The following is a 229,756-nucleotide window of genomic DNA, read 5'->3' as shown; positions in this document are numbered from 1 at the left end:
CGTGTTGCTGGTTATGTGTTCTCCTCACTTCTCTGTGCAAGCCATTGCTCAGTGCAGAGGGGTGGAGAAAGGAAGGAAGGAAGAGGGTGGCTGGAGCAAGCAGCGATACTTATCTGCCTGTGTGGCAGTCTGATATCAGATCATATTGGAAATCTTTTTTGTTTGTTTGTTTGTTTTGATGTTGTCAGGCCAGAGATTAAAAATGAAGAAGAAAAAAAAAAAAAAAGAAAAAGGCAGAGACTGAGAGGGCAAATGCAAGCAGGAAAACTCTGTGTGGACTGCAGCGTTACAGCCTGAACACAGCATAGCAGTCATCGTGCATGACTATGTGAGAGACAAACAACACAAATGCTGATGTGGACAGCCAGGATCAGAGAGCTGCCAGAGAAACATCCCTTTGTGTTTTCCATCTCTCGGGAAGCAAACAGTTACCTAAACCCATTTTCATGCCCACCTACTCGGTCAATAGCTGCACTGCGCTTCCTGCTCCACTTACAGCTCCTTAATGGTGCAGGGGAGCTTTGATTGCCGTGGTGTGGGCCCCGTCCCTCTGGCACACCATTACTTAAATCCAATCCATCGAAGGTTCCTACTGCTCTCTCAGTGATGGGGAGCTGCTCATCAGCTGAGTACCCTCTGATTGCTTGTCACAGCCAGACTTCCCGGTTCTTTTTCCTAGATGGAGATATTAAATAGATCTCAAGTGATGTAATTACCATAACTCAGTTGACGAAGCTTGTGGGCAGATACAGATGGGGGCTGGAGGGGGCTCCGGCACATTTTCTTTGGTCTGTCTTTCTTGCTGGGCAGTTGCATATGTGCCGACTCAAAGGATGCTGCTGCTGGGAAGCAGAGCTCAGCAGGTGGGGGGTTACGCATCCTCCGAGCATCCAGAAATAATCCATGTATTGATTGGAATGATCTTCGCAAAGGAGATCAGAAATAATTTCTGGAGTGCTGTGCCTTGGTCTCCCTGCTGCCTTGGGCTGCAGCAAAGCACATGGCTCTGCTCTTGGAGAGTCCCCATGATATTGCTTTTTCCCCAAGCAGTGACTGAACTTGCATTTGTTCTCTTCCTGTGAGGATCGTGGTCTGCCTCTGAGCTGATACACAGCAAATTTTTCTACTTCCACAGCAGCTTGCTCTCTGCTGTGGGAAGAGAAGGGATTTTATTTATTTATTTTTAAATCAGCCATGTCCTGCAGTAGGAGTCCAAGCAAAGAAGCACAATTGCGCATCTCTTTTTCCTTGGGCTTAGGTCTTTGTTTTTTCAGGCAAGCTGTCTTGAGGCTAGTCATAGTGCATGAGGAGTATGTGAGGACACAACACAAAGGTTGATGGGGACAGACCCACGTTTCCTCCTTTAGGATTTCAAATTTAAACCTGCAAAAGGCAGAGCACTACTCTTCAGGACTAGGCAACAGCAAGCATGGGGCTTTCCTGGTATCAAGTCCTACGGTAACCAATACCAAGGGAATTTCTTGTCCCTGAGGATGACTAGTCAGAACTTGAACAGAGCAGTTGCAATAGATGCTGCATTTCAGGATAGCTTCAGTAGGCATTTAGCCAGATGCTGAGTGGTTTTAACTATCTAGGAATGCGCTGATTGTCATGAAATCCCAAACCTAAAAGGACATGGAATTTTAGACATTAAAAAAAAAAAAAAAGAAAGAAAAGAAAAAAAAAAGAGAAAACATATAATCACAGGAATCCCTTGTGTAATCCAACTACTCTCTCTCCTGAGTCAACTCACATTTGTTGCAAGTCTCTAATTGCATTCTCAGATGTATCAGTTATTTTGGTGACATGCAACACTCCTAGAACTAGCTCTGCTTGTCTGACATGGGATTAAGAGAGAAAATAATGTTGTTAAACAGGTCCATTAGGGGCAGATCCTGAGAGATACATGGTGCTCCCCAAATTAAGGTGAGCTGATAGGTTCTAGCGTGTCATCAGATGCTTGCTTAGCTACCGGGATTCACGATCAGACACAGTAACACCGAGGATATTCCCCACAGGATCATCATGATTTTACTGTGGCACAAAACTGCCGTACTCAGCTTAAGGAAATAGAAGCAACTTTGTATGGGAAGACTGAATGTCTATCCTCAGGAGGGTCTTTCAGCAAAAGATCCATCTCAGAGACGTTTTAACCTTTGGGGAGAAACTGAAGAAGCTGTTGGGCCATTTGCACTTCACAGCTCGAAGAAGCCCCAGCCCCAGATGCACTGGGGAAGAACAGAGCAAAGGCTAATCCTGAGGTCTCACCTCTGCCAGGGGTTCAGGGGATTTCTGCTGGTCAGAGCCTCCAGGCTCTGGAGAAAGCAGCTCTGGAGAAAGCTAGACTGCTGCTTGGCCAGAAGGAGAGGCCTCATCCAGGCTGCTGGTGTCTCAGCTTCCCACCAAAACAAAGGGGAACTGTTTTAAATGGTGCTACACGTTTGTTTCCCCACAGGATACTGGAGAACCACAGGATGTCAAATTTACATCCAGCCCTGGGATGCAGCCTGCCCCACCGCATCTCTCCCATGGTGGGTCCCTCTGTGCCCTGCACAATCAGGTTGGTAGATGGAAGCACCCATTCCTGGCACAAAATTGTCACATGTAGTGACACGGTGCTGGGATGTCCTGGAGATAAATCCTGTACTGAGGCGGGTCCCCTCTTGAGCTGCAGCTCTGCCTCAGTACAATGAGCAGGCTGAACATGAGACACTGTTTCCCCAAGGTCTTACAAATCCATATCTTAGGATTTAACATCTTAGGCTGCCCAGATAACTTCCTCAGCTAGAGCAGCTTGTTTCTGGATCAGCAGGCAAATGCATGTACGCTGCATAAATACAAGGCAGTGAAGTCACTTACAAGCCAGATAATCTTATTAGTTTCATCAATAGGAGATGAGTTTCTGTGTTGGCAGAGGCCACGATCCAGACATGAGGAGTGTTTTAGGTCTCCCCTAAGTGACCTTACTGCATATAGGGTCTTGAGAAGGGGGGAGACACTGGAGGTCAGAGAAAGGCACACAGTGGAGAATGTTGTAGGATTTAAAGGCCAGGCTGTTGGAGATGGAAACAGAGAAACACGAGAGAGCAGTGAGTGGGGAAAACTAATGGATTTACACCCGTGAAATGAAGACTTGATTTTTGACCCTTCCATTTTTAAGGAGGGACCCCGCAAGAGTACATCAGCCTGGAAACCTTGCTGTGAAAGGAGGGGTCTTGGCCCTGCACGTGGCCCAGAGACAGCATTCACAAGGGAGCTCCAGCACCACAGTGACTCTGCCAGGTCTTCAGGAGCACGTCAAGCGAGAGAATGCTACCTCCAAGTGATGGCCCAGATTTACCACTCCCAAACGGACTTAGTGTTAATTAAAGAGAGATTTCAAAACCATATACATTTTTTTTGCCGAGATAATTAATTGATTTAGAATAAAGTTTAATGTAGTTAAGGGGTTTTATAATTACACTTTATGGCCGGGGGAACATTTTCGGGATAGATGGTGCCAGAACACCTCTGGGAAGGTGCTGAGCAGAGGCCTGAACCATCCCTCCTGATGGGCTGGAAATCCCCTTGGGCCCTACGGGTCATGCAGTATTTGATGCCTTGGCCACACAGAACTGAGGTATTCAGTCTCTCAGCCCCTCAAAAGTGCTTCCTTCTGAGCCAGTGCCTCCATGCAGGCATCAATTCCCTGATGATGAAGGGGATTTTCTTTCCTAAGGGGCTTTAGCTGTCTCGATGGGTTTTTATTCCTCGGGTCAGATGCAGGTCACTGTGGTGGCCTACTGGCTCCAATACCAGCCCCTTTCACCTTGAGACCAACGCAGTTTCTCTGGGTCTTCCTCCCAAACAGACACTTGGTCTCATTGAAGATGAGGGAGAAAACACGTGCTGTTACCCTGAGAAACACTTCCCCCCCCCGTGTCACCCCCAAAGTCACATCCCTGCCTTTCTGACTGGGCATGACTGAGCAGCTGGCCCTGTTATGTGGGGAGACCCATAAGCCCTCTGATTTCTATAGAGAAACTGAGGCACGGACAGACTAACAAATACTCATTTGAGTCAGCAGCAAAGTGCTACGTAGGGACCTATTTTACCTCATGGCAAGGTTCTCCTCCGAGAGCAATTTGCACATCTTTGTGTGATGTGCAAATAAACACACGCGCAATACATATCTGCTTTTCTTCTCTCTTTTTTTTTTTACAGCTGAATAACCACACGATCTTTGTTACATGGAAGTTTGACTGCTGCTGTTTATTGCCCCCTGGAAACGGGATGACAACGGCCCACGGCTCCTCCACAGCAACTCGCAGAGGCCTCCCGAGCGGAGAATTACGCCCATCGGAGGAAATAAACAGCAGGAACAGCGGAGTGACTAAGCACCAAAGATCCTGCATTTGTGTAGAAACTAGCAATGAGAGGAGGAAAGGATGCCCTGGAGGATAGAGAGTGCTGTAGGAAAAAAAAAGTTTCCAGCATGTTCTGAAAATGAAGGTTGCCATGCAGAAGGCAAGGCCAAATTTAAGCATCACCCCATCCCAGCCCTGCTCCTGCCTGTGGCTGTGGGCAAGGCTCCCATGCCATGCCTGGGGGCCTGGAGAGTGGCCCCAGGAACCCATGGATGGCCCTGATATCTCCCCATCTAGCCCTGGAGGAAAAGGGACCAGTGCTCGAGGCCACTGTGGCCCTGTTGGACAAGCTGGTGGCTGTTGTTTCCCCTGCTCCCAGCCATCACCCTGACCTGGTACAGTGCCTGGACTCTGCTCAGGTTCCCTGCAGAGGAGTTTCCTCCGGGCACTGAGCTTATTGGAAAATTGGAAAACCACCACAGAACTGGCCCAGAGTACCCTGAGGTACAGCTTCCTCCCTGGTCTGGTTTGGGTGCGTGATATAGGGGAAGCCCGCAGAGGGAAATGGGGTGTCTTTGCCTGGATCCTTCACGTGTTGGGATTCTGCTGCTGAGCTCGCCCCTGTCCAGCTCTGATGTCCTTTGAGGTGCCCTCATTTAGGCTGATAAAGATTAAAACCATGGGGGATCTCAGCTGCAGAACCTTCCCATCTGGTGTCTTTTCTCTGAGGCTGAGCTGCTCCAGCAGTGGCACTGGCAATACGCGCTCTTACAAAATTGCTGTCCCGATGAAATCCCAAGTCCTGATGTGCATGGAAACAAAAGCCAATCTCCTTTTGTTCTCTTCCATGACCATCCCTTCCCTATATTTTTGGATTTTCTTGATTCATTTTCATTTTAAGCGATACAAATTTTCTGGGTCAGTGTTAAGTCCCTCGGTTGTCTGATCTTTACATACCAGCAGATAAATGCAGAGAGATGAGAGGAGACCAAGTGCAAACCAATCCATCCTCCTGACACTTTTATTTATCTATTTTCTTTTCCCATCTACCACTGCTCAAATTCCTGTTTGTGTGCATGAAGGAGGGAGAGGGAAAGGGGCTGGGATACTGGTAGAGCCACTGAAGATCTCTCCATATTCAATTGTAGCTCTCCTGGTTCCTTCATACCACCCTGCTCTCCATCACTGGTCTGGTCATGTCACACTACCTCCAACACTTTGCTGGTGTTCTGCTTTGTGGGAAAAAAAATATAATCTAATGTAAATGAAAATTAACAGAGTGTTTTCAGTGCTAATGCAAGATGCCAGAGCGGTAGTCACAAAGCTGGAGCCATCTGCCAAGCCCAGACTAAACACCAGTGGCAAAGCTGCTGTGCTGCCGAGTGCATCGAGGGCTCCCAGGCGAAAAGCACCAGCATCTGCAGCTTGAGCTGAGCTCTGTGGCTGAAAGCAGAGACAGATGCACATTGTCTGTGGCCCAGGCAGAGATGGGGGACACTTAACATCCACTGACTATTAATATTTCATGGTCCTGACATCCAGCATCCACACTGGGAAGAGAGACAGGGGTTTGCTCTTCTAGGCTTGCATTTAACTGCACCCTTCCTGCTTAATGTGCCAGCTGAAGCTGATCATGGTATGTACTGCAATCCTTTGTGTACCTCGCCCAGGGCAAGACCTTATTTTTTCATGTAGCCCATAACAACTGTAACAATTTCTAATGTTCTCCGACCCAAGATGGGTCTGAACTATCAGCTACAGGCAAAGCAAGGTCTGGTGGCTGTTGAGTCTCTCACCTATTAAATCATTCAGATAATCTTCATCTAGAGTATTTGTCTTTTCCAGGAAGCCCGTTTTTTCTTCTAGGAAGTAAGCCTCAGGAACTCATGACCCAGCAGGTATTTGCAAAGTGGCATGCATTCAAAATGCACTACTTTTATAGCAGTGGCGTTATCACGTAGTGAGCCTGTTCCTGGAATGAGCATTGCCTAGGAGTTGTCAATACTTTAATCTGATTTATGCAGGCTGTGTTCTCTCTCTCTCTCTCCCTTCCCTCAAATGAGCACTAATAAGTTCTCAACCTGGACAAATCCCAGGTAGTGGGATCAGCACATGGCAATATATCAGCTTTGTTGCTGAAATTGGGGATGAATCAGGGACAACAGAAAATGTTTCTCCTGTTTGTTTTTAATTCTCTTTGCAAATAGTCTGGTGCTTGTCTGAAGTATGAGTGTCCTATAGGAACACATTCCATTTATTATATTACTGCGCACCAATTAAGCGACTAGTGAAAGTTTGGAAAATCTATAAAAAAGTTGGTTGCATCCATGGGGATCATTAATACCACATGGTGTCATGACCGTAAATAAAACCTGTCAGCATGTGCAAATGCAGAGGGAACTACCTGTTCTGCCGTTAAGAGATCAAGTTCAGACTCCATCAAATGATTTTCAAGACTTGATCTTTAACTTGCTTGTGGAGTAGAAAATATTGGCGGGGCATTTCAGGGGGTGAGTCTTTGTCCTCCAGGACTCAGTTGTCACTTTACAACCGTATGATGTATTAGACATCGCCAGACATGAATGTCAGTGCTCTTAGCCTCAAATTCTATCAGCATGATATTGTGCTGCGATGCAGTCACTGTCAGCATCTTGATTTGATTTGTGCATTGCTTCACAATTTGCTCCAGGAGGGCTTAAGGTCTAATTCTGCAAATGAGAAAAGTCAACCCCACCATTCCTTGCAGACCTGAGCCCTTCGTATCTGGCAAGTGCTGTTCTCAAAGCATGGGGCAGCACCACCCACCCTGGCAGAATTGTATGGAAATGATGGCTATTTCCAAACTTTACTTGACCTCTGAGGCAATGCTTGATTTCTCTGTGTTACAATGAATCCAGATGGACAACAGGGAAAGAAGCAAGGGACTTGCTGAAAACCCAGCTGCTGCTTCTGAGCTTGGATTTTCCAGGTCAATACATTTTGAAAATTTTTCCACTGATAGACAGAAGGGAAAATCTTACCATTTCACTCTCAGTCTTAAATCTAGCTCCTGCAAGACCATTTGAAAAGGAATTTGGTGCCTGTTAAAGGATGAGGCCTGCTCCCGACCCATATTTATGCAGTTATCTGATACAAGGCTGCCCAACACCGATGAGCAGAGTCGTCAACATCCCTCCGGTTGGTCTTGGTGAGGGTCTAAATAACAAAGGTGTGTTTTGCAGCATGAATGTCTCTTTTTCTAGGAACTGTATCAAGAATCATAAACTCATTTCACATACATCAGTAAACAGCTGTCAGAGAGCAAGGGCTTGCAGACCTCATCATCCTAACCCAAACTGAGGCCAAGAAGTTACTGGCAGAACCCAGTTCACCTCTGAAGGATTTCTGTCATCAGCAAGAGCAGCATAAACTCAGATTAACAGATTAAGTCATGAAACCATAAAGTGACCCTATTAGTAAATATATATATATGTATTTTTATATACACACGTTTGCATACATGTATAAATTTAATGCATGGACTGACTGTGTATATGCGTACCCTCGCATGACATGGTCTAATCAGACAACACATGCACTCTCTTCCTTTCCTAGTACAAGATCTATGGAGCATCCAGAGAATCTGAAAGATGGAAAATGTCAAATGGACCACCAGGAATAAACGTTGTTACAACACATGATCAGCAAGTGAAATCTATTGCCTCGAGATATCAAACAGTGCATTTCATAGTGGACAATTAAAAACCTAATCCCACAAGCTATTACTTAAAGCATGCATCTGCTCCCTGGTAGAGACAAAAGAAAGGACTCTGAATGGCATGCATAGTTCCTGTATTCTTATAATGAAACTAATTGTCATCGTCTTTAATTGTTGTAACTCTTGCATTTTGTAACCCTTTTTACTTGACAGAAATATTCCAAATAATGCTAGTTTCTTGAGTCCCAGAAGTTACAGCTGAGCTTAGACAAACTTTTCCAGCCTTCAAGCCATGACTGGAATGAAATTTCTATAGATCCTTCATGAACCTTTCCCAGGGTGAGTCTTATGCTAATGATGTTACACAAAACTGATTTCCTCGATCAAATGCGAGCTTGTAATTGAATGTGGACATATCTGACTACATGACAAAAGCAAAACTGCTGCTTGTTGTAGAGTGTACAGTATCTATATTTAGTTATAGCCCCGTAAAAGGAAAGGACAACTCTTCTTATTTACCTGTAAAGAACCCTGCATGCCTGTGCCGTATTCCTCCATTCCTGGAGGAATAAAAAAATATTAATTGCCCTACTACTCCCTTGAGTTCTTCATGCCACTTCTTTCTCCCCTATCACCCTACATTCAGCCTTTTAAAACTGGAAGTGGCTGTAAATCTTTCTAAATGCCAAAGGACCATTTTGCTAAAACATCACCCATCTTAACATCATGTCAGATTTCTGAATGAGAATGCCTTCTTTGGTGGGAACAGGCCTATAACTTATACTGCTTCTCATTTCCTGAAGCACTGGAATTGTGCTGCTCCCTAATGTTATTTTATTAAGATGCGATTTGTCATCATATTGCTGAAAACAAGATAAAATGCAGGCTAATTAAATTCCTTATTTAACTTGATGAGCATCTGCTTTCTGTAGTCACATTCTTTTAAGCAGAACCTTTGGAGCTGTTTCTCGGGATCTGGCTATCACGACTCTTACTGTGATCAAAATGGGGAAATACCCCCATAAATAAAGGCGTGTGTGTTCCCAGTGCCCACAGCCCTTGCTATTTATAAGGAGAGATGTATAGCACCACCCAGGCAGAGACTGCAGCAGCACCTTGTGAGCATGCTGCCCTGAAACTTCAAGAGCAGTTTCTGTTGTGCAATAATTGCCATCCCAAGGAGCCCAGTGGAAGTCACTGAGACAAGCTGGTAGCAAAATACTGCAGCTGACAGCAAGTGCTTTTCAGATCAGGCTGCTATACAAAATATCACAAACAAATCACCTTGTGACTCCCCCCCCTTCTGTAGCAGATGAGACTCCCAATATAAAGGAAAATCATCTCTGTTGAAGGGGGAGGCTTAATAACAAGCTTAAGTACACACTTCAGGTTAAGTGTGTCCTTAAGTCTGCAGTTTGCCAAGGCCAGATTCTGTTTCACTTTCCATGCATAGCATTCATGGAGGTTTCTAAGATGAGAGCAACCTTCCTGGTTGAGTGAAGACTAAGGTAGCACAGAGTCCTGTGCTGAGTCCACGTTCCTCAGTAAATCAGTGGTGATATGTTGCTCCTAAGGCCACAGCAGATGTGGGTAAAACAGAACCAGAATCCACTGTAAGATCAGGGATTTTAGGAAAGTCTCTAGTGTGCTACAACCCTGGGTCTCTCTTGGAAACCCCTTTGGCATCAGACTTTGCATCCCAAAGAAGTTCAGAACCTCTTGGCCAAGTCCTCTTGGTCTGAAATGTGCTTTGAGAACTTCCAAGGAGATGTCCTGGTCTTGTGCAAGGGCAAAGGGCCATTAATATTACATTGGTAGTTAATTATTTACCATTAATGACATCTAATGATTCTGCTTAAAGAATTTCTCTGTATCTCTGGGTCTGTTGTCCCCCAAGAAGGGAAAACGCAGAGAATTGGAGTTAGCTTTAACAAACAGGATCTCAAAAGTTGGCCTCACATCAATACTAAGGCGATAGGATTAGCTGCTTATTCTGAGCTTGAAAACCAGGCCAGCAATTTAAGCTCCAGAATAGAACTGGGAATGCAACTTTTGTTTCTTTAGCTTGGTTTCCTAAGGAAATAAAGCTTATACAATTAAACTCTCTGTGTGCACATGGGTCTCCCCTTCTACATTTGCACCCTTCTGCCAGTTCAGCTGTGTTTCACCATGATAAAGATCTGTTCAGTATCTGGGGAAAAAAATAAAAAAATAAAGGAAAAAAAAATAAAGCAGTTGTGTAGGGCAGAGGGACATGCTCTGGCCTGAGCTCAAGTATACTATAGGACATCAGAGGGTCCACATTGCCGGTGCCTCCCTGAGCAGGATCACAGCTCATGTTGTGTTAAGTGCTGGCAACACAGTAGCTTTGGAAACATCATTTGCATCCTTATGGTTTTTTTATTTTTCCTTTTTCTTTTTCTTTTCTCTCTCTCTCTCTCTCTCTCTTTTTTTTTTTTTTTTTTTTTTTTTAAATCTTTGTTCTGAGTGCCAATGAAATGTCCTCCACACCTGGGCTGTATCACATCAAAGATCAAGAGCCGTCTCAGCCCTGCAGCAGCCATGTGAGTGTGGCAGTGGCCTGGCAGCCAAGTGGAGGCCATGTGCTGTGCAGACCATTGCTCTGGACTGGAGCTGTGGAGAGGAATCCAGCCAAGAAGGACAGAAGGCAGAAAAGAGACCCTGCAATCTGTTGGAGGGGCTGTACTATAAACAAGAGCAGGAAGGCTTCAGCGTGCCAGGGAAGAACAAGCTGCATAGATAAAAGAGGCTGCTTCAAAAGAGTGGACGGCAACTAATTTTCCTTGCACTGGGTGGCCAAAGAGCAGGGAAAAAGAAGTGGCCTTCACTGAGCTAGCAGTCGGAGAAGGGGAGCAACCTTTTCATGCTAGAAAAACTCATAGAAAAGCCTCTGGAAATTGTTCATCAAGGTTTTAATGGCAGCTGGATTCAGCAAACTCAATTTTTTGTCTTTGGTGATACAGAGATGCTCAGGGAAATTCAGAGTCAACTTGTGGTGGCAGCTGGGCTGTCAAATGGGCAAGCTACGGTCTTTTATGTACAGCAGCAGAGGGAAAACACAGGGGATCAACAGCTGTCTAACAACAGAAACCCTAGAAGAACTGGTATAGGGGGATGTGGGGGCAGCTACTGTGTTGAAGTCCAACCCAAAACCCAAGCACCAGGCTGAGCACCCTCTGGCACTCTGAACCTGGGTCTCCGGTACCCCATTAGGAAGCTCAGGGCCTGCTGAAGACCCCAAACACATCCCCTCAGCCTCCAGAGGACAGGTGCTATAGAAAGTGTTCAGGTCAGATGCTGAAAGCAGACAAACCAGACAAAATGGTTCCCCCAACCAGAAGAAATTCTACAAGTCCAGGGGCCTTTCTCCTGCCCTGAGACCTTTCCTGCCTGCCCCCAGTCCAGTCACTTGACTGGTTTTAGCTGGGAAGGTGCTGATAACGTTCATGGACATGGAATTAATTTCTTTGAAAAGAAGCAACTACAAGCTCTTCCCAGCTGTTTGAAGACTAGCATGTTTGGACATGGTGTTTCCGAGCTTGCGTGTGGGCTTCCAAACACCTCTGAGAAACTGGGGCATCCAAGGGCCATCCATGTGGGCTGAACTTTCCCAATCACCTCCTGAAACATCTTGCACACATCGGCTCTCTGTGCATTTCAGCCTCAGCAGAGACTGCAGGAAGAAGGTGGACAGCTCTGCCCGTGTGGAGAACCATGAAGGTGTGTTGGAATGGAAGTGGAGCAGAGGGGACATGCTCAGCAGGACATTCAGTGGTAGGATCTCCACAAACAGCTCAAAAACACTCAGAGGACGATCTGTAAGATTTCAGAACAGCTCTGGGGGCTTGGGTCCCTTATATTTTCCTGATGGGAGAGCATCTTCAGAAGCGAGCAAACCATTTCTTCCCCAGCAGAGCTGGGGTGTGCTAACCCACCAGTCCTCCCAGGATTTTCTTACTGCATCCCGGCTCCCTGACCCAGTGTATGGAGGGTGAGTCCAAGCCACTGCTGGAAGCATGTTCTGACCAAAAGGACACCTGGAGTGCTACCAGCAAACTGCTCGCAAACAGCCTCTCATTTTGTAGGCCTGTTTTCTGCATGGTTGAGCTGTTCCTCGTGCCTTGCTGAAGTTGTGCCATATGGAGCAAATGCTTTAACGTCTGTCTGTGTGTCTGCCTGACCGTGCAACCCAAGAGCTCTTCTTTCTGCAAACAATTCTCTGCTCTTATTGTTCTCATGAGCTGCGGACAGACCCCAATAACAGCTTTTCTCCACTTTTCCCAAGTGTTGTTTTTTTTTCCCCCTCATCTCCTACAGTATAAGGAGCCATCACGTGAGACCTGGAATTGTATAGCTACTGGAAGGGAGAAGGTGGCTGGAAATACTTGCAGGCTTACACTCTGTGTGTGTCCTCACTCGTGCCAATACATGGCACTGGGATTTGGTTTAGCTTTGGGCAGTTAAAAGTGTAACAAGAAGGAACAAAAAGGTCTCTCATCCATTCTGTTCTCTCCCTGCTACACAGCCAGCAGGAATCTGCCAGCTTGCGGGGGGAAAGGAGTAAACAGAAAGGATTTGAGAGGAGATGATGGGGCTGAGCACCCTTTTCTTGCACTCCATGCTATACAGTGCTGCAGTCTGGAGGAACATGCAACTTTTATGAAAGCAGATTTTCCTGCTTTCTAAGAGAAGCTGAGACAAAATCCTGGACCTGAATCTCCTCAGTTCTTTTTTTTTTTTTTTAATTACGAAAAAAAAAAAAAAAAAGTTGTGTGTTTTCAAGGGTCTGTGTGTACACGTGGTGAGTAACAGCACTCCCAGGGCTGTGCTGTATGTCAGGTCGCACCTCGCTCTCACCGCCTGCCTTGTTTTTCTCAAGCTGACGAGCTCCTGACTAATGACAGTCACTGCTGCTTAATCAGGAAGCAATTTAAGGATAACCTTTTTTAATTAACTAGCAGAGAGAAGAATGAATAAATAAACTGTGAAACAGCCAGCTGGCTTCTGTGTCCCCAACCGAGGGATCTGTTGGGTGAGAGAAAATGGCATTTGGGGACAGGGATGGCAGCTCCAGACCTGCTGCTGGGAAGGGCAGTGACAGTGTGCGATGGAAGGGGGTCACAGCACTTCATGGGACTGTTTCCTTGCCTTTTTGCCCCAAAGCCACTCTGGCCACACATGAAAGGATTACAGCTGTCTAGGAGGGATGGCTTCGTGTGTATGATTACACCCCGCGTATAATAAAAACCCAGGGAAACACTTTTATTCAGAAATGTAATGCAAATACGACTAATTGCATTATTATGAAGGTAGCATCGCTGTTGCCCATGTGTTACTCTTACTTTTAATTCTGCACCTGCTTAACAGACAGGTGCCTCGGTGCACCAGGCCCAAGAGGCAGCTGGTAAGCAAGCTCTGGGTGCTACTAGGGGGCAAAGCCCCAGCCCATGGCTGGCAGCAGGGACCCCACACCCCGCATGTGTGCAGAGGACAGGGGCAAACAACACAATTAGCGCTGCCTCCAGCCCCCCTAATTAATCAGAGAGCCCCTCAGCGCCCCTAAAATGGCGCCGGGTTGTGAAGACTCCATTTCCCAGCGTGCCCAGCGGCCCGCGCCGTATTTCAGTTCCCGGCGTGCCGCCCGCCCTCCGCTTTCCGATACCGCTGGGCGGCGAGCGCGGGGGCTGCTGGGAGTTGTAGTCCCTGCATGGCCGCGCGCCCTTTGGCGCCGTGGCCGGCCTCTGCCCGCCGGTGGGTGTGGGGGCAGCGGGAGGGTGCGGGGAGGCAGCGGGATGGAGGGGGGCCGGGGGGGGGGGCTCCTTGTGGGGCGGCAGCGGGGCCTCCAGGGGGTCGGGACATCCCCCAGTTTGTAGGGGAGGCAAGGGGGGAGCCTGGTTTTGTGCAGGGGGTGGAGAACGGCCGTGGCCAGGCGCTGCAGGAGGTGGGCGACGCCTCAGGGCGTGAGGGGACGTGTGGTGGGAGCCCGGTGCAACCAAAAGAAAGCCTTGGGCTGGAGCTGCCTCCTTGTTATTGTGCAGTCCTGTTATTAGGAACCAGACATATAAAATGCTTCCTGCATAAGACCTCACAGAGGCTTACTGCTTTGCCCGCGTTTGCCTTCGCAGGCTGTCCCCATGCTGGGTGGTTTTATCAGGGCTGGTAACTGCTAGGACTTGCCAAGGAGGGTGCTCAGAGCTGGTAGGAAATAGAGGTTTTTCCCTTTTTTTTTTTTCCCCATACTTTTTTGTCAATGTGGGACTAGCATGGAAAGCCCTAGTGGTGGTTATCAGCGTTCGCTCACTGGTAGTGGTTCAGCATTGGTCTGACAGCTAGATTTTTGTGTAGGAGCAGTTAGTGTAACATCTAACCACAAATAATACTGGGCTGTCACTGCAATAAGAACTTTGTTGGGGATGGAGTTGAAACTTCGTGTTTCTCTGCTGTTTTCTTACGTAGGCTGGCCTCCACTCCTGTAAAGAAGCAGGTGCCTCTGTGATTAAATACTGACGCGGTTTTGATTCGGGTTTGTTTGAGTTGTTGAAGATGTCATCAGGCCTTACAGACGAGCAAAAGAAAAGAATTGAAGAGAACCGCCAGAAGGCCTTGGCTAGGAGAGCAGAGAGGCTGGCAGCACAGAGAGGCGGACAGGTGGGGATTGCAGGACCTCAGGTAAAAGAACAGAGTCCAGGCAATTGGGAAAACTTGAAGCAAGAAAACAATCATGTCAGGTTCATTAACCAAGACCAACGGAATCCACACAGTCCTGCAGAGCAGAAGAGCTATCTTCAGAAAAATTATAATCATTACTCTGCAAACCAACAGATGGCTGGCTCACATGGAGAGCAACAAAAGAATTGTTCAGAGGACTCTAAGCAAGCAAGTGGCATTAAGCAGTTCCCTACAACGATCCCAAATTCTCTGAGTTATTCCCATCAACAAAACTCAGATGCCGATGGTCAGAAACACAGACAACAAGCTTTAATTAATCTTGGTACATTCCAGCAGCCCACATGCTACCCAGCTTCCAAAAACCCTGCAGAACCATCTCATCCTAAATTAATTGATAACGGGCACCCTGATGGTATTAAAGATTTACAAAGTTGGAGCAAATCTGCCATAAAATATGTTTCAGCGCCGAGCAGCGCCACCCCGAGTGATTCAGAAACACTGATAAACAGAAGCAGACCAACAGAAAGCCAGGGGGGAGGTGGTGCCTTTCAGGCCAGTGCTAAGGTGCAGAAGCTGCCCAGCTCTGCTGGTGCAGGCTCTACTTTTGAAGCTGCCTCTCGCAAGAAAGCGAATAATGTTACAAAAGGAAAATGTGTGAAATACGGAGAAGACCGTTTCCTGGTTGAAATAGGGTATAACGCTGAACTCATTGCTGTGTTTAAGAAAATACCAAGCAAAAGCTATGGTAAGAATTGATTGTTTGCTTTTATCTCTGTCTTAATGTTGGATCGAAGTTTCAGCATCTGCTGGAATTGTAGTAGCTCTTAGTGCAGCTGCTGTTGGGATGGCATATGTGGTATTAATGGGGGATTGCACAAGTGAAGGCAGCTGAAATTGGAAAGAATTTCTGGGTGTAAATATCTTGAGCTTGGATTTAGCCAGGAAACCAGAATTTTTGCTTTATGAACAGTGCTCCAATAAGGTTAGTGTTGGCTGCTGGTCAGAGCCTTTTGGGAATGAAGGAGGAGAAGTTATCCATGAATTAGTATGGGAAAATGGGTCACTTCAGCTGTAGTTCAGAGTTGATGGGCTAGCTCTGTTAACTGGGTTAGTGAGAGTAGTGGAGTTTCCACCTTTTCAGCTTGCTTCTGATCCTTTCTCCCTGCCTTTATTTGTTACATTCTACTTGTGTTTCCCCACCTGTGTTGCTGCTGCCTGTGAATGATTGATGCATTTTTCTTGCTTTAGTATTGATGTGCCCTGTGGCTTTTTTTTGGTGTCAGGTAGCTGTAAGCCTGTGCATACTGTTTTTCAGATGTGTATCAAGAACTTTGCATGAGTAGAATGAATTCAATCTTGCCAGGCATGAACGTTTTATAGCACCGCTTTATTCTACCCTAAATGACTCATATTCTGCCCTATTTTAGATCCTACTATGAAAAAATGGAATTTCAGCCTGGAAGATTACATCAGTTTCAGTAAGTAAATGGACTGTTGAATGATAAAAAGAGATCTAAGTCTTAACATTCCCCCCTGCAACCTTTCCATAATTGTTATTTAGCGTTGTTATTGTCTGGAGTAATAAAAGAAACAGTGGTACTCAAACATAATGCCTGTCTTCTCGACTTCTAGCTCATAACATTCTTCTGACATGGTGTAGTATATTAGAAATAACTTGATTTTTGAGGTAATATAAATGCCAAGCATAGACTTAATCCTGCACTTGCTGAATTGCTTAGGAGTCAACAAACCATATCATAGGGAAAATATCTGCTGTGTGGATACTTTATAAGAGTCTGTATGGAGACCTGAGCATTTTCCTCTGGCTCATGATTAATTTCTAGGTCTGTTCAAGCATTTTCTTTTTAAACAGATCTTTTTTTTTTTACTTTCCTGTTAATTTTGGGGTGTCAGAAAAGGAAAAAATACAGTTCTTTAAAGCTCCGAGCGAGGCTGAAAATGAAGTTGCCTTTTTTGACATAGCAAGGATGGTTTTATCTTTTTTGTCTACTGTCATTTTGTTCTGGAAAGATTGAGAGATGACAGAGGCAAACAGTTCAGGTAAGCTTTTCAAAAGCACATTGTATTGAAGCCAGTGATAAATCACTATTGATTTCAGTGGGAACAGAACTGGGCCTGTGTTGAGCACTTTGAAAAACCCACAGATGAGTGCTGGTATTTTAGCTTCCCATGTGGGTTGCCGCACATTCATTATTTAAGTGCTGCTGGTTTACTTGAAGTTTGTCAAGTACAGATGAGAGCAGAGTCTCTGCACCAAGGAGCTTGCAAATGAAGAGAATGTTTTGTTGTTGTTGTTGTTGTTTTTTTTTTTTTGAAATCATGTCATGTCAGGCTTTTTTTTTTCCCTTAAACCATCACAGTTGAACGATAATAATAAAGACAACATATGGGTATAGACTGGCAGAGAGACAGAAGGAAAAATGTGCCATTAGTTAGCGTTGTTAGCCGTGGTCTTTGACTAACAGCTGCAAAATGATCTGTCCCTTCTCTCCCCATGCCCTGGCATCGTGACAGCTGTGGTTGCTAGTAATCGGTAAGAGAGGAGCCCGGATGGCTGGGGGAGGTACAAGCCTAGCTGCAAGGTGTGTTAGAATAAAGGGTGATGGACTTCAATTGTAACAGAGGAGATTTGAGGTTTTGGCCTAGATTCCTTCCTAGAGTATTATGAGTATAGGGCATTCCTACTGGGTGTCGGAGGTCCACATGAAACACGAGGCAGATGTGTTCAGATCTTTCTCCTTTGCTCTTTACAGAAGCACCTTCCAGCCTTTCCAGGCGCATGCTATTGATCACCATACCCCTGTCCCTTCGGCTTCTTAAGTGAAAATACCGTGTTGTGACCGTGCAATTTACTGCTCAGTGTGGTTCTGCAGGTTGCCTGCACTGGCCTAGTAAGCCACATTTTGGGACTGCTGATAGCAGAAGCCTCACACAATGACAATACCGGGCCTTAGTTCCCCTATTCTCACATGCTCCCCTGCCCCTCCTGCACAATTTGAGCCACCACTCTCCCTATTCTTTGTCCCTGCAAGTTAAAGCAAGGAATCATTATTCCCTTTCAATGTGAAGGTGTCTGGCTTGCTTGTCAGCCACTTGTCATCCTTTTCCAAAGCATCCTGTGCATCTCGTTTATCCGTGTCCTTTGTTCTTTCCATGCTATCTCATGGTTTTTCTTCCTAGTGGAAGCGGCGAATCGGCTTTCTTCAGTGATTCTGGAACCACTGGAAGGCGGAGAAAATGTGGTTGGCTTGGCATCAGGCTCTCGTTTCGGTGACAGTGGGGTTGATGTGGTGTCCCTCTTGAAGATGTGCAAGAACTGGAAGAAACCCTCAGCCCTCGTCAAAGGGAAGTGTGTGCTGATCTCTCGCTTCCGCTTTGAGGTTGATATTGGATATTCTGCAGAAGTTATTGGAGTGTTCAAACAGATGAATTCTAGAAATTACGGTGAGTCTGTTATTATTTTGCTGTTGTTTGGGCCGCTTTTGGAGTGCTGTGAATTCAGTTCTGAGATGAAGAGGCATGGATGGATGGCCATGTTCCTCTGGACAGAGAGCTCAGTCTATTTTAAGAGTTGTGACAGTGTTTGTTGTAACTATTGCAGATGCAAAGACCAGAAAGTGGAATTTCTTGCTGGAGGACTATCCCAAACTGGGTGAGTTGCAGCTTTTTTTTTTTTTTTTTTTTTTTTTCCTGGCTAGGGTTATTTTTGGGAGTGGTGAATGAATTGTAACTTCATTTTGTGGACTAAGCCTTTCCACTCTGGGGAGATGAGTGGCTAGCGGACTGTGAAATGGCTGCCTTCCCCTTTTGTCAGACTTCCTTTTTTTTTTTCCCCAGACTCAAAACTTTATATATGTATATTATTCATGCCATCCCACTGGGCGAGTGGCCCTGTTCTATAAGATTCTGTGCTGAATTTCTGTACAGCTTCTTAGAGGATGTCTCAGTATTTGCTATCACAAAAATCTTCCTGCTTACTACGTACAGCAGCTCTACTTGAACTCTAAAGAGCTGCAGGAGAACAAATTCCTCTCTTCTCCTGCCATATTTGAACAGGTAGGCATGGTGGCAACCAGGCCTTCTTGTCCTCACGGAAATTCTGTCTTACAGACTCTTTTTAGGTGTGCTCCTCTAATCCTCAGCGCCAGCCTGCCCATAATGTTTGCTCCCTCTTGTTCACATATCAATTTGTAAACTGGCACAGCCACCCCTTGCTCAGAAAAGAGCACAGAGCAAAGCTTACCAGGCTGTTTCACTTCCAGTTCTTCCTCTTAGTTAGCTACAATATTCCAGTAGTGTGCAGAGTGTCACGCTATTTTGTTTCACACTTAGCAAATTCTGTCTTTCAGGTCAGAGCACGAGGTTTTCAAATCAGCCGATGATTTCTGTAACAACAGTTCCTGTGTGGGCACAGTTAGGGTGTTGACTCCAGCTGGTTTTGTTCAGCATACATTTTACTGTTAATAATAATGTCTTTGCGGATGTCACACAATGTTAGGCTTCCAGCTGATGTACAAGGCAGGTTAGAATTCAGCTTTCTCCCGTAGCTGTATTTACTGTTGGCCAAACAAGAAGAGCTGCTTGTTTCTCTTGCAGGAGTGTGCAGATCTGCTCGAAGTAGTCGTCTTGATGCAGAACTTCATATCCCACTAGAATGCTTCAGTGTTAGTTGATAGATGCTTAAAAGAAAGCTTGCCCCAAAAAAATCTTTTCAAGAACATCGTTTATTCTTCTCCCAAGTGGAATCAAAGAACAAGGTGTTGCTGCACCGTTCGTTTCTTGGCAGAAGTTGACCGCTCGACTCCTGCCTTAGTGCATCCACGCTGTGCTGGTGGAACTGTGACTGGCTGAACTGAAACACAGAACTCTTGTTTTGGGTTTTGTTGCTGTTTTTTAATGGATGCCACTTTGCAGAACAATTCCGTCTAAGCAGCATGTTCCTAGCACATCTGCTTCTTAGTTGTATATTTTTTTTAATGTTTAGTGAAGTTTATAGAGTGCTTTGAGATGAACAGCATTATGCAAGTCCTAAGTATTATAATTATTATTTATCATCCCAGTTGGCCTGCTGTGTTTGCCTTGCTACTTACGGGAGGGTGTGTGGCTGTGGAGTGTGATTGGGGTAAGCTGCAGAAAGATAATAAGCAAGGTGCTCTGCACTCATCCTTAGAAAGCATGTTGTGTAGGACTGAGCATTTCAGAGCTGGAATGCTCGGAGTGGTTTTTCTTTCAGTGCAGGCTCCTGCTTCCATGGGATACTGAAGCGTGCTTCTTGACCATCTCTCTGTGGCTATGGTGCCTGCCTCAGGAATGTTAATAATGGTCGTAGGGCTGAGAGCTATGTGGTGAGGCCTTGTAGGAATGGCAAATCATGAAAACAACTGCGTGTGCCTTGTTGGAGGCTGTGAAGCTCCAGGACTGGGACAGTCTGGTGACAGACCTGGATCTTTTGTATGTGCAAAGGGCCTGATCTTGTAGCTAGAGCTAGGTAGTGAGAACAAATGCATCATCTCCCAGTCTGTCACTCTCTTTGCTGTGCTGGCGGTTTTACACATTGCGTGAAGGATCCAGAATACCACAGATTTAAAGAAAAATCAAACCAAACCACCGCCACCAAATCCTGAACCAAAAACCTCCAGAGATGCTCAGTTTGTGAGGGCATTTGAGGCTTCCTGTGGCATGTGCCTTTCTGAGGAACAACATTTGCTTTGTGCCTGTTCATTTACCTACGTCAGGAAGAAAAAACAATGTTTTTAAAAGGCTGGTTGCCATTTCCAGTGTTGATATCTGTTAGTTTGGAACTGTTTGTAGAGGTTAATGTCTCTTTGCCTAGTTGCTCAGTCATCTTTATATAAAGGTCACTTCAGTAAAAAGTGTCTGTTGGATGAATCACGCTGGTGGCAGATATATCTTAATCACTCTCCCAGCTCATGTACAGAACAATAGCAACAGAATTATCAGTGAGCAAATTGTAGCAATTATGCTAACACATAGCTCAGTCTGTGAGTGTAATAACAAGCTTGTGCTCTACTTCGGGCGGAGAGAGTTCCTGCTATTGAAGAAGTATAAATTAAGCTGGAGAGTTTAGAAAGTTTGGCCATTGCCCAACCGCAAATGGAAATCTTTTCATATGTATATTCCTTTGAATTGCTTTCCCCCTTCATGTGGCAGGGGTCCATAATGCTGCTTTCCTCCTGGAGCTAACTGAAACGAGAATACCTGGCTGGGTTCTGGAGGTGCGTTTACTGCTGCTGTAGTGAGTTCTTATTTCAGGGAGCGTAGCACTGGTCATTTTTGCAAGCAGGGTTGTTTTTATGTCTTCCTGACTTCCTCTACAAGCCACTAAATAAAAGTGGCTCCTCACAGGAAAGGATCCGTGCACATGCATTTGTGTTGCTAGTGTAGAGGTGTCTTTTGTTCCTCGGTCAGTGGCCGCAGGTTGATTACTGAGCCTGATTTCCTGGTCCCACATGTTTGAAAATTGTATTTATTTTCATAGAAACTCACAGCTGGATTAAAGAGACATACTTATCCCCTTTTGGGATGGGATGGGGAGGCAAGGATGGCTGGCCGAGTGCCACTGACAACGTTGTACGAGGGTAGGGTCTCTGAGTCTTGAGGCACTGCCCGTTTTCTTATCCAAATATGCTGAAAGTGGGGTGATGTGCATTTTAGTCAGAGCTGAACCTGTGTGAATTTGGGTAAGAAGAGAAGAAGGGTTGTCAAAGCTGAGGATTCATATGACCTTCTTTAACTGTCTCAGGTCACTCCTGGTCATGTACTAAGGGGTGGTAGAGACCTCAGAGAAATTTAGTGCAGAATCCCAAGGTCAGGATCAAGGTGCTCTTACTTTCTAGGCTTCAAGAGCTCTTTTGTTCCAATCCACACTTTTATTCCTGAGTAAAATGTGCCCTAAACTGCCCTCGATGTGAATAATCCAGCTCCAGCTGTATTAGTAGCAATCATCTCTGAACGATGGCATCAGACTTTCAGTTTTTTATAATAAAGCCTAAATACAAGGGGAGGGGATGTGATTCATCATGTGGCGCTGAAATAGACTTCAGGGAAGAGGCCAGGCCAACACCTGTGCGTGATGCAGTGCTTTCTTCAGCTGTTTCAGGGTAGGAAATAATGTTGTAGATGAGGTCAAGGGATGTGCTCTCGTGTCAGTAATGTAAGTCGTGTGCATGGCACCTCGGCTGCTAACAAACTGCTCTGTTCTTTGCAGTGAAAACGTTCCAGAGCCTCGCGTCTGTGCAAGTGGAGCCACTTCCCGAGGCAGTAGTGCAGACCTTCGCTGCTCAAATTCAGAGCTCCACGTCACAGACGACAGACCTTCCCGAGGCTGACCTTTCAGTAGTGGACTCTAAAATTGTGACGAGCCTCATGCCCTTTCAGCGGGAAGGTGTGAAGTAGGTCCTTTTTGCATGCTGTTAGAGCTGGTCTTTGCCTGGAATTGTATGCTTTATATCGGTGCCCAGGCCACGTTCTCTTCCACAGAGGGCTCTACGTTTCTCTGGAGTCTTGAGTTGTCACACTCTGCCAGTCTGGGCTCTTGCTTGTTTGGTGTGGTTTGTTTTCTTTGATTTTTTTTTTTTTGTTTGTTTGATTGAATGACACATCTATTCCTTTCTAGCTAGAATTTTTCATCATGAGTCAGGACAAAAATATCATTCTGCTAGTCTTACAGAACTGTTCAAATGGTACCTCTCTGATCTCTCTCCCACGATTCAATATGTGCCTAATTGTCATATGATTTTTTTTGTAAGGTCATTTTTTTTTTACCCAAGTAACTTTTTTTTTTTTCCTCTCCAAATCCTAATGTACATGGAGAGTGCCAGGAAATGGGACTCTGGTCATGAAAGGCTTGGAATGGCTAACTGTATGTAGGGAGAACCTTTTAAATGTGCCTGTCTGTGCCATATACAGCTATTAGCTGCTGAATTCAAGATGCAACCCAGGAAAGTCTGTGTTTATTGCTATTTAAATGGCATTGTTGTTAATGTTTTCTTAGCCCAGACAGAGCATGAATAATAGCACGGAAAACGTGCTTTAAATAATTGTGAGGTCTTGCATCTACTTCTTGCATGAAATCAGTGTCTCTAAGGTCTGGGCTGCACCATCCAAGCTTTGGGAGAAGAATTTTATGAGCTGCTTCTTTATGTTAAAACTAATGGAGAAGGTCCAGGTTTACTGAAGAACCCAGATTACTTCCAGGCAATTCACGTTGTAGGCTTAACCTGCAAAACATCCCCAGTTTATTGGGTACCATGCAGCAGGCTAAAGATATTTACTGCAGTTGATGCTCACTGTGGTGTCATCCACAATCTGCAGAAGGATTTTCTCTTTTTTTCCTCAATTTTTCTAGAAAGTGCTTCTCCTCTGATTCAGACAGTTGTTGAGTTGTGCTCACCTTGGACGCCAGGAGAGATGGTAACCCATTTCTTGCCTCTTATTTCCCCCAGTTTTGCAATTTTCAGAAATGGCCGTTTACTTCTTGCGGACGACATGGGCTTGGGCAAGACCATCCAGGCGATCTGCGTGGCTGCCTATTACCGAAAGGAATGGCCCTTGCTGGTGGTGACTCCTTCTTCTGTGAGGTTCACGTGGGCAGAGGTACCGTGAGTTTAGCATTACGGAGATGGCCAGTAGAGGGCACGTGTGGTGATTTATTCTGTGTTGCAGTCTGTGCAAGTTAAAATTTTAAGATGGATTTTAAGGGCAAGAAGGCAAAATCCGTCCTTGTTTAGAAACCTGAGATGGGCATAATTACGTAGCATTGGCATTGACTATGTGATAGAAGCCTGCTGCCTTTTGCTGGCTGATTTTCTTCTTGCAGTCCAGCTGATTTATTGAAAAGATGGAGATTTAGAGCAAATATGTCCTGTGAGCCTTTGTTAACTTTGTTCCTGCAAGTCAGCCAGCTCCAAGGAGGCATTTTACTCATTAGTGCCGAAGACAATAGTTGCATTGAAGCAACTGCCTGTTGTATTCAATTCCTTTATAGCAGGACTTAGATGCTGAGCTTCTTGTTATTCTTCCTTCTTTCCAAGAGGTCCCATTATCATCATCATTAAATGTTTGTCATAACATGGCTTTTAGCATGTCCACTGTGTGATGCTAAGTCCTCGGAGCCCTTTATCACTGCTAAACAGAAGCTCAACAAAGCTCATGTGGCTGGGAAATGTGGTTTGTTGAAAGAAATCAGTCATGACACAGGCTCTTGGGTTGCCATAGGCTAGTGAGATGCTCATTGTGGGAGAAAAATGTAAGCCAGATGTTTTAGCTTGTAACTTTATGTCTGAGTCGGAGAGGGTGGGAGTTTAGTCTTCCCCGTGATGCTTCTTTGATGAGAAGTAGATTGGTGGGGATTTACTTACATTTTTTCTGTTCACGTTGTTCTATAATCTGGTAGTTAGAGCATCTCGGCTTGTGTTTTCACATCCAGTAGTGCAACAAAACACTGGGTGGCAAGAAAAAAAAAAAAAACTGAACAAGGGAGTAATGCTCCTCGTGTTTCGGATGGGAAAGAAAAGGATTTACTTCAAAGGCCCATGGACTTGGGATTCAACGCCTAACCTGGATTCAGGGCTCCTGTTGGAGACACTGGGAGAGTTCTGGGGCCTGGGTTCTTGAAGTACTTGGTACCTGCAGCTAAACTCCTACATCCTGCTCCAGGAGATTTAAGCAGTGTGAAGGTTTTCTTCTTGAGTGCTTGATTTCCTCTGCCTATGCCCTCCTGGCTCCTCGGGAGATATTTGTTAGGATGTTTGCTTTAAAATTGTCCGTGCTGCTTTGAGTATGTGAAATACCCGAGTCCAAGGAAAATGCGTTGCAGAAGGGAGAAGAAGGTGAAGTTTGTTATGGTCTGTAACCTTCTCAGTTCACTTCTGCACAGATGTGTTTAACACGAAAGCTCTTGTTGTGTCTCTAGAGCTGAATTGCCAGAAGTTGTCTTCATCTCAGCTGCAGGATTTATTTTTAGATTATCTGGGCTCATGCCATTGAGTGCCTTAGTATTTAAGGTGCAGTAGGAAGCTAGCGAGAAGGTGCAAGTTACTCTTAGGTGAGAAGCGCTGCAGGCGTGCATTTGGAGTTCAGCATCAAAACTATGTTTTTAAAATTAAGATTCAGATCTTCTGTTCCGGGAATTTCAAAGTCCTTGTTCCAGGCAAAGTTCAGCATCGAGTATAGGATCACTTTTATGGTGTGAATGAGGCGAGTGACCTTTAGAAAAGGAGAGAGCAGCACAGTAGGAGCTTCTAGATACCTTCCCACTGCTTCAGCCGTTGACTCAAGTTTGTGTAGCATCAGCCACGTGTTTTTTGGTTGAAATCTAACCTTGCCCATGTGGCAGTGTATTTTGTTAGTGGTGCTTACAGGTGGTGCCTGATAGCCAGCTGTTGGTTTCTCACATGCTGTTGGTATTTGGCTCGCCTGACTACAACACGTAGTTGCTGCACGGAGGAGAAGAATGAGGCTTGGGGGATTTCTGCAAGTGTAGGGCCTGGAGGCAGAGATGTTTCCCATCACCACTGCTTGAAAACATTTCTTTAGGGACCAGATCCTGATTAGTGGAGCCCCAGCCTGTCCTCTGCAGAGCAAGGCCATCAGGACTCAAATGTTGCAGAGAGATTGGTGTCGCTGGGGTCAGGTTTACAAGGGAAGGGGCGGGTGCTCAGTGCCTAACAGATGGGTTTGCAGAAGGATGTCTTCCTAAGGGGTGTGGAGAAATTCAAGAGGTTGTTTTGAGTGCCTATTACCACGTGAAGTTCATTTTGCTGTCACAGAGCAGATGGTGTGGTGTTGGCTTGATCTTTTCTTCCTTTTTTGTTGTTGTTATAATGGTTTTGGTTTTTTTTCTGGTATACTATTCAAGAAGGAGGGCTAGTGGAAGAGTTTTTGTTGGTCTGGATGTGTTATGCTTTATTGTCATCGTGGATTAAACATTAATTAATGAGAGATTAATTAATTAATGAGAGATGTTTACCTCTCAGAAGTTCACAGCCTAACTTCACAGCCTAAGTTTCCTGCTGAGTTGGGAGAACTGGAAATTATTGCATTCTCTGTCTGTGAACATAGCAAGTAATATCGTGAGGAGGTGGCACCCATTTCTATTACAGACCATACTTTGTTTTCAGTAAGGAGCAAGAATAAATCAATTTGAGCCTTCCTGGCTGTGGAAGGTGGATTCGGCCTTGCAGCCTTGTGCTATTCTTCATCTTCCCATGACTGGCAGTGCTGCCACGGGAATGCTGCTGACCCTTTCTGTTCCCTCAGCTCGTGTCCGATGGTGGGTGGGGTGAGTCCTTGTTGTAAGCATTCGTGTTATAATTTGTGATGGGTTCTGTGATCCTGACGGGGTTTGAGCACCAGAATGAAATTACTCTCTCTTCTCCTCCAGGCATTTCACAGGTGGCTTCCATCCTTGCGTCCAGGTAGCACGAACGTCATCGTGACTGGCAAAGACAACCTGACGGGAAGCTTGATTAACATTATCAGCTTTGATCTCCTCAGCAAGATGGACAAACAACTCAAGAACACTTTCCAAGTAGTTATTATTGTAAGTAGTACACCGGAGTTTTGAGGTTAATTATACGTTGCAAGTCGTGTATCCTTCGTGTGGTACAGCAGAGAAGCGTGAGGCAGAGGTTTTTTAGGACTGAAACTATCTTGTAATTGTGGCTGTGATCACAGATCTCTTCAGGAGCAAAAGCAGTGGGATTTTATGAAACTTTTTTGATTCCTGAGGCTGTATTTTCTGTCTTAATGCTTAAGGTGCACCTTTGGCTCCATTGTGGTTGAGCGTGTCCCTTGCTGGAGAGCAAGGTGTGTTGTATCCATGTAATAGTCTTGGAGTTGTATCTTTTTGAGGGAAATGGACTTCAGGTTGACTTGAGTGTTTATCAAGTAAGCCAGATAACCTCTCAACACCACCTATGTGGGTAAAGCATCAAAAAAAAACCTCCCCTTGTTTGGATTCCGCTGACAGAGTGCATTAAGCTTTCTTCAGTTACAAGTATCTTTGCTTTTGTAAATTAGTTTGAAATCCATTTTTTTCACCTTCCTAGGAGCCATGGTAAAAGGCATTTTTCTAGATTTCAGTTTGTAAAAATTCAAAACACGCAGTGTTTCAAATCCAGCTTGGATCAATAAAGACCAAAAGTGTCTACAAAGCTTCCTGTGTTTCGTGTTCTCAGGCTAGCTTTCAGTTAACAGATGCACCTGTCCCCAAAAATATAACCCTTGGAGCATAACAGACCTTTTGTTTCTCAGCATCAGATGGGAATATGGAAGTTGTTGGGGGTGGGGGGTGTGGAGAGAGGTTTGGAGACTGAACTGCTCATGAGGGAACTGATTTTTTTTCCCCCCTTTTCTCCCCAAGCTACTCTCAGGGTGGAAGTGCAGATTATCTTACGTGGGCTGCTGCTTTCAGTAAAGGGACTCAGGCTGCTGTAGGGCTACTACATTGGAACCTTTTACCAGTCCTGAGCTGGAAAATGTTCTTCCTGTGTTTATATGTTCAGAACTGGACACTCTGTAAGTTTTTACAGATGCTAGGAGCTCTACTGAGTGCTGAGGTTTCCTGCTTTTCCTTCCGATATTCTTTTGCTGACTGGGGCCAGCAACGTAGCTTATTTGTTAATCAGGAAGGAGAGGACTGTGCCTGGGAGGCTAAGCAGTTGTATTGTCTTTACACGCATGGTTGCTTGCTCATCCAAACGTGGAAAGATGAGAATGTACCTTGGAGGGTGCCGATTAGATTTTGTGTCCAAGATCTGCTTTGCTATAGCAGAAGAAATGAAGCCTGTTTGGGGGTGATGGCTCAAGTAGGAGGCTGTTATCCACCTGGTGAGCCCTATCAGCAGAGCAGTTGGATCCTAATTAGATTTCTTTTTTCCTTGTTGTTTTCATTAACCCTTCAGTTAGGAAAGTATCACTGTGTAGGCCTCCTGTGTTTGCTGCATTTAAAGGACACACGGGCAAACGAGCATCGGTGGTGAAGATGATGTTCCTCTTTCTCCTCCCCTTTCCTCCTCCCCTCTGGTCACCTGCCTGTGATCATTTGAGATTCATGGCTTTAAGGTTTGATTTCCATTTCGTTTGCGTGCAACTGTGGGTTTGAATGTGGGAAGCCTGCTGCTCCACGTGCTGTCTTCATGTTTAAAATTTGATGTGACTATGCCAGTGCTTGAAATTTCCTCTGGAAGGATAAGCATCTAATATTTTAGATACCTGAGAACATTGGGAATTTGTCCTTTATCCTGCAGTTGGGCTATGGATCAGAGCTGTCTTCATTTCAATTCCTGTTTTGTTTCAGGATGAATCTCATTACCTAAAGAACGTAAAAACTGCACGATGTCGAGCTGCCATGCCTCTACTCAAGGTACGTATGCTGTGTGTCAAACATCCAGCAGTTAAGGTCAGACTTCCAAAACATGTGCTGCTCTTTTTACCAGTTTAGGAGCCAGCCGCTGAATTCTGCTGTTGTACCAGTGGAAGTCCAAGTAACTGCTGATTCAAGAGCAAGATTTGTCTTTATCTTAGCCACTAATTTCAATAGAAATGTTAGATGGTAAAAACTAACGAAAGAACTTCAGAAACTCCCTTGATCTAATTGTGGTACCGACGCTGATGTTTTATGGTGATGGGGAAAAAGGGAATGTCAAAATTTACTGAAAATACATGTATTAGTGGAGAGTAGAAAGAATATAGCCGTATCAACGCAGCTTGCTTAGTGTAAAATCATAATCACTTACTACTTGGCACTCAGATTGCTGCTGTGTATCAAAATGATGTTACCTAGGTCCCGTCCTTGGCTTTAGTTTTGACCTTTGCTTTGTTACTGCAAGCTTCCAACGTATTTGTGTGGCTGGCATATGAGAGCACTCCTACTAGTTCTTTGCGTTTAACCAGCAGGAAACAGCAGAATGGGAGGTTAGCAAGACAAGTGGCCCCCAGAAGGGAAGGAATATTGAAGTATGTGATAGCAGGAGAAATGTAAATTTTAATTTCTGCCTGTTGGTGTCGAATCAAAGAATCAAATTGTCCCTGGTAGCCTCTAGGAGATTAAAGTTACCTGTAGCTTCTAGGCACTGCAGAGTCTGTACGTTAGAACAAGATAAATGCAGTGCTTTTTCAACAGCTATCCGTAAGTGTGCATAAAGAGAAGGTTTGATCTGTGATGGCTTTACAGCAACCGACTTTTATATGCAAGATTTTTAATGGCAGGTTAAAGGTGGTTGTACTTGGGTAACTTCTTCATTCTCTCTATAGGCCTGGCTCTTGTCTTCTCTTAGCTTTCAAATCACTTGAGGCTTTTAATGTTTGCAAACTCAGTAGGAGGTCCAATTTTACAAGCAGTTTTAAGTACAGTAGTTAAGTTTTATGTCCGAAAATGATGAAAAAATTTTTACCTCATTGTGGAATGCTCAGAAAGTTTTCTTCTCCTTTCCTACTTGTAGCTTTACAAGGATCACCTCATAAAAATTATTTGCAAGCTATAAGATATGAAAGATGGTACCTGTTAAATGGAGGCTAATTGTCTGTATGAACTTACTGAGAATGTACAGTTTTATGCTATCACATCACTGGTCTGACAGCGTTGCGATCTGCTGCTCTTGAAGCTGAATTTCACCCTTCTGAAAGCGTTACGAGTCTCATGTTCTCCTCATGCACTTTCTCACCCATGAACAGCATACAATAAGAAAGGACCAGAACCTTTAGAGGCACTTCTTGCTTGGTGTTCACACAAATTGCGTTTTCCTATTTGTTGACTACAACTTCTGGAGTGAGTATTTGCTGTAATAGCCACTCCTCTGCCCTCCTCGCTTTCCAACGTGTGTTTTGTTCTAAAACTAGTCCATTTGGCAGCTTTGTCCTCAGCTACCAGTGAGTGATGCTGAGCACATGACAGCGACGTTTCATTTGAAAGAACAACCAAGATGTGACAAGCCTTCGTGACCTGAATACTGGATTTAAAAGCTATCCTGTTGTCTGCAGAGTAAATAGTCAATGGGGTAAAAATGGGATTATTTTCAGTACTTATTACATGATACTTCAAAATTGTTGGATAAGAGGAACTGATAAAGTTGGCTGCAGTTTATTGTTGCTGGAAGTTTGAGAACTAAGGATGATATTCTTGCTCTTGCTTTCCTTACATTTAAAAGGAGCAGTAGTGAGTCTCTTAGAAGAGACCCAAAAAGCTGTATCCAAAGCAAGCCATTTAGAGGCACAGTGCACCTTGTACATCAGTCCCTACCTTGAGGGCTCAGTGCAAAGCCGTACCAGTGCTGTAACAAGAACCTGAGGAGTCAACTCATGCCTTGTCTAGGTGATCTAACTCTTGTTGGCAGCATACTACTCTAAAATTTCTTAAATACTTAGTTACCTTTATTTTCTATGAGGTCCTCAACATCCTTAAGCATGAAATCCTAGCCTTGTGCTGAATTTTGGGGAAAAGAAACAAATAAATGTGATCCTTTGTCCTTACTTGCTACAAAGATTTATGAGTCCATAATGGCACTGGATGGATCTAAATTAAAATATTCCCGTGCCTGAAATGTTTCTGTCCTTTCCATTGGTTCTTAATGAATTCCTTTCATCTTGGTAGAATCTGTTCCTGTGACTTCTCCATTTGAATAACAAGTAAAATATAAAAATTGTTGTGGGAGTTTAGACAGAACTGCACAATAACCAGATTAAATCAATACATTCATAATAAAGATGACTTACCTTGGGTATTAATTTTGAATCTGCCTTGTTAGACAGCCAAGCTGAATCTCTACCTTTGAAATATTTAACCCATGGTTACAGCATTTAAAGTCTCATTTTACTTTTAATATCTGACATTGATTATTTTTCAAAATGAAGTGGTATTTTTAACCACTCAGTTATAATTTATCGTTCCCTGTTCTGTTGAATATATGGTAGGGTAAGCGTGGTCTGGAATTGTCAAGCAGAGCCCATGTATTAAACATGCGGCCGAAGTCTGTCAGTTGGGGACTTCTAGACATCTTCAAAACATTTAAAAAAGCAAACAACAACAACAAAACCCACCAAACAAACCTTTGAGTAGTATTCAGTATCGTTTACGACCTACTTAGTTGCTACCCTGGTGGAGATACAGGGAAGTTTTTTGCTTGAGGACAGCAGGTGAGCAGTAGCAGGCCCTGCTTTTGTCACCTTGCTCTCTTCTTTAGTCTCATGCTTCAGACTAAGTTCTCCTGGGCATACTGTCAGTACTTGTTCCCTTTACCTCTGTCCTACGTCTGCTTCCCACGGTGTTACGTCTTCTGTATGCATTTTGTTCCTTTTGAGATCACACCAGCTCAGAGACATGAGGATTGACGAGGGAGTGTACATGCTACCAATATCCATAAAGCACCAAAGCCCGAAGGGAAGTAGAGAAAGAAGAAAACAAAATTTTTCACTGATCTGTGGAGGGATCTCTTGGGAACTTGGGTGAAAAGGATTCTACATCCTTCAACCAGCCAAAGTGCTGTGTTGTTTTTGTTCTGCAATTGCGTGGAGTATCACAAAGCAGTGGAAACTGGGGAAGGTTCTGCTGGAATATGGATGAGTTTTTTGTTTTTTTTGGAGGCATGACAGTAAGTTTTCAGTGAAGAACAGCATCAGAAACTGAGAAACATAGTTGCATTTAATCAAAGATTCCAGTGGCATAAAATGGGCTTATTTTTGTTGTTCTCTGTATGTTCCCCCCCCAACGTTTGGATAATATTACTCATGCAATTGTTTGTATTGAGCTGCTGCTCAGATTAAGAGCATGACACACATCCTGATCTGTGGAGGGTTAAAGGTCTTTGTTTCTATTACAGAAGTCCAAATGCATTGTGTAGCTGGAATACGATACTCTGGGCTGGTTTTAATAAAGAGATGCCTAAAAATAAGAAAGAGAATTAGATCAATGCTGAAGGTAGAAGGTGAGGAGGGAACAGAAAAATCTCGCTGGTGGGAATAAATAGCTGCTTTCTTTAGGCATTACAAATCCACGTGGACTGGATAAAAAAAGCCTTCCCTTGTTGTCACCTGCTGAGAGGAAGAACTTCATCTTGAGATCACAGAAGCTGTGGAGGCATCTCCAGATCGGTTGGCACCTTCCAATTTCCCTTCCGTCTCGAAGTAGGGAGGTAGTGTAACTTGCTTCAGTCACAGTGATTTATCACTGTTTGACACACATTCTCTTTCTGGGTGTCACTGAAGAATAGGGAAAGGCATATATATATTTTTGGAATGACCACTCTAGGATCATCTTATAAAATGCAGAGCACTACCTGACCCAGGTACAGAAATAGACTCCCCAAAACAGCTGCAGCCCTTTCCCTTTATCAAATCTTCTATTTTATGTATTATCCCTATTATATTATGGCCACTCTCAGATTTTTCATTTCACAAGATAATGCATTCTTATGCTAAGCAGCTCAAAATTACAAAGTAAGCAAAAATTGGGGACACGTGTAATTGTACAGCCAGAACCAGCCATACTTTTATGTTTAAAAAAAAACGTCTGTCAGCCTGTTAGCATATGGCAGAGCTCATGCTGTGAAATTCATTTAAAACAGAGACAGTCATTGTATGTTAATGAGGCTTTTTGCATGTTCTCTTACTTCTTTGTGGCATAACGCTCCCCAGCACCCCCTAATCACTCCCCTTCCAGTCAGTTGGGTTAATAAATTCCCCTTTGACTTTCAAAAGTAATTTTTTTTGTAAATGTTATCACAGCTGTGGAATTAATTCTTGCTGCTGTTCTCTGTGTGTGCAGGTGTGATGCTACAATTGTCTTAGGTGGTTTGGTAAATGAGGGCTACAGAAGAGGTGTCACCTTTGCAAGTCATCGTCAGAGTTCCTTAAAGCAGTTTCATAAGAAAGTAGCTGTAAGAATAGTCACAGGGACACGAGAGAGAGGAGGGCTCCTGTCGAAGATTTATTTTCATACCTAAACGCAAACAAGTAGCTGAAGTGTCAATGGAGATGCGTATCAGTTGCTGACAGCTCTGTTTTTGCTGGAAAATCCTCACTGCTCGCTGCGCTCGTATTTTCTGTGCTGTTGATCCATGTTGTCCTGATAGACCTTGTAAGAAAGAGGGTAAGCACTCACTTTTGACACCACAGAAGGTTCATCAGAAAACAAGAATAAGCAGTGATCAGCAGAGACTTCTCTACAGGAGCAAATCTCTGTTGGCATCTATTCAAAATGAGTTGCCAGTAGCAAAAGAAACGTGAATCAAAGCTGTTGCTTTCATCCAGAATTTAAGAAAGTCTTCAACACTTGAAACCTCTTCAGCCTAGGATTTTTCTTCCCTCTCTTAGGCTTCTTCTGTCATGGATTTTAAAACTGAAGGGAATTATTGGGATAATGAGTCAGACCACCTATGTTCTACTTCTGGAATTAATTTCTGCACATTCTTAGCAGCTGTTGCTTAGGTTGTACCTCTCTTTTCTTTCTTTTTTTTTTTTTTGTGGTGGTTCTTGTTTTTGTTTGTTTACTTGATTTTTAAAATGGTTGATTAGCAATTAGGTATCACAACCCTTAGGAAGCACTTGCAGTGGCTGGAAACTATCTCTGTTCAAAAATACGTTGCACACAAAAGCAGCAATTGGACAAGTTTAAAAATCAGATAACCTGTAACTTTATCATTCCCTCTCTTGGTACCTTTTTTTGGGATTGGAGAAGGAGCAAGGAGCCCAGCTGACTTCACTACTGGGGAATTAGTGTTCCAACCTGGTCTTCCGTAGCTCCTGAGGAGCCCCCTCCAAGGAGGGGGAGTTTTGGGAATGGTGTAAGACCTCTCAACACAGTTGATTTTACGTTACGTTTAGCATGTCCTGGGCTTGTTTTGAATGCACATTGCTTGGAAGTGTCCCAGCAGTGCTGTTAACTCCTCAGTTAACTCCTCAAAGTGTCAGGTAACTCCTCAAAGGCTTCTGCAAAGCACTGGATATGGTCTAGGTTTTGCTTGGTTGTCCTCCACTGTTACCTTCGTTTTGAAAACTGACCCAATTTCTGTTTTATCACTTTGTTGCCTCATGGGATCTGAAATCTTTGGGTTCTCTCACCCCTACCCCCTAAGGGTAGAGCAGGGACTTCTGTCTTGTGTGAACTAACACTTAAACTTCTGACATGTCTAAAGGTTAGACACCTCCTCTTATTTAGTTCGATAAACATCCTGCTTTTTAAAAATGTTTGTGGGAATTGTCTGATCCTTTTGGTGACTGCATTGCCTTCTGACATGTTTAATAGGGCTGGAGGGAGAAGGCAAGCCCCACCTTCATTACAACCTGTATCTATATATCTGATAGAGTCCTGAAATTAATTTCCGGTAGCTCATCTGTGAACTTTTTCCACCAGATTTTGGTTGGCGAGTGGATGAATCAGCTGAATAGATTTGGGTGACTGGTAGATCTCGGTGAAACGATAAAAGAATTTAATTTTCTTTTTCATTTAAATGTGAATGAGCTGTTGGTACAGATGTCACTCAAGAATCCCTTTTGTTATTTTAATGAACCTGCTTTAAACCATGCAGGAAATTACAGGGCATTTGTAATTTAACTACTATAGGTGAATTTACAGCAGGAGAAATTCATCTCTCGCATCTAATAATAGAATTAGATAATACTGGACATAAGAGGCTAGAAATGCATCTTGGAGGCATTTGTTTGTGGTATAATTTTCCCTCAATTTTGGGAGCACCTACTTTAGATACCGTGTGAGGCTTGTTTGTCTGTTCCCCTCCCGTATCAGATACACAGCTTTTTGTTGTTGTTTTTTTTTTTTTTTACAGTATTCTTATGTGACTTTTGCCATGGCTGCTAGGTAGACATCTTCTGGCCTTTCTTCATCGTCTATCTCTTCTTGCTAATAGAACTTAAAAAGAAAAAAAAAAATCAGAAAAAAACAACTAACTAACAGAATGAAAAATCCTACTTCTTTAGATGCCTTCTGCTTTTGTGAGCAAGACGGTCTGTTTATGGCATGGTTTATTCCAAGAGGATTTATTCTGGAGGTGAGGATGTACCTGCGAGGGGTGTGTGTGTCATGCTCCTGTGGCGTCTGGTGCCCAATGAAATCTTGTGCCAGGCGTAAGGCATCAACGTGCCTTGTGCCTAAATGCAAATTTGGAAAGTACTGTCATAAAAATTGATGTCCCCTTCCCTTCCAGCATGTGGATGATGAATAAGACGTGCTGCAGGCTGTCCTGCTTTGGAAGGTGAAACACCCTTCCATTTAGGGTGCCTGAACGATGGCTTTTGGGGCCGGGGATGACTTCTTAGCAGGTGCTGCCTCTCTCGTGAGCTGTCTGATAAGGGATGTTCCACTTTGCTTTCCCAGGCGGCCAGAAGAGTGATCTTGCTTTCGGGAACCCCTGCCATGTCGCGGCCTATGGAGCTCTACACGCAGATCGCGGCTGTCCAGCCAGGCTTCTTCCCTCAGTTCCACACCTTCGGGCTCCGCTACTGCGATGCGAAGCAGGTACTTCAGTGAGACTCTTCAGACAGCATTTTGGTTTATTGTTTTGTTTTCTTAAACTGCAGTAGTGTTTTTTTTTTTCTCTCCCTCCTTTCCCTCTATGATATTATGTGCTCTTTTTGAGAAGGTCTCACTCCAAAGTAATATTTTGAAAGCTCTCAACCTTAGAAACGGTAGGTGCTGCAAATAAATCGTGGGCCTGAGATATGGAGGCAGTAAAGCTTCTTGTCAAAAGCTGCCCTGGAAGGGCACAGAAATAAAAAGCTAAAAACAGAATTGGCCTTAGTGTGGGGAAAGGAGCCTGTTCTGACAAGAATTTGCCGATAGCTTTAAATGGGCAGAGTGGCTGTGGGCCTTTTAAGCAGCTCTAGGATTGGGCTAATTGATTGAAAAACAGTCTCTGGTCTGGCTTAGTGACTGTTCTAACAACGTGAGGCTTCTGTTGCTTAGAATTTTGGATTTCATGCCTCCAGCTAGGTAAAAAAAAATTAAGACTTAGAGTCTGTATTCCACCTCTTCCAATTCAGGAAATGGATGTGGTGCCCAACAAAACTTGGAAATAAATTAATTTATCTTATCTGGAAGTGTTTTTCTCTTCTAGGAGTACTTCTAAGAATAATTCTCTTATCCCTGGAAGTGTTCAAGGCCAGGAGATGAGGCTTTGAGCAACCTGGTGTAGTAGGAGGTGTCCCTGCCCATGGCAGGGGAGTTGGAATTATATATGATCTTTAGGGTCCCTTCCAACCCAAACCAAGTTCATATAGATTATAAATATATACAGAGAGAGAGAGAATGAGAACATAACAGCATTCATGTCAGCAAAGCTCTGCTTTCATGGCAGAGGAGTGGAACTTCTAATTTCTCCATCCATAGTAAGAGTTGGATGGGAGGCAGAAGGCTTCAATTTCTACTGAGTTTCATTATCTTTGCTGAGAGATCCCTGTCTGAGCAGTGTCCAGCGTGCTTTTTAGAGGGAAATGAAAAGATGCAGTTTAATCTTGTTGGCTTTCTGCAGTAAAAGGGAGGGTGAATTGTGAGTGTAAATAGGTTTGGAGTTTCATAAACCCTTTGAGGGTAAAGTTCTGCATGACTTGCTGTTGCTTCAATTACAAGGCATATGGACCTCAGGTAAGATGTGGAATTGGATAAAAGAAATAAAATTGTTCTGCACGATCCAGGTTGTACCAATGTATTCTGTATAAATGAGTTTTCAGCCTACAATGGAACTCAGCATGGAGGTCACAGTGTGTATCAGCTCCCCTTCAGAGCCTCTGCAGGGTTTCTAGTCCAATTTTGTTTTTGTTTGACCCGCCTCTACTAGACAGTTGGACGTTACTGGTCTTCTCAGTGCTCACCTGGGACTTCTGCTACAGTTAATGGCAGTAAATGATACCGTGAACCTAGAAGGAATTTGCTTATTTAGACCAGAAGTGGGACTGCTGGAAACGAAGAGATGTGGATAGTATTTGAAACTAAAAGTAGGACTGCTGCGTATCGGGTTGCTGAAAATCCACGCAGCTCTGAGTAAACTAAAAGGTGTTTTGATGATTGTAGTGTTTCCTTCATGGTTGCAGTGTGTCCCTCATGTTTGTTTTTGCAGCTCTAACCTGCGATTGTGTTAAGAGTTACAAGCTCTCTGAAGAACCGTTGTGGTACTTTTGCTGGTGTTACTCAAATAGGTTCTTCCTTCTGCCCTGAAAGTGGCTGCATTGTAAGCAGGGTGGAGTGGCACAAAACCAGGGAGGTTTTGCAAAGCTTTTGGAGATCTGTCAGGATGAAAGGTACTCCGTAAAAATATTTTGGTATTAATTATAAATCTGGTTGCATTAGAAGATTAATGAAAAATTGACAAACCTGAACCATTCGATGTAAAACCAAAACCTGACAACTTTCTGTTTGAAGAGAATAGATTTCGTGACAGAAAATGGCAGATACCTGGCAGATGTGATTAGGAAGGATATAAAATAAAAGTTTGTCACTTTGCAATTCAACCTCCCAGCATCTATACTCTTAAAAATGCAGCAAGTGAAATGTCACCTGCTTATTTACAAAATAGCTCAAGTCTGTTTCCCAAAATACATGCTGTGAATTCATTTTTCAAACTGGGTGATGTTGGCAAATATTAAATAATTTCTATCTGAGCACATGCTCTGAATTTGTAAGAGTTTGGCAGCGTCTGCTAACGCTGTAATAAGTTTACTGACTCATGTAAGATGCTGTAACACTTTGGTAAGAAAATCACAGTTGGATGCATTTGTTCTGGAATGTTATGGATCAAAGCCAGATGTGTATTTTGGCAAAATAATTGTCCTTTTTTCTCTCTTTTTTTTCATCCCAGTGCATACTAAAATGTATTTTAATAATTCCAAGAAATAATTCTCATCACCTAGGTGCAGCACAGAACCAGAATGTTTCCTTGTTTGCAAATTGTTCCAGCAGCACGGTCACCTTATAGGAGCATACTGCTGGGATTCTGCCTGGCTGTACTTCAGTATGACAACAGAGAGTGTCTTGGCTCCGTTTCTGCCCTGTTCTTTCAGTCAGAGTGATGTTACTCTTCGGAAATGAATTGTGCTACGTGGCTGCAAAATACATGCATCGCTTGTTTGGTAGGGAAATGGAAAGGGGAATAACGTGGGTTGCTTGAGTAGAATGAGCCTGCGGGAGGTGTCCAGGTCCCAGAGCAGGTCTTGCTCAGCAGCCTCAGCGTTGGTTCCTGCTCCTTCACTGGCAGAGCGCTGAGCAGTGTGACCAGGGAGCTTATTGCACGGGGTGCAGCACCAGGTCCTTCTCAGGTCAGCACATCTGCTCTGCTGAGCCCAAAGCCTTGAAGGCAGGAAAGGGGGCAAAGAGACTGGGGCTCAGCCCTGTCAGCTTTCACGCAGCACCTGCCTACATCTAATAAACCCAGCTAGACTCGAGCCAGCTTTTCGTGGACCTGAGGGACCTGCATTGCACTCCTGGCTTCAGGGAAGCAGAGCAGGAATACCCACGTTGGCTTCTTGAGGGCTTGGCTTAGATCCAGGTGGGTTTATTACCTCTAGCTCTACACCGCGGTGCTGTTCTCGGAGCCAAATTCTCTACTCTATGGGACCCAGTCTGGCTTTGTATCAGGGTTTTGAATTATTTCTAGCTTTAATGAACCAACTACAGATAATCAGAAGGCACCATCATTATGTAGGAGTAGATTAAGTCAAATGAGTTTTAATGATGACCATAGGTGCCAGAAACCATAGTTAGTTGATGATTCACAGCACTACAATATGGCCATAGAATGGCAGATTGTCCTGTTAAGTCTCTACGTGAAGTAGGACTTATTTGCTTCCAGATACCATAGTGGTCTTAATTGCCTGTGACCGGTTTGATTCCTCCTCGTTCTGTCTCAAAGCATGTTCTCACCCCTGTTCCACCAAAGCACTATCCGTTCATACAGTCAGTGCAGTGCTCAACCATGTGTCTGGTACAATTTTTCTTATTTTGGTCTCCTCCATTCTACAGAAGGACAGAGGTTGCAGTGAACACTTGAGAGCTTTTTCCTATTTTATTCCATTTCCATGTCGTAGCAGCTTTCTCTTGGGGAAGGCAAATAAAGGAAATACAGATTTTTTTTATTTTTTTTTTTCCTGGTTAAATTTATTTTAGCAATTCAAGTGGTACAATTAGAACAGAGCAGCAGATCAAAGGGGTTCGTGCTGAGGCTCCCCACGTTTCTGTTACAGGCCATCGAGGAGTTTATAGGTACAAATGTGTAGGGGCTGCTTGCTTGGGATTGTTTGAAGATCAGAACTTGTACTTCTTGGTGACGCTGCTAGCAAGACTTGGAATCAGAGCTGTGACGAAGATTTTCCCCCCACTTGGCTTTCAATATTATAGTAGCTGTATTTCATATACTTAACTTGTGAAACTTCAGCAAAAAGATTGCTCTTTATCCTTTAAGTCATTTTAAAAACGTTATTGGTCTCCTGTCCAAACCCAAGTAGCCTTCTCTTGTTGGGTGGGTTTGTACCCTTCTGTTTTACCACCAATTTTACCAAATCTCTCTTCCTACTGATCACCGAGTTCTCTCTTTATCCGTTTTCTCTGGAAGTTTATTCCACCTGCAGACCAGGAGGGTCAGTCTCTTGAGTTTGACGCTCATAACTGCTTTGGTCTTTCCCAGATGCCATGGGGTTGGGACTACTCTGGATCATCCAATTTAGCCGAACTGAAAATTTTACTGGAAGAATCCATCATGATACGACGTCTTAAATCAGATGTGCTTTCCCAGCTTCCAGCAAAGCAACGCAAAATGGTTGTGGTGTCTCCCGAAGGCATTAATGCAAAGACCAAAGCTGCCTTGGCAGTTGAAGCAAAGAAGATGGCCAAAGGATATGGAAATGTAAGTCAGAAACTATTTTCATGATGCAACATTGGTATTTCAGGTGCCTTTATTTTTCAGATTAGGAGATTATTTTTTTTTTTGTTAAATCAAATTAAAAACATCAGTGGAAAAACAGTGTCCTGTGTTTCAAAGAAAGTCAGAGCCACACCTCATGTCATGGCACAGTGGAAGACTGTTCAAGGCACGGTTTTAAACAACACAAAACAGATCTGCTTTTTTTTTCCTTTTAAGTGGTCTGCTTTATCCCTTTGTGTCAAATACCATTTATTCTCACTTTCTTCTTGTTAGTCCCCTCTAATTGTCTGTTTACTCTTCCGTCTTGCCTTATAATTCCATTCAGCATACAAACACAGCCTTGCTGAAGCTGAGTTGCAGAGTACAGCGGTAGCCAAAAATGCTAAGACTGAATTTTTGCAATTTTTTCTTCTATGGATGGCAAAAGCATTTTCTAGATGCCTAGATTCTTAATACAGTTCTGTAATAACCTGGGAGTTTTTCCTTGCCATTTTAGTTGGGAAGTGCTTTATCAACTCAAACTGCGTTTGTCTTATGCTTGTCATTCCACTTGTAGGAGTTGAGTGGGAGATAGGAATGGAGGTGTCAGAAGTAGGAGTGTGAGTATCTGCCATGCCCAGTGGCGTGTAGACTTCCCCCTCCAATCCCCTTTTGTTTTACGGTTTTAGGCTGATATATTTTTTTGCTAGCAAAGAGTATATGGGCAGCAACAGACATTGCAAATCTGTAAGCAAGAAGGTAGAAAAGCCATTTCTTGGACTCAAATTTATTTTTCTTTCCCTCTGCAGAAACAACAGGAGAAAGAAGCTCTTCTCCTCTTCTACAACAGAACAGCAGAAGCTAAAATCCACTCAGTCGTGTAAGCTGCATGTCACTGCTTCATTCTTGCCTAGTAAAATGTGTTTTTTCCGCTGAGAACAGGAAAATGGTGCCTTAGAGATAACAGTGCAGGGACATGAAGCATAGCCTCAAGCCAGCTTAAAAAAAAAAATAAAATTGATTTTAATTACAATGCACTAAACATTTTCTTCTCTTAGAATTCCTAGGCTGAACAAGTCTTCTGATTTCATTCCAGATACGGTTCTAAACTCTGTCATTTGAACTGTCTGAAATTACTTGGTGTTTGGGACTTGGATCAAGCTCCCCGCTCCAGACCCTATTTCAATTTAAGGAGGGGTGGAGTAATGAAACTAAAAGTATCAACAGAATTTGAGAAAACAAATACTGCAGTAGTACTGCAGCAAGAGCCCTGAGCCAAAAAGCTTATGAAATGGTCTGAGCTTTAGTTATACTGTTCTCTGAGGGTGTCACAGCCCCTACTGTTGGCACTTCCACAGCGCTCACATGGGACCTCAGTAGCAAAAGTTTTCTCTCATAGATGTGCTTTTAACTGTCTTCTGTAGGAATAATTCCCTTCTATGACTTTCCATGCCCTTTCATCCTTAGCCTTTCTGCTGGGACTGCAAAGGAGTTGCTTTAGGCCATTTAACATGACTTTTTAATAAGCATGCTAAGAACATGAAAACAGTTTACTTTTCCACAGCCCTCTGAATGCGAGGACCAACTAATGTGCACTGATTTCACAATCTCAGACCTTGCTGCAAAATCTGTCTGTTTGGCACAGAACTGCACTTCAGAGTCCCAGCTCTCATTTCTGTAGAGGACTTTCTTCCTTTTGTGTTAGTGAACAGTTAGTAGAGTTTCTTCCTTTTATATTCAGTTGCAAGTGTGAACTGAATACAAAACCATGAAGTGTTTACTTGACTCTACAGGCACTGAGAAGTAGGAGCTAGTCCACTTTTTTCTAGGGTTTAGCAGCATTTAAAGTATCAGACATTACAAGGTGCTAATGTACAGTTCCATCTAGCTAATGGTGCTGTCATATGAACATTAGCACCTCCCATTCCTTACCCCTGATGACAGTTTCCATTGCCACTCTGCGGAGTCACTGAAATGACTAACCACTTTGTAACTGGGTGTATGGGGGTGAGCTATAAAATAATTGTGATTTGTTGGCATCTGGTTGCTACACTGAATGTTCACTTTGATATTTTACTTTAAAACCCAGTAATCCTGCTCTGAGATTTTTTTCTTAGCTGATATTCTGTAACTGGGATCTGAACATGACAGAATCCAGGGAGCTGGCTGCAAAGCATTGACCCATCTTCGTATGGTGCTGGAAATCCTGCTTGGTGTCGTCTGCCAGTTGCTGCTGGCCTAAGCTGTCTTTTATTTAGCAAAGAACTTGGTATTCCTGGTCGTGCAACAACTTTGCCATTCCAAAGTAAAGAAGGCATTTGTATAATCTACTCTGAAGGCTGTTGCTATATTTACTTACAAATTTTAGGATTTTAGATGTTTTTCGAGCTCTAGTTTCTAGTTGACCTAGTTGTATCACAAGTTACTAGATAGACATGTGTTCAGTACTCAGCTGGTATGCATGTGATTACTCCATGGCAAATGCCAGACGTTTTGATTTAATTAACACTGTTTAACTGGATTTGAACTGAATCTAGTTGCCTTTCATTTGTCATTAGCCTTTATGCATATGGATGCTTCCTGGAAATAGCTGATGTATATAGGTTAAGCTGTAGTAAACATTAATATGAACCCTTACAAGAAAAATGTTTTTACCATATCCTGATGCATGCGTTTAGACACCTATTGTTCTAAAATAAAAACAATCCGAAGTAAACACTGTGTACAGATTAGTTTAATGTATTGTGATCGTGCAAAAGTCAGAAATACAGAAGGCTGGATGGACTAGTCAAAACGTACAGGCGATTCCTGTTCCTTTGTTTAGGGTGTCATGATTAAGGTAGGATGCAATAAATTGATTCTCAGTGATATACAAGTACAAATGTAGGCAGCTGTCCAGCTGGGATGAAGAAAAATGAGTGGATTTTCGTGTTATATCTCTTTCAATCTGTAGGAGACTTGACTTGCTACTTGCATTTTACTGCAACGCTTTATGCTAACCTATTTCCTAGTTTCTGTAGGATGAAAAGTTTCTTTAAAATCTGGTTTGGGCAAAGTCTGTATTCTCTCAGCACATAATTCATGTTTTTTCTCTTTCATATAGAGAATACATCTTGGAGTTACTAGAAAGTGGAAAAGATAAATTCCTGGTGTTTGCTCATCACAAGATAATGCTGGATGCAATAGTTGAAGAGCTGGAGAAGAAAGTAAGTAACAACTGAGTTTTCTCAACTTTATCACTATTCCAGCTTCACAGCTGCTTAAGAGCTCCCCAGAGTTACGGCTGGTCAGCTGGTTTATTAAAGTTAGGGGCAGAGATGATTTCTACTTGCTGTGCTTCTGAATGTGCCCTTCACCAAGGGAGCTGAGCCGTCGGGGGAGTGCAGCATGGGATGCACTTTGTATTAGCTGAATGGCTTTTGTCGTATTCAGTGTTCTTCACTGATCTCCATCATCTGCCCTGGAGCTCGTGAATTACAGCCCTGCATCATCCAAGTTTATCATCCCTCTCCTGAGGAGCAACTGAGATATGTAAGATCCCATCTCCTTCCATTGTAAACAGAGGAAGACTTGAGGCTGGAAAGGCTGTAACATCAGCGTGCAGATAATATCCTGCTTTTTGCTAAGCTGCTTCCCTTTCCACTGTACCTGAGTTGCCAGCTGGTTGCTGTCCTTCCTGTTGCTCCGGATCAGTGTGGGAGCAATGGACAGGAGCGAGGCAGATGTTGTTGACAGAGGGGAAGAACATTACACGCTGAGCTACAGTGCCTTGAAATGGTGAAAGGTTTTAAAAAGACAGCAGTTGCATTTTTAACTTTCTTGGTTCTGGCATGGGGAAGGGAAACGGAATCCACTAAAATATGGAGGGAGAAGACAGGAAAGGGGACACAAGGCTGCTAAGTACTATCTTCTTTCTCTGCCTTTTCTCAGCGTGTTGAATATATCCGCATTGATGGCTCCACCTCTTCAGCTGAGCGGCAGTCTCTGTGCCAGAAGTTCCAGTTGTCAGAGAAGCAGGCGGTGGCCGTTCTGTCCCTCACTGCCGCAAACATGGGCCTGACGTTGTCTGCTGCGGACCTGGTGGTGTTTGCAGAGCTCTTCTGGAATCCAGGGGTACGTATCCTGGAAGTGTCAGGGGCTGGATGCTGCCTGGAGAGCAGAAATGCTGGCTCTTGGGAGGAGATGTGATGGGCAAAGAGAGCATAGATTTTTCCTAGCTTGTTTATCTGTTTCCCTTAATCTCAGCCACATACGTTCTCTAGCATTTTTGTTATTTCTTCGACATCGCAGTTCTCAATTAATTCTCTTTGTCACCTTTTTTATGTAAAGGTTTTGATCCAAGCAGAAGATCGGGCACATCGAATTGGACAGACCAGCTCCGTTAACGTCCACTACCTGGTGGCTAAAGGCACAGCGGATGACTTCTTATGGTAGGAAGTGGAGGGGAACATTTTGGTTCTCCTCCTGGCTGTTCTCAGTCTGTCCCACGTGATGTAAGTTGCTTAATGGTAGTGCTGATCTCCACAGCCTGCAAGGGGAGGAGCAGCAATTGCCAACCGATTGTAAGTGGGTGACACGGCCTGGCCACAGCGGATATAATTAAGTGGGTGATAAGCAAGGAGGAATAAAAGTAGTCACTGAGCAATCTGTCCGTTTGAGTGCTTGGACAGGGAGCTATGGAGGAGAACTTCACTGTTGCTTTCCTCTTGGCTCTTCAGCGAGCCCTTTGATGGATTAAAGAAGTGCTGTTGACCCAACTCTGGGGAAATGGGGTCTGCGCCTTGCGTGCTGCAGTCAGTGTGCAGCAGTCCTTGTGGCTGGGAATCTGACATCCTGGGGGAATGGAGGAGCTGGGGAATCCTTAATGCTGCGAGGGAGCTGACCTGCAAATGATGAAAAGTAATCATCTACCAGCTGGTTCATTTAAAGTCCAAAATTACTTCTTTATTACCTCATTTAAAGGAGCGAATGGAGTAAGTGAACTTGTGCAGTTCCCAGAATATCATGATGGCAAATAATTATAACCCTACAATGAAGGGATCTGGAAACTAATGTGTCGCCCACGTTTCACGGAAATTTAATGACAGTAATTCTGCCTTTATTTGTGAAATGCTGTCCATGCAGTCGTTAATGCTTAACTGGATGGAAGCATGGCTCTTCAAATAAGGACGGGAGCATCTGTTTTAAAAGCAAGAAAAAGAAGAAAAAGACAAGGCTATTTGGTAAATGTGGTGTTGTGCTGTGGCCTTTGCCCCTTTCAAAGCCTCCAGTGTGGAGGTGCAGTTGGGACCTCACTAGACCTCATGGGCCAGTGAGGGATTATTCCTCCTGCAGTACGTTGGGAGGTACCCCAGAAATGCTGATGCATCTGTTGCTGAGGATTATCACTGCTTGCCTTGGAGGACAGGCTATTTTGGCTCCCTTGACCTGCATCTCCTTGTTCTGACTTCATACCATTAGTCTTGCCACTTTCTCTCTTGGATATGCGACCCTTCCAAATATTTGTAGCCTGAAATCACATCCTCTTCTTGTTTCTCATTTAAATTGGATTGATGCTTCCTTAGATTTGATATCCCAAAACAGCATACAGTCATCATAAACAATAATAGGGCAGGTTAAGGAGCTAATGAGCTTTGGAAGAAAAGTCATCTTTATACCGCTATAGTTTTTTCATCTACACGTAGTAAATGACAGTGTCTTTCCCAATGGATCATTGAATCTGGCATGTTATTTTCTTCCTTTCAATAACATCTGTTTCTCTCTCCTAGGCCAATGATTCAAGAGAAAATAAAAGTGCTGGGGGAAGCTGGTCTTTCGGAAACCAACTTTTCCAGTACAGCTGAATCCACCGATTACTGTCCTAAGGTAACTGACCTGAGGGAATGGCAGAGGTCCCTGGGAGAGGCTGAATGCATTTGGGATTTTGTATTTCTAGATTTGCATGTGATGGGCAGTCTGACCTCACACCTGTTCTGCCTTTAATGGCAGAGGGTCATGGGTCAAGGGCCATGGGACTACCCTTTGAGGGTTGCTTACTTTCACTGTGTGTGACAATGCATATACAGACTCTGCCTGTTCTGATTTCTCAGCCAGATCCAAAGCAGAAGACCATCTATGAACTCTTCCAGAGGACCTTTTCTGATTGCAGAGATGACGATGATGAACTTTTGCTTTTGGAAGCAGCTGATGCTTGCTGTGAGTTTGACTCTGGCAGTGCCTTTCAAGACACAAAAGAAGAGAGGTGTTCAGTGAGTTCCCCCAAAAAGCGGCGTATTGAGGAGGCTTTTGAAAGTGTAACATAAAAAAAAAAAAGGTGGCTAGCAGTTTTTAATATTAAAAAAAAAAAAAAAAAAAAAAAAAACACAACAAAAGGAATCAAGTATTATTTTTGAATTTTCAGAAATAAAAGACTCTTTTCTGTATCTCTAGCGTGTTTCATCTCAAAGGATGAGGAGACAATCTGACAGCATGATGAATGAGTAGTGCACAGCTGGCAGCCTGCAGGTCTTGCAGTCCTGCCTCTGCTGATGACTGAGTGGCCATGGGCAAGTAGCATGCTGCTTTGTTTTAGTAAGTCATCTTCTGTAGCTGTTTCATTTAGAAAGCAGGTAACTGTTGTCTGTCCACATTGCAGAGCTGTTCTTGAGGACTCATGTCTGAGCCTTCCATCTCAGAGAAGCTCAGACTGGATCTTTAGGAGTCACTTCACAGGCCCTCACGAACTGTCTCTGCTATTCACTTGAGTAGCGAGGAGAAAAACTGGGATCTAGAGAGATCTTAACATTTTTGGAGGTGGGGGGAGAAAAAGGAGAGACCCAGGTTTTGTGTCTCTGCAGGGCAGTCGGTAGCTTGAAACCAAGCAGTGCAACTGCCTGCTAGCAAGTGTGTCTTGCCTGATAGGCACAAGTCTGCGTGAGCACTCTGATCTCTGGCCTCATTCTCTACATTTTAGGACCAGCTCCATGGCACATGCTCACTTCAGTGGAGGGTGAAGCCTGCACCCGCTGTCAGGGATTAAGACTGGTTGCTCAGGGGAACGCGTGTGTGTGTGTTTTCTTTAAGACTCGAGACTCATTTCCACAGATGAGTGAGCAGAGGAGGATGTGCAGACTTCTGTTTTTGTAGGAAGCTGATTCCGGGTTGAATTGTTTAAATAAAAAGTTGTTTTTAACTCATGTTTCCCAAGTTTCCGGTGCTTTTTCTGTCTTAGAATTTCGTCACCCATTTGGTTCTTAACTTTGAAAAGTACATGATGTAGTGGGAATTAGTGTGGTGATGTTTTTTGTTGTTTTTTTTTTTTTTTTTAATTTATAGTGGCCAAAAGGTTTGGTTTGTCTGGCGATGCTTTGTTTTGTGCTTCCTAAAACATGAAGGGAAGCTCACACGATACTTCGTTTAGAGGTGAATCGACAGCTAATGCCTGAGATCTTCAGGGTGGTTAGGACCTGTTATTCACTCCTCTTACAGCTCTGTGCAGGCTACACTGAGACTGCCAAAAGCAGCACTGTTGCTGGGCGCGGTGATACTTCTGGTTTGTGATGGCTCAACCAAAATTCTGGAGTCCGTTTTTAATGCGGGCTTGATACAAAGGCAAATTTCTGTTTATCATGACTTGTCTTTTCAGGCAGTGCTGCGTGGTTGTCTTTTTGTGTGTGAATATTGTTGCCAGTGCAGCGTAACGTAATCAAGAATTCCTGTCTTTCCCAATTCTGATCTTAATACTGGAAGATACTTGGAAACGTGATAGCGTTGTACAAACGTGACCAGGGAGTACAGGAGAAGATAAAATGTCAGAGGGACCAGTTAGATGTGTTTTACAGCCTTAATCTGTGGATAAGGGTGAGGAAACAGCAAACTAAAGGCTTATGTTCGGCTCCTGGAGACCAGCAGCTAACGTTTTGTGCAGGCAGCATGCTTGACTGTGTACAGATAGATAGCAGACAGTGGCCAAAAGCCCTCTCTTCCATGGTTGAGGACAAAAAAAAAAAGTTGTGCTACAAGATCAAGCTGATAGTAAGCGTGATATATTTTTTTCCTGCTTCAAAGGGTTCGATTACCCCGTTTTCAGCAAGTGTCGTCATGGAAATGCCCTACAGGCTGTGTTTGCAATTGTGCTGGCTTTTCATTCATGACTGCAAAAGGTGCTTTGATGTGCGTACAAGCGCAGAGGCATCGGACCAGAGATCGTGTGACTGGCCAGCTGTGGGAAGTGTTTTGTCTCTGGATTTTAAGAGTGAGAGCTAAACATCATTTCTCCTGTGCCAACAGTTGGCCAGGAGACAAATACACACTTCTAAACACTTTTAAATGGCTTCCTTCTTGAATGTGGAGTATTTAATCTGTTTCTAGGACACATGATCTTTCTACTTGCTGAGAAGGTTGTTCTGAGAAAGGGGTGAGAAATGTTGCCATCTGCCTGCTGAAAAACAAATGGAAGGCATTATTTGTATACCCATAATGTCATCTCCTACAGGAGTAATTCTCTTCCTCCTCGTAAAGCTATAGCTACTTCAAAACAGTATTTTTTCTGAAATCTGCTGAGAGTACCCTTGGAGAATTCTGCTTCTCATAAACTCAATTTATCTTGCCCATATATTGATAAGTCCCAGCCCTGCTAGAAGAATGCTAGGTGCACTCTTTCTTTGTTAGGACCCATAAAAATCTCAGCTGGATTGCTGTAGAGTTACAAAGGCTCTTCAAGTACACTTGAGATTCACTTTAACCGTACTAGATGAAAAAAGGGAGAAGAATCTTGAAGCAAAGTGCTTTTAGTCATTACATCAAGGCATTGGAAAAAAATTGTGCGTGCCTTAGCCCAATTACACCATTAGTCTGTCATTAATAGGAGGAGGAGGAGGTTGGGATGCTGCCAGGAGGCTTCGACAGGACCTCCAAGGCTTGCTGATGAGAATCTGTACAAGGTAGCGTGCAGGTTGGCAGCGAGACCTCCAGGCAGGCTCAGGAGTGTGCAGTACTTTGGGGACTCTTACATTTGCCCGTCAAAGACACTGGAGCCTTGATTTTTAAATCCCAGTACTGTAAATGGAATGACACGTGGTGAGGCCTGTGAAACCGGGGGCTTCCTATGGGCCTACAGCCTTCACTGTTTCAGTAGGGTGTCTTCTGTGGTTCTTACCACTTGTTTTGGTTTTTGTATGTTCTTGGGAGCTTTTTATGGGAAGACTGTTTTCTACCCGACCTAATGTAGCAGAATGTCTTTGTGCTGTCAGCGCAAATGGAAGTGACAAACGTGCTGACCGCTCTTTTAAACAAGGAAGAGGCACTACCAGAGCAACCCCAATTATCAGATAACTCTGTGTGTGTTTGGATACACCGAAAGCCCTTCCAGATTCGGACTCGGAACTGCAGCCTGCCTGCTACTGTAGTGGAGCCGAGCTTGGAGCATTTTACTGAGGTGACATTTTCAGGAAGGACACCCAACTAGAAACAACAGGTATTTGAGCAATAAAAAGGAGCAGTTTGAACGACGGCAGCAGCAGTATGTGAAGCTGTACAGCCTGGGACATGCCGAAGAGGGTGAGGCGGTAGGCTGAGAAAAGGGAAAGCTCTGGGAGCTCTGCTGGCCTGTCTGCGCCTATCCATGTCCCTGTCACTTGGAAATACGCATTTATTTTGGCAATGCTGGAAGAGGCTGTAGTGTGAGAGGGTTGCATTTTGCTGTTGGCAGAGCTGTCTGTAATAACTGTAGGTGAAGGATATGACCGTGGACTGTATTGCCACAGCCACCCTGAACTCTGTCAGTACAGACTGGAGAGCAGCGGTAGATCCTCAGTCCTGGATGTGCTGTCTTTTTATTTTTATTTTCTAACCAAATAGTCACAAAGCAGCGAAAGGAACCTTTTATTATATATATTTCTTAATACGTTGGTATTGAAGATGTATCCCATGAGTCATCATTAGGTTCTGAAAAGGGCAAATATATTCCTAGGCTGTGTTAAATGAGACTTTGACTCAGCAGAGATCTAAATCCCATAAATTCAGCCCTACGGAAAAATGCACCTGCAAAAAGTGCCTGGCAATGGTTTCGGCAGGTGGGCTCCCAGCCGCCTGGGCTTCCTCCTCGGGGCTGCGATGAATTTGCAGCCGGCTTTGAGCATTAAAAAGCGCTTGGGCTAACGAGATTATATTTCCTAATGGGGGTTAATGGGTGGTTAATCCTGTTAGCAGCACTGCAGAGCAGCAGCGGGCAGAGAAATCCCTCCCTGCGCTGCTCTGCTCTTTTGATATTGGTGTTTCGGGGAGCTGGGGGGGGGCACTGCTGGGATTTTGGGAACCCCCTCCACCTTTTTGAGGGGGGTTTTGGGGCCATTTATTTGGGTATGGGGTGGCACGGGAGGGAATCACAGGTGTATGGACGTTGCGAGCTGGGCGTTTTGAAACCTCTGCTTTTAGGGCTGCTGTTAGAAATTTAGGGCTGGTTAGAATTTGTTCTTATTTATTCATTTTTATTTTTTTTTTTTTCCTTTTACACCTGCAGCGGGGCTGCTGAGCCTTTATCCCGTTTCTGTTTAACAGCCACCAGAAATGAGGTGGGGACGGCGAGGGCTGCTTCTCTGCTGCCTCCCTGCCCTCTTGTGGGGTGAAGGTGTCCCCCACAGCCCTCCCACCGCCCTATTTTAACCCAAATTTTGGCTTCTTGGGGGCTTTTCGGGGGCCCCCTCAGCGGGGCCCGTGCCTCCCCTCAGTCCCGTCAGGCGGGGCTACCATAGAGTTCAGTCCTCCAAGCGGCGCAGACAAGCCCGGCCTCTCTGCCCTGCCTGACTTCCGGCGGCGCCGCTTCACCTCCCCGCGCATGCGCCCTGCGCCTTCCTCTCTCCGCGGCGGCTCCGGGCGGCAAGATGGTGAGCGGGGAGGGGGCCGCCGCCATCCGCTGCCATCCGCCGCCATCAGCCGCAATGGGGCCGCGGGGAGCGGCCAGGGGATGGCGGGGGGATCGATGAGGGCGGGGGGAACGATCATGGCGGGGGGGCGGCCTCCGGCGGGGCGGCGCTGGGGGAGCAGCGAGCGGAGGCCTTGGGGGGGGGGGGAGGGGAGGCCGGGCCTGGGGATGGCGGTGCAGGGATCCTGTATAAGCTTGGGGGGGGGGCGGCAGCACGAGGGGCTGGGATTTAATTAAACAACGCTGTGTCCGCGGTGCTAGGGGATGGTTTGGTGGTTGGGACTCGGGGTGGTCCCTGTTTGTTGGAGGAGGCGCTGGGGAAGGCGGTGAGCCGGGTGAAGCCGCGCCTGATGGCGGTGTGGTGCTGTTCGCCTCCCTGCAGGCCAAGCGCACCAAGAAGGTGGGGATCGTGGGTAAGTACGGGACCCGCTACGGCGCGTCCCTGAGGAAGATGGTGAAGAAGATCGAGATCAGCCAGCACGCCAAGTATACCTGCTCCTTCTGCGGCAAGGTGAGGCGCCCGGCTTCCTACGGCTGTACTCAAAAATCGGCCTGTTAGCGGTGGTGGGAATGGATTGCGTCTGGATTTTTTTCTGCTTGACTGGCTTAAGGAAAATAAATAGTTTTTTTGTGAACGTTAGGTCACCTTATAAAATAAAAGGACTTAATAGACATTTCAGGTGAATGCACAGTTGGTAGTTAAGTGGAAACAAATCTTTATTTCATCGCCAGACTGTGTATTGTAGGGATCTGATGAAAAGACCTGGCAGAATTTACACAATGTATCTGTAATCCTGAAAATTAAGGCATGATTTGGGCTTTTTTTCCTTTTTCTTCCTCCTTCACTAACTTTACAGCATACCTGAGGAGGAAGGGACCTCACTCTTCCCGCTTACAACTCTAACTGCACTTGGTTGCTTACATCTGTATGCATTTTATAGCTCTGGATGGGGAATGATTACTGATAAGGAGGAGTCTTATTTGTTTGTGTGTGAGCACAGTTCACTTGAATTTGGCTTTGACAGCTTGAGAGGCCCAGCAGCTTGTTCTTTGCCCAGACTATTGATACCTGTAAAGTAGGTATCTGTAGGTGACTAGAAAACTGTAAGAATTTGTCTGTTTTTTTTATACTTAATGGCTTTCACATGTGAAGTGAGAACATTGGTATCTCCATCTGAATAGCTTAGACCAAGGTAGGTCTGAGCAAACCCGTTGTTATCTCCGCAAGACGATGGAGACTTCCCCAGGTGAAGAGAGTGAAGTGCCCACTCCTTAGGTGCAAAGAGCATTTGGTTCAGAGCAATCCTGGGATGTTCATAAAGGGCAAATAACAGCAGTGCAATGTTGGTCATAATGCCAGGGGAGAATATCAGTTGTTATTACCAGTATAACTCCTTAATATTTTTTTCTCCTTTAAAAAATAGATTTTTGATGGTGCGTTTAGAAATAACCCCCTTCTATTCCATATACGAATAAAAAAAAAATATTTCAGATGAACTCTCTGTTTTGAGAAATTGGAATGAAAACCTCTGATTCTTGTGTGTTTTAGGCAGCGCCATGATGTGATGCTGAACTACTCACCTGAAGTTGGGTTTTAGGATAACAGTACGAGTTGTTGTGGGTTTTTCAGCTGTTGGAGAGTGTGTCTTTTTCTCTTCTATTACAGACCAAAATGAAGAGGAAGGCTGTTGGGATCTGGCACTGTGGATCCTGCATGAAGACAGTTGCTGGTGGTGCCTGGACTTACAAGTAAGGCAATAAAGAAGTTTCTATCAGCATTCATTTTCATGTGACTGAGACAACTGAGGGATTTTAAAATTTTTTAATTATAATCTGCTAATCATTAAGTAGATATGTACTGAATTAGTGATGTGTTTTTTTCTCAATTTGGTTAATAAAATTTGATCAGACGGAAGCACTTGCTGTTCTTTCCAGTATCTGTTGTGCAGCTTTTGCCAATACTGCATTTCAGCCATGAAGTTCCTGCTAGTTTTGGTATATCCTCCCAAAAATCTCATAATCTCTCTGGACTTTACCAAAGCAGTTGTTTTTGTTTTTTTTAAAGAAAAAAACAAGCAATTTTTGCATCTTTTCCCAAACTTGAAATAAACAAATCCAAACATCTGCAAATGTGGAAGCAAACATTTGTTTCTAAGCAGTCTCTCTTGTGGCTCTGCTGTAGTAGCATCTCTTACTGGAGATGCAAACGATAGTTCTTGCTTATAGGAAGTATTCCGAGTGGGCCAGGTGTCTGGTGATGCTGGAAGGAAAGGAGCAGAGGTAAAGGCTGATCCATTCAGCTGTTCTCTGGGTGGAACAGGCTGCATGGCTGAGACCTGACAGCTCTCCTTCCAATCTATTTAAAAAAAAGATATTTTCACAGCTTGTGATACATGATTGTCTTTAATCTGGGGTGTATTTTTCCTCCCTTGGTTTTCTTGGCTGTAGAAATAGCGTAGTTGTGGAAAGACTCTTACCTCCTTATTTTGAAGTTTAAGCAGCACTTTTTGTGGTTACTGCAGTAGCCTTCCCAGTTGAGAGAAACAGGTGCAATAGTTGAAATCCAAAGAAAACTTTCTTTTTTTCCCTAAAACAATTGAATCATTACAGTTTTTATTGTGATGGTGCCCTTGCATGCCTTTCTTTACCCTCCTTGCCCCCTCCCGTTCTGGTAGAGGACGCGGTTACCCCACACGACAGTCGCTAGGGCTCAGCCCACGCGTTTGCGCACGTAGTTGTTGGATGCCGGGGTAATTTGGATTGAGAGGAAGCTGTGAAGTTGTGTGCGTGTCTGTAGGCACGGGCCTACGCTTCGTTGTCAGGAAAATCGACGTGGAGGTAGCCTCCTGTTGACAATGCAGTCGGGCGAGAAGTATTTGATGAGTGCTTTGTCCAAAAAATAACTGGTGCGGGTTGTTGTGCTGCGCTGTGCAAATGACTCTGCTGCTTCTTTCAGCACCACCTCTGCAGTGACAGTCAAATCTGCGATCAGAAGGCTGAAGGAACTGAAGGACCAGTAGATGCTGCACCCTGCTCTCCTTCTGAAACATGCTTGTTTCCTCCACTGTCAAGATCTGTCCCTTTAACAATAAAAGGTGATACGGAGTGGAATCATGTTCATCTTTCTATGGAAAGTGCTGTCTTGCTGCATTATTATTTATTGGTATAACTACGGAGGCATTTGTATTTCTATCCAGTAGTTGAAAAGTTCTTATTACTGGTTAAGTCATTAAAAAACAATTTTCTATTCCATTTAATTTCCTACTCTGGTTCCGTTGCTTTAATGCACTGAGGTGAACGTGAGGAGAACTTGGGCACATCCTGAGGTGCCCTTTTGATGTCTGTGCCTTGAGGAATAGCACAGAGCAAATGGAGGAGTGGAGGAGCGAGCAGATGGAAGGGGAGAGGAGAGAAAGTGGAACATCAGCCTGCCTGCTCCTGTTCGTCTTTGAGGAGGGCTTGGGAGAGCCGTGCATGTGCTGCAAGGAGAGAAAAGAGCATCGTGGCTTGAGGGCAGAGACTGAAATGAATAAAGAGCAGCTGTCATCCTCTGCTGCTGGCTGGTGCTGCTCATTTTCAGTGCCAGCTGCAGATGGTGGCTTACCTCAGCCCGTAGTGTTTTCTGCTGTGTGCAGATCTCAATATCAGCGCGCACAAATGCTGCGATTGGGTTGCTCTCCCTACTTGTAGTAGGGCTCTCATCTCTGTGTGTTCAAGTTCCTGAGTCCATTTTCATGCTTTTCATGTTGAGCCAACTCCTGGGACCGTCAATCTTGGAGGAAAAGCTGCTGTTAAGGCTAATAATTGCCTCCAAATCACCTCCTTAGACTCTCAAGCTTGGGATACTGGAACATTTTTTTTTACAGTAGATTTGTTAGGTGAGTTTTGATTTAGTTCAGGATTATGAGCTGGGCTTTTTGGTCACTGCAGCACTTCTCTTGTCCTTCACAATACACATCAGAAAACACAGGTCTTAGTAGTAGCCTTGATAACAGCTAAAGGAAAAATAGTAAAGTAATATTTAAGTCCTCTTGCTCCAACTTAAAAACAATAAAGACAATAATGTCATTAATGAGCCTGCTGTCTTTGGAAGTTGTATTCAGGAGAGGACTTAAATAGGAGCACTTTCTTAAGCTGCAAAAAGTCTTCATGCAACTCAAATGTTTGAATTTGGCATCCCTGAACCCCTTTCCTTTTATTTTAAAGTTCAGTGCTATAAGCTTTCCTTACTAAAGGAAAGTTTTTTTTTTTTTTTTTTTTTTTTTTTTGCTTAACTTGCATCAAAATAAAGACAATTTCCCTTATTAAGGTGTTTTCATTTAAAGTGGGAATCCTTTTCTCAGAAACTTGTGATGAGGCCGTGGCTGTGCACTGGTGCCTCGGTTTCCATCTTCATCCCGTGGAAGCCTTCACTGATAAAACACGGGGTGTTGAGCTGTTTCCACAGGGAGGCACTGTGGGCAGCGGGTTTGGCAATCAGGGAAGGAGCAAAAAAGCGTTCTCCTCTCTGAGAGGGTGTGGAAGAGGTCTGAGATTCCTGCACAAGATGCTTTTACTGCACCAAAACTCCCTTGAAGCCTGTGGTGATGGATGTAGGAAGTTGTGGTACCAGCTCGTGAGGTGCCACTGGAAGCACAGGTGGGGGTTTTGCCTTTTGTTCCCCACTCAGGGTGCTTGGGATGTTTCCTTCCATTTTCTCCTTTCTAGTGGTTGTGATATAACAGCCCTCTGTCTTCATTAATGCACAGGCCATAATTAAAGCACGTGGCTTTGATTAAAGCCTCCCCACCTGGCATGAAATAGCCACTCGGTAGCAGGTGCAGAGGATACATCCGCACTACCTCGATACCCCAAAACGATTTGATTCCCTTGGGGATTAGCGTGGGCGGAGGGTGGAAAAAGGGCAGGGTGGAAACGGGAAGAGAAAATGAGGCTGGGATTTGGGTTTGAGCTGCTCCTGCCTTGCCAGGAGCGAGAAACCCAGAGCCAGGAGCCGAGAGCACGAAGCCGAGAGCTGCTGCGGCCGGGGCGATGCTGCGAGCGGCCAGCGGGCGCCACTGCCGCGCTGCGGCTGGGGGCTGAGCCTGGCTCCGTCCTTCCCTGGCCACCTCGGGGGTCCCCTGCTCACCTGTCCCCCTCCCCAGCTGCTTTCTCACGCCCTCCTGGCACGGAGCCGGGTGAGGATTTGGGGGCTCGGCGCCAAGAGGAGGAATAAACGGGAGCGGGGAGGCTGGGAAGCGGTGGTCAGCAGGCAGGAATTGGTGGAGCTGCTCTGTCGAGAGCATCTCTACGTCCTAGGGAGGTGCTGTGGCGTTGTGCCACGCTTTACGGAGCACGTCCTGGTGTGATTTCTCACGTCCACGAACTGCAAAGGTCACGGCCTCGCTGCGTGCTTGGCTGCCTTCATCCCTGGGTGAGATCAAGAGGTGTCCGTGGCTTTCCTGAGCTCCCCCAAGCCTCTTTCTCCGTGCTGCACCCCAGGGAAACTCCCAGCAGCTGCTCCAGAATCAGTGCAGGTGAGTGGCCTTCCTGGGGCTGACATGCCCTGTCCTGGAAGACATATCCAGGTCTCTCCCCAGCAAGAAAGGAGCTTAGCAATGAAGTTTATTGACACTTTTACAGCTCAGCACGTTGGCCAAGAGGAGAATCAACCAGGGCTGGGGGCACTGTGGCGGGCTGCAAGCTGCCATTTGCTTTTACGCCGTGTCCCAGCTTCCAGCTGCTGCTCCTCTCACCTGGAGCTTCACCAGCTGCTCCTTTTGGGGACACAAAGCATCACAGAGCTGGCGGCACAGCTCTCATCAAACTGCTCAGGCAGCACGGCTCACGGCTTTAGGAGAAATCATTCCTCAGAGGATGCTGCGAAATAACACGCAGTGGCACGAGACCGTGTGTTCGCAGTGGCTCAGGGGGGTGGCAGAGGATCACAAGCTTAGGACCAGCCCCAGTGCCCTGCAAGTGGGCAGTTGCCATCGCTAACGTGCCCTTGCTCTGTGTATTCGCCCCTTAGCGGATGTCTTTTGAGGCACGGAGCGTGGCGGGGTTGTGGATATGCCTCAGGTGCCCTTATTAGATGCCTGGATGCATTTTGAAAATGGCTGCTTAGAAAATGTCTAATTGCTATTCCACATATTCAAAGTGTTGTTTTTTTTTTTTTTTTTCTCTTGACAAGGCTTTGGCATGCCTTGGATTGCTAAATATACTTTCCTCTTGCAAATTCTTGGCAGGGATCTGTGTAAGGAATCACGCCAGGCAGTCTCTTCAAATGTTAACAAGCTCATCGGTGTGGCTTTCCCAGCGCAGGGTTTGTGCTCCCCCTTCCCATCCCCCCCAAAAAAACAGCCCTTCTCCTTTCTGTACAGCGTTGCTCCAAGCATACGAACAGTGGCAGCTCTGCAGGAAAGGGTTTCTCTAACCAGAGCTGAGAAAAACTCTCGTTGGGTGCTCAGCAGCTTGGTGTCACTGCCCTGCTCGGCCTCCTGGGGCTCCTATGAGTTGTGTGGATTTTGGGGTGCATCTGAAAAACCCGATCCATTTCCTCTCCTCTCTTGCCCTGTCATGCTTTCCCCTCTGCTTTTAGCAAGCTGGACCGTATCCCTGCGTGGCAATCATAAATGTGATGTCTTGCTTTCAGTAGCCTATTAGCAAGTGAATGAGCTTGCCTGCCCCCTCTTTGTTCCCCCCCAGTGTGCCTACTGGTGCTGGAGCTGGTGCCTGCAGCTGGGCTGGGATGCCCGGAGCTGCAGCACGGAGCTTCAGGCCTGGCCTCAGCATCTCCCTCTTCCCCAAGCAAAGGGCAGTGCCGCTATGGCACCTCGAACTACAAAAGCAAAGAAAAGGGGGAGAAGCCAGCACAGCATTACCCAAACTCCAATATCTGCCTAAAAGAAACCTCCTTGGGCTCTGGCATCCCTCAATGTCAGGCCACAAACTTCCCTTGAGCTCTACCTGGGCCAGTCTTGCAGCATTTTTTGGAGAACCAAAGGGCTGGCTTCCTCTTGAGCTTCACCCACCTCTTTTTCTTCTCTTGTCCTGTATCGCTCACCTCCTGCTATGCATTCCTGTGCCTCTCCTGACCTAGAGCACGAGCAGCATCACCGGGAAAGCTCCTGAGCTTCCTTGTGCTGCACCTTCAGGGCTCTGCTGGCAGCACGCCCCAACCCGAGGGATGCACCTGATTTCTCAGCAGGAAAGGCAAACCAGAGCCGGCCTCTCCTCCCCAGCTCTGCTGTGGTGCGCACTGTCACGGCTGCCCCTTGCCCCTGTGGTGGCGGAGGGAGAGCTGGCCTGGGTTTCTTATTTTTGTGCAATGAGGGGCACGTTCTTGCCAGGTTGCACCAGCAGAGGCTTTGGGCTGCGCTTTTGAAATGTGAGTGATGTAAAAGATTTCCCTGGAATTTGCTCGGCTTCAGATGTCCTCTCCTGGCCTTCAGGCATCTGATGGATATGCTTCGGGACTGCGTGTTTCTGCTCAGGCTGGAGATGTTGGGCACCCTTCTGTTCAGAGTCCTGCCTGCTCTTCATGGCGAGAGCATGAAGAAGGGGCTGTGGAGGAGCTGCTGCAGAGGAGACCGAGCTGCGGGGCCACGGAGCCTGCGTTCGTCCCATCACAGCCAGGTGAGCAGAGGGTGGACAGCCAGGAGCAGACCTTGGCCCAGAAGACACCTTATAGGAGACGACTGGAAGGGTGGTCCAGGCCAGGTGATGACTTCCCCCTTTTACACTCGGTTACTTCTTTTCTATCTTCTCTCTGCTTGGGGCTTTCTGGTTTGGGGCCATTCCTGCAACGTGGGGCTGTTTACCTGGCGTGAAGGGGACCGTCTCTCATGGATCCTCTGGCTCTCATGTTAACGATGACCTCTCTTTTGTATTTTGTCCACCAAAATGGAATATTTTCAGCCTTGACTCACTGGGCTTTTCCGAAGGGACCTCTGTCCACACCAGGGAATACTTATTTATAACTCGTGAATTTGGAGTCAGGAATTTGCTCTGTGACCTCTCTCCATTTCTTTGATTAAGTCTAATATTGTAAGAGGAACATTGTATTCTGCAGGCCTGGCCACCCTGAGACAAATGTCCTTCAAGTCACTGCTTTGTTCTCCCCTTCAGGCATTTTTGAACCAGTTCCAGTTCTTTGAAAGTGTGAAGAGAAGACCTGACTCTTCCAAATAAATATTATTTCCCAGGAGACGCTAAGTGGTGAACCAAGAGGGCCGTTGGCTTCTTCACTCAACAAAGTTCTTCTGAGCCACCACCTACTACTGGGCCTCACCTTTGAAGGGAGAAGATTTGATGCAGAGCAGGATTCCCTGATATCCCGTTATTTACAAGAGGCAACGTGCACAAACACAAGAAGTTCTGTCTAAGCACCAGGAAGCACTTTGCTGGGCAGACGGCGAAGCACTGGCACAGGTTGCTCATAGAGGCTGTGGAGTCTCCTCCTTGGAGATCTTCAAAATCTGGACACAGTCCTGGGAAATCTGCTCGAGGTGCCCCTGCTTGAGCAGGGTTTGGATGAGGTGGCCTCCTGAGGTCCCTCCCAGCCTCAGCCATTCTCTGATTCTGTGATCCCAGCTGTGGGGCCACACTGATTGCCTAAAGATAGGAACCTGGTCTCTGACAACGATGTCTGTTTCCATTCAAGCTGTTGGATTTGAAACTGTTTTTACTGTAATGGATTGCACTTGAGATAAAAAGGAACATTTAAAACCTTAATTGCAGAGCGGACCCAAGTCATGAAAGGGAAGAAGAGGAACAAATAAATAACCCAGGCATCAAACAACTGATTTTAACCTTAGCCTCCTGAAACTGTTATTCTTTGTGCATGAAGAAAAAGAAGAAAATAAATACAAATTCCTGTAGCAAGCAGAGATATTTATTCCAGAGTGGACCCACCTCTGACAAAAATGTTACATATGCCATGGTAATCCTTATGAACCTCCAGTGAAGACTATGCTGGTACCTATCAAACTGAAGAAAACAGTCAAAGAAAAGGTGGATGATAAACCATCAGGCAGATATGGAAGCCTAAAGAAAGTGCTTTGTGATCTGATTGTCCTGGAAGCAGCGCCTGGCAGCTTAAGATGATGGTGCTTGTTTGATGATGATTTGTTTGGCCAACGTGCTGTCCTCCCTTTTTTTGCTACTCCCCCTTTCTTCTGTGTTCCCACCTTACGCACGTTCTCCTGGGGGATGCGAGGTCCCTGAGGCACAGAACATCTCACTTTGCTCATTTTTGGAGGACTGAGCACAGAGGAACCTGCCTGCTGTCCATCTTTTACCTCTGTTGCTCACCTGGAGGATGGAGATCACCCAAGCTTTTGAGGATGCGCGTTGTGAGCGTTCCCTGCCGTCACCGCAGGAAGAAGACACGTTTCTCAAAGGCAGAGCTTGCTATCGCTTGCAGAAAAAGGGGTTATGTGGAAATGAAAGAGACTCTGGCTTGTGGCCTTGCTCTAAATCAGCTGCATTTTTAACATTCAGAAGCCAACAAAGATGAAAGACTCCTGGTCAACCTCTCCACTCCCTTGGAAAAAAAATACAAAGACTTGATAAATATTTTGCATTAATAAATTCCATTTGTCTTATAAAACAAAGTTTGCCAACTACCAAAGCAGGGAAAATATTTTACATAACTCTGAGTACGACGTCTAAAAGGTTGCTATGAGCCTGGTTTGAACAACTCTTTCCACAACCCAGAATGTGAAGGAATGCTAAGCTTCACTCAGGCTAGGACCAAGCTTGCTGCGTGTGTGTGTGCTTTTCTGCTGTCTGGTTGATTTTATTGCAGTGGAAGTGGCAGGCTGGCTGCCTTCTGGTCAGCAGAGGCTAGCAGGTGAGAGGTAGGCCATGGAAAAAGAGAAGAAGGCCCAAACGCAGCCCCAAAGCTGCTTGTGAACCCCAAATGATGTCCCTCGCTGTGCTGTGGGAACGTTGCTATAAAAGGCATGAAAAGCACAGCTGTCTACTATTATTGTTTTGTTATTAATTTTTAAGAGCGATGGTGATTAACCAGTGGAGCGGATTCCCTGGGGATGTTTCTTGGTCTGGACTACTGAGGCTTTCTGATTCTCGGGGCAGGGACTGAGCACTGGCTGTTCCTGCTGACTCCGCCAGTGTCTATGTGATGGGCTGTATCATCCTGCTGCTCTGGTTTTTCAGCAAGGTGGTGATCATTTTTTGTGTCTAGGGGACCAGCAGCAGCTTTTTCTTGCCACTTGCAAGCCCACGCCCTTGGTCTTGGCTAGCACTTCCAGGCATACAGAAATATGAGTTGTTATTGAATGGGGTGGTAGAAGGATGAGGGACCCAAGCCTGAGGTTGAAGCCCTGGGTTCGCAGGAAGCTGCATGAGGAGTTTTACATGCAGAAAGGAGAGTGAATCACCCCCTTCTTCCCCCAACCACATGTCCTTTGAGCAAGGAAGGGCTCTGAGGGTGCAGAGCACATCATTTGCTGAGTTGACAGTCCCGAAATGATGATGTAGGGCCAAAGAAAGATGTTCTACCTCCTCCTTTCTGACCTAACTGCCGCTGGAGAAGGGATTGCAGCCAAGTATGTAGGAGCAAGTGAAGGTGGGAGAGAAAGATCTGTCAAAGGTTGGTTTCCAGACGTAATATCCTTACCACGGTGATAACCAGGCTTTCTAGATGTGCTCTTGGCTCACTAGGTACTGCGTTTTAGGTACTAGTTTTAAAACTAGTACCTAAAATTAGGTACTGCTTTTAACAGTCAACGTGACAATGGGACAGCGGAGGTCTGCCTCCAAATGACAGTCCTGAAACCACTCAGGATTTGGCGCTCAGGAGCACTCTAAACCAAGTATGGCCTTCTGATTTTGTAGGGTACACATCATCAACATAGCTAACCAACCTCCCTCCACCCTTCTTGTCAGGCCTCCATCACTCTTCTCCTGGGTTATCACCTTGGCTTGGAAGATCGGGGGTTGTTTTTCTTTGCAATTAAGTCCATTTCCTGGCCACCTGTGCCTACCCCCTTGAAGATGAGCTGGCTGCAAGTTTTCTCATGCTTACGCTTGTCCTTGAGCCTCCCTTTGCCTTGGGCCATCTGTCACCAGTGAACCTCGAGGGAAGGATGCAACCAAAGGCTCCCAAGCCTCTGTCAGTGTCAATGCTGGCCAACGCCATGGGTTAAACCTTGCAGAAAATGAGGGCTGCAGCAACTCTGGGTGCACCAGCATTGTCTTGGAACTCATCTCTCTGAAGCATCAAAGACCCTAGACTTACCTCTTGGGATGTGCATGCCAGGAAGATATGTCGTGGCTTGAGCCTCATGGGAAGCAGCCGTTCCCTGTTGGGAAAACATCTGATATAGACGACTAAGGATTTATCCTGAATTGGGGTGAAAATTTATTTACAAATCCCAAACAATGTCCCCAGCAGAGCTATGGGAATGTTGCTATAAAAGGCACGAAAGGCCCAGCTGTCTGCGATTATTGTTTTGTTGTTAATTTTTAACAATGAGGGTAATTACCCATTGGAACAGATTCCCCCTGGGATGTTTGCTGGTCTTGGGTATTTAAACTATGAGATCCTCAGAGCAGAGACGTGTCTAGGGCAAAGTGTACGTTCAACACCGAAAACCGCAGCGCCTTCAGCCATGGCTTGTGCAAATCTACTTTCAATTGCGCGGCAGCAGTCTGGGAGGGCGCGTGTGGCCAGACACGCTGTCTCAGTGGAGGGGTGTCAACTCCCGCTGGGGTGGCAGTAAGTCTTGGGAAAACCTGGAGAGCTGGGTAGCCCCGAGCGCCTGAAGTCTTTCTCAATTTTGTCAGACTGGTATTTTACAGCAGCACGTCTTCGGACTGTTTCTAGTGAGGAACAATTAGCGTTTGTTTTAACAGAGGTTGAGACTCTTAGGAAAGAGTTTCAACAGCTGAAGGATCAGCCCGTGGTCACCGAGGGCTTTTTTCTTCCCCTTTCCCCTCCCCAATAGGCTGTGCAAGTACCTTCTCTTTCAGGAATTGGTGCTGAAGCAAACAGAGACGTGCCACTAAATTATATCTCTAGGCAGAAAAGAAACACCAATCTGGTTCACTGATTTTGTAATGCAGGGGACGGACTCCCCCCACCCCGTGCCCTGCGTGCAGTCACGCACAGACACCCTGGCATCTAATTAATAACTTGCAGTTAAGCAGTGGCTACTTCCTTGCATCATTTCAACACGGTTGCCAAGTGGAAAATTGAAAAGCGAGAGAGAGCCAAAGAAACGACGACAACAACAACAACAACAACAAAGGTTTAAAGTTCTAGGAAATTTCACTATGTGAGGTCAAAATTCCTTGCGTGTTCAAGGGCTGTGCTGTTCGCTGGCAGGAGACTCTGGTTAAAATGGCAAGACCCTTTCTATGCAAAGCCTTGCTCTCCTAAAGCTGCTTCTCTTTGACTGGAGTTTCTCAGCCCTAAAATGCACGTGTATTTGGGGAAGGGGAGGACGTGGAGAGAATGCAGGACTGGGTTCAAAGAGAAGTCCAAGGAGGGCTTTTCTCTTGCTTGAGGCTGTACATGCTCTGCAGAACGGGGCAAGCAGGGAGGGATGGCAGAGCAGAGCTCTTAGAGCAGAGCCAGGAGGAGTGTGGGGTGACACAGCTAAGGGGTTTGCAGAGCAGAGGGTATTCACACATGGGCCTCCAGCCAAGGGTGGCCTGGTCCTAATTTTTCTGGATATCGAGGAAAGCATTGGTCCATGAGCCACTCTTCTTTGCCTGTCAGCAGCTGGAGGCAAGGGGTGTGCTTGGCCTGTTCATGGCACAGATGGGCTTTCCTCTGGGCTGAGGGTTTTTAGCACGGCCCTGTTAGAAAACAATAACAAGAATGTCTCGTGAGTTAGGTTTTCCACTCTTTTATGCTGCTAGCCCTGGGGCGTGCAGCATTGTTGGCACAGCCAGAAGTACCGCAGCTATCAACAGCTGAACCGAGGACTTGGGTTTTTATGTGTCTTTGTGCTTGAGGTTATGGGAGACGTGAGGGGAAGGGGCCCAAGGGAAGGCTGGTGTTCAGAGCGTATGATGAGCTGTTTCTGCTTTGCTTGCCTTTCCTCTGCCTTCTTTTCTCCGTGGAGGAGGCCTGTGGAGGCTCCTGCTTCTAACTTTTCCCAGTAGTCTTCATGAGGTTGGCAATTCCAGGATCTCTGTGGCTGGAAACTTGCAATTGTTTGTGGGATATAAGGCATATAAGGCGTATAAGATCATCAGTCCCAAAAACATGACCTATGAGTGAAGTCTGAAGGATCTGGAGAAGGAAGGGCTATTTATTTTTATTTATTTTATTTTTTTTAAGTATGCAAGAGGTTGCTGTAAGATGAAGAGGTCTCATCAGTTCCCTGTACCCATGGCAGACCTGACACGATGTGATGGTTGAAACTGCAGCAAGGGAGGTACAGGTTAGGTGTTGGTTGGCCTTACTTTGAGTCAGGGTTGGAGCAGACACCTGCAGAGGTCCTTTCCAGCTTCAGTTATTCTACAGTTCTGTGTTAGGAAACAACTTCTCAGCAATGAGGATGGCCATGTAGTGAAGAAGCGAGGTGCTTGAATTGTCACCTCTGGAAGTTTTTAAGCTGGAGGTGAGGCAAGCGCTTGTCAGAAGTGGCTCTGGTAGAGCTGATGCTGTTTGGAGGTATGAAAGCGGACTGTGCTCCTGAGGTCTCTTCTGGTTTTGGCTTTGAAGAACAGTAGGTCCTACTTCCCAGCACCGAGCCCTGAGGGCATCAGGCTATGTATACTCCATTCCTGCTTGGAGGAGCTTGAGATATACAGACACCTGACATCAGATAAGATAGGGAAACCTGTGAGGCTGAATGGTTTCATCAAGAAAAATGTCGTTCCCCATGTTCACCCTCCTGGCTTGTGGGTTTTCCAGACAGGGAAGGAAGAAATTCTGTGGGTGACTCATGGCCTCCATGTAAAAGCCCCAATAATGCTGTGTTGAATCACTGAGCAAACACAGGCAGAGCTGCAAACAATACCCAGAAATATCGGCCTCCTTCCTCTGTTCCCATTTCTGGGGCTTATTACTAAATCTAAACCAGGGGCTCTCAGCTCTTTTTAGGGAGGTGTGTTTAACAGCAGGCACATATCACCGGCCAGATCTCTTCCTCTTTGCCCCGAGTCTTTGTATGTGAAGCGGTGATGGGGGGCCTGTAGCTTCTTGCAGCTTCTTGCTTCTGTGGGATTCCCGTGGGCTGAGTGTGACTGAATGGCTGCAGTCCTGGGGATGAGAAATGCCTCACACCCCGCTGGCATCAAAAAGGGATTACTGCTCCCCTGCCTAATGCGTTTGTTTAGTGCCCATTCCATGAGGCTGCTTCTTGCGCTGTTTTCCTTGCAGGATATGACTCTTTGTGTGTAATTAGCCAAGAGACATTAGCTTAACGACTTGTGCGTGTCGGAATTAGGCCCAGCCCCATCTCAGACTGCTGCCTTCTCCCTCACCTTTCTCCTGTCTGGAGATTTTGCATTCTCTCAGAGCCGCACAAACTGCTCTGTCATCCTCATCCCAAAGGGGCTGGATGCCTGGATGCAGACAGTGCCTCTTGCTGGTCCCCAGCCAAAGAAACCCTGCTATCACACATAATTATCTCCTTGACTCATCACGACTTTTATTGCCGCCATCCCCCCCCTTTATTTTTACAAGTTTGATTTGCTCTTTCAAAGCTATTGTTTCCAGCCCTGTATTCCCAGTGGCTCTGGAGGACTGCAGTGTATCCATGCAGGCATTACTGGGGCGGGCTCTGTGGTCTGTTTTGTGCAAGAGTTCAGCCTGAACGATCGTTTTGGTCTCTTCTGGCTGGTTTCTGAGCTGTGGGGTTAGGCTGAGGGAGAGAAATATCTGGCCAGCGGGCTGCACTGGTCGGGAAACGGTGCTGGAGCAGTCCTTCACTGAAATATAGGCCTCATTTTGAGGCCAAGGTCTTGATCGCCTCAAGTTGTCCACAGCTGCTAGCTGAGGGGTGGCTCAGGTAAGATGACATAGACACTGATCATTTGGTCTCCTGAACAGTGCTGGTGCTAAGAGTTTTCAGGAGAGCAAGAGCAGGTCTCACAGGGGAATGCCCATCCGCTGTTCTTAACCACCACCGAAGGAGAAGCCAGCACATCAGCCGGTGAGCTGTGCTGACAGGTGATTCCTCCTGCTAAGCTGATTTCTAGGCTGAATTTGGCCATTTTCAGCTGCTATACCAGGGACTGCATTGTGTCTCTCTCTGGAAGGCTCAAGATCTCCCTGTTGTTACCACTTCTCTTCTTCACAAGCATACACAGCCTCAGCCAAGTGACCCTGGGGTTGTGTCACTGACAGGCTGAAAGTCTCCCAAACACCCTGAGACTTGAAGTTACATCTCTGAACCTGTCCTCCCTCCATCTTTTGTTCTCACTCATTTTATTTCCTGTACACTCCAGCACCAGTTCCAAAACTCAGTCCCACAAACGTGTCTGCAAAGGGCACTGATAAAAGCCAGGCTCCCCTTTCCCCATTCCAGGCTGGACTGGAGCTTGTGCTGACTCAGCTACTCAGCTTCGCCTCTGAGCACAAATGAATTAAGCTTCTAGATCCATCAGTGTGGAAATGTTTGCAGTGGCCAGACCAGCATGACGACATCTATGGAAAGAAAGGCAAGAAAATCCAGGTGTTTTGTGGGCTCGCCTGTGTAAAAACAGGGTCAGACAGCTCATCTGAACTAGCCATTGTCTGCTTAATGCCACCTCTGGCCCTTCCCTTAAATGTGGGGGCAAGAAGGCTGATGAGTACGTTGGGTGCCAATAAACCACTTTACCTGCGTCAACATTATCTGAGGTTTTGCAAAGTTCTGGCCTCAAGAGAGGTGTCACTGGGCCTTCGGAAGTGGCAATACCCTCTGTAGTTCCTCCTTTTCATGCTTCCCTTCCTAAAGTCAAGGACATTGAAGTCACCATCTGCAGTTCAGTGAGGAGAGACCTGTACTTGCTCCCTTGAAGGGAGCAGAGGAAAGAAGGGCCATGGGGGAAGATTTGCTTCAAGGCTTTCTCTTAGGGTAGTTTGTGTATGCCAAGGAGCCAGCTGTGTTTCAGAGGGTGGTCTGAGATCCAGTCTGAAGCAACAAAAAGATAAGTGACAAGTTCATATCTTTTATTTCCTCACCATTTTTCACTTCTAAGGTAGATTTGGTAAAGCATCAGCTTCAGGCTTGACACCAGGAGGAACAATCTGAATTAATTTACCTAGTCCTCTTTTAAAATCTCTGAGATCTACCAGTTTATTGTTATCCTGGGAAGCACTGTGACATTTCGCTTATTGCTGACGATATTGTTCCTATTATAGAGTGTCAATCATTCGATGCAGCTAGATATAAATCAAATGCATTCCTTTCATTGATGCAATTAGTGAACAGAAGGCGTGGGGGAATTGTAAAGCTGTTGAATTCTGCAAATTAAGGCCTTCAACAGCAGCAACAAACCCCTGACTATAATGAAAAGAGCAAAGACGTGTCAATCTTGTTTAGTTACCTGGTTGGAGGATGCAGGTTCCCTTACTGACAGTTTCAGAGTGTGACAGGGTAAGAATTTCAGATCCAATAGCTCCTGTGGAACTGAACCCATATGAACTATCTCAACTGACATGCTTCTAAATTTCTCACAGGAATTGTTTATCTAAGATGAAAACCAGTCCTTTTTGTGAAATTGAGCATTTTAGCAAGGCACATCTCTTTCTGATGATTTTTTTTTCCTAGATTTTTCATGGGAGAATGACAAAAAACAAAACAAAACAAAACAAAACAAAAAAAAAAAACAACCCAGGGTTATTATTATTTTTTTAAGATAAATTTATAGGTCTTTGCTGAAAAACTGTGGATGCTTTGTTTCTTCATCCTAAACCTGAGAAACATTCAAAGTAGGCCAATGAAAACAACATTTGTTTTATCAGGAAGAGCAACAACATTTTAATAATCATTCTTCCCAGACAGCTAGGCTAATTGCTCATTAAACCACTGTTAAAAGCCCTAGAGAGGAACAAAATCTCTGTGCTTAGGTGGCACCAAAGCCAGCTGCTTGGAAGGTCCCACTTGTACAGCTGGGTGACGGTGCCACAGCCGAGCTGGCCAGCCTGACTCCTTTAGCTGCACACTCCTGTGATTGAGTCTTGGGGTTTTGGGCCCTGATGGATTCCATTGCACCGTGTGTGACCCCAGTTTGTGCAAAGGTCTTGGTCCTTCCAGACCTCTAAGGGAAAGGAGGTAGGGAGGGCTGTCCTGGGAGACAGGCAGGGAAGCTGCCAGGAGCACGTGGAACAAGCACTGGACTCTGGTCCTCATCTGCTGTGTGCATCTTCCTCCCCCAAAGGGCATCAAGGGTAACCCCTGGACACACCTCTCAGGGCCTGGTTTTCCCCAGGCACGTGGGCTTGGGTTCACTGCTGCTGGCTTTGCTTGCAGGTTCTCCCTGACCCGTGGAGTGAACTATTCCCAGTAAAAAAATGTAAACAAATCCCACGACAAGCACCTCTATGTCTTTTCCCCTTCCTGACCTTGAGGACAAAACTCCATTTGAGCCTACAGTCATCGTCAAATGGTTAAGATTGTGTCAAAAGCAGGGTTTATCGTTTTTGTTAGTTTGTTTTAATGGACAAAGCAGCCCAATCTCTCTGCCTTCAGAGCCTTACCCTGAAGCTTCACAGGTGTCAGACAGGGCAGGCCGAGCCCGCGTTGTGCCTGGCCTCACTGCTGCGACGGTGTTTTGGGCTGCCAGCGAAGGAGTGAGAAGGTCAGATGAACACAAATGCATCCGTTCACATGTAATTCCTCATCCCACAGACACTGGGGCCAGGTCACCCTGCTGCTGGTGGGTGTTCTCCAAGGGGCTCAGAGGGATGGAAAGGGTAAAAGGGGTGCCCGGGCTGCACTGAGCCAGGGACGGAGGCCAGGCTGTCACATGCACAGGTCTCCAGGGCTTTAACCTCCAGACCACAGCGCTCAGCTCCTTCTGAAAAAGGACAAAGCTGCTCAGCAAAACTGTGGAACTGGGAGGCTTGCGGGCTGAAATGAGTCCAAAAGACATATTAACAAGCATGAGAGGCCTGTGATGAAATAGCTAAGGTATTAATGCAGCCAGAGGCTGGTAATGAATACAAGAAATGCCCACGTTTACCCAAGAGGTCCCAAAGGTCTCTTTGCCCAGAACATTGTGATCCTTAAAGGAATATTTTAAAGTTACACTGCAGGATTAGGGATCTAGGAACAAAATCTGAGCTAATGTGGTTTCTTGGCTGCTCTGACCTCTTGGCTGATGAGACCCCATTATGAGCCTTGTGCTGTTTATTATCCTCCGGGATTTATCACCAGGGGCCACTCTGAGGCCTGTCAGATGTAGGTGCCCCCTGGTCCCTGTGGACTGCATGAGTCTCTCACTGTACCCTATGGATGTGATGGAGGTACCAAAGCATGGTTCTCTCTTTATTTTTATTTATTTTTTTTCAGATGAGACTCTGTCATCCAGTGGCAGAGAGGATCCTGAATGCTCAGATATAACCTGGTGACGTACAAAATGTCTTCCAATACTCCCGTCTCTCCCCATCTCTCAGCAGCTGGAGGAAATCCATTCATGCAGAGCATGGGCCAGCACAGGCTGAAATACCACCACCATGTTTCACCTGCACTGCTTTTCCTTGGTGCTTTTCCATTATTTCTCTAGTGTTCAGCAGCCATGGAAAGGACCCGTTGGTGCTGAGCAGAGCTGGGCTGCAAGGAGAAGATGGGAGCTGGAGGATGGTGAGTGCAGACAGTTGTTGAATGGCTGAGCACCTCTGGTTTCGGCTATGATACAAACACCATGGCGGTGAGAAAACTAAAACAGGTTTGATGGATCTTCCTCTAAAGTTAATTCCAAACTAGTGCCCATCTGGCCTGCTTTTTGGAGAGCTGAACCCAGCTTTTAGGAGTAACTCAATGAAGTCTTGCACTTTTTTGACCCATACAAGGGAGACAGTCCCATTCTTGGTGTGGGAAGGTCCTGTCTGCCCCTGAGGCTGCACCCACACTGCTCGAGCCAGGGCTGGGGCTCCTTTAGCCTTTCTGTCCCTGAGTAATTGCTCTTTATTTATTTATTTATTTATTATCATTTTAAAAAATATATCTCCTTTTTCCCATTCAGGTTGCCCCAGTGAAGAAGAGCTGGTGAGAGGAGGCCTCACCTGGTGCTGGACTGCTTGGCATGAAAACAACAATACGCTGTTGTTATTTAGTGCACCTGATGTGATAGTTCTTACAGCCGTTCTTCGCTTCAATCGTTTACAAGCCCTGATTTTAGTCCAAAACAAGCTTCCTTGAAATAAAATAATCATTTTCCAGTCTTCCTGTAGAAGCCAAAAGTATTTTAAGTTGGCCTGGTCTGGCCTAAACACAAGGTGGGGAGGGGGTTGGTATGTTGGGGACATTTTAGTAATGAGAGGAAGAATGTGAAAGGAAGGATTAAACCTGGTGTTTTATGTGTATTCATTGAGTCAATTTATAAGGTGCCTTTTGCAAAATATCTCGAGCACTGCATGAAAAACCACAAAGCAAAATATTTGAAAAATCTGGATGCAAAGCCAACATGTCCCAGAGTACAGCCAGGCAGCGGAGGAGAACCTGGCACCAGGCGAAGTTCTCTAACCACTGGGCACCAGCAGAAGGACATCCGTGGCTGTGGGGCGAGGTGAGCCACGAAGGGAAGGATCTGCTCCTGAAAGCCAGCCAGGAGGGTCTCTGCGGGCAGCCAGGTGGCAAGAACAGGGCCCTATGTGAAGGACAGGGTGGCTCAGGCTGTTGTTTCTCCTCCGAGCAGTGCTGGGGTGAAGGACTCTCTGGAGATGGGATGACCCCAGCTGAGCTGGGAGGCCTGGAGGTGACCCACTGCAAGCCCAGATGGTTCGCAAGTGGTCTCCTGATGGAGGGTGTGCCAGGAAGGACAACCAATGCTCCCCCCACTGCACTGCATCTTCCCCGGCGCTGCTGCCTCTGGCCCGGTTTCAGCGAGAGGCCAATTAGCAGCCCGTTACAGTAATTTCACCTGGCCACGGCGCAGGCACAGCTGTTCGTGGCAAGGCGTGCGTTACGGGATTTTCTCGCTCGCAGCTGAAGGTCAGGGCGAGTGTTGACTCTGGCAGGCCGCGGCCCTGACGGCCTCTTCCAGCTGGATGCGTGGAGCCTCCCCCCGCAGCCGGCGGCTCGGGGCTCTGCTCAGCCCTGCCATAGGGCTGCCACGCAGCCTGGCCACGCTCCCCGACCCTTTGGGAAGCACACAAGACCCCGGCATGGCGAGGAGCACGGGCAGGACCGCGGTTAGGGAGAGCACTTGGCAGTCACAGGTGGCTGGGTGAACTCCGAAATGGCCCTCGGGGCAGGCACGTGACAAATATTCTGCTGAGGATTTGGCTGAGGTAAAGACCTCAGGACAAAGTTGCAGGGCCTTAATCACATCCCTTTCTCGATGTATTTTAAGGGTGACAAGGAACTGAAAAGGAGCAGGGAAGAAAAATGGCCACGCTGAGAGCTTTAAGCGACACAAGCCACATTTTTTAGCATCTGTGGCATAGCTGATTTCCTGATGCAGCATTTCTTCTGAAAACAGTTTGCTGTAATGAAAGTGAAGGAACACTTTGCCCGGGGGGACAGTGATAAATCTGCAGCACGCAAGGACATTAATCTGCTGTACCAGGGACCTGCTGTGGCTCAGGCTGGGGGACATGAGTGAGGTCAAGCAAACATCATGAATGGGGTGGGCTTCATCGCTCCCTTCCCTACTGTCAACCACTTGCCTCTCTTCCAACAAGGAGGAGAGCAAAACGCTTAGAAAACAAGAAAAACAGCTTGTAAAACTACATCTGTTTGCAGTGAGGCCCCAGATAGGACCAGAGTCTGTTTTTAGCTCTTGTTTTTGTCAACTGACTGGAGCTCAAGCTGACAAAGTATCCCCTTGGTTCTTTAGGACACTTGCTAAAAACACTAAGGCTTCAGGCAATCTCTGCTGGGGAAAGGGGTTTGGGATAGATGTCCCTTGAGAATGGTCCAGGCTCTTTAAGGTTGCCTTCCCAGTGGGAGGAAGACCTTGTTGAAGCCAGAGATACTCTACATGTCATCCATTTTCCTGATGCACGATCTGCTTGTCCATCTATCTGTCCCAGTCTTGGAAGAGAGGTGGTGATAAGAATTATGAGTCCCTGTCTTCCTTGGGACCCTGACTGAGAAGCACGGGGCAGCAGCACCCACATGGTGTGAGAAAGGCAGCACCACCTGGCTTTCTGTCGCCTGGCTTTCAGGTAATATTTACAGACCGTCCTTGCCTCGAGGACTTTATTAGCCAAGAGCAGAGCTGATTTACAGCCTGATTTCTTTAGAAGCATTTGTGTGCCCAGAGCAGAGCGATACTTGTGTGGAAGATGTTAGACTAGGGGCTGATACTTGGCACTGCTGCAAAGCATTGCCGCAGGAGCTGGTTTGCATGCAGGAGGATTTGACCTTGAACTTTCTCCTGCAGTTCAAGCCAACATCCTCTACCCCCTAGGCCTGAAAAATGTTCCTCCCCCTTGTTTTAAAAATACATTTGTTATGTCTAATATCTCTGGCCAGAGCAGTGCTACAGACTTTTACCCGCAGAGCTATGTGGGTCAGGGGTGGGGGGTGATGTGATTTCTGAGTGGCTCTAGCTGGGCTCACTGAAGTCCCCAGTGCACTTACACCAGCAGAGCTGTACTGCTCTGGGGACAGCTTGCTGCGGTCACAGGGACGGTGGGTTTACTGTCCCAGTGTGCAGCACAGCCCTGAGAGGCTTCCTGGGCTCACACTAGGCTGTAGCAACACCAGGCTAGCTGTGACATCCGCACTGCTTGTTTAAGAGTGGGTTTGAAAACTGGCTGAGATACCCAGAGCTTGGACCTGCTCTGGTTCAAAGGACCTGCCAAGGAGCTCAGGCTCTGGCTGTCTGTCCAGCACCGGAGCAGTGCCTTGGACCCACCCAGAGCATGGGAAGCAAGCCTTGTATTTGAGCTGCAGGGCTCCAGACTTCATGCAGGGCATGTGTTCATGCCTGACTAACATAGTGCTTCATGACATTCACTGCGCTTTTGCCCTTTTTGGAGTCATTGCTTACTGTGTCTGTTGGCAAAATGTGTGTTATGGCACCCTTTGTCCTCATGTGAGAGGTTACTGTCACACTGGAAGGGGGGCATCTACTTGCTTTTCAAGGGAGAAAAGTGGGTGTAGGGGGTAACTGTGGCAATTTGGCAAGCAGCAATGTTGGGTATAGGAAGCCACAGAGTCATGTCCTTTCTCAGCCACTCCAGGGTGGGTTTTCCAATGAATTCCCAGCAGTGGGGGATCTGCGAGGTGTCCTGAGAAAGAGAAAAGCTCCACCTGCCTGGGAGGGTGCAGGTGAAAGAGCAGGTGTCACAGTGCCACGTGGATCTTGCTATCAAACCTCTCCAGGTGCTTCTCATCACTGCTGGTTTTGCTGTGTCTGGAGAAGCTGATGTTTTCCCACAGGCCATCATTTAAATCTCGTTGGAGCCCTCGTGCAGGCTGCTGCTGTTGTCTGTGCACAGGAATCCTTGCTGGCTTCTGTGCAGCTCCGTGCCCTGACCTGTCCCGTGAAATTAAGAGACGCAGAAGCTATTCCTAGGAGATCCTTTGTGTCTGTATTTTTCTGGGTAGGGCTGGCCCACAAAAAGCCATTGGGATGGGGCTTGTTTCTGCAGTGGCTAAGTGGCTGGAAGAGTTTGAAAGCTGCATTATCTTCCCATCTCATCAGCTGTGCCCTTGTCGCTCCTCTGTTCGACTCCCCCAGCAGAGGCATGTCCCCAGAACATGGTGTAGCATGGGACAGGCACCTGGGCATGGCCAAACACCCTCATGAAGGCAAAAGCTAGCAGACAGCTGCTGCCCATCTCTCCCTGTGACACTGTATTGAGCCACTGCCCTTAGTAGTGCTGCTCCGGTAAAACCCACCGTGACTGGGAGCTCCACTGGCCCCATACTGGTGCTGGGCTTCCCATTCTCTCTGGCACCTCCTGGTTATTCTGGTGTGAACACTGCTGCTGGAAGGCTGGCTTCTTGCTGAGCATTGCAGGAGGAAGCAGGGAGTCCATGGCTGGGCTTTGCTGAGATGGCCCCTTCCACTGAGCCTCTCTCTGCTGGCATTGCCTGGCTTACATGGCATTAGAAAGCAGCCCTTAACTCCTTTAGGAGCATAGATCTCCAAATCTTGAGAACCTTAACTAGAAAAATCTTGTCTCATTTTGATGCTGTGCAATTCAGAGGGTTACAAGTGGAAAGTTTTTTTTTTTTTTTTTTTTTTTTTAAACTTACCCTCCACAGCTTTCTATATCCATTGCAGTTTCTAGCTCTGCCATACCTGATGTGTTCAATTTTTCCTTACACCCTCGTCCTGCAGCTACCAGTGCATGCAGCCCTGCAGAAATGTGGTGCTGCACGGTGCAGGAGCCGACTTTAACCCGGGTGCTCTGCGTGTTGGACCCGGCTCGCCGAGCCCCTGGCATCCGGCAGAGGGCAAGCGAGCTAAGAGAGCAATCCCGTCCCCGCAGTCCCTCCGGCGCTGCTCGCATCAGGCCCACACCAGCAAACCCAGCAAACTGCCGGGAAACATCCTTTGGGACTGTTTTGGGCTTCCAGCAGATGAGATCTGCTTATTCTAACTCTTTTTTCCCCCTCTCTACCCAGCTGCATCTTGTCATTTCTCCTGCCCGGTAACACCAGCATTTATTCTTTGTTATATTGCTGTACTGGCACAGTCTTATACTCAAACTTTAGCTATTATCCACCCTTACAAGTGTGGTTAGATGCAACAGGATGCTTTTGTGTTATTTTTCTTTCTGATAAAGCATCTCCTCCTTTCTTTGGTCCACTTTGGAGCACAAAGGCTTGGATCTTGACAGCAGATTCCCTGGAAAAGCTGCAGTTTCCCCAGCCTGCCGGCTGCAAGAAGGAGCAGATCCGCCCAAGGTGTGCATAAAGATTGCTCAAACTGTTCCTGCTGCTCTTTTATAGCTGTAGTGCATCCCTACATGCAACTGTTACCTGTTACTGCTCCAGCTGGCAGGCATATTGTCCTATGTGCTGCAGGACAGGAGCCGAGCTCTGTTCCCTGCTTTCTGGGGATGTGCATTGCTCACTCTCATACCTGGCTGTGGGGATTCATCAGATTTAACTAGCAAATTAAAACAAAAACAACAACAAAAACCTTCAAGTTTGAGATAAAGCAGATATTTCTGGCTTTGGGGGAGGGGAGTGGTCTCTCTTTGTTCTCAGGACAAATTACTGGTGTGCATCATCAAAGTGATTTAAAGCGTGGTTCAACTCTCAAAAGGTGCTGCGGGAGAAGAGCACCAGTTGTTATGCATTTGCTTCCTTTAACGGGTCAGAATTGGGCTGTACGTGCTGCAGGCTGGGAGAGTCGACAACGCCAGAGGAAACCTTGTACTCACGCCTGTCAGGTCCAGGCTTCTGGCTTTCTTTGGGTTTTCTGCAAAATCCCAATGCCTGCAATGAAAATAAGTAGGTTTTACTCCATCTCACAGCTGCTCTAGTAGGTACAAAGAGAGTAACCCATCTATGGCTTAAGCTAAAGGCTGCATTTGCTCTTGGCTGTTCCCATAGCCCTGTGCAGCCCCAGCAGAGTGCCACAGGGACACACTGACCCACGGGACAGATGGACACTGGAGGAGGATGGATCGAGCACAGAGCAAGAAAGCTGATTAGCTGATTCTGGCTAGGTGGGTATCCCAAAAGCCAGGGTATCGCACAGGGTTTGGGGAGGCGGACTTGGAGCCTTTGTTTCAGAGCTGTGGGTGAAGGAGGAGAACCTGCATTTGCAAATGGCTCTGTAGAAAAGGTCTCTTTTTTAGTGGAACGGGTTTCATTCGGAGTCTGCGAGAGACAATAAACAGGAAGTCCCGCAATGACATTTTTATAGAGCTGCTTTGCAGAGCGGGGCTGCACTTAAAATCCAAATTTAGTTTATTTGAGTGGGAGCAGCCTCTTTTTAATGTCCAATCGCTTTCAAAGCAACGTGATGGAACTTGGCTCAGGCAGTTTCTGATGTCCATGCAAACGCACGCTCAGGATCCTTCCCGGTATCTCCTCAAGAGCCCTTTGCCCTTGCACTGGGCTACACCACTGCTCATCCTTTAAGACCTAAGCTGAGATGTTTTTGTGAAGGGTTAATTAGTGAGCTGTATTCTGCAGCAGAGATGACTTCATTTGAAGGTTTAAGTAGCTTTTGTACATCAGGCTAGTAAAATTTCCTTGGAAATAAACACAGAGCTATAAACCCCAAATCGTGCTCTACTGTGGGGTGAGACACCAGAATCTTAAATAAAAGGATACAATTTTTTCAGTTAATTACTAACATGTGACAGCAAGTGATGAGGTGAGGCTGAGGGCTGGTTTTGTTCAACCTGAAGAAGGCAGAGCCAGAGCTGACTGCTGTGCTTGAGTCTCTCAAGGGAGGGTTCAGAGGGGATGGAGCAGGTTTCTTCTCGGAGAGGCACCACGAAAGGATGAGAAGCAACAGACATGGGCTGCTGCAAGGGAAGTTCTGACTAGGTATAAAGGGAATAATTCACGGGAAGATGGGTTAATCCCACAGAGGCTGTGGGATCTCCAAAAATGGTCAAAACTGGACTGGACAAGGCTGTGGGGCAACATTTTCCAGCTCTGAAGGGAACCTCTGGTGGTCTCCAGGGCAGCTCTCTACGTTGTACAGCACCTGCTTGGTTGTGGTGGGAGGCCTCAAGAGGTGCTGGTTGCAGGGTCACCAGGGGACTTCTCCTTGGTGTGGAAGGAATCCACAGCCTTGGGCAGAGGGGACCCACCCTTGTTATTTCTGCCCTACGTTTTCTTTGGCAGGCTGGCAAGGAAGAGGAGAGCTTGTTAGCCCGGCTCCATCTGTGTAAGAGGAACCAGCAAGGTTCAGAGCTACAAGCCAGGAACGAGCAGTGGTGCTTGGGCAGAAGATCCCAGCAGTGGTCCTGCCTGTGGGCTTGTGTAGAAATGTATAAACATGCCAAAGAAAGGCAGAGACCGGCTGCCACAGGAGTGTCCTGCTGGGGGAACCCCCCAGCTGGGCCGCACCAGCACAGGAGGTCTCACAGCTTCACCTCAGTGTGAGGCCATCCAGCCCACCTCCTCCCACAGGTGCTGTGCTTTGAAGCCCACCATCAAATCCCCTCCGCTGAGGTCCTGTGTCTTCGTGCCATGTTCTTAGCTGAGCACCGTTACCAGTCGAGTGGCTGCGATGCTCACCAGGGCACGTTCACCCTTCCTGAGGAGCTACCAGGCAGCTAAGAAAAGTGCTTTCACCCAGGCCTGGTCCCTGCCTTTCTGCTGTGCTGCTGCTGAGGAGGGCCAGGGCTGTGTCTGGAGGCAGAAGGGCAGAGCTGGCGCTGCTCTGCAGTGCCCCACGAGTGGGAGCTGCCCAAATCCCTGAGCAGAGGTGGGACAGGGCCTGCTTGAGGCTGCGGGAGCCAGGGACCTGCAAGCGCTGCGTCCCCTGCTCCTGGCTGCGTCTCCCCGTGTGCCAACCCTGTCTCCAGAAGAGATTCAGACCTGAGAGAGGTGTGAACACACGACCAGGGCACTGGGGAAGTCCCTGCTTTAGAAACAGGGGGCCAAAGGCAGCGTGACCCCGCGTGTTCCCTTGTCCAGGAACAGCTGCTGCTTCCCAACAGCCAGCAGACTGCAAGGGCGTGGGGTTTCCTTTGTGTTCGGGGTAAATTCTGGTGCACCTTCAAATATTTCCCTTGCCCTGGGAGAGCTCTGTGCTCCGGGTTGAGATCTGAATGGTCTGTCTTGTCCCCTGCCAATATGAGACTGTTCCCTGTATTTTTTCCAGTGCTTGTTTTATTCGTCCCATGAGGCAAATAAAATTACTTCCCCTAGGAGGCTTTGACACAGGCAGATAGAGACCAGCAGCTGGAGTCTTTTCTTGCTACGTACTCGCACCACTCTTTCCTTTGCCTTCATCCTGTTCCACTGGAGCACTTTCTGTGGGCTTGTGTCAGCAAACCCGGCTCCTCACGGGGCTGCAGCCCCTTTCTGCTCCGCTCCCGCGTGCTGTGTTGTTACACAAAGCAGCATCGCAGCATGGTGCCTAGGAAAGAGCTGTTTTCTCTCCTGAGTAGATTCTCCAGAGTTGTTATTACTTTTCCAACAGCAAATACAAAAGCAAGTGGAAATGTTGGCTGATGCTGCTAATAAAATTCTTGAGCATCTACGTGTGCTTTGAAATGCTTTCACCCCACTGCTCTGCTCAAGGGGTACCAGACACAGGGGAAAGCCTGTCGACAGAAATGTAAAGGGATCTTTGGATTCTCAGATTCGTCAGATTTGACCTAAATCCTCCTGGAGGAGAAGGAACAGGCCGGGAGGCTCTGTGGCTGGCAGGTGTGAGCAATGTGGTGGCTCTCACACCACCACAGGGTCCTTTAGCCACCCACTTCAGATGGAGATTTGATTAAAGTCAGAATATTTCTGCAAAGATGTGCTGCTACCTCTCACTGAGCTGAAAGATCTTCCTTCCCCTCCCTCAGCTTCATCTCCTTCATCCTCACCAGGTCCTTTTTAACAGCAATTAACCCAGTACCGGCTGAAGTTGGGGACATTGCCCACACAAATCCTTTCTGCTCTTGTTTTATTGTCCCTGTAACCCGAGTCACGGTGCCTGACTGCCCTGGGTCAGTATTTAATCCTTTCTGCATCACCTCCTCCTGGCCAGCTGCTTGATTTCAAGCTGCTTTTTACACTTGAGACTAATGCTGGCGTCTTGGAGGGATGCTTAGGGATGAGCGAGAGGTTTGGCTACCGGGGAACACCACGGCTTGGAGCCACCACCATGGCTCCATGCCCTCCCACGAACTTTAAGCCTGGCTTAACTCTAATCAGTGCTACAGAAACCTAAACAAACGACCCCAGGCCAAAGCATTCATAATTACCGGCTCAGGCTCACAGATAATGAGTTTAGGGCTGCTCTAAAGCCATCGTAGATAGGCTCCATCTAAAGGCCTATAATTGACCCTTCTGCTGACATCTGAACTCTGCCCAGTTTGGGGGAAGAGCAGTTTGGGGAAGGAGGGGCTGTGGGGGCGACGGGACGCAGATGGGCTGCGCTTTGCTGCGGGTGTGTGGTGAACCCCAGTGCACGGCGCTCTGCACACCTCTCCCCCTTCGCTCGCGGTCTGTTTGCCAAATCTCTGGGGAGAAAGTGAGAAGCTGACCACCGAGCACATCCCCACAGCCTTCCTCCTCACTGCCTTCCCTTCCTCATCACCTGCTCCTCTCCTGGGCAGCCCTGGGAGGCGGGAGGCTTTTTGCAGCACTCGACAGAAAGTGCTTTGTGTCAGCCTCTTGAACGGGAGGCCTCCAAAAATACCAAGGCTCTTTTTTTTTTTCTATTTATTTTCCTCTTCTTATTTTTTTTTCCTTACCCCTAGAGCTAAAAATGAGGGAGAGAAAAATGCAGGAGGACACATTGTTTTCTTTTTCCCCCACCCAGCGCTGTAAAATACTTCTTAATGGTTGGGAGCAAGAGGATCTCCGGGCTGGGCCTCCACTTTGTGTTTGCGAGTTTATTTTTCTTAATTCATCCTTGACAAAGGACAGAGCCATAAAAGACCCGACCAGCACGTCTGTGGGAAAAAACTGCCCTGAAAAGGGTCGGAGGAATACTGTAGCATTTACAAACAATCCCGAGGGCTAAAGCCTCTGTGAGATGCGGCTTCAGTTATAACTTGCCTTTCTAGGAACAAGCCTACATCTGTTTGGCAATGCCATATTTTGTAGGGTAAAATAAACCCTTGAGAACAAACAGGCCAGCTTATGCAGAGGGGTAAATGCCTGGGAACAGAGCTCACTTGTTAATCCTAAAACTGTCAGCAAAGACCCACTGGAGAAATTATAGCCGGCCATGGGCACTCAAGCTGTTTTCTCCTCGCCTCCCCCCACAAGCACAACAGCTGTAAAATCTTCTTTATTGTTCTTCTCTGGCCGAGGAGCTCGGCAGCGAGGGCTCTGGTGGGAGAACAACGGGCAGCATCTGCCCCGCTGCGCTTGCACCAAGAAAGTGGTGGTGATAAAAAAACCACGGGGCAGCCTCGGCACCTCTGATGGAGGCTCCGAAGAGGAAAAGCCGGCTGGTTCCCTCATCGGAGCTGCACATTTCTTTCCCCGCAGGGTCCTTACGTGCAAGGTCCTGCTGCAATTTGGGAAGAAGCCCCTTCCCTCCCCCTCGGCTCTCTCCCTGCCCTTCCCTCGCCGGCTCCAAGCTCTCCCTGGGGAAAACCCATTTGTGCACCAGCAGCCGACAGCAGGGTGCTTATCGGGCATCTGCCCCTGCCAGGAGTTATTAATGGCACGCCAGCAAGCGCCCCAGCACAACGGGCCTCGCAAGCATCAAGCGCCTGCTGAAGAAACGGGTTTCAATCCTCCCTTGGGGAATGACCTGCCGGCCACCTAAAAAATGCAGGATCGCTTCACTTCGTAATTAAGTTCAGGCCATCTCTTGTGCTTACACACGCAGAAACCCAGATGTCAGCCTGGTACGAGTCAAAGTGCCGGGCTGCTTTTACAGCCCCAGCAGCACGGAGAGCACGAGGGCACAGCGCTTGCCACTGGAAGAAAACCTACTTGGAATACTTGGAATATTTAACTGACTGCAACAGATAATTAGCCAAACCCTCTTACGCCTCCAAATATAGATTCATTAGTCATATGAAAATATCTCATTGGAACCAAATGTGAGTCATTAGTGAAGTCAACGGCAGATCATAAAAAAGGTACGGAGAGCCTCCCCCCCCCCCCCGAAAAGTCGTGAGTGTGCAGCGAGAATAACTCGCTCCCTTGTCTATGGAACATCTGCTCGCAAATCCGTGCTAAAGGGAGGCTTTGAGGGGCTGCTGTGTGCTGTGCGTCCCATTTTCCCACCCCGAGATTTGTAGGAGTAACAAATGCAAAGTCTTTTCTTTTCTTTTCTTTTCTTTTCTTTTCTTTTCTTTTCTTTTCTTTTCTTTTCTTTTCTTTTCTTTTCTTTTCTTTTCTTTTCTTTTCTTTTCTTTTCTTTTCTTTTCTTTTCTTTTCTTTTCTTCTCTTCTCTTCTCTTCTCTTCTCTTCTCTTCTCTTCTCTTCTCTTCTCTTCTCTTCTCTTCTCTTCTCTTCTCTTCTCTTCTCTTCTCTTCTCTTCTCTTCTCCTTCTCCTTCTCCTTCTCCTTCTCCTTCTCCTTCTTTCTTTCTTTCTTTCTTGGCTTTGAAAGGGACTTTCTTAGGTCACTCAGGCTAAAATTCTGGTTCTGTCGTGCAAAAGGCGATTTTGTAACACGAAGTGATGAAGCAAAACAAAAATATCTTCATTATTTGCTTCTAATTTCAGGGCAATGTTTTTGTTGGCTTGGAGTTTTGGAGTCCCTTGCATTCCGAGCAGGGAGTGCTGCAACCAGATGCCGCTGCCGCAGGGACCCCAAAAGTGACCAGGTTCCTCCAGAAGTGACACCAGGATGGCTAAAATCACCACGAGGTGCAAAGATGCGGCTGTAGGATTTCACAAATAAAGCGAGCTGGCAGCTCTTTCATAACAACATAGCAGAAGCGTGATGGGTGGTCGGAGAAAGGGACCCTGCCTGATTAAACCCTTGTAAAAACCTGAGTTATTTCTTGGGGGGTGGGATGGGAACGTGTGCTAGGTGCCGGGACGCACACTGTGGGTTTTGCAGCGTGCCAGATGCCACAGACCGCCGTTCCTCTCTGGGCTCATGGCTCCCGCAAACAAATGTGTTATAAAACTCCAAGGCCATGAGTAATCCCATGCCGAACGTCATGTTGCATGAGAGGCATAAGCAGCTGCACTTTGCGTTTGCCTTAATTTGAGAAGAAAAACCCAAACACCAGCAAACCTGCAGCAGAAAATGCTAACGCTGAGTGCCACAGAGCCGGCATCCCCGCGGGTGAGGGAGCTCCAGCTCTCAGCGCCTGGCTTTAACCGTATCATCCCAAAATGATGTTAACAGGGATTTCCAGCTTCATTAGCCTGCCTGCGTTCCCTTGGCTTTGCTATTAACATTTTTAACTAATGAAGAAGTCGGTCACATCCGTGTGATGATTGAGGGTCTGCATCCCAGTCTGAGGGCCAGCATCCCAGTCTCAGGGTGAGCATCCCAGTTTTGGGGTGAGCATCCCACTCTGAGGGTTGGCGTTCCAGTCTGGGAGTGAGCACCTCAGTTTGGGGTTGAGCATCCCAATCTGAGGGTCAGCATCCCAGTTTGGGGGTGAGCATCTCAGCATGGGGTCAGCATCCCAGTCTGGGGATAAGCATCCCAGTTTGGGATTGAACATCCCAGTCTGGGAGCCAGCATCCAAGTCTGGGGGTGAGCATCCCAGTCTGGGGGTCAGCACCCCAGTCTGGGGGTCAGTATCGCAGTTTGGGGTTGAGCATCCCAGTTTGGGGGCGAGCATCCCAGTCTGGGGGCCATCATCCCAGCCTGGGGGTCAGTATTCCAGACTGGGGACCAGCATCCCAGTCTGGGAGCCAGCATCCCATTTTGGGGGCAAGCATCCCAGTCTGGGGGCCATCATCCCAGTCTGGGGGTCAGTATCCCAGTCTGGGGTTGATCATCCCAGTCTGGGGGCCATCATCCCACTCTAGGAGCCAGCATCCCAGTTTGGGGGCGAGCATCCCAGTCAGGGGGCCATCATCCCAGTTTGGGGTTGAGCATCCCAGTCTGGGGGCCATCATCCCAGTCTGGGGCTGAGCATCCCAATCTGGTGGTCAGTATCGCAGTTTGGGATTGAGCATCCCAGTTTGGTGGTGAACATCCCAGTCTGGGGGCCATCATCCCAGTATGTGGGTCAGTATCCCAGTCTGGGGTTGATCATCCCAGTTTGGGGGCCAGCATCCCACTCTAGGAGCCAGCACCCCAGTCTGGGGGTGAGCACCCCACTCCGGGGGTCAGCATCCCAGTTTGGGGTTGAACATGCCAGTCTGGGGGCCATCATCCCAGATTGGGGGGAAGCACCCCACTCTGGAGGCCTGGAGCATCCCAATCTGAGGGTCAGCATCCCAGTTTGGGGATGAGCATCCCAGTTTGGGATTGAACATCCCAGTCTGGGGGAGAGCATCCCAGTCTGGGGCCAGCATCCCAGTTTGGGGGTGAGCATGCCAGTCAGGGGGCCATCATCCCAGTCTGGGGGTGAGAACCCCACTCTGGGGGCCAGCATCCCAGTTTGGGGGCGAGCATCCCAGTCTGGAGACCAGCATCCCCCTCTGGGATCCATCATCCCAACCTGTGGGCCAGCACCCCAATTTATGGGCCAGCACCCCAATTTGGGTGCCACCACCCCAATCTAGTACCAACACCCCCATCACCTCCCCCCCTTTCCCCCCATTCCCCCCCCATCCCCTCATCCCCTCATCCCCCCGCTCCTCGCCGCGGGCCGGCTCTAGGACCCAGCGCGTCCCCTGCAGGCGGGCGCCCGGCCCCGCTCCGCACAGCGCTGCTCGGGCTCTCTCCCCTCTCCCTCTCTCCCTCTCCCTCCCTCCCTCCCTCCCTCTCTCCCCTTTCTCTCTCCCCTTTCCCTCCCGTTTCTCTCCGAGCCGTGCCGAGCCGCGCCGCCGGGGGGGGCCGAGCGCCTCGCGTCCATCCACCTGCCGGCCCCGCCGCGCCCTCAGTCCCGCCATGGCGCTCGGCGGGCTCGGTGCTGGCGGCGGTGGCGGCGGCGGCGGCGGCGGCGGCGCCGCGGCTCGGGCCCCGTGGCCGCGGCTGCTGCTGGCGCTGGCGCTGGCGGGGCCGGCGCTGCCCGAGGTGCTGTTCCGCTGCCCTCCTTGCACGGCCGAGCGTTTGGCCGCTTGCCCCCCGGCTTCCCGCCCGCCTTGCCCGGAGCTGGTGAGGGAACCGGGCTGCGGTTGTTGCCCGGTTTGCGCTCGTTTGGAGGCCGAAGCTTGCGGCGTTTACACCCCGCGCTGCGCCGCCGGTTTGCGCTGCTACCCCGATCCCGGAGCCGAGCTGCCCCTGCAAGCCCTGGTGCAAGGGCAGGGCACCTGCGCCCGCCGCAGGGATGCCGCCGAGTACGGGGCCAGCGCCGAGCGACCCGCAGGTGAGACCCCCCCCCGGGAGCTGCTGGAGCACCGGGGGGGAAAGGGGGGACCCTAACGGGGAGAGGGGAGCAGGGGGAGCATCCCCTTGGAAGGAGGGTTTGGGGTTGTGCACCCCCGGGGTGATCCCTCAGAGCATCCCCTTGGAAGGGGGGTTTGGGGTTGTGCACCCCCTGGGGTGATCTCTCGGAGCATCCCCTTGGAAGGGGGGTTTGGGGTTGTGCACCCCTGGGGTGATGCCGGGGAGCATCCCCTTGGAAAGGGGGTTTGGGGTTGTGCACCCCTCGGGGTGATCCTGGGGGGTGCTGCTGTACGGGGAGCCCGGGGGTGTGGGGTGGGAAAGCGGGGGACCCCGCTGGGAGCGAGGGTTGTGGGGATGCACAGGGGTTAAGGTGGAGGTTGGGGTGTTACGGGGAAAAAAAAAGCCCCAGTGGGGGGGTTTAGGGGGGAAGCGTGGGGAGATGCAGCCGAGGGGGAGCCCTTCGGGGAGCAAGGGGAGGTGGAGGTGCACAGCAGGGCTCGGAGGGGGGCTGAAGGCACCCCAAAAAGTGACCGATGCCCTAAAAGTCCCGCACCATGCGCTGCCAGCTGGGCTGGCTGGGGAGCTGCGATGTGGGGACCCCAAACCCCATGACCCCAACGGAGCCCACCGCAGAGGTTGGGACCCCCTCTGCCCTCCTCGCCAGCCCGGGCACTGGGTGCTGGGGAGCAACGGGAGCATCCCGGAGCACTCAGCCCAAAGGACGGGGCGCTACAGGCTCCCGACCTGTTGCTGCGGGAGGCAGCTCTCCCGGGGATGCCGATGGTTTGCGAGCGCCTGGGCTCTCGCCCGATCGAGAGGGAGAAGCAGAAGGAGAGGAGAAAGAAAAAAACCGGAGGTGCAGGGAACTTTGCACGCCGCAAGCTGCTGCTTCGCTGCAGTCACTGCGGCCGCTGCGGGCCCCGCTGCCGTCCCCTTCCTCTGCCCGGCTGCGGAGGACACGAGGATGGGAAATCCTGCTCGGCCACAGCATACGGGTGTCAAGGGAGTGAGTTTTACACTCGCCAGAAGAAGCCAAGGGCATTTAGATTTAAGGAATCTGGCGCTGACTTCAGGCTTGTGCTTTTGGAAGAAAAAAAAGCTTGTGCTTTTTGGTGGGGGGGAGTGGGGAAGGCTGCAGAGATGGGTTAAGAGGTGATTTTCTGAGTTAACGCTGCTTTTTTGATTTTATGGTCCTTTTTTTTTTTTTTTTTCTTCAGAATTTTTACATTACTTCACTGGGTGTTTTGCTTGATTTTACTACCCTTACTCCTTCACAGTGCATGTGATTTATTTGACCATATCTCTGTGTGTATGTAACACGCACACACTCCTATATAAATAGCGCAGTTTAAGCACACTTTAATGTATGTGGTGCTCTGTAATGTCCATAGGGGGTGAATAATAAAAATACTGGCACATCTTTAACCAGCGTGATGTGAAACATGCAGCTGGAATATTCACAGTCGAGCACGTCTTGGCAGAGGAGCTTGGACATCCAGAAAAGGGTTCGCTCTCTTCAGATTACAAAACTTTTAACAGGTTGCTGTAGCCATTAAAAAATTTAAAAAAAAGAAAAAGAAAAAGAAAAAAAGAAAACAACCCACAACAAAAACAAAACCCCGATCGGCCAGCTTCACTTGATGCTATTCTGTTCAGGCTCACATCTCTGCTTCCATCTGCAGCATGCCTGCAAAATATATACCAGGGAGAGTTTGCTTTTCGTTCAAAGCAGTGACAGGGAAAGCAGTCTGGCACCCGAAGCGCAGGGATTGGAATTCCCTTTCAAATGCTGATGTCAAGCTTGTTTCACCAGTGCCCCGAGAGCAGGTTTTTGCCTGCAAAAGGCAGGTGTTGAGCCTTTTTTTTTTTTTTTTTTTTTCAAATGTGCTTAAAGGTATTTGCCCTTTTTCCCCTTTCCAGCTTGAAAAGGCTCCTTTGGCTGATTGAGGACTGGAATGCAGAGCTCGTGCTATTCCTAAATTAAGAGGTTGGCAAGTTTTTTTGTCCCTGATGAGAGGCAGAAGGATTGCCCAAATGAAACAAGGAATAAAACTCTGCAAATTCTCCTGCTGTGGCTCCAGCATTGTTTAGTCTTCCACTTAGGTCTGTAAAGCCAATCCTGAAATGGTTGTAGGCGGAAAGTAACATAAACCACCATGTAGCTAGGAAGCAGGGGATGTTGCTCATTGCACAAGAGGCTTTGGGTATTTTGAAGATGTTGGGAATGTTGGAACAAAATAGCAGCAGTCTGTGGAAATCAGGCTGAGAACCTCTACCTCCTCGGGGAGCCGGGGGCACGAACTCCCGCTGATGGAGGCAGCGAGATGGAGGCTCAGCACCTCCAGGGATCAGGGCCTCTGAAATAGTTTCGATGCCACTGGACCACACTGTTTTCCAGTTTATTTCAGGTCATCGTGTAACAAACTTTACATGCTGCTGACGGAAGCCGCCTGCACACGGGACAGAGGGTTGTTATTGTGCGCGAAGCTCTCATGCCAGTCTCCCGAGTATTTATTTATTCCTGCGGCACGGCCGGGAGGTCTGCGCACCATTTTAAGGCTGAGTAACGGGCTGGGCACGTGGAGCAGGGTGAGGATGGCATTTGTGTCATGTTAGCACTCGTGTCCCTGTCCCTGATAGCCATCTTCTGGCTAAGCAGGTCCGGGGTGGCCCAAGACCCAAGAGGAGCTGGACTCAGAGCCAGCTTTGAGAGGCGTTTCGGGTACCACGGGATACCCAGACTCAGCCCTGCAGAGAGCCAGCCCCAAGAAACCAGGCAGTGGGTTTTTCTGTCGGATCAGCGACCTGACCTGGCTGAGGGCTCAGCGGGGTGCTGGTGCTGCTCCAGGGCAAACAGCGGGAGCCGTGCTGGGAGGTGGAGCAGGGCAGAGCTTTGCAGCGTCAGCAGATGGCCCAAAGCATCTTGCCTGAGTTAGAGGATAGCTGAAGAACATCTGTTTTCTCCTCATGGAGACACTACCCTAGGATTAAAGCTCGTCTCTCAAAGAGTTTTGCAAAAGTGACCAGTTAAGGGACTTTTTTCCCCCGTTGGCAGTGCAGTTCAGGTGGGTTTGTAGTACCGTTTTACTGTGTTGTTGGGATATTTGTGCTAATGGAGTGAGGTGCCCCTCTGAACCCACTGCTGGCTGCTGAGTTCTGCTTCAGAATCCCACTTTTTTAGCAAAGGAAATGCGTTCTGCAGCCCATGCTACTCAGGGCAACCTTCCCAAATGGAAGGAGAGCTGGGCAAAGACCGTGGCCTCAGGCAAACTTGAACTTGCAAGGCTGGGGCTGTCCCCTTCACCTGGTCAGGGGCTGCCATGGAACAAAAACAGCGTCAAAATAGTTAACTGTTAGAAGAGCAGCTCCTTTTAACATGCAGCTAAAATCCTTATTTGGGTAGCCCCAAATGCCACACATCCTTCCTTACGGGTCAAATGTCAAAACCTCCATTTCCCCTTGGCAGGCAGCTGCTAAAAGACAGTTTAATGTATTGCTCCGAAACACAGAAGACTCTGAGGCTGGAGGTAGCATAATAGAAGTGGAATTTTAACAGCAACTTGAAAACCATGCCAGCAATGCTATGACTACATTTTTCACATCCACTGAATTGCCAGGAAGACTTCTGCTTCTCTCCAGCTTTTCTAGGGAAACGAAGCATTTGTTGTCATCCGCACGTGCCTGTGTGTGTGTGTGTCTCTCTGTCCTTCTGCCCCCACGGCTTCTGCCCCTTCGGTCGGTGTGACCAGGTCTGACAGAGCCTCGGAGGCTGTGAATTTGCTGCCTTGCTGAAAGCGGGTGAGATGCAGAGGAGAGCCCTTCTGGGAGCATCCCCTTTGCTCCGTGCCAGGCATCTTTTGGGGTGGAAGCGCACGGGCATGGGAGAAGTTCACGATGAGTGCTGCAACCAGGTCTTCAGCCTGGCTTGTGCAAGCTTGGGCGTTACAGGACATCAGAGAAAAGAGCTGCAAGAAGCCAGCCTGCTGTGTTAATATCCCTGCAGCCGCTGCTGCAGCTCTCCCCCGGCTATACTGAAGGGCTGCAGAGCTCTTTGTTGTGGAAGAAGTTATTAGAAGTGAAATGCAATTAATAACAGCTCTGAGGGTGATACGTGAATGAAAAAGCATACGGCTCCTCTGTCCTTGTTGCCTCTGGGGCTTTGCCAGTAGATGGACCAGGTTTCCAAGCTCTTCTGCAGCAGCTGTGTCTGGTCAAGGACTAAACCCATCAGGTCCTGAGCCGGTTGTCATCTTTAAGTAGGAAGATAATAAATAACACCTTGTGGAGCAGCTTCTTGACAATAATGCTCCTCCAGGCCCAAGCCCACTGGCTTTGCTGTGGTGGGGGTGATAGCGGTGTGAAAATGGGCTGGAGGGAAGGGGGAGTCTGGGAGGATTTCAAGGCTCTGGCCCAAAAGGAGAAATGTGTTTTCATGCTGTCCCTTGGCAAATGATCTGTTTCCTTCTTGCCCTTTGCAGTTGTTTCCTTTCCTCTGGGTTTCAGGCTCATGCTCGCTGAGCGTGGTATTTGTCAAGGGAAGAGCGAGAAGCCCCGTCTGTGAGAAAGTCCATGTCGTTTGTTTTATCCACATCCAGGAATTGAGCCGAGATAAACAATTCAGGAGGCAAAGCAGCAAAAAACTGGAATGCGAGAGGTGTGTTTGTGTTTGGCTCTGGGCTAGACCTGGCTGCAGCATCAGCTGGGGCTGCTGTGTCCGACCGATGAGCTGTTGGCATCATTGCCCACAGACACAACCAGGTTTCGGAGGACAGGCTTTCGTCCGGTGGCCGGCAGCACTTCTGTGCCTGTTCTTCTAGGGCAAGTGTTCATCATGAAGGGGCTACGAGGAGCAGCAGTTGTCCTGAGGTCTGTGTGCATTTCTGCTTGGATTGGGCTACTCCAGCTTTCTGGGCATGGTTACAGCCCAGCTCCCTCCTGGGGCTGCGATTCCTTCGGGGAAGGTCTTTTGTTTGAGGCCAGCAGAGTAAGATGAAGGGCGAGGTAACACGTGAAGATGCTTTTAAAGCATTTCTGTCACACGAGGAGGACGGAGCTCAGGCGTGTACTGAGTTTCCAGATGTTCCTCCCTCTTCTTTGGGAAGGTGCTGCGCAAATCAGCGTGCGTGTAGCCGCTTTGGAGGGTGTCCTTTAACAGCACATATTGAACACATCGGGCTCTGCTTTCCATCATGGTGTTGCTGACTGTTTGCATCTGCCAGAGAGGCATGTGTGTCCTCAGTGGAAGACTGAGGCTTTACCAGATGGCCTTAGTCTCGCTGAGAAAGCCACTTTAGCCCCCCGTGCCTGTTCCCTTGCTATGTGCCATGCAGCACCACGATGGCTCACGTGTGCAGAGTGGGCCGGGGGATTTGGAGGCTAAAAATGGTGCATGTTCTGGGAGTGCACCTAGGAGAGAAGAGAAACCCGGGCTTTGGGTCCTGGCATGCCGTGCAGATTTTTTTTGGCTGCCTTTCATCCCCACCGAGCTGCTCTCACGGCAGTCATGCCCCACTCCCTCCCTGTCCCAGTGCACATCCCTGTGCTCTGTCGTGTTGGTCTTGGTCCTTGTCTGCTCCCTGGGCAGGCCATGATAAGGCATTAACCAACAAAATCTTTACTTTTCTGGCTGATTATTCTGCTGGTTTAGCTCCCTGAATCTTTTCTGCATGGGATCAGCTGAGTACTGATGCAAGGGACATGCTAGGAGCCCAAGGTCAGGCCCAAGGGTACAGGAAAAGGGGGAGCCACACAGAAAATCTGCCTTCAGCAGACCGAACCTCTGGCTGAGACATCTCTGCCCACCTTCGGCAGCCGCCGCCAGCAAGCTGGGAGGCGTTGGACATTCATGAGCTGGCCGAGTGTGCCCTCATTAAACACGCGAGCTGACATCTCATTACACGCGAACGTGGCGCGGTGCTTATCCGGGGCGAAGGCTGAAGAGAAAAAAGGGTTAGAGCGTGCTTATGGCAGCCTTACAGCAGCTCAGCGTTTGACAGCCTGGGCTCCGTTGTTCTCACTGCAGAGCTGTGTTGTAGTTGGTGTTCTGCCCTACACGTATTTAGCGAGATAGCAGTGGGAAGATAAAAATCTCGTGCTGCGTCAGCTTGTGATAGAGAGAAATTGTTTGAGAAAGGAAAGGGTCAGTAATCACATGCCTTTCTTATGGGCTGGGATACAGAAAAACATCAGGTCACTTTTATAAGCCTTAATCTATCTTTTGACATTGCAGCTTTTATTCTGAAGAAAGCCGCACTGTGCCTCTTGGCTGGTAAGGGAACAAGTTCACTGCCTGGTGCTCTCTGTAGTCAAAGATCCCATTAATTCTGCCGGCCGCGAGGAACGATTTCTTGGTATTTCATTCTGGGCTGTAATTGAGAGTGACACAAAGCGCTGGTGGGAATTGGACTGTGTTGAAATCCGTGCTTTTCCTTACAATTTCCTGCAGATAGAACAGCTCAGGTGGGATGAGGGGATTTTTAATGCTCTGCCCTTGAAATTAATAATGTCTCCACCACCCTACTGTCTGGAGGCGATTTTTGAGAGGAGTTTCTGTGCCTCCTCGCATCTTGTCCTTGTAGCCAGGTAATGCAGCGTACCTACAGCAGTGAAGAGCTGTTGCAATCACTCGCATGACATCTTCTGTGGGAGAGCCCCAAAGCCCTACAGTGCAGGGAAAATTCATTAAGCAATGCCCAGTACTTCTGATCGAGACCACAGCAAACTTCCCTGGAAGATCTTGGTTTTCAGCCTTCATTCTGGGCAGCATGTTCTCAGCTCTTCTGGTTCGTACTAAAAGACCCACCCCATGCTAGTGGGCTTCTCTTGGCTTGGTGATCAGGTTTTCTGATAACCTTCCCATATTGTTTTAAAACTAGGAAGGGGTGGGCATCTGATAGCTGTGTCCCAGGAATGTTTGCTTTTCGGTCTTGGGGGGACTGGTGGGTGAAGTGAGTTGCAGAAAGCATTTTTGTGGTTTTTGGTGCCTCCAGCGAGGACGTGTGTGTCCTCCAGCGTGGCCTGTCTCCTGTATGTCAGAATTCCCAAATTTTATTCTGAAGGGGAGCAGTACAGACCCTAAGTGGTCCCAGCGAAGGCAGAAGAGCAAAAGCAGAAAAAAAAACTGGCTGGAATTTGACTTTTTTTTTTTTTTTTTTTTTTTTTTCCGTCTGGAAAATTGCTCGGAGGCGATTATTTTCTGTTTGAATTCGTGAGGGTTTGCCTGCGGCGCCGGGGGCGAGGTGCGCGGTTCAGCTGCGAGCGGAGCTGGAGGGCGGCGCGGGCTTTGCAGCCAGAGCAATGGCAGGCCTCCCACGCAGCCCATGTGGAAACGCTCGGCTCTCGGCGCGTTCGGCGAGCGGGCTGCTCGCCCCCATCTGCTGCCGTTTCATCTGGCACTTCAAAAGCAAGCAGAAACGGGGAGAGGAACGCAGGTTTCGCATGAGGAGGAGGAGGAGCAGGAGCAGGAGCAGGAGGGGCGGCCGGAGTGAGGCCCTCATCCTCCTGCGTTTCTGGGGTCGTGGTGGGGCTGTGGCCCGTATCTATGGCCAGGCTGTGGAGCTGGTGGTATTGTGGACAATTCAGCTTGGCAGCTGGGAGATGAACCTCGGTGGCTGGGTTGGGAGCTCCCTGAAGTGCCTTGGTTTGTGTCCTCTGGGTCTCGGCCACCAGAAGGGTAAGGCCATGTGGGTTGTAAGGTCAGGGTGGTTGGCCACAGTGGCATTTCTGTTGGCGGTGAGGCTAACCCAACAGCCCTGTGGCTTTCCACGGTGCTTTTCTGTTCCTTCTGGTCCTCCTCAGTCGCCTTGTCGAGCTTTTGCCAAAGGCAAATTCCAGTTACCTGGGTGAATCACATCTTGTTTTTTTGGGGACACTCATCGGGGGTGCTGCAATTCACCTTCTGCACAGCTTTGCTCTCCTAGGCTTGCAGTTGAGCTAGTGAAAATGCTGAGCGATAACACTGCAACGAGTCTCACCACTGCTTTCTGAAGGTCGGAACAACTGCTCCAGCATCCATCCGAGGCTCTGGCAAGGCACCTCATAGTCAGACTGGTCAAGGACAGCGGTCCTGTGGTAGAACCATCTCCCTTTCTGCACTATTGAGCTCCAAGAGCCTTTTCTTTTTGGCACAGTACTTACCACTGACCAAGCTTGATGCAATCCTTGATGTGTAGAGGGTCCTTTCCCTTCATCTGAACACAATATGAACCTGATTGACGAAATGGCAGGGAAATCAGTGCTGTACCATCTTGATCCAACTGTGGTGTGAATGTTAAATCATCTGCCATGATGGACACTGGGATCAGGAGGCCTGAAGCAATGCATGGACATGGTAGGGGACCTTCTCCTTTATCCGTGGTGAACAATCCTGCCTCCATATCTTGTGCAGAGGTGGTTTGGGGAGGATTTTGTTTAAACTGTTAGAAATCCTGTTATACAGGACATTTGAGGCAGAAAATCTGGGTTCCTGGTGGTGTTCAGGGAGCCTGAGCATTCTTGGGACTGGATGGTGGGACAGCAGCAGAGGTATTATTTGAGGCTAACCCTCTAACCCATCACTAAATTTAAAGAGCAGTCCAAAATTTTTGGGGGAGAAAAAAAAGAGACTATGGCAAAATGGTGCCTTCTTACACAATAGATTGGCTCCCTGTGGGTATTCTGAGTCATTTTGTTGTTGTTGTTGATTTTAGTGACTGAAATAAGTTTATTCCATGCTTTTTTTCCTTGCCAGACCCCACAGACCCTGTCACCCCCAGCTCACAGGGAGCAAGACAGATTCCATTAATTCTTGTGCATTATTGAGGGATTTCGGTCGATGGGATTCTTGCCTGAAATTTCTCTGTGGAGGAGCCTGGCTTCCCACTGACTGCAGATGGGACCCAAAAACCTCAGGCTCCTAGCAGGCCCGGTGGAGCTGCAGGAATACATTTTTTAGCGTGTCCAGGAGATATTCGGTACCCTGCTCCTTTCAGGGCACCTGTCATTGAGAGAGTGACCAGGGCTGGGCGGGTGGAAGTGGTTGGTCTGCAGGGCTTTGAATGCCGTCAAACTGCTTGATTTTGGAGGTCTGGCAGGTCTCGACCTTTGTGCACGTGACTGGGGCATGTCTGGTCTGGGGGCACCGGGAGGAATTTGGCACGGAGCCCTGTAAGGCAATGGTCCTATTTAGTAAAGCTCGGGCTGTGGGAGTCGGTGCGAGGAAATCACAACATCCGCTTGGGTTTCTGCAGTCTCTGTCCTGGGGGCCAGTCGAGTGTTGAAGGAGGCCACAGGAATCCTGCTCGTGACCACAGCCAGATTAATGGCTATTTTGGCAGCTTTTCAGGAGTGAGGAATTTGGCCACTTTCATAATAATGGCTAGAAATTCCACATGAATTAATTAGTTTTATTACAGGACATGTCCTTCCTGCTCCTCCAGGGCTGCCTGAAACACTGAACTCATTACTTGAAGAAATGAAAATAGTACTAAAAATAAGAACTGGTATCCCAAGCCTTTGTCAGGAAATGTGCAGAGTACACTGACATCCTCCACCAGACGTGCTTCCGAAGCTGTGGCTTTTGGCCAGATGAGATCTGAACCCAAGCTTTAGATCAATTGCAGCCACTAAAATGCCCCAGCCTGCTCTACAAGGGTGTCTTCTCTCAGCCTCTTGGCCCCTGCTCAGCTTACACCATTCCTCTAGGCTTTTTAATCAATCCTGCAATTTCAGTTTAATGTAGCGTTCACATCTGACCCTTTGATGTTTTATGGCGGAGGCCGTGCACCTTCAGCTGTCTCCCACCTCTGTGATGAGTTTCCATAGTGCTGCTCCTGCCTTGCAAGGACCCTGTTTGTATCTGCGGTAGGAAAGTGCTTGGAAACACCCATGGGAAAGGGTCCTCTGCAGTTGAGTTTTGGTCAAGGGAATGCCATCAAAATGACAGCATGCGACTTTGGAAAGAGCTACTCAAGAGTAGCCAGAATAACTGTGGACTAAGTAAATATTTTGGGAGCCCAGAGCTGATAACTTTCCCCTGCTTACGTTTGTGGGGAGTCTGTCTGTAAATACTTACCGTCTTTCACGTAGCTTTTTAAACAAATGTGCTCAGTGGACTCAGTGTGCTCAGTTTTATTTGAATCTCCTTTTTAGAAGCACTGATGTCCTGAGATTTGCCTGTTGGTAAGGGGCAGGTGTGCAAAGTGAGCCCTGCTTGCCGGTCATCCCAGTGTTTGCTTTATGAACATTGCTTCAGAGACTTGTGTATGGACAGGGGGTTCTCCGTGTGAATCTGAGCAGCTCCACCTTTGTGGATCAGGGCATGACTGGCTTGCTTTTTTTTTTTTTTTTTTTTCTCCTGTTTTGGAGCTGAACGTGGCAAAACTGACCAGGGAGGTGATCAGGTTCCTGCAGGTCCCACCACACAGAAAATGGCTTGGTTTGTGCTCAGGCCTCTTGGGAACTATGACTGTCATCCTACAAGGTCTAAGGCCAGCTGAGCTGACAACGGATTAATCACAAATCTTTCAGCTTAAACAAAATATGCCTGTTAGAAAAAAAGAAAAAAAAAAAAGAAAAAAAAAAAAGAAAAAAAAAAAAGATAATGCAGAGAGCTTTCTTCTAATCTCAGCCGGTTGGACAGCTTCCGACTTTCTAGTAATGATTGTTATTGATTTCAGTCCTTGCTTACCCCTGTTTTGTGTTTATTCTGTCTTTTTATCAGTTTGATTTCAAGGATTTGTTACCTTAACCCCTGGCCATTGGGCTGCCCTTTGTGTCCTGAAGCAGACCTTTATGAATTCAGGCTGTGCTGAAAATGCTTGGGCAGTGCGGATATGACTTGGCAGCACACCAAGCTGGCCAAAGGTCCATCAGGCCCATAATCCTGCCTTAGGTGGTGGCCAGTAAATTGGGCATTCCTGGAAAAGGGTGAGTATGGGGTGAGCCTTGCCTTCAGCTGCCCTCCTGACTTCTAGCAGTGGGGCTTCAAGTGCCGGGGAAGCAAACCCTCAGCCGTGTACATGAGTGCTGTGTCTTGAGGCGTTGGGCAGGAAGATCTCCACACATAAGACCAAGCTGGAGTTGCTCTTACAAACCCCATTTGCTGCCTGCTGGCACCTCTCATCGCTTCATGTGTCTGGGAGCAGCAGCCGCGGTGAGAAGGGAGGTCCCATCCAGGAGGTGTCCTTTCCCCTGACAGTGATGTGCCCAGGCAGAGCCAAAATGTTCCAGCTGACATCAAATCTGCTCCCCTCTGAAATGCAGAGGCCCCCTATAAATATTTAACTGAATCTGCCTTTTTTTTTTTCTTTTTTTTTTTTCTTTTTTTTTCTTTTTTTCCCCCCAGTTCCTTTCTTTCTTTTTCCCCTGCCCATGTGGGGATAGTTGCCTGAATGCATAACCCGTTCATGGCATCCCATGATGAGGCTGCATTTTAGGCAGCTGAATAATGCGTCTTGCTTGTCGCCCGTCATCACTACCCATGTTCAAGCCTGACGTTGAGCTACGTGTTGAGTGTGTGAATGCTCCTCTGGGAGTATTTACAATCCACTCTGGACTGTCCACTGCCATAAAAAATTACATTTTCGGCTGTAAGCTCTTGCAGCTTTTCTCTCGAAGCAGTCCGTGGTGGATGCCAGCAGATTGAGGAGATATTTTTTAATGGGAGGAATTCCCCCAGATTTCTCCATGAAAAAGCTGTTAATGATCTGCCTGGTGGAAATCAGCGGGGCGAGGAAGGTGTCCCTGTGAGCGGGCAGCAGACTGGGCTGTGCTTTGGAAATCCCTGCAGCCGTGGGCTGAGCAGTGTCAGCAGCAGGAGCGGGGCAGGGCTGGGTTGGGCTGATGCCGGGACCTGGGCTTGTTGTGCAAGGCTCGGAGCTTGCAGTTTGCCCTGCACGGGCGTTACCTCGAGCTGGTTGCACCTTTTTTCTCTCCAACCCTGCAGGCATGCACGGTGCCTGGAGGGCGAACAGCCACAGCCCGTGCCTCCGGGCAGGGCAAGAGGGATGGGGACATCAGGGACAAGGTGCTGTGCTGATCGGGGAGCTGGAATTTGGGCCGGGGGTGCTGGTTTTGTTGCAGGAGCATTGCCACGAGAGCATGGGAAGTAGGATCCTGGGCTGTCGCTGCCAAAAACGGAGCAAATGCGGGTTTTCCCATGGCAGCGGTGGTGAGCGGCTGCACTTTGGGGCAGGAGATGTGGCGTTGGTCCCCTCATCGCTGAACCTGCACTAACGTGGTGCAGTGCTGCTGTCGTGCCCAGGCTTGTGGCGTGGCTGGGTTTGCTGTTTTGGGCTGGTGAGTCAGACCCCGGGCAGCCTTAGGCCAGAGCTGCAGGTTCGCCCTTTTTCCTTGCATCTGTTCAGAGAGGCAGCCTGCTCTACCCGGGCACCGAGCAGAGGAGCCTGACCTTCCCCCAAAAACCCTGCCCTCACGCAGGGACCTCGGTGCGGGTTTAGACACCGAAGTTTGGGCAAACACATTTTGTGGGGCCGCCTGGAGGACTCCTGCCCCTCTTGTGTAGAGGGACGCACCCGGGAAGCAGAAATAGCAAGTGACTAAATGTCACGGCTGCGTTCCTGCCGTCGGAACAGAACTCCCTATTTTCTTTTGACGGCGAAAATCAACTTCCCCTTTCCCCCCAAGCTGGCTGCCCGTGGCCGTGCCCTCGCTGCGGGTATGCAGGACGGCTCGGGTCAGCCTGAAAGGAAAATGCTCCCGCTGCGGGCTTTTCACTGCCTGGCTTCTTTCTGAAAAAAAAAAAAAAAAAAAAACGTGCCGGGCTTTCGCTGCTCCTAGTGCAGGGCTGTAGCTGGAATAGGGGACGGCGGCCTCGTTTTGGAGCTCGTCTCCGTTTTGGGCTGCTCTCATCCCCTTCTGCATCCACGTTTCTTAGACTAAAACAGCCTGCGAGGTGCTCCGCTGCTGAACGCTGCAGAAACCACGGCGGTGCCACACACGGCATGTGCTGCCTAGTCGGAACATGCCGGGGTGAAGAAACCTCTGAAAACCTCCAATGCAAAATCCCCGGGGATTTTTTTGGAATTCTTTTTGATACTCTTTCCAGCAGCAGAAACCTGGTCCTCTGCGGGGTGGGAGCCTGGTGGGTGAGCCAAGAACTTGGTCCCTGTTCGCAGAAGGCTTCTGGGGGCCCTTGGGGATCTCCTTGGTGCCAGGAGGGAAACACACCGTTATACCCATGCTGAGCAATGTGTTCACCCCAGTCCCCCTTTGCCTTCTTTGGTAGCTGCTGTTCCTGTCCTTACAGCCTTGTACATTCTTCCCATTGCATCTTTTTTTTTGGTTTATTATTTTCTTTCTGCTATGAAGTGCTCTCTCTTTTCCTCTCTCTTCCTCTTGCTGCGTTTCTGCCAGCCTCGCCTTCTCCCCCTGCGCCCACTCTCGGGTTCACTTTGCATATTTTCACCCAGGTGCTGGCAGCCTCATTTGGACCCGTCTGGCTCGGTGGAGACCTGCTCAGACCTGCAGAGAGCACAGAGAGCAGCCGGCGGGGTCCAGCTTTTCCTTTGCCTGAGATGTAAACGCTGTCTGTCTTAGGTCCCCCGTTCAAACTCTGTGTGGTCTTTCCAAATGATGATACTTGAGCTCATGGAAGTCCACCAAATCCAGTCTCCAGACCATGCCCCTGAATGCTGTAGACATTTGGTTGCTTTTATTTGTATTGTTTTTCCAGTTTTTGCTGAAATTGTGCCACAAGCGTACCTCCTCGACGGAACTGCTGGTACTTAGGCTCCCTCCATCCCACCAGCCCTGTTACTGGCCATGGTCTTCAATTTCTTTTCCTTCTAAAAACACCAAAAAGGAGCCTTGTGTTTGACCATAAGCAGACCTTTTTGACCTACCCAACAAAACAAAAGCCCAGAACATTTTCTGTAAGTCCAGTTTTATTACCACTTTCCTGTCTTCCAGGTCATCAGCCAAGCCAAAAGACCCCATACAGCTGCCACATCTTTGCACAGTCCTGCTTTCTGTGCAAACTCAGAGTTGCTTTATAAAAACGTGTGCAAGCATTTTAACTACCCTGATTATTTTTTTCTACTTGCATTTGGAGAGAGCGTCTCCTTTTGTTGCAGCTGTACTGAGATGAGATGTTTTAGTCCTGGCTCTCCCTCTCCAAGAGCAGCGCAAGGAGAAAGCCATCAGAAGCTACGGAGAGGGCAGCACGATGGTGAACACCAGAGGGGCTTGAACTTGGCATGTTCAAGCTGTATGAGAAGGCTTTCCTGGGGCTGTTGTTGACCCTCTGGATGTGTACACCTGTAGTCATCTCCTTCCTCTCCCTCTTACCAACTATCTGAGGGATTCCTGAAAGCCCATCCCAAAGCTGGGGCGGGTGGCTTGGCACCACGTGCAAATCCTGCACCCGGGCTGCTCTTGCACTGTTGCCCATCCCCTTCCAGAGGCTTTGGGGCAGCCCTGCACGGGAACTGCCCCGGTTTGGGTTGGCAGGAGGGCTGCCGAGGCAGCGGCCCTGCATCTCCTCGCTCTTTATTCCTGTTACCTGGGGCACTGTCTGTCTCCTCAGCATGCAAATTACCCTCTGCTTTGCATCTCCTGTAATTCAAACCGGTGCAAATTGCTTTCCTCTGCTGCCGATATCCGTTTTCTGACCTAGCGTTTCTGCTGTCGTTGAGTTTTGGCCTTCACCCTTTCGGGGCTGGCACCCACTGAACCCGGCTGAGAAAGTGGCCCTTTGTGCCGAGCTCTTTGGAGGAACCGGGGAGCTTTGCCTTCCCCGCTGCGAGCCTTTTTGGCCGGCGAACGCCTGCCCTGTTCTGGTGGGGAGGGATTTCGGGGTGAGGGGGAGGTGAGAGCGCTCCTTGTGCTCGAAGAAAAATGATGAATGACTCTCTTGTGCTTCTGAACAAAACCAGGAAATCAGAAGGGGGGGGGGGGGGGGGGGAGGGAGAAAAAAAAAGCAAAAAAAAAAAAAAAAAGAGGAAATGAGAAACAGTAAAGAGGCCTCCCCCGCCTTCATATAAGCAATCACTCCACAGCATCTGGAGCCCAGTAAAAGGGCCGTTCCCAGGAGCTCAGGCACTCGCCAGCCACGCAGATCTCCTCTGTGGGGCTTGCTCCGCTCTGTCTGCCCCGTGCCCACCGCCGCGGGCAGACCCGAGCTCCATCTCAGCAGCCACCGGCACCGGAGGTGCACGTGTCTGCCGGGGCTGGATCCGGCCCCAGGACACGGTTGCATTGCTGTCGGCGCAGCCAGAGCACCCGATACGGTGTTTATGCTGGCGGGCTGCCCTACGCCGGCGTCGCGTTACAGCGGTGCGGGCAGCACGACACCCGATCCAGCCTGAAATCTGCTGGAGCGGAGTCGTCCCCCCCCACCCTCCGCCCTCAAAAATGTTTTGGGCGCTGTAGATGTAGCAGGGGCGAGACCAGAGCGGGTCAGCATCCCGCCAGGCTTTGATTTAAGCATCTTCAAGCTGGAGTTGGCTTAGGTTGGGTTTCTCAACGCGCTACGTGGTTGAATTGGGGTGGGCAAATGCAGCTGCAATGGGGCTGGAGGTGGTGGTGTTCTGGCGTGAGCTGTCCCTGCCACCTTGCGTGGGCGAGGAAAATCATAGAATATACAGAATCGGAGAATATCCCGAGTTGGAAGGGACCCACAAGGATCATTGAGTCCAGCTCCTGGTCTCCCTGCAGCGAGTGGTCCAGCACAGCTCTGCTGCAGCTTGCCGAGATGGAGCCCCACGTGCTGAAGCACTTTGCTTTTCCATGGCCCCCTTGGGAGGAGCCCTTTGGCTATTTGGTAAAGCACAAATCTGGTAAGGACCTCAACAGACGAAACTTTTCCTTAGTGTAACCTCACTGGTGCTGCAGGTGACTCGTTGTGGAACAAGCTGCCTGCAAGGGGACAGCTGTCCCTGAGGGCGGCTTTAAAACAGCAGTGGCAGTTCCCAAAATAGAGACCCCGCCAGGGAAGCTGCTCTCACCCCTTTCCAGCTGGAGACAATCTCGGCTGAAGCAGCTGAGCATCCTCACCATCCAGGCACAAGCACCAGCTGCTAATTTGGGCCTAGTTTTTATCCCTCTGTTGTCTCCATCAAGTCCCACCTGAATTTAAGAGTTAAATAGGGGGGTCAGCAGGGGTCAGCTTGTTTCTTCTTTGTGGTGTGGAGGCTGCAGGGGAGCTCTTCCTCCCTTTTTTTCAACATGCAAGTCCACTGGGTGTGTTTTACGGCCTGTCATCCTCAGGTCTGGGGATTTTCAGTGTTTGGGGCTCTGGGGGAGGTTTCTTCGTAGCAGCAGCAATGCAGGTGTTGTGGGTTCTGTGCTGATGAATGGTTTCATTTCTGAAATTTTTGTTTTTTATTTGTCAGGATGTAGCACAGCACTCGCTCACCTGTTTGCATGGCCCCACGTCCATTCTTACAGGCCTGGAGCATGTCTGAAAAATGGACGTGCTTTTGAGTGAGGGTATGGGGAGGGAAGGCTTTCGAGGTCCCCTCTTAGCACCTTGTGAACCAGAAGGGATCCTGTTCTAGTCAGTGGGGCTTGGGCAGTGACTCCAGGTCAGTTTTTGGGGCAGCTCTTCAGCTGCACGAGTCTGGGGTCAGCAACCCAAGAGGCAGCATGTGCAAGGCCTGAGCCGTGTGCCCTCGTGGGCTCCTTCCTCAGCTGGGCCTGTGGGCAGCCTGGGGGGGGAACAACGCTGCCCCAGCACTTGTTGAAGTTTGTCGAAGGTTTCTGTTGAACCCAGAAACCCTGGGCTCCTTGGTGAGGCTGTATTTTGGGCCTGAGCCCTTCAAATTAGCTGTGCCCTCTCAAAGGGAGAGAAATCGCTGTCCCTGTCTTCCTCAGGGAAAGCTCCTGAGGGAAGCCTGCCTCCTCTGTGGTTTCCATAACACCATGTGGAGGCGTCTGCATCTCCTGATGCCTTACTAATTTACCAGTAATGACTTTTTGGGGTTATTTTTAACAGGTGCATTGTGCAATTAATGGGCTTTTTATTGGTGGTAAACAAGCTGTGTGAGGCTGGGGTGCTGCTGGGGCTTGACCAGGAGACTCGCTGCTGCTCCGTGCTCTAGAAATGATTCATTTTTTTTTCCTCTGCACCTCCTAGCCCGATGTATGGGGAGCCCCAACCCATCCCCGTGGGATTTGTTGCAGGCCTAGGTCTTGCCCAATGCTGCCAGTTGCTGATGGGCCCCCATGTGTCCCCAGGGATCTCACAGTGCTGTGTGTGTGCCTCCACCATCCAGGCTAACTCTGAGTGAAAAGTATCAAACTTCAGTGGCCAAGAAAAGAGTGCTGACCTATTTTGGACACTTATTTATATTCAAGTTGCTTCTCGCTGTCTCTGTGAAAAAGCTGTTGTGACTCCAGTGCTTTAAATTTTTCCCCTCCCAAAGCTTTTGTTTCTCACAGGATATAATCTAGGACTAACATCTGTATTTTCCAGTAGTCAGAATGAATACCTTTTTAAATCTTTATTAAGTTTTCTGGATGAAGCAACACTTCTGCAAAGCCAGCTCTGTAATAAAGCAAAGTCTTTGGTTGTGTTGTTTCTCAAGCTTTACAGATTCTCTTGAATTTTTTGCTGTAACCCAAAGCTTTCAGACCAAATTGGGGAAAAAGTTGAAAATGTCATTATTGGCTCTGGTAATGAGCCACACAGGAAAGTCATCTAATGTAGGGTCAACAAAATACTGTGGAAAGCTGTTTTCAGTTTTGTTCAACTATGGTTTCCTTTAACTACACTTATTGTGTATCGTTTTGCTGAAATCTTGATCTTCTCTTGAAAGATCTTATTGATGAAAATGGCTTCTCCTGTCTTGTTTTGACAGCTAAGCTATTCTCTAGCTTTATATGCTGTGGTTCGCAGTTAATTTCTGGTGCCTTTTAAATTGAGAGTGTAGTGTTTGTCAAAACTGTATCACTGGAGTAATCATGAAACTTGAAGGGCTTGGTCAGTGCAGCTGTGTGCGCTAACAGTGGCTGGATACTTGTCCTGCATATTTTGACCTCCTTATTACTGTGAACTGTAGGAATATAGGTTAGACAACTAGAAAAAAAAAAGAATAAAATGCTGCAGGTGTCATCCGTATGAATGATGGTTGTTGTAGTCCCTTGTATTTCATTATTTTCTGTTTCAGTGTAGGAGCTTAGTGTATGTTTTTCTTTGAGACCTGAAAGAGCAATGGTAAATAAAATAAATAAATCAAATCTGGAAGTAGCTTGATTGATGGAAACTGCAAGCCCTTTGGCTTCACTAGCCAAGCTTGCAGATTCACTGAACATGCTGGCCTTATGGTTAACTAGCTGTACCCTGAGTGCATTTACATGATGACCAACTCCCAAAAGGTCAATGGAAGCCTTTCCATCATCTGTCTGCAGCTGAATTTGACCCAAAGTGCATCTGTGAAAAATTAGGGAAGTTTCCTCATTATGCAGTCATGGTACATGGCTTTAATGTATGTGTTCCTGTTTTTTGGAGTGTATGTCATGAAGTTAGTGAGATCACGTATACAGACAGACACACCAACTGAAATGTCTCCCTGTATTGATGTGGCTGGGTTTGGGTCCCAAATTGTGCCCTTGCAGGAGGGCTGGTGCTTTAGCATTGGCTCCATGAGCTCCTGGGGCTGATGGCTCTGTGGTTCCTGTCAAATGGAGCTGCTCCTTGAGTGTGGCCAGGGTGCCAGTGGCCCTGCTCAGGTTTCCTTTGCATCATTTATCAGGTCTGAGGCCACAATTTTTCTATACTGGAAGCTCATGAAGGTGTGATTTTTTTTCTTGTCTTTATTTTCTCTTTGCTTGAGCCCATCAATTCAATCCTTTGTACTTCTGCTCAGTGGTCATCTTGGTGCTGATAATGCTGCTTACAAGTGTGTTGGCTCTGCGTCTTACCCTGATGACATTTTGGTTTGCAGAATTTACCAAAAAAACCCTGCAATTCCGAATGATCAATCCCTTTGATTCAGGCTTGGACAGAAGTCTGAGCATTGGATGTTCATCCCCTGTGCTGCTGCCACCATGTTTGTCTCCAAGCAGGAAGGATCTGATTAAATCACAGCACACCTCCATTAATGTGCAAGCGTGGCAGCTCCCTGAAGTTTCATATTAGCTGTATTTTTCATGTGGTGTGAGTAATCATGTTCACACATCCAGAGGGCTGAAGAAAGCAATGTGCAGAAATTGCTGCATATGCATTTCAAAACTCCCCGTGGAAGACTGTTTAATTAGCTTTAATGAGCTGGCTGGTGTGCATACACGTGCGTGTGCTTTCACCACTTGGAGCTCGCAGGCTCAGAGGCGCTGGTGTGCGTCCCAGGTAAATGGGATGAGTACGTGGGAGAGGTGTTTGTGCACTTGCAGACAGCAGGTCTGAAGCAGGCTTTACCTGTGTTCGACAAGCCTGTGCTGTAACAGACCTCCATCGTGGAGGGGAAGCACTTGGAAGCCAGGTTTGCTGTGGTTTCGGCTGCTTAGGTGCGGCAGGATGGGAGCAGCGCCCTGGCTCGTCCCAAGAGCTGTCGGTGGCAGGGTTGCAGTAGGTCACAGGTGATGTGTGCCACCGGGGTTTTAATTAGAGGGGAAAAATGGTCAGTCAGAGGGGCAGGTAACCACCTTGCACCTTGCTGCACCTCAGGTCTGCTCCCCTGCCTGATTTCCATTGCTGGAGTCAGCCCTGAGCTGGCTGCGTGTAATTTGGCTTCCTTGCAGGGGTGATGGCCGGGGGTCAGTGCTCAGCTTCCAGGAAGGACCAGGCTGGGTCGAGAGCCATGCCGAGAGGGTGGCCATTTTAATGAGGGATTTCTTTGTGCTGCTTTTTTTTTTTTTTTTTTAATTAACCTTTGTTTTCTGTCAAGAAAGCTGTCCCGAGGCACGACTTAGCAAGGCAAACATGCCTGGACAAAGGGAGCATTAAGCCTGCACAGAGGGAGGGGAGAGGGTTACACCTCTAATTACTTTGTGTGCCTGTAATTTTTTTCCCCTCTGGTGACTGATGGGTCATGAAAGGACTTGCTGGGGCTGGTGTGTGATTCACTGGGGCAGAGCACGTTCTCGGCTGATGCTGAGGGCTGTCTGGGTGCCCAGGGCAGGCAATGCCATCGCGTGGGTGTTGCTCACGCCTGAGTCAGCGCTTGTGCTGGGGATTGGGCTGTGAGAAGGAGATGGTCCTGAGCTGCATTTGTGGCCCTGTTTAGGAGAAGGGACACCCAAGCAGGGACAATGAGTTTGGAGCTCTCCCACCTTCCCCGTGGGCAGTAGTTTCCGAACTGTCTGAGCTGCCATCCCATCCCGTCTTCTGGTCCTCACATCTACTCATGGAGGTCAGGGTAGACATCTGTGCCCTCCCGAACCAGATGGGGTCGGAGGTTGGTCAGCAGGGGAGTTAGGGCTCACGGTGTTCATGTGGGAGGCAAGAAAAGGGAGGAAGGGGAACTGGGGCAGGAGTGGAGGTAGAAAATAAGCAGCTGTGGGGTTGGAGTTCTGGGCTCAACCACCATATGAGACACCAGAACATCCACATGGGTGCCGAGGTGACCAAGATGAACTGCACTATTTCTGCTGTGGCCAGCTATCCTCTTAGGAAACAACACACTGCACCAAAAAAAAAAAGTTTGGGGATGGCCTCCAACCCCTTTCTTTCACACCTCCCGATTTCCTTCTCCAAGCAGGTGAGATGCTCAGGCTCCCCCTGGTCCCCCCCTGGGGATTTGCTGCCCTTGAGGAAGGCTTTTTTGGTCTGTCGCTGGGAGGATGCTGTCAGGGTTTTTTGTCATTTTGCTGTCATTTTGTCAGGGTTTGGGGTGGCTGTTGGTACCGTGTGGTGTTGAGACCCTCCTGTGCACTGCTGCTCCACGTTTCCTTCCTATAGCTTCAGGCTGGTTTGGTGATTGTCAGTCCTGCTGCTGTGACTCTTTCCCCTGCTTTTCCCTTCATTTCACCAATTTTTTCTTTCTTGCTGGGAGATGATCCCACATTCTAATAAATCTCGCTTAATGTTTTAGAGAAAATATTTGTCAGCAGATTTTCCCTCCTCCCCTATGAATATCTTGCATTGTTTTTCATTAATTTGTCTCCAGCTGAAGGGAATGAGCGTCTTTGCCGTTTTGAACAAATTCCTCGCCCAGCCAGTGTGGGGAAATCTGTCTCCAGTGTCACCCGTTTGGCAGGGGAGAGCTGTGGGAACCGAAGTATGGAAGCTCAGTTGCATCCTCCAGATTGCAACAGGGCTATAAGGAGGTCCTTTTTTTAAGGAGAAATAAAAAAAAAAAATAAATCCAACCAGACCTGTCTGGGGGTCCTTTCATTAAGCAGAGCCGAGGGACTGCAGCAAACTACCTCTTTTACAGGAATCCCTTTTGGCTTGAAAGGAATTATTCAGGCGCTTACGCAATCCATGCTGAATTTTCAATTTGTCACAGTTTTTCCCCTACCCCCACTCTGTCCACCGGCCCGACCAGGCTCCTGCTGGGTCCCTCCACTGACTGATGTGCGTTAGGAAAAAGCCCTAACATGTATGTACGGTCCCGATCCGGCAGCCCTCGTGCACTGGGATCTTGGGATCTCTGCTTGGAGCAAGTGCCTGCGGTGCGGATGCAGGTCGAGAGTCCCTCCCCGTGTAAGGTTACCCCCGCCAGGAGGGAGAGCCATCATTTTTCAGCCCGAATTCTTTCCTGAAAGGCTGCGGTTGCCTGGTGTCTCGGCTTCCCTCTGTGGATCCGTGTGGGAAAGCCGCGAGCATTTCTCAGCTGTTTGCATTCCTTGCAGGAGGAAACCTCAGAGGCTGAGGTCTGTGGTCCTTGGGGCTCGTAACCTGAACGTGGCTGCAGAGCAAAGATACTGGGGGAAAGCTCAGGACCTTTGCTGCAGTAATACCGGCTCCAATGGGCGATGGCTGAGCGTGGTGTTTTATCTTAACTCAGTTTCAGGCTCCGGGTGGGGTGATTTGCTTGCACTGCTGCAGCGTTATCCTGGAAAAAATGATTTTTTCCCCCTGGCCACGCTGCGCTGCTGCGGGAGCACCTGATGGCCATCGTCCCTCCTCGCTCTCCTCCAAGAGGAGAGCAGGGTCTGAGCTGCAGGCGATGCCCGGCAGCGTGGGCAGTGCCCACACGCACGCAGGCTGATTCATGGTGGTGATGCAAACAGCTGAACTGCCAGGGGATGGGGCAACAGGGATTTTTTTTGTCCTGCTCCTCCCATTCAGTGCTTTGCAAGGATCGGTGGAGGGAATGGTAGATGTTAAAGCTAGCTGCTGCCGTTCAGGGAGGTATTTTCTTCTGGCTCCCTCAAAGCTCAAGGAGGGGAAAATAATAAAATTTGGCTTGTCCTTCTTGTTTTCAGGGTGTTCCGTCTTTGGAGATGCACATGGAAACCTCGGATGGGTGCACCCTTCCTGGGGCTGTGCACAGGAGTCTGAACGCAAAGAAAGAAAACAGAAGAAAACCAACTAACCCTTACCTCAGGCTGCTTTTGCTGCTCTTTGGAGCAGCTCGGGCCTTGAATACGACACCCCCCCCTTTCCCCATGCCTCTTACTAATTCCTCCTGCTGCAACAAGTGCTCGAGCCCCAGCTGCTGAGCAGCAGCCCTGGGCTGTGGTTCAGCCCCTGCCCCTCCCTGGGGCTGTGGACGTGCTGGTGCCTGCATCCCTGTGCTGTGTCCTCCAGCCTGACGCAGCTTTTTCCTTTCTTGCTCGTTTTCGAGGGGTTTGGGCTGGGGATGGGATGTGTTTTTCTTCGGTATGTAAGCCTTGACACTGTTCCTGAAGTTGTTCTGACCCGAGGAGAGCAAATCTTGCGAGAGTACTTGAGTTGTGAACTAGTTTGGTCTCCTGGGTGACACATCACGGGGGCAAATACTGCTCCTGGCAAACAAGGTTAGTTGGAGTCAGGCGGTGTCTCACCTGCAGAAGGTGCACCTGAATTCCTCCTTTGTGCTGAGCTAGCCCATACCCCAGCCAGTGGCAGGGTCTCACTGACCTGCTGTATTTAATTTAGGTCCTAAAGCTCCCCCCTCCCCAAGTCAGTTCAACCTTAATTCAACTTGCTCGAGCCAGCCTTGTCCCTGGACTTCCTGCATATGAGAGGTGGGAACAGCCCCTGGATGGTGTTTGGGGTAAAAATAAAAATAATAATAATAAAAAAATCCTTTGTGCTGCTGGGCTGTTGATCTCTGCCCCTTCCCCAGGATGCTGCCCCATCAGCTTTTGCCTGTGCTGGGGCAACATCTTGCTATCGCTGCGGCTGTGAGCAAGCCTTGTCCCCAGGCTTTGTGAGGTGAGCAGCTGCCTTTCTGCTTCCCCAGGGCAGTGCTTGCGGTTGCCCTGCTTGTGTGTGCATGAGCTTTGCAGAGCTGGGTGCACCGTGTGCCTGTTCTTTGCCTCTCCCCCACCCCTTAAAATCCCCAGGTTTCATGTTTTTCTGATCCCCTGCTCTCTGCTCGCCGTCACGTGCGCGCACGCTGCGTGCATCCTGAGCACTCAGTGTCTGATTACAAATCCTCCCCTCTGAATGTCTCTGCTCTGCCATGCCGTTTTAAATCTATAAGGAGGGCATCTGAGCAATGAAGTGCAAACGTGATCATTGTTTGGCTCTTGTGCTCAGCAGAGACTTCTATTTCTTGTTTTAAAGCCGTGTACTGGCTGTCCCATTTTGAGCCTGGCTCTCTTCCAAACGAGCCTTGTGTGCGGGCACGTGTGGATTATCCTTGTCTCTATGGCTACCCTGAAAACTTTTGAACCAGAACATTCACTGGGGGGGATCGAGCTCTAAGGTGCTGGTTTCCTACAGCTTTTGTGAAAACAGTTGGTGGGTGGTGGGACTGCACCTCGTACGTGTCTCCTGATGGGTCGTAGCCAAAACTTCTCCGGTATCAGATATCGGAGAACCAACAGCCCCCTGAGCACAGTCTCAGGAAAGAGCTACACGAGGAAAAACAAATCAGAAAACCCTAAAAAGTCAAGCTCTGTTAGATCTGTCGCTCTGGTGCATTAATATTAATTAGGTCATTTTTACTAATTACCTGTTCATCTGTATATAAGGGGCCATCGATAGCTTGCTGATGGGTCCCAGCTGGAAACTGTAGAGCATGAGAAACATAGACCTTATGAGTCACATGTGGGCAAGAGGGGTTTGATTATCACCTCCAAGAGCTCTTGTTTGCTGAGATTTTAAATCATTTTGGCAATTGCTAAGGTCTCACGTGGGATGGAAAAGTGCTCTTTGAGGGTTAAATATGTGCTTTTTAAGAGAGAATTAGTGCATGTAAGCTATTCACTGGTGTATGCTTGCTAAGAGCTGCTGTCAACATCTTGGGAAGATAACAAGTAACAGCAGTTACAAATATCATCAGTATTATTATTATGTTTTGGCTTTTTTCAGGCATCTCCCCAGTTGGGGATTTAAAGATGTTTCTAATTAGTCAGCGTTTCTAACTGTGAGAGATGACTTGCTGAGGCTCCTGTTGCAGGGCCGTCTGCCTTCAGGGCTCTCTGGAGCTCGTTCCTGGGTGAGCACTATCTCTGCTCCCCTCCTGAAGGTCACCCTCTCAGCGGTGAGAGTGAGGAGCCGAAGCGGGGGATTGGAAGTGGTGTTGTGTGGACCACAAGTAACACAAATGGGATAACACCGATCCCATTTCCTGTGGGTGTTAGGTCTCTTAGATGGGAGACCTTCGTTGGAGACTCACTGGCTTGTCTCACACGTGGTGGGACTTGGAAAATAGTTTTTATTTCTCTGCCTTGTTCAGCCATGGTGGCACATGGATGCAGCTCAGGAACAGGAGTTTTTCCAGCCCCACCTTGGCTCTGAGCTGCTCTGTGCCAGGTTGGATAATGCTCAGTAATGAAAGATTTGATGGTAAGTTGATGTATAGTTCCTTATCGGTCTTTCTAGACCGACTGTGGGAGTCAGGTCTCCTAAAAAAAAAAAAAACAAAAATAGCTGTGTTTTTTCAGCCTGGTCTTTAAACAAACAAGTGGTGACATTCCCCATGTTTCAGTCATTCCATTGCATGCCCGGTGTAATAATCTTTGAAGCCAGTTGAACTATTTGTTGTTCATTTTGTGAAAATTGGCAGAGAGGAGACCCTTTTAATACTTTGAATTTGACGTCAAAGGGCTGCATGGGAAGCATTCCTCTGTGCCAGCCCCCTGGACTGCTGGCCTCCTTGGTTCTGCTCTCTGGAGGACACACCAGTACATTGTCATTTTGGGCTTGGGAGCTGCCAAAACTGGCTTTGTTTTTTTTTTTTTTTTTCTTTTTTTCTTTTTTTACCCCCCTGTGAGTATTCTGGGAAAGATTTGGGCATTTTAATGCAATTGTGCCTTTCTGCCTCCTCAAACCTTTTCTCTCCTCTACTGAGAGCTGCTGCTGCTGCCTGAGTCCGGTTCCCTTTCTTCAGGCACTTGTTGATCGTGCAGCTCAGCAAAACCCTCATCTTCAGAGTAAGGTGTGAAAGAAACTTCTCCAGCTCCTGGAGAGTCTTCCAGGTGGGAATCATCAGCATGCAGTGGGTTTGGGCTGGTGCTTATTTGCCGCAAGAGCAGAAGGAAGGACAGGGTCACAAATTAACCTTGTTCCAGGGAAAGGGAACGTGAAGGCTTGCTCCCAGATGTGGAAACGTGGGGGAAATCAAAGAAAACAGGGAAGAGGGGAAAGAGTGCCCTTCTCCGAAATGAGAGCTGCTGTTGCTCAAACCAGGGAGTGAAATAAGTTTTAGATATAATTGAAGTTGCAGCTGAAGTGGTGGAGACAAGGCAACAGAAACATAGAGGTAGCCGCCTCTGGACATCTGTACCTGAACAAACAGCTGTCCCAGGAAGAAATTCATTTGCCCTGGGAAGAAATTAGGCTGGATGAGAACTGGTTAGGACAGGTTTACTTAAGTTCAAGGGATTGCATCATGTGGTTGCAACCTTTTTTTTCCCTCCCCGTAGGCCATCTGGGGATTTCCTGGCTGATCCTGCTCATGCTCTTTTCCCTGGGCGCTTGAGATCTCTGATAGGTGCTTGTGAACAGCTGTGGTAGAATAGCATAGACCTAGCCGAGCTCATTAAAGGAAAAGGAGTTCAGAGCAACTGAGGTGATCTGGGGGCATTAATCAGTGCCTTCAGTGGAAGCGAAGGGTTATTTTTCATTGCAGTGGCCTCTCGAAGGCATGATGGAGCTAGTGAGGTAGGTGGATGGCTGCTATCTTCATGGAAGCAATGAAATAAGGTTCTCCATGGCCCTTGGCGAGAGTCCTTGGCCCTGCTGCATTGCTTCAGCAAGGCACTCATCTTCCAGTCATTAGTCATCTTGTTATTCCATTTTGTGGAAGAGATTGTAACCAGCTGAGGAGATAGGGCAACACGAGCAGTCAGGCTGCCTTTCTATACCGCTGTATTGTTCCTTCGCCTCTGCCTTGTCCTCCTTCCAAACCCGTGGCCATCGAGACCGTACAATGGAGAGCAGGCAAGAGCATTCCTTATGGTGAGAGGAGCAGCCAGTCGGGACTTGTGCAAGTGGAGTTGCCTCACCCTGGGATTACGCTATCCATTGTGGAAAAAACAAGGGCTGGAGTCGGGAGCACGGGGCTCGATTCCTCGCGCAGCCACCGACGCCTGCATGATCTTGAACAGATGACCCTCGGTTGCTCCAGCTTGCCTGTCTGCTCTATTGTAAGCACCGAGACAGCAGAGTTGTTGTTTTCCCCGAGTGCTTCGAAATCTTGGTGCATTCGAGGAGAGCGAAGGCTCTGGGCTGCGTGGAGGCCTTCTCCATAACGCGGCCCTGCAGTCAGCCGGGCCCCTGGGGGTTTGGCAGGAGCAGGTGGACTCGAGGAGGCCGGTTTCAGGACCTGAACCTGAAGATCCTTATTAGCTAATCCAGCCACGAGGCAATGAGATAAGAGCTGTGTATCCCTAGAGGCCTGGCTGTTTTTCTTCTTTGATGAAGAAGGCTTTGGGAGACAAGATTATCTCTAAATGGGTTTGTTCAGCAAATTATACGCTGGGACCCCGTTGTCCTGAGGGGACCTCAGGTCAAAGTGGTCATCTTCAGTGATGATAACAGCATTTGACTGGCTCACCTGACTCAGAGGTAGAATGAGATTTATTGCTTCTAGGAGGTGGAGTCTGACCTTCACTCCTAGGGTCTTAAATGTTCCTGCAGGACCAAACCTCGGTCTCTGAAGCTGCTCACCACCTGGGAGCAACTTTCTCCCCATGAGGGTAAAGAGCCGATTATTGCCTGACTTTTCTTAAGGGCAAGCTGGAGACTACTGTTACCTGTTAATGTGCCTAGGCTCACGTACATTTTGGCACGTACACCTCTTTGATATGAGAAACGACTGGGTTGGGAAAATGCAAATGACTTTTTGCAAAATTGCTGAATCTTCTTGCATGGGAGGAAGAGGCGCACCCAAATTTTTCCTGAAAGTCCTGAGTTTGAGGAGTGTCTAACCTCAGCCACCTTCAATAATCACAGCGCCTGGTGCCAAGCAAGAACAATTTTTTCAGCGGGTAATGAGGCGATACCGTGAGGTGTGTTTGGTGCTGCGGGTGGGCAGAGGCAGCTGCCTCTCCTGGGGTTTTGCATGGGGTCAGCTTTGCTTAATATGCATCGCCTGAGATAAAAAGCAAGTCAGACACACAGCTCAGTGTTACTGCCTCGGGTTGTCTCGGTTTGGGCAGCTGCAGTGCGTGAGGCTTCTTGTGAAGAGGCAATCCTCAGAGTGAGGCAGGTGAGGTAATTGCCACAGATCTTTTCCTCTCAGGTTTCACAAAGCAGCTCCGGCCTTTGCAGGAGGTTGATGAGAGAAAGAAACCTTTTTTTTTTTTTTTTCTCTCTCCTTTTTATCCAACCTGTATGCTTGGAGATAAGAGGCCAAAGAAAAAAAAGGAATTATTTATGTGGTACTAAAAAGCACAGCATCGGAGCAAGGGACTTGAAGCGAAATATCTGGTGTGGCTATGTGGCTGTCCTTGCCAGAGTTACAAGGACTTCCTTGTATCTGCCGGCTTGATCTTAGCAGCCATTCTGTCAAGGATGGGAATTTTATGATCGTTTTTTATATTGTGGGATAAAGTGACTTCCTCAAGGTCTCATGGGGGGGGAGAGGGAGCAAGATAGGAGGGCTTGAGTCCAGTTCTCTGGACTCCCAGCTTGTGAACTTGGCCCCAAAACTATTTATGGGACCTTCATGATGTCAGGATTGACTCCCCTGAAGTCAGCTATATTGCATCAGTGTAAACTACCTTAAGCAGACTGTGGCTGGAGCCGTGTTAGCTGCTTCCAAGGACTTTACTGTGAAACACAGCACACACACAAAAAAAAATGGAATGGGAGCAGAAACAAAGGCAGTACTGAAAGCAAAGCTCTTTGGTCTTGTCATCAGTAACAAAGTGGGCACTGGGAATCTCTTGTCTACCAGAATTCATTTTTGTCTTAGTCTAATTCATCCTTTCATTTGCATTTTGCCTTTTTTTTGTGTAACGCTAGTTTTGATGAAGAAACACGCCAAAGCTTGTGACTTCCATGACAAATCCATTCACAGCCCCACACAACTTGCCTGACTTGTGTCCCTGTCTTCAATCTGTTTGAGCAAAAGTAGTGAAGGTATAAATTATCTAACGATTTTCAGCGAAGGGCCGTGACAGCCTGACTTTTTGGAGGAACATCCTGGTGATAGGATTGCTTGGAGGTATTCACGAAATACCTAGGGAGATGGCAGCTCATTTAAGCACCTTGGGAAATAGCCATGGGAGGACAGATAAAGAGCTGCAGCCTGTGAAATGAGGCGTAGCAGAGTTGGTATGGGTAGACCTCTGTAATGTTACTAGAAAGATAAATGTTTCCAAAATAATACTGCTGTGGGAGCTTAGGTATGTATCTTTATATCTAGGAATACACATTGGCAAACGCATTGTATTAATAAGGTAAAACAGATATTCCTGGATGGAATAGCCTGGATTTTTTCATTAAATAGTAACAGCACCAGCAAACGGAGGTGCTATTTTAGGTTTTGTTTTGGTAACTAGTGTTGATGTTACAGAAGGGCCTTGTTGTACAGAGGAATCTTGGACTTAGTGCTCATAAAATGGATTCCTTTTTAAATTAAATGGAAGCCTAAACAAAAGTAGGCCTGGAGCTAGGATACTTGTCTTTGAAAGGGCAAACTTTGAAAAATGAAAATCTGGCTGGTGAAGTCATCCGGGCAGGGAAGCACGGGAACTTGAGTGTGGAGGATGCAAAGCTTTCCTGTAGTTCAGAGGTGTGGAAACTCTCTGGACCAGGGATCCCAAGGAGAAGGGGAGAACTTGGTAGGAAAGGGCTCCAGGCTGAGGCTAGCGAGTAGCCACCTTAAAAAGGGTAGTTGGGACCGAGCAGCGTGTCTGCAAGGAATGGAAAAAAAAGACTAATCGGCAAAAAAGCAATGTCTTAGAGGTCAGGAGGGGTAGGGATGAAATGAGAATTGCCAAAAGTCAAGCTGCGTTAGGCCTGGCAAAGGAAATTAAAACAAATAGCAACAGGTTTCTCAGCTATATAAATAAAAAGACTTGAATCCGCTGTGCGGTGAAGACCAACTGGAGATTAAAGATGATCTAGGTATGGCTCCAACACGAACCAACCATTGCCTCAGTTTTCAGTACAGTCGGAGGGGATGAGGACATGGAAACCTTGAAAACTGATGGGAAAAACAGAAATCAAAATTGAAATTGGTAGGCGAGCAGAGGCCAGGAACTTTATAAAGGGACAGATACCAAAAAATCGCTGTGTCATGAGTACGGATTTGTAGGTCATGGTGTAAATAGCAGCCAAGGACCCAGTATTTAGGCTCCCCGAAGGTGGGGGAGTGAGTCAAACAAATATAGAGCTGTAAATCGGACAGATTAATGGATGACTGATCTTGTAACAGATCTGGAAGGAGGAGTAATGAAGGACTTGAAGGTAAGTGCTGAGCAGATGGAGTGCCCTGGGAGCTAAGCAGAGGCAGATCGTGCCAGGCTGAGCCAATACTTCAGTAAATGATTTTTTTTTTTCATTTAAAAATTAAAAAAAACATTGCCATGTGTCAGGTCTGAGTGATCTCTGGGAGAGCAGTAGGTACAAATGTGCATGAGATAGTCCTTAAAATGGAGCCAGAGGGAGTCAGTTTGGGAAATGGTGGGTGAGGGGGTGACAGAAGCTTGTGAGGGGATGGTGGGGTTTGGCTGCAGGGCTGCTGGCTGTAGGGGACCCCAGGGATAGGACTTCAAGTGGAGCTGGCAGTGGGTTTGCAGTGATGGCCCTGGTGCAAACGGTAGGTGTGAAGGGCTTCACTGGGTGATTGCACTGAAATGGGATTGTTACGGAAAGAGAAAGTTCAGGAAAACTTCTCAGGGTAAGTGATCTGGAGGGGTGACAAGGTCCAAAATGGGATAAAATGCAATCGCATGGGGTGCAGTAAAAGACCAGACCAGAGACTGATGAACAGGACACACGTTAGTAGGATCCATCTGTAGATAAGACCAGAGCATTTTCATCGATTCCAGGGTGAGGGTGGACACTCACTCGGGTCCCACTTTGCAAAACCCGGTCTCACCCAAATCTGTAGAGAAGCCTCCTGTGGGGCGAGGGAAGTGTTAACCCCTCTGAAGGCAGCTGGCGAGCCCTTGGCTGCAGTCACGAGCTTGAAAAAAGAATGGCTGAGGGCCGGCGCAGGTGCACGGAAGAGCTCCAGGGGAGCCAGAGCGTGTGCAATGGGGAGGGCTTGGCTGCTCCCTCGTGAGATGGGAGGAAAACAAAGACGGGGAGAGAAAAAGAGCACAGAGAGCTAGAGAGGAGTGCTGGCATGAGGACAGCATGCCAGAACTCGGCCCTAATGACATCCCATCTCAAACTTCTGCTGGCTGGAGCGCGCTCCTTCTAGGACATCTTCTCCAGCTGGCACCTCAAGGGCAGGGCAGCGGCTTTCCTGTTCCCACGTTGGGTGGTACCATGTGGCTGATGGCACAGGCAGGTCCCCAGTGCCTTGGGACACCTCTGCACCAATGCTAGGGAGGATTTTTTTTCCCTGAAACAATACCTAGTTATTTTTGTTCTCTTGCGTTCTCCTTAGTTTTGCAGTGCACAGGGAAACGGAGCGGTGACCTTGCCATGCTAACGCTCCTCCGGCTTGGCAAAAGGAGCTTTTGTCAGGGGGCAGGGGGTTGATAAAGATCAATATTTATCCACCAAATGCAAAATAAAATCGCTCGCAGAATTTAGGGTCTGGTTCAAAGTGCAGTTGGATCTACACTAAAGCAAGGTTCCTGTTTTGCAAGCAGTTGCTCTACTGAGTTTTGAAAGGAAATGGAAATGCAGAGGCTTTTTCTGCCTTTGTCAATGCTGTTTTCTGGGTGCAGGACTCCTATTTTCTTTGTTAAAAAAGATTTTTTTTCTAATTTTAGCAAACCAAGCAGTGTGACATAGTCTGACCTAAAGCAAGTTTCCATGTATGTATTTATTTACTGAGGTTTTATTGCTCAGCATTTCAGGATAACAGAAGTGTACTATGTGTTTATTTTTGTAGGCTCTAGAGTTTGCCCTGTAGCAAACCCAAATCACTCCAGCTTTGGGGGAGATAGAAGTGAGGAAATCTGTCCTTTGTGACCTTAAACTTTCAAAGAAAGGGGACTTAGGGAATGGAGAAATTGCAAGTGCTCAGAAAGCGAATATTTGCAGTGGGGAAAGGAGGGAAGATTTTTTAAGCAAAGCTCTTGTACAATGCCAATAACTAGATATGGTAAGGTTTAGGAAGCCTTGATAGTGAATTAGTTGCTCGAGAGGAGTTATTGGGTACATCCTTGGAGGTCCCAAGCCCCCAGCAGGGGAAAGGATAGCTGGCATCTCTGGTACTTGAACTGCAAATGAAATAAAAGCTGGCAGGAAAGAAATTGAGACGTGTCACATGCCTCGAAGGCCTCCTGAAGGCTCTTCCCCAGCTTATGGCAGTCCCGTGTAGATTGCTTTGGAATGATTTATTCCTGTGACTCAGGGAGGGTTGGATTTTAGGCATTTGCTTTTCCCTACCTCTGAGCTCCCCCAGTGTGGCTCTTCTGCCTTTGGGGTAAAGGAGCAAGATGCACTTCAGACTATTTATGGCTCATTCTACAGTTTCATTCTGGGAACATCCCAGGGAAGCTGATGGCTGTTTTGGAGCCAAATATTCATCAGCCTTCTGCCATTTTCCAGTTAATTTGTCTGCATGACTTCTCTGACTTCTCACACTTTCCACCACCTGATGCTCTATTAAGAGTTTGTTCCTTTGTCTGTTCCTGGGGCTGTCGTGTTGCATTGACACTGCCTCGTTTCCTGTCTGACTTAAGGATTTAGGCTAACCTCATCAATCGTGGCAATGGATCAAGGCCACTTTTGTGAGGAATCTGCATCTGGAGACCTCCATCCCATGCTCTGCTCCACGGTAGTAGCAGGTATGATCTGAGCACCATCCTTCCATCGAGTTACTGAGTTCAGCCCATACAACATCAGGTCTTTATTGTGGATGCATCCAGCTCGGGTGCTCTCGGGTTCATTTTCCGCAGCCTTAAGGCTTGAAGAAAGATGTCCTTGAAAATCTTGAGAACTTGGAAGTCAATGACAACAGGAGAGGCCATCACAGCCCTCCTGAAAACAGTGCCAGTGACTAATGAGCTGTATTGTCCAGGTATGTCTCATCCAGTAAATAGTTTTCATCTCAGCAACAGTTGTGTATTTGCAAGAGTCATCGATTCCTTTCTAGTCTTTATATACTTAATTATAGGTGAACTAAAATCTTCCCTGGTTGCCTTTCTATCCTCTGACCAATTTATCCTGCTTTTATCAGTGGTGCTCCATTACAACAGCAGAATTTGCATGACCGCTGCAAAACCTTCCCTCGGGCTGCCTGCTTGCTGCTCCTCCAGGCACGTTTCCGAAGCAGGAGGGAGATGCAGCGATGAGGGAGGGAGCTCCCCCTCGGCTGTCACAGCTTTGGGGTGTCTCTGGGTAGGAAGAACTTGATGTTGAACAGACCCGTACCTGCAGAGGGACCAACTCAGTGAAGCTGGTAAAAAATGAGGTCATCCTGAGGATTTTTCTTGCCCTGTACTCGAGAGGAAGGGTCCAAAATGCAAGCATGATGCTTGCAAGCGCATATGGCTGAGGCTGGCCATCTTGAGGTCTGTTCAGTGAAAACCGGGTTTCTCTGCCAAGAGCAACACGTTTTTCCCTTTAACCCTCAGCTTCCAGCTTCGGCCTGGCTGTGATCATCGCTGTTTGTTTGGTGAGGCAAAGCATGGCCCTGGCAGAGGAGAATTGGCAGAGAGGCCACGGCTGTGCGTTGGGACGTTGGGGGAAGTCAGGGATGGGGCAGGGGAGAAAGCAGTTGGGGGGGAAAAAGTGTTTTGGTGCAGAGCTGGAAAGTGGGATTTGTAATGTTCGCAGTGGTAAATAGCTAGTTAATTAATGCCAGATCGTCTGTTGGATGTTGTCTTAATTACTTCAGCCTGTGCCAGACACTGATATCCTTGAAACCTGAAAAATCCCACTAGAAGGTGCTTTCGTTGGGGCCCAGCCAAGGCGCTTTGCAGGCTTTTGAGAAAGAGCAGCCCGTGACAAGGATGGGTGCTGATGGGTTGGGGCTGTCAGGGCGGCGATGGGATGGCCCTGGAAGGGTGTCCTGAAATGTTGGGCTCTGTCCTGCAGAGATCATCGGGAGCTTGCGATAAATCCCTCGTGAGCTCGCTCTGGGGCGGTGTCCCAGCTCTCAAATTAGGCAGCGGCAAGAACTGCTGCTGCTGCTGTTTTCCATGTGCTTTGGCTTTGTTCCTGTGCCCTTGGCTTGTGCCAAAGCCTTCTGTACTTGTGAAAAGGCCGGGCATTTTTCTTGCTCTTTAAAGAAGAGGTGTCCTGGCTCCCAGCCCCTTGGGGAGGGCTACGGCTGATTTCGGAGGTGCGAGAGAGACCTGTGTGACATGCAGCAGGTGCCCGTTGCTTTCTGAAGGTCGCCTCCCGATTAAAGGGTCTTCAGAGTCCCTTTCAGCAACGTGAAGACCTGGCCCTGGGTGTTTGGGTCTTTCTGTTGGCTTGTTCTCGTGGGCCGAGAGCGTGCTGTGAGGCGGTGAATAGTGGGAGGAACAAGGAGGTCACTGCTTTTGTTTCATCGAGCATCCCATGGAAAAGATCGGGCATGGAAAAGATCATTCTTCTTTAGAAGACTGGGTATCCTTGTGGGGATGACTTGGTTTGGTCTTTCCGTGGTGGGTAGTGCTCAGCAGGATTCACTTGGAAAGGAAAAGAGGGATTTTCTGATGAGAAAGGTGTCCTCGCTTTGTCTGCGTGAGCCTTGCTGGATGCAGGGAAGGGGATGGGAGAGGTTTAGAAGTTGTAATTTGCTTGTAGCTTCCTCCCAAGGAGCCCAGAAGAACTCCAGAAGATGGGTCTGTTTTACGCTCCAGCGCATCCAAGTAACTCTGAAGCACACAGCAACACCCAACCGGGACAGCAAGTGCAGTGCTTAATTACACCGTGACCCCCCTTTACCTCTCCTGTTCAGTTGTTTATTCTCCTGGGCCTGAAATTTTGTTGGACTGGGGCAGGAAGGACCAGAGGAGCTCGTTCAGCTGCTGCTAGTGTGCCTTTTTTGCTTGCTTTTTTTGCTTTTTCCTTGCTTCAGGGGTGGCTTTTGTGCTTAGACATGGAAGAAAAGATACCAAGCAGCAGGGATAAAAGAGGATTGAACTCAGGACCGCAGCATGAAATCAAACTGGAACGTGGCATGGGGAAGGCTGGCAGGGCTTTTAATATCTTACTCTGGTAGGAAGGGGAGCAGGCAGGAGGACACGGATGCCTGCTTCCATCAGGAGAGCTGAAAGCTGGAGTTTGCAAGGAGGGATCAGAGCGGTGCTGGCTGAGCAGGGCTCTGTGTGGGTGGGTGATGATGGTTGGAGGGATGTGCTGGGGGATATGACGGGGCAGTGTCAAAACCAGGGTTCAGAGATGTGGTTGGTACCTGCCCGTGCCAGACACACGGTGGCCAGAAAAATGTGGAAAGATGCTGGGCACAGGTCCCTGGGAGGATGCCAGCGCCCAGCGGTGGTGCCCCGATTCCTTCCTGCAGGAGGGCCCCGCCGTGCTTTTCTCCTGGGAAGCATCTGGGGTGGCTTAGTGGGAAAATTGCCAACTTTGCAGCCAGTACTCATCTCTGTTCCCAGCCCCTGCGTGCCTGGCTGCTGCTCCTCAGCGGCAGAAGCCAGCGTCTTCCAGCACAGGAGCTGGCAAAGGGGCACGAAGGACCTCTGCGCTTCCTGGAAAGGATTTCAAGCACCCCGTGTGTTGGATGCAGGCTTCCTGAGCTGGGCTTTTCTGCTGTTCAGGCCACCTGGAAGGATGTGCCTGAGGAGGCTCACAGCGTAATTGTTTGTGAGCGGTAGCTGGCAGCAGTGCAGCCTGAGCTGCATGGATGGAGAGGGATGTGGGGGCTGTGTTTTGATTTCTGCTTTTCCTGTTTGTTGTAACTTGGCAGAGGCAAAGTTTTGGAGATGGCAGGGGCAGTGAGACCTTTTTCTTTTCTTTCTTTTTCTCCCTGGCTTGTACCGTGACACCTCCCGCCAGGTTTTTTTTTTTTTTCTCCAGGGCAGAGGAACGCTATGGGGAGATTGCATCAAGGCTCCGTGGTGTTGAAGTATGTACAGCAGGATAATTCGGGATGGGGTTCATTGTGCTGGGGGGAGGCGTCACGAAAAGCACGCGAGTGTCTGCAACGGGGCTTTTTGTTCCTGTTTCAGGTGGGATTTCTATGGGGAGAAAAATTTGAAAGAGTAAGAACAGAAAACAAGTGTCCCAAGCACTCTCCTCAAGGCCTGTTCCGAAAACGGAGATAAAGCAGCAATAAAGTCAAGTGCTCAGTCGAACCAGATGTACGCGCTCTCAAGCGCTCCCAGATGTGGCAACAGTGGCTCCGATGAAGCGGAGCTTTATGGACTGAGTGCGGTGGAGGCGGATGTGTGCGCCCGTGCTTTCTGATGGGGAGCAGCGCAGTGATTTCGTTTTTGGAGCTGCTGAAAGCCCTTGGTGGGGATGGGGATGGAGCAGGAAGTAAGAGGGTGCTTTAGGCAGTGAGGAGGTGAATGAAGGGCAGGTAGGGCTTGTTCAGGTGCTGTGTAATTCCTCAATGCAAGGCAGTGAGCAGCACCCGCTGCTGAGCAGCCCTCTGGGGTTTGGGGTGTTTGTGTGGGGGGAAGCGACTCATCTGGTCCGTGCTTAGACCATGTGCGAGGTTGGTTTGGACAGGGCATTAAACATCGCTGTGGCAGAAGCTAGCCAAAGCTGTCTGGTGTTCTGGGGTAAATGGCGAATGCCCGTCCATCTTGAAGCCAGAGGATCACCTGGCATTTCCTTGTGGAAGCTCAGTATTTTCCCCATTTGGTGTGTTAATGCAGATGTGGATGGCTTGCTCTCAGTGGGGGGATCACCCGTACCAACAGTTCGCCCCCAAAAGGGCTCTTGGCCACGAGTCTGGGTATATCTTCCAAGCCTACTTGTCCTGCAGGCAGTAGCCAGATCTTTTCAGCATCACCTGATGGGAAGGCTGGGGTGGAGCTGAGCAGGATTGCAGTGTGAGGGGTGCTGCCAGGATCAGGTGCACAGCAAACGTGCCGGGGCGCTTGGTGCTGAGCACGCTGGCTGGATGCACGCAGGATAACGCCCGGGGCTCTGTGAGCAGCACGCTGACTGCTGCACGTCACAGCTTCCCTTTCGGTGGTCCAGCTGCTTTATCACATTTGTCTCCATCGCTGTTTTGTGGTGGTCTGCGTTTTAGGCGTCGGGATGCCTCCCTCCTCCTGGAGAACGCAGCCGACTGATCTTCCTCTTTCTTTTCTTCCTTCCTTGACCGCAATTTTATGACTCTCTCTCTTCCTGCCTCTTGCTCGGTGGGAGTCTGCGTACTCCTGAGGTTGGAGCTTGGGCAGCTTCATGGGTGGCCCGAAATACGGCATCGTTTGGAAACGCAGCGAGATCCAGCCCCCTTCCCTTACTTACAACGGCAGGAGACCAGAGCAGTGACACAGCAGAGCGATGTGGCAGGGCTGCCTTGTGCTTATACCTCCCACCTGTGTGGGAGGAAACTTCCCCTTCTGAAAGCCGAATGCCATTGATCTGCGCGCGCTGTAGGCTTTGAAGTCAATGAAGGAGCGTAAAGGCAACAAGCGTGGCTGTTGTATGCCATCAGCTGCTATTCCAGATCAGATGATCTGCTGTAAATTGCTGCCTTCTGGTAGCATATCGGTGAGTCTGAGCCCTTCGTCACATTCCTGCATGTCTCCGGGTGTCGTTCAGCAGTGGGACAAATCGGCAGAGCTTGATTTTGGCAGAGCTCCTGTTTGTTTGAACAGTGGCTCCCCATCAGCGAGGACTTCATTGCCTGGTTTCTGTGAATGGTAAATGCATGATCAAGACCAGGGTCAATCCGCCTTGTGGTGGTCTTCGCCGTGAGGGTAAAATTTAGCTCCGTTCCTACCTGGGAGAAGGATGAAACAAGGGTTAAGGAAATCAAGCGAAGTGACTGCCAGAGTGAAATATTGTTCCAGGAACTCCATCGGAGATGAACAAAGTGTTTTGACATGACCTGAAATAATTGCAAAGTTGTTGTGTTTGGTCATCAAATGAGGGAAAAGCCACACGATCTGTGAACACCTCAACCTGGGGCTTAAATGTGGGGTCTGACAAGCCTGTGGTGGCCCCCACGAGGAGGGGAGGATCACGTCTGAGAGTGCCTGAGACAGCTGGGAGCTGCTGGTGGGCAGAGGAGACTTGCAACTAAAATATGACAGATGCTGCCTTTCCACCTACAGTTCAGTGCTCCGATTTTATTTGGAGGCAGTTGTGCTTTGCCTCTGGGGAATGCAGGTTCCTGGGGAAAAATCCGACCGAGGGTTGGCTTTGAGAGCTGGTGTGTTCAGCCAGGGGGTTGCACGGGGACAGTAAGTCCGGCAGACCTCGAGGTGACACTGGTGGTAATTGCAGCTGGGGTCTGGCAGGGTTTCTGAGGAGAAGGTAGAAAGGAATTACCATAATAATAGCGTGTTTTGAAAAGGCAGACTTTGAGGAAATGCGCAATGAGATTTGGGTGGGTGGTGAGGGGAGCCCTGGACCGGGCTGCTGTCTGGAAAACTGACTGTGGAAAAGTGAGATGTTATTTAAAAACTAGTAATACAAATGGCTGAAGTTCATTCCATTTGCATGCAATAGTCATAATAACTAGAGAAGCCAATGTGGCTGAGAAGGGAGTGGAGCCACACCGGAGATAGACGAGAGATGGCTCTGGCAGGCAGGGTGGGGCACTGCTCTGACCTTTTGAGGTTTGTATTTTTTTTCTCACTTGTTTTTCTTCCTGATTTTCAAGCTTTTCTACCTTTCTGCAGAGCGGAAGGTCAGATTTCTGGCACCCCTGCGTGTAGCCTTTCCAAGAGGCACAGGGGAATGCCGTTGTAGGTTCCTCTGGTTGCACGCTGTCCACGGCTGCTTCTGCACTAGCCATTGGTCTTGGTGGGGGTTGTAGTTGGGCACCAAAGGGCACAGTTGGGTTTACAGGGTCAGAGGACACCTTTCTGTTGAACTGAGCCATCCCTGAGGAGCTGGAACGGGTGGAGGGCACTGCTTGCCTGCAGAGGGAGTGCTTTTGTGACCATCTCCCAAACTTCGATGAGAAGGACCCAAAAGATTCCCTTGGCCACCTCCGTTTGGAAGAGGATGCCTTGTATTTGGTTAAAGCACCCTATCCATGAGGCGTGCTCCATGTGTTGGAAGACCCTGGTGGGTAGATCTGAGCAAATGATCTGGTAGCATGCCTTTCCTTGGTGCCTGTCTCCAACTAACTGGTGCCTACTTGATTGCCTTTCCAGGTTCAGGCAGCAACATCTCGAAATGGGACAAGTCGGGGTCCTGTATGTTACATTTTCTCCAAAAACCTGAGGGAGACAGAAAAGTTCAGAGTGAGTTTGGGTTGCACACGATTGTGTGTCCACCAGATCATTACTCCATCATTCCCTCCCAAATCCCCAGAGCATCTCTTCTTCCTTCTGGCCAAGCTGCAGAGCTTCATACCTGGGAATTGTCCTCGTTAGGACTTGAAGCTTCTGTGACTGCCAGCAGCTCTTCTCCTGCAGTAAAGAGAGATGCAGCATCCTGCTGCCAAACCGAGGTCACTTTAGATAATAATTAACTTGGGGGCACCATCATGTAGGCTGCAGAGAGGAGTGCTCACGTTGTCCAGACTACGTGAAGCAAAAGCCTCACTGGGCTCAGCTGATGCTGTGTTTCCTAACAAACTGGGAAAACAAAAGAAATTTGAACACAGCAGTGAAGCCTGTAGGAAGTCAATGAGGTGGTTTTGTGGTCTTATTTCGTTTTGGAAATTCATAGGAACTGAGGATTTAGGGGCTGAGCTTATAATGGGAGTTGGTGCAGGCTTTTTAGGGTGGCCGAGGCACTGAAGACCACAGGGACACCTGTGAGTGATAGAGGATGGAAGGCAGAGACATGGCCTGGTGATGTTAACAGCTCGGTTCATTCAGGCAGAAGCCCCTAATGACTAAGAAGTAGCTTCCCTAGGGATTTTACAGGCGAGGTCAAGGTCAAACAGGGAAGCTGCAGTGCAATTAATTGAAGCTTAAAGTGTTTTTGAGTTAATTCACTCGGTTCTGCTGGGAAGATTGCAGCTTTGCAGAGGGCTAATCAGAGAAGTGTGTTGAAAGGGCTGAGATACGGCTCGTTAACAAGGGGGAATGCTTTTATGGTGGCAGGGAGCTCGGAGAGCCTCACTCAGCAAAACCTTTCAAACATGTTAACGTTTCTTCCCCTTAGCCAGCTGCCTTCACACGTGTTGAAATCGTGCATGTGCTGCTGAACAGGAGCCTTGGAAAACATCAAAACGTGGTATTTGCCACTTTTGGGACTGGTGTCTTAGCAGCATCCTGGGAAAACAGTGAGTGAATTCCCCCTGTACCGCAGGATGGAGGTGGAGAAGGGCAAGTCAGCTCGCCCAAGGTGTCTCACTGTGTGGCAAAGGTAGGGACAAAGCCACTGTCATCAGCCGTGACCTGAGACCCTCTGGTTCTTCAGCCTTGGCATTTAGGAGTCCCGGGCATCTCTGCTGTAAGCACCTTCGAGGATGATGATTGCAGCTCTGCAGTTCCATGCTTGGGGGAAGAAGTGGAGGAGAGAAAAATGGGATTGCGAGTGGACGTGGGGTGAATGAGAGGACTGGAAAAGCATTTTTTGAGTCACCCAAACAGCGTTTTCCCTTATCGTTCTTAGCACAAAGCAAACGACTGGCATGGAAGGGAGCAGGATGTCACAAACAACACTTGTGGGCTGGCTTTTGGCAGGAGGAGGGCCGGAGCAGACCTTCCCCAGCGGTGGTTTGTGCTCTGCTGGGCCCACACAGAGTGGGCTGGTGATGTGCTCCGTAGCCCATCAGCTGAATCAGTTGGAAAGAAAGCTTAACAAAACAAACCTTGCTATTTCATCTCTCCAGCCTGGCTGCACATTTCCATGAAATGGTGGAAACTTACTATTTTTGAGAATTCGGGTTCCTGTTTGAGATTTAGTTGGCATTTGCTGACGTGTTTGTAGATATATTGGGAGGTGGAGGAGGACTAATAGGCAGTCATGCAAACGCGTGCACATGCAGAAACACATAGGGGCAGGCTGTGTTATTGCACAAGTCCTGTATCCTTGGGAAATCAGTCTACAAACATGATTTAAAAAAAAAAAAAGGCAATTTGAAATAAAGCCCAGGGGAAGGGACATTTCAGTCCCTCTTCCTTCTTCATCTGCGATCAGTTCTGTCTCAGCATTGCTTCAGTGCTTGCTCCGGTGTGCTGGAGGAGTCTGGGCGTGATGCAGTGCTGCAGGGCACTCTGCACTAGGTGTGGGTTTTTTTTTTCCAGCTTTGGACCCAGAGGGATGGAGGAGGGAAGGATGCTCCTTGTAGCCACCAAGAACTAGCAGAGAAAAGAGTTAAGTGACTGCTGGAGGCTGCGCTGCCCTGAGTCAATGTCCTGGCACTTTGCAGGAGCATAAAGCATTTCCTGCGAGACAGCTGAGCCAAAGGAAGGCACTGGGTGCCCCTTGGATCACCTCTCGGTGCCAGCGGCTTGGGGCAGGGACAGGAGCTTGTGAAGCAAGCCCTGGACAGGACATAGCGTTCCCTTCAGCGAGAGGTGGACTGAAAAGATCGGATGGCAAAAAAAAAAATAAAGGCAGTTTGGAGAGCCCCAGGGGAGCTCTGGGTGCTTTGTGGACAGCTTATAGTGGAGGTAAAGCCATCTATTGTAGAACAAAGTGGGAATTTCCTCAAACCCAAAACGGGATTCCTCCCATCTTGGTCTGATGGCTGTTAAACCTGGTCTGGATGTGTCTGGTGGGAGGGCTTCTTTTCTGCCCTACATCCCTTCTGCCTCCCTTCTCCTACGTTGCCCATTACTTGCACTCCCTCTGTGGCATTTTCCAGTCCTTTTTTTTTGATTTTTTTTTTTTGAGTGCAAAGAGTGAAACTTGAGTGACTGCCTTGGTTTATTCTGCCTCTGGAGAGTCACATCCAGCCTGGCTCAGTTACCTGTGGGCCTGGGCCATGCACCGATGCCCCCAAAGTCCCCCCCTCTGCTGTCAGCTGAGCCCTGCTGGACGCTGTGCCACTGCGGCGCTTCTTATTCTGGCAGCAATAGTGACAGACCTGGGTCCTTTTTGGGTTAGGGTGGGCCAGAGGCCTGGGGGGGACTTTGTTCTTGGCAGCCCCTGCCGCAAGGAAATTGCAACGCCGATATAATCCCTGCTGGCAAACGTTTCCTGAGGTATCCGAGCTCCAGGTCAACAACACCCACACCAGAGCTATTGCACAGGAACCTTTGCCCAGAGCTCTCCTAGAAATGCTTTGCAGAGGGATGAAGCAGAGGTCACAGAGGCTGCAGTCAGGGTTTGTCTGCTCCTTCCCCACCTTCCTGCGACTCATTCCCTGGCTGTGGTGCATGGTAAGGGTCAGGCTTACAGGCTCTGTCTGCTCTCAGGCGGTGCAGGACAAGGGCTGGGCTCCTGGCAGCTGGGATGGGAAGCAGAGCTCCTTAAAGTCTGTCTGTCTGTGTCCCAGGAAGAACACTTCCCTCTCTGGGGTCATTAATGGACCGTAAAGCTCTTTGTCTTCAGATGAGGAGGGATGGCTGCGGCAGGGAGATGCGAGCCCGGGGAGCATCCAGGCCATGAAGCTGAGGGGGCTGTAAGCAGGGTGTTGAAGGCCACTTGGTCAAAACTTTCTGTGGATTTGAGACCACAATCAGCACTTGGATGCTGTGTAAACACCCTGGATGGATAAGCAAATGCATGTGAAATTTCTGAGCAAGCAAGCAGCTGCCTCTCTGTGCATGGGGCTTCTTTCTCCTTTCTTCTCAGGAGCCATCAGGTCCTTTTTAAGCCCCTCTGTTTCTCCACCGTCTCGGTGGGGGTACCTGAAGGTCTTGAACCAGATTCCTGAAAACTTTAGTGCTGGAAATTAGTAGCCGCTTCTGAAAATGTTGGCGAGACTGCGTGGCTTGCTACAGACATTAGCTGATGGCCTTTGGGATAAACTTCCTCAGCCAAGTCCTCACCCCGTTGAAGCCAATGGGAATTTTCCTTGAAAAAGGCCATAAGGAAATCATTTCCTTGGCATGGAGAGGTGTTTCATGGGCTCCGCATTGGCGTTCAGGAGAACTTGGGCTATCTGCTTTGATTCCTGCCTCGCCGCTCCCGCCCTGCGTGGCGTGCTCTACCTTTTGATCCAAAATAGCACAGGAGATGTTTTCCACATGCCACAGGAAAATGGAAGAGCTATAAAACATAATTGTTTTGGAGTTCGGCACCGCTCTGTTCACGGATATATTTAGCGCAAATTGAAATTGGTCAGCGAAAGGGCGGCTGCCAGGATGACAAATGGATTAGGCCTGTGTATCTTAGGCGATCTCATGCCTGCCCATCCCATGCCGGTGGGGTTGGTGGGTGGCTGAATTGGTTCATAGATAGTCATAAGCAGACATGTACAACTCGCTCCTCTCGGCTATTTGGCTGTAAAAAGCATTGTTTGGCTCTTTGTTCTCCTAACCTCGAGGCTCAATGTCTCTGCTCTTGCCATGGCTGCCAGGCCCCTCTTAGCGCTTTGAAATGAGGCCTACCAAATGTCTACCCAAGCTAGGTCTCGTTTCATGAAGTAATGGTGGGCCCAGCCTCCTGTCCTGTCCCCTTCCCCAGCTGCTGGGAAGGGGGGATGTCCTGGTTGTTGGCTTGTGTGAAGTTGAACAAATGGGGAGGACAAAACGGGGGCTAAATCAAAATCAAAAAGTGCCATCTCTGAAAGCCTCAGCCCAGGAGGACTCCTCTTAAGGAGCAGCGCAGGCTTTGAGAGAGGGGAAAAGCTGTGCTGGGGCTCTGGAGTCTGCCCAAGGTGGATCAACCCGTCTCAGCGGTGTGGAGGAAAACTTGCAGTTGATAGCAGCTGGACCTTTCTGGCCTCGGCTCCAGGTTTGTTCCTGTGAGGGTGCCCGAGGAGCCAAGACCAACCTCTCCCGTCCCTGGGTGTGTTCGTGCACATGGGCTTGCACGCTCTGCTCCCATCAGGGGTTTTCTTTGGGCTGACATTTGTTAGCATTGGAAAGTGAGAAAAATGAGCGAAAATATTATCAGAAGCAGGTTTTGTGAATGAATCAGCCGACAAGAGGCTTACCAGCTTGCCTTGATTTACTAGAGCAGTGCTTATTTGGGCAGATGTCTATATATTTTAGTTGGAGGGAGGAAGGAGCGAGAGCTGATCAGGGAAGGCACTGCATTCAGCACGCTGCTCCTCGGTCACTGTGCACCAGCAGATTTCTGAATGGAGCAGGGGACTGCAATGTGTCCAAAACACTGCCTTGCTGCTGCTCTCCTCGTGGTGTTGGTCACTTCGTGGGGTCACCCAGGAGAGGACAAAAGACATTGAGAGGCTGAAAACCTCCTAAGCAGCTGGTTGCGAGTCAGCGCCTGGCAGGCCTTGCCCATCTTCTGCACGGTGCTTTTTCATTTGATCCTGTCTGAAGGGCGGCCTCATGGCCTTCTCTTCTCGCTATGTGTTTCTAATTAATGGGGAGACTGGTGGATAAACAGAAGATTCTTGCTCAAAATGTTCCTTGCCCAGCTCCTCGGATGATAGCCAAGGCAGCAATCGCCAGGCAGCAGCCCAGACTTTGAGCTCGCCCATCTGGCTATCAAGCCTCATCCAAATTCTTGTCTGGAACCGGTATTGAGGAAAGTCGTGGACTTTGCCAGATTGGTTTTGCCCCATGTTTGCTTTTCAGTCACTACCTAAGCAGCTAAAAACCTGCAAACCAAACACATTTAGTATTTCTGGGAAGTGAGACGATCCCAGTACTGGGAGATCTGGGGCCAAAACTGGGAGGAAGTTCAAAAGGATATTGGACAAATCCATGGAGGATGGGTCCACTGGTGGCTTTTAAATCCTGTGGATCAGATGCAGGCTCCAGCACAGAAGGGCTGTTGCTGCTGCTCTCCAGCACAGATTGGGAATAGTCCATCTGACACTTGTCCCCAGGCAGCTTCTGGTGGTCTGTTGTGGATGGGACGTTGGGGTTGGTCTGTCATCCAGCCTTCCTGGGCTGTTCTTCTGCCATCAGTCTGTAGGCAGCTGCACGTTTACTGAGTAATTGTAGACAAACTCTCCTTGCAATTTCCCCTGTGGGACCCTGGGGTCATAACACCTGCAGAAAAGAGCTTGGGAAGCTGTGGCAGAAATAAAACACTTCCTATTATGATTTTTCCACTCTGTGTCAAGATGGTACAGTTATGTCCTGTCAAAACATGATGCAGCTTCTAAAAGGAAGGAAATGTTAAACTTTTTAAGTGCTCTGCCTGCTTGGTCTTCCATAAAGCAGGGCAGGACCATAAATTAAGCCTTGTTACGTGAACTAAAGTATTGTGTGCCCTGTCATTCACAGTTTAATGTGACTTTGTACAAGTGTCTGAGGTGTCAGAGACAGTCTGGACTGTGTTGCTGATGCTTGGAGGCTGGGTGCTACAGTTCTCCTTGGTATGCTATGAAACTTCATGCTTGTCACCACTGTAGGACCAGAAGGGCCTGGTCTGTCACTGCCATCGTACCAATTGAGCTGCTGAAGAGCTATGTGTAGACACATTAGCTTGGGTTGTAATGAGAAGGGTGTTGTACATGCATATGTTGAATCATAATTTGGGCTGAAAAGGACCTCTGGAAGTCTTGGTCCAAGCCCCTGCTCAGAGCAAGGCTAGCTCAAGTGTTAAATCCAGCTTCAGTGTTAGATGTGGTTGCTCAGGTTTCTCCGTATCTCAGCCAGGTCAGACCACGAGTGCTGCCAGGCACCAAGGAGGAGACCGAGCTGTCACCTGCTGGAGCAAATGGGAGGATTTGAGATCTGCCTCCACTGTGAAGTCCAAAGGGACTGCAGCACTGCCGTTGTTGTGTCCTGCTTTGGCAAGGATCACCTACAGAAACAGCGCCCAGCAAACTGTGAAAATGCACAAAGCAGGGAACGGAGGAGGTGGGAAAAGCCTGGCGTTTATCCAGCTTTTCTGCTAAGAGATTTGAAATGGCTGAATTAGGTAGGGGGTCTTGTGGCTTGCAGCAGTGGCAGAGTCAGGCCCAGGACGTGTGGGGTTGTTCCACAGTGGGAAGTGGCCAAACGCAGAAGTAGGTAGGCTGCGTGCTCGCAGCTGGGTGAGTAATGCACCATATGACAACGTGAAAGAGGATACGGCAAGGACAATCACTGAAATGGCAGGATCTCTGAGGGAAATTAGGGTGGCCATAAAAAAAAAAAAAAAAAAAAAAGGTATTTTTGAAAGCAGTCCTGAGAATTTATTTTAGCACATTAATATTGAGCAAGTATTCCTGGAGATACTCTGGGGGATGATAGATGGACTCAAGGTATTGTTACTAATCACTGTGGTTTTTAAGTTTTGGAGCTGAAGCACACTTGGCATCACTAACTCAACTGGACTTCTGATGGGAAAATTACATTCTTCGGGAAGTAATTTAGAAGGTCAAAGAAAAACCAGAAAGAACTTCTCCAGCAGCAGCGATTTCCCCTGATCTCTAAACTGTCTTTTCGTGTGGTAATAACTCCAGAATGAAAGGATCTATTCTCACCTTCCAGATGAAAGGGCTAATGCAATTTAAAATTTTTGCATGCAAAGATTTTATGGCTTGGTAGCTGTCCATGCTTGAAAGCGATCCAGGATGGGACGAACATGTGAGAGAGTGCCTGGCTGAGCTTGACCCTTTCCTTCTCTGCCCTCTCTCTTGCAGACAATGGCGATGACCGGTCCGAGAGCATCCTTGCTGAGAATCACGTGGATGGCACCCCAGGGATCCTGAGCGGAGCTGGGGGCAGGAAACCCATGAAAACGGGCATGAAGGAGCTGGCGGTTATGAGGGAGAAGGTGAATGAGCAGCAGCGGCAGATGGGCAAAGTGGGCAAGCCCCATCACAACCACGAGGACTCGAAGAAGTCGCGGATGCCGACGGGCAGGGTGAGAGGAGGGAGCGTGTGAGGGGGGTGGTGGGGGCACGGGGACCTCACAGGCTCTCAGGGGGAGATGCTGAACGCAGAAGTGACATTTGCAGCTGCCTTTTAAAGAAAGGGAGAGAAAAAGAGAGGGGAAAAAAAAAAAAGAAAGAAAAGCAAACGTTTGTTTTGGCCCGAAGCTGGGGTTGAACACGCCATCTGATGAACTTTGATGTGCTGGCGAGGAGGCGTTATTTTCATTGCAGCTTCACCCTCTGACAGCAGGGCTGGAGAAGGGGGGTCCTGCTGGCTCAGCACCAGCCCCTGCAGGGGCGTGAGCATGCCCTTTGCCTGCAGCCTGGCTTTTGCACACCCTTTTTCCCTAAGCAGCCCCCGGGGATTTATGGCGGGGGGTTTTGCCTGCTGCACGACAGCCCCAGCGTGGATTGAGGGGGCCCTGAAGAGTGTTGTGGGGCTGTCAAGCAGCAGGACAGTGCCCGGTGTGCTGTCCCTGTCCTGCTGCCCTCCGGTTCTTGGCCATGGTTTCCCTCTAGTGGGCAGCTTGGTCAAGGCAACTAGGTGGCATAGGGCTGGAAAGCCACCCCAAAAGGTCTGTAATACTTCTCTATAAACACAAGGCATTTATGTGTGGGGAGTACAGGGGCAGACAGGAGCTTTTGAGAGCCTTTATCTCCAAGGAAAAGGCATGTTCATGGCCCAGTCTCCCCAGTGTGCGTTCCCTGTGCTTACTCCTGCAGCCCTTGGGTCAAATTTAGCTTAACTGGCTGATTTCTGTGGGACAGACGTGGCTCCATGGTGTGGTAATGGGGATATCATCATTTGAGAGAGTTTCCATGCTGTTACTGCTGCTGGGGGGGACGGGCAGACCCAACATAAAGCAGAAGCAGGCAGAGCTGCCTCAGCTGGGAGCCCAGGCTCAGGGCTGCTGCGGAAGCATCTCCGAGGCTTCTCCATTGTGCCTTCAAGGCCTGCAATCAGGTGTTGGGTTGGCTCTTGGCCACGTGACGATTTGGGGATATGATGCTGTGAACGGTCTCATTACACGGATTTGGGATTACATGGGTTGTTTGTCTTTCTGTTTCCTCGGCTCTTTTCAGACCCCTTGTCAGCAGGAGCTGGATCAGGTCCTGGAACGCATCTCCACCATGCGGCTGCCGGATGAGCGAGGTCCCCTGGAGCACCTCTATTCCCTCCACATCCCCAACTGCGACAAGCATGGCTTGTACAATCTCAAGCAGGCAAGTGGGACGAGCTGGAGCCCAAGCTGTGCTCCTAATGGCATCCCTCTGCTCAGCACGGCATAGAAATCCTCCTCTGCTCCTGGGGCAGGGAGCAGGTCCCAGGGGCCCTGGAAGATGGGCTGGGGCAGCTCTGTAAGATGCTGTGGTGCCACAAAGCCTCTGGGGGCCTGATTCAGAGCCAGGTGTTTGATGTCTGCAGTGTGAGGAACAGTCACAGACTCTAGGAGAGCATCATGTGCTGCAGGAGAGTCTGCAGACAGGAGAAAGCTCTCTTTGGCAGCAAAACACCAGCTGGACCAGGGCTGACCTGCATCAAAGATACCTATACGCAAGCACCCCTTCTGGCTATGTGGAGCTGATCCCTTGGAGGGATCAGGTGGCCTGCTGCTTTCACGGCTAAGCCTTTTAAGGACTACTTTCAACCCTTGATCAGGAATGCTTTTTTTTTTTTTGTATTAAAAAAGAGCAGGATGCTTTGAAATAATCTTTCTCTGTCCCTTCTCTTTCTGCAGCATGCAGATGTTACACGTTGACCATAGCTGCAGAAAAAAGAAGGGACAAAAATGCTGTTTCTCCTCCTGGTCTGGTTGAGGGCAAACAGGGCAAGCATGAGGCTGTTCCTAGTTTTTTCTCCATCTAGTTTCTAGAGCTGAGTGTTGGCTCCTCTTTCTTTGCTGGAAATTGGATGCCAACAAAAGCATTCCTGGCTGCTCCCACCTCCTGTGGGCTAGAATGAGATGGAGGGTGCCTGGGTGCGCACTCATGCTGGGGCTCCTTTTTCTACCTCTTTTCCTGCTTTTTTATCCCTGTGAACAAGGCTGTGTTTTGACCTCAGTCCAGCTGCAGAAAATGGCTGGAATTCAGCTTTGCAGAGCGCATGCAGAGCCTGGCCTGCTGGATTCACCTCTGCTGTGGGGGCTGGTTCCTGCTGTGCCTTGTTCAGGGACGTGTCTCTTGGGGATGGAGGGATGAGCACTGGGTACAAGGTGCCCGCAGTCCTGCTGGTGTAAGGGGTGGGTGATAGCAGTTAGGGCAAGAAATTTTGCTCTAAACCAAAGCCTGCTCTGCTTAGAGCAGGCTTTAGGGGACGGAGTCCAGGTCCAGGCACACTGTGGTCCCTGTCTCTGTATGGGGACAGGTTGGGACCCTGTTCCCAAACACGGTTGAGTGCTTCCATGGGGCCTAGCTGTTACGTTTAGCCCAATTGCAGGCAAAATGAAGCTTATGGAGGCCCTTTGTCAGCATATTTAATCCCTCTTTTCGCACAGCACCCCTAAACCTTGCTTAAATCCAAACCGTCTGCGCTGAATCTCCAGAGAAACCACACAGGGGTGTGATGGGGGTGGTCTTCTCCACGTATCTCCTCCGCTGACGTCTGCCCCATCCCTCTCCCTGCAGTGCAAGATGTCGGTGAACGGGCAGCGTGGCGAGTGCTGGTGCGTGGACCCCATCCACGGGAAGGTGATCCAGGGTGCGCCCACCATCCGTGGGGACCCCGAGTGCCACCTCTTCTACACAGCCCACGAGCAGGAGGACCGGGGAGCACACGCCCTGCGGAGCCAGTAGACGGACGTGATCCTGCTCGCCGTGGCCCTGGTGCTGGATTTGTACATGGGTTTCAGCGTGTCTCTTTAGGCTCTGGAAGAGACCAGGGTTGGGTCCCACGTTCTGCCCTCCTGCTGCCCGGCTCCTGGGGAGGGAAGGGACGAGGGGAGGGGAAGGGCGGTGGGGGGGGGGGTTGCAAGGAGAAGGGACTGCTTTCCTATAGTCTTTTGCCCAACGTCAGCCAGAGAACCGGTCTTTTTTTGCTCCTCGCCCCGTGGCCCTGCCCTCCCTGCTGCTTTGCGGCACCTTCTGCAGGCAAAAACCCTTTGCCATGGAGGGGAGGGGGGAAAAATAAAAAATAAAATAAAAACCAACAAAAATATCCCACTTCCCCCCCTCCATCCCTCCCTCCCCCGAGACCAAAGACTGTAAATACTGCTTCTCGTGTCCTGTTGGTCCTGGCGCGGGATGCGGTGTGGGAGGGAGGGAAGGAGGAGAGCCCCCCTTCCCAGCTGGAACATGCCAGCGCAATGGGGATGCGTCCCCCAAGGGGGCATCGCCAGGGGATAGAAACAAGACAGCCCCCCCCAAAAAACCACCCCTGGCTGCAGCCAGCCCTGCTGGTCCAGGAGGATGGGGCCTCTGGGTGACTGCGGAGCTGAACGCTTGGTTTTCCGAGGGGTTTGGAGGGCTGCTGCCCAGTATTTCTTAGGATCGGCTTAAGCTGAGGGAGCTAAAGTGAACTTGCCGGGGCTGGGTGGAAGGATGCCTGTGTAGATTTAGGATAACCAGCCAGGGAGTGTCTCTCTTTCTCTCTTTCTTTCTTTCTAGATAGGAAAAACTCATCTAAAACCTGCACTCCCAGCAGCTGCTCTTGTCCCTCCATTTTCGCTTGGGACAGGAGTGAGCATTTGCTATTCAGCACACACTTTTTTTTTTTTTTTTTTTTGTAAGTACAGTATATATCATGCTTTGTAAAGGCCCGGACACACACGCACCCGTCTGCCCACGTGCACGTTTGTATAGGTTAAAGCCAAGCAATTGCAGGCACTCTGAGAGGTTTTGCACTGGACATGCCGCTCTGAGGACCGATGTGTCTCTGCCATTACTTCACCTGTTGATTTCTTTCTGTACAGAACACACCGACGCTGAGAATAAATAACTTCCCCGTCGCCTAAGCAAGGAGATCTTATTTTTTTTTTTTCCTCCCCTTTTTAATATGGCTACCCTTTGCAAAGCAATTGCAAACATCCTTCTCCTTACATTAAAAGCAAGCAAATTGTCTTAGAGCTTTTTGCAGGACTTTGGGCAGGGCTGGGGGTGGGCATCGCTAACAGAGGGGTTGAGGGGCTGGTGCTGTCACTGTGCTGTCCTTGGAGCTTCTGGAGAAACACCACAGTGGAGTCCTCCTGCTGATATCCCTCATCTGGGGGCTTGAAGCTGGGTAAGGAAAAGCAAAAAGCCCCAAACTTTGCAGGAAAGGGAGCACTGGGATTTGTTGCTATTTTTTTCTTCCTTCCTGTCCCTATGTTTCACATCTGAAGTGGAAAGAGCATGGATGGTCTGTGTCTATTAAACCCCTTTTGTCCTTGCGGGAGTTTGGAAGTATCAGTGGAGGAGAAAAGGAAAAGACCTTGGGGCTGTGGTGGGAAGGCGATGGAGATGTGTGAGAGGGAGCAAGAACGTATGAGGGGAGGAACGCACCTGCATGCAAAGCCAAGTAACTGTAAAAATGATGCTACCTGTTTTCTGTTAACAGCCAAGGGTGTTCTGCTTTTTCATGTAAACCTTGTGCATGCTGGCTCTCAGCTGCAGTTTGTACTTTTTGTTTTGTTTAGGAGTCAGGAAGTTTTCTTTTGTTTTTCTTTTCTCTTTTGGAAAAGCTGAGCTGCATAAAGTTGGAATAAATTAAATGGGATGCCAGAAAACTGTCATCTTCCCCCCCCCCCCTTCCCCACTCCCCTCTATTAATAGAGCATGTTTTCTTGCCTGCTGCATCACACACAAATTTGGGCCTGTTTAGCTTTTGCCCTGGGGGTGTTGTAAAATGCCGGGCCCAACAAGTGACACTGGGAGTTTGGCTTTCATCCTCACTGGTCCCAGTTGTACGAGCGGAGAGGAGCTGGTGTCACCCCCATCCCCCCTCTGGGCCATGCTGCATGCGGTGTTTTTTTGTGGTTCTGCAAAATGCAACCGTGCCTTCGAGTCCTCTCAAGTCAGCATCTGGCCAGCACATGTGTGCGGAGACCGTTTCCCTGCCTGATGGCAGCCAGGTTTGGTGGAAAAGGGTGGGTGGTTTTGTCACACTTGGTTTGGTGGGGAGGGGATAGCGGGAGCACCCTGACCAGCCTCGTGCTTGCAGAGCTCCAAGGAAGGGTCCCTCTGCCCGGTGTGGGTGCTGCTTTTTGGGGTCGTGGCAGATATTTGGCCAAAGACTAAGGGTGAGGGAGCTCTGCTCCTCCCAGCTTTCCCAGCCGCAGTGTTTTAGTTGGTGCTTGTGCCTGACCATGCTGTTGGTTAGCCAGCAGATGGACCTGTTCTCCATGGCTCAGCCAGGTCTTGATGGTTTTGGTCTCCTCTGCCCTCTGTGTGAGGAGTTTCTGGGCTGGGCAGAGTGCTGCTTGGAGAAAAGTCCCCTGGCCGAAGCACAGCGCTTGGGACACACCACCACAAAACAAAGAATAACAACAAACCATGCTATATTCGGTTAAAATCGCGGCTTTGAGGGCAAGGCCCCGTGTGGCTGGGGTTAACCAGGGGCCTTGTGAGGAACGTGCTGTGGGTGGGCCTGCTGGGCCTTGTCCCTGCTGGGCCTGGGCTGCATGGCTGAGAGAAGGCCAGGCTTTGTCCCCAGAGGGATTTGGGCACCCAAATCCTGTATTTAGCTCTGCAGCTCAGGGGGGGCACCCAGAAAAGGCATGGGGTGGGGGGCAGGCAGAGCACCCTGCCCAAAGAGGGCTGGGGGTGGCAAAGGAGCCCAGAGCCCGGCCATGCCTGGGTTACAGTGGGGTCTACTGTAGGGCAAGGGGGGCAAAGAGCTTCTGGTTAGATTGCCCCAGCCTTGTGACATGTCCTCAAGGGTGTGTGTGCGTGCACGCACGTTTCTGCTGGGTGTCACAGCTTGGGGCTGGGCTTTGGGCTTTCTTCTTGCCCAGCTTTGTGTGTTTTGGGTGATGGGGTGGGAGGTCAGGGTGCAGGGACCCAGCCAGCAGCACTTGGGTATCAGGGAAAGCCCTGTGGGGTCTGGTGTGCACTGGCAAACTGCACTTCTAGTACAGCATACATTATACACTAGGATAATGCAAATAATATTTAATATAAACAACATAATGAGACAGTATGTGCAGCTCTAGCTACTCTCTACATCTGCCTGTAGCCATAGCATGGTGGTAGGGCTATGAATCCCTGTCCTGTGAGCTGGGGGGGTAGTACCCTCGCTTTTGGGGTGGAAAGCCTGCTTTCAGTGCCTTGCACGCCTGACAGCTGCAGCAGCAGCGCCTCCCTGCCCAGCAGCACGAGCAGCTCAGGCAGCAGGAGCAGCGCAGGCAGGCTCAGCGCGCCGCCTGCTGCCGGCCAGCTCCTGCGCTGTGGGGTGCCCAGCCTTGTGGGGTGACCCCACAGCCTGGTTTGGCCCCCAGTCAGTGGGCTGTGGGGTGAGCGGGAGGCAGAGCCAGCCCCCTGTGGTGTAGATGAGGATGGGGGGACGTGTTTTGGCACGCTCCTGGCGACCTACAGTCCTCATTTGGGGAGGAAGGGGGTGGTTTTGTGTCCTGCCTTGCTCTGGGTGCACAGGATGATGCTGGCAGCAGGGGTGGATGGAGGGCAGGAGGTGGGTGTGTGGGAAGACGAAGGGTGGTGTGGGTGGAGGGGAGGCTGGATCTGGCATGGGGAAGGACAGGGGTGGTGGGAAGGGGCACTGAGAGCTACCCTCAGGTCTCTGAGGACCACGGCCTGGCTGGGCTGCCCTGCAGGGGTGGATTGGGGATGCTCCTGGGGCGTTGGGGCAGGACTTCCCCTTGCCTGTGGTGTTTCGAGGCTGAAACATTGTGACCCAAACTATGAATCTGTTTGGGGTAGCAGCTGGGAGCTCAGCATCACTGGCACCAATCTCTCTCCCCAAATAACCTGGCAGAACCTGCTGTAAGCTCAACCGTGCAATTTTCCTGCTGCCTTAGCAGATTGCTCCGGAGTCTAAAGCTCTCCTAAAACCTTGCCACCACACCAGCCCTGCCCTGGTCCTCCCGCAGCACCCTGCGGGGCTGGCTGAGCCTCCCCGGGCACAGTGTGCTGAGGGCAGGGCCGGCACACAGACGCTCCACGAGGGTCAGGCACAAGCTAACTGAATGCATAACTTTATTAAATAAATGCTTTGTCATGAGAAAAGACAAAGATCAAAGAGTAACATAAATTATAAGTTGAATAAATAGTATACAGCAATCTTCACTTTTTAATAAAATGTGAGATTTTTTTTTTTTTTTTTTAAGTACAAAATGCTAAACAGAGCATTAAGCTCTTCTTCCATTGTCAGTTTTTCACAAACTGCTTTTTTTTTTTTTTTTTTTTTTTTTCCCACCAGTAAGATTATGAGTATTTCTTGTTTACTGGAAAAAAAAAAAAAAATCAACGAAAACAAAACGAAACGAAACAACAGAGCTACCGTATGTATGTAAAGCTATAAAAAGCTACCGTAAAATGTGTAGTGAGTATTGCTTAAAGATTTAAAAAAAAAAAAAAAAAAAAAAAAAAAAAAAAAAAAAAAGACCAGGCAGGAAACTCGGAATCTGGTGTGTGTGAAATAGTGTGGGTGACGGTGGGCGACGTGCGCGGTGACGTCTGTCCCAGTGGCAGTGGCGGGCGGCTGGCGGGGCTGGGGACAGGGCACGGTGCGCAGGGCTCCTCGCCAGGGCCAGGACAGCGGTCTGGAAGCGAGGTGAGCTGTCGGTTGTTAAATATACAATGCTCCGTTTGGGAAAAAAAAAAAAATCAGTAAAAACAACAACACAAAAAGAAAGAAAGGAAAAAAAAAAAAAAAACAACACCAACAAAAAGAAGTTTTCACGGGGAAAGGGGAGAAAAAGAGAAGGAGGAAGAGAGAGAGGGAGCAGAGAAATAGTGCAAAATGCTCTTGTACTAGTGGTTTTCGAAGGCCACTGCAGTACAGACAAGGGGTAACCCAGCTGCTGAACATCTCCCCTGGGAGATGTGGTCCAAGGGCTGTCCTCACCCCTGCTCCAGCCTTTTCCTCTCACCCGGCGGCCGCTGGTGCGTGAAATGGCCGGCAACCTCCCCGTGCGCCTCGGTCCCCGTGCCGCGTCCACCCCTTCTGGTTTTCCCACCCCAAAGGCAAAGCGGGTCCCTCCACCTGCCCGCTGGGAACGGCAGCGCTTGGTCACCGCCCGATGGGTTTTGGAGCTCGTGGGGCCACAGCTGGGACCCACTTTGTATGGGGAGGACAGGGAGTCCTCCTCTGTCCCCCTCCCAGTGTCAAGGTGGTGGCTGCATCGTTAAGGCCACCACCAGGCTGGTCTGTGTCCCCTGGGAGCTGAGTTATCCGAAATAAACTTCCCATGGGGAGCTGCCATCCCTCTGCCCGCTCCCATCCCGCCTGTCCCCGGGCAGCACGGCTCCTTTCTCTGCAGCCAAAGGCTTTCAAGTTTTGGGAAATCAAACAACAAAACAAACAAAATGAACAAAAAAAAAAAACAAAAAAAAAAAAAGCAAGAACGAGAGGGAGGAGGAAAGGAGGGAGAGGGGCGCTGGGGAAGGTGGTACTGGCCTATAACAGTCAGGAGGTTTTGCACGGGGACAGGCAAGTGGAGGAGATGGGAGACAGCGGTGACGGTGCCTGTGGCCCTGGGGGTTGGCACGGGCTCCCTCTCCATCCTGCTGTCCCTCCACCCCCCCTTCACCATCCTGTTCACCCCCCATCCTGCTCAATCCAACCCTGCTCCATCAGCCCCACAGAGCCAAGGGGTCCCCTCCCCAGCCCCAGCTCCCCCCCAGCCCCACGGGGGTTGCCTCAACTCCTGCTTTTGTTTTTTTTTTTTTTTCTTTCACGGAGAGCAAGAGATCTGCATTTGGTGCCCCTCCTCACCCCCCCTCATTCCTCGCTTCCTTTCAGCAAAGGAAGGCACTCCACCCCCAGCTCCAAACATGCCCCGTTGGGTCTCCGTGGAAGTCTATTGGCAAAAAAAAAACCCTTGGGGGCCATCCAGTCCTGCCCCCACGAGGGCAAAGCATCCTTGCAGGATGCCTGGTTGCGGTGGTGGGGGGGATGCCGTCCCCTGGGACGCTACGAAGGCACCCAACCAGTGATGGAGAGGAGCCTTCACCAGAGCTGGTGCTGAGTCCCTCCCATCCTGGCCCCACCGGTGCTTGGGCCCCCTTCTTCCTCCCTGTCCAGCCCCAAGAGTCTCAGACCCTCTTTGGGGGATGCATTGGCTGCATCCTCCCCCAAAGACCGGCCGCATCCTTCGGATGGCTCCAGGTGCGTGTTTTGAGTGCCGGGGCTGCAACGCCCAGCCCCCGACAGCTCCTTCTCCTCCTTCCCTTTGCTGCAGGATTTCCCAGCGCAGCAGTCGCGGAGACCCTTGTCGTGGGGAAATGAGTCCCAAAATCCAATGTGGAAAATTAAAAACAAAAAAAAAAACAAAACAAAAAAACAAAACAAAACAAAAATAACACAACAAAATAGTCAGGAAGGCAGCTGACAGCTGTCCAAGCATGCCTGAGGCAGTGGGTCTCCGTTTCGTGGTGGCCTCTGTCACTGAGCGAGGACGTGGTTCCTGGGTGAAGCGTGAGGACCTGTTGCAGGATCTCACGGCAGGATGGGGAGGTGGCGGAGGGAGTCAGACGTGGCAGACATGAGCAGTGTCCTCAGTGTGAAAGGATGGAGACTGGTGTTTTCCTAACCCTGGGAAAGGCTACAAACCAGCCTTAACAAAAACCCAAGACGAAATAAAAGTCTTTTTTTTTCCCCCCTGGAGCAAACTATTATTTTTTTTTTTTTTGGCTGTGAAAACAAAAATAATAATAATAAAAAAAAATAATTAAAAAAAAAATCTCCATAGTTGGTCTTCGCTGTGGCAGCAAAGGGTGGTGAAGGGTTTTGTCCCCGGTCCCCCGTCCCCACGTATGCCTGCTTCACGCTGGGGAGCGGTGGAGCATCTGCAGAGCTGGCTTGGACGCAGCCCTCGGTGTTGGTGGGGCCTCGGGGCACCTCCGTAGCTCTGCTCCCTGTTCGGTCCAGCAGCTCTCCCCTTGCTTACAGTGAAGCCTTCAAATTGCAGATTTCCAGGCACGTTTTTTTTGCAAGGAGAAGTCACGTCTGTGTGCACGCACACGACAAATGCTTCCACACACACGGCTGGGTGACGTTTGGAGTCTCACTCGTCCAAAACTCGGATTTCTGACCTCCCGGTCAAGAGGAACTGCACTGAGAAGGGGACGTCTCCCTTCTGGAGTGTTTCTTTTTGAAGTCCACGAATATTGCGGGGGATATTCGTGCCGTTGCAGGAGCTTGTGTGTCCCTCCCCGGTACATCTCCAGGTGCGCAGCAGTCCCGCTCCTCCTCTTCTTCCTCCTCCTCCTCCTCTTCCTCCCAGCATGGTTCAGATCTGCCTGGATCGGGGCGGTCGTTTGGGACGGAGATCAGATTGACTCGAGTGCATCCCGGCGATGCAGGGAGGAAACTCCAGAAGAACGGAGCAAGGAGTGGAGACGCTGGTGGCCGCAAGGTTTTTCTCTCCAGACCCTTTAGAAAATGACTAGCTAATCCAGAAAGAATTAAAAAAAAAAAAAAAAAAAAGAAAAAAAAAAAAAAAAACAGAAAAATTCACCCCGCCCACAACCCCAATTAGAAAATCACCAACTCGGAGAGCTTCCTACATTGGCGTGGGCTCTGCTCGGCAGCAGGGGGGCGCGGGTGGTGCAGGGAGAGGTGCGGGATGGCGGAGCGGCCGAAGCTGGCTTGTCTCTGGCTCTGTCCTTTCCTTGCTGAGTCCTTGCTGTCAAAACGCTGCTGTAGATTCCGAGTCCTCAGTTTCTTCAGGGTTTGGTTTTCTCTTTCCTTCTTTCTTGTCTTCTTTCTTTTCTTTTCCATTTTCGTATTCCTTTTCTTTCTTTTCCATTTTCATTTTCTTTTCCTTTTCTTTCTTTTCAATTTTTCTCTCTTCTTTTTTCTTTTCTTTTCTTTTCTTTTCTTTTCTTTTCTTTTCTTTTCTTTTCTTTTCTTTTCTTTTCTTTTCTTTTCTTTTCTTTTCTTTTCTTTTCTTTTCTTTTCTTTTCTTTTCTTTTCTTTTCTCTTTTCCTCTTTTTCTTCTTTTTTTTTTTTCTGCTTTTCTTTTTCCTTGTCCTTTCTTAACTTCTCTTTTTTCTTTTCACTCTCCTTTTCCTTATCCCTTATTTATATATTTTTTTTGTTTTCGGTGCCTTTCTTTCTTCTTTTTTCTTTTCCTCTCTTTTTTTTTTTCTTCTTACATGAGATGAAAGGAATCGGAGTCCCGGGGTGCGGGGAGGTGTGGAGGGGAGGGTGGGAGGGAGCCTGGGTGGGTGGTGATGGGGCGGAGGGAGGGGATGCGACTTCACTCCACGTTGCTGCTGTCAAACGCGTGACACTGCAGGTCTCCGCTCAGGTAGTCAGTCCCTGGCAGCTTCATGCCGTATTTGTCCACGCACCAACACAGCCCACGCTTTCGGCCTCGGGAGGGCTTGCACTGGGGAAGACACCGAAGGGCAAAGATCAGGAGCTTGTCACCAGCCCCCGCTGCCTCCCTCGTGCTGGCTCAGCCCTGAGCTTGGCCACTTTTACCCCAGCACCTCCATCCCCAGCCCCGAGCTCTCCTTTTCCTTCTCCCCTCCCCGCTGCTTCAGGATGCTCATCTCAGGCTGGACCACGCTCAGAGCCTCCAGCAAGACCACTGAGCACCAACCGTGCCTGGAGAGGCTCCCAGCAACTTCCCCACCATCCTGATGGAGGAAAATCCTCCATCTGTTCCAGCTGGGATGGCAGCTGAGCAAAGCCTCCAGGGTGAGAGGCATCCCTGCCTTCACAGGGCTCTCACCTGCTTCCTCTTGTAGAAGCCCTTTCGGTCGCAGTTGGGGAGGTGGACGGCGCGGGGCACCATCCGCTGGCTGCTCTTCAGCTCCTGCAGGGAGGCCTCCATGTGCCTGCGGCAAGGGCCCTGCGAGGGGAAAATGGGGTTTGTCAGGTGGGGAGCACCTTGCAGTGAATGTCCCCAGGTCCCTATTCTCAGGGTCACCAAGCCCTCCCGCGGAAAAAGGGACGGCACCCACCAGCTCAAACTCTTGCCGGAGCTCGGGGATGACGACGCGGGGATGTGCCGTGTTCTCCGCCATGCCCACAAATTTGGCCAGGGTCAGCTTCTTCCTGCGGTCCTTCTTCAGGGCCTCGGCTTTGAGCTCGGAGAGGCGGCCATGCTTGGGCCGGTAGGCCTTGGGCGGGTAGGTCTCCTCTGTCATCTCCGACGTGGTCGGCTCCTCGTGTTCACGGGACTCCCGTTCTGGAGGGGAAAGGACAGCAGACCATCAGGTCTCCAGCGGCTGACTGGGGATTGCTGGTTTGATCGCAGAGGACATCTTTGCACCAGGACCGAAGAAGGCCCATGGAAACGCATCTGTCCTCCGGGTCCCTTCTGGGAAAGCCCCAGGTCTCGCTCCTGGTGTAACCCTCAAGGGGCCAGCAGGAAGAAGAGGCTTTAGCAGAGCTACAAACCAACCCTCACACAGCCACCAACTCCCATCCCACCCCACCTTGAAGATGCAAGAGCACAAGCCAGGTACGCTCAAAGACGAGACGACGCCAAGGCCCGGGACTGTCACACAGCAAAGCCACCGCATGCCCTGATCCCCTGGCAAAGCCTGTGGCAACGCCTCACAGCAGTGCTGCCCGGCCATAGCTGCCACCAGTGGCACCGAGGAGCACATTTAGGCTCTGCCCGTGGCCCCGTGCACCGCCTCGCATCGCCCCAGCGTGACCTGCCCAGGCAGGATGCAGTCAGGAGCCCTGCACGGTTATATATAGGAGAGCTGGTGACAGGCTAAACTTAGCTGACTTGTGACCTTTTAGTGCAGCCACCAGAGTGAAAAAGGGCTATTTCTGGACTAAATTTGAATACGGTTTAGCTCCTGAGGTTGCTGGTCTCCCAGCCCCTGCTTCCCGGGGGACCGGTGCTGATGCTGCCAGGGCAGGCACGGGAGAAGCCACCAGAGCAGCAGGACAAATACCAGGGGGCTGAAACAAGGCAGACAGGAGCGTCCCTGCAGACGGCTTTGCCCCACCAGGTTACAGAGTGGTGCGCATGGGGACACCCAGCAGGGGACACCCGCTTGGGGTTGATGGCAGCACCAGCCTGGCACACACAGTGGGTGGCCCTAGAAGTAGCACAGGGGACAGGCTGGTCACTAGGTCCCCACTTTCAAAAGCTGCTAAGTTTTCCGTGGACACTTATTGATTTAAACGCTCCTCTCTCCACCCCCCTGCCCCCCTTTTTCTTTTTTTTTTTTTTTTTCTTTTTCCATGAGAGCAGAGCTGGATCAGCATCCCAGACTCTGCACCCAGAAGCCACCTAAATGGCTCCATCCATCCTCCCTGGGATTTGCACGTCTCTCCAGGACAGGATCCTCTTGCCATTTTGCCCTGTGACACTCATGTGCCTGTATTTTCGCCTTGCTGCTGGATTCACAGTCACTCCTCTATTATAAGACGACGATGGACACAGGATAGGGAGGAGATTGATTACATCGGGAACGTACGGGGTGCAGCAGAAGTTCCTGCTTTGCCACAAGATGCTGCTGCACTCCAAGGTCTGAAAGCAGACCAGAGACAACTGCAGTGAACGAGTCCATCCACGGCCCCGACACTGCTGCCACCTCTGTCCTTTGAGCCCCCTCTGGCACCGAGTGCTGGGGCATCTCCCTGGGCTGCCCCCGAGTAGCTACGGGAGGGGAGGATTCACAGCCTGCCCTTATACAACATCATGCAGCTCATCACCTATGAAACACCACCTGAGAGGGGCGCAGCTCCCTGGGCAGCCCTAAAAAAAAAAAAAATCAACAAACCAACGGGCCACGGCAGCGAGGATTCAGAAAAACAGCACAGCGCGTCCAGTCCCCTGGGCTCGTGGTGCAAGGGGGTGTTTGCAGCAGGCTCCGTCCGCTCATATGGGCAGCAACTCGAGCCTGTGCAAACACCTTGTTCCTCTGCTTCCTGCCAGCAAGCCGGGGCGGGCTGCGAGCCAGGGACTAACGTGGAGCCCTTTCGGCAAGGGCAGGTGGGAAGCACAGGAGCACGAGGGAGCTGGGGAATGGTGTGTGCTGAAAGCTGCCCAGCTCCTGCCCGGGTCCAGCTCTTCCTGCAGAGCTGAAGGAGCGCTTGGAGGAGCTGCTTTCGCCCTCCCCGGCATGCTCAGCAGCGATGCATGGAGGGCTGGCTGCGGTGGGACACCTCGGGGTGAGCCAAGGGGCTGGCTGGTGCAGGAGGAGGAAGGGTTGGGGCTACACAGCCTTGTCCTGGCCGTTGTCTTGCGATGCCCAGACAGCCACAGGCTCTGGTTTAGGTCTTTATCTTCTGGTGAGAAGTCCGTGGATCCCTTTCCTCCACCCTCTGGTGATTTTTAGCCTGATTTCCTACAGCAAGGAGGCCAAAGCTCATGCACCTGTTCCCCAATTTGACTCTAACGAGCCAATTTAGACAAAGGGAAGGGCAGAGGGCTCCGACATACAAACGACTGACGAGCTCTGGGCAGGTGGTGAGAGACCATCGTGGTACCAAGGCGAGGGGCCAGGCAGAGCCACAGCAGCAGCACCAGCTGCCCCAAATCCTCACCTTCTCCCCCAGCCATCTCACCCACACCAACCGGCAGCCACCCCGTGCAACCGGGACCGTGTCAGCATCTCCAAAGCCCCCACGCCCATCCCTCAGCCTCCATCTGCCACCCCCGGCTGGCTTGTGGCAGGCAGCACTGGCACCGCTGCGTGTCTGCTCCCAAGGAGACGCTGGCGGGAGGAACGCCCAATTTCCCCGAATGAGCCCTAATTGTGCCTGTCTGAGACTCAGGAAGGAGGCTGGAGCATCTCCTCCCTCGCTGTCAGGATCTGGCCCGATGCACAGCCCATTCCCGCCTACAGCCGGAGCCAACTCCCATCCGCCTCGCCAACCTGGTGCTTGGGTTTCAGGCAGGCGGCCGTTTGCGGAGGCAGAGCAGCCGAAATCTCCCAATCCCAGTCCCGGGCACAGGGCAGCAGGAGGTGGGTGAGCCTCACGTCTCCATCCCTTCTCCCCACCACTGGGGAGATGTCAGCTTCTCCGCAGATGTCCCAGACCCCATGGCCACATCGAAGAGTGACATTGGTGGCCACGCTGAGGACGCTGGCTAGCCGGGAGGTGGCACTCGGGTTGTAGGAATCTCAAGGGGCTGGAGACCCTATGGCCAAGGCAGGAGATTGAACTCAACTCAGAGCCACCCCATGACTTTGTTGCTGGTCCTGGCACTGTGGTGTCCGTGGGGGACCCAGGGAAAGACTGGAGAGCTCCTGGAGACCAGCTTGCAGGTCCCCAACACCAGCTGCTGTCCTAATTTCTGCAGGCTCCCATCAGCCCTGGGAGGCAGAAAATACCCTGAGCTGGGTGCGGGCTGTCCCCTGCCCCAGTGGATTAGGGCTTAATGCTGGAGCTGGCTGGGATGAGCTCCTGAGCAGCTCCTTCCCTCCAGGAGCCATTTCCACCCTGCCAGTAGAAAGCAAAACACCCGTGACAGGGAAACCACAAAGCTCGCCCGCTGTCCTCGACAGGCACGGTGCAGAACAGCCTGTGCACCTCCCTGCACCTGGCCCCAAAGCCAGCCCACGTGCTTTCGTCCTCCGGAGGCTTTTGGGCACCGCACAGGGTGATCGCGTGTGCACGTGGGTGTGTGGGAACGCCGCCTCCTCCCCGCTCGCTCGCGTTGCGGGAAGCGTTTTCCAAAATGACTGGGAGGCTCAAATTTTCGCAACACGTTTCCATCGCTTTCTGGCAGGAAGGGAGGGAAAGTACCTATTTGCTGCTGCTAATGATCCGTGCTCGTTACATCCACAGCCCGCTGCTGCAGGACTTGCCGTCCTGTTCAAAAACCGGGGAAAAAAAAAAAAAAAAAGAAAAAAAGAAAAAAAAAGCCATGTGCACCTCAGGAGAACAAGCACAACCACTGCCTCTGATCTTGCTCAACAGCCTGCTTGATGATTATCACGATTATTATTATTTACAGCACGAGCGCCAACATAATACACCGCTTGAGCAGGAAGGTGTTAGAGAAAGACATAACGGGGACCTGAGTTAAACCTCTAGCAAGGGGATGACAGCAAATGTCACTTGGGAAGTCGCTCAGTCCTTCTGCCTCCAGACCGGGCCCTCTGAGGGGCTCATTGTGAGATGGGAATAATTAAGGCTTGCATTACCCAGGGCTTCTTACACCACAGAGGATTTACCCCCAGGACGGAGTGCCACCACCCAGTGTTGCCACGAAGGGGAGGACTTCATCATGCATGGCCCCACACCCTGCTTTCCTCCTGGGATTTTGGTCCCTAGTGGCAGCTGTCTTTTGAGCATCCTGGTTTCTGTCCCATCACTGCATACAACAACGTAGCGTTTTCTGAATTTGGCTGGGTGATCTTTGACACCCTGGCCTTTCTTTCTGGACAGCGCTCTGGGATCGGGCATCTACACAGGCAATGCTGGAGCTAGAAAAGGGAAAATGCATGGGGAAAGGCTGGGGGACAGAGGGAGGGCTTTTTCTGCAGTTCCCATTGATAGGAACCACAAAGCACTAATCAGGACCAGATCCAGACACTCCCTGCTGGCTTCACCCATAACATCTCCCTGGCACAGACAGCTGCAGCCTCCTCCCTATTGCACCTCCACAACCTGATGAAGCCCCACGTTGGTGCCTTACATCTTCCTGCTGGACTTTGCACGCACACGCAGGCAAAGGCAATGATTGCTGAAGTCAGTGTCTGCCTTCTGCCCTGCACCTGCCAGAGCGCCTTTCTTTTTCCTCCCCATCCTTTTTTGCTGCTGGTTCTTGCTGGGCAGCATGAAGCAGCTGCCCGGGGCTGGGAGAGGAGGAACGTCAGTGCTGCCCCTGAAAACAGCTTTAGCACTTGCAGGTCATGTTAGGGATGTACCTATTTTTCTTCAGATTGGGTCTTACACAGCAAATCTGGGCTTAGGTCTCTGCCTAGGAAAAAAAAAATAAAAATCTTGGTGCATTTCCCCCTCTTGTTCCTACTCCAGAGGACGGAACATGCCTGACCCGCACCAAATCCTCCTGGAACAGGCAGGCAAGTTCCTCCCCAGCCTGCACTTGCACCTGTGACCATGTCGGGAAAGTAAAACTCCCTCCCTGCTGGTCAGCACACGGGGAGAGTGTTTGCACTCCCGCCAGGCAGGCAGGGACCGGGAGGGTCAGCTCAGCTCGCGCCCTTTGGCAGCTGGAGAGCACGACTGAGCAAAAGCATTCCTGAGCTCCCCAGGGGCTGCGGGGATCAGCCCGTTCACTGCCCTAACAAAGAAAAGCTCGCTTCCATTCCCAGGGCAGGCACAAACCCCCAGCGTGACAGCAAATGACCCCCCCCAGCCCTGCTGGAGTGGGCACGGAGCCGGCTGCGGCGTGATGCCCGGGACTGGGGTCAGTGCCGCGGACCACCGCCCCGGTGAAGTCAGGCGCTGATGTCAGGCATCCGCGGCGGCCGGCCAGCCTCAGGAGGAGCAGCAGCCAGGGCCAGGGACTCAGGCTGCAGCCGGTCCCTCTGCTAGCCCCGGGGCGTTGGCTACGGGAGAGCCAGCTGCAAGGCGCCTTGGACTTTCGACGAACTTTTGTGCTTTGGTGGGGATTCAGCGGTGGGCCGGCGCGGCAGCGCGTGCGCTGGTGATGCTCGCAGGCGATGAGAGACTGGGAGGAGGCACCACACACTGAGATGGGCTGGAAAGCAGCAGCCCTGCTTGGAAGGGACAACCTCTGCTGATGGCCACCTCGCCTCCCCCAAATCCCCAACATGCGCAACAGGCATTGACGATGGACCGAACGCGGAGGATTTGGGGTGGCTAAACTCCATGTCTAGGTCATTGTGGAGATGCTGCACCCTCCAAACGGCAGCCAGCCCTGTCATTTGGCTTAGATACTGATTTCAGGGTGGAAGGACTTATCTCTGGAGACCCCAGTCTCTTTTCTTGCGACTCCTATGGTTTCACATAGGCTGAAGCTAAGAAATGTAAATCCCACCACCTCTTCAGGACTGGTCTCCCTGCAGCCTGTGGGGTAGCTCTCATGGGAAGCTGTGCCAAACTGTCCTACATGCACAGGTGCACTGGTAAGAAAACCCAGACCCTGTTTCCTTCACTGGGAATTTGCCCAACAGTTGTCACAATAAGCAAATTACCTTTGCGATTTGCAGGCTGCTGCAAGAAGTCTTTAAGAGCTAAAGCACTGTGAAGTGCCCACAAAAAAATTCATTCTGCCCCACCATGCCCAGTCCCCTACTCAGGACAAAGAAAAGAGTCCAAACAATCCACAAACCGCAGCCCAAAAGCCACAGGAGCTTTTGGAAAAAGACTTCTGGGATACCCCAGTACCTTAAATCCCTAACAGCATGGTGAATGTTTCTGCAACCTCACTCTCTTGTCCCACAGAGACAATTTTGAAGAGAAGGCCATGGACTGATGGGACCAAGCTCAGGGAAGAGATGGAAAAGCAGCCGAAGAGCTAGAAGTGCTCAACCCTAGGCTAAGACTTATCTCCATTTTATCAAGCTGAAACCTAGCAGGGTGCTTAGGAGCTGCTCAGGAACACCTGAAGAGCCATGGAGAGTGAAGACAGATGGCAAAAGGATGTTCTGTGCTGAGGCCTTTGTCTCTTAAGTTAGAGTTTGGACTTTGCTGAAGTAGTCTGGAAGACCAGCTCTTTCTCAGGAGATTAATGTCTCCTCAGCAGAAACCTGTGGATGCAGATTCTGCTGCATCAGCCAGGGCTCACCTGCAGAGCGTGAATATCAGGTGCTTGGGCTGCCCCCAGGTTCACATACGATGCATAAGAAAGGGAGATCATTGTCCTGATGACCTTGCGTCTTCACACAAAGCTGGATGGGGGAGAAATGCAGCTCAGCATGTGGGAAGGAGCTCTCAAGGGAACCAACTTATGTTTAGGTCTGCTGCGGAAGCACATGGCCTATCTGTAGGAATGAATCTCTGGGTCAGCACCACTTCTCCGCACTGCCAGCAAATGCTGTGGAGGTGGGAGAGGTAAAGTTATGGGAGCTGGAAGCATAGCTGTGTGCCAAATGATACTTTCCTAAGCTGGCGTTCCTTACTGCAGCCGCAAAATAAAACTACCTCGGAGCAACTCTCCAGAACAAAGAGAAAATCAGGTTTAGATATGGGTAGCACCACGACAAAATCTCCTTCCCTAATTGCTGCCAGCTGTTAGTTCATCAGGCTCCAAGCGTCCATGCTGTGCTGGAGGAGCCAGGCTTTGGCATCTACTGGTGAGTTCGGCTGTTTGTGACTTGGGATGTACAAGCAAGGACTGGGGCTGATAAAGAGGTGGTGTCTTTGACTTGGTTGTTTCTCTCCAGATAGCTCCCAAATCTGTACGAGGTTAGTTCTCAACACAGGCTTGAGAGTTTGCAATGTGTATACAGGGCACACGAAGCCAGGGTGAGAATCCAGGCAGTGTGACCAGAGGCTTGGGGTTCCCAGCAACAACCATTTCTGGTGAGGGGGAACCCAAGGTACCTAACCAGTAAAAGGGTTAGGAAACTTTTGAGTCTCTCCCTTGTATTAAAAATGAACGAATATCCATCCGTCTCAATGAAATGATGATGATGTGCCCCATCTTGCAAAATTGCAGGCACTCTGCTTCTAGATAGCTGCTTGGATCACCCTGACATTTCCTGAACAAAGTTATTTTCCAGGGAACTGAACTGGCAAGTGGAGAGGAAGGAAGTATTTCAGGATTAGATTTACATCAAGAAGCTTCTGTAGCTGATGCACTGATGATAGGAAGATAAAACATATTTCCTTCACATCATCTGGAGACTACAGATGTTCCCCATTCCATATGCTGAAGCTGCAGAAGAAGCTGAGAGCTGAACTGAAGAACAACTCAGAGAAATGTAAATAAATCAACTTTCAATATCATAGTGACCAAGACATATTTTTCCTTCCTGGAAAGGATGAAATCATTCAGTCTTTCTTAGTCTTGCATGTTTTCCAACAAATCCACCCTAGTGGCAGATTCCATTGGTTCTAATAAAGGCATTAAAAAAGCTTCCATGCTGCCAACTAAGAGCAGAAAAGAACAAAGAAGGAAACCCAGGGAAGAAGATTGCCTGTCTCTGTCTAACTGATGGTACAAGTGAGGAAAATCTGGAGTAGCTCCTGACAAACATTATTGAATCATTTACTGACAGTTTCTCTGTGAGATTTAGCTGTGGCAAAAAGAAAGGAAGCCCCTCATGGAAAACGAACATGCTTTCACGTCTTCTGAATGAAAACAAAAGGGTCTGAACTGCTCATCTGGCTACCAGCTGAGAAGAGATGACCTGAAAAAGCATCTGCTATTAGGGTTTTCTTCCAACCCATCACACCTCCTTACTTCCTAAGGACACAGTGAGCCTTTTTTTCAGGCCACCTCTTCTCAGGGTTTTGAATTTGATTGTTGCATACTGAGCAGAGCTCTTAACAACTGGGAACTGAGCCTGGGAGAGGCTGGTTGCACTGGAGAACAGAGGTCTCCATCACAAGATCCATCCCCACTTACGGTAATGATGGGCTCTGTCAGACCCAACAGCAACCAGTATCTGAAAGATCCACGAAAGCCAAACCTGCTTCTCTCTAGAAAGAGATGAAAGCACATCAGGTGGAGTCTGGAGATGCACCTGTGTCAGGTGCTGAACGAGAACTGTCCAAACACCACAAATATTTCACACGTACAGCTGTGACTGCAAACCTCCAGCCTAGCCTGGATTAATTTCTAGGCCTTCGGCCTGACTTTCACAGCTCTGCCTTAAACCAGATGGAAAAGATCTGTGAGATCATCCGTTGCTCATCTCTGTGTCAGCACCAGATGACACATCGTCACATGCACTGTCCAGCCTAACTTTTACAAGCTCGAAGTGATGAGATTTCCACCTCTGCCCTCAGGCCTCCCTTCTGCTTTCTCAGTGGCTCCTTCTGTCAGAAAGTAGAGTAGGCCTGAGTAGGCCCAGCCATTCCTTAATCCCTCAGTCCACTTAAGCAGTACCACATAAAAGTACCAGAAGTTTGATGTTCACACTCTGACAATATTGCTAAGCAGAAACTTGCCCAAGCCTGATCTGAAACACTGGCTCTAGTCTCTCCTAGCCATTTCCCCCCCTACACTGCACTGGGGCATACACCGCCTGATTCCCTTTGGTCCAGGCAGGATGTAAAGATGCTTTTAAATGGTAAAAAGTATCAACAGTCCCTTTATGCAGCGAAATGTACAGACCTCCATTTTGGGGTCTGAAACTCCAAGAAAAACAATGGATTGCTCTTTGCAACAGGTCCCGAGCCTTTCCAGAATTAATTCCCTGTTGCATTTCACTGTTTTTTTCCACAACCTCAAGCTGTCCCTGTTGCTACAAAACAAAATAACTGAATACTGAAATGCTTATGAAATGATGCAGTAAAGTTTCACCCATTTCTGCCATTTCTTCAGGAAAGCAGGAGCCACAAATGAAAGTGACTGACACAGCCAAAGATATGTCTTTAATGACTGGTACACCGTAATGAGACTTTCTAGTAAAACTTCTTTCCTCTTTTCCTGCATCACTTTTAAATTAAAAAGTGAAAGCCAGGTCCCATGGTTGTTCACTGTCTTAATTACTAGATTTTCATCATTAGTCCAATGCATAACATCTGATTTCTTAAGCATGAATAATGAAAGGGTCTGTTGATTTAATTGTTTTCAGAGGACAAATCCCATCTGAATTTGGAACAAGAAAATATTTCTATTGGTTTTCTGCAAAACAGAAATATGACTATTAGTCAACTTTGCCCCTAAAGTTACCTTTAAGATACATTCCCTCTCTTGTTTAGCTGGGGGATCATTTCCTTAAGTATCTGACAGGATTACCTTCTTGCCCTTAAATAGCAACCAGACCAGCAATCTCCATCAACATAACAATTATCTCCATCAGTGAACCAGCTGTGTCCATCCAACAAGCAAACAAACCAAACTCTGCAATAACAGCCCTCAAGGCAGGCAGCTGCTAAGTGCTTTCCAATCCTACTGAAGCCAACAGCATCTCTGGGCTTTCCGCCTCACAGTCCTTCGAGGACTGAATTAGCTGGCCCCCAAGGAAGGGATTAGGTGCCTGAAGGCCTATGGTGCTCTGGGTCTCAATCCCTGGAGAAAAGGCTCTCGGCACCTTTCAGGATCAGACCCTGCCTGGTTAATAGGGAATGATGTGCAGCCGAGGGAGGCTTGGACCTTCCTTCAGGCTGTAGCATGAGGCAGGTGTGGTGTCCTGGTGTCCCAGCCAGAAGCTGGCTGCTCTGTGACATGGACTGATGGGCAGTTCACACACTTATCCTGGAAACATCATAGGCAGACAACAGATCCACCAGAACATGCTGAGAAATGGCTTCCTTGAGAGCAAATTTGCCCACATCAAACCACAGAGAGTCCCAAATTTCTGCAAACACATTACGCTGGCTCCTGCTGGGATTAACTGCGAACCGGTGGATTGACATAAACACTAAGGGGTCCCCTTAGATCACTAGCATCAAAGAGCCACTTCAAAAACAACATCTTGCTGAGAGTTGCCTTGGCTACACAGCTGAAGGAATAGAAAGAGAGCGTCTGGTGGGGGAGTGGAGGGGAGAGGACAGGGGATTTCACTCCTTCATCACCAGATGCGACACGACCCTTCCCAGACGGGCTGACACACGGAGCACAACCCATGCCTGGCCTTCTCCAGTGGCATCCTAGGGCCTGGGAGCAAGGCACGGCTGCCACCCTGCTCTGCAACCTGCAGCAGCCCTGGGGACACCCAGCTGGGAGGCTTTCTCCTGCCAGGTTACCTGCCCTCCCCTCCTTGCAGCAGAGCATCCTCATGCTTTTTGCTACACTTACCCTGAGGATAAATGCACGATACCAATCTTTTCTACCTGTTAAAAAAAAAAAAAAGAAAAAACTCCTTACAAATGACTAGGTGGTTATTATGAAGGCTGCCAAGGAGTTCATCCAGGCCAAACCCTCTGGATCATCTCTGACCTCTCCATGCACCATGTCTTCAGGGCCTGCTGCTTCCTCCTTCTCAGGTTATTTCTGCTGTCTTCAGCTCGCCACATCACCAAAATGCCACCTTTTCTCAGCTCAGGTCCTGTTTCCCACTTCCCCAAAGGCCACGTGTTGCTGCCTTGGCAAAGGGAAGCTTGCAGAACAAACACGGTGTGTGAGCTCATATCCACGCAGCTGGCTGGGGGGACTATCTGGCCTCTATCTCCTCCCTTACCTCCCGTTGTTTGATATGCTCACCTGCAGCATCTCATCTCTCAGCCCTCGGTGGGAGGAACGGGTAGGCTGCTCTCTGTACGCCAATATCTGATCTTTATGGCCAAATACCCCATGTGCCAGTCGTAAGCAGAACCAGAGCGATTTATGCGTGCTGCCTGGAAACCATTCTGCCCCCAGAGACAAAAATGCTTTGTAAGTGTGTTTCCACACATTAAATGTTTGTGCAGGCATGTGTGGGTGTGTGAACACGGGCACATGTGTGTGTATGCTCACAGGGATATCTTCCCGGCACATACCAACCCTGCTGCTCAGCAGCCCACGTAGAGGGGCAGGTGTGCTCCAGCCAAATCCCACTTTCATTTATGTCCGCCCCTGAATTTGCACTACTTCGCTGGGGAAAAAAAACACAGGCAGGATCTGCCATGCTGTGGATCATTTTATCTGCCCTACGAGTTAGCATGGGTGAAATGAGCTACGGCAGTTCTCAGCAGCTTGTCCTGCCCCTTCCCAGTGCTCTCAGGCTTCCCAGTTTGGGTGAGGAGCACTGGGAGCCACCACTGCTAAATCCGCTCCTGCTGCTGCTCCTTGCCTCGTGGATGGGCGCTCACAAACCGAGGAGCAGGCGAAGCTGCAGAGTGCAGCGAGCAAAGCTCGCAGCCGACGTTAGGAGGAAGCAGAGCACCGTGCTGTGCTTGCAGGCACAGCCGCTCGCTGCCTCTCCTCCTCCTCCCTGCCCTACCAACACGCGTGTGCCAAACGTGTGCCGGGCACAGGATGCTGGTGCTGGAGCACTGATGGGAGGAGGCAGGCGGCCTCCCTCCAGCATCCCTCGTATCTGCGGAGGCTGCCATGTAAGGCCAGCCCCAGTGCTGCAGGCGGTGGTACAGCTCCAGGCGGGCTCGCTGGGAGCGGGTCCAGGCTGACAGACGTGCGCGGGAGCTTGGAGCCGCTCCATCACTCGCGCACGCACGCACGCACGCATGCACGCACAAAGCCACGTCTTTGCTCCGGTGAACTCTGCTGGCACCAGGCAGGAATTTCATTTGGATCAACTACTTAATATTCTTGCTCCTTCCTTAGAAACCAGGCTGCTGAAAAGTCTTTCCAGCCAAGGCCCCTCCTTTCCTGTTTGAACCACCCCATCCCTCCCTCCCCCGTACACGCACACCGCAGAAACCCAGCTTTCTTGCTGGCACCTGATGGATTTCACCTTCTCTCTCTCTTTTTTTTTTTAATATATTGTTATTGTTGCTGAAACTTCAGATCAAAAGAAAAATGGGGTTTTTCCTGTTTTGGATAGGAGGCTTTGCAGGCCTGTTGATACTAGCTTTTGCCTTGACAGCTCGGTTGCTGCTCTGCACAAAGGACCCGGTGCTCAGCACCGCACGGCTCCTTCCCCAGGCCCACAGCTGCTGCTGCGTGTCCCAAAAACCCCGTGCCCGCATCCTGCATCGCTGGGCAGGGAGGGGAAGTGCACTGGAAGGAGAAGCAGGGTGGGGGGAACGTGTTGGGGCGGGATGAAGGACTGCACCCAACAGGAGCCGCAGGAAACCTGGGCTCCACAGCTCTCCTCTGCCGCCTGCTTCCAGCTGACGCAGCAAAGACGATTTTCTTAGCGCTAATTCTGCGCAACCCCCCCCCCCCTCCCTTCCCCTCCTGGTTATCGTTGGCGCACGGTTTCGTGGGGAAACTTGCCAAGTCTCGCTCGCTTTCTAGAAAGAGAGAAGGAACGAGAGAGGAGAAGGAAATATTTGACAACCTTTGTTTTTCCACGAGCTGTTTCAGGGCGGCGGGCTGCGATCTGTGCCCCGCGCTCCCCGGCGCTCGGCCTGACCTTGCTGTGTCAGCAGGAGGAAGTCTGGCGGGAGCACGGGGCAGCGAAAATGGAAAGACGCGGTGTGTTTCAAACAAAACTTAAACAAAACAGAGAAAACCCAGAATCCTGAAGCTTGTGCCATAAATGAAGCTCATTCATGTATTTTTTTTTTTTTTTTTTTTAACCAGGAATGTCAATTACAGCAGCGGTGTTTGGCTTTCGGCAAAGGACGGTGTCTGACTGCTGTGCCAGCAAGGACTACAGGGACCATCCTGTCACTACCTACCCATCAGCCTACTTAAAACGAGCCTTACCAAAGCCCTTTAATCCTATATTTGCTTTCATTTCCGACCTCTTTGCCAGCCAGGAGCACATCCTGCGCAGGAGCCCTAGCATTTCTCAGCGCTGCCGTGCCCAGCTTACAGAAGAGGAAACTGAGGCACGGTGCCCAGGAGCATCCTGTCCCCACGCGAAACATCTGGTCTGCAGCACAGCCAAGCCCGGCCTCCCAGCGCCGGGCTCCTGCAGTATTCTTGCTGCCTTTCCACCTCGGCTATAAGGAGGAAAGCATCTGTGATTTTCAGCTCAGCCAGCGCAAGTGCAGAAATAGATAGAAATGCAGTTTGATCTAGTCCTTGCCACTGTCCCAGAGTTTATTTCGCTGATTCTTTCTCAGCGGTTTGCAGCTCAGGGCCAATTTTGGTCATTGATAGATCGGAGGGCCAGGCCAGCTTCCCCAGCACACAGTCCCTGCGCTGCTGGCCAAACTGGCAGAGGCCAGAAAGTTCAAGTCAAACTTCATTTCTTTCCTTGCCCCGTTGCTTAGTAACACGCCTATGAAAATATACTTTGTTCTCACACACTACCAGTTGAATGCCAAGAGCGTTTTTTCCCTCTCCCATCCTCAGGAATTCCTGATTTATTTTTTATTTCTTTTTCTTTCTCTCTCTCTTTTTTTTTTTTTTTTTTTTTCAATCGTGCAAAGCTCGGGAGAAGCCTGCTGGTCTGCTGCGGCTTCCTGCAGAAGCCTTGCCCAGCGGGGCTCATCTCCCACCTGCAAACCAAACCCACCGAAAGGAGCCCCCTGCGGCGCTCAGGGAGTCCAAATGGCAGCTGCAGGTGGTGCCGGGGGTCGCTTTTGCAACAAACCTGCAGCCTCTTCCCTATTCCTCTCCTTGTTCGCTCAAAGGGTGCTCCCCATCCCAAGCTCACCCAAAGCAGCGACGTTATGAGGGGACCAGCCAGAGTTTGCACGCAGAGCACCTGCTAAAGGACCAGGCTCCTTGGGCAGAGCAAGGCAGGTGGAAGGAAAGGAGACTCAACCATCAGCCAAGACACAAAGCTTTTTGGGGTGCCCTCGGTTCACACCAGGCACCCTGCCTAGGGGTGCAAGGCTCAGCCCCACTCTCGCGGCTGCCGCCGCCTTTTGCCTGCATGGTTTCCCCTCCTGGCTGCACCGCCTGCCTCCTGAACACACACGCACACGCGCAGGGTAAATAAACACAGCGGATGACGCGCTCGGGGATATTTCGCATAGCTCGGCCGTCAGCAGCTTCGTGCACGGCTTCCTGGGCTCTCACACAGGGCAGCAGCTCCCGGCTCCCCCCTCAGCCCCCCACGCACCTCTCCACCCGGCCCTCACCCCCTCTGCAAGCTCCCTTGCAGAAGGCCCAGCTCTGTTTTGCCGGTTCTGGCCACTTTTTGCAGAGGCCGGAGAGTTTTGGTCCTTTGGAGGGGGGAAAGTTACACGTCAATGTATATACGTGCCCACAGAAATTGGTTTTGCCCTGCAGGATGGAGCGCAACAGCACGACCGCTGCCTGCAAGCAGCAAAGGGGAAAAATAATAAAAGCACCAGGATTTATTAGGTGCTGGAAAGGAGAAACGGATTCCCATTGCGCCGGTATAAGCAGGAGCTTGCTAACAAGCTAAAATGACATTTTCCTGAACAACAACAAAAAAAACAAAAAACAAAAAAGGGGGGGGGACTTGATTCTGTTTTTTTTTTTTTTTCTTTTTTGCAAAGTGCTTTCCTAGGTCCCCTGGACTCGCAGACCCCCGCCCGCCCCCCTCCTCCCCTGCGTGCCATGGCAGAAGGGCAGAAGCTTTTGGAGGTGCATGAGGGGCCCTGCCCCTGTCCCAGCCACAGGACCCAGGAGTTTAACCGGGCGCCCAAGCGAAGGAGCGCTTTCTGCCGTGCTTTTGTCACGTGCAAGGTGCAAGCGGTTCAGCAGCTTGGCTTTGCGCTGCTGCTGCCGCGCCAGCCCTCGTGCTGGTTTTTATGCCTTCTGTCTGCCTGCTAGCGGCACTGCCACTCGCTTCTGCACCCGCGGATTCCCTGCTCCTTGTGCACCTGCTCTCCTCACCTCCCAGCGCTCAAACCCGTTGCCCAACAAAGAGGTCCAGCAGCAGGCAGCCAGGAGTTGCCGCGGCCACGAGAAGGCGGGAGGCTGAGCGATAAACCCAGGGGGGATAAACCTGAGGGTTTTGGGGATGGGGAAGGTGCCCTGCCCAGAAGGAGCCTTTTATCTCGAGTGCAGAGCCCCAGAGCGAAGTGGAGAGAAAGGGGGGTCCTGGAGAGGGTGAGGATGGGGATGTGGGAGGGATGTAAAGGGTGCAACTGGAGAAGGACGGGGATGCAGCTGGGACTAAGAGCGAGTTTCTGGGAGTTTGGGGGAAGAAAACCTCTCCATCGGGGATGGGACGACCCAGAGGGGGTGGATGGGGGGGGTGCAAGATGATGCAACAGGAGGTTCAAGTGGGGCATGGATGGGAAGAAGGAGTGGAGAAGCAGTGGGGGGCACAGGTGGGCAGCTGAGGGGATGGCAGAGCAGCCGGGCAGGTGGAAGGGCAGCAGGAAAAGTGGGAAAGCAACAGGGGGATGGCAGAGCTGCCAGGGGAAGCGGTGGCGGTGGAGAAGCAGCTGGAAAGATGGGGGCTTGGCAAAGCAGCGGGTGGAGGGGCAGGGAGAGGAAGGAAGGGGGAAATAGCTGGAAGGGACGGAAAGACAGGCGGGGTGGGTGTGTGCGCGAGGGTGGAAATCAGGTGGAAAGATGGAAAAAGCAGCTGGGGAGACGGACGGGCAGCTGGCGGTGGCGGAGGGGAATGGAAGAGCAGCCGGAAAGGCAGCAAAAGCCAACAGGGGGAGGGGAAACGGAAGAGCAGCCGGGGACGGAAAAGCGGGGCCGAAGGATGGAAAAGCAGCCGGCGGGGCGGAAAAAAAGCAAGCGGGGGCGCGGAAGAGGCACCTGGACCGCTGCAAAACGCAGGCGGCGAGCTGCGGGAGCGGGGGCAGGGAAAAAAATAAAAAAAATAATAAAATAAAAAGAGCCGGGGGAGGGGTGGGGGGGAGCTGCAAAGCAAGCGGAGAGCCGGGGTGGGAAAAAAAAAAAAAAAAAGCAGGCAGGGAAACGCACTCCGGGATTGGGATAAAAAAAAAAAAAAAAGGGAAAAAGAGACGGAAAGGAGGAAAGGGAGCCGGCTGCGGGGCACTCACCGGCCTTGGCTTGCTCGCGGTAGCTCTTCTCGCTCAGGCAGACGGCGGTGCCGTGGAGCAGGGCGTGCAGCGGCTTCTCCTCGCCCTGCCGGGGGAGGCAGCGGAGCCCCCGGGCGCAGCGCTCGGTGTAGACGCCGCAGGGCTGCCCGGCGGGCAGGGCGCAGGTGAGGCAGCAGCCGCAGCCCGGCTCCTTCACCAGCTCACAGCCCAAGGGAGGAGGAGGGCAGAGGGACAGAGCTTTGCCGTCGCAAGGCTCGCACTGCACGAAGGAGCCCAGGCACCGCGACAGCCCCGGGCAGGCGCCCAGCAGCACCAGGAGCCGCAGCAGCATCGCGCCGGGGTTAGGATGCTGCGGGATGGGGAGCGCGGCGGGGGGGTGGGGGGGGGCGGGCGGAGCTCGCTTCCCGCTTGGCCCCCTCCGGGGGGCTCGGAGGGGGGTGTTGTGGGCTCGGGGGGGTGCGGGGAGAAAGGAGAAAATCGGATTCAAAAAAGAAAAAGGGCGCAAAGCGCAGCCCCCGCTTGCCGGCGCCCCAGGCTGGGGGTTATTGGGGTGCGGGAGGCTCCCGCTTTGCTTTTTTTTTTGGCTGCGGGGGGGGGGGGCGGCTAGGTTTGCTTTGGGGCTTTTTGTCTTTCTTGCTTTTTTTTTTTTTCTCCTCCTGCCGGCTTTTTTTTTTTTCTTTCCTTTTTTTTTTTTTTCTCGCCTCGAAAAGGGGGGATTCTCAGCGCAAAAAAGAGAAGGGGGAGGGAAAGGGAGGGGAGGGGGGGAAAGGGAGAGAAGCGTGCGGGGGCTGCACGGGGGGCTGCAGCCCACAGGTTGCGGGGGGAGCAAAAAAAGGGGGGTGGGGGGGGGCCGGAGACTTCACGCACTCACTCACACGCACACGCACACTCTCCCCAAAGGGCTGGGAGGAGGCAGGTTGGGAAGGGAGCAAAGTTCCTTGCAAACCAGTGTCCTGCTCTTACTGCATCAAAGCAGTCAGGAGAAAAAGAAGAGTAATAAAAAAAAAAAGGAAAAAAAAAAAAAAAAGCCCGCAGGAGAAGGAAGAGGGGATGCAAAGCTCCCCTTTCCCTCCCCCCTTTTCTTCTGCAGGAGGAGAAAAAAGTCTCTCCCGACGCAGCGAGCTGCTGGGAAGCTTGGTATGAAGCAAAGTTGTGTTTCGATCGGCTCTGTTCAACCTCCCGCTTTCCTCTTCCAAGATTTGCAAAGGCAAAAAAAAAATAAAAAAATCAAAAAATAATAAAAAAGTGGGAAAAAAGCCCCCCCCACGCACCAAAAAGGCAAAAAAAAAATAAAAAAGGGAAAAAAAAAAAGTTTTCTGCAAAATTAAAGAGTGGTTGGTTGCAAAGTCTGCAGAGGAGCGGTAAAAACGGGGGGGAAGGAAGGGGGGAAAAAATTAAGAAAAGAGGTAAAAAAAAAAAAAATAAAAAAAAAATCCACTTTGTAGATCTCCCAACACTTTTCCCCTGGAGAAGTTTCTAAAGAGACTGAATACTGCAGAACAGGCTGTCTTTTAAATAGACTGCCCCTGGCTGCCTGCCAGCCCCTAGCTGCAATTTGAGATCCCAATGACACCTCAGCTTGACTGGGTGCCAGCAGCCAGGGCCCTATCAGTGCACACTCGAGCCGGTGGGGGTGGGGTGCGCAGCTTCTGACTTCTGGGCTTCAAACCCCGGGCAGTGATCAAGGATAATATTATGAGGAGAGACAAGGGGAGGAGGAGGAGGAGGAGGAGGAGGAGGAGGAGGAGGAGGGGGGAAGGGGAAGGCGAGGATGGGGAGGGGAAAGGCAGGGGAAGAGAAAGATGAAAAAAAAAAAAAAAAAAAAGAAGAAGAAAAAAAAAGTTGAGATCTTCACGGTTTAAAAAAAAAAAAAAAAAAAAAAAAAAAAAGGGTAGAAGGAGAGAAGTGGTTGCAATGGGGTTGCGGGGAGCCTGGGAGGGAGAGATCAGGGTGCTGAGTTTGGGGAGGGAAGAGGGGGAGGTGTATTAATAGGGCCTGATCCTGCTGCTCTCAGCCTCGCTTGGGGTGGAGACCCCCGGCCCCTTGCCCGGGTGGCTGGGGACCCTCGGCGAGGGGGGAGCGGGTGCGTGCGCCCCACCATCAGCTCCAAAGGTGAGATTGGCAGGGAGATGGCTGGGTGGGTGCCAGGGAGCTGCTCTTGCCCACCCTAATCCCAGGAGGTGCCTTTGTGCGTGCGGTGTGCCCAGCTCTCCTCTCCCACCCACCCCAGCCTGGGCAAGGGGTGAAAAGGCAAGGGGGGGGGCTTTCCCTAATGCCAGGCTGTGCCCCTGACACCCCCAAACAGCAAGGGTTAAGGCGGCCGGACAGGGAGCAGGAGGGAGGGCTGGGCTGCTTGTAAGAACTGTGTTAGATTCCTCTTTGGAAAAGTTCGCTGTTGCTCAGGGCATGCCAGAAAACAAGGGGAATTTTGCCATGCGAAGTCCAATTTGCACGTTTTAGCTCATTCTTCTGCTGCCTCTTGCCCTGCACAAATGTGTGTGTGTGTGTGCGGGGGGGGGGGAGAAGTTTAAAAATAAAATTAAAAAAAAAAAAGGCTTTGCAATGCTCATCCTCTGTCCTGGACAGCTTGCGGTTTGCTGCCTTTTGTTCCACCGCTGCATTCCTCAGCGTTACAGCTCTCCGGGCCCTGGTCCTTCGCACTTGCCTCCCTCAGTGCTCATTCATTGCTAGGAGTGGGGAAGCTGGAAGCGTGGCAAAGGGAATCTCCAAAATTGCCTCGTGTGCAGCCCCGTGGCCAGCCCAGGCAGCTGTGTGCAGGGATGTTACACCTGGAGGAGCGGCTGGGAGATCGCTCACCAGCACCAGCCCAGGGTTATCTACCAGGAAGGCATCAGGCAATTCTGGGCGAGGCTCACGGGCAATTCAAGTCACCCCCCCCCCCCCACCTCCTTCCACACATGCACACACTCCTCCAGAGCCTCATATTCCCCAGGTTTCTTTTTAGATCAGGCAGCTATGCAGCTGCATTGCATGGATTTTGCCACTAGAATGCACCCTTATCTATGGTAAGAGGACGGGTGCTTGCTTAAAAGCATTAACTCTTTCTTCCCCAAAATTTCCCTGCTTAAGATTTTTTTTTTAATTATTTTTTTATTATTTTTTTTTTTTCTTTGCACATCTCAGGTGTTCCTTGTTTTACTGCCTTCCTACCCCATGGGAGCTCTGGAGTAAGGATCAGCTCCCTGCCGTCCTTTTTTGACCCCCCTCCCTTCAAAAAGAAGGCCACATTTCTGAGCTTTTTTTTTTTTTTCTTCCTCTTTCTCTCAGCCAGCAGGTTTTCCAGAGGTTTTATTTGATCACACCTGAATCTCTGCTTAGATCCCAGTTAACTGCTACCAAATAGGCACCCCTAAGGTAAGAAAAGCAACCCCTTTGGATTTTATCTAGAAGCATTATTAAACGGTTTCTCCAGTTGACACTTATGACTTTTACAGCATATTAATTGCATCCTGCTGCTGGTTTTTATGAGGCTCTGCTGCTGGTCTGACTGGGTGCCTTGCAGAAAATAGCAGCGGGCAGAGGAGCACTTCTCACCTGGAGATTTGGGAGCATTTTGTGAAAGGGCAGGAGACAACTGGCTTTTCCTTTTCCTCTCTGCCACTCTGTAAGAAACAGAGAGTCCCAAATAATCTCTGCTGCGGAGACAGCAGGAGTATGGAGAGGGGTGGTGGGGAGGTTTCCCTCCCACTCCAGCCTGCAGGACACGAAGCGGCGAGGCGTGTAGGGAGCTGCCTCCGTGCAGCCCAGCTGCAAGCTCTGGCACAGGAGAATTGGGCACGGCTGGATCGCTACGGGGCAGGGATCCTGCGAGGCAGCCCCAGGGAAGCTGCCCTAATTTCGGGCTGCCTGGGAGCTGTCTCCCGGGCTTTCAGAGCAGGCCACATCCAAGTGGTGTGAAGTTGTCCTGAGGCCACCCTCGCTTCCCTCCTACGCTGAGCTGCGAGGCTGTGCCGGGACCTTCATCCATCACGGTGCACCTGGAAACTCTGTCAGATACTCAACCAGGGCAAGGTAAAGTTTTAGCCACGAGACGTGCCCTGGTAACAGGTTTTCTGCCCAAATATTGAAGTGGCCTTAACCGTGAGGATCCATCCTGCTGAGCCCTGGAGCAGGGATGGAGTTGCAGATGACTGCTTGGTGTGTGCCATCATGCTCCTCACAAGGGCTGGCTTCTTGACATTTGTGCTGATGCTTCAAAAAACCCACAGCCCTGGGAATAAAAGACAGCAATGGGGCAGTGTACAGCTGGTCACGAGCTGTAGCAGAGCCCACAGATCATGAAGATCTCATTTCTCTTGGCCTTTTCTCTTCCAGGGGAGGTCACAATGATGTTTTATGTTTAAAAGGCATGCTTTCATATTTTGCAGGGATAAACAAGAGGAAACCAAGGTTTCTGTTAGTGTCTGCTAATATACTTCATTGCTATAGGCTCTATTTGTTACATATGGCTCCTTCTTGGGAAAAAAAAAAAGAAAAAGGAAAAAAATAAAGAGAAGTAGTCATTTGGAAAAGAGTTACCATTCTTTATATCTCAGATACGTCACGCTTCATTATGATACTTTCTGTAATGTGCAAAAGCACTGACTTTCCTGGGCATGATAATGAAGATGAAACTTGTGCTTTAATCAGTTTGGGCTAATCTGTGTGTTTTGGAGGCACTCAGAACATCAAACAAGTTCAGGCAATCTAGAAAGATTAAGGGCTGAATCACAGATACATGAATGAGATTTTTTTTTCTTCTCCCTCCAAAACCACTGTCCAGTTGGTGTAGATCTGAAACTTGTTAGGAAAATAATGCTTATACAGGAGATTTTTTTTTTTTTCATGTGCAAGTATTAAAAAAACGCCAACAGGTTGTGAAATCAGGTGCCTGAAGCATCGTTACGAAAACAGCCTATATTTCATCCTTGGTGTAAAAAATCCCGGAGGGCGAAATGACAAGTGACAAAACTGGAACTGATGGGGCAAGCCTTGGGGGAGAAGCACAAAAAGAGAAGATGGGCAACAGCAGGCAGTGCAGATACCAACACGCTATTTCACTTTGAATGGAGGCTGGGTTGAGAGTCAGGAGGAAACTCGGATTCCTTCCCAAGATGTTTGTCCTTCTCTCGGGTGGTGCTTCCATCCCTGCGATGCTAACCCCGAGAGGTGTTCACAGCTTCATGCTGGGAGCCCCTTTCCAGCAGGCGCGAGCAGCCTGTGCTGCAGCGGTGGGTGTAGTAGAGCTAGCGAGGGCTAGGTGGCATACTGGATTCGTTGGAGTCACCTCCAAGGACTTCCTTCCACATCCAGCAAGGGCTAGGCTGAATGAAATTATCTCTTTGCAGGCAGCTTTCTGTGTCATTAAAAAAACAAAGCAACCGATGCTTCCAGTGAAGACAGCATCAATGTTTTGCTTTCTAACATGCCTCATGGGGGTATCAATTTTAAACCGCATGTAGGAATGGAGTCTCCCCTCACCAGATCAGCGCCTGGGTGTTCTGCGTGCCGGGGTTGGCTCCGTTTCACGTTATCAAGGCTTGGCTGCCAAGATTTCCAGCGATGCCTGGTGACTGGGGTGCCTCCATCTCCCCCATCGCCACCCGAGTCACCTTGCATGGTGTGGGGGACGTCAGCTCCTGCGCATCGCAAGGCCCTTTCGCCAGGGCCAGAGCTTAAAGCCCGTGCTGGATGTTTAAACGATAGAGGCAGAACTTGCTCAGGGGACAAATTCCTCTTGCCTGAGCACAGGCGAAATTAGTTTCTTTTGCTAACGGGGAAAAGACAGATGTTTCATCACGAGCAGACAGCAGAGGTTTCCCTTTGCGCCTTCCCGGCCGGTGCAAAGAGCTGAGGCCTTTGCCTTGCTCAAAGGGCCTGAGCAGGGTCCCCACGCGTGGGCAAGTGTCTCAGTGTCCCCTGGGCACACACGTGGGGCCATTTTCCCCCTCCCAGCCCCGGGGGCATGGACCTGCGTACGCGGTTGTGCTCGCTTGGGATGTCAGGGCAGCGCAGTTTGGCTCTGGGGAGGAGGCTGGCCTCGTTCCAGAGGCTCGGGAGGGCTGGGGAGGAGTTGCAAAAGCAGCTTCATCTTCCCCTGTCTGCCACAGGGCCGGTGAGGATCCTGCATAGCAGAGGGAACCGGGTGGGTTCAGACGGCTGCCTTCGAAAGCGGTTGGGAATCTTCTCGTCGAGGTGCTCGGCAAGCTCAAAATATCCCCGCGATTCGCTCGCTTTCCACCTCCACCTTCCCCCGCTCCGTGCTGCCCACATTCTTTTTTTGTTATTAATTGTTTTAGATTCAGACAATGCCTCTCCTTTGGCCTCAGGCAGGCGCACTGGCTGAATCACTAAAACACTTTAACACACATCTGCTGAGGCAGCAAAAATCGGTATCTCTCCCGCTCTCCTTTTTTTTTTCCCTCTCCCATTCTCTGCCTCTCCAGTATCACAGTCAAAAGGTGACCGAGGCACAAAGTAGAGCTGGAATTGGCTGAAAAGAGAAAGTGCTCCCAGCTGAAGGGCAGAAAACACCTGCATCTAATAAAAACAAATGAGAAACATCATCAATAACCAGTAGAAAAAAAAAATGGCATAAATAAAAGGAAAAGTATAAATTCAGATGGTCTCTGGGAAACTCGAACAGATGCCCCAGCCTGCTGTCTTCTGGAGGTATTGTCTAATTATTTGCTTTGTGATGCAGTGAAATACAGAGGGTTGCCATGTCTCTCTGGCATAGAGCAAGGAGCTTTAGAAACCTTGCTGATGCCACGGTGATGGGTGGCTCATAAATAAGTCAGATTGTTGCCCTGGTGGGAGAGGGGCGTCTCCTGGAAGGAGCAAGCGTCCTCTGAAGGGGTCTCCTTTTGTCCCCTGTGAGGCCTTGCACATTTTGCTGGGAGCATTAGGAAAAGGGTTTAGGCAAGCAAGCATGCTTGGGATTGACCAAGCAAAGAGAGATTTCTTACAGGTGTGCTCAGTGTGATGTGGGGAGGCACTTTGTGATCATGTACCTGCTGCCTGGCCCCATGAACTGGTGGTAAGTGGTGGTTTACCTGCAGGAGGTGACTCCTGACTGTGACCATCAGCTCCCTCCAAGCTTGCTGTGTCTGTTCACTCCTGAAGAAGTGTAATTTTCACAGAGAGCCCCCTGGGTGGATATCTAGCTGCACATTGAGAGGAGAGGCTATGGATGGTTTGGGGGCTTCCTAAAGGTGAGGAGACATGACCTTTCCAGCCTGGCTCTGAGGAGAGCTCAGAAACCAGGCTGCCTTTTCTGCTGAGGTGCTGCAGAGGTTCCCTGGGGACATCCAAAATACTTGGGCTTTTGGGGATGGGAAGAACTGCCTGTGCCTTTTCATATTCCTTGTGACTAGGGAAAACTTTGTTCTTTCTTCTCCCTTCGGTTAGCACACCTTGATTTCTTGCAGAACCTCCTGCTGTGTGATCAGATAGATGTCTGAGCATAGCCTCCTTTATGAATGTTGTGCCACTCAAAGGGCAGGTAAGATCCTCACCAATTTACTCCAGGCTGAGGCTTAGGCCCCCAGCCTCCCTCTTGTGAAAGAAAAATATCCTGTCTCCATCCCATCCCAGAAACGCACCCGGAGCCTCATCCCTGAAGGTCTGCAGAGTGCTGTGAGGTCAGGAATACGTGTAGTCTTCTGGGGTCCTGCTGTGACAGTGGGGACAGCAGCTTCTTTGACGGGGATGTAGGCTCATGCAAGACTTGATGGAGACGGACCCAAACCAGAGGGGCCCACAAACGCTGCTTGGATACATCCTCTTCTTAGCCGCCAGTAACTGGCCTGGATGTGGGCTCATGATTATATCCCTGAAGTAATTCCCTGGACTTCCCCTTGCCCCCACTCTATAATTATTCAGAGTTATTTTCTAATGGCTGTCCTGCCACTTGTTTTCTTTCTGGCTTTCTTCTTCTTCTGAGTAATGAAAACACATCAGTGGCCTTTTTCCAAGAACAGTTATTAAAGCAATCACCCCCGCCTGTCCCCCTCCCCTCGTTTAAAGCCTATCAAGCTCCATTGGATTTGTGGCCAGCGTTTGCATCGAATTACTATTTTGGGGTTGCCAAAAAAAGCACAACCAGAAAGTTTTTTGGGGAAAAAAAAAGTTAAAAAAAAAAAAAAAAAAAAAGTGGAAGAGAGAGAAAGTTATAATCTTCCCAGATCACTATTAATTACGTTTACAATAATTACACTGTTCCGGATGGTTACACTGCTGACATGCAGGAGGATCAGCTCTTGCAGGGGAACCTGTGTGCGCATCTCGTCTTTGCCTTTCCTCTAGAACAAGGCTTGCAGCTGATGCTGGGACACCTCCACCCCCAGTGGGCTGGAGAGGATGATGAGGGTGAATGGTTTCACCCACTCAGTGGCAAAGCTTGCTCCCCTGAATGGGTCCCAGCTCAGCTTGCCAGTTCGCCTTCTCCTCTGAGGCCACATTTCAGTGCAATATTTTGTCAGCCCATTCCCCTGACACTCCCAAGCATGAAAGAGGCTGGATGCAGGGCTGGGGGTAACTGTCTAAAGCTCTTGTCCAAGGCAAAGAAGAATTAAGGGACACCATCACCTGGTCATGGGCTGAGGTTGCCTCCATTCAAGTCTCCCAGGAATTTGCCCTTGCATGGGTGGGTCTAATGCTCAACCACAGAGATTTTGAGCAGCCCTGGCGTGATAGACCATTGCTGGTTTATCCGGAGGAGTGTAGTGATTAGGGAAGAGATATCAAAAAGCGTAGAGCTCTCCTCCAACGAGCCCCTTCTCTTGATGACTTTCTGAGGCCACCATCCTCCCCAGTCTCCTGCAGCGCTGGGATCCCTGACAAGTCCCTCTCTTGCAGCACAGTGCAAGTTATCATCTCTTCTCCTTGCCTCTGCTTGACAGTTCCTACTTGAAACCCCCCTCTCTTGTCCCAAGACAGAGGTGTGGGGATGTAAATACTCATCAGAAGCAGAACCTCAAAGGCATTAAAATAACACGTTTTGACAGTGACCCAGTTATCTGTGTTTTCAGAGCTGTCCCACTTCAGACCCATCAAAAGCTTTGGATCCCACATATTCTCACCTGGAATGTGATATATTTCATCCCTTACACCAAGTGCCTTCCCAGAAACTGCATATCACACAGACCACTCGGTGAAGAGCACAAACACCCACTTACCAGTGGGGAAACATTTTTATACAACATCCACTTCATCTCCAGCCTGTGAATGCTGATCCTCAAGGGTAAGCTAAAATAATACTGACTCTTGAACTAAAATTCATAACTCTCCTGGCTGTGACAAATCACAGCCTCAACAAGAGATATTCATTTTGTGGCATATTACAGCTTCTCCTACAATTTACCCATCCCCTGGGATCCTGAAGGCAGTAATTATCTGTCTGTCTGTCCATCCAGGACCAACAGCCTTCCCGCCTCCCCTTTTCCAGCATCCTCTTCCACTCTCCGGTTGCCGGCTCCCTTAACGCAGGCAGCTGCAGTCATCAAAGCGCTGAGCCATGTGTGGTGTTCGTAAGCCAAGGACAGATTTCTCCTGCACTCCTGACAAATGGCTTGCAGCAGTGCTCCCAAACTGTTGCCCCACTTCTGCTCTAGTAGCAAAAGCACAGAGGTCAAGAGCTGTGGGATCTGCAAGCAGGCTGCTACCTTCACTCCCGCTCCTGGTTGGTGAAGGGCGACATTTTCACCCTGTGAACAAGATGTCCTTTGCCTTGCGCTTTGTTTTCCCTAGGAAACATCCCCACTCCTGTTTCTGCCCTTCTGGCCCTCCTGGTGGAGCTGAGCATTGCTCACGGATGACCCAGCAAGAGTCTCTGCCACCTCCCCAGCCTCTGCGTGCCCTCCGACAAATGGCCCCTGGGACACACTGGCCTGAAGTGTTGAGAGTGGCCCATAAAACCTTGTTCAAAAACCCATAAATCATTGTTTCACTCAGTATTAAAAGAAATACTAAAAATGTGGTACTGAAACATATATATAAAATTATATTTACTAATATATATATATAAAAGGCATATATGTGCATTATATATGTATATAAAGTATATCTATATATTTTCTTTTACAGATATTTTACGTTAGGCTGAGAGAGAGAGGGAAAGGCAGATGCCTGTGCATTGGGTTGATGCTGACTCCTCGGAAAAGCCATCAGGATGGGGGGGCAGAGAATACAAGTGCCTTGGCCGGAGCCAGCACCCTCATGGGGCTGTGCTGGGAAATGGTTACGATTCCTGCACTTCTGCAGCCCGGGGAAATGCGGTGACTCAACACGCTCGTGCCAGTGGGCGACATCTCCATGTTGTGATGCGTGTCAGCGCATCAGGAATCAATTGAGTATTCCCCCCGTGCGTCAGGCTGACAGGAACTCACTCAGACCAGAGGCATGCTCCGGCACATGTGACGTCGCGTCTTTGAAGGCACTGCTCGCAATGGTTTCGGGAAAATGCCAGCCAACTGTGGGCTGCTTGGCAAGAGGACAATAACGGGAACAGGGCAAGGAAACTGAGCCCTCCTATGATAGGAAATTCCAGGAGAGCTTCTCCATAGCAGTGGGTCTCATGACCTGCTGGGATGCACGGCCCTTTGGTCACCATCCGCCTGTCTGGAACGAGTCTGGTGTGAATGATGCCCTTAGACATTGGGCTTCCTCTAGGGCAGCTCACTTGCATTTCAGATGAGAGCCCGGGGATGAACAAGTATGTGCAAAGAAGGCATCAGAGGGATATAGGCTCAAGAGGAATGAGCAGCAGCATAACAAGGTAGACATAAAAGAGCACAGCGCCATGAAAAGCAGACAAGTTGCAAGAGTTAGGAAGAGGAGCGGGGGTTTTCCTTTCCAGCAGCATGAGCGAGCTGGAGAGCTCTTTCCTGGTGCTGACATGTCACATTAGGAAGCTGCACAGCAAATGAGCATCCTGGCAATGGCATCAACGCTGCAGACATTCATATACCAGCATGATAGATTCTTCCTCAGAAGGACAAGAACTTAATCTATGAACAAAACGAATAGATTTCAGCCAAAGGAAAAAAAAAATCATGCCTCCCACTTGCCTTCATTTTTATGGCCCATTTGCATGCTTTTTCCAGAGTTTTCAGCAGCCTCCTCAATCTTCCTGCAGAAATCCCTCAGGACAGCCTGATCCAATATAAACTTTACTGTAGCTGCTTTCCCAGGTGACTGGCTCCTGTAGCTATTCTCTCTGCTCTAGCTCTGCCCAAAGCCACTACTTGCTGCCAAATCCTTGATGTTTTCCTGAGGTCCGCCATGAATAGCACATGTTGCTTGATTTCCCATCTCTTCCTTTAAGCCCCCTTTGTCTGCCTCTTAAAGTCTCAGGTTTTCAAAGAGTGGGCAGAGTTTTCCAGGCTTGTACCGTATGTCTTGCAGCCCACAGGAAGCCTCCTAAATCTGAACATATTTCAAGTGCAGTGGTGCTGGATGTCAGAGGGGTCCCATCTCCGTCCTTCCACCACCTCATCCTTGACTTTACTCACGCTCTTCCAAGTTCATGTTGTAGCCCATATGCCCTGAAAAACCAGGCTTGGAGACTCCACCCCAGCTCCCCATAGGTACCTAAAAGTTGGCTGTCTGGCTGAACGTACCTGTTGCGCTTCTTCGTGGTAGAAGACGGGTGTGAGGAATCTGGGACTTTTGTTGGATGCTGAGAAATGCTGTCCTTTCCAGTACACTTGACTGAATAGTGGCTGCTCCAGTGCTCTCAGAGCCTTCAGTCCTTCCTCCAAAACAGTCCACCTTTTGTGCCTTGGACTGCATGGCTTTTTCAGCAGGCTCATGAGCCTTTTGGCCAAGGGCTGCTTGGCTTCCAGGGTGAGCCAGAAAGGCTGCTCTTGTAGCTGAAAGGGTAGCTGGAGAGTGGCCATGGACAAAGTTTGGAATGAGGACTTCTGTTCCTGGAGCGTCCTGGAGACAGTTTTAACTGAGTATGATACATGTGGCTGCTGAGTACCAACAGTAATCTTTTTCCCCTCTACCATAACCGGCTTCCATAAGCACTGTGAGGCTCAAGAAACGAAAAAAATATATATAAAAAAAAATGAAAGCAACAACCAGAAAACACAAACACAGCCCTCTGTGGAGGGAACAGATTAGTTAAGCAAATATATTTCCTGTACATCAAATGGCCGAAGACATACAGGTTTCCTGGTTTCCAGGGCACTGTAAAATGAAACACAATAGGAAGGCGGAATGAGATTAATGGGAAAAATGTCACGCTCTGCTCTCAGCCAGAGCAGCCGCACCAAAAGCAGTGGGACCACGCCAGTGGAGCTACGAGCAGGATTTGGCCTTGAATCTGTTAAATGAGGACATTACCAGAGTACCAGATTACACAGCCGAGTTCTCTGAAACAAATCCTGCTAAAGCAGAAAGGATTTGTTAGAAGGCTGCAAGGTCAGGGAAGCAAGATTATTGGTTTAGCAGCCTTCTGCTGTGCTGGAGACCCCAGGCAATGGCAAGCGTGGTTCTGCCCAGCATTTCACATCTTTCGCTTCGTCATTTAAAAACTTGTGAAATGGAGAATGAGACCTTCTCCTTTCTCTCCAATATTTGCACAGTTGGAATCACTCTTGCTCTGTGCTTTTTTTCCCCCCCTTCAGAAAACAAGTGCTTCAATGCCCTTATTTTCTAAATAAACTGAACATGCCCACACAAGTGCACCCACGAATATTAGCAGCCCAGAGCGCATGACCACAACAACGAACCATTTTGTAGGGCAGCCTTCATGAATATCCTGTTCATAGCAGCCGAGCCCCCTGCTCATGAACAGCTCCATGGCTGCTGCTAACCAGCAGCCCTCCACTAATAATCTATCCTCTTCAGCCTCGTACCCTTGGGTGACCTCCCGTTAAAAGACCCCACTATCGCTGCACAAATTGGCCACAATTAATCAGTGTAGCTCAAGGATTGCAAATTACTTTCACCTTTGCCAGCCCTTGTTTTCAAGGGACCCTACAATAACAAACCAAGATCCACTACTGGCAAAATAGTCACGTGTATATATAAATATATATACATACAAACTTTTTTACTTTTTTTTTTTTTTTCCCAAAACATCAAAACAGCTAAATAAAATCCTTTTTTATTTTTTATTTATTTATTTATTTTTATTTTTTTTTCCGCTCTTTTCTTCAATTAAAACTTATAGCCAGAACTTTGATTAACATTAGCACAAAGACATCATATTTTTGGGGACAAGACAGAGATCAATTTTAACAGGCTACGCGTCCAATCAGGAAAAACAAACAAACAAACCCAAAAATATCTCTGACCCTATAAAGGCTTGTGTGGCTGTCCAGTCCAGGGGGTTGTCACCCACCTTATGCGTGGACATGTCCCCTTCTGGTGTGGTGCCCACGCTAAGGACTAGAAGACATTATGACAGCCGTGAGGGGGGAGCTAAGCACTTAACGAGCATGGGGAGGCACGTGCTGGTGCTTGAGCCCCTGTCCTGTTTAATTTTGCTTGTGCAACTGCAGCCACAGCCTCTGATTTGCAGCATCCCTTTCTCAGGTGGCTTTGCTGGTGTCAGAGTCCCTCCATCCTACAGCGGGTACTTCATTTCAGGTGCTCTCCTCTACCTCGTCACCAGTTTTCATGAAACATGTGGAAATGTTACAACTCTGAGGACCCCGCAGTGTTGTCAGTTTTGGTTGCAATGCGCCAGCGTCTTGTGAAGCCGTTGCAAAGTCATGGAGTGGCAGATGCAGAAATGTCCCGACTCCCGAGTGTCACAGCGTTGTGGTGGCATTTTATCCTTCAGAAGCCTCCGCCAAAGCCGCTGCCTGGAATTTGTCCTGCTTCACCTTGTTTTAGCACCTGGGGTTGAAACGAATTTCAAAACCAGAGGGAAGCACAAAGAGCTGGCACACAGTGGGGTCCTGGCTCTGATCTCTCCAGAGCCACTGACTCACTCTGTGATCTTCAGCAAGACTGTTGACCTGCCTGTGCTTTGTGCTACACAGCTGGAAAATGGAGAAAAAAAAAAAAAAGGCAAAAAAAAAGCAATGGGAACTTCACTGAAAAGAGCAGATGCAGAGATTTTCTAGATAAACAAATCACCCAAACCCTGCCACTTCGATTCCCTCTCCCCCATCCTGATTTCTTCTTTGCACCTTATAGTTCAAGCAAGAAGCAGTTTAAAGTGGAAAGTCTGGGGCTGTGTTTTCTTACATGTCCTGGATCCTCCTTTAACTGTGAAAATGTTCAAAGTGAAAACTTGACCTGGCAACAGTTTCTGCATGACCTCGCTTTGGCTGTGAAATCCACTTTAGCTTTGCAGGAGCAGATTTTTATAGTCTTCTCTGGTAAAGGAACAAAAAGATTTTTATTATTATTATTATTTTTCTTCAAGAGGAAACTTCATACAGGCTGTGTGTTATGCTTTCTCCCAGCGCTCAAGGTCAAATCAGCAGTTCTCTTCTCACTGTTCCCCGCTCACTTTATATCACCCAAAAAATAAATCCCTTCCCCTCTCTCTCCCTACAGATATTCCCCAGCAGCAAGAAATGACAGAAGCGCGAGCAGGCAGCGTGACATTTCTGCCATTGCAGCCGCACATGGTAAAGCCTCACATCTAGGCAAAGGGATCTCGTAGCTTTAAGTTGCTAATTATAATGCCTAAAGGCAGTGTGACAAATGCTGCCTCCTAATTCAAAGGAGAAATGATCCATGGGATCCCTGTGCTATCCAGGGCTCCCAGGCCCAAATTCCCTATAGTGCGAGTCACAGTGCTGGGGATAAGCACCACTAACCTCGAGCTCGAGGGTGGCCAAAGCCACTGCTGGTGAAGATTTGGTATGAGTGCTGTCCAGCTCAGTAGTTAGTGCAGGATCAGGAGCTGTGGCTGAACATCTGGGGCTCAGCTGGAGCTAGCTCGAGCCTCCTAAAGCACCCCATGCCAAAATGGCCTCTGCTGAACGCTGCTGTAACTTGTTTGCCAGGGCACTGCATGCAGCACCAGCCATGTCCTGGTTGAGAAAGCATTTTTGTTTGCAGAAAAGGCTTCCCGGTGTGCGGCAGTGGCTGTCTGCACGCACAGCTGGCATTCCTCGCAGCTTGGCCAGACCCACAAGCACACGCAGCTCTGCAAGTGAGGATTTATGTGCTTCGGCTCTCTTACAAAGTTGAACTTTAGGTGATAACAAATTCTGAATGATGTGCTAAAAAAGCAACAGATATCCAATAAAGGCTGATCCTAACCTGAAAAGTGCTTGGCTTTCCCTCCTGGTCTGACCCTTGGAAAGGACAGCCTGGTCTCTAACACTGACCTTCCCCGTGGCCACAGACGAGGCGTCTCAACTTCTTAGCCTCATATGGTGGGGATAATAGACATTGACTTTTACTTGGCCAGCTCACACCTGTGTTTTCTGGGCTTGGCTTGGGGCACAGCATGTGCCAGGGACTGTTCCCTGTAAGGATCGTGAAGGTGACTACTGCGGCATGGAGGAGGGAAGGGAAGGGAATTCAGCTGCGAGCCAAGCTGAGCTGGCTTGTGCCAGTCAGACTGCAGAGCACGGTCCCCGATCTCTTAGCTACAGGGATATATATGGCCTGCATTTCCAGGACTGTAAATGAGACATCACATCATCAGGGTCAAGAGAGTAACACACTAAGGAAAGGGATACAGGCCAAGGACATATTACCGTATTATCTTATTATTCCTCCACACTCTCTTTCAATCAGACTGTGTTCCCCGTGCAGCTTTTTACACATGATTATGGGCTCCTTGGGGGCAGAGACCATCTTTTAGCTACATTTGTGCAGCCGCAGAAACAATGAGGTCATGTCCTTGATGAGGACTTCCACACACCAGCGATGCTAATGATGCCTGGATGCTTGTGGGGAGGGCGAAGGAGGGCTCCCCTGCTGAGATACTACTCGACAGCCGAGGCAAAGGTCTGCTCGCTTGCCTCACTCATTCCAAGTAGGTGGAAGTTTGGTCGCAGCCATCCAAGGAATGCCTGCATGACGTTTTGTGGCCAGACTGTTCATTTCTCTGTCAGAGATGCTCCCGCACTGGGAAATGTTCACCCACAGCTCCACCTGCTTGAGCATCGCCCCTGCCACCAGAAGGGTTTGTGCCCACATGTGACTGCGATGTGAGGTCCTGGGGAAGACTGTCAGGAGTCTCTTTGAGGCAGCTTTTTATTAGGTGCTGGATGTCATGGCAAAGGGTTACTTTCCCTATAAAAGCTAATGTAGGAAAGAATCCTGCTGTCAGCTCAGCCCTCCTACAAACCGCTGGCAGATTGAGTCCATGAGGGGAGCGGAGGTGGTGGGATGAACCACGCTGCATTACGGGGCATGGCCAGGTGAGCAGCGGAGCTTGTGAAGCCTGCTTCTTGCTCAAAGTATGACATGTGAGGGGGCTGATGTTGCTGATCCTCCTGCACAGCTGGGGCACCTCATCGTAGCTTTGATATCTTCTTCTCCCTGCTCCCTGGAGAGACACTTAGGGGAGGTGTAAGCTACTCTGAGCAGATGCCTTCCCGTGGTTTTCCCCCCAGCAGAGCAAAGCAGAATGGTGCATGAGTGTTACATAGGTCTGAGAAATGGGTGTTTAAAACCATCTCATTGTGCAGTGGCCTGTAGCACATGCTGGGATTACTCACCCTTGATACTCAGATACTTGTCAGAGGGGGTGAACTGGTAGGAGAAACATAGTCCCCCGTACTCTACATCCACTTTTCCCCTTGTCCTGGGGATCAGAGACTCCTTGGGTCACGTTTCTGTACACCCTGCTGCCCTGTACAGATAAGGTAAGAGCCTTGAAAAGCCACAAGCGTGTTTGCACAGCTACGACTGCCCGGCAGGTCATGCACTTTAGGGCATTCATGAAAGTCTTGTTGACCAGCCCTTCAGTTCTGCCTGGCAGCTTCACACAAAAACCTCTGAAATCAAAGAGAAGTGCAGGACAAGCCCCAGTGACCAGATAAAAAGGAACAATCCCAATTAGCACAAGGTGCAAAGCCATCTGTGCTTACACATAATCCACTAGATGTGGACCTTGGGAGTAGAGGAGGAGCTGGTGTCAGCTTCTTGTGAAACCTACTGCGGTTGGCAGGGCAGCAGGAAAAATGTATGGGATGCTTACAGCTAGACGAGGGTAGCCAGATGTAATTACCAGGGTAATGCCATGCCAGGCAAAGCAGGAAAGATGGCGAGGAAGGAGGTGGTGGGGAAAATTGGGAGGTATATTGGTATGATCATGACTGTGGAAGGGAATATTTGCTCAGAACAGGAGAACAGGAGAAGCTGTCGCATCTGCCACATCCCGGTGACCAGGATAGGAGACTGGGGGCTGGGAAGCTCATTGAAACTAAAGACAGTGACTTTTGGGGTTATATTCAGGAGGGGTAACCTCCATTGTGAGCATTAATCCTGCAGTTCAGTGCTTCTCTTTTCCTTCCCCTAGGAATCATCTCTGGAAAAAAACCTCATCCAAGGAGGCTTTGATTTCTGTTTGAGGCAGAGTTGCATGTTTCACCTGCTTTATCCAAACCAATCCACATTTTGCATGGTCTCCTTTTATAACATCATTTCTGCATCGCTAATCACTGGTTTTGTTGTTGTTATTGTTGCTCAGATCTGAACTATTTTTGCTTTTCCCAGAGGGAGAAATAAATGCATAGTATTATATTGACGAAGAGGTGAGGTTTACACTGCATCCAGATGTGCCTAGTAGACAGTTCACAGTGTGTTGTTTCTGTCTTGCATTATCTCTCAGGCTTTGACCCCAATGGTGCAAAGCTGAGCTCCTCAACCAGCAGCACGCTTTGAAAGAGGAACAGAAAGGGAGCAGCCATAGAAAATAATGGTTTCCTGTACTGAGGGCTGGGTGATTGCATGAGACAAGACCAGGTTTGGATGCTTTTTTTATTCCAGTAGTGCCTGGAGTTCAGGCTCATTGCAGCCACCTGCACACACACTGATCTTGTGTACTGCACTGATCTTGGTGCTTGCTCCAAAACCTTCCTTCCAGCATCCACATCTCCTCCTGCCCAAAGTCATGCTCAGACCTGGGTACAAATATCCACTTGTGTTTTTCAGGGGCTGGATCTACCTGAAAGTGGCTGAACCTGGGGACAGATGTCCTGCTGTGCACAGAAACACTTGTACCGATTTTTATTATTTTTATTTTTATTTTTATTTTGTATTTTTATTTCATTTTATTTTATTTTATTTTATTTTATTTTATTTTATTTTATTTTATTTTATTTTATTTTATTTTATTTTATTTTATTTTCCTGTGTGGTTCTCTATGAGACTGTAGCAGAATATGCCAAGCTATGGGAGGCTGGGCTCTCATGTTGAGTGCACTGTTTGTGATTAAAGCTCATAAAATGACCAAAGGCTGTCACCTCTCTTTAGTACGAGATACACAAGCCACAGGGAAAAGGTACTGACTGCTGACCTTGCCATTTTACTAGGCTGTTTGCAGCCTTCCAGCTGGCTGCTACCTCTCGCAGTCAGGTTGTTCTCCAGGCTGAGCTATTAATTTTCTTGAGAGACCCAGCATCAGCCACTTTATTGTAATCCAAACTTGTGACAAGTAATTCATTTTGCTTTGCTGTAATTGGTAGTAATACAAAAAAACCCACCACCACCAGCAGCAACAACAACAAAAAAAATTTCCAGCCACCAGGTCTTGATACAAGAGGCAGGCAGCTCAGCTGTGACAGCCTTTTGGAGAAGGAACTGGTGTTTGAGACTTGAAGTGCTGCTGGCTTTTGGTGGTGCCAGAGCCTGGGGCACCAGAAAGAGCACAAGATAACATAGAGAAAGGGAAGCTGACAGCTCTCTACAGAAGACTTGTAAGGAAATGGACTGCAGCTCCTACCTGAGACAATTTTGAACAGATTTCTATCTGTACAAGGGCTAACTCCCCCAAGACTGTTGGTCCTTTTTTCATATCTCACTCTGGTGTCCATTTCTCTGTTGGGTTTCTGTGCTGTGCTTAGACTTGCTGGGTTCCCCCAAACATGTGGAGCCGAGTGATTTAGCAGTGCGCATGTGTGATTCATAGTTTTTAAGTGATGAGATTTGTAAGCTATTATAAACAGAAGGGCCCGGACAAATCTTGCTGCCTGGCTGAGCTGTCAGCATCCCCAGATGCGAAGGAGAGGCCATGCTTGTATATAACACAAGGGCAAAGATGAAAGCACGGTAAAGCTTGGTACCACATAAGTTACAAGAGCGGCAGCTAATTTGCATTTTATCTAACATTCCAACAGCAAAATGCAATTGCTTTCACATACGATCCAGGATTCCTACTACATGATCTTGGACACATGGATTTGATGGACAATGAGTTTTGCTGAAGCCCATTACAAATAAGGAAGAAATGTGATGAGCCTCCAAGGAGGTTTTGAGAGCCATGAGTGTTTGTGTGCAAAGGTTTGCATTACAAAAGACTCCTGCAAAAGGTAACCCTGTCCAAGCTCAGGATTTCTTTGCTGAAAGGTTTGTTTTTTTGGCCTTCGGGAGGTGGCCAGTCAAACAGGACCACAGTTGCTGAGAGATGGCCAGGAGGGAGCTGGCTGAGGAGAAGACTTGAAGAAAAGCCTGACCCTAAAATGAAGACTCAGGCAGTCAGGGCAAGGACTGTGTGCATTTTACTCTGGAGGCCCTACTTAGAAACCCTCATCTTGCTGGTCATTTTAAAATTTGCTAGTCAACAGCAAGTGTTTTAACATCTGTCTTTCCATCATAGCTAGAGAAGCTGTCACTGTACTGCCTGCTCATTTTTTTTTTTTCTCCTTATTCCTGAGGACAGAAAAACTATCCTAAAACTAAGTCCTATTTCTGAGTTTTATCAGCAAAGTGAGACAGTGGAAATCTCTGTATTTCATTATCTCCTTCATCCCCTGCTACAAGGAGCAGTCTGATCCGAGTGTGCCATTGCCAGACCAGTGGGCCTGGTGCCTCTGGTCACCGATAGCCTGTATGACACTGGCCATTGCACTGTCCCCAGGAGCTAACCATTCCTGCTCATGACAGCTCCTTGGGCTGAGCTTCAGGCACAAGCTCCGTCTGCTGGAACAGAGCCCTGCACCTCAATCCAAAGACCATCATTTAATTGTCCTCACCCCTAGCTTATTCCAAAAAATCCTCGTTTTTCTTCCCTCTGGGCTCTCGTGAGTGCTGCGGTGTGCAGCTCACCAGCTCTCTGTGCCACCTCTCCGAAGCAGCTGTGGCAGGGATGTGTTTCTGAGGCCTGAAACCCTGCTGGAGGAGGACAGCAATGTAGACAGGTACCAGGAGGGCAGCAATGAGGACAGGTACCAGGACCAACATCCCCGCACTGCCATGCTCACACCGCAGGCAAGCCAACAAATGCCACTGCAGGCCTACCCTCAGGCCGCAAATCCAGGTTCTGGGCTGTTCCTGCAGGCTTCCATCCCCTTCTTCCTCTCTTGCCAGATAATATGGAACAAAATCAGGACTCATGCATCTCATGCAGGGCCAGAGCGTCCCCTTTCAGCTGCCATTCCCGGGGTGGGTTTGTGTCAAGTGTCTGTCTGTCCTGGCGGGACGCGCAGGCACACCCTGCTGAAGAAACGATACGACCAACGGGCTGCACCTGGGACCGGGACTCGTCACAGTTGGATGGGTTTCTGCTTTCAGACCAGCCTGCTCCAGCCAGCTACACACATCCTCCAGGCAATTTTAATGTTCCTGGAAAGTCCTCCCAAAAACAATCACATCATCCAGATCAGCCGAACATGTGGCCTACTGAACGGCTGCCAAAATCAAATCCATGCGCCTTTGAGAGGTGCTAGGGGAATTGCAGAGACCAAAAGGCGTCACGTTAAACTCGGAGAGTGAGACACGCTGTCTTTGGACAAGCTTCTCGATGAGTCTGCCCTTGGCAAAAGCCACCGAGCCCGCTTGGAGAGGAACACGGCTCTGCAGCGCCCAGAGCCTCCACGGTGCGGGCGAGTGCCTTGGGCAGCTCCTCTGCTTGCTTGTTTCTCCTTTTGCTTTTAGCACTCGGATGCTTGGAGAAACGCTGGCTGCTCCAGCCCTGTCTCCCCAGGAGAGACCACCCAGCGGAGGGGCTGGCTGTCAGGGAGCCCCTCTCGTGCTGGTTTTGGTTACCAGAGCTGGTTTCATCCTTGTGCTGTTAATCCAGTGCTGAGAACAATGGGACCCTAATCCCTGCTTTGAGTTTTAAAATAATGAATAGCAGCGATCAGCATCATCAGCTGAGGCCAGTGGGCCCTATTTGGTGGGGGGATGCACCCTTTTCTTCTAGGAAATGGGTCTGTGGGCCAGCTCAGCTCCATACCAGCAGCATGAATATGAAACCTGTGCAACCATAACCTGTTGAAAGCCTTCATCCCCCATCTGCTTTCCCTTTGCATGACACTCTCTGCATTGCCTTGATGCTCATGAGAGTTTTTATAAGCAAGAATACCTGTGAACCCCAAGGATATTTTGGAGGATGCGTCATTTCCACCTTCCTACAAACAACAAAACCAAACCCAGAATCTCCCCTAGTTGCTTTACTGAACAGGCTTGCTGACTCCTGGGAAATGCACTTGCATTTTGCCATCGAAGTCTTAAAAGAAAAGGATGAAAAACACATGACCCGGTGTCCTTGCAAAGAACTTTTCTGATAACACAGTCTTCTCCCATTGCTGGTTAGTCAGACTTAGAAGCCAAAGGAATGTTAGCAAAAGGGAAAAGGGATGAGATGTCAAATCTCCATTATCCCCGCCAACCTCCCTATCCACCTAACATCTGCCAACACAGGGCTAGTGCAGAAAAAATAGAGGCTTCGCCTGCCAGATGGCTGATGGATAATGGCACCATTGTAAAAATTGGCCAGAACAGCTCAGAGAGCAGCCCTGCCACCCATCACAGCATGTGACAACAGCTCAGATGGCTGTCATTCATCTCCAGCCATAAAACTGGATCTTTCCTCCAAGACCCAAAAGACCTAATCCTGCCAGGTGCAAGACTCTCTGCAATCTCCTAATGTAAGTGGGAGTGGAGGGTTGCTTGACATCTTGCAGGAAGAAGCATGAATTGTTTTGGGTTTGTTGTTGCATGTCAGGGGTGTCAGGAAAGGAGCAGCTCTGATTTTGCCAGGGCAGGCTGTTGTAGAAAGAAGGTGCTGAGATACCTCCTGCAGGACCTTCTCCAGGGATGTCAGCCCTGTCACATTCCTAACTTCTTTTTCTTCCATCTCTTCTGCTCATTTGTGCTTTTTTGGATTGCTATCAAGGAGGAAGGTTTTCATATTGGTTTAAATTTATACCTGAGTGACTCAGCACTGGGCTTAACCAGAAATTCAGTTGCCCCAGGGAGATACGGATAGGAGAAACAATTGTGTGTGTTGGCAGGGGGCAACTTCTTCCTCAACCTCAGCTATTCACACACTTTCAGTTAGGAAAGCCTGAAGAAAGCTTTCTCATTTCCTCCCCACTCGTGTGGAGCAGAAGCAGGACTGGGCATCGTGTTCCAACACGCTGAGCCGTCTCCTTCCTTCGTGCTCAGCGGCTCCTCTCCCGTGCGTGTGAGGAGGTCTCAGAGAACAGCGCTCCTGGCCTGTTTGCAGCTCTGAAATGCGTCAGCTGATTGCTATCTTGTCTTGCATACCTGTCTGGTGCAGAACATGTGTGGAGTATTAGCTCTGCAAAAGTGGGGCTGGAGCACTGGAGTATGCTGGCCGAGGAGCTGAGCTTTAACTCTTTCACTGCAGAGGTCCCTGCTCGCTGGTCACAGCTGCTGCACGGCAGAGGGTGAAAGGGGACCCAGAGCCACCCATGGGGGTGCCAGGGGACTGAGGTGGGCACCCATGAGGTGAGCAGCAAATGGAGCCAGGGAGACAAGGCCAGGACCAGGCAAAGGAGGCTGGGGGGTGCATGGTGCAGGACAAACTTTCGAAGGAGACTGGATGAGTTCATGAAGAAGAAATTAACTGAGGGTTAATATATATGCAGAGAGTTATATGTTTAAGCAGTCCTGGGGGAAACAGCATATATATTTGTCTTGTTCTTACTTTCCCCAGTCTGCTGGGCTAGATGGTCATGAGGTTAGACTCAGCACAGCTGCTTTCATGTCCTTTTACAATCTTGCAGCTCCCTGGTATATGCCTTAGGATCATGCGTCAGATTATTGGTGAGTGGCAGCCAGGAGATATTTGCTGGTAGTACCCCCAGCTATACCCTGGCTGTTAGTTGGGCAATTAGTACCAAAATGATTTCTTTTTCATTCTGTCAGTACTTTATGACATTTTAAAGTACCTTCCTCCTGTTCTGTAAACCAGGCAGGGTTAAACTCTGAAGTCACTTGGAAATGAGGAGGCCAAAGCCTCCTCCTAGGGCACCCTGAGAGAAAAAGCTGGTGTTTCTGCTCCCACAGAGGACTTCTGTTTTCTTCTTGCTCCAGTGGAAACCCACAAGGCTGAATCTTACATAACACATTTAGTAAATGAAGCTTTGGAGGGGTTGTTGTTTGGTGACCAAATGAAGTGAAACAGGATGGGAAAGTCCCCAGAACTCCCATGAGGAGCAACAGGGACAGATGCAGGAAGGAAAGAAGGCTGCTGTTGTGGCAGCGTGAAGCAAGGAAATCCACCAACCTGGTGGTAAGCTGTGAGGGGAAAAATACTACATCAGGAAACAGTAAAATTGCTGTGCTGTCCTGCAGGAGTCTAGCACAGTTTTACCAGATGAAATGACGAAGCAGTTCTAAGAAGCAGGATAAAAGGGTGAGAAAGGAGCTGGTCCAGGGTCAGTCACCTATGATTTCCAAGGTTAAGAAGGACTGACTTAGCGGTCAGTATTTTTTTGCAAGGTGTAAGCCAAAAGGAGGAGAAACCATCATTTAGTCTCATCAAAGTGGGAAGCGCAAGACCATGAAAAAAGGAAGTAGTAACGTTGGTAACGCTTGGCAAGGAGGTCTGCCTATTCAGAAAAGGAGCACTTTAATAAGGATGCAAAAGTTTTGTGCATCTCATATAATCAGGCGAATAATACTTGATAAAGCAGGATTAAGAGAGACCATAGCGGGTCCTTCCTCCCTCTCTTCCTCTTTCTCTCACGACATATGTGTAGTTCTTGTCTTTGGAAATGTGGGAAAGGATTGCAAATATAGAGCTGTTTTAAATGAATGAATTCATCTAGAAAGTTCTATGGATAATGTTACACAGGAATTCGGTCTGAACATTGGATTGAACTCATCTAGTTTTAAACTGTCTAATATTCAGGTATTTGCAAGCTGTATAGACCCCAGTTTAGGCAATGGAGAAAGATTTGTATCTCTGTGGCATATTTATCCTAGCCTGTCGCAGAAGTGGAGGGTATTCCAGGTTGGAAATGCATTTTTTTCTTCATTAACTGAAGGATCTAGACGGTTGCTTGATTTAGGATCCTAATTTATAATTGGCTGAAGCTGGTGAGATGAACCTCAGTGCAGATAAGAGTGAGTCCCTCCAGCCTTAGCATCTGATTTATTACATAAATTTTCTCCTGCACCACATTTTGGAAGATACAAAAGTTGTTTTCCCCATGCAAGTAACAATAAGAAGTACTTGACAAGACTGCAGAGGACCCCAAGGCCTTTGTCTTGTACTGAAGACAAAAGAATTACCAAAGCAGACTATTTTCTTCTTTCCTTTGCAACTAGCAGAAGAAGAAACAGATTTCCAGGAATTCTGTCTTTTTAATGCAAGTGTTTCAGCATTTTTATTTTTTTGGAGATGACACAGCCTTTTATGAAACCAAGATTTTAAAGTCAGTTTGCATATGGAAAGTTCTCATCAAAACCAACTTTTATGTAACTTTCTACGGCATGTATTAAGCTCTTCTGGATACAAGTACATAGTTTCTCTGTAGAAAGATTCCTCATATTAATAATGGGGATCACTGTGGGGTCTGGAGCATCTGCAGGCTTTTAGATTACTTAATATGGCACAGCTAGATAGAAACTTAATCATGAGCCTAGAATGCTCTTCAGGAAAGGGCAGAGACAGACACCCCCAGGTTATACATACTGGATCCAATGTCATAGAGATTCAACTAATCTGAAGGAAAACCAGGCACTGGTATGAAGATACTAAGGCTTCCAAGAAAGAAGGTGGGATGAGTCAGTTGCTGATTTGGGACTGGAAATCCTAAGTGCTGCTTTGCTGTCCACGGAGCCCTGCTGCAGTGAGTGGGGCAGTCCTGTCCACTGGCTATTCTTCAAACCTGAGTATTGAATCAGCAACATCCTATTGCAGGTGCCAAGATTTAAACCTAATGAGTAATCCAAGGAATTCCCATGAAGATGTTACAGGAACAGCTCACATATTTCAAACTAGGCATGTGCTTCAGAAGGAGGTTGAAGTCCCTCATTCTGGGAATATGATGAAGTCATGGGGGACTGCCATGATTCAAACACAGTTTTATATTCCTCTCTAATATTTTATTTGTTTATAACCTACATCAGAGGGCTTATTTCTATGTCTTTTCTATTTGGACACCTTTCCATGTTTTGGCTGTAGTTTTTTTTTTTTTTTTTTTAATATATTTTATATTTTCTGAAGGCTGGTGATTCAAACCATGTTTGAGGTCAGGGAGTGACACTGTGAACACAATGGCATTTTAGCACTTTCAGTCGTGTTCTCTAGCCTTTTCCTAATAGAATGATGTAGTCTCTGTTGGTCACCAAGACCTTGAGGCTACAAAGTAATTTGGCACAAATCTCAGGGAATAACTCTTTGAATTTCCCTTTAGAGGTGTTCTCTTCTCAGCACACCTCATTTCTGTCTCACTGAGAAGCTTGTTTGCTTTCACTGAGGTCTGCAAAACTTTTTATAGTTTCCTCAGGGATTTAAATACAAAATACACAAAAAAATATGACTATAGCTGGGACGGAAGGTGGCATGCAACAACACCACTCAAGTACTCCTTGTGTGCAAGGAATGATGCTCTGTCAATCTCAAACCACAAAAAGGACTCTGGAACAAGAATAAAATTTCTCTGCAGTAATTCAGCCAGAAAACCAAAGATAATGGGCTTTTTCCTATGAAATGCAAGCTGGAATCCTCCACCATCACAGGCTGATGTAGTCTTTGATTAAGCCCTCCAACTTTAGGGTGCCATCAGACAGTGTCAAGATGTTTGGTTCCTAGCATTTAATGAAGAAATAAAGATAAAAGCCTACTTTATCATGCTCCTGGCTCCTTGCAGCACCTGATAGATATTTGACCCTCTCTGTTTCTGGTTAGCCAAAGGAATTCAGGAAGACTTATTCTTCCGTTGGGATAGTTTAACACTTTTAGGCCTCACACATGGAGGAATTGCCCTGGAATTTTCTCTTCTGGCAGGGGAGGATGTCCTAAGCTCACACTTGGAATTGCACTGGGAAAAGGGGTTTCTTAATTATCTCTGACTTCAAGACAGTTAGCCTTCAAAGAGATCCATTGCTCTGCTGGGCTAAGGAAAGCTTTGGAGGTGTGGACCAGCTTTTTTCCTCCACTTAGTTTTTACAGGGATATGTATACAACTCTTTCAAAAACACTGTGCTCTGACTCAGGCAGATTAAGTGGTGGTGCCTCTGAGGAGCTGTAATGAGGTACCATCAGGGACAGAAGATACTGATGTAAAATATTCTGAATGCAACCAATCTGTATGACTTAAGACAAAAAGCATCATTCACACTCGCACACATCCAATTGGCAAAGCCTGCCAATACCCACAGAACAACCCATATAGTTGAATCCTTTCTCAACCACCAAAAACATAGAAGGAAGAAAAGAATGTCACTTTTTCTTCTAGCCTAAAAACAAATGAGTTTTTGGAGGGGCTATTAGTATCCTGAACATATGGCAACTCCTTGCATTGCCTGGGGAAGTTTTTGACTTTCCAGTACAAAAGCTGTTAAACCAGTAATTGGGGACTGGGTGTATCAAGTGTTTATGAGTCTCCCATCTGTAGGCCAGACAGGAACATCTCATGATGACTGTTTCACAGTACCGTCAACCCATCTGCAGAACTGTCTAGTTGACCCCAGGTATGTGATGGACTTGGCAAGAAACAAGAAAGAAACAAGGAAGGTTGGGGGAAGGGGGAGAGGTGAAGAAAGGAAGATGGGTGGAGCAAGAAAAAAATATAAGGTGAGGAATATAAATAAGCCTGTTCAAATATCATAGAACTGACATCATTATGTTTCTTTACTCAAATCCTTCGCTCTCAAACTGATAAATGAATTAAAGAGATGCATTTTGCAACTCCTTCAGCCTACTGAATTGAAATCTTTTTTTTTTTAGTTAGTCTGGCCAAATTCTGAAGAGGACTCCAAACACATGTTTGCAAGGGAAAGTGTTAGTGTATGGTATGTTCATTGGAAAGACCCAATTTTTACTGGTGAAGCGGGGTGAAAGGAAATAAACAGCAAAGTCAGTCTTATTTTTGTTTTATTTATTTCTCTTCTATTTGGCTCTGGGCAGTGTTGAACTTCCCACCCTCTGCAGTGTTGTCACCCTGAACCATACAGACATCTGGTGTGCAAATAATTTGTAGTCCAGACAAATTGTATCTTGTAGTTAAGCCTCTCTATCTTGCTTGCTTGCTTGCTTTCTCATTCTTTCTTAATTGCTTCTTCTCTGCTGTCTTCAGCAGCTGTCTTTGTAATTAATTATTATAGGTGTCCAGCCACCTTTGATTCATCTTAGAGGGAAAGAACTGGAATGTTACAGTGTGATGACACCCCCATGGCTAACAGCTAGACTCATAAAGAAAGCTCTCATTAAAGTATTTCACTTTTTATGATGGAAGCCAATTCATCACAGCCAGCAAAAAGGTCTTAAATACAATTTCATTTCTGCTAAAAAGGTACTGACCGTGAAAGTATACGGTCAATATATTCTCAACACGCTACATGCACTTTAAGTGGCTGGGATGTTTACAACAGCTCATGAAATCACTGACATCTGTAAATACCACAAAACAGCCCTCAGTATTTTCTGATTACTGAACCAATGAATCTGGGTCTGAGAAACAGTTAGATCCAATGGGTTTTGATTAGTCTGGACAGAATAGGCCTGGAGTTATACAGTAGGAGGACAGTTCAGAGTTCCCCTTCAGAATTCACTTTCTTTCATACTTTATTTGTGTGACACAGCTCTACCAAAAAGATCAGTAATGTGAGTGACCAAAGGTATCCTTTCACTGACCTGTAGCTCCAGGGCCAACACTAATGCCTTTTAAAGGTCATTTCCAGGGAAAATATAATCACTTGTAACCATTCCCCCACCTGGTCTTCCCCATCTTATTCCTCATAAACCAGCACTAGATTGCCCCATGAGCTATATAAACAAAAAGAGAGGGTACAAAATAATGTGCACTGAGATACTGAAGAATGGGAGCAATGAAACGTATTGATCACATATCTCAGGGTATCAGAGACATAGGCTGAGATTGCCTTCCACGTTATAAAAAAAGGAACTGTTAAGGATGAATTTCAAGGAAGATAACATGGTAACTTTGTAGATATTCACAGAGAGCTCCTTGGAGAAATTTTGGGACAAAATATGAAAGAAGTTGTCTGAAAATGTAAAAAACGGGCTATGGAACACTAAGAACAATTTACTTGCTTTCCAAATACATGTTCAGTGTTGTCTGTATTCCAACAAGGGTTACAGCTATGTTAGTGATACTGCAAGGGAAGCACTAGCTGACTCTGAAATTATGTTTTACCATGAGTAAGGGACCAGAGAATTTTCAGAGAACTTTCCATGCTATTGACCATATTTGTATTTGAACAGGTAATATTTGAACAGAATTTTCAGAGTTTCACTGCTTCATTAAAAAAATATCCCGTCCTATCCACCTTCTTTTTTTTTCCTACTTTTTTTTTTTTTTTTTTTTCTTTTTTCCCTGAACTGGGTATAATTGCATTGCTGGGTCAGTTTAAATCACAAAGATATTTCTTGGCAGAGGAAATCCCAGATGGAAAACTTTTATATAGAAGTTGATCCTCATTCTTAGTTTGTTTTTTAACTTTTTTTTTTTTTTTTAACTATTTTTTTTTTTTTTTTTTTTTTTTTCTGGCTGTGTTTTGTTAATTTGAAACCATGGTTGCTGTCAAGCACACTGCTGGCCCTCCTGCATGCCCAATGCATCATAGCAGTCTTGGCTTGGCTGTTCATTCCAGCTGAGCTGCGGAATGGTGAGAGCTGGGTGGTATGTGCAGGGTAACCAAGAGAAATACGGATTCTTATCAGCTGTCCAGATCTTCAAAGTACTGCATGAGCTGAGGTTGGTGCTGGTGATTGGTTTGGGAGCAAGTCTGAATCATTGCTAGCAGGGTTCCTGGCTGGGACCAAAGAAAGCTGGTGAAATGTGAATGTTTGGAACTGATTATTAATGGAAGAAGAACAGATGGTATCTAATTCCAAGAGGGTCAGCAACACTTGCCCTGATCTGCCTTTGCTTCAAAATTGACACTTCTATTAATTGTAACAGCAGAAGAGCTCACTTTTGATCATGGAGAGTGAACTTTATTTGCTCTTCCTTTTGCTGACGTTCCAAGTTAAGGTCTTGTTGCCAGTGGGTGGAGTGGTGAAATTTACATTGCATCCACTATGGCTAAGCAGAGGACCTCCATTTCCAGGGCTGTCAACTGAACCTCCTTCACACTACAGAGAGAACTTTATAAATGCAAAAAAAAAAAAAAAAAAAGTGAAATGTGATCTTGCTGGAATAGGGGTGTATCCAAAAGAACTGTGCTTTGGGTTGTACAGCCTTCCCAAGGAGTCAGAGCAAATATCCAGACTTCAACGCGAGACCAAGCAGAGTTGCTCAGTCCCTGTGGAGATGAGATGTAGAACTGGAGAATGTAAACAGATGTGGAGACATTTTGATGCATTTCTGAAAAGACAAATGACTTTTGTGCTGCTATATTTTAGAGTTTGCTCCAGTCCCCTTATCAAAAATATGATGCAAAAAGCAATAGTCACTTCATTTTCATTTCTCAATCTGTCTGGAGAGCAAAAGGCACAGTCATCTAGCAGATGAAGTAACACCAGTGCCTAACAACTGTTGAGAAAGACTCGCAGAATTTAAGAAACTGAAGAAAAAGGAGAAGATCTTCAAGAAAATGAGAATCTGAAGGCAATCACTATGAAAGCCTGAGATCTTGAAACAACATGCATTGTTATTGTTATTATTGCAAGCAGGTTGATTAGTATGTGAGAGAGAATCCAACACAGCCTCATCCAACTGAGATAGAAAATGCAAGTTATGAACATGCATACATCCCAATATGGCTAAAAAGATTCCATAGAAACTAGAAACTATAAGATACAAAAGAGGTGAAACTTCAGCTTCCTAGTCTTGTCTCCCTTCTTCTGTACAGGAGAACCACTCTGTGAAGGCGGTAAGACTGGAGCAGTGGCAGTTTGGGATATTCTCCACATCTAGGAAGCTGACTTCTGCGGGTGGACAAAGGATGAGCCAACAGCCAACAGTGGCTCTACAGCTCAGGGCTTTGAAATGGCAAGGAACGTTGTTCAAGGATATCTCAACCAGTTTTAACTAACCAATGTGGCCTGCTCAGGCCAATATTATGGACAGCAATAAACAAGAGGACACTGTGTCTCATCAGTCTCATGGATATAACTTTCTGCTTACAGCTGTATTTGGCTAGGGCCTGTAGGTGGTTATGGACTTTGACTCAGTGGCTGGGCTTGGATGGGAGCCTTCTGGCTTACAGTCCTGTGCTCTAACCATCTAATCTCTCAGCCCAAAGGAAATTGCGGTGTCCCTGTGGGCCCTTGGTAAGACACCACAGCTTTGTTTGTTGAGTGCTTAGCTTTTGAATGGGATATTTGAAGGTTTCGCAGATGACATTCAGTGACTCTGTTCCCTATTTCTACCTGGAGGCTGCCAAAGGATGGCAGCAAAGAGACAGATGTGAGAGGGACATCAGGGTGTGAAAAGATGGGGTATGTGCAATAGGAGAAGTGCTGGAAGTGCTGTTGCTGTGAAAGAAAAGCACACCGTCCTGGAAAACAAACTATCTGGAAACCAGTGCTTTCTGCAGTTTGGTGCTGATAAAAAATGCTGTACTGGCATCTCTGCAATATGATACCCCAAAGCAAGAATACGGTTTGTTATTACATCTGCGGCCAGTAGGACTTCGTGGTGATGGAGGAGACATCCTCAGCTATGGCTGAGTGTTTAGTTTCCATGTCCCTTCTGTCCTAGGATGGCAGTCAGCAATAATTACTTCAGTGGTTTCTACCCTGCAATTCTTAACCTCTAGGGACTATACACAGATCCACAAATTCATTCCATGCAAGCCCCTTCTAACAGGATGATGACTTCTAGTCTCTGCTGGACTTGATCTAGATTCACATGGGAAAGCTAGAGAAGAAATGCCAATTTCCTGGAGCAGCCAGTGCCAGGACAGAGTTCTGTAAGGAGCTATCTGCATTTGGAAACAGTCCTGAACTGACAGAGAAAGAAGTGTAATGATTAATTTGAGACATGTGATTTAATGAATGATCAGCCAGGAGATCAAGACAGGAGAGGAAAACTGATTGCTAATAACAACTGTTATACACAGGAGTGTTAAGAATATCCTCTGATGACACCAGATGATAGGCTTGTATCCTTTAAATCTGTTACAAATTTCTGTTATCTAAGCGTGCTTTTCTGCAGAACAAGAGAAAAGGCAATTTTTGTTTTGTTTTGTTTCATTTTGTTTTGTTGTCTTGTTTAGCAGAGCTCCTGTGCCTGACATAATCTTTACACTTGCTTCCCTAGTTAAGTCTCTTTTTTCTTTTCCTTCCCTGGTGTTTGCATGAACTTGGTGAACCCTCATCACGTGTGGCAGTGTTTATATTTGCACAGGCTGTTCTGCGTGTCTCTGTTTGTGTTGCCACCACATCTATATGGCTTGGCAGCAGCCCCACGGCTGTGTTTCAGCTGCATATAAATCAGCTTCTCTCCATCCCCCTGTGTTTCCATCTGTCTGTCTTCCCTGATTGCTCTGAAATGTTACAGGGCATGGGGGATAGCCCATGGCTGAACCCTTCAAACAGAGATGGTACAAAATAAAACCTGAGCTTCTCCTCCACAAATCTATCTCATCAAAGTATGGAGGTGCGGGGTGTTTATGTTTTTGCAGGGAGAGGCCTCAAAACAGGGACTAAGCCCTGCTTCTGTAGTTTTCAAGTCTTTTGTTTCCCCAAAAAAACTTGTGCAGAAGCTCTGAGGTCACTTCTACTGTGGAGCTAATCTTCCCTTAGTTCTTCACTGCGTGAAGATCTCTCCTTCCTCACACAAATTTAATTTCTGCTCATTCATTAGTTATTACCCCTAGTTTAATTATCATCTCATTAGTTCATTTCTTTCTTTGGAGAAGGAGATGTGAAATGCGTCCAAAGACTGGTAGGACAGGGAACTGGAGGTATATGATCATCCAGGGAGAAGGATGTCGGGCAAAAATTGTAGACCTTGATGCTCTCTTTGTACAAAGACATTTCTCCAGGGATCTCCTCCCAGACAGGGTTCATTGTGGGGTTAATCACATATGCAGTTGATTGAATTGCTGTGAACCCTGGAGATAAACTTCTTGGAGTATCTGTGTGTTTTACTCTTGGCCATGTCACTAATCTCATGGAATAGATACCCCAGGGGAACAGAAAATGGATCATGTCGCCCTTTGGCCATTGACAATATTGGCCACCTCAACAGAGATGACAAAGACTAAATGGAGTTGGGTATTAGAATTCCCTATCTCAAAAAAACTGAGAAACATGGACAGGACAAAAAAGGTGGGAAAAGAACAAGACTCCCTTGTTGTCCTGGTGGACTTCAGTCAGACTGCCAGAGCTGAAGAGCAACGTTTTCTCACCATAACTAGGTTTAGTATTCTGGCTTCCTCCTGAGCATAAAACTGAAAACAAGCTCTTCCTTTTTTATGTGTAAGTGCTGAGAGGGCTTTGCATGAACTCTCTTGTTCTAGAAGGCAGAAAATACCAAGAAGTTAATCTCAGAAACACTGTAGGCTAAGCTAGAAGAATAGTGGATAAATTTGGATTGGCCTCCCAAACCACCCAGAATCTACTTCATAAAGGAGACAGTGTGTCCTTACCTAGGCCAAATGATTAAAAATCATCACTGATTGTGGGTTCATGTCTCTTTCCAACCTTTTCTCAAACTAGGAGATATTTAGGCTTGGTTCTCTAGTTTGCCTAGTTCTTTGGCTCCAAATTTGAAACTTAAAAAAGTTATGTAAAGTTGGGTCTAATACTTAATTTTAATAGTTTCCAGAGAATGATGTGTAATGCCTATTTTGTTACAGAGATAAATCTTTAATAACATGATCCATCTGTCTAGTAGTACTTTGCTACTAAACTTTTACTGAGGTGTGGGGGTGGCTGTGATGTCATTTTGGATGGGAGTAACTATGTTTAGAAATTCAGAAAGGCAGATAACCCTGTGATGTGAATGTCCTTTTCTGTTGCATTTCCAGCTGAAAGAGAAAGAATTTCTAGTTGTTTTCAATATTGCTGATGTCCCAGCCACACGTCTGAGTAGATGGCATAAAAAAATCAGAGTTGTAAGAAACCTTGGACAGTATCTATCCATGGGAATCTCACAGAACCAGAGTGGTTTTAATGTTCACCAGACTATTTCCATGAAAGTTCCTAGGATGCCAGGGAAAGCTTGGACTGACCACAGAAGACTGATATGAGACAAGTGTATGACAATATTCTTTTTAAAGAAAAAGTATGTATTAAGAATCCAGCTGAGAACTATAGTGACATATCCATATTTACTTAAAAAAAAGAAAAAAGAAAAAAAAAAAAAAGGAGAGAGGGAGAGAGAAAGAAAGAAGGAAAGCAAGCAAGCAGGATGATCAGTTTTATGTCTATGTTCTCCAGTCTGTCTGTCAGCTGTTCAAGAACAGGACATGACTTGCAGTACAAGGCTAAGTCAGTTTGGATTCAGTATTTGGAGAACAGAGGAGAAGCAGTCAGGTGTCAAAGGGCATAAGCAGGTTACGTATCCTTCCTATTCACAGGGAACTTTGCTCCTGATGGTGAGGTGCAGTTGTCCAGGCCTTAAGACAAAAAAAAAAAAAAAAAAGCAAGACAAGACTGGTCTATGTACAAATCCCTGGAAGAAATCCCTGGAAGGGACTGGTAAAGATACAAGCCTGGAGACTAATGGAGCTGCACTATAGCCAAATAGGAGGTGGGGGAAGCATGCCCTATAGAAGGGATCCAGAGGTCTCTGCTCTGGTGCTGAGATTGAAGATTTTTGCCAGAGGTGGAAATAAAATAGTTTGTGCCCCTTAGACTATCTCCAGGAACCTCACTCCTGTCTGTGTGCAGAGACTTGTGGCTGGAGATGAGTTTATGGCTTTCACTTTTACATGCTGATGCACTTTATAAAGCCACGATCATATTTTATGGGGCTTTTATAGAAAGGCCTCTGAGGTCTAGCAAAATTACAGCTGAACAGTAGAGCCTGAGATCAGGAGACATGCTGTAAGGGAGAGAAAAGAGGAGGAGCTTGAGAAACACAGGTAAATACAGAAGGGCAGGCTTAGGGTAAAGCAGAAATAAGCTCTTACAGAGAACTTCTTGGGCAAAGCTGAAGATTAGTCAGAGCTCTGTCAAAGCAAGTATCTGACATAGACATTTTACCTATATCCATCAGTCTAAGGGCAAATCTACAGCACGATTAGCCCCCCAGATCCCACTCAGCCAGCTCATGCGTGGACCTAGAGCAGGATGCAATGCCAGACAGCCTACCAGAGGCATCTTGGTGTCAGCATTGCTGTGGCTGAGAAACGAGGGGGAGATGACAGGAATTCACCAAACTGGGGAATTCAGCATTGCAGATAATTACAGAAACACCTTCCAAATCAGGAGAGACTATTCCTCTGTGTTCAAATATCACCAATGGTAGTGTCCCTGTTGGGATATGCTGTCTTTGCTGGGGTATGCATTAATATCTACTATGCTTAGAGAGGAATTTCCCCTCTCCTGCAGAGTTTGGCAGCAGCTATTAGATTCCTTCTCTCTCATTTAGGTCCCACAGTCCCAGTTTAGAGGAGCTGAGCTGTTCTCTAATATACTCCTAGTCTGCAGTGACTCTGAACTTCTCTTTCAGCTCACATGTGAGACCGCTGGTGGGGCGTGGGTGCATCCCCATGCAGCCACACGTCAGCAGGAGGTAACCTCGTTCCAGGGAGAGGAACACCAATTCAGCTGGGTCACTGGAGCCAAACCCCTGCAAAATTAAATTTTCTCTGAGAATGGTCCCTGCAGCATTCACACCATTGCATACACCCACCCCAAACTCTTCCCAAGTGCCTGGAACAAATGCAGCTCCTTTGTAGAAGAAAAAACAACCAAATAAAAGCACACAAACCCCAAAGCACTTGCAATGTGTCAATAAACAAGGGAGATCTTATGAGTAATTTTCATCCCATGTCCTTCTCGTAGAAGGAAATGTTAGGTGAAATGTTCTGGTCCTCCAAAGAAGTGGACCATGAAGCAAGGAACAGCAGCCCCTCCAGCCCCCTCATGATCCCTGAGGCTTTGGTGCTGGGATCAGCACAAGGAAGGATGCCAGAGAAAAAGTATGAGATTACCTCTCAGCAAAACCCTTTGGCCTGAATCACTGACATCTTTGATTTAAACAGTAATTTAAAACATGCATGATGAGAAGTCAGGGAAGGGATCCAGGAAGGCCTGGGGTCCAGCCAACCTGGCGTGTCTGCCAATTTGCTGTTCAGAAGGTAGGCTTGCTAGGAAGGGGCAGGACCATGTCTGAAACCTGTCACATCTCAGCTAAGCCACAGGACCCTTACTCAGTGGTTGCACATCTGCATCAGCACCGCTTCGCTGGATACCTGCAGCCCCGGTCTTCGCTCAACTGCACCAAAGCAGCATGGAGAGGGGTCTGGGGAAAAATCTTGCCATATTCTTTCCAGCTGATCAGAAAGCCCTGCTGATGTATGTCCCATGGATTCCTCCCCAGGCTTTCAAGCCACAAGACTTTTATGGTCGGTTTAGTGATGTAGCTTGAGGGTGAGGAAGGCATGCAGGAGCAGAAAGAAAGTGAAGAAATCTGCATAAAGAAAAGGAAAAGAGGAGCACATTGCAACACGTATATCAGGCAACTTCTTTCCACTCTCCCATATTTCCCAGACCACTGGCTTTATTGAGGGATATTACTGGCACCTGGTTCTTGCCATGAGGAGATAAGAGAGAGTGCAGGGAAAATCCATTTAACCAATGTCCTCATTGCTTGGTTTCAATGGAAGAAGTTCATGGCTTTAGATAAAGGTTTCCCAGGTTGAACACTATTGCAAAACCGATTAAATTGGGAGCCCAGCTTTAGAAATAACAGTGACTTCACTTCGGTGAAGGGAGAAGAAAGTTTTGAGCCAGCTCTGAGGCCAGTCTCTGTGGCTCTGGCCCACTGAGTTTTGGTGACTAAATGCCTTTCGGTTTTAGGTAAAAAAGGTTATTCTCACACAAATTATCTTCCTCCCTGCTGTGCAATTTCAGATTCTGTTCTGATATTCCTTGTGTCACTTTTCTTCTCTTTCCTGGGTCAGGTTCAGGTTGGAAACCTATTGCTCAGGGAGGGCAGATGGAAGAGGTCTCTCTGACTTTGAATCAGATTCTGTATGATCATGACTCAATGATCATAAATCCTCCAGGGCCTGAAACCTAACAAGGCAATAAAGGAGGAAGCTCTGTCTCTCTCAGATCAAAGGGAGAGAAAAGCTGAGATGTAAAGGAGACAAAATGAGCTGCAGGGTATGTGAAAATCAGAGCTCCCATACAGCTTGCTGAAGACTGCCAAAATAGGGTTCTCCACAGCCATCCCATACCTACGCAATACAGCGATGGGAGCGTTTTTAGATAAGATCAGGCCCAGAGAGAGCATGCCTGGCTCTGTTTCTTCCAGCAGCACAATATGGAAACCCAGTGCTGGGAAACCGTTTTTCCGCGCCAGGAAGGAGGCAGGGAATTGTTCTGTGCAACCATTCAGAAGCCTCCGCTCCCACGCATTCTCCCACTTGCTGACACCCGGCCAGGACGGCAACAGAGGAATTGATTTACGTGCAGTAAGTCAAATAAATAACTAAATAGATAAATAAGGCCCTTCCTACCTTGCTCAGCTAAAGAAAGAGAGAAGGACTGAGGGCAAATACAGCAGGAACTTGTCTGCAGGTGCACCGCTGCAGTGCAGAGCTGGGCACTGGGTGCTGACAGCGCTGGTAAATGTGATATTTATTCCCTGGGAGAGAATTTCAGGCTGCTCTTTGTGAGACCTGTCACTCACTTTCTCCTGTTCTTGCTAGTGAAATCTCTGCGCTGCGTGAGCTCCCTGGGTTCAGACAGTGCTGGATGGGTCCTGCCTGAGTTTCCCAAGTGTTTTATTCTCATTTTGATGAGTTTCCTCCTAAAAAGAGGAAATGGACTGAATGCAGCCTGCCCTGATTGAAGTCTGCCCTGTAGACCACTGTGTTTAATAGGCATGATCCTCAGTAAATCCTCCCCTTTCCTGCTTCTGGCCCCCTCAGCATTCAGTGGCAAAGGAACCTGTCATGGGAAGTGTGTGTAATGTGAAAAAACACCACGGCGCTTTCATTCATGCTCCTTTGAGCTTCCCCAGACTGACCATCCTTGTTTGGGAGCAGGTCTCCCACAACTGTGCACCATTCCTTTATCCTTTGTCATGCCCTCAGCTGCCCACACACCTGCAGAAATACAGGGAAGAGGTCTGTACTCCATGATGTGTTCTCATGATTTATCTCCCAATAAAATAAGCAGAGATCTAGTGATTGCATTAGTCCTGGGAGTTCAGGGGGGAGCTCAGTGCCTGGAACTGCCTGGAATTAAATGCATGCGAGCAAAGAGGGCCTCTGCCTGCTCTCTCCAGACATTCACCTTTATTCAAATACAAGTGACCTTTTCCTTTGTGCACTACTAGTAGCAGAACTGGGCCATCCAAATGGACATTTGTTTTTCCCTTTGTCATAAAGATTGGTCAACTGACATTTTGATGGAGCTAAATTTCTCCTTGTTCTGCTACCAGGCTCTCACAGTGGGTAAGACGAGGGCTGGGAACAGAGAAGAGTCAGGGGCAGGAGACTCTTTTTGTAAGCCAAAGTTTTCCTGCCTTCTCTCAGAGCAGCAGGCTTGTTGCTCTTCAATCCTGGTGTAGGATAGGAGCTAGCCCCTAGGATACCTGCACCCAGGAATGTTCCAGGGTTGCTGCAAGAGCAAAAGAATAATTAAGAAAAAGGAAAGGAAAGGAAAGGAAAGGAAAGGAAAGGAAAGGAAAGGAAAGGAAAGGAAAGGAAAGGAAAGGAAAGGAAAGGAAAGGAAAGGAAAGGAAAGGAAAGGAAAGGAAAGGAAAGGAAAGGAAAGGAAAGAAAAGAAAAGAAAAGAAAAGAAAAGAAAAGAAAAGAAAAGAAAAGAAAAGAAAAGAAAAGAAAAGAAAAGAAAAGAAAAGAAAAGAAAAGAAAAGAAATTGGGATACAAAATCTCAAAATCCTTAAATAAAAAGTATGGATTCATCAGACACAGCTTTCCTGTATTTCTCTGGCTACCTGTACTTCTCTTTGTTTCACGACGTTAACCTCCTACCCTCTCTCCTTTCTAACATCTCTTCCCTGCCTCCCCCAGAGGCTGATTGCTCTTTGCTCAAACTGTCAAAGCAGCTGACATAGAGAAGTTAGACCAGGAACAAGTGTTTCCCACCTGTGTGCAGCTGAAAATGGTGCACTTCGGTTTCAGGCCCAAAGAAGGGCCAGTGAGCCTGAAAGTGCATCTGTTTTTCTAACTCTCCTAGTTAGTCTAAGGAGAGATATTCTCCCTCTTTGAAAAACCCACTTCTAATAAAAATAATTCATTCCACCTCTGAGTGAAACCTCGTAATGTCCAAATTCCCTGGAAGTGGGTTTCTGACCTTTCGATGTGAAAGATGAGCTGGCACATTTCCCTGGGAAACCTTGCTTTCAGGCGAAGGGTTTGACAAAGCCAACCTGTTCCCGCAGAACCTCTCCAATCTGTCCAGTGGTGTTTCCAGCCAAAAAAACCCTCCTGCCCCCTTCCAACCCTCTCCGTTACAGCCAGAGAAGAAAGCATTACTGAAACAGAAGGATCCCTTCTTGCTTTCAGAGTGGAAATGAAACCAACATTAACCTATTTACAGAGGATCTTCATGTGACGGCTCAGGCCAAGAGCAAATGCCAAACAGGCCTGGGGTTAGCTTTTCCAAGCAGCAAAAAGCTATAAACGTGGCCCTAAAAGAAAAAAAAATGAGTGAGGGAGTAAGAAAAGAAGGCAGATTAAAAAAAAAAAAAAAAGGCAGGTGCTATTTCAGCAGAGTTCCCAACTCAGCAACTTCCTTTCAAACCTTTCCAGTACCACTGTTTGCTGCGTTGCTCTGGGCTCAGCTGCAAGGCAGGCCAGAAAGTACATGTACAGGCCGCGCTGCGTGGCTTCTCCCCATCTTTGGATGGGGCTGCATTGTCTGAGCCTCCTGGCACGCTCCCAAGGGGGCTTCTTGTTTGCACTGCCACATCTGTTTGAAATCCTGGCACATCTCAGCCTGAGAAATATGGTTTGCGGTGTCATGGCAACCACTTTTTCTTGATCTGACAGGCCAGGCAAGGTTGCGGAGGCCTGGAAGTGCTCCTTCCAGATCTGGTTTCAATGGGTAGAAAGCTCCAGAGGCTGCTGATCACACGTATTACCTGTGATGCTTTCCTTCTACCTTGCTACTTCCCACCCTACCGTACCTTAAATCATGGTACACGTGGCAGGGGGTTAGTTCAGAGGTGTGGATGAGACTGCCAAACCTGCTCTTGAAATTTCAGAGATGCCCTGCTTGAACCACTGTCACTGAACTACAAAACACAAAGACATCAAAACTCACCAGACCAAACCTATCTGGGGTGCTAGGGGGCCTGCGTGGAAATTTGCATCTCTGTCCCTGTGGCAAGGACATTAATTTAGCCAAGGGAGGCCTGCAGAGCATGTCTGTCCTTTCTCCTGAGGATGGGTGCGAGGTGGAAGGTGCTGCATGTGCTCCAGCAACCTTTTCTCCGAGCTGTGTGGAAAGAGCCACCAAATTTGCCCTCAAGTGTCTTCAGTGCAATCTGCACTGAAGGCAAGATCCTGAAGCTCTGACCAGAGGATAGAAAGGGAATTTAGTTAATCACTGCAATTGTTAATGAATCAAAGAATCCTCTACCTTTGGGCAGCCAACCCAGCCTGTGAAAGTGTTGCTAATTAGCACCAAGTCATCTGTATAAAATGAATTGGTCAGGTCTCCTAACTGAAGCCACACAAATCACTCATTTCTCAGTTGCTCCATGCCCTGTGCCATGTAGCTAAGGCCAGGGACCAGAGGCCAGGCTCTCCTGCCAGCGCTCCCGTGTGTGACACTTCCATCATGCGGTGTCAGCAGGAATGTAAACGTTTGGCAAAGACAAAGGGAACGAAGCCACCTGAATCTTTTCCTCTGGAAAGCAGCCTGGCAGCAACCACAGGAATGTTCCTCGAAGCAAACGGTACCGGCGAGAAACTGAAAAGGATGAAATCCTTGACACACCGATGCCTGACTTAAGGCTTGAGGCTTTTTCTTTTGCAGAAAAAGCATTGCAGGAGGGGTATGAAAGGACAGCGGAGCACCAAGGTGAAGCATTTCTGAATGTCGGTACTGTTGAAATCAGTGGGTGATTTCCCCAGGGGCAAGCACACAGCCTTCCTGCAGAAACCAGCTGCCAAGCGTGACTTTCCACCACTCTCCTGCAGGTGTACAAATTATGGCTAAGTGCTATGGATCTGAACAGTAGTAGACTAATCTGAAAGCATAGCATTTGTTGTATAACTGACAAGTAGGTCAGAGCCAGGTTATCCCCAAGAAATGGACTTGACTTGGCAAGGGGGAGTGAGTATTTGCAGGGCTGCTAAAAACTTGCGCTTCCCCAAAGAAAAGCATTAGCAAGCAGGGAGAAAGCGGCAGCGGATCCAATTAAACACACACGCCAAGGCAAAAAGAGAGAAAAAAGAAAACAGATTTCTTCAAAATGCCTTAAAAATATACAGTGGGAGAATCCAGACTTGTTTGCCATAAACGAGGAGGCAATCACAGTACAACACAGGTGTCCAGGCCCGGAGGGAAGGCAGGGGAGAGGGCAGCCAGGCAGCAAAGAGAATAATTACAGACTCCGTTGAGGGTATCTGCACTTATTTTGGGATATTAGTCCAGCTTTGCTATGAGGACTCCATCTGGAGGCATGCCATGGAAGAAACACTGAGGAAATTTTGGCTATTGCTACCCACAAGGGTGAAAGGCGTTGGAGTATCTTCCCAGCTCTGACACCAACCTCCAGGGTAGAGCATACCCCAGTAAGCCTGTGCCTCAGTTTCCCCATCAAGGTTCTCCTCTGACAGTAATGCTCTTGATCAACTTTTCCAGATGCTCTGCAATCTGTGCAGGGAAAGTAAACTTAAAAGTAGGAGAGATACCATTTTGAATATGTTAAAACAGATAGTGTTCAGACCTTCCTTTATGAAATTCTTTCCTCAAGAGGCACCTCCCTCTGATCTGATCATCCCAAAGACTTGGCAAAGCCACCAGACAGTCAGTCATGGGCACAAATGTGCCTGTTGAGGAGAGCTGATTGTATGCATTTGTTTTAAAAATGCAAAAGTTTCCTAAACCAAGTTCAAACCAAGCATTCTCCAGTGACCTGGCATAACATAGACCAAACAAATTTCATACCATGGGTTCTTTGCTTTTGCTTCTTTTTCCTCTGCTTTTATTTGTCATGCTTCCCTATGAAAATGTTTTAAAATTAATTGGTAGCTATTTAGGAGCAAGGATTTCTATTTCTTGGTCCCCTGATGAATCATCACTGTCATGTATCCCTTGAGCTTGACTGGGGCTTCCTTGTGTGCTTCTTCCTCTGCCTTCTCAGGTTAATGAGGTAGGGCTTATGTCTGGGACAGTCCAACCTAATGGCAAGACTGCTGCTGAGAGGGAAGATCCCACCTCTGATCTTGAGATATTTTACATGGTTTCTGGAACAACAACCTTCTAAGTGAAGAAAATTAGGATCAAATAGAAGTCATTCTGTGAGCAAACATGGCAGTTACTGGGAGATGAGAGTTAATAGTGAGTAGGTGTTGACCGAGTTCTCCTAGACAGCATGAGATAAACAACATCTCAGACTGTTCACTGCTCCAATGCAATGAGGAGGTGAATGCAGAGAAAGAGGCAGAAGCAGAGGATTTTGCATGGGAAAAAATCTGCCCTCCCCTTGATTCAGTTAGATGCAATAAAGGACTTACCCAGCTTTATTTTAGCTTTCTGTGACGTAAAGGATGCCATTGAAACTAGTCCCTCCAGCTCCCTTTTAGGGAGGAGAAACGGGCACTTTCAGAGTACAATTAATCTGTATGAATGTAGACAGTTACTTTTGGATGTGGCAATCCATGCCCATTTCTCCACTGACTCCACTGATTACATCCCAGTGGGCTGTAGAGAACACTTAACAAGATTAATTGACATTAAATGTCAGCACCCCATCAGATGAGTCCCATCCAAAGCCTGTCAGTCCATGGGCTGCAAGCCAGTGCCATCCCACCACCAGCTGGGATTGTAGCTTGGGCCAGAACTGTGATGTAGCTGCAGGATGCCCTGCACTGTGGTCAGGGCAGAGCTGCAGCAAGGATGGGTAGAGAGGGGTATGCCCAAAAAAGGAGGAAAATATGACCCAGGCCTCTGCCTTCCAGTGCTGTCACGGGAGAAGAAGTGTTGCAGTTCTGAGCCAGGAGGAATTTCTGGGGGCTGGATGTAGCTTAGGGTAGGGCAGTGCTCTGGGGAGAGCTGTGAATGGAAAGAGAACCAAGCTGGTTATGCCTTAGGGATTAGGTATCTTGCAAATGAGCTGGTTAAGAGATTTTTTTTCTTCTGAACTTGCTTGACATCAGCCACTCTCAAGATACTTGCAGGGTACTTGGCTAGAAAAAGTACAGGTGTGTTCCAGCACAGCTGTGCCCATTCTGCTCAGTTAGGGGTTTGGAAGGGTTATTACCTCTTCCAAGAAGAAAGCTGTTTGCTCTGGGATTGGAGAGATTGATGAAAATGAGGGGGGTGGGGGGGTGATCTAGAGGGCTTGTATGGTCCAAGCTGAGCTGGGAGCCAGCAGGATTCTAGGTTTTCCAAGATCCTGACTCAGCTTTTGACCTTTGGCAAGTCATTGACCTGAGTCAGAGCAGCTGGAAAGTTGAATAAAACTTAGTCTGGCAGGAAAAGTAGAGATGCTGCGTTGAGATGATCTGTCATCTCTCTCTATTTGGGCAAATGTTGGTTTAAAGGTACACACATCCTGAACTGACGTTACTTCCTCAGGAAATTGTGTGACTTAGGATCAGCCCCCCTGTTGCTGCACTGAAGTAACATAAGGAAGGAATGGGAGATGAAATGAACTGTGATTAGTTCTGTGATCAAGACATATGCAATTTAATGAAGTGGAAATCTTGATGGATTTGTAGTTTTTCTTAACTATCCAGTTAGGATTTCTCATGGGGAGATAGAAGAAATCCTAAGAAAGGGTTGCAAAAAATAATTTAACCTTGCTTTTAAATATTTTTTTTAGAAAGGAATGTTCTGTTAAGCAGTGATGGGGTTGGAGGAGCAGTAGTGGGAATAAAGCAAGGTCATGGATTCCATATCTGGTATTATTGCTGATTTCTTACGTGGTGTGGGGCAGGATGCCCAGTCTCTTTCCATTCCTGTACTTCAACTCTAAAATAAGGCAACCATATTTGCCTGCAGGTTTTGAGACTATCCATTCGCAGCTACAGTGTAACATAATCCATGATGTCTAATCATGTGGATGCTCTGAGGCCATTGCAAAGGGAATCAAAGGCTCTAGAGACCTCTGGGTAAAAGATAAGAATTTCTTCTCTCCTAATTTTTCTTCTGTCAAGCACTGTACAAACAAGAATGAAAAGCTGGCCTTTCTACAGCCATACTACCCTGATTATTTTCCAACTTTAAGTGAATGTTTGAGTCAGCTGTTATTTGATTCATTTTCTTGCCTTAGATTGTATGGGAATGTCAGGAACAGAAAAGCATCTGTGTACATCACTAAGTGATGCAGTCTTGAACTCTGCTGAGTTCTCCTTTCTGCTGCTCCTCGCATCATGTCTAGTCGTGTTAAACATGAGAAGTTATGTCTCTCTGCAAACAAGATAATTCCCAGTTTGTGTTGGTTGCCTGCAAGGCTGTGGAATGGGATTGACGTGGAACATTAGTTGGTGGAACTGTACTTAGCAGTATGGTTTGGTACAGTTACAGTATAGTGTACTATAGTGGATAGTGTTTCCAATTAGAGTTCTGATAGTAAAAGAAGATTCATGGAAGAGCTCGGGAATTAACAGGAAAATGCTGGCCCAATAATTCTGAGCACATTGACCCAGTGAGGCAGACATCTCCAGGCTCTCTTGGTTTCACCAGGTCTCCTCACCACATGGCATTCATTAAGAAGCCCTGAAGGCAAGTGTTTGGCCCATAAACTTGAGACTGCCTTCCCTTCTTCACTGACCCTTTAAACAGTTAACAGTGCTCTATATCTTCCCTGCAGCAGAAGCAATTCCCAGACGTTGAAGCATTTCCATTGCAAAACACAGCTTGGGATTCTGGACTCGGTTATTTGTTTGGAAGACATAGACAAAATGAAAGTGTAGCAAACTCATACCAGATTGGATCCACTTCAGAAGCTGCCAAACAGCTGCCAGTGCTGTCGGGTCAGAAGAGCTTGCCAGGCTGTTCCCTGGGGCAGGGGGTAGGTTTTAATGGGGGAACCTGGGATCTGGAGATGAACTGTACAGCTAGCCTGGAATAGAATATGCTGTCTACTGCATTTTCCCACCTGCAAGGATATAAACATGCCCCTTATCCCCCTTTCCAGGCTGAAATACAGCTGATCTAGAGCACATCCACAGCAAAAGTGCCACTGGGCAATTAGCAGTTACTGCAGCATCAATTCAGACAAAAGAGTATGCACACATCTCTAACTTAAGGGAGAAGAACAGAAAGAAATAGAAGTTTGCAGGATGCTATGTAGCTCAATACCAATTCTTAACCTGAGTGTCACACCCTCTCAGTCCCACCCTGCACAAAAAACATTGGAGAGTGTGTAGAAGCTGATACTTGGTGGTCTGGTGATAAGGAAGGTCTTGCAAGCCAGGATGAACAGGCTTCCTACCTTAGTAGGCAACGCTGATGTTGTCTTTTGCAGTACAGGTTATAAAAGTAAAATGTTCAGTAGCTTCTGAGCTATCCAGTCAGTGGGGGTCTGTGGCTACAACATGGGAATTTTCTATTGTTTCTGGAGAGAAAAAGCCATAAAGAGAGAGAAGGAGGAGGAGGAGAATGGAGTGAGATCTAGCTCCAGCAGTTTGGCACCTTTCACCAGCCTGAAATGAGTTAAAAAGAAAGAAAAAACAAAAACAAAAACAAAAATGAGTTAAGTGGGATACTGAGGTTCAAAAACCTTTGTAAAAAACATAATGAAAGAAGAGATCGTTATTTGCTGGATTTAGATCTGAAAGGATTTTTGTTTCATTGCTAATACATAGAAAAGACAGGGAAACATCTTCCTCTCTTCAGGGGCTTATGAGAGCTCACCTTGTAAATCAGTCCATTTAGAAGGGTACGAACTCTTCCATATGTTGTTAGTAATGTATGTCAGGTTCTCCTGGTCTCACATTTGTTTGAAAGGGAGCTCTTCCTCTGTTATCAGAGATTAAGCAGAGACAACAGAGAAGAAGTCCAACAAAAGTGAGATTAAATTGGTAAACTACAACGCAAAGAAGGTTAGAAAAAAATTCGTCTGGGACTACTAGAAATTTTCCATTAGAATATTTTTTTTTTTTCAGTGGAAAATTTGCCTTTCAAAAAAAGAAAAATTGCTTTGTGTCAAGTTACAACCAGTCTCTCAACAAGGCTTCAGAGTGTGGCAAGAGGCATGGGGATTCAACTGGGAAATCTTTGGACAGTGTCTCCCAGAGCCTGTCACTGAAGAGCTTTGTGATCCCATCCTCCTCTTATGGCTGGGCTTGCCATGTGAACCATGTTTCTCACAAAGCACCATGGTGATATGACTTCCATGGTGCATGGCATTGTCTCTGCAAGAGAGGGGACGATGCTGCATCATGAGAGATGTGGGCAAGCCAGGAATGTCAGCTCACAGGGAAGGACAGGGACACAAAGCATACCAGCTACAACTCCCACGGGGGAGCATTTCTGAACTGAAATGGAGGGCTCTTGGCCAAACATTTTCATTGTTTGGTAAAATCTCAATATTTTCCATGGGAAAAGAAAACAAAAACACAATGAAAAAAAAAAAAAAAGGCATTTTTCAGCCCAGCTTTATCCAGTCAAGGTTTGAGAAACCCCAAGGAATGGGTTGCTATTAAGAGAATTCTTCCAGGGACCCACAGAAATTGATGGTGGGAACCACATATGGCTTGGGACTAATCATACCACTATAGTAGGACCACAGGAGAGGTCAGGGAAGCCCATCCATGTGTGGTTCAGGCTTGGACTAGATTAGTAACTATCAAGCACCGTCAGACCACATAAGGCAGGGGCAGCCAAAAACTTACAGGGGACAAGTCAATATATTTGTGTTCAAGGCAGAGATGTTTGGTGATTCTGACAAAATCCAGTGTGAAGACTGTGCCAGTGGGTGTCTTGAAATTGGAATGTCTCATACTGAGTTGTATCCTCTTAGATCCTGCTGTCTCTGGGTAGCTTTCTCCCCTCTTACACCAGGAAGTCCTTGTTACGTTACGTATTTGAAGGACTGAGTCTTGAGCACGAATAGTTAACACTCCAAGTCCTCAGCAAACCAAGAGTGACCGAGAAAGAAAGGACAGGAGAGGGTTTTGTGTTTGTAAGTGACAAGCAGATACAATACCTACCTTGCACTTATGCTCAGTTTCAAGTTTCTGTTGAGCAGCATCTGATACCTCCCATTTTCCATAGGTGAATTAACCAAACAACAGACAGACAATAGAGACAAATTGGCTAAGTCAGTGAACATGTTCAACAGGAATGAGCTAGCTATGGGAGGGAGGGGAAAACTTTACTAGTAAGTGATCTTTTCTTGGTTTACTTATCTGTGTTGCAGGTAGGCTTGGGAACTCAGAAATGGAGGCAGTGCCCTGGGAATTCTTCACAAGAGATTATATTTTCTACAGCCGTTTACAATTACACCCGCACTGTGTCATTTCAGTCTCCTTTGGTTGGCTGTGTATTTTCTTCAGCATAGGTAAGTAATGACCTTTTTCCATTTTCCCTTCCCTTCCCTTCCCTTCCCTTCCCTTCCCTTCCCTTCCCTTCCCTTCCCTTCCCTTCCCTTCCCTTCCCTTCCCTTCCCTTCTCCCCCTTCTATTCTAAGAGGAAAAATCATAGACAGAAGCAGATCCGTTTTTGTTGATGTCAAGACAAGAGTCCCCACCAAAACCCATCACCTGAAACAAATCATTTGCCAAAAGTTATGTAATGCTCAGACTTCGTTCTAAGAATTAGGACCTATGCCAAGAGTGATATAAAGTTCTCTTTAACTCTCCCCACAAAAAAACAAATGTGTTAAGTGTCTCCTGGAAGGTTATTCTCAAGGGACTTAATCTCATGACTGACAAAAGAGAAGGTGGAAAGGTAATGTTATGTATGACTGAAGGCTTTCAACCCAAGTTGTCAGAAAAAAAAAAGAAAAGAAAAAAAAAAAAAAAGAACAGTGTCCCCTTCATAGCATAAGCTGGGGAAGAGTGGGAATGGAGCCAAAACAAAGGGAAGACTAAATATATTTACATCACCAGTACCCTAAAAGTACCTGGTAAATTCTTATTTTCTGGGTGGCGACAAGGAGATTCATTAGTGATGGACATGCTAGATACCTAAAAGAGAGGGATTAGTATAGGCAACATATAGGTAAATTTATTCCATGTGAGATACAACCAGAAACCTTGTTGTTTTTTGATATGAGGTAATATTCATAGGCCAATTAATCACTGCAGTGGTCCCTCACTGCACTGAATCAGGATCTCAAAGGCAGAGAGCAGCCAGAAAAAAAGCATTGACAGCTATTTAAGCAGAAAACACTCACCTCCAGCTCTGGAAGTCCTGAAGCTGCAAGCTGTAGGAAGAATGAAACACTCCCTATTCACCCTGTTCATAATCTTTCCCCTTGACATCTGCTATTAGCTGCTGTCAGCAATGGTGTTATGGAAAAGAGGAACCCAGTCTGACATGGGTTGTCTGTTCCTATCTTCCTATGATACACTAAAATCACTGCAGTTTGCAACAGCTGGCTACATATGACAATCACAGGTGCTTTAGAAACACGTTAACCAGCCGTGAGTGTAGAAACAAGAAACAGTGGAGGCCAATTAGAATTATCTCTTTAGTCTGTTGTGCCGGATAGACTTCACTCCGGGTCTCATCTCCATTGTGTTAATAATACACTAAAAACAACAGTGTATTTTTTCTTGTATCTTTAGGGAGACTCCTCAGTGGGGCAGTTGTCACCATAAGGCCTGTTTTTGTGGTCTTTGGCTTCCTTGTTCCATCTGATAGCTATATGGCCTAGAGCAGTTCAGTTCTTCTCTTTTCTTTGTTTCAGCCATCCGACTTAGAGGTGGCACTTTATACAGCACGGTTGTCATGGCATGGAAATCCTCCCTCTCTGAGGATACAACTGCTCTACATCTAAAGACAGGATTGCAGCTCAAGTTGAGCAGACCTGAGACCGAATCAAACTTGTTGGGATTCTACTTTGCAGTATATCTGCCGAATTTTCTGGTCCACTTTACAGCCTGGGCTCCAACCTGGATCTCCTTACATTGCACCAATATTCCTCTTAAGAATAAAGCTACTTGAAGTGTAACTTCCACAGCCACTACCAGACTGCAGCAGGGTTGTCCTCTCCAAAATGCAACTCAATACAGGGAAGCTGAACTGGGGCATCCTTCCAACAGAGTGAAATGTCCTCTCTGTTCCAGTTCATGCCTGAACAAGCTGACCTAAAACTTTCTGACCCTAGCAGAGACATGGGGTAGATGCCTTCCAAGCCTCATTAGCTGGCAAGCAGTGTAGCCATAGGACAAAAAGTCATTCAAGTGCCTGTTGGCATTGCTTGAGCTGACTAAGCTTGAAATGGTCTGATAGTTCAGCTGAGCTCCCTGGCCTGTCCATCTGCATCAACTGGTCATCTCTTAACTCAGACCACAAGGGCCCCAAGCTCTTGCAGCATTTTTGGCTGCAAGGTAATAACATTTCTTTGGTAGGGCTCATCTGTAATTCTTGGGAAGGATCTTTTTCACCCAACTTCCTAAGGAAACTAACTAGTCTTGAGCAATTGCATTGTCTGTCTTTGTATGCGCCAATCTGTTCCTCTCCAAGCAACAGTCGAACATGTAGGCCAAGTAATAGAGATCTCAGAGATTTTCTGAGATCTAAGGAAAAATAAGCAGCGAGAGATATGGAGAAATTGTTAGCCAAGTTCATGTGTTTAAATCAGAGTACTGAGAACAGAAAAGCTTCAAACAGAGGTCTTCATTAATCACCAGAAACAAATCAGTGGGAAACCAGGCATCAGTAGTACTACATGAGCAAACAGTTTGTTTGTCCAGTGTTTCTTTTTTTTTTTTTTTTTTTTTAGTCTGAATCTGTACATCACCTAGCATAGTGGTGTAGAGAAATACACTTGTAATAACACAGCGGGAGAGCTGGCATGCAGGAGGGATCATGAAGAGTGAAGAAACCGCCCTAGCAGGCAGCTTCTTCATTTCACATCAGTTTCTAATGTCAGGCCAATTCACAGTGCAAGGGTGAAGAAGCAGAAAGTGAAGAAGAAAAAAGAAAATCCCACAACCCCAAGAACAAAAACCTCAAACAAACCAAGAAAACAGCAGCGTGTCCAGAGACTGCTTGTTCCTCAGATGAAGGGCCTGTTTTCATACCCAACTCTGTCTTGTGTCCCAGACTCACGTCGCCTCCAAGGCTGAAAGACTGGTTCCTTATTCTGAAGACTGAGTCTCCTGGGCTTTGGTAATATTTTCCGGCCTTTCTAAGGTGTCTGCTTTAATGAATAAGGAAATAAGAAGCCAGACTGACTCCATGGGCTAGGAGATTGGTTACCACTTACTTCATAGCAACTGTCCAGACAGAATGAGAAGAAATGAAGCAGGGATTAATTGACGCAGATTGCCTTTGTAAACAAATGTGGGAGGGATCAGGTAACGATTTCCCAAGCATTGTCCAAAGAGGCAACATAATCAGGCAGGCAGTGTGAACAGCCCACGCTAGGGCTTGAAACCCTTCTCCAAAACTCCTTTGCTCTCCTGCTTTTCTTCCATTCTGTCTCAGCAACTCCATCCTTCCCATTGCCACCTTACCTGAGAACTGCTTGGTTTGAGGTTTTTGCACTGCTGAAGGACATCTGGCATACCAGGAAGAAAAACTGCCCCCAAAGGCTGGACTCCAAAATGCTTCCACAGACCTTGCCTTACACGGATTCATTCAGCTCAGTTACTTCCCACTTCTTTTATTTTCTTTTTAATCCTGTTTCTCCCTTCTAGCCCTTACCCCCCTCCCTCTCACATTTATCCCGTAATCAAATTGCTATATGCTCTTCTCAGCAATTCTTCTCTAAATCCCTCAAGCGGGTTAGAAGCCCCCTGAGGAAAGATCTTTTCTGGCAACGGAGTTGAGATAGGAAAGAGGTCCTTGACAGAAGCATATTCCATCCCAGAAAGTTTTAATCCTTCCAGATGCTTTGTCACAAACTGTGCTTTTATGCCGGTGCACTTTTAAAGGCAGCCAGGATACGTGCAGAGGTCAGATCTCAGAGCCAGGCTGGAAAACTCTAAATTGCTCTCGCCTTTGATTCTTGTGCTTTAAAACCACTCTGAAGTTTAAATAAATGGATTAGAAATGAGTTAAAGAGCAGGGTGCTTAATGCTTCTGCTTAAATCTATAGCCTCAAGCCACGGCACTTTGGGTGGTGAGATCCTGTCAAATCTCACCAGCTCAGCAGGCTCCAAACAAGTCGAGGCTTGGATGCAGATGTCTGGGGAGAAGCAAGGTGAGAGAGACCAGAGAGGTGGCAGTGGTCCTACTGCATCACCACAGAAGCAGCCCTGAAGGTGGTAAAACAGGCAGCTGTGCATACCTGTGACCATCTTTTGGGGAAAGCATCAGCACCGCAGCTATTTGAATTAATACTACAGCTCAGACACCACATACTTTATTTTATTTTAGGATTCATGATTTCCAGACTTCTATCCAGCTGGGGAGAAGGGGGGAGCAGTGATAATGTGGTGGGCTAGATCCTCTCGGGAGACTCAGTTGCCTTGAAAGCCCGTTCTGCTTCCCGTTGTTTATTATTGTTGGATGGCGATAGCACAGCTGCTCTGTTACATCCTAGAGGTGACTGCACTTCCAAGGCTGGATGAAATCATTGTTGTAAATGCCAGCTTGGCAGCAGTTTTGGCCCTTGTTGGGGCAGACCTTTACCCCCTGCCTATCCCATGGCTTTGTTCTGCTAGAGAAAAGCATTTTGTAGCTGCTATTGAAAGAAGTTTCTCAACCTTTTAGGATAATCCCTGTTTTAAACAGAAGTTGAGCCAGTGAGAGTAAATCACTTACACAGAAACACAGGTGGAGCTTGCTTGTTTATTGCTGATTTTCTTGCTGTCTGTCCACACTGTCCTACCTGAGTTCAGCATCCCTAATCATGGCTCCGTTTTATTTATTTATTTATTTTTTTCAATGAGGCCAATTATATTTATTTCCAGTTCACAGACAGAGAACTGAGACACAAGGAGATGAAATTGACCCAGCCACAATGACCAAGGTAAGCCTGTAGAAGGAAGTACTGGCAGTTAAAATCCGAAATTTTGGATATCCAGCATACACCCCACCACATACATATGAACAGCTCAACTGTGCAGGGAGCAGAGAATGGGTTAGCTCAGCTTTGAGAGCTCACGCACTTTTCTCTCTACAGCAGGCTATAAATTATGCAGCATTTAAAGATGACTTTCTAAAACCCTGGCTTTAAAGCTTTTATTTATATCTCCCACACTGATATTTTTCAGACTTGACAGCTCCCACCTTCACAAGCTGGGGACATGCCAAGCACCTGGCCTTTTCTATAATGGCCCATTCCCCCCCAGCATGCTCCCCCCACCTCTTTTTTAAGCAACACTTTGGATATCTCAAGCAGCTCTTTATTTATAGGAGAGGCAGAAAAATGAGTGGAAGAGAGTAAGGATGGGCAAAGGGAGAAGCAGCAAGTATCCTAAATGGCTGACAAACTTCCTATGAACATTTCATGCTGGAAAAATAAGGCCCTCAGAGGTCTCTTGGTGACAATCAATATAAGATCAGTGTGAACCTATGTAAACTACATTAGACTCAACCTGGCCGAGAGAGAAACTGATGGATAAAGGGAAACATCTCAGTTGTGTTCAATTCTCAGTCCTTGCTTTGGATTCAGGCTTACATAGCCATATTTGTGTCTGGCCTCTGGGATCCTCTGGGTGCAACAGAAGCTAGGATACTGAATTTTAAATAGGACAACCAAAGCCCAGCATGTGGCAAAAATCTTCGTGTCAGACTCCCTCTTGGTAGGTGAGGTTGTTCTAGGTTCAAGCTGTTGCTTCCAGATTCAGGAACATATCCGGTGTCGCAATGGAGAGAGACGTCTGTCCAGGCTACCGCACCAATGTGTGGAAAGATGACAGAAAAATGGAGTTGCTCCTGGCGACTCCATATATCAGGAAGGGAGCAGCACGTCATGGCAATTGAATTCTTCAGGATTTGCTTGTAGAGGAGAGCCAGTTTTCTACTAATGAGTGCCATGGCTTCAAATTCTCACAATGTCCTTGGTGCTGGGTGCGGTAGTGAGAGGCAGAGCCCTGCGCTCCTTTGGGGCTGAGGAACATCTCTGTGCCAGGGGCGGGTGTGCTTGCATTACCAGAGGAAGACAATTCAGCTTTGCGAAATTTTTCAAGGTTTTGAAATTATTATTTATTTTTTTTTTGGTCCGCCCTGGAGCAGGATCAGCATTAAAAAAATAAAAAATTAAAAAAATCACGCATGTGAGAGGCAGAATTGTGTTAGAACATCTGTTTTCAGCTTGATGCTTTTATTCAGATGTCTGCTTCTCTCTTGTCTGAGGTGACCAGCAGATATCAGGGTTCAGGAATTTGGCCAGAGAAAAACTTGCTTAAAATTGCTTTGTCTTGTCCACAAAAATGCCCCAGGCTCTACATGAATGGTACATTTCAACAAAAGTAAATTTAGTCAAAATGCTCTGACCACCTCCAGACTGTTCTCTGTGGCACCAGGCACTGCAGGCAAAACAGAGACATCTTGGCAAAATTATACCACTGAAATTGCCGGCAGAAGAGCTCAATTTAACACCCACTAATTGTTGCACAATAGTTACAGGAATAAACGGAATTTGTTAATTAGATGCACGCCAATGAGTAATTCAAGACTGGTTTAAATAATTATTCCTATCTTCCCAATAGGCTGTGGTGGTGATTAGCTAGCTGGCTGTTTCTCTTGACTGCTCTGCTTCAAATAGAAAGGAGGTGAGACACCCATGCACTGAGCCATGGCACTCCTTAATGAAATCCTACTCCCGGGATGCTGGGACCCGCTTGCCTGCGGCTGCTGTTGGTTGTTGCTGCTGACCACAGAAACGTCACAGACAGTGAGGTGGGCTGCCAGCAAGCTCTTGGATCGACACTGTGCCAGTGAAATTAAATTAATACTTTTTAATGTGTTTAATTCCTGATGGAAGATTTAAGGGCAACAGCGCCATAGATGCAAATCCTCCATTATAACCACAGAAAAAACCCTGGGCTTGAGAACAAAACTCTCCTCCCTGGGACATAGCAAAGCTACTTGTCCCCCAGCCTGGAGAAATGCCCTCTGCTGGCTCAGGTAAACTCTCTCTGTTTTTTCCCCCCCTCCCAGTTTCATGACAGATTTGCCAATTTGCCACCTTCAGATCTCCCAGAAAGGACATAAAATAAATCTAAAATTTTGCCAGACTGGGTCAGCTCCTGCTCCCCCGTCCTGTTCCTTTTTCAGCACTTTCTCACTCTCCTGCAGTTGGCTGGCTATGTCTGTGCTGCTTGGCTCATGTCATACCTCTTTGTTGGACCGTTGGGAAGAGGTACCTCAGGAAAGTATGTGCAGAAAGTAGTGGAAGAGGATCAGTTTAACTGGTCTTCTGAAAGCTACACAGTAAAAATTGGAGCCCAAACACAACAATGAGAAAAAAAAGAAAAAATGAAAAAAACTAAGCCAAATTCTATTGAACTGCACAATCTGCTTGTCTAAAAGGACTAGCCTCCTGAAGGAAGCAAGAGAAATGCCCAAAAATTAGAGGATAATACAGTTTATGATGCAAACAATATTCATTATCAAGTCATTTGAAGTCACAACTGCTTAATATTTCTGCCAGGCACACTCTTCATGGGCCTAGGAGAAATGTTGCTACTGGAACAGCCACCTGATGGCTGCCTAAAGGAAAACAGCAGTAGTACAAACTGGTTCTGTGTAGGAAATATTGCAGTCTGTAGGATTCGTGGAGGAAATTAAGGAAGGCAGCACACAAGCAGGAGCCAGGAAGCATGAAGACTAATCTTGCCAAAATTCAGGTAAATGGCCATGAGTTCCAAAACCTTAATGTTGTATCTCCCTGCATAAACTAGCACCTCTAAGCACTAGAAATCCCTTGTCCACCTTGCACTAAAGCACTTGCTCATTTAATGGGATGACAGATCAAGGAAAGTAAAGGACAAAGGTGCAAGAAGGCAATATTAACCATGGGCACAATAATGGTAGGGACAGCCCAGATGCCTGATATGCAGCCCCTTGCTGGAGGGGGCAATTTTTTGTTGGCAGGGATTGTAGCAGTTTGTGACAAACATTAACACCAGTCATTGTTGGTCCCCATCTTCTCATCATTAGGTTGAGATAGAGCCCCACAAATTACTTTAAAGCTGAGTACCATCTCTCTGCTACTTTTCCTCCATTAGCTCTCTCTTCATATGTCTCCACTTACCTCCCAACTTGCAGCAAAAGGAGACAATATGTTTGACAAATGTTCTCCTTCCTCTTGGGCCCTAAGCAGTGACAGGAGTCCTTTTCCAGTTTTCTCAGTACATTTCACTGTTTTGGCAGAAGTATTTCCTCTCTCATCTAACCCTTGCTCACTTATACCCCTTACATCATGATTCCCCACAAATTTCAGCTAGTATCTGAGCTGCCTAGGTTAGGAATACGGACAAGGTAAGCTCTCTGTTTAGTCAATGGAGAGAGACCAGGGTCTTCAAGCTGTGATTCAGGTCTCAGGTCACCTGTGTAACCCTCAGATAGTTTCTCTTTTTGTTAACTGTAGAGGGAGCTGAAAGCTAGCAGGATCCTAATTTGCCTGAGGTGAGGTAGAGCTGGACCATTACATGGACAGGACTGGAGACTACAGGTCAAGCTATTTGACACAGCAATGTTTGAACATCCTATAAGAATTCAACTCTACCCAGCAAGCAGCAGAGAAGAAAACATATGAAACAGTCTCAGACAAAGGGGGGAAAAACACATAAACAATTCCCCTAGTTGAAATTTATGCTTTTCTCCTTAGTTTCATGAGGAATCTGAAGACAGCCAAGAGCATGGAAGACAGTCTCAGTTCGCAAGTCCTTGGGGAACTTCTATCTCCATTAATAAAACTTCAGGTGAAAGCTAGCCCTGAACTTATCACCACAGGTCTCAAACCTCTCCTTTTCTGTTCATCCAGACTACAAGAAAAGAAGTACAATTGGCTAGCTGTCTTATGGCTCCTTGTATTTCTATCTGCTGCTCCCTCACCATAACCACTGAAACACACTCGACTGGAACTACCAAAGAAAACACATCAAGGTTATCACATGACACCAAAAGTTTAAAAGTTTTCTCCAGCCTATGCTTGATACCAACCCAACGATGGTTTTGCAGAGCCCAAAGACCAAAACTTCTTCCTCCACCCAATCAAATTAAATGGGATGCTGAGAAAATTACCTATTCATGTCAGCTGTTCCAGTCTTGCCCCTGGAGAGTCCAGCCATTCCTGGATACAGCTGCAGCTCTGGTGCTGCTCAGCATTACCTCTTGCTTCCCACCACCCAGAACACACCTGCTTACCCCAAAAGCATTGGTTTGCTGTAAATCCACGCTTTCCATAACACAGAAAGCAAATAAAAAGTGAGGAATATTGTCAAGACCTGCCCTTCTTTGCCAGCTGAGAGGATAGGTGTGTGAATCCAATGAGGAGGAACTCAAAGAGTTTCTATTCCTCTTTTTCCTTTTCCTTTTCCTTTTCCTTTCCCTTTTCCTTTTCCTTTTCCTTTTCCTTTTCCTTTTCCTTTTCCTTTTCCTTTTCCTTTTCCTTTTCCTTTTCCTTTTCCTTTTCCTTTTCCTTTTCCTTTTCCTTTTCCTTTTCCTTTTCCTTTTCCTTTTCCTTTTCCTTTTCCTTTTTTTTTTTTTTTCTTTTTTTCTTTTTTTTTTTTTTCTGGTGCTAAAAAACTGAATGCATGAATTGTCCTGTGGTATGCCAAGAAACTCTCCCTTAAGTATCCTGCTTCCTCCACCTTCATTTAAAGTTGAAACTAGATGGAACAAAATTTAAAATAAACCAGGCATTTACTACTCACTGGCCAAATAATGGCCAAATATCTCAGGCATCCTGAGAGAGACAGGAACAATATGGGTGGAAGGGAAGGATGATTGACAGAATCTGGCTAACACTAAATAGGCTAAGATATTTTGTAGACCAAATGGAGGCTGGAGATTTTTCTGCTGTGAAACAGCACGGGAACTTTTCCATAGTCTTTAACACAATATGAACTTGATCTAAATACTCCACAGAGTGTTTTTTTTTTTTTTTTTTTTTTTCGTTTCTAATTTCCATGATCTAGATGCATAAATTGGCTTCTTCTCCTTTGTTTGATCTGAGATAGTCAGCTATTTCCTGCAATGTGTGACTGTCTTGACTTTCTGCCTCCAGTTTAAGTGGCTATAATAACCCTGAACACATCTCTCTACATTTCAGCGGATACAGGTCATGCAGTTGTGACATTTTTGATAATTGTTTTTCAGTGTTTTATTCTGTGGATCGGGGGATCTCCAGGGATTTTCCACCTGAGATTTCTCCTCCTTCCCCCTGATTATTTTGGAAGGAAAGGCGCAACAAAATGCAGCATAAATATAAAGCACATTTTTGGCTAACATCTGAAATGCCTTCAGATATCATCTAAAGTTACACACACATGTCCCCAGTGAAGCCTGAAACAAAGCTCTCAGAGAAGACAGGATTAATTTGAGGTCAGAAGGGCTTTGCTTTCTGTCATAACATTGCCATGATGTAGTACCAAACTCATTACTTACCGTGACATGAAGCTAAGAGGCTAAGGAATGGTTTAGAGTATGTTAGTTCATTCTCCCTTTCCACCACAATATCTTCTCTTGAGGATGGCAGCAAACAATCTAAACAAGGAATTGTGTGTATGGAACAACTTAGTCCCCATGCAAACAATATGGGGACATGAGGGATTTCTGTGAGATTTATTTATTTATTTATTCATGTATCCAAATCACCCACAGATTTCTCTACATTATAGTCTTTGCTTAGAGGGGACTGTGTTCTGTAATTAAGTCAAGTTGATTAGACAGTTTCACAGAAAAGAAACTAGTTCACAATATGTCATCTGACCTTTTCCGTCTTTTTCCTCAGCTCTGATCAGTTGTGAAGTAATTCTGAATTTTCAAAACAATTTGTTCTTCAGTTTGGAATAATGACAGTAAATAGTTCTTTAAATAGCCTCATTTGTCAGCTGTCCACTGGGATTAGTTAACATTAAAGAGCAGATCTCCTTTAACTGGATACTTAAGCTGTCTACTGCTGACCTTCTATATGATCACAGGTAGATGTTCTTGGAGGGTCTTGGATTCACTGATTATGAAGTTGGAAGGGATGTCTCTAATTGTTCAGTTCTGCAACACTGAGACTTGAAGGTTTCCCTGTTTCAATCAGTGTACCAGTTAGAAAAAAAAAAAAAAAAAAGCAAAAAAAAAAAGCAACAACTCATCCTCACCAAAATATTTCTAGTGCTTGGGATTGTACCATCAGCTAGAATTCGATTGCTTCAGGGATTAATCATACTTTTGACTGAACATTTGAACTTTGTTTCTGGCCAGGATATATCTAACTTCAACTTCTACATATAAGCTATTTTTATCTATGAATATTCTTGCTCGCAGTGTGAGACTAAAAAGTGCTACCAAATTCAAGTAGTTTTGAGTATGACATTCGTGTGTAATAGTTCCCCAGAAACTTCAGGTCTTCTGTAGATGCCTCTGTGACTGTATCATATTTACCTAATCCATGGAGAGCTCTTCATACAGTGTCTAATTAATCTGCCTATACACTGCAGGCGCTTCTGACATTTTTGGAGATACAGCAGCCTCTGTTGAGCAACAGAGGTCAAACAAAAGGCCTAAAATTCACCTAGAGTAGAAGTCCAGATGAGAAAAGGGAGCATAGCCAGGAAAAAACTGTGTTTTAGTATCTCTCTATAGAGCAACTATCTTCTATTGATGTCACTGGCCCTCAGCAAAGCTGGATGTCTTAAACAATGCCTCAGTATACTGGATACAAGCTTCACTCTCCCCCCACTTCAGCTATCCTTGATTGCACACTTCCAGGTGCTGATTTCCAGATTAAGGGAGTCTTTATTTTAGACTTTTCACACGCTATCAACGTGGTGTTTGATTACATCAGTAGTGGCAAAATATCAGCACTTAGTGCAAATAAAGAGACGTTTTAAGCAGGGAGATCTATTTTTGTCACTTCCTCCTGTGGGGCAGGTTATCAAGATGACCTGCAAACAGCGTTGCAGCAGAGAACAGCTAACTGTTTGGGGAGGTGGAGAGGGGGAGACAGATGGTATTTATGGTCTGTCATAAACAGTGAAGGACTCTTTGGACAATAGCCTAATAAATACTCTAAAAAGAAACTGCTGGACTCTCATAACTCAATATACAGACTGTCATCCTTTCCCTCCTGCTTTGTGATCTGGCTACAATTTGCCTTTTAGTATTGCAATACTGAACTCAACTCTTAAGGACAAACTTTGGAAGCACAGATGAAAGATGTTGCAGGACCCCTTATGGGCAGAAGCCATGCAGAACTCCAGGGAATGGTTATGCTTGTCTTCCTAAATCTGGGTTGCCCTACCAGGCCTGCTGCTGCCTCTTAGGGACCTCTTTCCAGCTGTGGTCTCAGTCTTGGGGTCAGCAGGTCCCATGTGCTCTACCTTAGAATGATGCAGTCTCTGAAAACAGAATTTGGACATAGATCTAGGTTTGATGCAGGTAGAGATTGACTCTAGTGGTACAATGTTTGGGTCCAGGTCTCAAACTGAAAAGAGGTCTGCATTCATCTCTGCTAGGAGAGTACTGGGAGTAAGAGTGTCTGGAGGATAGCACCCATAAGGAATCCCCCAGCGATCTGGAGTCCTGTGCCCCAGCATGTTAGCTCCTCTCTGCAGACTAGTAAGGAAGAAGGAAGGGAGATGATGTTGGAGAGCTCACCGGAGAGAGGCAGCTAGCAACAATACATGGAAGACAAGTTGTGCTTTGCCCTGAGAAAACAGTTCCTTTCACTGCTGGGGTCTGCCTTGATCCTCCTCATTTTTGAGTGAGCCAGCAGGCTCAGGAAGATAACTCTTTGTTGTCCCCTAAGTTACTCAGAGGGAAAGAGCATCATCATTTTCTAGAAATAGTGGTCGCCTTCCTTCAGCCCCAATCAGCTCAGCGAATGGAGCCTCTGGACTGCCTTCCCACTTGGACTTTCTCCAGGAAGACCACTAGGCCAGACAGCAACTGTTGCTGCGAGCGGGGTGTTTCTACCGGGAGTGCTGACAGCCTGTTTTCATCAGCTCCAAATGGAAAAAATTGTTTGGAAAAAGGCCTGAAATGTTTATCAAAGAACCATGGCATTTAGTGTAAATGATGAAATGACGGCAAATTAATCTAAAACCCACCATCGCTGCTATCAGGAATCATGGATTGTAATAGCTGTGTGATGGTCAGTAGGAATTTCACCCTTGAGGGCTGATATTTTACCTTTCAATTGAAATTCAACAGCTTCTGGGGTGGATCACAGTCTGTGCAGTGCACCAGCGCCTCTGAAGAGTGGGGAGTTAAAAGGTGATCATTGCATTGTAGTTTTCATGGCTGCTTCATGCTGCTGCATCTGCCCATGATCTTTAGGAGCGTTTTGTCTTACACTGTGAAGTTTTTCACTACAGAGACCAGCTTGTTGTTCTGTGCTGTGATGAGAATTAATAATCCCCATCATGGTTGATGATACAAACATAAGACTATCTGGGATGGAAGGATTAAAGACCACAAGGAGAACAACTGCTTGAATGTCTTGTGGTAACCCCAGAGAGATCTTTCCTTTCCTTCAGCAATCAGGAGTTAAGGCTGTTCAAGCTGTTTCTCTAACAAATAATACCCTTCAGGCCTTCCTGACTCATTTGCAGAGCAATAATTAGGACAGAAGAGTTTCCTCCACTCAATCAGCATTACCATCTCTTGTGGTGCCCTGCTGGTGATGTGTGTAACTTTTATGCCTAGAGAAAAGGTTTTAAACATACATGAGCTGCAACAATCACATGTAAATCATGTAAATAATAATAAAAAAAAACTTGCATTTTTTAAAGTTGTACTTCTAGCTGTCATGGGCCAAAGCCTAACTTCTAAACTAGGAACTGAGTGTAAAGTTGTGGTGGGATTTTTACAGCAGTTTGCAGACACCCCTCAGGTATCATTGCATTCATCTTTGGATGTCAGTCTGGTGGCAGGTCTACACAGCCTGTAGGCAACACCATTTTCAAGGACAGAGAGGATGGAGATGAAAACCTCCTCTGTTCAGCCCACTACCCTACACACATCTCTTCAGACCTATCTACCCTGGTGCTCATTAGGCTTCCCCTCTGCTTTTCTCTTGCTGTAAAGCACTTGGCCAGCAAGAATATCCTGCGAGGTGCTGGGCCTGAGGTCGAAGGGAGGGTGGAGAGAAAGCTATTTTTGCTCTTATCGCACTGTGAGATTTGTTGCATTCCGAGGAAATCATTTGGTACTTGGCTTTCCCTGCTGCCCTGGCCACCGTGAGGATTTAGGACAATCCCTAATCTGTTCCCTTGTGAACACTGGGGGCCTTTCTTGTGGGAAACAAGTTCGCAAATTCAGTTGTTTCTATCAAAGATGAGGGAACATCCAAGCAGCGCCAGACAGTACAAGCTTCCCCCACAGGCACTCCGTCTCTGGCATCCCACACTGCTCTATCACCACCGAGCCCCACAGCACAAGCCAGCATCCCTGTCCCGGGCAGCCACCTCCTCCGCCTCCCCCTGTGCTCATAGCCTGCGTTCCTGGCTGCCTACCTCTCCTCCTCCCCGCACAGCTCCCGGCGGGGAGAGGCACAGTGCAAAGCCTGGGAAAAGCTGGCACCGACCTTCCCCTCCCCTTGCTGCTGCTCTGCACAAAGGAGCGCGTGCAGGCGCTCAGCCCCGTGGGCCTGAACCTGTGACTCAGGCCCGTGTCCCAGCCCACGCGGAGGGCTAGAGAGCAGCGGTGGCAAGCACCGAGCCCTGAGGGACTATGGTGGGAACAGGAGCCAGGAGGGGAAGGAAGCCGGCCCTTGGCGAGACGCACGAAACGAGGGGGTGGTGGGGATAGGATCCTGATCTCCTCCTGCGGCCCTCCTCACCCTTTTCTCCTGTCCCCCACCTGACCCTTGCTCTCCCGCCCGATTGCGCAGCACTTCGCACTCCCTTTCTGCCCCGGGGGAAATGGCCACCCAAGAAGTGAGGCAGCGGGGAAGCAGGAGGAGCATCTCACTCACTCTCGCTGCCAAAATCGCACCCACGTTGCTTCAGAAGCCTTGGCATTGGGTGCTGGCGAGCAGTGATTGCTGGCATTGCCTCCTCAGGGACCACTTCTGCCACCATCTGGACCCTCACTTCTTCTTGCAGGAGCTGCTGATGACAAAGCAGAAATCCAAGGATTTGGGACAATTCCCATGGCCTTCCTATCTCCCCCCTCACACCTCAGTTGCTGCCTCGCTTTTAAGCCCACTGCCAGAGGGCATGGGGGGAGTCTGCTCCCACCGGCCTTCAGGATATGTCCTGTCCTTTCCTCCTTCACCTCCCACTTGCTGAGCAAACCTGGCCATCTCTCTCAGCCTGCCTTGAAGGCAAAGATCAAAGGGTCCCCATTAACTCTCTCCCCAAGGTCCCGCTGCAACACCACAAGCACATCTGGTTGTGGTTTCCCTTGGGAAAGCTCCAGAGAGTTGCTGCATTATCACTCCACCTTCCTCGCCCAGCCTTGGGCTGCTCCCCTCCTCCCTACCTGTGGCCACAGCACCATTAACTCTGCTCCTCTGTAACCTCCACATGCTGCAGTGGTAGCTTGTGGCCAAGGAGCGGGCAGGGGAGGTGGTATGACTGCACACGAAGGGGGAAAACCTCCCCATAAACTGTGCAGCAAACAACCCAAAAGTCACCTCACTCCTACATAAAAATGTTGGGGCAAAAGGATCCAGTAAATGCCTGGATCCCCAAGGTGGGTTGTATTTATCCTAAAGGTAAATGTGTTGCCTGCAGTGAATTTGGCAGGTGAAGGAGACTTGGGTGGGTTGAAATACCATGGGGTCAAGAGGTAAGGGGAACAGTTTGTGTTTTACCTCCCACCTGAGGCTCTTGTTGGAGGGGCTGAAGTCTTGGGGCACAGCCCCAAGCTGAATCAGTCCTTAAAGATCCCTGTCAGACCATAGGATAGAAATGGCTGGGTAGAGGGAAGTGCTCCTTCTCACATCCCCCACTTCTTCTCTTCAGTCTGGATAAATGGAAGCTTTTCTACATAAACATCAACAAGACTTTGTGAAGCTGTGCAGGAGAGAGAAAGTGCATGCAGAATCCCAAGCTGTGCAGTGCTGGAAAGGGGAAGGAAAGCAAACTATCAGGAGTGCACGAGGATCAGGAGAGTGGGTAGGAGTTGAATGTTTGCTGGTAAATCACAACAGGTTGGATTTCGTGATGAAGCACCTAGGGCAGCCTTAAAACCCACCCATTAGTTCAGCAGGATTTAATGTTTTCCATTGGGTAAATACCACCTCATTTTGTTAGCACAAAGTGGTCCTCATCAAAGTATTGGCACAATTGCTACGTTTTTCATAAATCTAGCAAATTGCAGTCTGCCTACAGCCATCCATTGGAGTCTTCCTTGTCTCACTTTAATTGAACTTCGTTGTAGGGGAGAGTTAGGGCATTACACTTTTTACTGCTGGGTGTGTTTTACGGGATATCTGTCAGCTGGAATTGACAATGCCAATTAAGGCTGCATGTTTTCATGTGAGTTGCAGAGTCTTAGAAAGCATACAAAAGAAGAGGAGGAGGAAGCAAGCCAAGTTATTTACAGTGATGGATCTGGGGAAGAGCGAGACGGGAAATATCTCCCTATCTTCGTTGCTACCTGCAGCTGCGAGACTTGCCCTTCATCCTCCTTCACCCCTGCCAAAACACATACACACACACATGCACGTTCTCTGAGATGTGCTTGCAGAAGATCAGAGGCTTATTTCCCATTGCCCTAATCACACCTTTCCTCATTTGCCCATGCGTGGCCCATGACTGCAGACAAGTTATTGTGTGGTCTTCTCCTGCATGCTCTCACAGGCATGTAGCAAATGTCTCCTGAAGGGAGCTCCTTAGGACTGGTCTGCCTCGGGTTGCTGTCTGTAGTGGAAGCAATTTGAAAATACAGTGTTTTTGGAAAGAAAGACACAAAAGCCAGAAACGGTCCAGGCTCCCTGATGGTGTCTCATAATGAAATTCACCTGGCAAAGGACAAAGAGTGTGATGGGAGTTTGGTTTGGGACATCTTTATTTTAATCAGCAAAGGGGCAGGGAAGGGGTCTGTATTCCCAGGCAATCTTACTCCCAAGGACTTATTCTCAGGAGCGTAGTGTCTGATGGCAAAAGCAGCAGCAACTTCTTACAATTCAGAGGTAAGGCTTTACTTTTTGAGCTGTGAGCCTTCTGGGTGTTCATCAAGACCACCAACAGACCCTTTCCTCTTCCCTGCCATGTCTCTTCAGTTAGGACCTCTGCCTCTCTCCACAGGCACCCTCCAGACCCCTTGCACGAGGGTCCTCAGCCAGCCTTGTGGGCTGGACAGCAAATCCAGCCAGCTCCAGCACAGGGGCAGGTGGGATGGAGAGGGATGGTGCGCATTGAGAGCCAGGCTGCTCCCTTTTGGGGGAGGGATGAGTGTTTGGGATTTATGCTGCTGTATGTGAAAAATAAACACTTGGTCTCCATGTGCTTTGCTAGTCGGCGTGTGCTACCCAGCTAATTCAAACATCCATCCATCAAAGTTGCCTTGACTCATCACAACATCGATGTGCACGGGGGAGTGAGCACTCCCACATGGGGATAAGAGAAGGTCCAGTCTGCCATGAGATGTCGAAATACCTCTCTGAGCCAGCTGCTAATGAAAAGCGGTTAGGTACAGCACAGCCCTGCTGTTGTGAACCATCACTTCCAGCTTTGAGTTATATGTTGATTTTTTATGGATTTCTCTGTGACACAGTCTATCTCCCTTGGCAGGCTTAGCTTGCCATGGGCCAGTGCAGGGGTTTGCCTTTACCAGGCAGATGGGACATTCCCCTCGTCTCCTTGTCCACTGGCCATCTCAAGTCGTGGAGGGGGAGTCCCTGTTGGCAAAAAGGGGGTGATGCCAGATCACCCATCACCTCTGGCTTGGCTGCCTCTCTGCATTTCCACTGGAGCACTCTATTAATAGCCGTGTTTCTAAACAACACTGGCATTAATAATGATTTATTGGGACTTAAATGACACATCTGACAATGACACTGACTTCTGGTATTTGAGCACCGGTGAGGAATTTTAAAAAGGAAAGGAACAGAATGAATAACGTGTTAAAAGGGAGATGGGTTTCACTAGCCTTGTGTTTAAACAAGATGATGAAGAGTCTGATGAAAGCTTATCTACATGGTAAAACAAATGAATTAGCTGAACCTCTTGAAAGCCAGGTGGCCCAGGGTATTCACTCTTGCTTCTTGGGACGGGACTGCTCTGAGCCTCTGCCTGTGGGAAAGTACTGGAATAAAAAAAGGGAAGGTGGTCTCCATCCAACAGCCCATATCTTTAGGTGGTTGTAGGTCCTCTGATCCAGTGGCTGTATTTTTACTCAGATGTCCGTAAGCCCAACCCTGCCTTAATCCTGTCTCCTCAAGGCTGCTGTGTGAACAGATGTGTGGGGAGCCAGCTTGCCAATGGACTTGGGATGCAGCAGATTTGAGGTCTAGAGGATGGTTCTGGGACCACAGAGATTGCACACAACACAGACACCCTCAGTGGCACTGCTTGGTGACAGAAGATGTTCACAGACTCTTCTAGATACAGAAGGTCGATGGGCAAATGGCAAAACACCAGAAAGGCCAAGGAATGATGGGGGCATCAGCCTGGGAGGACTTTTGTTTTTCATGAAGCTGTGTTTCTGGTAGAGAAAACACTACATTTATGATGTGCGTGGGACTAAGATTAGTGTGGGATTTTCAGAACTGGCGGAGTGCCCCACCTGACCTCTGTTGGATATGCAGAATGAGGTGGGTGGAGATTGTTTCTCATAGGTCCTGACCCATATCTGAAAGGTCCCTGAGGATGCTAATGATACCCTAGGAAGTCTAAACTGGGTTTTGCTTAAGCATTTGGCTCCTGCCTGTGTTTTAAGACAGTGTCTCCGTGACTATCTTGTTTCAGGTCCTGCTGGATAATAGAGACAGATCAATAGCTAGAGAAGAAATCTTTGGCCAGAAACCTAAAATACTCTTGTGACAGGAGTATTAAAGAGGGCAGACAAGAACATGCCAGGGCTCAGCTCAATCAGTATCTTGTCTCTGATGATAACAGATGATTCAGAAAAGCGTGACCCTTCCCTTGCCCTTAATCTTCTGCTTGGATTTTTTTTTCCAAAACTTTTTTCCACTCCACAAAGGCTGTTCTATGTAAATACATTGAAACAGATTCCCCAGAAAATGAGCTTATTTTTTCCCTACCTTTTGTTATTCCCCACCCTCCATATCTATTCCCATCCAAATAAACATAACCTTAAAAAATAAAGATTACCCAGATTTAGCAAATAAGTGAACCCAAGCAAATGACTCTGGAACTGATCTTACACCAACTTCTTTGCGTTTCATGGTGCAGCTTCACAAATGAATTTCTTTTGCCCTCAGAATAACGGCATGTGCACACAGATTCCAAAACAAACATGGAACATCTCCTTCAAAACTGCCTCTGGTAAGATTTTTCTGGAAACATTCCAGGGGCAAAATGCTTGCCTTGTGTTTCATGTCCCATGCAACATGCACGATGGAATTATTTATTTGTTGCTGCTTTGCCTTTGTTTGTGCAAACTGACGCCGCAGGGACTTCTTTTGAGGGCATTTTTCAGCCAAGAAGATTATCCCATATAAATACAGTGAAATAAATAGATTTATCACTAAAATGACTTCAGGCTGTTCTATCTATCTATCTGTCTATCTATCTAATATCTGCCTGCCTTTGTAGATAGCAGAATAACAGAGTTAAGTTCCTATCACTGACTATTGGGTTTATCTTATTTTGGGTCTACACTGAAACTGTGAGCAAGCTCTGAGCTAATTAAGCCAAGCATATTTACCAGCCTCATTTACACCTTGGAGTTACTGCCTGTAGCCCATTAGCCTGCTCCTTTGCCAAAGGTCATTACTACTTTAGCTGAGGAACAGAGGCAGATGGAACCCATACACCTTTCTGGAACAATCTCAGCCTGAAGAGGAACATGATTTGGAGACAGAATCAAAGCTAGCTCAACGGAGAATATCCTATCAGCTCTGAGACTCTGTGAATTTTTGTCACAATTCCTAACCTGTTCACAAAAGTTAGGTGGGTTCCCTTTATTTTTATGTTTTTAGTTGTTATCACAAATAATTTCCAAGGTGCGCCACAGTTTCAGCTGTGGGAATAACCAGCATAAATGTCATGAGAGCAATGTTGGGAAAGATGTTTCAGTCCTGAAGATGTTAGTATAGCCCCTATCCAAAACTGATGAAGGAGTAGGTACTGCTGGCATATGACCCCAGATAAGTCATTTAGAAGAATGTTTGAAAATGGATCCATCAGAAAGTAACCTCAAAATGACTGAGAATTAAAACCAAGATGAATACACTGTTCCCCAGCTGAAATGTGCATTCCCATACATGCAAAAGAGGAAGAAAAACCTGAGAAAATAAAGGTGATAAACAAACATGAAGTCTTGTCTTATTTCTAATGGGCTGGGATGAAAACAAGCAGTAAAACTACATGAACAGGCCTATGGATATATATATATATATATATATATATATATATATTATTCCTGAACAATTACATGTTCCTTACACTTAAAAAGTTCATAAACTTTAACATGAGAGTGCAGCTACATGTGCTGAGGGAGTGATTTCATTGCTCATCAGTTGGTGCACTTGTGAATATTTGACCAGGACCTGACCATGAAGTTAAAGGGGTTGCCTTAAACCTCAGAGGAAGAGGTGGTAACTTGCTAAGCTGCCATAATTAAGTGGCTGTATCTGTGGCCTCCCAGTGTACTTGACAGCTTTACTTTCATTTGAAATGAGTGGGAGTTTTCCACTTGAACAAGTGTCAGGTACCTAAGAAAAATCTGGGCTTAGGGAGAGCCTTAATCTGTCTGATTCCTAACAGAGTTTTCCCAGAAATGCTGGGAAAATAAATACAGGGAAGACTATGAGACACTCAGACAATTTGGCAATAAGTCTATAGGAGTATCACAGACGAAAGACAATCCTTAGTTCTGTCTGGAAACATGGACTATAGGAAGTTTCATGAGCATTTTGGGACCAATCATGGTTGAGACTGCAGTATCCTAGCTTAAGAGAGCTAGGAAATAAAGGACAATCCAGGTCTCTGGCTCCAAAAACAATAAAATCATCTCCATGCCTCTTTGCTACAGTAACTGCAAATGTAGAAAGAAGCTAATCAGGGACTTACATTAGAGAATGAGCAGCTGGATTCCACCTCATAAGAGATGAAAGGTATAAGGGATATAAATGGTGGTGGCTGGTAAAAGTGCATGAATAAAATTAAAGATTAAGTTATTACAGATATCAATCATGCCCTTTTAAAGAAAAATAAATTGCCTGAAAATGAGACAGAGACAAAATGAATGACTTAGAAGTTACAGTGTTACTGTAGTCTATTTTTCCATTACTGTCACTGCACTTATGAGGTAAAGTCAAAACAGTTCGTTTGCCTTTGATAGACAAGTACAGGTTGATGACAGAAACTTTTCCTTTATTTTATTTATTTTTTTTTAGATCTTTGAACATTTTATTCATTTTTCTTCTCTTGGATTGTTGAGAAAGATGTGAAACATGAACAATCTCTTTAGATTGACAAACTGTAACAAATCACATTTTTGAAATGCTTTGCTTAGATTTTAAGATTTAAATAAAATTGTTCTACAGTTTACAGTTTAAAATGGAATTTTAATTTTGAATTAAAAAAATAGAACATATGCTTCTCCAATTATGGCTTTTAAAGCAAAATTAAATAGCTCTAACTCTTTCTTTTTAACTGTTTAAGTTGTGATGAACTTCATTTTTCTACATTAAAAAAAAAAATCCAACCTGCTTTGCTATACTGTTCTTGTACCAGAATCTTCAGTGATCTGTATGCAAACCTCCATGAAAATTGTGATGTGAAAAGAAAGAAGAATCAGAAGGTCCTTAGTTTCTTGAGCTGACTACCAGGCTGGTTGTCTAGACCATTCCCACAAAGGTCACCTTAATCCTGTTTTTCTTTGACAAGGCTGTGCTACCCCCTTCCCATGGATTCCAGGAGGATATCTGGACATGAAGAGATGATGGCTCTTGTTACAATATCCGCCCCCATGGATCCCCTGCAGGTAGAGTTTGGTTGGTGATCCCAGAGATTAGCTGTTGCTGATGACGCTGAAGTACAGGAGATGCACATGGCTTATCTCGGTCATTCAGTTTGTGTCTGAGATGAGGCACCAGATAAGGATGCAGAATTTTTGCAGGCAGAGCCAAGCAACTGTATCATTAATAACCAGAGAGGAGGAGCTGACATTTATTTGCTCAAATATCCATAAACAAAGACTCTCAGAAAATGGTTGTTTTCAAATGAGTCATTGAATGGGCATGGTGGCTAGGTCTGCAGCAAATCCTCTGTGAGACGCCAGGGTTCTCAGTTAAGAACCTCTTTTTCTAGGGGGAAAGAGAGACTCCAGATTCAACACAGTGCTCTCCCATGCTGTCAGGGATTTTATTTCTCCTAGCCATAACCAGTAGAGCACTATGGGTCAGGGCTAGGGTGACCTCTCTGCTCCTAGATTCATGGTCTCTATAAATTTTTTCAACTTAAGAAATGAAACATTTAATAATGGAAATGTTGGGCAGTGTTATCTCCCGACACATTTCCTGTGGTGTTTACATAGCTGCATCAGTGGACGTTTGTCATTTAGTCTATCCCAGGATTCTATGTAGACTCTGTCATCCCACTGGCAAGATGGACACAATCTATAAAACAATCCCCTCCATTCATTCTTGATATGATTTCATTGCAGTTTAGTGGCAGTCTCCAAAGAAGAACAGCAAGTTTTGGGGCTCAGTTTCATGACAGGTGTGTTAGGAGGGACTAGTTCTTGCTGTCTGAGTGATCTTTCCTCACATTGCCACTGTGTTAGGAACCCAACCACCAAATCAATTGAACCACCACAAACTCTGCAAGCATAACCCTATGGCTTTGCATGGCTGTCCAGAGAACAGGGAAACAGCTACTCAAGAGCCTGGGTTGGACCAAAGAGGGCTGGCAAGCTTAAAAAAATAAAAAAAATATAAATAAATGACTTTGATTTACTCATACTTTTTGTGTTCTGTTTCCCTCTGAAAACAAAGACAGGTATATACAGGCTCTTGGCTTCATGCAAAATAGAAAAGCATTTTCAATTCTGCAGAGAATTGAAATGTATCTTGCAGAGACATGCAAGATATAAGTGACCAGAGAATTCCAACCTAAACAAATGTTTATTGCTACCAATTTCAGGGAACCAGTGTTCAAATACTACATAAACAGACAAAACAGTAAAGTAAAGGTAGTTTGGAAATCTCCCAAGGAAAACATCTTTTCTCTCATAAAATAACAATGCACGGACAGAAAAAAACTCCACAAACACACATGGATTTTGATGATTGTCTATTTCAAGATAAGTTTTTAAAAAGGTTAACTTTTTCTGGTTAGAAAGTAAATTTTTAGGTGTTGCATTTATGAAAAATGTGACATTTTTATAAGAGATTTTATGATAGGAATATCAAAAGTACAAAGAATAAGACCAATTTTATTTCCCAGAGCTGAAGTACTTCAACAGCTCTGAAAAGATAAAAAACTGCCCTAAAGATAAAAATGCCCTTTCTTAACAGCCTGGGTACTCTGTTATTTTGTACTCAAAGAGCAACTGCTGATTTCCCTATTGCAGCAGAAGGATGACACTTCCATTGGCCTAGAAGCTTATGGTTGGATGGAGCAGGAACTGGCTTGTGAAATATTTGACTCACATAATTTAAGAAAAACCTGAAATACAGGAAAAGGTGTTGGTGATGCCA

At 47.9% G+C, this 229,756-nt stretch overlaps 4 protein-coding genes and 4 long non-coding RNA genes across 9 annotated transcripts; 7 read left to right on the top strand and 1 right to left on the bottom strand.

Moving 5' to 3' along the window:
* Positions 1 to 13,653: 13,653 nt before the first annotated feature.
* Positions 13,654 to 46,792, top strand: SMARCAL1 (SNF2 related chromatin remodeling annealing helicase 1). Of its 2 annotated transcripts, none has more exons than XM_084523660.1 (17): positions 13,654 to 13,815; positions 14,521 to 15,478; positions 16,161 to 16,211; positions 17,935 to 18,198; positions 18,356 to 18,406; positions 21,983 to 22,166; positions 23,220 to 23,370; positions 26,159 to 26,317; positions 28,076 to 28,141; positions 35,105 to 35,245; positions 39,402 to 39,620; positions 40,427 to 40,497; positions 42,721 to 42,823; positions 43,548 to 43,730; positions 43,947 to 44,047; positions 45,386 to 45,482; positions 45,707 to 46,792. In XM_084523660.1, the coding sequence occupies exons 2-17, from the start codon at positions 14,608 to 14,610 to the stop codon at positions 45,917 to 45,919; spliced, it is 2,925 nt and encodes a 974-aa protein (XP_084379786.1). In that variant the 5' UTR covers positions 13,654 to 13,815; positions 14,521 to 14,607; the 3' UTR covers positions 45,920 to 46,792. The 2 variants fall into 2 exon arrangements, with proteins under 2 accessions (XP_084379786.1, XP_084379787.1); XM_084523661.1 differs by lacking the exon at positions 13,654 to 13,815 and adding an exon at positions 13,985 to 14,005.
* A 2,185-nt stretch (positions 46,793 to 48,977) lies between these two features.
* Positions 48,978 to 53,628, top strand: RPL37A (ribosomal protein L37a). Its single transcript, XM_084523659.1, has 5 exons — positions 48,978 to 49,071; positions 50,116 to 50,479; positions 50,900 to 51,028; positions 52,184 to 52,266; positions 53,474 to 53,628. Exons 2-5 carry the CDS (start codon positions 50,477 to 50,479, stop codon positions 53,535 to 53,537), a joined length of 279 nt encoding a protein of 92 aa, XP_084379785.1. The 5' UTR covers positions 48,978 to 49,071; positions 50,116 to 50,476; the 3' UTR covers positions 53,538 to 53,628.
* A 2,035-nt stretch (positions 53,629 to 55,663) lies between these two features.
* LOC311438788 lies at positions 55,664 to 69,994 on the top strand. The gene is made up of 3 exons (XR_014694319.1): positions 55,664 to 56,033; positions 68,982 to 69,272; positions 69,655 to 69,994. It is a non-coding gene; the product is annotated as an uncharacterized lncRNA (long non-coding RNA).
* A 4,791-nt stretch (positions 69,995 to 74,785) lies between these two features.
* On the top strand, positions 74,786 to 77,767 carry LOC311439226. The gene is made up of 2 exons (XR_014694601.1): positions 74,786 to 75,268; positions 76,404 to 77,767. It is a non-coding gene; the product is annotated as an uncharacterized lncRNA (long non-coding RNA).
* A 5,304-nt stretch (positions 77,768 to 83,071) lies between these two features.
* On the top strand, positions 83,072 to 134,147 carry IGFBP2 (insulin like growth factor binding protein 2). The gene is made up of 4 exons (XM_084524685.1): positions 83,072 to 83,633; positions 129,964 to 130,187; positions 131,281 to 131,421; positions 132,823 to 134,147. Exons 1-4 carry the CDS (start codon positions 83,216 to 83,218, stop codon positions 132,988 to 132,990), a joined length of 951 nt encoding a protein of 316 aa, XP_084380811.1. The 5' UTR covers positions 83,072 to 83,215; the 3' UTR covers positions 132,991 to 134,147.
* LOC311439220 lies at positions 99,586 to 107,366 on the top strand. The gene is made up of 2 exons (XR_014694596.1): positions 99,586 to 99,859; positions 105,962 to 107,366. It is a non-coding gene; the product is annotated as an uncharacterized lncRNA (long non-coding RNA).
* Positions 134,148 to 137,305: 3,158 nt separating the features above from the next.
* Positions 137,306 to 159,912, bottom strand: IGFBP5 (insulin like growth factor binding protein 5). The gene is made up of 4 exons (XM_084524686.1): positions 158,816 to 159,912; positions 142,264 to 142,490; positions 142,032 to 142,151; positions 137,306 to 141,683 (listed from the first exon to the last, which is right to left on the bottom strand). The coding sequence occupies exons 1-4, from the start codon at positions 159,144 to 159,146 to the stop codon at positions 141,552 to 141,554; spliced, it is 810 nt and encodes a 269-aa protein (XP_084380812.1). The 5' UTR covers positions 159,147 to 159,912; the 3' UTR covers positions 137,306 to 141,551.
* Positions 159,913 to 165,455: 5,543 nt separating this feature from the next.
* Positions 165,456 to 166,847, top strand: LOC311439221. Its single transcript, XR_014694597.1, has 4 exons — positions 165,456 to 165,487; positions 165,786 to 165,854; positions 166,226 to 166,319; positions 166,412 to 166,847. It is a non-coding gene; the product is annotated as an uncharacterized lncRNA (long non-coding RNA).
* Positions 166,848 to 229,756: the final 62,909 nt, after the last annotated feature.

Source organism: Aythya ferina (genome assembly GCF_964211825.1).
Source record: "Aythya ferina genome assembly, chromosome: 6".
Lineage (NCBI taxonomy): Eukaryota > Metazoa > Chordata > Aves > Anseriformes > Anatidae > Aythya > Aythya ferina.
Note: the sequence above shows the minus strand (reverse complement) of the source record. Positions and strands in the feature narration are given on the sequence as shown.

What these genes read in the sequence shown, in the direction of transcription:
- SMARCAL1 (XM_084523660.1), top strand. Translation starts at nt 14,608, where the DNA reads ATGTCATCAGGCCTTACAGACGAGCAAAAGAAAAGAATTGAAGAGAAC. An exon ending in GCTAAAATCCACTCAGTCGT is followed by an intron (nt 40,498 to 42,720) that starts GTAAGCTGCATG and finishes TCTTTCATATAG; the next exon opens with AGAATACATCTTGGAGTTAC. An exon ending in CCACCGATTACTGTCCTAAG is followed by an intron (nt 45,483 to 45,706) that starts GTAACTGACCTG and finishes CTGATTTCTCAG; the next exon opens with CCAGATCCAAAGCAGAAGAC.
- IGFBP2 (XM_084524685.1), top strand. Translation starts at nt 83,216, where the DNA reads ATGGCGCTCGGCGGGCTCGGTGCTGGCGGCGGTGGCGGCGGCGGCGGC. An exon ending in CAGCGCCGAGCGACCCGCAG is followed by an intron (nt 83,634 to 129,963) that starts GTGAGACCCCCC and finishes TCTCTCTTGCAG; the next exon opens with ACAATGGCGATGACCGGTCC. An exon ending in GCTTGTACAATCTCAAGCAG is followed by an intron (nt 131,422 to 132,822) that starts GCAAGTGGGACG and finishes CTCTCCCTGCAG; the next exon opens with TGCAAGATGTCGGTGAACGG.
- RPL37A (XM_084523659.1), top strand. An exon ending in CCTGCTCCTTCTGCGGCAAG is followed by an intron (nt 51,029 to 52,183) that starts GTGAGGCGCCCG and finishes CTTCTATTACAG; the next exon opens with ACCAAAATGAAGAGGAAGGC. An exon ending in GGTGGTGCCTGGACTTACAA is followed by an intron (nt 52,267 to 53,473) that starts GTAAGGCAATAA and finishes TGCTTCTTTCAG; the next exon opens with CACCACCTCTGCAGTGACAG.
- IGFBP5 (XM_084524686.1), bottom strand. Translation starts at nt 159,146, where the DNA reads ATGCTGCTGCGGCTCCTGGTGCTGCTGGGCGCCTGCCCGGGGCTGTCG. An exon ending in CCGCGAGCAAGCCAAGGCCG is followed by an intron (nt 142,491 to 158,815) that starts GTGAGTGCCCCG and finishes TTTCCCCTCCAG; the next exon opens with AACGGGAGTCCCGTGAACAC. An exon ending in TCCGGCAAGAGTTTGAGCTG is followed by an intron (nt 142,152 to 142,263) that starts GTGGGTGCCGTC and finishes TTCCCCTCGCAG; the next exon opens with GGCCCTTGCCGCAGGCACAT.